This window comes from Thamnophis elegans, chromosome 2 (assembly GCF_009769535.1).
Source record: "Thamnophis elegans isolate rThaEle1 chromosome 2, rThaEle1.pri, whole genome shotgun sequence".
NCBI classification, from domain to species: Eukaryota; Metazoa; Chordata; class Lepidosauria; order Squamata; family Colubridae; genus Thamnophis; species Thamnophis elegans.
Genome location: NC_045542.1, coordinates 64,782,078 through 65,021,450, shown reverse-complemented (window position 1 = coordinate 65,021,450; position 239,373 = coordinate 64,782,078). Strand labels below are relative to the sequence as shown.

Genomic DNA, 239,373 nt, shown 5'->3' with positions numbered 1-239,373 from the left:
TGCAGATCTTTTTTTGGACACCCCCACACAATCTGCCCTGTGTAAAGCTTTAAGTCCTGATTCCTGCTTGGGAATTAATTGCAATTACTATCCATTTAGATAATTACTGTAAAGCAGCTGTCTTGAGCTGGATAGTGGGTCAAAAGAGTGGGATATGTGTGTGAGAGAGAGACAGAGGTACAAATTGGTGCTAAATGCTTCTTTGACAGTCCCCACCTAGATCCCTTTCTGCTTGGGAAAGCAGCAAAGAAGGAGCTGTTGTATAAGATGGTTTTGGAATGACTTCTGTAGCTACACTGCCAAAAGCTTCCAGTGCAAGAGCCAGGTATACTTTCCCCCTCTGGCTTGGTAAAAGAAAATGACTGTGAAAAGCAAAGAAAAAACTTGTTTATCAGTGATCTAATTTAAGTCCTTTAAGCAATTTTATAGATTTTTGTTTGTGCGTTTACAGCATCTTTTGTAGATGAAGGTAAATGTTTCCATGATTGCCTGTATAAGCCACAAATTATACACAATGCCGGAGAGGAATGCTGTCTATAGCTGGGATTTTCAAACTTTTCAATCCACAGAACCGGTTTAAAAGAAAATTCTAAGAACCCCTGAGCCAAGAGGAGAAGTTCTAGTTTTGAAAAAGGGTTGCATTTAAAAGTGAACTTTTTCCCTCTTTTAGTTCTTAGTCTCTCACCCAACCCCATTTAGGTTCCACATGATGCAATTTGATGAACTCTGCAGGACAGACAACCATTTTCATAACCTGATTATCAGGATAGTTTGGGCTGATGGCAGTGGTAGTCCAATTCCCCCCAGACTTTGTTCTGCGGGGAAAGGGAGTCATTTATTGAAAAAGAGTTTCAAAGATGAACCATGCACAATTTTGCAGTATATTTTTAGAAGAATGCCTTTCCATTTTAATTTGGTTCCATTTCCTTCCATTTCATCCTTCACTGGATGGAAAAACTTATTCAGTAGAGCTAGGGACACAGTTTCAAATGTACTGGGCAATTTCTCTTGACATTTTGCAAAGAAAAGACAATGTCAAACAACTTTTCAAGAGCTGAACTCCTTTTGCTAGTCATTTTAGTATTACTGTGGAAAAGTCCAGTAGGGGGAAGCCTATATGGTTAACCAAGGGAGACCAGACCAGAGAGGAGAGATTCTATCATTGACACAATATTCTTCCCCACTTTGTCTCTAAATAAGTACAAAATACTTTCCTCAAATCCTTTTCTGAAATACTCTTCTTTGAAAACATCTCTAAAATAAATTGTCTTGCAAATGACAAAACTGGCAGGAAAACACAGGTGAATTTCACTGTCGTAGTAGTCGTGAGGCTTTGCAGCCCTTTGCCATGCTTCTTGAAACCTCCCACAGATGCTAGCATAGTGTAGCTGGAAGACCTTTTTGAGTTATGCAATTAGCTCCTAGTGCGATGGTAAATTTAGCAAGCAACCCATATCCCAATCTGTTTAAGGGATGGATTGAGTTTTTAAACCTCATTTCCTAATTACTGGACAAGCTCCAGCAACCCCACTTGAACCAATCTATTCTAAGCCTGCTAACTGGTGCCGGAGAACAGTTGAGATCCAATGAGTAATATGCTTCTATCGTATATTTTTTTTAAGGTAGGAAGCAGCGTAATGGGGAGGGAAAACCTCTTCCTGTGTGCCACTTTTTTAAATACCTTTAAGTAGGGTCATAGCAGGTGATCCAAGCCTTGTTTGATCACCCCCTTTTAAATTAATATTGCAATGGCTGAAACGAGAAGGGGCCAGAAAATGTCAGTTGAACACAGCACTTACAGGCAGAGTGCTTTTTGACAATTAGGATCAAACTACTTTATAGTCTTCAGGTGTGAATTTTTCAGAGTTGTTTATTATTACAGAAAGGGAACTAAGCTATTTTAAAAGGACTGCATGCTGAGTCTGCATTAAATGGGAGGAAATTAGTTTTTAACTTCCTTCCTGGATTTTACTCAGTGTACTACGCTTGGCCTATGTGTCTGAATTAATGAGATATTCCTTCCTTTGCAGTTCCTGAACACCAAACACAAAATAATAAAATAATCTCAACATACCTAACTCTATTTTAGTAAGTATGTACCTACAGAAAAGATAAATGCAAGAGAGTTTATCAGCAGGACAGATCTATAGCGCAGGTAACCGAGTCAATTTCATCAGTGACATTGCTTCCTCAATATATTGGCCTCTGCTGGGTTTGGACTTCGGTTCCTATATGCCCCAAACTCATAGGAACCATGGAAGCTGGATTTCTCAGAGTTTGAGGGCAACATACTGAAATATTCTTATTACATTGCAGCAAACTAGATGAGAAGCTGCAGCCCAGAATAGTTGGATAGTACCATTTCCTGGCAAATAGGATTTCCATAGGTTGGTCCTGTTTCTAAGATGCACACCTGATTTCTGCATCTACATAGAATACAATGGAATGAAGTAGACAGGGAACAAAGAGCATGTCTGCTCCCACTCCTGATATCTTGAAAAAAATCTATAAACATTTCATATGTAATTAAAGACTGCACACACATTCATTTGGTTGGCCATTACACCTCTAGGCATTTACCGAAAATACTTTGGATAAAACTATCTTAGCATTGCTTGCTAATAATGGATATTTTAATCATAAGAGCAACTCTGTAACATCAGACCATAGAGCTGTGTAGTTCAGCCTCCTGCTCTCTGTTGTGACCAAACCTCCCAATCACAAACCCTGCGTACCTATTCCCTCAGATATCAGAGCAATAGGTGACAATTGTGACTGGTAACCAGCCATTGGATAGTTCTACCCTCTGTATTTTCCTACCTGGACACCATGTGGTTCAAGACAGATGTCTGAAGAACATTGAATGGGTCTCATTATTTGGGGCCACTTCAACTAAGAACAAACCTGCTGCTATTTATTTTATTAAATTGTTAAATGAATCAAAATGTTGGGGTTGCACTGCAGTAAAATAGCCACCTGCTGATGCCATTTTTTAAATGGAAGTAACCGGAGGCATTGCACATCACTTCAAAGTTGTACATACTTTGTGGCAGGTGTGAGTTGAATTGCTGGGAATTATCTGAATTAGAGCATTCAGCCCTAGAGCTTTTAGGCTACTCTGCTGTTCTTGGAATAGAGAGGGATGCCTCTGTGGAAGTACTAAAATCTCACATTCAATAGGAAAAGGTGAAATGCTGCACAGTTCATAAAGCACTGTTTGTTCAGAAGTTTAACACATACACGAACTGTTTGTGAAGCATTCCCTGGCCCTCAAAATTTCCACTTTAACTTAAAACTTACAAAAGGGGCTACCATAAAACTGATTCACCAAATGGAACGGAGTATTAATACCTACAAGTGTGGCTGTTTCCCTAAAGCCCCTGTAATTAAACCATGCGAAGACAAGAAGAAGAAGAAGCCTTCATTTTCCTCAGAATCACTTTTAAGAGCGACTGTCCATTTGCTTGGCTCTTCTGAAGCAGTCTTCCCTATGCCTGGGCATTGCTTCTAGGTGAAGGAACCTTCTGCATGGACCTTGCAGGTAAGCAGTTCTGGAGTCGTGCCTGTTTGTTTTAGTCAAGGTTTTCATTATTAGTAAGGAACCAGTGAAGAAGTCCAAGTGTTGCTTGGTGCCAAGAGAAGGAAGGACAACTTCCTGAGAACATCATATGCCAACATGAAGAATGTTGAAATGTTGCCACCGTTCCTCTCCCAAGGAAGCCAACAAGGATGGGATAAGCAATCAGGCATCTGTGCACCCACCTGATTCCCATGTTGAATTCTCTATGAAGATGCCTTCCTCTGTTCTGTCATTCTGTAAAGTGGTTATGGACACAAATCATTCAAACCTATACAAAATATAAGAAATATTACAAGCAAGCAGATCATGAGCACTAGGACATTGTTGAATGTACTTAGAGTAGCAGATACATTTTTTTAAAGCAAATTTCTGAGCATGTGTTAATCTGGTTCTGGTTTTCCATTCTCTCTTCTCACACTTTTTCACAACCTCTTTGGATTAACCTAATGCCAAACCAAGTATGCCCCCCAATGTTGCAATACACTCACACTTTGCTCCCTCAAAGCAAAGCCAGTCTTTCTACTGAGTTTTTCTTTGTTGCAGAGGATTTAAAATTGAGACATTTTAAATTCTTCCGATGGCTTACTGATGCCCACCCACCCAAAAAAGAAGAAAAGGAAGCAAAGGTGACGGAACACTTACTCTGCTGCTTTTTATAGAATAATCTAATTGCAATTGTCTCTCTTTCTTACCGCCTCTCCCAAGGAAGTCAGGAGTCATAGAAACTTGTGTTGGGAAAGAGAAAACTAGCTTGTGCTAACAAGGCTCCAAGGCCCACAAAACTCCAAGGGCCCTGGTTTTTTGCTAGTGTAAAAAGAAAGGAGTTAGAGTACATACAAGAGAGCATAAAGAAAGAGTTTCAGAAGGCTCCTCTGCAGGAAGTGGATGTCGGGAGCATCTCAGGTAAGGGAGCAGATCATGTTGACTGGGGGCCTGCAATGGGAGCTTCTGTGCTTGGCTTAAGGCAGGGGTCAGCAACCCACAGTTCGAGCTTCATATGGCTTTTTCATCTCTCTGCTGCGGCTCCCTGTTGCTCAAAATATGCGTCACAACTGCCAGTGTGCACCTGCTGGAACGTGATTTCTTGAGCTTTTCAACCCCCGGTAGGCCAACCATGGTTAAATCCAAGGGAAAAAACAGTTTTAGAAGAGAATAGAATGTTTAATTCAACTTCATATACTAGTTTTGTGGCCGCTCAGGAAATAGTCAGGCACAGGAAGGGTTTTGTGGCTCCCGGTTTTTTTCTTTCCTGTGGGAAATGGGTCCAAATGGCTCTTTCAGTGTTTAAGGTTGCCAACCTGGTTTAAGGAGAAGGGCTAAATTTGATGGGTCCTTCTGGTTGGCACAGTGACTTATCTGCCATCAGTAGAAGATACTGAAAGGGAGGAAAGGGTTGCACACAACATTGCACATGCTTCACAACAAATCTGTTAATCTTGGAGGGAAAATGTATATGTTGCAATTTCCTAGGGATGACCCAGACTTGTCAGATGCTTTGGGCTCATCCCTGAAACAATATTGGCTTTAGAAAGAAGTGTGGAAGGGCAGAGCAGTGTTCTTAATGCTGATCTGTCCTTACTCAACCATGGTTTTTTTTAAGCCATCACTTCAGGGCCAGATCACCTGACATCAAGTGAGGCCATGCCTTGTCTGGTAGAAAGCTTTTCACAGAGTCACTCCACTTGGATTATATTCTGAGATTTGGCTACCAACCCCAGCAAGTGCTTTACCAGGGAGCAGAAAGCAAGAGCAGTATTTCAAAGCCCATTCTTTGTCACTAGTGGTCACAATGGCAAAACCATAAAATGACATCTCAGTGACAATTTGGAAGAGGAAGGTGTCTTTCTAACTGGAGAAGGAGGTAGATAGGATGTCAAGGGGAGAGGTAAGGAAAGAAGGTATTCCCAAGTCTAATTGACACTTTGATTCCCCTTGCTTCCTTCTTTCCTCCCTCCATTTTTCTTTCTTTCTTTCTTTCTTTCTTTCTTTCTTCTCTCTCTCTCTCTCTCTCTCTCTCTCTCTCTCTCTCTCTCTTCTCTCTTCTCCTTTGCATTTCTCTGCCAGAACACTACCTCCAATTTTGTCTCCAACAGGCCTACAATGCAGATTTGGTTACATTAGGGAGCAGTTCAAAATTTTTCCATCAGAGTTCTAGCTGGGCAGGGACCTGAGCCTGAGTCTTCCTCACTCTGGCTGCGGTGCTCTAACCACCACCCCCTCCACATCGGCTTTCCTTTCTCTAGGTGATGAAGAAGAAAAGCAGCTTTGGAAATGCAAAGCGTCCACGGAAGTTGTGCCTATATTCATTCAGGGCCCTCTCCATGCCGGGCCGCCCCTACCAAACTCTTCCCAGTTCCTTTCTTGGAGACTATGACAGCAGCATCCGCTATGCCAGCACCAGGACCCCCAAGGGACCGTTCTCTGAAAGTGTAAGTGAATGGGGCACCTCCCCAGATGCTTCTGGGCATTCATCTAAATTTGCTTGTGGGACCTCACTGCAACCTAATCCTGCTCACTCTCCCTGAACAGGCTTGCCATTAGGGTTAACCCCCTGCTCCCCATCCCAGTTATGAAAACCTGTCCTGGGCTTTGCTGCCAGGATTGGCTGGACATGTTACCTGTGTGCAATATGCCTCCACTTTAATTTAGAGGCAGTAACAGGTCCCATTCCTGAGCTTGCAAAGCTGTATTAATCTTCTGGCATCTCCCTGCCCTCAAGGTTAACTGCCACTTGCTTGACCTCCAGAGCCAACCAACTAAGCAAGGTCCACTTTGGATACACACCAGTACTCCTTCACACACACAGCAGCAGAAAGATTTACTCATCCCTGTTCTATTCCTCTGTCCTATCCCCTTTTCTCCCCACCATAGACCACTCCAGCGTGGACTAGAATGCATCTAGAGGACACTTTAGGGGCGGGGGAGGGAGGTGCAATAGATCTTCCCTAATTCTCATAGTCACAAACACCTTATGGATCATGGAAGACAGATGCTGCTTCCCTTTTCACTATCATATTACTATTCTAATTGTCACACAATTAAGACAATTTTAAAATCAACATTTAGTTCCTTTACCCAATGGGCATGTAGTTCACTGCTTTGCTCCCCCCCCCACTTCCCTCCCCCCAATGCTGGTTTTTGGTCTGCAAATACATTACAAAAGTACAGGGCTGGTTCTACAAATCTCTAAATTTATTTATCCTCATATCCATCCCACCCACCACCCGTAAGGAAAGGCAGGAAGTATCAAATGATCTTGCTGCCAAAGACAAGGCTGGTTGTGTTTCAGAAGATGCTCTGGCTTTAAATCTGACAGGGCAACATCAGTGTTGCTGGCCTACTGAATTTCCAGCAAATATTTAATTTTATTTTATTAATGTACAATAGATCTGCGTAGGAGAAAGAGAAGGTGGGTGAGCTTGGGAATAAGGAATGACCTGCTCATGTTCAGATTACTGATAAGCAATTACCAAGTGAGAACAGGATTGCCACCCAACTAATCCAGGCCAATTGCTTTCTTCCTGCTATGATTGTGCCAAAGATTTGTTAACATACCAGGCCAAATATTATCAAAACAAAAGTTGGCAATAACTTTTTACACTTTAGGGAAGTTTATCTTTGCTTTACAAACGTAACTCTTTATTATGGAATCATAAGGCTGGGCACCAGGTGATACAGCTAAAGATTGTGAGTCAGCTTGAGGGCCAGGATCTCAAACAAGTCAAACAAGCAGCACCCAAAACCAGGGCAATGGAATTTTCTCACTTGGGAACCAAATGTATTGGATTGCCAACCAAGGAATGCCTTCAGATTCCTTAGGATCAGGATGGGTACGAGGCAAAATAATATTTGGAAGTGTTGCAAATCAAGAATACTTCTTTGTAGTATGACAGAACTGTGCACAAAGATATGCATCCTCCTGCACATAGATCCACAGTCCCTAATAAAGAGTATTACAATTATTCAGGATAATCTTTATGCAGATTATCGGGACCTGATGGACAGAGCAGATTGGATGCCTGTGTTTATTAAATATGAATTTTATCCCTGCGCAGAGGTGGGATTGTTAGGGGGTGTGGCCTTGAGCCAAGGAGGGGGTAGTGCTGCCACTGTAAAATCACTAAAGCAGGAGAGGGTGTGGCCTTGAGCAAGGAGGGGGCTTAGTGCTGCCACTCTGTATAAATCACTAAAGCAGGATCAGGGCAGCCAGAGGGTAGGCAAAGTCCATGTGCTGAGACATCCCACAATCAACGCCGGAACAAAAGAGCTTCATTGGTAGGAAAGGAGCCCATTTTGAACAGTGTTTGCAAGAAGGGTACCTCACAATGACAACGGTAGAAGCCAAAGCTGAAGAGGAGGACAAAAAGGAACCAGACTCGGTGTCAGATCCCGCTCCAGATCCCGCTCCAGAGGCAGCAACCACACCAGCATCCGATCCACCAAGCAGGGTAAGGTTGTTGCTTGCGCAAGGATTTGGGTCTGTCCTGTTCACACATTGCTCTGGGACCAGAGACTGGTTAGTGTTGGGATTGAGCTTTGAGGGAGAACAAGTGCCACGTATCAAGGCCATGAGCAGAACGCAAAAGAGCAGGATTCAGATAAGGACAGAAATGGTTTTTTGAAAAAAATATGATGCATCATGAGCATTTCAGTCAGGAAGTCCTGGGATAGCTCCAGTTGAGCTGATTCTCAACTGTTGCTTTTTCTGCCCTTCTTCTCCCCCTCCCGCTCTGCATTCCAGGTTGCGTCTACAATTCCCGCCCTGTTCAACAGCATTGCCTGCAAGTAGAGTTTTCAGGGTCCTCTTTCAATATGTATGACTACATCACTACTGACTATTACTCTTCCATAGGTGATGATCTGTTTATGTCATCCATGCAGATAGATTTCTTCTGGGAATACTGATTGCACCTACATACTCTAGACTTTCCTCAGAGACTTCAGTCTCAGCATTTTAAATTAAAAGGGTGTGAAAATAAATTCAGGGAGTAACTGTGAAGGAAGCATAAATGAAAATATCAGAATGTGATTTCTGCAGTTAATGAGGGTGATTGGTTATGTCTCTTCCTGAGTCTGCTATCCAATCACAACCTTGATTTAAATTTCAAGGAAGAAAAGGAGGTTACCATCAACAGGAAGCGTTTGGAGAGGAAAACAGACAATCCAAATTATCTATTTTCTATGCTCTTCACAGATGGAAAGGGCATAGGTTCGCCATTTTAACTTAATATTTCTAAATGTGTCATATTTCTTTTTAGGGAATTTGGAAAGTGCCTATTCTCTCTATTTTAATTTAGAATAATGATTTCTAAATGTGTCGTATTCCCCCCCCCCGGAAATTTTCACAGCTTCCACCCCAAAATAAGGCCACCAGTGCCTTTTCAGTGCAGAAATCCAAATGTTGCTTTCCCAGCAGAAAGCTGCTTATAGAATAATATACATGCCTCCCTCACAGATCCTGCCTATTCCAACTGGGTTGCCCAAAGTTTTTATTGGTCCGAAAAGTTTTAACTGCCCTTCAAGGAGAGCAATTTTTCAAGAAGCATCATAGAACACAAAGGGGAAGTATTACGGGGTTTGTTTTTCCCCCAGTTCCAAGCAATGCAAGTGTCTCTCCAACCCACCCATAAATCAGCTCTTTCCCATACTGTAGGTATTTGTGTTTTGCACTTTTCCTCCTCGCTTGCAGAATGTGACTTTTGTTCCTTGTTCAATTCCAATCTGTTCATTTCACTTCATTGTTCATGAATGTCTAGATCTTTTTGACTCTTCAATTCTTCTAAGGGCGTTGACTACCCCTCCCAACATTGTGGTATCTGCAGATTCCACAGAGTTCTCTCAATACCGTCATCCAAGTCATTGTGAAAATGTTGAAAGACCCAGGGCCTAGGACAGAGCCATGGGCACACCATTCATGCATGCACTTGGTCATAGAGAATCTAATTAATTGGGTGATCTGGGACTTTTCCAGTTTCCTATATTTTCATCATTTCATTGGGGTCAAATCCTGACAGGGAAGAAAAAAAGGAAACTTTAACTGCCCAAAGCTTAGTTGCTTCATTCCTTTTGCCCTCTTCCATTCCTAAGGAACAACACTTTTTCTGCAATAAAATATACAGGGTCGGGCTTCTAATGGTATTGAGTGGACCGCACATCCATATGCAGTTCAGGCTCTAAGTTCAAGGTGTCTTTCCCAAGTGTAATGCTTGGTAAATGTTGATTTAGGTGACGTAAACAATGCTAGGAAGGAAAATCTGGTGGGCATATATGCAAATCACTTTTACATTTGCTCACCAAATGATCAACCTTCTGTGACACAATTAACTCCACCTCTTGAGTACAGCATGCTGTTCCATAATATATGACTCTGAATCCTCTACACTGATTGTGATTGCCTATGATCCTTCAGAGCATTGAACAAATCAGTAATATATTTAATATCTTCTCAGTAATATCTGCCTGGAAGCAGGCTCAGGTTTCTCCTCAGCAAAGAGTACAGTAACCTTAATTGAGCTGTTTCTTAAGAGCAGATGGCAATTTTTTATTGTAAATGAAATATCAACACTGTGAAAAGAGAAGAGAGAACGAAGTGATCAGAACCTACCTATATTGATCTGCATTTAGCATACTTCCTATAATAATATTTTATTAAGTTTAAAAATACAAAGCTAACAAATTAATGCAAATTAAGAAAAAGTTTTTTAAAAATTAAAATGTAGCGAGATGAAAAAATATAAAGAAAAAAGCTATATAGAGAAATTGATGAAATTCTCGGTCATCCAGGTAGACCTATCTGGAAATTGAGACATGACAACTGGACTCATTTTCTTCTTGGTCTAAGACGTTTTGCTGTTCATCCAAGCAGCTTCCCTAGTCAAAGCAAGTTAGTAAGGCAGGGAGTCATTGCAATGTACCAACTCCTTCTGCACCAATCTCAGAAATGTGTGGCAATAAGTTGATGAAGATTCTCAATCATCTGGAAACTGAATCATGGCAACTGGATTTATTTTCTTGTTTCTTTTTAATTTTTTTAATATAAAGAAATGACTTTTCCCTTCATTATGGCAAGTATAAACAAATCCAGTAATTTGTCACCTTTTCTAACATTTCAATAATGGATCTCTTCTTCCCATGTTTTATATCTATAAACAAATCTTTAAAGTTTCATATTCAATCCTAGTCAAGAAAAACCCATTAATGCTGCTAAAAATGCAGATCTATTTTAACCTGGATCAAATGAATCAACTTTATATTCCTTCTTTTTGCTTTTAAAAATATTGGAGCTTCTAAATAGCGTTCCAAAAGCCGGCTACTTTTCATTCCTCTTCCTTCAGATCTCCTTCAAACAGTGTAATACAACTCTTTTGTAAATCCAGTATAAGAAACTTACCCAAGTCACTCTTCTGATTTATTATTTGTATGTTCTCTTAGTTATTAAGATATCAGCCAATTCTATTTGTAAGTCCAGTTAATACCTTTTTCCATATCATTCTTGTAATTTGTCATATTTAAATTCAAATCTAACATGTGATGCTGAGTTGTATCTTTTTCCATCTCTACTTTTAAGCCCATATTTATGGTTGCAGACCATGTAAAGAGAAGTTTCTGAGTGCATTGTTCTGAAATAGCCTCAAATTATTCCAAAATTGAATTACTTTTTTCCTTTCTGTATTAGTGAGCTCTTCTCTAATTATAATCTTTTGTTCTTTCTGGTTGCTGCTAGTATCCAGCCTTCAACATCTCCTTTGATCATGTTTTTTTTCTAATCTACAAAATTTTCCCACAGGAAGATGAAGTTCAAAATCGTCATACATTTTTAATAGGATTTTAAACAACTCACGGAAAGGATTCTTATAATTAGTTTGAAATTTTTATTACCAATCCATCTGACCCCATTTAGAACTTTCCAAATCAAGGTTCTAATCTCCCTTTTGCTGTTTATTTTAGATTTTTATTTTAAGTTTACATGAAACTTCTTTTGCTTAGGGTTGAAGGAAATTACCTGGTGTGATGAAATTTGTTATACTGAAGGTTCTTAATATGCAAAAAGCAGTTAGCAAGCCATTTCTTAAAGCAATAAGAGAGGAAATGGGTGAACCCAGTATCCAAATCATACTTGAGTAAAGGCTGTCTTTACCTCAGCTCTCGGAGCTCTAAAGCTTACTGGAGACCACTGTTTCTTGCGGGGAGCATCTATATGGAACAAAGGATCCCGAATTTTGGTGGCTCAGGGCTAAGACACTGAGCTTGTCAATCAGAAAGGTTGGCAGTTTGGTGGCTCAAATCCCTAGTAGAGGTCTCCTGCATGAGCAGGGGGTTGGATTAGATGTTACTGTTACTGATAGGTGCCAGGCTGTTCACAGGCTCCTTGTTCCTCCACAATCAACACTACAAAAAGCAAAACTGTCTTCAGTCTGCTATTTCTTCCTTGGAAGCACCTAACACACTTCCACAGAAATGCGTTAGATGGCGAGTAGATCTAGAGCTCTGAATTTCCTATGGGAATAGTGATGGTAAATTGGTTTACTACCTGTTTCCTGTATTTATACTATCAGAAAAAATTCCTATAGGATTTTCTTTCCAAGGACCAAAATAATGCAGTCCACCTTTTATGTCAGTTCACTTGATTTAGGAAAGGAAAGGAAATATTATTTGCCATTCTATTTCAAGCAAACTATTTCTCCAAGATGTAATCTGGAACTGCTGAATTCACTCTCAGTGTGAAAGCAATTCTACCAATGTCTTCCTTTATTGTCTTGCCTCCCTTCTGAAGCCTTTCAGGCGGTGCTGAGTAAAGGGGATCAGCCTATGCTGTTCAGGTCCATTATGCCTACAGGTGATTGCAAGCAGTGACGTGCAGACAGAGGAGGCAGGGAAGGCAGGGCCTCACCACTGTCATCATGAAAAGAAAAGAAAAATGTAAAAGGAAAAAGGCTAAGGTAGTTGCTGCCGGAGTCACAGTGGATGACTCTGCTTAGTGCTTAACTGTTTAAAAAAGCCTCTAAAAAAAGTGCCCTCTACAGGAGGAGGCGAGAGAACCACGTGCCTCATTTGGTCTGACTTTATGATCACTCGAGCAGAGTTAAACAAGGGTTAAAAGCCGAAAAATTCCTTATGTAGATGAGGCATGTGGTTCTCTCGCCTCCTCCTGTAGAGGGCACTTTTTAGAGGCTTTTTAAACAGTTAAGCAGAGTCATCCATTGGGACTCTGGGAGCAGCTAGCCCAGCCTGACCTCTGCAGCTCTTGCCTTTTCCTTTTACATTTTTACATTTTCATCATGGCAGACAAGAGCAGAGTTGAAATCCTCTGTGAAACAGCTGGAAAAGGTATGTGGGTCGAAGGGAGGGGGAGGAATTCAAAATTAATTTGTAAGTAATTGTATTATTGTAAGTAGTGTGTGTGTGGTTTTTTTGTTTTTTTTACCCGCCTCTGCTGGCCTGCGGTATGGCACTTTTTTTATGTCGGACATAGCGGCAGGGGTTTTGGACATAGCAGCAGGGCTTTGGGACATAGCAGCAGGCCAGGGCTTTTGGACATAGCGGCAGGGCAGCTTTTGCCTCTAGCGCCGGGGCGGCAGGGTGGCTTTGGTTCCATTCTTTGAAGCTTTCCATAGGTCCTCTCTGCTTTTAAAGTCTTCCGTTAGTCTAAGGAAGTTTTTCCTCTATGGCGGACACAGCTCCGGGGCTTTTGGACATCCAAAATGCTGCTGTGTCCGCCATAGAGATGGGATGCGTCCCACCTCTATGGCAGACATAGCATTAGGGCGTCCAAAAGCCTCTATGTCAGACAGAAGCGGCGGGGCGCTTTCTTTCAGCTTTTGCCTGCCCCGCAGGGCAAAAGCTGAAAGAAAGCGCCCCGCCGCTTCTGTCTGACATAGAGGTGTCCTGCACCCCCGCAGCTGGGTCAGACATAGCTGCGGGGCGAGGGGCGCCTCTATGTCAGACAGAAGTGGCGGGGGGGCTTCCTTTTGGCTTTTGCCCTGCGGGGTGGGCAAAAGCCGCTTTCTTTCTTTTTGCCTCACTAGCCATAAACCTCACCGCACGTCACTGACTGCAAGATACCCCAATGGCAGGAAATATATCATCTTCTTTATGACATCAGAATAGAATGAATAGAATAGAATAACTTCATTGTCACTTTAATGTACACTAATCGGCATATATTACAATGAAATTTCATTGCATACAAGTCTCAAAGGGTAACCACATCCAATGTACATTACATAGGCATGACAAATAAATAATAAATAATAAATAGTTAAAAAAGATAAAAGAGGAAGAACATACTTTAGCTATCTGCCCCACAAATCCCCAAAATGTTCTCTTTTGCTTTTGCTTGTTTCTCTTCATTCATTTTGTAATGTTTTCACCTGGGGCAATCATTTTCTTCTGCTTGTAAGAACACAGCTACTTAGTACTTTAGAATTTCTCCTTAGCTGGAAATCTGAAATAGAAGGGCTTGTATATAGCCTCCATCCATCCATCCATCCATCCATCCATCCATCCATCCATCCATCCATCCATCCATCCATCCATTCACTTTCTTTCAGAAATTTTTAGACTTCTACCTTCTACTTCAATATTCTGGACTAGTTTTTATAGTTCCTGGATAGGATTAACTATGTGTGAAATAGAGCAGTATATACTTTTTCCCCCCAAAACACACTTGTCGTTCAGAGACCTCTGCCAAGCCTTCACATTGGGGTTTTTTATGCCAATGTAAGGCATATAATCTCTTAATTTTAGGAAAATGTATGGTATGTGGGAATGGACTTGGGAAGACATGAGAAGAGTCACAAACTAGACGAAGCTCAGATAAGAAATAGCTGAATCCACGGAAGGATGGTAGTGTGGCAAAGACCTCAGCAGGGGCCCTTCCCAGTTTCTTGGATGGTAAAAGTAAAAGGGAGAGTGATGTATTTCCACACGTGCAACATACAATAAAGCTAGAGCTAATAGATCTGTGTGTGTGTAATGATATATGGAATGAACTTGAGAGAAGAGGGAACAATCAGATAAAATGTGCAGAGGAGTCCATAGCTGAATATGGGCAGAGAAAGAAACTTAGAAAAGATCAACTCCAAACTTACCAGGTGGAAAAAAGAGACAGCAGGAGATTTCTATTTTAAGATTGACCAGATCCTGTTAATGTAGCCTTTAGAATTTTAGAATTGGCTCATCTTGTCATGCATCCTGTCTGGTCTGCTTGTGAGGCTGACAGATTGACTTTTTTTTCCTGAGCACAAAAATAGCAAGTGCTGAAAAGGTGAAGTATTTAGAACTAGCAGCTCTTGAGTTGTAGACTCCTGTTATTTAGTGTTTCTTGTTTCTCTAAAAATAGCATTAAGTCTATTTAAGTCTGTAAATGTGCCCAGTTTCAAAGCATTGTTGTTTGAAACAGCAGAGTATTTTAAAAGGGGTTTTTTTAAAGGGGGGGGATTTTCTCCCTCCTATTGTCTATTTGGAAGTTCTGTTTCAATTCACACAAACACACACACACACACACCTTTCATTTAGTCCTATTCCATTTTTTGCAGACTGCCTAGACAAGTCCCTTCAGCTTTCCTGGCAAGGTTTTTCAGAAGTGGTTTGCCATTGCCTCTTTCCTTGGGTCGAAAGAAAATGACTGGCTCAAAGTCACTTAGCTGGGTTTGTGCCTAAGGCTGGATTAGAACTCATTAATCAGTTTCAACATGTCTATAGACACATCATCTGGAAATCACTCTGATGTAACTGATAATATGCATTTATCTGAACTATGAAACAAATTGTACTTGGTAACACATTTTTTAATTCATAGTTACTATGCATTATTTTAATCCATACTTTCAGCAGCTGCTTTAGTTACAGGAAGCTTATGGTTTTATCATTCAGATAAGGCAGTAGTTCCATGAATCCCTAAATTATCCCTTATAATTAAAAAAAGAGGGGTTATTATTTGGAGAGGTAAGTGACCTCAGCCTCAGTAATTTTTCATGCTTAAATGGAAAATTAAAAAATGCAAAAACCAAACTCCATCGATCTATAAACACGCAATCTAACTTCCTATAAAAGCTTAAGTTCTCAGAGAAAGCCTTTGGCAGATGAAACATGGATGGGCTATTAAGATAAATGGTAAGTGCCTATGAACTATGCAGCTCACTTAGGTTTGGCTAATATACTCCATAATCCCTAGACAAAAAAAAGGTTAGGAATTATTTTAAATATCTTTTCTGTAGGGGCTAGTCGAAAGGTAAAAATAAATGCTGGTGTTATTATGGTAAATTACTTGAAACCAGTAGAATCCATTTTAATTTCTTCTACCTATAATTAGATAGAATCAATCATCCCGACAGGTTACTTAAAAAATCACATCAACCTTTGTTTCTAAGCACAGCTCTGGCACCAGTTATTTAGGGCAACAAATTCAGGAAAGGACAGACATTGTTTATTATGACAGGGAATGGTCTTGAAATTCTATAAACCTGCAAATAGATGCAGGAACAGGAAGGAATCTTATTGGCGACCCTTCCTACGTCTTCCTCATTTAAATGAAGGGCTTATCCACAGACATCCCAAAGTTCATACTCTAAATGAGAATGGTGCTCCCAAAACAAAGAGAAAGACCAGACCATTTGACTGACATGAAGATATGCCTTGATGTGCCTGATCAGGGAAGGCAAAAATGATTTTTATTCATTTATTCACTTTCATCATTTGAATTCAGTTGTATGCTGTGACCTCATTTACAACCATTTTTTAAGTGACTGGTTGAAGTTACAACAGACCAGAAAAAAAAACGACTTACAACCTGTCCTCACACTTTTAAACCATTGCAACATCCCTAGGATCGCATGGCGCTTTGGGCGCTTAGCATGTATGTATGTACAACAGTGGCAGAATTCCAGGGTTACGTGATTGCCATTGTGATCTTCCTAGCCAGCTTCCAACAAGAAGTCTATCAGAGAAGTTAGATTCACTTAACAATCATGTGATTCACTTAAGTGCAGTGATTCATTTAACAACCATACGAAAAACGGTCATAAAAGTGGGTGGAACTCACTTAACAACCCCTTGCTTTGCAACAGGAATTCAGTTCCCAATCATGGTTGTAAGTCAAGGACTACCTGTACAGTCTTATTAGTTGCAGGGAAAAATCTAAACATTAAGTGCAGCAGCTACCTTGTTTCTAACGCTTAGAGGAACGTAATTTGTGGAAGTCATTAAGGGGTTACTATCTCACCATGCTTGAATTCACTTGATCAAAAATCATATTCTGATATGTCCAAACATGTAGATTTTCCCCTTCCCCATCCCCTGCAAGTCAGATTCAGGTCCTAACATACGGTATTTAGGGATTAAGGTTCATACTTTTATGGGGAGAGGTCTTGTGTTATTTGAATGGCTTAAATTCATGAGAATTCATAGGTAGGTTTGCTTTGATTCTAACATCACATGGATCTTTTCCAATAGGCAGATTTGATTGTGCATTTGGGATTCTGCCAGTGCTGATGCGCAGCCTTTCTCATATGTTTGGATAAGATATGAGGAAGAATAAGAAACAACTTCTGGTCAAGGAAAATTGATCATCGTTTTTCAAAAATCAGCATCGTTTGCAAAGACAAGTAGGAACCTTCAGTTGGACACTATATGATGGGACAGTAAGCTAAAAACAAAACATCAAACAATGAACGGTATTAGCAATAGCACTTATATACAGTGGTGAAATTCAATTTTAACTACCGGTTCTGTGGGAGTGGTGTGGCTTGGTGGGTGTGGCAGGGGAAGGATACTGCAAAATCCCCATTCCCTCCCCACTCTTATGGGAAGGATATTGCAAAATCTCCACTCCCACCCACTGTGGTGCCAGCCCGAGGTGGCATTTGCTGGTTCTCTGATCTACTCAAAATGTTCGCTAACAGTTCTCCAGAACCTGTCAGAACCTGCTGGATTTCACCTCTGCTCATGTACCGCTTCATAGTGCTTTTACAGCCCTCTCTAAGCAGTTTATAGAGTCAGCATCTTGCCCCCAATATTCTGGAGTATTTGATTGGTATTTAATAGTATTTGGCACTAATTCATGGTTGCAGTTTTGCAAGGAGGAGGTAAGCAGTTACACCATCCTTCAAACTTTCCAAATTAAGAATTACTATTTCTTCTTACCTAGATACAGTTGTTAAATTCACATAATCTGGATTCCAAATTAATCTTTCTTCTGGGTTTACAGTACAGAGCTAACAAACCACTTCAAGCCTATTATTTATTAGAAAAGCAATCTCAATTATATACTATTTTGAAAAACAAATATTATAGAAACATTATTGATACTAAAAGAACTGCTCTATATTTCTCTTCTGAGCCACAGTGGTGCAGTGGTGAGAATGCGATACTGCAGCTACGTCTACTGACTGCTGGCTGCCTCCAATTTGGCAATTCAAATCTCACCAGGCTCAAGGTAGACTTGGCCTTCCATCCTTCCAAGATGGGTAAAATGAGAATCCAGATTGTTGGGGACAATATGCTGACTCTGTAAACCACTGTGAAGCAGTATATAAGTCTAAGTGCTATTGCTATTCTAAAGGCAGTGTATTTGCTTCCCTCGCTCCAGTATTTTCAGGCATGTTTGTTACTCTGGTTCTGACAGAGTCTCCTATCATGTGTCTCTCTCATTTGCTCTCCAGCTGTTCTAAGTCAAAAGGGAAGTCAAGTAGGATCTTTTGCCATTTTTCAGAAGATCATTCATTCTAAGCTCTTCCTCCTCCCGCTGGCAGCTCAATGAATGATGGCTGTGCCTTATATAAAGACCCCTTCCTCCCTGGGAGATCACACTCCATCTGCTTTAGTTATTGTCCAGGGGATGATAATAGCATTAAGCTGATCCCAGTTATTTTGCTTCAGCATTTGCCTCCAGACATTGAGCAACCAACATAAAGCTTAAAGCTCACTTAATGAGCAAATGAAAAACATCCTTTGCTCCCCCCCCCCCTTTTTTTTGAACCTAAGGTTTTAAAAGCGAACTCTTGGTTTTCCTATACAGTCCTGATGCTGTGTAAAGAGCTGGGAGTCCTTTTTCTGATGCTACATTTTGCAAAGGGATATGATTAAGAGATGAGTCATCATCTATAATCTACTTTTGGGTAAAACCTCCATATAAGGACCGTGGGGGGGAAGGGCTTGTTTTACTTCCAAAGGTCAATGGAAAGTATGTCATCTGTGCAATCTGCATAATTTCAGTAATGAAGTTATTAAGGAAATGATGCAAAATATGTTGCTTGCAATAACCTATACCATCTGCATAATTTACACAAATGATGTTAACAAAAACTAATATAAATTTCAACTACTTTGGCTGCATCTGACCTGACTGTTACTCAGGAAAAGTATTCTGATGGAAAGTTTATCCATTACAACCAGAGTCTGTTGAAAGGAGGCTTATTTAGTCAAAGGTTTACGGTACTTAATACATTATTACCATAAGGAACAGAATCAATAAAATAGAAGACCGAGCCACTTTCTCACCTTTTTCATACAAGCAACCTCAATTTATATCATAGGAATCAGTGATGGGATTCAAAAACTTTTACTACTGGTTCTGTGGGCGTGGCTTAGTGGCCATGGCAGGGGAAGGATACTGTAAAATCTCCATTCCCTTCCACTCCAGGGGAAGGTTACTGAAAACCCCCACTTCTTCCCAATCAGCTGGGACTCATGAGGCAGAGAATAGATGGGGGCGGGGTCAGTCAGAGGTGGTATTTTCCGGTTCTCTGAACTACTCAAAATTTCTGCTATCGGTTCTCCAGAACTGGTCAGAACCTACTGAGTACCACCTCTGATAGGAATAATGAAAGTTGCTACACTTGCAAAGGTATTGCAAGGATTTCTGCCAGCAGTAGAGAGCTTGCAGCCATCTAGATGTTGCTGTACTAAAAGTTCTCCTCGCCTTTAGCCCTGATGATCAGGTTATTGAGAGCTGTAATCTAGTCCCATTTAGGGGAGACCAATGGTCTAATAGAATGTGCTTTGGATGCCCAAATGCACTACTGTGCATACAGTATATGCAAAGTCCAAAGCTCACAAAACTCATACCTTTAAGTAAAAGTTGTTAAATAGAAAAGGTGCTGCCAGATTCCTTCTGAATAAATGCTAGCAATCTTTCATTCGCGCATCTATCCTAGATGGCACAAATAGCGCTTTAGCATAGCATATTACTTAGACTGATATACCATTTCACATTACTTTACAGCCCTCTCTAAGCAGTTTACAGAGTCAGCATATTGCTCCCAACAATCTGGATCCTCATCTTACCCACCTCGGAAGGATGGAAGGCTGAGTCAACCTTGAACCTGATGAGATTCGAACTGCCAAACTGCAGGCAGCCAGCAGCTGGCTGTCATAGCCTGCAACACTGCATTCTAATCACTGCGCCACCACGGCTCTTTAGAATTCATATTCACTCTTTTTTCATTAAGTTTGATAAGGCAAAGCAAGAAATATACAGAGGAGAGGGCCACATAGGTCTATTATTGGCCTTTATAGTTCAATATCATATCAAAAGCTCGACAAGTCAGTAAATGTCTGATTGTCATATATTCCTAGCTGAATCCTTCAAGTGAGCAATGTTAGAAAGCTACATAGCTTTGCCTCTGAGGTTGATGACAAAGACCGGCCAGTGGAAAAATTAAGACAGCTAAAGTTGGAACCAATTGATTATTGCTCTTATTCTTCTTCTATTACAGTCAGGCTCTCCGGAACAAGAAGGCTTCTTCAATCTGCTGACTCATGTGCAGGGAGGACGTATGGATGAGCAACGCTGTAACGTTCAAATTGTACATAGCAAGAGTGGCTCAGAGCCCGAAAAGAGTGAGTTCTCTAAGCTAAATAAGGTTTAGTAAATCCAGGAATTACTAGCGTGAATTATCTTCTCAAGACCAAGCTAAACTTTTGATCCTGACTACTGCTGGAGAGATCCACATCTTCTTTTGAGTCTGCTTTCAGTATTTACAAAACAGATGTCTTGGGACATGGGAAAGTTTTCTTGCAGACTAAATTCTCACAAAACTCATGTAAAGTAGTCTTAGAAAGTTCTCTTCCACTCCAGATTAACATTCTGATAACCCATTTACTCTGAACCTTTTTCTAAAGCGCAATTGAGATCCCCTAACTATTGGCCCTGTTTGTTAAGCCATTTCCAATATTGCTTGGGCATTTCATTTGCTAAATAAAGGTTCATTGGCTTTCAATGATTGTATGGATATGTCCATCTGGGGTGTTTTATTTGTTTGCTTGCTTTTTTTATATATATTTGTCATTTTTCACATTTTTGAATCGCCCATCTCCCTCAGATCCAGAGGTAGTTTATTGTTGTCTTCTTCTGAGATATGAAGATTATTTTCCTGGTAGTCTTCATTCAACCTTGTTTTAAAATCAGCCAAAATTAGCTAGGAGCTCTCACATCCATAAAATGCTAAGAAGCAAAAGATACCAAATGGACAAAATGGAAATGTTTGACATACTGCAGACTAGTGACATCTAAAACAATGAAAAAGAATGCTACTGTTGCTGTCCTTCATTATGTCCTCCATTGATAACTGCTTCTATTTTTTGGGCCTGCAGAGGACAGCCCCAGCCCACCCCCTGAAATGGATAACTTTATGGAAATGCTGGCTCATACACAGAGCCGACGAATGGACGATCAAAGGGTCAGCTTCAACTACCTTCCTGGTTTTCAGAGCAGTAACACCAGCAGCCTATCAGGCTCCAGGGCCACCAAGGTGAGTCTCTTCAGAAATGGATGTGAACAGGGGCAGGGTGGCCATTAAAACCTGCCCAGACAGTAAAGAAGCAGGGTTGGTAAATCAATCAAACTGATTAGGCCATACACCCTATTCTCAGACGCCTTTTCTTACTAAGTCTGGAAACAGCCAGAAGTGGTATTCAGCAGGTTCTGACCAGTTCTGGAGAACTGGTAGCGGAAATTTTGATTATTTCGGAGAACCGGTAAATACCACCTCAGACTGGCCCTGCCCCCATCTATTCTCTGCCTCCTGAGTCCCAGCTGATTGGGAGGGAATGGAGATTTTGCAGTCTCCTTTCCCTGCCATGCCTACCAAGCCATGCCCACAGAACTGGTAGTAAAAATGTTTGAATTCCGCCACTGAAACAGGCAAAGGAAATATAAATAGTGCGGCATCTCTTTTGCTTTTTTTAATGAGTTCCCTAACTCACTAAAATTCTCCGGATGGATCATGTAATGGAAAATATATACTGTAAAATCTGAAACCTTGATAACAACTAGCACACACCTTTGCAGCACAAAAGAAACAGAGACACTCTTTCCCCTTATTCCACCATCATTTAGCAAACACGAGATAAACTTGATATATTTTTCAAGATAATAATAGCATAAGAAATTTCATCTATGGAGTTATCATGTTTGCACATGTGCGTTTTGTACACGTGTAAAAAGGAACAGGCTTTGATCACAACAACATATCCCATCTTGCAATTTGGGGACAGTCTGTGGATGGGTTTCCTGCCATTTCAAGTTGTTCTCTAGCTTTGTGATGGTATGCATCCAGAACCGGGTTGCATTTTAGTTCAAATGCAGTCTTTTTTGTACCTAAAAAGTCCTCCAGTGCCCAACCAATCTGAATCTTTCCTCTTGGCACCATCCTCACATCCATGCATTAAGACTCATGAGTGCTTCCTGCCTGTCCCATAGAATAGAAGACCTATTTCGAAAGCCTTCCTTGGCAACCCTAGCTTCAAGGACTGGCCAAACATAGTTACCACCTCCTTAGCACCTATGTGGATCAAACTACTATTTCTTTTTCTTCACATTATCAAGCAACTTGTTTTCCCCGTGGGCATCAACACTCTGATCTCAGTAAGTCAAGCAAACAGAAGGGAATAGGACAGACAGTTGTGCCTTGAGCAAAGACAAATTATGTTGGCAAATTTCTTTAGGGGCAAAAAAACCCCAGGGTATTTGTCATAAGGTGACAATGTGCTTGGTGCAAATGTCTCTAGTAAGAACTGTGCATTATCTATCAATATGGAAGGATTCAGGGAACCCAGTCATAGCCTCTCAAAATTCGGGCCCCAGTTGATTCTATCTGTGTATGCCTATGTATGCTTATGTGTCTGCTTCTACCTAGTCAAGCCACTCTATGGAGAAGAAAATTATTCTGTCTTTTGCTGAATTATCATCCTCTGCCTATTTTCTTTTTGCAGAAATGAGATCCTCCCCAGCCCTGCTTGGGAAAGCAGCAGAGAGACACCAATGTGATGCCACCAAGCATGCACTGTGCCTCTCACTCAAGATCATCTCCTCACTGCTGTATCAGCCCTGCACATTTACTGTACATGCTCTGTGATTCTAATAAACATGCCCAACCGTTCCTCCTTGTTGATTTCCTTAGCAGATCTCCTAGTAGCAGGATGGGCATGCCACTACAAGACAATACTGCTGGTGGCTTGAAGATGATGATAGCTGTTTCTTGCTACCCATATGTATAAGCAAAGCAAAAATGTGGATAACATTGCTACTAATTCTGTCTGCGGCTCAGGAAATAGTGAAGAATACATAAGACAAATAATTCCAAATCACGCTTTCTCCCTCAAGAGACAAAGCTCTTGCCGCTGGACTAGATAACTGGACCCAAATTCCATAAAAAAGAAAATGACACCTCTAACATTATTCATGGTTCAGTTTCATGTCATAACCTAGAAAACAAATAAATTGATCCCAGTAAGCCCTCTTGAATTCCTGATTTAAATTACCTGTACTAGATGGGTAGTGACACCTGTTCTCATTCAATGGAAAAGAACCAGAACGGCTATTGAAAGAATAGCACATTAAGGACACACTTACCCATATCCTTCTCTAGGTATCTATAGAACAGCACTGATGGTGCTGTGGTTAAAATGCGAGATTGCAGGCTAACTCTGCCAACTTGCCAGGAGTTCAATCCGGACTGGCTCAAGGTTGACTCAGCCTTCCGTCCTTCCAAGGTCATTAAAATGTGGACGCAGATTGTTGGGGAAAATATACTGACTCTGTAAACCACTTAGAAAGAGCTGTAAAGCACTGTGAAGTGGTATATAAGTCTAAATGCTATTGCTATTTGCAATGGCATTAGTGGGCACAAATGACTAAATGCACATTGCAAAGTAAACTCAGCCCACAATACCCTTACATGTGACACCAGGAGGCAGGTATGAAAGGGAAGAATTACTAGGTCTCAATGCAGGTCTCATCAATTTGACATCCTTGTGACTTGGAACAGATGTTTATAACTCCTTTTCACATGAAATCTGCATACATTTTCAACCACATATATTCAAGGAGCATTAAAATAAGAATAAAAGTGCAGGGGAACTAAAACCCAAGCAATAGGAGTGCTCAGAGAAGCTACTGGTTGTCCCAAATGTGCTTTTCCAAAAGGCACTTGGCAACTGCTGCAAACATTTAGCATCTCATCCAAGAAGCTTCTTTAGTTCAAGAACCAGGTTAGTCTTGGTTTGAAAACTGAAGAAGCTTCTTGAACGAGAAGCAAAATGTTTTCAAGGAAAAACCAAGAAAGTCTAGATATCTTTTGGAAAACCACCTTTAGGTTCTCCACCTATTGTTTTCTTTCTTTCCAGCTTTTCAAATCAAGACTAACCTTGTTCAGCAGTTATTGGAAAAAGACGATACACTACTAATCCCATACACCACTGTTCCCTAACCCAGTTCCCCTTTAGTTGTTTTGCTCCTATTAGTTGACTAATTCTGATTCAAAGATACCTAAGAAAACATCACAAACTGAACTTCAGTCTGGGAGAAGCAAATAAAGTACTATACACACTAATATAATCTTCCTGTATGTTGCTTTAGTCAAGGTGATTCACATGAGACAGTTGCCAAGTCAGTGATTAATTTTAATGATTATACATTGCAAGAGACTGATCACAACTGAAGAAACAAAATCAAAATTTTCTCATTTATATCCCAAAAATGCCTGAGATATTTACAGAATACAATTGAGAATTACATATATACAAAATACAGAATTTATTGTGGAATACCACTCCATTATTTTTTAGCCTCCTGCAGCTGTTTCTTCTCATTCATCTCCCGCAGTCTTTTTCTAAAGGCTTCTAGATCTTTTCTCTGGAGAAGACAAAAATGCAATTTTCACCATAGGTTTTTCTCCCTTCCAAAGTTTACAATAATGACATTTATTGTAGCAACAGATTTACCTGCTCTTCATTTAGAGGTGGAAAGATGCTGCTCTGTAGAAAATGTAGCAAGAAAACAATTAGTGTCAGAAGTGATACAACAAGTAATGACAGAATGTAAAATGCCATCAAGAAAAAATGGAAAGGAGATCAGTAAGTAAAATGCTGTGCTTAAAAGTAATCATTGAATGGAAACTGGAATCAAAGTGCATCATTTAAGAGGAAAGATGCACTATGTTCCATTTGTGAATTTCTTTTATTTCAGCACGATAGACTATTGAGTTCAGCCAATGCTTGAGCAAGTCCTTGTTCAGTTTAAATCAAAATAGAAAAAATGCAGAATAGCAGAATAATGGAGTTGGAAGGGACCTTGGCAGTCTTCTATCTCAACCCATTGCTCAAGCAGGAAACCCTCTACCCTCTCAGACAAATAGTGGTCCAATCTCTTCTTAAAAACCTACAGTGTTGGAGCATACACAACTTCTGGAGGCAAGTTGTTCCTCTGATTAATTGTTCTAATAGTCAGGAAATTTCTCCTAGGTTCTAGGCTGGTTCTCTCCTTAATTCGTTTTCCTCCATTGCTTCTTGTCCTACCTTCAGATGCTTTGGAGAATCGGTTGACCCCCTCTTCTTTGTGGCAGCATTTAGATACTGGAACGCTACTATAATGTCACCCCTAGTCCTTTTTATTAAATTAGGCATGTCCAATTCTTGCAACCTGCAATACCCGTTCTTCATGTTTTAGCTTTCAGTGCCATCATCATCTTTGTTGTTCTTCTCTGCCCTCTTTCAGGAGTCTCAACATCTTTTTTTATATTGTGGTGACCAAAACTGGATGCAATATCCCAAGTGTGGTCTTAACAAGGCATTGAAAAGTGGTATTAACACTTCACATGATCTTGATTCTATCCATCTATTAATGCAGCCTAGGACTGTGTTGGCTTTTTTGGCAGCTGCAGCATACTGCTGTCTCATAGTTAAGATCCCTCTTACAGTTATTACTGTTGAGCCAAATACCTCCTATTCTATACTTGAGCATTTGTTTTTTTTCTTGCTTAAATATAAAGCCTTGATTTTCTCTACATTGAATTTCATTTTGTTAGATAAGTCTCATTGTTCAAATCTGTCAAGATCTTCTGTATCTTGATCCCATCTTCTGGAGTATTGGCTATTCCTGTGAGCTTGGTGTCATCTGCAAATTTGATGAGTTCCCCTTCTATTCCCTCATGTAAGTCATTGATGAAGATATTGAAGAGTACTGGGTCTAAGACAGCCTTGAGGTACCCCACTACATACTTCCCTCCATGTAGATGCACTTCCATTAAGGACTACACATTGAGTGTGGTTTGTCTCTTTGAGTTACAAATCCATCTGGTTGTGATGTGGTCTAACCCACATTTTTCTATTTTATCAAGTAGTAGGTTGTAGTCAACTTTATCAAATGCCTTAATGAAATCCAAGTAAATTATATCCACAGCATTTTGCTGGTCCACTAATTTTGTCACTATGTCAAAGAATGCAATAAGATTTCTCTGGCATGATTTGTTTTTAACAAATCTAAGTTGGCTTTTGGTTATGATGTTTGCCTCTAGGTCAGCAGTCTCCAACCGTTCCAGCTCTGGAGGCCAGCAGTGGTTGCAGGGGGAAGAGAGGGGATGATTTCGCATCCACACTGCTTGCACAAATGCAACTTTGCAAGCTCGCCTGCCACTTGCATGGCCCAGTTCCCATTGGGCATGGCTCAGTATCAGGCCGCAGACTAGGTATTGGGGACCCCTGCCCTAGGTGTTCACAGATTTGTTACTTATCTTTTCAGATACCAGGAATCAGATACCAGGCTGATTCCCTTTTGTTTTGAAGATGAACATCAGGAAAACTTTGGAAATAAATTATTAGCCCAAATTTTTGTCATTTAATTACTTACTGCGATTCCATATTTTTCAAAAAATTCTGTCTGATTTGCTATCCAGAATATAGAGACCGGGAAAGTTAGATACAGTATCATCTGAAAGAGAAAGAAAAAATACCAAATGCCATTAGTTGAATCATAGAAAAGAAATTATTTTACAGGACTTATATTCACTTGACAACTGTCTTGTTCAGCAAGAAAATTTTGGGCTCAATTGAGATCATAAGTTGAGGGCTCTGCCCCTTTCCTCAATAGCTCCAAGTTTCTGATCTCCAGGAAACAGAGAGTGCCTCAAAGTTTAAGCCCCAAGGAATAACTGTGGGAGGCAGAATTGTTTCTCTACAAAGCCTATTAGCAAGTGCAGATTAGAGTTCACACACTGAAACACGTATTTTCCTCCAAAAAGAAGAATTCCCGAATTCTTATATGGTGTTTTTTTTTTAAATCATGTATTTATGTACTAGCTAATACCCGTCCTTCGCTATGAAACTATGTGGTCGGGCTTGATAAATCGACACTTACAGCTTGAAAATTAATGAACGGCTCCTTTCCTCTTCTCTCCTCAAACTTGCCCCACAGAAGCCTCTCTTCTCTTATCCCTCTCCTCTCCCTCAGGCTAGCCCACTGATCCTCTCCTACCCTCTTTTCTCCCTCAGGCTTGCCCCACAGAGTCCTCTCCTATCTTATCCCCTTCTCTCCCTCAAGATAGCCCATTGATCCTCTCCAAACTCCCAGCCCCCAAGCCGGATGAGTCACGTGCTGGCCACGCCCAAGTGGCAGTTGGAACAGAGTTCTTTTCAAATTGGGAGGGGGAGTAGAATGTCTAACTCCTTAGCATCAGAGCGTGCTAATAATAATATAAGAAATACTAATGGTCTGATGGTCATTTAGAAAAATCCTTTCTTAGCAGGGATCTAGAAGCCAAGAGGAACATACGTGCCAAATTTCAAGTTTGTAGGCTTTACGGTTCTGGTGGTTTTGTGATGCTACGCGAGTGGCATTATGTAAGTATATTGCTACGAAATTTCATTTTTATGTATGCCAACCAGTGAACATTCAAAGTGACAATAAACGTTAGTCTAAATCTAAGTCTCCACCATGTCGCAGGTTCTCCGACCTTGACCCTTCCCCCAAAGTGGAACGTAGGAAGCCGCCCGGGGATCTACCTGGCCGCCAAAAGACGGGAGACCTTGTCGAGAGGCTTCCACCCGATCGATCCCTTTAATAAACCCGATGGCCCCCGCCCTCTTCCCGCCGCCATCGCATTACAGACCCGAAAAATCTCAAGCTGGTTCCTGGATATCATGATGCCAGGCGACGGAAAGGAGACCCGCCTCCTCTCTCCCATGGCCAATGGGAGGCCAGTCCGATGCAAGACTGAGAGGAGGGACTGATTCGACGTTGAATTTCGAACGCAACGGAGAAGGCGGGGTGGAAAGTCGTCATCTTTGCGCGCCGTATTTGGCCTCGACAGGAAAAGTCCGCGATGCCGGAGTCGGAGACGGTGTCAGGAAAGCGGGAGCTTTTCTTCGTGAGTACGGCTGGGGAAGAGGTTGGGTCCCTGGGTCGGGAGGATGGGTTTCCATCGATGTTTACGTGGCGAGGTTTTTTCTCAGTAGAACCGCTCGGAAGGGGAGGCTCGCTTCGAGATTTTTTCCTCCAATGGAGTCGTAGAATAGAATACTGTATTTTATTGGCCAAGTGTGATCGGAGGAATTTGTCTCCAGTGCAAAAGCTGCAAAGCAGCAGAGTAGTCATAATCATCATAATGATACCAATAAGAAGCGGGTAATGAAGAAGATGGGAAGGATGATGATGATGATGATGATATAGCCATACAACATGGATAAATAGAACTAGGTATAAGTCTTTTAAAGTGTACGGATATTGGTCTAAGTATATTCTTAGACAAACACACCCGATCATGAACAGAAAAAAACAGTGTAGTCACAGTGGATCGCTTCTGCAACCTTGTCAATATACCATAGGGATTTTTGTTTGTGGGGAAAAACTAATGCCTTTTCATTATGAACTGAATGGCAATCCATAAAGATCAGACAGGAATGCCTGGCTGTCTGAAACTACTGCCTGCATTTTATCTTAAAGAAATGATTTGGGAAATATATAGGCACCCTAAAATGCTTGTATAGCCAACTTCCTTCTAACAGTATATGGTTAAAGAATGAAAATCACATAATGCTATATTGCTTTTGAAAGCACATTTTAAGATAAGTATAGCTGCAATTTCTCTGCACCTTTGTGAGGTGGGCAGGAAAGACCATAACATCATTACAGTATCTAATATTGCAATTAAAATAATAGTATTTCCAAGTCTGCTACAACTTTTATATCAATATTTAGTAAGATAGTCATAAAATTATTATATTACCATATAACTTGTAGTGTGGAGCATTACAGAGATGTGCCAGTAGCTATTTAATGACACTGATATTAGGATTAGTGTTTAGATTTTCTGGGTCCCCGACATATGTGTTATTACTACTTAATGCTATGATCTATCCTATGGAAATAATCTGAAAATAATATTGTTGAGATATTGAAATTGTAGGGCTGTTCAGTGAAAGAAAACAGTGCTTTTTGTCCAAATCCGTACCACCTCCCTTGCACAGGAGGAAGAAGACCTACAGTATGAAGAAGAGATCTTGCGCAACCCATTCTCTGTCAAGTGCTGGATCCGCTATATTGATTTCAAGCAGAATGCTCCCAAAAATATCCTGAACCTGATCTATGAGAGAGCTCTTAAAGAATTGCCAGGAAGGTATAGTTATCTTTCATTCATTATGATTGTTTTGAAAATTACATTTTTGCAACTACTAAAATTATTTTTAACACCCGGGTTTTTTTATAGAAGCCACTGATTTTTCAATGTCAATAACTCAGATGCCCCTTCTGCCAACCCACCCCCGTTTTTTTATCTGTTTGTTTTTGTTGAAAGAGATCAGTAATACTTTATGTAGCTACTTTGTGCGCTAAATCTTCCCAACAAAGTGTGAAGATTGCGGTTCAAAATTTGCTGCCAGTCAGAGTCGGAAAAGATCAAAATTCTTTATTTTTATGTCAATGGTCTCTTGTTGTGTTTTGCAGCTACAAGCTCTGGTACAACTACCTTAAGCAGAGGCGGAAACAAGTGAAGAGCAAATGTGTAACAGATTCCTGCTATGAAGAAGTGAACAACTGCCATGAACGTGCCCTGGTCTTCATGCATAAGGTACAGTGTTAGCTGCAAATGGTAGAGCCCGAAAGCAGCAGGAAGACATGAATGGGAAAAACATATGTCTTAAACTCAAGTGGGCTTGGTTTGAAACACTTGCTAATTAGTTTTCTGATTGGAAAGGAAGGTGACTACAGATAGTCGACTTATGACCCATTCCTTAACAACTGTTTGAAGTTAGGACAGGCTCGAAAAAAAGTTACCTCCTTACAACCTATCCTCAGAGATATGACTGCTACACTGCTCTTGTGGTTATATAATCACATTTTGGTTGCTTGGGAGATGGCTTTCATTTATGGCTGGTTGCAGTATCCCATGGTCATATGATTGCATTTTGCTTCCCCCCCCCCAAAAAAAGACCCTGATTAGATAAGCTGGATTCAGACTTACACTACATGATATGTTTAACAACCATGGTGTTCACTTAGTGGCCATTATCAAAATGATCATAAAGTTGAGTCCAGTCATGTAATGACTCAACTTACTATAGAAAAAGCCCATAATCAAGGCTTACTGCAGTGCTTGTTAGACAACAAATGCTAGAGGGACTCTGAAGAATATTGAGTCAGAGTAAGGAAGGGGTATGCTCAAATTTATTCTTCTCAGAAAGATGAGATTTCAGTGCATAAGTAACATGATATAAGCAATACATATTCACAGGTAAGGGATCTGAAGTTACTATTCATAAGGGAGCTCTGGTTATTTCTTTGACTTGCGAAACCAAAAAGGGAGGACTAAAACAGTAAAATGGGGAGGAAAACATCCAAAATTGGCTAGACTCAGTGGTGGCTGTAAGTCAAGGACTTTCTGTAAGATTTTTTTAAGGGGCTGGAGCAGTTTTCCTATGAAGAAAGGTTACAATATTGAGATTTTGGGGGTCTAGAAAAGGCGAATGAGAGGAAGCATGGTTGAGCTGTAAAAATTATGCATGATGTAAACAAAGTGAACAAGGAGAAGCTAATTTCTCCTTCCCAAATTACTAGAACCAGAGGTCATCTAATGAAATTGAATCTTGGAACAATCAAGGTAGGAAAAAAGGAGGGACATTTTAAACAACGTGTAATTCACTACCTCAATATGTGTTACTGGCTACTGTATTTTCCTAAAAATAAGACAGGGTCTTATTTTCTTTTGACCCCCAAAATAAGCACTTGGCATTATTTTTGGGGAGGTCATTATTTTTGAGGTACAGGAGGTGGCGAGCGTGGTCATCTCATGGCTGCTGCTGTGTTACAATATTTTCGGGGAGGGCTTATTTTAGCGCATGCGCTCAAAAGCCCGATTGGGCTTATTATCCGGGAGGTCTTATTTTCAGGGAAACAGGGTACTATCTGACTTCAAAAAAATGAAAGTCATGGTGATCATTGCCTATTATCCTTCCTAGTGATGTGACTGCTTCTGAAGACTAGTGAGCTTCTTTGTGCAATTGGTTGGCCACTGTGAGAACAGACAGCTGGACTAGATGAGCCAAAGGTCCAATCCATCAGGAGAGTGAATATGTTCTTATTTGAAACATTTACATTTATTTCAGTTATGGCTTCTTTTTAGGGGGTTGTTTTCACAAATATAAAGGCCATTCCAACATGAAGTTATAGGTGGAGCCTTTTTATTTTTATTCAAGGATGTGTTTGTGTGTGGACAATATGGACTTTTGTCTGATTCAATGAAGGATTATTTCATTTCTTATATTTCCTACAGATGCCTCGGATATGGCTAGATTACTGCCAGTTTCTCATGGACCAATGTCGCATCACCCGTACCCGCAGGACATTCGATCGGGCCCTCAGAGCTCTGCCCATCACACAGCACCATCGTATCTGGCCACTTTACCTGAAGTTTGTGCGACTCTATCCATTACCTGAAACAGCTGTACGGGTCTACCGTAGGTACCTAAAGGTGAGGGTGTCTTACCGTTCCCACTATTGGTACTCCTTGTCAGGATTGCCCAATTATGAGATGTCCTTTTGTTATGGGAATAGTCCATCTCTTTCTCAAGCACCTTGATGGTTGCCAGGTTCTCATGGTCCACGCACACATTCTCAGCATTCTATTTTCCTCTCCCCCAGTTCATTGGCAAGTTAAAAAGAGTTGAATTTGAAAGAAGCAAAGTGATTCAGTCTTGACACTCCTTGACTTAAAACCCATTCACTTAGCATCCAGTTCAAAATTATAACGGCACTGCAAAAGGTCACCATTGGTCCTCTCACAACTGTTGCAGCATCCCCACAGTCACATCATCAAAATTTGGGCACTTGGAGAGTAGGAGCCAACGTCTCTACGGTACGGATGTGCGGTCTCGATGTTCTGAGACTGCAGCTGATACTTTTGCCATTGGGGGGTCCAAAATGACCTAAACCGTCCCGAAGAGACAGTGAACAGGAAGACCACGTCTTGCTGATATCAGGGACAACACAAGTCTCTGATTGATACAAGAGAAGGACTTCAAGCTGGCGACAAAAGGCAGCCTAGGCTGATGAAGGAACAGAAGGAAATGGAAAGAGAAAGTGTGATCATCTGGTGAATCTTTTCTGTTTGAAAATAAATGCCCAAAAGAATCTCTTTTTTATGCTAAATTAAATCCTTAAGCAGAAGAAGTTAGTGGCGGAACTGATCTTCATTGGATTGTTTTAGTTAGTATGCTTTTCTTTTTGTAACCACACTTTGTGGATTGAAATGCTCCTCACAATTTTTTCTCTCTCTTTCCCATCTTAAAGTGAACGGACGGTTTTTCTTCTTTGGCTCCTTCCTGCTTTATTTTTCAACTTAAGGACTAAAATCTCCCTCTCTACTCTAACAAAAATTGTATATTATTTGCTATTAAACTCCATTTAAGAACTTTGTTCCTCCTAAATCTGAGACAACACAAGAAAGTGAAAAAATACTTGAATTCTGCTGCTCAAAGGCTACAGGCTAGAGTTTTTTTTGAAACCGCGCATTTGTTCCTGTTTCTCCTTTGATCTCACTGTCTTTGTGCTTCAAAGCTCTATAACTAAAAGTGATAAGAGCCAAGGGCACAAGGTGTTTACCACAGCTGTCCCTTGAGAGCCTTATCAACACTGGGAGAGGGGGAAAAATGGAACCTCTTTCTTGTGAAGATTGCAAATGATTTTGAAAGCTAGAGTGGCAGTAATTTACAATTTGGAAACATGGATCAATTTTCAGAAGAGGAAACTTTAATTTTGCAAAAGATTTGAGATGCAATTCAAAAGTTATTGGAGGTAATTTGGAGAATTGCCAAGAAGATAAGAGTTCATATCAGAAAAAAATGAGGGAGATGGCGCTCCAAAAACTGAAGAGAAAAATGAACACAAAGATAAGAAAACTAATGATTTGATTTCTGAAATGAAAGTGGTTGAAAGCGAAAAAATGGGAGTTTGGAGGGGGGAATTCAATGGTCCGGAGCTCTACCCCAAATTTCAAGGCACAAAAGAAGAAAAAAGAGAAAAAATGATGGTTTTAAAGAGAAAAATTTTATCTGAAGCAGGATTGACAATCAAAGATAAATCAATTAAAGTAAAGGGCGCCAAGGTTAACTGAGAGATCCAACAGACAACAAGGTGCGGATAGATGTCAATAAAAACATTACCAAGGATATAAACAGAAGATTAACTCCACAAATGGCAAAAGAAATAAGATTACATGCCTTCTGGAAGGACACAGGTTGATATATGAAAATTGATAATAAATAATAATAATAGCTAAGTTTGATGATTAGTAAGTAGGAATTTAGTAATTTTTAGATTGCTTGCTTAAATAAATAGTTGATAATGGTAACAAGATATATTTCTATGTTGGATGGAGGTGAGGAAGCTGGATATAAGTAATAAATGATGTTAACAAATATTAATGATAACATGAAATGATAAGAGATAGTTAACGACATATATATGTACTGGTTTAATATAAGGAATTTGGATATAAATTGCAAACAATGATTTGGGAAAAAAGGTTTAGAAATTTAATTAATTAATTCTTACTTTGAATATGTTATAAAGGGGTAATGTTATTGGATATATGAAAGTAGATAACAAAAAATTTAACTTATAATTAGTAAGTAGTAATTTAGTAACTTACAGATTGTTTTGTTAAATAATTGATAAGGGCAATAAGGTATAGATAGATAGATAGATAGATAGATAGATAGATAGATAGATAGATAGATAGATAGATAGATAGTGTTATATTTGTGCTGATAAATAAATAAATCCCTTTATTTATTTATCAGCACAAATATAACACAAAGTGTGTAACAAAGGCAACAGTAAAAATATTGGGTTTCTGTCGTGATGGACTCTTGTGACGAGCCGATTGACAGATATTGGAAGCTGTTAGCTTCCTCCCATAATTGGGGCTTACCAGGGGTTGTGACACTAAATGTGTGTGTGTGTGTGTGTGTGTGTGTGTGTGTGTTGGTTTGATGAGAAGAAAATAGACATAACAGTAAAGGATTTTTTGTTAACCAATATTAATTATAACAACTAACAATGGAATGATAAGGATAAGGGATACAGTGAATGATGTATATATGTTCATGTGGCTGCCATTTGCATCATTCCCAACTGACTTCTGACAAAGTCAATGGGGCAGCGGAGCCAGGTTCACTTAACAACTGCATGATTCACTTAATTACTGCAATGGCAAAAAGTCATAAAATTGGGCACAACATTTAACAACTGTTTAACAGCAGAAATTCTGGTCCCAATTGTAGTAGTAAGTCCTGAGCTACCTGTAATATATATTTTATTAGAATTTCCCTCTTTGAAGTGGTTGTTTACTCTAAAAAAATGGCAGTCAATCAGAGAATACCTTGGTTCTTCCCTGTTTTGGCTACTTTTTGTTACTGGCATAGATAAGGAACTGAGATTTCTTTTTTTTGTTTGCAGTTTTCTTGAGTCCTTTATTGCAAACCTTTAGCCTGAAGAAGACTATTTCTGTCAAAGTCTAAGAACAGACATAGTTTGTTTGATTAGTGTGTTTTATGCAAGTGATGTGAATTATGACAAGAAATGCATAAAAATTGGCGTTTTTGTTGAGGTAATTGTGACCTTCAGCTGATTGATTGTGGTCTGTTATAGGTGCTTCTATTTGTTCTCTGCGTGTTTATGATAAAAATCAGGTGTAAATATGTTCAGATGTCATCAGCTTTAATATGGCAAACCAGCACAGTGTGTGTGTGTGTTTGTCTGTGTGTCCCCCCACACATGGCAAGTTAATGTTCTATCGTTCCTCTTTGTACACAACTGCTAAAATACAGAATCTTTGTCCTTTTTCTTTGGAATCTGTAAATGTACATAAAAGAAGTGATTACATAATATGAGACTCAAAAACAACTTCTAGGTATACATATAGACTATCATAATTTCACAACCATCATGACCATTGCTAAGAATTTCAAGAGGTAAAGTCCACATATCTGTAAGTTGCCAGAGTTGGGGAATAATGGAATGCACCTGATCCCATGTGCAAGTTAAAGATAAAACTTGGTTAAAGACCTCAAAAGATTAGTTAAAGTTTCTGAGCTAAGGCATTTAAGGAAATACTACAGTCTTGGCCTAGTCTCATTTTCCTATTCTTTCTTAATTGGCATAGGATTTGTGGACAAATAGAACCTGCCTCAACTCCTCTGCCAAGAAATAAAACTCTTGAAATCACACACAATTCAAAAGGAACTTTTTACTGAGGGATGGTGATTGCAGAAAAATCAGGTGGAGTCTGAAAAATCAGGTGCAAAGCATAAAGCTAATTTTACGGGGGGGGGGGGGGGGGAGAAGATATAGTTGGCACATGGCCCTGAAAATCAGGGGATTGGGTTTTTTCATTTCTGAAATAGTGTGTTTGTTAGATATATTAATAATCAGAAGTAGTTTAAGTTTAGGGTTGCTGAGTTTTGCTCCCCTTTGTGTTTTCAAACTCTTATATAACATTGACCAAGTACAGCTTAATTATTCCTCAGTGTTCTCTCCCAAGCAAAATAGTCATAAACTGAACACCTAATATATTCATCTAACGTAGGCTGATGAATGCAGATTGGTTCTTGCACTCGACTAGTCTTCAGAATAGCATTTCCATCAGCACTCTAAGTAATCCTAAACTCTCTTAACGGCTAAGTGCTCTGAGCCCGTGATATGAGGTTTATAGGTATGGTTTCTTTTACGTTGCAGCTGAGCCCTGAGAACGCAGAGGAATATATTGAGTATCTGCACTCCATTGACCGTCTGGATGAAGCCGCTGTCCGTCTTGCAGCTGTAGTGAATGATGAGCGTTTTGTTTCCAAGGAGGGGAAATCCAATTATCAGGTAGGTTTCTGTAATAGACAATCATTTCTACCATCCATTTAATTGCATATTAAATCTCCTTTGCCTAAGCCTGCGTGCTTTTCCTATGCCTCTCAGAAGCTTTTCCGAGTTCTCTATTGCCTCTTACTGTTTGGCCCTTTGGGTTTCTTTTGCAGTTATGGCACGAGCTCTGTGATCTCATCTCTCAAAATCCAGACAAGGTGAAGTCACTCAACGTGGGGGCCATCATCCGAGGTGGCCTAACTCGTTTCACAGACCAGTTGGGCAAGCTGTGGTGTTCTTTGGCAGATTACTACATCCGCAGTGGCCATTTTGAGAAGGTAGGCACTGAATCCAGCGGTCTGCATGATATGATGATACAGGCTAAAATCCCATCCCTGGAAGAAATTTCCCAAAGCATAGATTGGACGGAGAGCAGCCACCAAATTGTTTTGTACCCCTGATTTAACCCTATTAAAGTGAGAAAATCTTAGGCTAGGTTAGAAATGGATCTGGCATTCTGCAGGTCAATTTGTACAGCCCTGGGAACTTCGGTTAAGTCTAATATTTTTTAAACTCTTACCAAAGATTTGGGGACAAAAAATCAATTGTGCATCACTATCAACCTTTCAGTTGTGCATCATTCAGCCTTCCATCCTTCCGAGGTCAGTAAATGAGGACCCAGATTGTTGGAGGCAATATGCTGACTGCTTAAAGAGTGCTGTAAAACAGCGGTCACCAATTGGTGGTCCATGGACCGCTCGTGGTCCACAAGGAAATTTTGGTGATCCCCAGAAAAATTATTTGCATTTTTTATATTGCACTAAATCAGGGCTCCTCAAACTACAGCCCCTGGACCAGATACATGCAATGAACGCTTGTGTTGCTGCAGAGAGTCTCCCCCTTCGGGGTCTTTTTTGCGGGTCTCAGGGGGGGCAGAAATTTGGACTTGGGGTCTGCTTCAGCCTCCTGGTGCGGGGCTGTGAGCGAAGGCTGGAGGGAAGAGCCGGAGGACCTTATTCCAGTGGGACTGCATCATGGCCTGGAACTGGCTGACCATCTCAGCCTGCTGAGCTTCCCAAGTGCCAGAACCTGGCCTTATTGCAGGTCTTCCCTCTGCTTGGAAAGCCTATACTCATAGCCCCAGTGAGGTGCTTCTGTTGAGCCTCCTTCTCGGTCAGATCCAATTTGAACTGAGCTATTTTCCCAACTCTTTCTTGTGGTGGTTGCTTAGCTCCAACAACTGCTTCCTGTTGGGGCCCTAAGAAGCCCAGGCGGGCAGGCGAGGAGTGGCAAGTAGAGGTTGGCAAGGTGCCCCTTGACATAAGTGACATCGAGTTGGCCATGGCCACCTAGTCACATGACCACCTAGCGACACCTACCCAGCTGGTCATTAGACAGATCATATTAGTGGTCCGCGGGATTTAAAATTTGAATTTAGTGATCCCTGAGGTCAGAAAGGTTGGTGACCCCTACTGTAAAACACTATAAAGTGGTATACAAGTCTAAGTGCTATTGCTCTTTTGCAGCCCTCAAAATGTAGCTGGGAAACAAATACTGTTTCCTGCTTATTAGTTAGGAAGCATAAAATGGTTACCTACCCCTTCAGAGGAGAGCAGTAACTGTTACAAAAAGTTAAGGTTAGGGAGTTCAGAACAGGGCACATGAGAACCAGTTTGTCTAAAGGTTAGGGCATCAGGCTAGAAGCCAGGAGACTGTGAATTTGAGTCCCACCTTAGGAATGAAAGCCAGCTTAGGTGACTTTTTCAGCTCAATTTACCTCGCTGGATTGTTGTGGAGAAAATAGAAGGAGCATTGTGTGTGTTCCCTGCTTTGGGATAGTTATACAAATAATAAAGATAAGATATAAATAACTATTCATTGTTCATGGGTACACATGGCTTATATTCCATTTTTAGAATCTTGTCAGCCTTTGCTAGCTTTAGGAGGTTGAAAAGAAGAAGAAGAGGCCAATTGTGGGCCCTGAACAACTTCTGGACTTCATTTCAAAATAACTTTTCTTTGCCCACACAAAGAGAGAGAAAAAGGGCAGTATCCCTGGAATAGGAAATCTGTAGAACCAAACACATGCCATCAGATCCCTAGCCTGTTTCAGGCCCAAAGGGGAGATTCAGCCAATATTATTAGGTTTGTCCTTCTCATGGGACTTTAGGATCATGAGCTTCTCAGAGGCCGTGGCAGGAAAATGCTCTCAGGGGCTCTTTGAATTCTGTGTTAGCTTCCGTAGTACACTTTTCATCGATAAAAAATATTAGTGCACTTTATAACTGCAGGGTAGCCTTTAGGGAATGCCAGATAGATTTTAAGAAACCTTTGTTTGCTAGCCCATGGGCAAAGAAAACAGCTAGAGGAAGCTGGACATTTCTTATCTTTGGCTCTGTCGGATGAGCTTGAAACTTCATTCTTTTTCAGATACGAACCAAAAATATTCTTAGTTAATGGACTTTGGATTTGACGGGAAAATCAAATTATGGGTGCAATTTTCTGTTGCCTGAAGTTTGCTTTTCAAGTAGGATCAAGCCTCTCAGCCATCACTTTGATGTATGAGGTGTAATTTCTTAGCAGCAACTGGAACAGTTTAGGAGGAAGATTTTTCTCCCTGTTAGACCATGTTCATTCCAGTGCTCTGCCTTTTAACTGACTGGGCTGTCCCACATAAATGAGAACCTGGTTTTCCTAAAGATGGATTGTGTCCTGAGAGATGGACCGTGCTTTTATAAAACCAATCTCTTTTAAGAGAGGTGCAAACTGCCAGGTGGCTGAAGAAGAGAGGCCAAACAAGCTGTGTTCTGGAGCAGCTTTGGTGACTATTGTCTCTGTCTTAGGCTCGCGATGTGTATGAAGAAGCTATTCAGACAGTGATGACGGTACGGGATTTCACTCAAGTGTTTGACAGCTACGCCCAGTTTGAGGAGAGCATGATTGCAGCCAAGATGGAGACCAACTCTGAAATGGGACGTGAGGAGGATGGTAAGAGCAGCTTAGCCAGAAGAAAGCAAACGTTACTCCTTTTCTTTAAGCTGGATCTAAGCGAGAAAGTAACACAGTTTTTGAGTCTTCTAAAGCTTTCCAACTTTCACCAATCAGGACTTCCCAGATTGCTTGGTCTTACAATCCTCCTTCATTTCATCATCCTTCACCATTGGCTATGTTAGCTAGAGCTGATGGTTGATGTTAGAGTTCTCCAATTCTGTCCATCTTTATCCTGGATTTTTACATGATGCTGGGTTGTTTCCCTATGTTTTATTACAGATAATACCTTAATGTTAACAGAAAACGGCTTCTCTCTTTTTATCCATCCCGTACATTAGTTATAGGCTGCACAACTCTTACTTTTCTTATTCTTCCCATGCCTTTGGAAAAGTATAATTTCATTTCTGCTGTTTCTCTGTTTGGAAAACAGATGACGTAGATCTGGAACTGCGTTTGGCACGCTTTGAGCAGCTGATCACACGTCGACCTCTGCTTCTCAACAGTGTCCTCCTGCGCCAGAATCCTCACAATGTCCATGAGTGGCATAAGAGGGTGAAGCTGTATGAAGGCAAGCCTTGGGAGGTAGGAGAACATTCCTCTCTGAATGGGTAAAGCTGTCACGTTCCCAAGCCAGTAGCCTACAACACTGTTCCCATTTATTAAATACTGGATTTTATGTTAGATAACAGTAACATTCTGGATCTGGAGCTCATGGAAATACCTTTCAAGCAGTTAACTTGAATCAGTCAGCCACCCAGTTTGAGAGCCCTTGGAGGTTAGTCTGAGAAAATAGGAGATATCGGTGCTTCTTTTCATGTACTTGCATCTCGAAGTAGCTAAAAAAAAATTCTGCTTTTAATGAGGCTGAGTTAACGCAAATATTTTTTTTCTTCTCACCTGCTCAGTTTTATGTTTCGCGGTATTTCACCCAAGCATGAAGCAAGCAAGAAAGGAACCTTCCAATCATGACTTACTCCTTTCTGACTTACTTTTTACTCCTTCCAGATCATCAACACGTACACAGAAGCCGTGCAGACGGTTGATCCATTTAAAGCCACCGGAAAGACACAGACATTGTGGGTTTCTTTTGCCAAGTTCTACGAGACAAATGGACAGATCGAAGACGTGAGTGATGCACTGGGCAGAGGCAAGCACTGCCCTAGCCTATTTTTTGCTTCTCTTTCCTAGCTGCTGTCTGAAGAGTTAAATTATGGGTTTTTCACAATCAACGTATAAAAACATTCCAAATGGATACTTGGAGATTGTAGGGTTTCTGAGAAGGTCCCCAGTCCTTGGTGATGCACAAAGCAATTTGGGGAGGGTTTTTTTCAGGTGCATTACAGACTAGAGCCCAAAGAGAAAACATGGTGAGGTGTTTTTCTTCTAGCTTTTCCTCTGATTTTTTTTTTCTCTGTCTTATACTAGGCTAGAACAATTTTTGAAAAGGCCACTAAGGTGAACTTTAAGCAGGTAGATGAACTGGCCAGCGTCTGGTGCGAGTATGGGGAGATGGAGCTGCGGCATGAGAACTACGATCAAGCCCTGCGAATCCTGAGGGTGAGAAGAAGCCAAACAAACAGGGAGAGGCCATTTTGGAGTCTTAGAGTCAAACTTGCTGGACTAATAGTTTTCCAAATGATTAGGTTTGAGCAGATGGTCTCTGTAGTCTCGCTCTATCTTCCCGGATATTGTGGACCAAGAATCTGCTTGCTGGGAAACTGACAGAGATTCTTTTTACTCCACAATAAGAGGGGCTTGGGGTCAGTTAAACAAGGCTGAAGAAAGTCAGGATTCCTTTTGCATACAACAAAGCTATGTGTATGTGTATATACTCTATGTAAACCCAATTCTTAACCTGCTTGCTCCAGGGGTTCTACTTCCTCTGTTCTCATCGTCATTTTTTTTTTCTCCTTCCAGAAAGCTACAGCTATCCCAGCTAAGAAAGCCGAATATTTTGATTCCACAGAGCCTGTGCAGAACCGTGTATATAAGTCCCTCAAGGTTTGGTCCATGCTGGCTGACTTGGAAGAAAGTCTCGGCACTTTCAAAGTAAGTGGTCTTGGTTCGCTGCCATTCTTACCTAGCCCGGCTGGCATTTCTCCTGGCAATTTTTGCAATGGGCCATCTTGCCAGGCAGAGGTTTATTAGCCTCAGCTTGGCATCTAGAAGAAGCTTCCCCTTTTGTCTCTTTAGACCTGATGAGATTGGACAAAGTCCTGTAACCAAGCACAGAGGAAATGTTTTAAAAATAATAATCCCCCCTTAGAATCAAATCAAGGTATTTCTTACCCTTCTTAATTTGCAAGTGAATAGGAAAGCATCCAAACTAAATGATAGTCTTTTTTTTTTTGCTCTTCCTCTTTAAGGAATCCGAGCATCCTTTCCCTCCTATTTCATGAGTTTGGCTTGGAAATAATCTATTGAAGCCGCAGGGCCAGGACAGAATTAGTGACACAACCATCTGTTCCTTCCCCTGAGTAGCTAAAGAAGAATGGTAATAACAGTCTCCTATAAGTGCATTGCTGTATTTCTATTCATTTAATGTCTGTCATGTTACTGATAGAGAGTGTGACAGCACCTGATTTGACCAGCTTAGGGGTTGGGGTGGGAGCCAGGAAGGTACACTACAAAAGCCATTCAATCTCAAATTTAAGTGTTTCCTCTCGATCTGGACATGGTTGGGAAGTGAGTAATAAGATTCTGTGCCTGTGATTGGGGTTCTGGTCCAGCCTAATATTGAAGTGTTGTTTTTTGTTTGTTTGTTTGTTTGTTTTGCTTTCCCATTCGTAGTCTACTAAGGCTGTATATGATCGCATTTTGGACCTTCGCATTGCCACCCCACAAATCATCATTAACTATGGTCTGTTCCTGGAGGAACACAAATATTTTGAAGAGAGCTTCAAGGTGAGTTGGTTTCATCAATGCTGCCTTCTGCCATCTGGGTCTCTGTCAGTGTAGAAATCATTGAACCTGGAACACTGCATGTTACCGATGGTAGTACAGAAGCGAACTCCGAACCAGCTGCAGTACACTAAGATCTTGTTATGTACAGTATGTTGCAAAGGCTAATTACTGAATTGAATCTTTCTCTTTCTCAAATCTCTGAACAAATTAGCCAATATACTCTACGTTGAGATGTTCTATGTTTCAGAGCAACCTGTAAGCTTAGGTTTAGGGACAGCTTACGGGGTGGAGTAAATATTTTGCACTATAATTGCCATGCATCTTTGTTGTCCTTAGCTATTGTTTATAATTATCGAAAAAGTTTGTTGGCTTTCTTCTGAAATGGCAATCAGATTTTTCTTGTTTAATTGGAAAACGTTAAACAGAAACATAACTAAGGTATTATTAGCAGTCGAATACAGGAGAAGAGTCCTAGGATCTCCGATTAAAGTGGTTTTGGATTGGTTAGCAATTTTCAGGAAAAAAAATATTCCTTAAAATGTGAATCAGTATAGTCAAGGGATGACAGTCCCATATGGTATTTAAGTGAGTGGGGAAGAGGGCAGAGCTTTCTGCAAAGCCATCTGAACGTTTGGTTTATACTTTCTGTTCATTTTGGCAGGCATATGAGAGAGGCATCTCCTTGTTTAAGTGGCCAAATGTTTATGATATCTGGAACACCTATCTAACCAAATTCATTGACCGCTATGGTGGCAAGAAGTTGGAGCGTGCTCGGGATCTTTTTGAGCAGGCCCTGGATGGCTGTCCCCAGAAATTTGCAAAAAGTATGTATTAAATGTCTCTAACAAAAAGTTGAGTCACAAACTCTTCCTATTCAGTCAGATTATAATTATAAGAAAGGTTGGATAGAACAAGTCTATCTGGGCAACAGTTTATTGTACCAAAGCTCCTAGCCTACCCAATAATCCGTATGGGTGGACTTGCTTTATTGGTCTGAGGTCTCAAGGATCTTGAGGAGTCAAAAATGCCTTTTTCATTGGAAATTGGGTAAAGAGAACTTCTCTTCCCAACGTTGCTTTTTCAAAAGGCAACTGGACTTTGTTTTTGCTTGAAGACATTTCTGTTTCATCCAGGAAGCTTCTTTAGTTCAGTTCTTCAGAACTGAAGAAGCTTCTTGGATATCATGTCAAAGACCAAAAAAAAGTAACGTTTGAAAAAGCAATGTTTGGACAACCGTGATTTGGATGAGTGAGAATCTCCATAGACCTAGATGCTAGAACTTCTCTTCATTTCTTCATCATTTAGGGGAGGAGAGCAAGATGAATCAGAGCGGGCAAATTCTCAGCACAGACTTATTTGAGTGCTTTTTGATAACAAGTATGCTAATAAGTCTGGATATGAAAAACGTTGACCTGAAATTGAAGGGAGATGAAATCTGGCTCTGATTTTCTTTCCTTTTGCAGCCATCTATCTCTTATATGCCAGGCTGGAGGAGGAATATGGGCTGGCCCGCCATGCCATGGCAGTATATGAGCGAGCTACCCAGGCTGTGCTGCCTGCAGAGCAGCATGATATGTACAACATCTACATCAAGAGAGCAGCTGAAATTTATGGCGTCACCCACACACGTAGCATCTATGAGAAGGCGATTGAGGTTAGTTTATGCTCTCTCAATTGCATCTATTGGTTTTCCCTTCCAAACCAATATGATTGGCATTCAAAGAATGGCATGGCTTAATCTATTCTAGCTGGCCAACCACAATTAAAAACATGGGTCACTTATTAGAGCATGTGCATCTTGGGTTGCTTCCTCCTATATAAATCTGCAGGTATCCTGAGGTCATAGTTATCAAATTAAACCTAGAGGAAAGGAATGGTTTTTGTTGAGTTGATCAGAAAGACCAGGAAGAACTGCCTGCTCCCTTGGAGAAGATTACTTTTATTCTTGACTAGGTCAAGCAGGAAACAGTCCTCCAGTCCTTCTGGAGCTGACTGGCAAGAAAAGGAAAATTAAAAAAGCAAAAGAAAGAAACCAGCCATCAGGATAAAAGATAGAAGTCCAACAATGGCAAAAGCTTCTATCCCACTTCATGGTCAGGTGCTCAAGGACGAGTGTGAATTTCTAGAACAACTGATATGCCTCTAAGACTACAACCAGCCAGTGTTAATCCCTAGTGTCTGCAACAGCATCCATACAGCACTGGCAGCTTTGTTGTACTTTGTGATAACAGAAGAGTGACAGGGAAGCCAGAGAACAGCATAGCATCCTGCCCTCTCCCGATCAGTCCAAAAGAGGAATTTCACAAGCAGTTCCAGAAGAGGGAAAGTGGGGTGTTGCAAATAGATTGATAGACTCTGCCCATAGCTTTTCATTCTGTTCACATGAGATGAAACAGCAGGGGTACAAAGGGAATCCACTATCTGTAGTAGTCTGTCAGGAGGACATAGAGACCCAAATATGGGAATCCTCAGCCCCTTTTGCACCTGCCACTTTGGTTATAAAAGAAAGAGAGATACCCTATCTTAGGTGCTCAAGGTAGTTTTAATTCTCCCACTAAAGGGACCTGAAGGAGAACACTATAGCTCCTGATAGAAGCCAGGCACCAAGCAAGATGCCAGACTTGCTAGCTCCAGCCAAGAAAGTGGGCAACATGTAATATCTATGAGCCTAGTCGTTTAACAATTAAAGGAGAAGAGTTTCTGGGCAAAACAGAGAGGAATCTTTTGTCTCTCTGGAGTCTTGCTCTGGCATCTACTTCATCACAAATTTCTTCTTCCATCTGGCCCTCAACATCCTTGTCTCTTTTCTCCCACTTCACACTGCAGGAGGAAAGTAAAAGAAAGCCACTATCATAATGAGTCAAAAAAGCATAGGAAAAAAAATAGCTTCAAGAAGCACCAGAGCCCAGACAGCAGCCTCCATAAAAGTCAGGTGCATCATTTCACCTATTTTGTGACCTTGCTCATCCTACAGATTTTGCAGGGAGAATGGCACTGGCCCCATCGGACATGCAGTTCTTTGTGGAATAGGAGGAGGAGGAAGAGGAACTTTAGAGGGGATGCACAGCTAGATAGCTTAGATTTCACATTAAAAGAATGCACAGTATTACTAGACAAAAGTGGTAAAGATCCTTAAACTGGAATAGGTAACCATGAATAGATCACCATATGCAAGCCCTTAATGAGGGGAAGATAGTCAGTGAATCTCTTGAGCTACAATTGATTTAGAGTAAGTATTCTTCGTTCAGACCTATTATTTAGATTCCAGCTGAAATATTCGCTTAGAATATTCACTGTTCTTGGTAGCTGTGTCAGCCAGGAAAGTGGAGGAGCTCTAGACATTGTTGCGAGGTTTGTGCGTTTTCCCACATCGGCATTGTAACTTTATTCCTAAGTGATTGTGTTGCCCAATTGTATCCCAAATACATCCAACACTAGCAAAATATTCAGCACGTTAAATATTTGCAGGATACTTGGGATTCGCTGAAACCAAACACCAAGCAGTCTGTTTATGTATACAAACCAGGAGCACAAATTAAGCGGGTCTGAGGCTCATCCATTCAGGTGCTGACTAAGATTGTATTGTATTAGCAGATAAAACTTGCCTCAAGCAGATTTCCAAAAGCTTTCTCAGATGAGACTTTTGATTGATTGGAGAAAGTATTATAGCATTTATAGGCCCACCTTAGGAAATACTACTCCTGCCGCCATAACTTTGGAGACTATGATTATATTTTGAACTTGCTGTTCAGATGCTCTTCTGGCCAGTGGACAACAGACTCACCAGCACAAAGAGCGAAGAATTTGCAGTTGAGGAAGAAAGTTAACCTCATAGTTGAGGATTATGTTTTTGCCGATTGAATGGAGTTTGGTTTCAAAGACTTTATAGATGTAAGATCTCCTATGAATGAAGTCAGTTCCTTTGTCTGCAGAGTGGTTCCTCCATAAAGAGCAGAAAAGCTTTGCTGGGTTTGTTTTTTTCACCTAAAGAAAAGTTAATCCTTTTCTGTAAAGTCTGTTGTCCGATGCCCAGAAGAATTCTTCCCACTAAATCCAGCTATCTCTCGTCCTTTTCAGGTTGCATCAGCATTTATCTCTTTGGCTGTGGCATCCATATAGCCACAGACTTTTTCACATTGTTCAAATTGGTTTTGTTTTCCTGGTACAAAACTCCTAGATCAGTTCAGCTATTCCAATTGCTGAAATATTCTGAAAGCCCTCTGGGTAATCGTAATCCTTACATGCTATACTTAGCTCTAGATTATTAGTTCACACCATCCTAATGTCAGGGTTCCAGGTAACACCCCCAACGAAAGAAGACTCCCAGGCTTCCAGGTCTGACACCTAGAAGCTGAAGTATTGAAGGGCATGGTACATTTAAATATCCCTACTTCTTTCAGGTGCTGACAGATGAACATGCTCAGGACATGTGCCTGCGCTTTGCTGATATGGAATGCAAATTGGGTGAAATAGACCGAGCTCGGGCAATCTATTCCTATTGTTCACAGATGTGTGACCCTCGAGTAAGTGGCTTTTTCTGTGTACTAGAAAACTAGCATACTGTCTGCTTGTGGCAATACTTAAGTTGGGAGGAGGAAGGAAGCAGCTTCTCATTTTGCCAAAAGAACAGAGATGATCACTTCCTGCTCAGTTCAAAATTAAGTGGCACTCATTGCTAATTGGTGCCAAGAGGCACGATGAGTACCAAACACATTTTTCCCATAAGGAAAAATGTAGTGAGTCACAAGGCAGCCGATACCAATAAGTTCTAGCCTGTGCATTGAATGCCATGCAAATGATAAGTACCAAGACAAAATTTTCACGTCAAAATGCATTGAGTACCAAAATTGATGAGTTTCAAAGTAGTTGAGTACCGGGGTACCACTGTATATGTATTATGATACGACAATCTTATATGCAGTTCTGGAAAAACAAGGATGGATTCTTCCATCTGCAACCATTGATGGATAAATAAAGGTGTGTGTGTTTGTTTGTTTTGCTTATGCAATAAATATATCTCTGTTGTTTATGGCTGCCCATTCCTGATGTAGAAGATAAGAGAGTGCAATAATAGTTGACCTCTGTCCTCTTAACCTCATTAAATCTTTCCCTTTTTTATATCAGAAAGCTCAGAGGAAACTGTTGAATTTTGCCACCATCTCTTTCTCAGCGGTCCTCAAAAAACACACATCTTTTTGGTTTCCCTTCCCAGACTACAGCCAACTTCTGGCAGACATGGAAAGAATTCGAGATTCGGCATGGGAACGAAGACACTATCCGAGAAATGCTGCGCATTAAGCGAAGTGTACAGGCTACTTACAATACTCAGGTTAACTTCATGGCTTCTCAGATGCTAAAGGTTTACAGCAATGCCACAGGCACAGGTACTTCTTGCCTTCTCTTAAGACAGAGATGAGCTACATCTCCTGTTCTCTTCTAACCCCCCTCCCTGTCCTTCCTACTCTTCCTTCCTCTTTAACATTGTCTTGTTTCAGTGTCTGACTTGGCACCAGGACAAAGCGGCATGGATGACATGAAGCTCTTAGAGCAGCGAGCAGAACACCTGGCAGCCGAAGCAGAAAGAGATCAGCCTCGAGCTAAGGAGAAGATCTTGTTTGTCAGGTGAGGGTACTATAAGTAGACAACTTGTTTATATTTTCCCCCCTATGAAGACTATTTGAATTCATAACATCCAAAAAACATGATGGGAAAAATGTGACCGATTCCTTGATTTGTATTCAGAAACTCAAGACAACCCATCAAGAATCAGGAAGAAACAGTTGAATAGATAGTGCCTTAGCTGCTAACATGTCTAGAATGAGAACAGGACTGTGGTGTTGCCTTGAGAAACTAACACAATTTTCTACCAAACAGCTATTTCAGCTTTCAAGCTTTCAAATGCATTTTTCCAGGGAAAGATGACACTGAAGTATTGTCAAGGACAGCCTGCTTTGCATTTACAGTTTTTGTACTTTTTGTAGTGTGGTCTGAATGATTTATGATGCATTTGGAAGCCAATAGAGAGTACTATTTGGCTTTCTGATTTCACTGACTACTAACGTGACTGTGTGTCATCGAGATGATGTCAATTTTTAGTGGCCATACAAATAAGATTTTCTCCATGATGCTGTCCCTAATGGGATGCTTCGGGTCTTCCACCAGTCCACCCAAATGCCATTGTTACTGACTGTATCCAGTTGTCTGCTGGTCTCTTTACTTCCACCTTTCCCAGTATTACAGCTTTTTCCAGAGAGGTCCACCTTCAAATAATGTAACAGTATGTGAGAAAGATCTTGGGTGACAGAATATAGAGATGCTGCCTCGGGAATGATCAGATAAGAGATAGCATAGCTTGCAGCTGGATGATGATGGGCTGGGCAAGAGTCTCAGAACGGACCCTCTCTATTTTTCGGGCTGTAAAAGAGAAGGCAGAAGAATTAGACTTAAGTGAGGCATTACATGGCAACAACTTGTGATTTCACTTCTGCATCTCCCATTAACTGCTTGTCGCAAGCCGGTTGGAAACAGGCAAATGGTAATCATGTTGCTGTGAGATGCTGTGACGGTTGTGAATGTGTGCCGATCAGAGTGTATCAGAGTGGCAATCACATGGCTGTGGGACATTGATGATCATAAATATAAAAGGTCACAGTCATCATAACTTCTAACAGTCACTAAACGAGGCAGTTGGTAAGCAAGGACTACCGGTACTGATTTCTTTGGTTTTTCCAATTATCCAACTTGCATCAGCTGTAATGTCTCCTATTATTCAACCTTTTCTAAAGTTAACTCCAAATCCGGCATTATTTTTTCCATGTAGAACTCTGATCCTAAGCATTATTTTGTTAACATGTATAATGAAGGGTGTTTTATGATACTTTGCATATTCCATCAAATCCCCCTTTTCAGGAACTGGAATGTAAATCATCCTCTTCAAATCTCTTGGTACTCATATTATTCTCCAGATTTGCTGGCATAGCTTGATTAGAACCTTTACTGATTCGTCTTCTTATGCGTGTTGTATTTCTGTAGGTGTTCCATCAGTTTCTGTAGTCTTCCAATTTGACAATAATTAACTTCTAGTCATAGAGGTTCTTGTAAGTAGGGAATATCTTTTATGGTATATGGATGCTGACCACCATTTTGAACATTTCCTTGGTTTTCCATCTTCAATGTGTTTCCATCCTCAATGTCCTTATAAATGTTACTATATTATTACTTGTCTTTTCTAACAGTTGTCTGAAGCTTTTGTTAAGCTCCTGAGGTTTTTTTATCTTTCCTTGTTCTTCATAGCAATTTCCAGTTTGGTTTCTTCTCTTCTTGGTCTCTGGCAAACTCTTGCCACGTTCATACTTAGAAACTTCTTTGGAAGATAAAGTTATCTTCCTCCTTACCTCAGTAACTCTACCAAAGTAGCCTAGACCAGGGGTGCCAAACTCAAGGCCGGTGGGCCACATTTGGCCCACAATGTGGTCGGATCTGGCCCCAGGGCTCTCCTGGTCTACTCAGTGCGAGGAGGAAAAATCAGGCCAATGTACCCAATATGAAGAGGAAACAAGCCAGCAATTTGGGGAGTGGCATCAAGCTGGTCACGCCCACCCAGTTGACCACACCCAGCTGGTCCGCCCTGAGGCCAACTACAGCTCTGATGCAGCCCTCAAATTGAGTTTGACACCCCTGGCCTAGACAGAGAGAATCGCTTTCCAAAAGGCAAGTTGTAATCACCATAGCTAAACAGAGATGTGAAGCTGGTTCTTCCAGGCAGTGAAGATAACTGGGTTCTTTGAAAATGTTTAGATATGAATTCACTCTCTCCATATTAGAAAATTTATACGACAGGATGGCTATCTCTGCTTTAGATGTACAAATGTCAAAATTTTAAATACATTTTTTGAAAACATGAAGCCAGGGCAAAAGGATAGGCAGCTCCTTTTCTTAGAGAAGGGTAAGTACAGGACAGTTCTGATCGGAAATCATGCTGTCAAGTTCACTCTTCTTCCCTTGCTTCTTTTCAGGAGTGATGCTTCCCGCAGTGAATTGGCTGAACTTTCCAAGCAGGCCAATCCTGACGAGATAGACATCGATTTGGATGAAAGCGATGAGAGTGAAGACAATGAGCCTGATGGTAAGAGGGAGGATGGTAACGCAGCAGCATTCTTCTGGTGCTATGGCTGTTGACTTTGATGAATAGGAGCTCTGTTTTTGAAAAGCCAATATATGCTTGGTTTTCATACTAACCATTCTAATTCTTCTTTTACAGAGGTGCAGCTGGAACAGAAGATCGTCCCCTCTGCTGTGTTTGGTGGCCTTAAAGATGACTGAACTATTTGTTATTAATGAACTGCTTTAAGCTGGAGTAGAGACAACACCTTCCTGGTTAACCAGTGTGTAAAGCCTTTTCTTTGTGATCTTCTAAGCTGCTGTTCTTCTTGGCAACTCAACATAATAGAGAAAGAAGCGATTTATAAAATGCTGTTGATAGTTGTATTGTGTTTAACCAACAGGAAGAGAAACGTTTCTCCCAAGTAATTTACATTTAAAATGGAAGGTTTGCAGAAAGGATGGTAATGAATGCAGACACTTATTTCTTCATGGGGAATTTTCTTAAACTCAGGCTTATCTTTCTGGAAATATGGTAATATCTATTCTTAACCAACTTCATTATCACTAAAAGCTTTATTATTGCCTGGGCTGAAATCTTAAATTACAAACAAGGCAATTGTGGAGACAAGGGGAGAGGGGAGCTTAATGTATATAGTGCTCCAAGGTGAAATAATTGTTTACTGTGTAAAATTAGCCTTCATTCATAGAAATGAACTTTTAAAATGAATGTTCCGATATTTTTATAAACATTAAGAACTGCAGATTTAAACATTTTTTTTGCAATACAAAACCAAGATTACAGATTTTCTTAAATTATAGCTTTCCTTAAAGTGGAATTCTTTAATTTGGAATCTTCAAGGTGCTGAAACTAAATCCCCCAGAATTCCCAGCCAGTATGGTTAGGCAGAGGAGAAATAGAAGTTAAGCCGCCTCTCCATCTCATTTTTATATTTATTTGCCAGGAACAAATTGTAACTAATTATATATTAGCTTTGACGTTAGAAAATTGAAGAGTATGTTCCCCTTATGGCTTTAAATGCATTTGAACAAGTAGGAAAAAGTGGATAAATCCATAGAGCACAGAATAACTTTCAATTCCACTAACAAATACTGGCAGGAGTTTCTTAAGATACAAGACAATAGGAGCTAATCCTATCTTGAGCTCCTCGTTGAACACAGACACCTGCATTTTTCCTCCACAGGTAGATTTCAGCAACCTCCCTGGTATGCCTGCATTTTTTACTTAAAATAATCAAGGGATAGTATTCATTCTAAACTATTCTACCACATATTATGGAAAGTAGGAATGAACGAGCCCCTTTCACAACTGTGTGGCATTCAGTTTCTAATTTCAGTATCCACTAGTCTTGCACAGGAGCAAGGACGCTTCGCCTGCTTATCAGTGGTACAGGCTTCAAGATTCAAACATTCACCGAGTCATGACCAGTAAAGAGCTCGTTTAAGTTACTTTATTAAGTGGGAAGGACAAAAATCCCAACCCACTTTTTACATCAACTCAACCCTGCCCTATACCCCCCAGACACCTACATGACGCTCAGCCAACCACAAGAGACCAGAATAAGGTTGAACAAGACAGGATTAGAGTGAAGCATCCAAGCTGAATGGGACTGGCTCCCTCCCAACTTCCCCTTACTCTGCTTTGCAAGCAACTTCTATCCGAGGCATAAAGGTTGGATGGCAAATGAGGCTCCAATAATCAAGGGCTACTTAACATTCTGCGCCCAGGCTCCTCTATCTCTTGGGAAGGCTGCATACCCAGCCTCACAGCCTTGGAAGCAGGTAAACAGGGTTTGGAGAAAGGAAGGAGGAAAGAGAAAAAGGAAGATGGACCACACTCCTCCCTAAAGTGGTTGGAGTTTTCTTTTGGCAGTTCAACTCGGGGTACACAGAGACCTGCTCTATGACTGTAGTAGCCACCAGCTTCTCAACATGTAAATGATAGCAGCTGCTGAAAAGAGATCCCATTAACAGCTCTTTCTCAGCTGTACACCCAATAGCCCTTGTAAATAAGGGAGTAGACAAAAGGGAAAAAGGAATGAGCACACATACATACATACACTCCTTGCTCTGTACTACCTCCACCATGCCAACTTCATATACAAATTCACCCTACCCGCTGTTCCAAATTTGTTCTTTTTTATATACAAATAATTGAAAAATCATTAAATAGCTCATATATATATATAATATGTATAGTATGTATAAGTATAAACAGGGAGACCCAAGAAATGAAAAAACCAACAGAATCTTCCAGGCAAACAAGGAGTCTGAAAAATAGACTCTTCCTTCTGGCCGCACATTAACATTCAGGTAGTGGTTAGAGGCAAGAAGCAAACCCTTATTTAGGGCAATGTTACTATGGCAACTCTTTGAGACTTTAGCTTACGGGATTTGCAGGTTACACAGAACCTAGCCTTCCAACACCATACCGCCCCACAACCCAAAGCAGCCAATAGTAGTCTCATCTTCATAGCAGGCACCAGAAGAATTTCACAGATAACTCTGATCCAGCCAGAGATAGTGCTGGCCCAGGACTAGAGTCTCAGACCCATGCCCAACAGCCTCGTCAACTCAAGTCATCCATCACGGATGGCCAGCCGTTAGGTGTCGTAGATCTAAATCTAGGCAGAGAGTAGGAGTAACACCAGGTTCTTCAGGTCACAGCTCTTTTGGTGTGCTTGGCTTCTTGGGGGTGCCTGGCTTCTTGGTCTGCCAGAGATGGCCCTGGATAGTGAAGGCGTCCACACTCATGGACATGGTCTTGCTGGGAATCTGAGTGAAACGCTTGCGATCAGAGCTATACTTGTAAATGCCTTCAATCATGGGCAAGGTAATGGTGCGGGGCCCGTAGCCTGCTAAACGTATCAATTCATCTGTTTCCCCAGACAGGGTGTAGAGCGCCCGGAACTGGCAACTTGAATCACGGAAGAGAATGAGGAAGTGGTTCGCTTTGCTCTTTTCAACTTCCTAAGATTGAGAGGAAAGAAACATAATCAAAAGATTAGATAAGGCCAAAGTATAAAACACAAAACAATAACCATAGTGACACAATGGTTAGAATGCAGTATTGCAGGCTAACTCTGCTGACTCGATCAGTTCGATTCTGACCGGCTCAAGATTGACTCAGCCTTCCAGCTTTCTGAGGTGGATAAAATGAGGACCCAGATTGTTGGGGGAAATTTGCTGATTCTGTAAACTGCTTAACAAGGGCTATAAAGCACTGGCATATATTTAAGGACACCAGAAGGAAAATCTTATGAAGAAGCACCCAGCCTACTAAATTAAGCCAATACAAATATACATAGAAATATATTTGTATTTCCCCAGTTAATCATGATTGGAAGCAGAATTTCAATTGCTAAGTGATGCAATCATAAAGCATGACATGTATAGTTATTTGCATCACGTAGCAATGGCAATCCTAGCAGCCTCTATTGCCATTGTTAAGCGAGGTTCACAGGTTGTTAGGCAAGGACCTCTTTACAACACCCTCATAGCTTCCAACAACTAAGTCAATGGGTAAACCAGCAGGAAATAGGAAGTCCAGGAAGTTTGGAAGTAGGCTCACAGGCATGTAAGTGGTTGTTGTCAAGTGAGGGAGAGGTCACGAGGGACTAGTGTGTTACATGAGGGGCAAGGCCTAAATTGGCTGCTCTTGAGCAGGGTAGGGTGTGTGAGTGGCCGGTGAGGCTCAAGTACAAGGCCTGTGATGGCTGCTTCCAGGCAGGAGGGTACACAAGGAACTGGTGTGCCTCATTGAGGTTTGTGATGTTGCAAGGTGAGACGACTTAAGAGCAACTTATGACCTTCCTAGCCAGCTTTCTCATTTCTTTTATTTGAGGGAAGTTGGCAGAGAAAGTTGCAAATAGCAATCATGTGATTATGGGACTCTGCAACTGTCATAAGTGCAAGCCAGTTGCCCAGATTGTGATCATGACACCATGGAGATGCTGAAATGGCCAGAACTTTGAGGACGAGATGTTCAGTGCTGTGGTAACCAAACAGTTGCTGAGTGAGTGGACTACCAAGGACTACCTGTAGCTCCAAAGCTATTGATGTACAGCTGCAGCCACACTTGTCCCAATTTATAAGGCAATTACTCTTAGATTTGATACCAACGTCTGCATGCTGTGCCCATTTCAAGAAAGGAGGACTATCTTTCCCATGGTTCATTTTCACTATGTCTTGACTTACCTCCAAGATACGGATTTTCTGGGGTTCATTGACCTTGCCAGCGAGGCAGCAGTGAGACAATGCATTATGGATGATGTATTTATTGGACTTGGCACTGGGCTCCTTGTACAGCTTGGGCCCTGCAGAAATACAATGAAGTTAGCCTAGAAGATAGGTTACATTTCTCCCCTTCTGAAGGAAAGCAGACAAAAAAAAGCATTCATAAATGCTTTGCAGTGAAAGAAGATGGAACCAGAAGGGCCTTACGCATAGCCAAGGCCACTTCAAGATGGGACACCTGGAAGTGTGTGTGGGGTGTGTTTGTGTGTTCTAGACAACCACCCTCTGCCATGACTGGAGAGGAATGTTATGATCTGTGGAACAGCAGAATATGATTTACCAGTATATTCTGGAATGGAAGCTGGTGAGGAGGCAGTCGATGCATTTTCCCAATCACGTTCCCGGTTCTGATTTGGCAGCAATCGATTAGGAGACATTGGCCCAGAAGGTGATGCAGCTCTGGGGAACAGATCAATATATTTAACCCTGGATTTAAGAAAACTTCAATCATTTGTACACAGATGCATTTCCTTGGATATGGCTCCCAGGTCTAAATCTTCCTCACCCAATTGCCAGCCATATAGAGAAGCAATGCCTACTCACCGCGAAGCTCTCTTGACGAAGAGGGAGTTTCCCGGATCATTGGCCACAGTCGAAAGAGAGAGAGTAGACTGAGAGTAGACTTTGCTGAGCTTGGAGCCTAAGAAAAACGGATGCCAATAAGAGCTGGCATAGTAGCCTCATTTATAAGACTAAGAAAGAAGCTCATTCATTTTGAGAGTTTGTCAGACCTTGATTTTTGTTTCTTGGGGTGGGGTGGGGGGAATCAACAAAGCAACTTCCAAAGGTACTAAGTCAAAACTAACAATTGCATGCAATTAAGCAGCTAAAGAATCAAATGCTTGCTTCCTCCATTGTCAGCAGAGCCCAACTGACTGTTTCATAGCATCTATTAAAATAAATCATTTGTGTGTTGCAATAATGGCAGACCTGTGTTAAAATCTCATCTGAAAGGATGGCATAATGTCATCCTATCAGACAATCCCATAAGCCTTCTGATCTAAGTCACCAAGAATTTTAAAATAATAACCAGTGCTGCATTAAAAAAAAAACAAGACACCACTGTAGCAGATACCATGAAGGCAAGACATGATTCTAAAACAGAGAATAGAGCCAAGTATTATCAAACTGATAAAAAAGAAACCTACTTCCCTTTCCCAAACTACTTCTCCAAAGGATTGATGCATGTGTTGAAAATTGTCTGACAATCTATGTTTAAAAATTATATTAATCCCACCTCTAAGACCACCAGCTATCTATGCCGCAGTTAAAGAAAGTCCAAAATGTACCAAATTGGGTTAGTAACAGGGGTGAAATTCAGCAGATTCTGGAGAACCAGTAGCGGAAATTTTGAGTAGTTCAGAGAATTGGCAAATACCACCTCTAGGTGGCCCCCGAGTGGAGTGGGAATGGAGATTTTGCAGTATCCTTCCCCTGCCACGCCCACCAAGCCACATCCACAGAATCGGTGATAAAAAAAAATTGAATTTCACCACTGGTTAGTAAGATCAGGTATCAATAAAAACAGTTTGGTGAAAGTAATGAAATCCAGAACTGTAATCATTATAAGGGTTTTGGAAATCCCTAAAGCCTCACAAGAGATTAACCTAGCCAGGTCAGGCAGAGGGAGAACCAACTAAGACCTTTGATAATTCATTATCATCCCGGGGGCTAAGGGATAGGCATACAGGCAGATGATGACATCATGATAGATCAATATACCACATTTTTCGGAGTATAAGATGCACCTTTTTCCCTCAGAAAAGAGGGTGAAAATCTGGGTGCGTCTTATGCACTGAATACAGCATTTTTGGCCTCCTGAAACCCCGCCCCCTTTGCAAAAATGGCCGTGCATAGCCTTTAGGATGCTTCCAGAGTGCTTCTGGGGGCTGGGGAGGGCAGAAATGAGCAAAAAAGGGGCGTTTTTTGCTCATTTCCCCCCCCCAGCCCCCAGGAGAATTTTGAATTTTTAGAATTTTATTAGAATTTGTAGGCCGCCCTTTTCCCTGAGGGGACTCAGGGCGGCTCACACAAAAACTGGAAAGGGGGGGAATACAGACAGTAGGACAACATGTAATAAAATAGCAAACAACATACATTCATCATTCGGGAGGGGCAACTATCCTATCCCCAGGCCTGACGGGCGAGCCAGTTCTTCAAGGCTATGCGGAAGGCCTACAAGCCTCCTAAAGGCTATACACCCCTCTCTTTTTTTGACAAAAAATGGGCCCTTTTCGCAAAAAAATGGGCAATTTTTTGCTCATTTTTACCCCAGCCCCCAGGAGCATTTTACAAGCCTCCTAAAGGCTATTCATGCCCTTTTTTTGACAAAACCGGGCCTGTTTTCATAAAAAATGGGCCGTTTTTGGGAGGTCTGCAGAGTGCAAAACCTTTTTTTAAAATTTGCCTCTTCAAAATCTTGGTGCGTCTTATACACCAGTGAGTGTTGTACTCTGAAAACTACAGTAATCACAGCCTTTGAAACCCCCTCCTCACACTCCAGAGGACCCTTCAGTCTCAATTCTCAGACTTTTCCCTGTCTTGATGAAACTGGACTTCTTTTCCTGGCCTTCCTCCCTCTTGTCATAACTCTTACCAAGGAGTCCTTTGATAGGGCTGCGGGCAAGGGCAGAATCATCGCAAAAGACTGTTTTAGGCCGTCCTTTCTTTAGGGCACGAACGGTTGTGGGCTTATGACGCAGCACTTTATCTAGATCGTCCATCAGTTTGAGTTGATGACGCCTCTGGTACTCTTGGCGAGTGAAGTCGCCACGCCTTGGCCCAACTTCTTCCTCTACTCGGGCCCGCTCATCTGTTTGAACTCTGGAAAAAATAGTCAGAAATCCACAGGGGATATTAATCAATTGGCTCTATCCATCCAACTATCAAAATTGTATGACTCTGTCGCACCCTGCTGTTAATTGGCCGGGTTGAAAAGATATGTGTAAATTGGCACCAATTGCTTGGTTCTAATAGTCGCATGCATATGACAGGTGATACCTCACTACATCAAAGCAGCTACCATGCCACTGGGCAGAGTGGCAAGTATAGAGACAACAATATGATGGCTCATCCCATCTTACTTGGCTTCCTCTTTCTTCTGTTCCTTCTCTGCCTCCTGCCACTGTTTTCTGCGCCGTGCCTCCTCACTTCGCCGCTGCTGTCTCTCTAAGAAAGTGGCTCGCTTCTGTGCCATTTCCTCTTCGGCCTTATCCTCATCCTGTGTGGAAAAAAACATGTCAGCTGAGTAACCCTAATGGATCAGCATCAATTTTGAATTCCAAAAGAGTTAGTTCACTCTTGTCCTCTCCTCCCTCAGATTGGAGACTCTGACAATAATTTCCCGCACATCTTGGAGGACTTGAGCACTTCCCTTTTGCCTACTCATGCCAGTTTTGTGTTCTGCTTGTAGCAGACTTCAACCAAATTGTATTTGAAATCTATGAGACTTGGTGCTACCTCTAGGATTATGTCAGTGGGCCGCAGGCTTACTATCATATTTTGAAAGTGGTCGTGCAAATAGAAGTCAGTAAACAGGATTCAGTTGCAACAAATATTATCACACACATGACTTCAGGATCTTTAATCTGATGACTAGAGAACAACTACTGAAGTTGTTGCAACTGCTGGGATTTAGGCTGGCCAGTGGCAGAACAGAAAAAAATCATCAGAAAACATTTTTCTCATGTTCTATTATTACTCAAACAGGAGTTACTTGCACATCTTCACACACAGAGTTTAAATCCTGTCTGACAATTCCCACCTAATAAGCTTGTGCCTACCAGGTGGCATTTTGGGACACACTTCCCTTGTCAGAATCTGACATGCCCAGATCATCCAAGTTCATCTCAGAACTGCTAGTATCTAAGCAGAAGCCCCAGCCAGCCTCCTTCCCTTCTTCCAGAAGCTCTTTTACAGAAGGCAGAAAGCTCTGTCAGGTAAGTAAGAATTGTTACTTCAATTCTCACCTTAAAAAAGAAGCCCAGACCTGTACGGGGCTCAGAATCCAAAGTCTCAGCAATTGATTCCTCCAGGGAGTCATCCCCATCCACATCTTCATCCTCCTCTCCTTTTAAGCTAGACAGAGGGATTTCAATCAGGCTACTGTGTCGATCACTGGGTGAGGAGACATCACTGGTGCCATCACCTGAAACACGAGCATTGCCTCCTTGTGGAGGAACAGAGGCCACTGGCCGTAGATTATTCTGGGCTTCCACCTCAGGCACAGGCAGCACCTCCTCAGCAAAATGGATGGAGGAACGAGTCTGTACAGGAACCTGGCTGGGGGAGAATTTGCGGAGGTGTGGAAGATTGTCCACGTTATGAGGAGGCGTCAGGACTCGTGTGAGTGGTGGCAGCTTTAGCTCAACTGGCCGGGTGTGTTTGGGACTCTTGGGAGGCATGGGGGCTGGAGACTTCTTGGGTGTGGGCTGGGGTGAGCGAGATTTGCGGGAAGGCGAAGGCGAAGGGGAGGACAGTTCCAGTGAAGAGCGGGGAGGAGCCCCCTCGCGGCCAGTCCTTGGGGCTGGGATCACCCAGGCTTGTGCGCTAGGCTTCTTCTCCTGCATGAGGCGTTGCTGTTGCTCACTCAGGCGCTGCATGTCCAACTGCAGTGAGCTCAAAGCTGTGTTCAGTTTGGCCACTGCTCGGTTGTAATCACCCAGATTCTCATCAAGCGGTCCCCCTTTGGTGATATCAGGAGAGAAAGTAACCTGTTTATTATCCAGGCGGGTACGTGGGCTTCCAGCTTCTTCCTCGGTCTCTAGCTGAGCAAGCCGCTCCTCCAGGGCAAGTCGACCATCCTCAGACTGAGAGTCAGGAGCCTTCTGTAGTTGTAAGAAGGCACTCTTGCCCAAGCGCTGACGATGCCGGGTAAATATAGCCTCTATGCGTTTCTTCTGAGCCTCGATGGCCCGACGTTTCTCCTCCAACCGGGAACTCAACTGGCTCATTTCTGAGCTAAGGGCAGGGCTTTGGGCGGGGCTTTCTTCTGATGGCCCCTGACCAGCCTCTGAACCTTCAGAGCTGATCCCGCTAGACTTGCTGTCGGTAGCTGCCAGTTTCTTCTTGCGTTCTGCAAAGCTGGTCATGCGCACCCCAGAGACAGAGGAGGCAGTGCTCTCTGGCTGTGAACTCAGGGAGCTCACGCCTGAGGTGGAATCGTCGGGGCCTCCTGCAAGCCTCAAGGGCTCCTCAGCATCGGAGTCCAGGCTACCTTCTTGCACAGGTTCTGCACCATTGGGGCCCCCGTTATGGCAGCGGTAAACAGTGGGCAGGGGAGTCTTTTCCAGCACAGACGTTCTAGGAGGCTCTGGTGAGTGCAAATAAAAGCCATCGGGGGCTCCCTCGGGGACCAGGCGTTCACTGCTGTGAATGATCTGCAGTGCTTCCTCAATGGTGGGCAAGTCAGGGTAGCCATCATTTAAGCCGTTCTCTAGAGCTGGTCCCTCTTGATTTTTGTGTCCAGCCCCATGGAGTGACGGCATTACTAATCCATTGGGGGCCTCAGCAGCCTCAGTAGGCCATGGGTGGGAAGAGCGAGGCAAGGAGGAATAGAGGGTCGGCGCCAGGCTGTCAGAACTGACAGAACGAAGGATGCCCACCGGGTTCCCCATCACAATATCCACATCACTGTCCAGGCCAAAGGGGATGCTGAACGAGACCGCCTGTGACAAGGGATGGCTAGAAAAAAAGGAGGAAAAAAGGAGAATATTAAGAGTCAGAAAGGATTGGCTGAGAAAGTCCAATTTGAACTTCTACCCCAGCATTGTATAGCTTCTTTTTCACAATTTTATATCCAAACCTATAGCTATGACATCCTACGCGACTCTTACCCTAAATATCTAGTCTTCCTCATACCTCCCGAGAATTCCAGGTTATAGTTTTAAAGTTCCTGGACTTAAGGAAAAGGACTTGGAATTGGAAAAATTGGAATTGGAAAAATTTATTTATAGGCCGCCCTTTTCCCTGGGGGGACTCAGGGCGGCTTACAACTCATAGGGAAAGGGGATACAAACAATGTCACATAGGCACAATACATAATTAAAAAGAACACAACATTCATACCATTCGGGTGGGGATGGATTACAATCTTTAGCCCCAGGCCTGACGGGATAGCCAGATTTTAAGGGCTGCGCAGAAGGTCTGGAGGGTGGTGAGGGTACGAATCTCCACAGGGAGATCGTTCCAAAGGGTTGGAGCTACTACCGAGAAGGCTCTCCTCCGCGTGGTTGCCAGTCGACACTGACTGGCAGATGGAATCCGGAGGAGGCCTAATCTATGTGATCTAATTGGTCGCGAGGAGGTAATTGGCAGGAGGCGGTCTCTCAAGTATCCAGATCCACTACCATGAAGGGCTTTATGGGTGGCAAGTAGCACCTTGAAGCGCACCCGGAGATCGACAGGTAGCCAGCGCAGCTCGCGGAGGATAGGTATTATGTGGGTGAACCGATGTGCACCCACAATCGCTCGCGCGGCCACATTCTGGACTAGCTGAAGTCGCCGGATGCTCTTCAAGGGCAGCCCCATGTAGAGCACGTTGCAGTATTCCAGCCTAGAGGTCACAAGGGCACGAGTGACTGTTGTGAGGGCCTCCCGGTTCAGGTAGGGTCGCAACTGGCGCACCAGGCGAACCTGGGCAAATGCCCCCCTGGTCACAGCTGACAAATGGTGGTCAAAGGTCAGCTGTGGGTCCAGGAGGACTCCCAAGTTGCAAACCCTGTCTGAGGGGTGTAATATTTGACCCCCCAGCCTGAGAGATGGAACACTTGCCAGATTAGTGGGAGGGAAACACAACAGCCTGGAAGCCTGAAGGTGGCTATTAATGAGTTGAAAAAGCCACAGAGATGAGGTCATGGAGGGAAGATGCTCTGGTATCAGACACAGGTAGAACTTTCAGTGACCTACACAATGTTTTGTTTACTCTCTTAACTAGAAAGCAGAACAACATATGCAGAATATTTTATTTAGCTTTCATTGAGCAGTGGAAGGCAGATGTTTTTCACATCTAATTATTTGCCATCCTGCTTCCTGTTATTTTTAATTAATTGAACTGTTTAACTGTTGATGATTGGTGCAAACCAACCCTAAGTACAACTTTGAAAATGGGAAAATAAGAACTCCATCATTTAAATAAATTTGCATTTTAAAAAAAATCATTTAAATTATTTCCACCTTAATAAAAGTCAAAATCATTTTTGTTTCTTAAAAACAACAAAAGCAATTATCATTACAACTGGAACAACTAGAACCACATTAATTAGATTTGGCTTTGTTCAAACTCATGTCTAACTACTTGGGCGTTCAATGTTCATAATTCTTTACCGGCATGGCCTTTGCCACCACTTTTCTTTCAATGGCCTAACTAAGAATTATTTTCTGAAGATGTTCAGTATTTACCACAATGTTTCTCAACTTTAGGGGATTGCTGGCTGGGAAATTCTGGGAGTTGGGAGTCCATGTATCTTAATGTTATTGGGGTTGATCAACACATGCGAACAACACCTCTGGTTTCTGCTCCATCTTAGATCCCTGAACTAGCACTTCCAGATGTGTCGAGATAATCACAGAGATGCTAGCTGGGAATTCTGGATGTTGTCAGGATGCCAATATATTCAAAATTACAAGTTTGCAGAAAACTTTATTGGTGACTGAGCCAAATTAATCTTAACCTATTACCAGCTGTTAAAACACCATTTCAAAAATGTAAACAGATACCCCACTAACTGTCAATTATTCACTTACGTTTTGCCTTTTGGCTCAAACTTTGCTTAAGGGAAATTAATGTCCTTGGTATTACTCCTACTTAATACACGGAAGGGAGACCATCAGGGAATGCCAAGACTTTAGGCTAGACTGGGAAATGGAAACCACTTACTAAGAAAACTGCATTAGTGGGTGCCTTTTAGTAATTTAGTCTTTTAGTTCCTTCCTATTATTCCAGCTCACTTCATCTTAATTTCTGTGTTAATTTCCTTATTGTTATTATTCTTTCCCTCATTGCCTCCCTGCCTAACTTTTGCCACCACACTGTACAAACTGCTCGTGGTTAATCAACGGCTGCCTAATCAACGGTTCTGCATTCTTCCTGGTAGCTCTTCCTAGTTTTTCAGGAGTATCAGGAAATGATCCACAGTTCCTCCTCCCACATCTCACCTGAGCTGCTTCTTGCTCCATGATTTACCAAAGCCTTCTACTTGGGACATGGATGTAGAATGATGCAGGGAACCTACGTGCACAAAGGCAGAAAAGTCACAACAAAGCACAATTCGAAGGAGATCACACAGTGGTTTTCTCTAGTAGCTGGATTCAAAGCCTGCTTTGAAAAAGAATGGCAAGCACCTCAGGAGGATTATTACTGGGAAGACATTTATTTCTCCCATTAGATCAGCGTAAGGAGAAACAAGCAATATGGAGAAACTGGAACAATATTCTACTTTAGCAGAAGTATCTTTCGCAATTACGCTAGAATGGGCCAATCTTTGGTCATTTTACTCTCCTTGATTATTATTTTTTGAGGTTGGAATTTCATTAAAATCCAAGGCTGTTGATTTGCATACAGTACAATCTTAAACATGTAAGTTTAGAAGTGTCGCTGAACTCAGTGGGAAAATGTTCAAAGGAGTAAGCCACAATTGCTTTACATAATTGAAAGCACATGGCGGAGTACGTCCTTATCACACAACTAGACCAACAAGCTTGCTGTGCCTCTTATTTTCCCTGACCTGTGTGTAGCCACAGCCCAGAACCACTGGAAGGCTACCCAGCGCTGAGCATTCAAAACCAACCTAATCATTGGGAAATGCTGGAAGCCAAGATGAAGATAACCTTTTAAGATTTTCAAAAGCCGCTATGCCTGGCGTAACACCATGTACTTCCAACAAAACTTTGCTTTTTCTATATCTACATGAAAGTTACGTGGAACCGCAAGGCGAAGAAGAGAAGGAGCCAGATCTTACCTAAGGAGCCACAGAGCGGTGACTGTGCCTGTCCTCCAGGCAGCAGTGGGTGGCGCAAGCTGAACACAGGGGAGCTACTGCAAAACAAGAGCAAGAAGCAAAGATTGGATCAAAAGAGGGATAACTTTTCTGCATGTTGCACACAGGAAGACAGAACGCTAGCCTGATTATTATAGGACTAACATACAGGATTTGCACCAATAAGCAACAAATCTCCCTAAAATAGTTCTATCCCCCCTGCTCACAGATATATATACTAACTAAAGAGAAACAGCAAATTGTGGGTGGCAACTGGATACTTAGAGGTACTTAAACACCTGGGACGGGAGAAGGTGAGAAAGCAGGAGGGACAAAAAAAACTCAAGAAGGAATTAAACAATCCTAAAGTTACTATATACACACACAAATGTATATAAATATGACATGTGTCTATATAAGGTGAAGAGTCAATCAATTCATTCATTTGATAAAGTGAATGTGTATTCACTGACTTGCAGAAACAGGTTATTCTAATTTGCTGCCTAGAGGCATTCCCATAACTTGCAAATGAGAGGAGAGCTGTGCCAGAGATCTAAATAAGATCAAAGGTTTTCTCTGTCTTTCAAAAAAAAAAAAAATTATCAGCCTGAAGTGATTTGGGAATTGCAGCGCTGGCCAAGAATCTTTCCTCCAACCATGCAACTCAATCCAGGCATATCAAGGAGGCTCTCCTGATCAAGAGTTAGATCTTGTGAGAACAAGTAGCACTCTACTCTTACTTCAGAACATCCCAGACTCAGTTCTTTCCCCTGGAGCAAAGGCAGGTTCCACAGCTTGAAACATGAGGAGGCATCAACACACAATAACACACACAGTGAGTTCTCCCCACCCTCAGAGCAGGAATAACTCCTTCCAGATCCAATTTTACTTGAAGAGACTTCTAGCATGTAAAAAAGGCCCGGGGGAGAAAAGCATAGAATTATCAACAGGAAAGTCAAGTTTTGGAACCCTGGATGAGTGCCACTTCTCAAGTGACAAACCAGGCTCTGAAATAGCCACAACTCAAAAGGTACTTGGACGGATTACAAAAGGAAGATTGTCTTTATTAAAGGTTGCAACAGGTGATCCAGGGACCAATAGTGCACGGAGTCTTTGGCACAGTACTAAAATAAAGAAAAACAAAAGGGCCAAAATCTGGCAAGATTTGGAAATCCAGTCAGATTTTAGTCATTTTAATTTAAAACCTGTTATATATTTAATCTTGGGAACTCATAAGCACCATTTGTAATATGCAATGCATGTTCCCAGAGTCTAACACAGCATTTGGATTAGACTAGTGATAGAGCAACAACCACTGACTGGGCGGGGGTGGTGGTCTGAGGGCAAACTAATTATAGACACACTGCCTGCTCTCTACCTTTCCAGGTAATGCCACTCAAAATGCCTGAATCAACCCTTACCAAGGTACATATATAATCAGAACCCTTAGCAGGGGACGACAAGGAAGAACTGTTGTTTTGTTAAGTTTCTTTGTTTAATCATTAGACATACAACTACTTTGCAGGAAAGGATTTACTCCTGGGATACAATCCATTCTCTGTGTCTTTAAGGTAAAGGTAAAGGTTCTCCTTGCACATATGTGCTACTCATTTCCGACTCTAGGGGGCAGTACTCATCTCTGTTTCAAAGCCAAAGAGCCAGGCTGTCTGAAGGCATTCTCCATGGTCATGTGGCCGTCCGACTACATGGCAAAGGCGCACAGAACGCTGTTACCTTCCCATCAAAGGTGGCTCCTATTTTTTCTACTTGCATTTTTACATGCTTTCGAACTGCTAGGTTGGCAGAAGCTGGGACAAGTAATGTGAGCTCCCTCCATTACGTGGCACTAGGGATTCGAATTGCCGACCTTTCTGATCGACAAGCTCAGTGTCTTAGCCATTGAGCCACTGCGTTCCATTCTCTGTGTCTTTAGAAATCCTCAATGTTGCTTCCCAATACACAGAATCCTAGCCACCCACTCCCAGCACAGGGGAGACAGGATACACGTAACACAGGGATAACCGCAGGTGGAAAGATCAAGGACTCACTCACCTCTTCTTTCCACTATTTGGTGTTGAGGCTTCATTCAGGCCAGGGGAATCTGAAAGAAATCAGTAGTTTTACTACAAGAGCAGAGAGAGGAGGGAAAAAGCAAGGATTCAAACTGACAATTGCACTGATAGGTCAGAAGAGGGAGGAAGTATCAGCCACCTGTACCGACGCAGGAAAGAAGTCTGCTCTGATCTCAGCTCAGAAAGGAGGCCATTGTTCCAGAATGGAGCAGTGCCAGATCACAGTGGACTTTGCTGTTACTCTAGCTGGAATGTGGATTTGGCAAAAGGAGCAACAGTGATAGTCCCCTATCAAGTGCCAAATTATAGCTGTGGGGATGTGCATGTACCCCAGACACTGGCTGGCTATATACTGCAGATTGCTCCAGTTAGACAGGGATTCACCATGTGGTATAACAAATAAATGAGAAAAATCCCATGTTCATGAAAAAAAGGAGGCAGAAGTGTTTGCGATATACGAACTCCAAATCTCTCGCCCCTAAATTCTAAAAAATATATATGGAAGAACCTGGATGTTAACAAAGATGAATTAATTAATGCAAACTTCTGAGGAAAAGATACCCAGAATAATCTATATTCCCACAGATACAAAGGATATAAACTATATGAAGGAAAATGCTAATTCTTTTAGCTTAGTAAATTAGATGAAACTGCTCTGAGATGTTTGGGATACTTATGCTTTGCTTTGGCCTCCCTATTAGAAAACAGGAAACCTGTTGTTTTCTGGTTTAGAACCCTAAGAAAAAATATACAATCTGTGATTGACTCCCTGCCCTCACCTCCCCCTAAAACTTGGGAGCCTGAATATTTTGGTTTTTTTTTAAGGAGCAGCATTGGTTGAAGAGCTGCAAGAAATGTGAAAATACGCAATTCAGCTGATTACAGTGACGATATCGGCACATCCTCCTTCATCTTCCAATGGCCTTTACCTTTCCCCCCCCCCCTTCAATATCCACTTCCTCATATTCAGAGACACATTAACTTAATGTGACCGCCTACTATCTCATTTTGCATAACCTGCCCTGCATGATAGCAGCTTCTACATTACAAGGCAGGAAAGGCCTGGTATTTGGGAAGAGACAAATGGTTCTCTTGTGAAGATATATATTTTTATAAGTCCCAAGAATTGTGGTGAATGGACATGCTATCTTCTTACCTTGAACTCTGGGCAGTTCCTTTGGACACACAAAATCTGGCTTTACTACCTCAAAGCACAGAAACAATTCAGCCAGGAATACTCCCACGTTGACCTGAGGAAGCAAAGCAGGAAGTGAGTCAAGGCTCGGTTTTTTCTCCCTTGGCTTGAATTGGAGCAGGAAGGAAGCCCTGGGATCTCTGCTCTACAGCAGCACAGGAGACAAGCAAAACGGGTAGCAATCCCATCTTCGCACCCAAACCTCTTTTTTTCCCCTCCCAGCACCACTCCAACCTCTACCTTAAAAGGCCTCATTGTTTCTGCACAATCAGCTTTTGGTTAATGTGGCTTGAGACATCGGCCAAGATTTATTAGGGCAAGACAGGCGGAGTGCCGGTACAAAGCAATAATCCCCACTTGCTCCACAGGAAGAGGAACTTTTCTGGGCTTCCCCATTGTGCCAGGGCAGCCATTTGCTCCTCTTCCTTCAATTAGACAAGAAGACTCCTTCCTGCACCCTTTTGCCTCTCAAGTAGCAGAGCTTTTGGTTCTCCAGCCAGTCCCAGGACTCACCCTTAGCAGTGGTGGCATGTAGAGCAGGTCCTCCAGTGAGAGGAAACAGGAACCACCCAAATAATCTGAAGAAAAGCCCTGGATCATCTGCAGGTTATACAAGCTGTCTGCCACTGACATGGTCTCCTTCAGGCACACATCTACCAGGAAGCAGACAAGGAGGTTATAGTAGCAAAAGGAACGAGGAGCCATTCATCTTGTGACTCTGAAGGGCTGCCCCCTCCTTCTACTCAGTCGCTCACCTTCAAGGCGTATGAGCTGCGGGCAATAGTAGTGGATTGTGGCCGCAATGGCCCCTCCGCTGGCCAAGTCCTTTATTCCTGTGATGGCAGGGAAACACGGTGTCTGTTTGGGCAATGCTTTATCCTTCCGGTAGCGGATCTGAGCAGGACCAAAAAAAAAAAATGGAAGGAGAATTCAAAGCCATGATAGCGGGGTTTTACCTCCATGTGCCAGAGAAGCTGGAACAATGCCCTCCCGTCTCCATGCCCAATGTTCGAAGCTTCTCTGGTCTCATGCAGCAGTCTTCACAGACGCTACCAGGGAGAGTTCCCAGTGGGGTAAAGGACCCACTGAAATCAAACCCCCTCCCTCCCCCCAAATACAGTATTCCCCTCCTCTGGATGCCAAGAGCAAACTGCATGCAGGGAAGGAGGCGTGATATAAAAGCAGGGAGGGATGGGCAAGCAAGAAATTTGCAGGAGCCCCTTGAAAGGCAACAGCGACGGCAAGCAGAAGGACTCAGCCATTTGGGGGGGGGGGGGAGGAAGGTCATTTCAGGAACACTTCTGAATGATCCTAAAGCAAGGTTCTCCAACCTTGGCAAGTTTAAGACCTGTGGACTTCAACTCCCAGAATTCTGGGAGTTGAAGTCCACAAGTCTTAAACTTGCCAAGGTTGGAGACCCTGTCCTAAAGTACAAGAATCCTTTCCCACTATGTAGTCCAAGGGAGGCCAGATCCCAGGCTTTGTCTCACAGGCTAGACTAGCCTTTTGTAAGATGCCCTATATCTGCGTAACACTAAAAGCCCCCAAATTCCCAGGTAGCATGGCTAACCATCAGACTTCTAGGGTTGACTGTAACACCACAAAGACCAACTGGAAAGATTGGCTTTGGAGATAAGGGAAAGGCGGAAGACCCAGTTTTCAGTTCCTCCATCATCCCCACCCGCTTAGAAAATGATATGCTATCCTTTACCACTCTGTATATGCTTGTCCTCAACCCCAGGACACAGCACACAAGACAACAAAGGCAACACTACCAGCAGAGACACACACAGAGCAGGGCAGGCCACACATCAAGAGTGCACATGGTAAGGAGGGGAAGGAAGGAAGGAAGGAGGGAGGGACACAGACAGGCAGACACAGATACTCAGCAGGCCAGCAAAGAGGAGGAGAAATAAAAGGAAGCAAATGGGACACCTCCATTCCTGCTGAAATGAGCTGGAGGGAGGATCAACAGAACTCCTGGGTGGCATCTAAGAATTGTAAGCTTTGGAGAACAACCTCCTGCTCTCCATAACCCGCAGAATCAGCGAATTCAGAAAGGAAATCCTTCTTCTAGTCTGTTTTTCCAGCTATCTCCTCCAGAAAAGAAGATGGGGAGAAACTAGGGACATCTCATCTGGCTACCAAGGACAAAAGGGGGTCATGGTGCAGGTGTGGGGTGGGAGCTAGAGTATGCAGAGATTAAACTGATGAAAATATGCACCTGGAGGTGGTCTTCCTAAAATTTGATTGTCTCTTATAACTCTGGAGAGAATACAGAAATAGTTTTGAGTAATAAGGCATCTCACGGACAATGAAAAGGCACCCCCAAAATTCCAAAGTTTCTAAATTCCTAGAGAGATGCAAGATCATTACAGTCCTCAGTTCCAAGGAGGACATAAGACCAACAGCCATGAACATCTGTAGCCAACCAAGGAAGCTGTGGATTGGTCTGGCCGTAGATTAAAAACAGCTGGAAAAAATAGGAGGGCGCAAGGGAAAGCTCGCCTCTTGAGGAACCCAAGCAGGTTGCGGGGAGCATGGGGGGGAAAAGGGCAGACCCATTGCAGCAGGAACAGCCAGAAGTTCAAGAACAGCAACCCAAGTGGATGGCAAAGTGGTGCAGGTGGGCGGGCAGGTGAGCACGCCGATGGATACATTACCACAGGAGGCTTATTCCCCGACTCCTTCAAACAAAAAGCGATGGCATGCTGGATGCAACAGCAAAGAAAAGAGAGAGCCTGATCAATGCACCCACCAGGAGGGAGAGAGAAGGGAAGGGTTGCTGCCTTGCAAGGCTGGGGAAGGGAGTCCCTGATGTGGGGAGGGGGCCACCAGTATTTAACTTGGGCCTGAGCTAGAGGAACACTTCCCGGCATGCACTTGAAATCTTGGGAAACCCCTATGCCTTCTGGATGACCCCCACCTCCTAAATACCAACACAGTGGATCTCAACAGACCTGGGGAGACTCTCCTCTGTTGTTCTTCAAACTTAGCAACTTTAAAATGTGCGGACTTCACAACCCCCAAGAATTGCTGGCTGGGGAATTCTGGGAATTGAAGTCCACACATCTTTTAAAATCTTCAAATGAGAAAAAGTCTGCTCTAAGCCTTTATTCAGCTGCACCACGTACAGCAGGGCAGCAAGCAAAGGGGAGGAGGGGGCAGAGGCAACACAAAGGGGAAAAAGGGAAAAGACATGCCAGGTAACTAGCATGCGGTTCCTACTGGCAGCTCCAAGCATGAACTGCCCTGCTCTGGCTGTCTCTTAACCCCTCCCCATAAATGACAGGTGGGCTTTCTGTTGATCTCTGAAACCAGGACATTAGACTCCCCACCCAAATGCCTGTAACCCCGAGAAGGCTGTGTAATCAAAGCAGAAAATGAAGGCACATATGAATCCACCTATATGATATGCAACGGATAACCTCTTCCTCCAGGGCCCCCAGAGAGGAGGACACAGGGAGCTAAGAGAGACCAAAGCAGGTACAGATTGTGAATGGGAGGAGGAGGGTTAGAGAACAAAGGATGCTGGGATATACCAGCATCCCAGCAGCTGGAGTCTCCTATGGGAACTCTCTGACTCCCTATCCGCAGGCATCCCCTCTACCCCCATCATGTCTCAGTTTAGGGGATTGGTGCCTGTCGAAACAGACCAACCAAGTCACCCAAAATCTTCTCCAAGGGAAGCTCTAGTTAAGGAACTACAAAGGGACCTCTGTCCCAGAGTCTTAGACCCCCAGCATCCTTTGCTCTGGGTCCCCCTGGCATGCAGCACAGGAGCCAAGGCAGCAGGGAGATAATAAATAAAGCCACCCACTTACAGGAACCAGTTTCCAGTACCACCTGGTGGGACACTGAAGCAGAGGAAGGAGAGAGGCCAGAGGGAGAAGAGGAGAGAGATGCAGAAAAAGACAGCTCGGTCACATACCACAACTCGACTGTATTCAGCACAGGCAACCAAAGAGGCCGTTGAGCTGGGACGGGGGGGAGGGGGCACTAAGCCCACCAGGAATGGAAACAGGATTGCCCCTCATATACTCCCCAATGCTCAATAGTTCAGCCCAGGAGAACCAGCCAGCCCCACTGAACAGCTTAGAGGGGGGAGGAATAAATGGTCAGCATTTGCTGGCAGTCAAGCGGGCAACCCACGGGGCAAGACAGGAAGTTAACCCCAATCAGAGTGGCTTTGGCTTTACAAGTGGGCGAGTGAGAGAAAGAGAGACACCACCCTCCCAAGAGGAGGGAGGGTGGATGGAAGCAAACTCTATCCTCTAAGGCAGGAGTCTGCAAACTTGGCAGCTTTAAGACTTATGGACTTCAACTCCCAGAATTCCCCAGCCAGCTTGGCTGGCTGGGGAATTCTGGGAGTTGAAGTCCACAAGTCTTAAAGCTGGTAAGTTTGCAGACTCCTGCTCTAAGGCAATGGTGAAGGGACAGCTTGTAAACATAACAAAGCCAGTGTGGGGAAAAGCTCTTTCGATGATGAACGCAGCAGTGCCTCTTATTGCTGCCACCCCAAGTTAAACCAGTCTCTGAGCGCCACTCCCACCACCCCTCCCCTGCTTCTCTCAGGAGGGCAGCCACAACAGCAAAGCACCCACACCTTGGGACCACTACAGGATGCTGGAGTCTGGCCATCGGTTCCAGGAGCTGAACGCTGAGAGGATTCCTGTTCCGCCGTCTGTTGTATCTTGTGAATTATCTGCAGGGCGGCAACAGGGAGTCATTTGCAAACATGCAACACAAACAACGGGCCAGATATGGCTTCCTTCCCTCCTCGCCCCCTTTTCTCCTTGTCCTGGTCCTAAACCATGGGCCCTTGTGGGTTTCCCCCGATTTTAGTTCATCCACATTTTTTTCCCATCATCTTTCCCAATTACTCTATTCTAAGAGTAATTTTGTATAGGCAGTCCTTGACTTATGAGTTACGATGGCACTGAAAATTGTGACTTATGACCGTTTGCAGCTAGTTACGACCTTTGCCCGCCTCCCCACGATGATCATGTGGTCAATATTCAGATGCTCGGCAACTGATTCATATTTATGACCATTGCTGTGTCCCAGGGTCATGTGATGCAACCTTCTGACAAGCAAAGTCAATGGGGAAGCCAGGTTCACTTAGCAACCGGATTACTAACATCAATTGTTAAGTGATTCACTTAACAACTGTGGTCAGAAAAGTCATAAAATGGGGCAAAACTCACTTAACAAATGTTTCACTTAACAACAGAAATTTTGAGCTTAATTGTGAGTCGAGGATTAGCTTTATCGTATTTTTTTTCCTTTCCCATACTCTTGAGATGAAGTGCAGTCTTCTGCCACTGTTCCTTGCCCTGCCCTTAACCTTCACAACCTGAGCCTTCTTCAACTTCCAGGCTGGGCTGAAGAAAGTGGGAAAGGGGGGGGGGTAATAATTTTAAACTCACAAATCAAGAACAGAATTAGATGGGGAAGTTGATCTAAGTAATCCAACCACAGTTAACCTAGCGTTGAATTTTACATGTCATCAATAGCATGTACTTGGATTGACTATACACAAAATAAATATGGGACTAAGAAATTCCAGATAGCTTATGCTTAAGATTAGGAATAAGTTAAATTGTTTAAAGTTTGGGTAACAGCAAGAAGCTGAGTTCAACGTAGAGATCTTATTGACTCTCTTTTTTTTTCTTTAATTTCCTTTGTTTTAACAAATTTTAGACTGTGTTTGTTAAAAAGCTATACCGTGTACGGGCTCTGGGAAGTCGGGGGGAGGGAAGGGAGGTGGGGTCTTAGGGAGGAGGGGGGAAATATAGTACATGTTAGATTTTAAAATAACACGATTGCACTTGTATACTGTTGCTCTTTAATTCTAGTGTTAAAATAAGACAAGCTGAATATATTGGTAGATAGCAGAGATACACCGAAGGGAGGAGTAGAGGGAAAGAAGAAAGAGGTAGAGAGGGTGGGAGAAAGGATTGGAGGGAGGGTGAGAGGGAAGGGAGGGAGTGTATTGGGAGAGAGGAGTGATAGAGGGGGAAGGGAAGTAGGATAGAGGGGAACGTTGGAGGGAAGAACGAAAGTTGGAGGGGGGCGAAAGAAAGGGTGTATGGTGGGCCGAAGTGGTGTATTGGGTTTGTATTTTGGGGGGTATTGTTGACAAGAGGGCGGGCTGTGTTTATTGTTCAATGTTATATGCCCCGGTTATGCACAGTATATATGTGACTCTACGAAATGAAATGAAAATAAAACATATTTACAATAAAAAAAATAGCATGTACTGGGGCTGAGGAGGCAGATCTTAAATTTGTTCTACCTAGCCTCTGTCACATGGATTAGTGTGTGCAGAAAATGGGATGTCCCCATGCATAAGCTCCTTGGATGCAGATAAAAGAGAAAGAATGCAAATGAATGAACATTTAATACCATATCTATCCAGCGTAGCAGTTTCTGGTCCCAGGAGACGGTTGCTGGCTCAATGCCCAATGCAACACTTAATGAGCTGGTGGCTTCCAATGCAAATGCTGTCATCAGAGAGTCAATTAATGCCAGGTGTGCCCCCTACAAGTCAAGCAGGGAAAAAATAGAGAAAAATGTAATCAGAAAAACTATAGTACTCATAAGGGCATCCGTACCCCACAAATGGGAGTCACATATACACACATCTGGCACTATCTGACCAAGTATGAAATAACACAAGAAGAGAGAATGATCTGACCTGTAATAGAAGCAAGTTTAATCTCTCTTTACCACGCTGGTCTTCCGTATCTCAAATGAACGTAAATCTGGAGCAGGAATAGCCTTAAAATGCTTATCACTCAATAGGTTCTAAATTTTCAGGCTATAATTCAAAACACATTCACATTTCTAACTCTTATAACTTTTTCAAAATACCCTACTTAATACAACCATAAAAATATTACACCAACATACAGCAGATCAAAAACCAGATTCTTTCACTCTTCCATACTGTACTTTCAACAATAAAGGTTGAAAACCCAATCTTTGTCATACACTGCCTGGTACATCCAATATACTTGAAAAATAATATTTTGTCAAATTATTCATCTCAATAGCAATAGTATTTAGACTTATATACCACTTTATAGTGCTTTTACAGGCCCTCTCTAAGCAGTTTACAGAGTCATCATATTGCCTCCAACAATCTGGGTCCTCATTTTACCCACCATGGAAGGATGAGTCAACCTTCAGCCTGGTGAGATTTGATCTGCCAAACTGCAGCTAGCCTGCAGTACTGCACTCTAACCACTGCACCACCTCAGCTCAAAGTCATATGGTTTAAGCAAGTCACCTAAAACTATCTGAATACAATTTTCTATAATAAAAATTAAGTCTGACACAAGGAACTTCAAAAATGTTTGGAAGGTTAATCAAATATGACTAACACACCAGACACAAATTGCAAAGGACCAAATCTTGGCAAAAGTATGGCAACAACACAATCCTTTCTGTTTGATTTGAAAAAGTTAATTTCCACCTTAATCCCACTGCTACTTATAGCTTAGGTTGGCCATTTTAAGATTTTAATACAGTTAAGAAAGAAAAAAACCTGGGTAAAACCATTAGATATGCCATCTGCTAATTCTCCAGAATCTTGAATACAAAGTTTCTCAACAAAACTGCTCAACAAAACATCAGAGCCAAGAACTGCTGATCCAGAAGTAACAACTTTTCAAAACCTCACTGAGAACATAATAACCAAATAACCCAACTTCCAAAGGCATTCTACTAAAGAAAAAAAAATGAAAGGCTGGTAATCATTGGTGGGATAAATCCCAGATTTTTATTTTGTTGCTCACTGCCATTCCAGAGTAAACGAGTTCAATATTTCTCCAATATTACAGCTACTGTCATTTAAACATCTGCTACAATATCTACACAATGTAAAGGAAAAAAACAAGTTTGCTGCCTATAGCATAGCAACAACAAATGGAAACTTGTCCAAATAAAGCATTTACTCAAGAAATTTAATTGGTTACAGTGATTCCTACTTGTTCAATTTCTCTTAGCTTTAGTTTTCCCAAGTTTATTTGTTCCCCATTACTTCATCGTTGGCAATTTCTTTAAAAATGGGCATGGATTTTAAATTTGAATTCTACTGTGAAATATAAAATAAGACAATTATCAACCACAATTACATTTTCAATTCACAGAGGTTGAAAGTGCAAATTAGGTAGGCTTAAATTAAAAATTGAACTGAGCTACTTTCTAAGCCACCCTTCAATGTTGATTTAAAAAGGAAAGATGCATTTACTTTTAGGAGAGGCAGAAAGTGAATCTATACTTACAGCAACGCCTACATCTAGCACTTACTGGAGAGGTTTCTACAGTTGCAATATGATAAGAAGAAGAAAATAACAGGATCCTGGTTCACCCCATGTTCATATGATAGATTGGCTTAATGTAGCAAAAGAATAAGATAACAAAGCTTCTTTTGCTCATATCAAATCTTTCAATTCTCACCAAAAAAGCTTTCTGCATATAGGGAAAGACTAGGCTTTATTCTTCCCTCTGCAAATTTAATTTTCCAAGAAAATCTTTCTAAAAAATAGAAAATAGAATGGTCTTAAAAGTGGGAAGCAGTTTATTATTTTATTCTCCTGATTGTGTGCATCTTTGAATAGTTTTGCTCAAGACAGCTTTGTTCAAAGAGCATGGGTGAAGTCAAATCTATATTAGTAGCTTGTGTGACTTTATCCCATAACCCAAGTCCTAGGCTGCAAACCAAGGATCAAATGAGTAAGCTCTCTTAACAAAGGGGACTCTAAACAAGTGCTTGCACACACACACACACACACACACATCTTCCAGAGTTCTAGGGTTAGTTAGGGAAGTTTTTGGAAGGAGAATAAAGGTGTTTCTGCAGGGAATGTGGAAGATTCCTCATTCCTCAATTGTTAACAATTATAGTTACCATAAAATCTGCACAGATTCTGATTATGCAAACTGAATCTTGATGTATATTGTGTAGTGAAAAAGGAAATGGAAAATAAGATGTGTTAACCTTTGAATAATTTCTTTGGGGAGTGAGAAATGCCAAGAAAAGAGTCAGAGATGTTGGGAAAGGTGAGGAAGAAAAGGCTGATGGGAAAAAGGGAACTGGGGTAAGAAGAGGAGGAAGGACACCATAGGGCAGATGATGTGTTTCTTATCCATGGTATATAAAAAGGGTTTAAATTTTACATATGTGAAACCAGCCAGATGAGTATTGTGTAAATATTTTCTCAAAACAACTTTTATACAACTCCTCTCTCTGAGGATCGTAGATCTGCACAATGAAATCAAGTACATATTTCTTCACTATTATCTTGGTTTCAGACCACAGCCCCCGCCAGTGAATTTGGGAATTTAAGCAATATAAATCCTATCAAGACAGGTTCACTGGGAGTAAGAGGGTGGTACCAAGGAAGATCTCTGTTGATTAAAGGCCCACAAAACATCCAATTCGATGCGAAGCCTTGGAACTGAACTGTTTGAGAGCAGAACATTCCTTGCCTACTGATTAAACCCAGTTCTTATAGAACTGGACTTGTTTCTTTTTCCCAGGGCTTTTTAACAGAAGCAAGATCCAATTTATACAGTGGGAACTTTCATTTATAAGAATGTGCAAGAGAAGATTGGAGTCAAAGACTGGATGAGTTTAACTGGTTCCTACATACGATGACACCATTCACTAACATCATTAACCTGGAAGGTTTGAGATTTGATAAATTAATGAAAAACAGGGCAATTCATGATTATTATTCATGAAAGCTATAAATTACTTCTAGTATTTGGAAGCCATGTGCAAATGGGTTACTGGTTCCTCAGAAAATAAGCAGAGAATATTATCCATTCCTGCCTAGCTTATAGATTTCAGGGGCCTCTGGTTGGCTTAGAAAGGCATTTGGGTTTTATGTTTTAATCCACTAGAGCATGTGGATTCAGTGGGATGCCTGGCAGCAACTAGATCTTAGAAGCCAGAACTTTGTAATCTTTTCTGAGCCAAAAAAAAGGCACTTGAACTTTGAGTTGTATGCTAATGACAACACTCTAAAATGGGAGTAGAGCCAGAACAATAGGTAAGACAAGGAGGGGAAAAAATCAATTTCATAGCATCTCTCTTATATCACAATAAAAATTACAGTTCAGAAACAACTTCTGATATTGCTTTGAGGGCTGTTGCAAAATTATTTGGCCCTGAAGTTGCAGCTGGTTCCTCTTCAGTAAGCAAAAATAAGGAAAGGATTACATTTGAATCTCTAAGTACAGACTTTCCTAAGATGTTAAACACTGCAGCGAAAAGAACTTCAGCAGCAAAAAATAAATTCACCAGGTAATTAATACACCCTGGGAGAGAGTTAATTGGAAGGAGGAAAAAAGCAGAAAAGGAGCACCTTAAGCCTGAAGGAAAACCTGAAAACAAGTTCTCTTTTTCTTCATGGCAAAGCTGTTTTTAACAAACCTTAAGAGATTGGATGTAAGATAACACACACTGTAAAAGGCTGCTCCCCAATTACTTCTTTGCCCTAAATGTTTGGTCTCTCTTTTCCCAGCAAGGAAAAGGCACAAAACCTAGCCCAAGCTAAACTCTACAGGTCTGACTACATGGGAAGACAGGATAAGTGCATGAAAATGGTGTCACACTGGCCAGGGGAGTAGAATAATGGCCATTTTCAACTCTCTAGGTGCTAGTTGTTACTTTTAAACCCCTACATGGTATCGGACCTGGGTACTTGAGAGACTGCCTTCTGCCAATTACCTCCCCACGACCAATTAGATCCCACAGATTAGGCCTCCTCCGGATTCCATCAACTAGCCAATGTCGTCTGTCGACTCCCCGGGGGAGGGCCTTCTCTGTGGCTGCTCTGGCCGTCTGGAACGATCTCCCCGTGGAGATTCGGACCCTCACCACCCTTCAGGCTTTCCGCAAAGCCGTTAAGACCTGGCTGTTCTGGCATCCCTGGGGCTGATGAGTTCCCAGCTCCACTCGAATTGTTGCGGCTGTTGATGAGTTTTTTTAATCTGTTTTTTGTATTTTGTTTTGTCTTGTTTGTTTCTTTGTATTGCCCCCCTTCCCTATTTGGTTTGTTAGCCGCCCTGAGTCCCCTCGGGAATAGGACAGCATACAAGTTTAATAAACTAAACTAAAATAACTAAACTAACTCAAGCAACATCTTTTACACATTTTACTGGTAATGAGCCAATGTGATTCACTTCAAAGACCTGCTGATCCACAGCTTTGTCATCCCATCTTTGAAGATGATTCCAGAATTGCAGGGCACACAAGCCTCATAATCCTGAAAAAAGACACAGCTGCATTAATGAGTAACAATTTGTATTGACTTGCTTTTGTTTTCCACAGCATTTATTCAGAATCAAATCCAAAGCAAAGTATTGTGGGGTGGGGAGAGAACTTTCTCAAAATCTCATCAGAATTAAGATTCACCCCGTAATTTCTTCAAACTTCTATCTAGCCTATCTCTCAACAGATAGCAAGCCTATTGCAGCTCCCAGTCTTGATAAAAATTCCAAAGCAAAATCAATTATCAATCTGTGAGAACAACCAATCCAACTAGACACCTGCTGATAGGATCTCAACAGATTCTATGCTCCTCATCTCTTCCACATACTGAACACATCAGAAAAATTTTAGTTGTTGGCACGTGGAGGTGGTGAAAAGAAATCACCATTCCCAAAGATGTTAGTAAGTTATCAGGGTGCAATCCTAGCATTGACCAGAAAACCTGAGAGAAGACATGGTTATGGTTAAGTTTATTTATAGGCCGCCCTTTTCCCTGAGGGGACTCAGGGCGGCTTACAACTTATATAGGAAGGGGAAACATACAATGACATATAGGACAATACATAATTAAAAGAGTAAAGCAACATTCATTCAACATTCGGGCGGGGATGGATTATAATCTTTAACCCCAGGCCTGACGGGATAGCCAGGTCTTGAGGGCTGTGCGGAAGGTCTGGAGGGTGGTGAGGGTACGAATCTCCACGGGGAGATCGTTCCAAAGGGTCGGAGCTGCTACTGAAAAGGCTCTCCTCCGCATAGTTGCCAGTTGACACTGACTGGCAGATGGAACTCGGAGGAGGCCCAATCTATGCAATCTAATGGGTCGTGAGGAGGTAATTGGCAGGAGGCGGTCTCTCAAGTACCTAGATCCACTACCATGAAGGGCTTTGTAGGTGGTAAGTAGCACCTTGAAGCGCACCCGGAGATCAACAGGTAGCCAGCGCAGCTCGCGGAGGATAGGTGTTATGTGGGCGAACTGAGGTGCACCCACAATCACTCGCGCGGCCGCATTCTGGACTAGCTGAAGTCGCCAGATGCTCTTCAAGGGCAGCCCCATGTAGAGCACATTGCAGTATTCCAGCCTAGAGGTCACAAGGGCACGAGTGACTGTTGTGAGAGCCTCCCGGTTCAGGTAGGGTCGCAACTGGCGCACCAGGCGAACCTGGGCAAATGCCCCCCTGGTCACAGCCGACAGGTGGTAATCAAAAGTCAGCTGTGGATCCAGGAGGACTCCCAAGTTGCGAACCCTGTCTGAGGGGTGTAATATTTGACCCCCCAGCCTGAGTGATGGAACACTGGCCAAATTATTGGGAGGAAAACACAACAGCCACTCGGTCTTTTCCAGGTTGAGTACAAGCTTGTTAGCCCTCATCCAGTCCCTAACGGCTTCCAGACCCCGATTCATCACGTCCACCGCTTCATTGAGTTGGCATGGGGCGGACAGATACAACTCTTTTAATGATACTTTGCCACCAACGATCAGGTCAAAGAAGAGAATTTTAGCAATCTACAAGGCTTCCAGCTTTTTCAGAATCAAGTACTGAACATTTTGTAACTTTTATAGATGCCTTCCACTGCTGTTGTCTTTGACATATCCATTTCCTTTTATTCTGTAAAAAAAAACCTTGTGTACACACATCTATGGAGGGCATAGGTCACGGTTATCCCAAAGGTGCTTTTCTAAGTGACAAAGAACTGAAGAAGCTTCTTGGCTGAGAAGTAAAATGTTTTCAAAGAAAAAAAAATCCCAGGAAAATCCAGCTGCCTTTTGGAAAAGCACCTTTGGGACTTGTGTCCACACATATCACTAGAATGGGAATGGAAGAGAGGATTTCCCACCAGTCTTATCAAGATAGAAAGGAGATAGAGTCATTTTGTCTTCACTCCTGTGAATAAATGCTGTGGGCAGCATTAGAGGGGGGAAAAAGACATTTATTGCCTCTTGTTTTTTTCTCTACACATTCTAGCTATAATGGGAATTGCCAGAATGCTGCCCACATTAAACAAAACCTGAATTCTCACACATGTTCTTATTAAACAGAGGTGTTTGGTTTATCTTTCCTACATGAGGATGTACACATCTGTCAACTCCAACCATCAAAACTGTGAGTTTTCACCATCCAATCTTAGCTCTCGGATATATCAGCCTTTGAAATATGGTGGCTGCAGGAAACTGGAGCAAGATCCTCAACCCCAACAAGTACCTTAAGCCCTGGAGGAAAACAGAATTACTTCTGTGGTGGCTCTAGCCACACCTTCATGTTCCCCACCCAGAAAAAGAGGGAGGGAGGGAGTTCCCACAGGATGGCTGAGATCTAAACATGCAAAAGCCCCACCTTGAAGCTGAGGCACCACATGGGACACTCCTGATATTCAGCAGAGATTGGGGGGAACAGTAAGGTGATTTGGGGTCCAGCCTGGCATCTTTAGGGATTTTAGGATGCCACTGGGAGGTTTCATACCTATAGAGGAACACTTCATTTAAAACTTCCCCCCCCCCTCCTTTTCTTGAGTTTGTGCCTTCCAGTTACTGGCTGCAACTGATGGGAGTTGTAGTTCTACACATCTGCAAGGCATCTGCCAGAATGCCTTTGGGAGGGGTCTTTACCAGTCGTGGGTTGCTCCCAGTTTTGCTGAACCAGTAGTAGTGGCGGCGGGAGACCCCACCCACCCACCCAGATGCTTCTGCATATGCGCAGTAGCATGCACGAACCGGTAGTAAAAATATTTGCAAACCACCACTGGTCCTTACACAAAACCATCTGCTCTAAGATCCACTGCATACATGCCTAGGATTCCTTTGGCAGAAGCTCCATTTGGGAGGCACTCTCATCAATATCATAGATGAGGCTTAAATGCCCAGATGTTATGTCTCATCTGCATAGGCCAACCCTATTCCAAATTTGAAGTACTTGCTTGGTAAAAAGGGCAGCTTCTATTCTTTATGATAATGTAGAGGTGGATAGAGGAGAGACAGAACTAAGCAAACTAAAAGCAAGCTAATCCAGATTTCTGAGCTCCTGTCCCTAGACAACCCAAGAGATCCGAGTAAATTAGCAGAATTAACCTTTCAAGGAATTCTGAGTTGGTACTACTGCACTTTGGATCTCTACTATCTGCTCCAGCTAAAGATGTGGAGAACCACTCGTTCATTCACCCCACTGCACCATTTGAAGCCTCCTATCCTGCAGTACCAGATCAAAGTTGCCTCTGGGAGCATAGCTGCCTCCTTCCCTCCAGACTTACCAGCTTGATTGGTTTGTGATGCAGATCAGCTTCCTTGACAGGCTTGTCTTGAAAGGTGGGCACCAAGCCACGATGGGCCAAAAGTTGCAGCAAGGCAGCATTATCCTTCGGAGGAAGGGTGCCGTCAGGGCCTGAAGGCAAGACCTGGCACCAGGCACGGCAGTAGACATCGGAAGATAGCAGCAGGCGGATGAGAGGAGGCTTCATATGCTCCTGTTCATATTGGTCTGTATAAAAGGGCTCACGCAGTTCAGCAGGGATGTGTTCTGTAAGAGAGAAGCAAGTAGTCATGCTGAAGGTATCGCCCTATAAATGTGGCGCACATGTTTAGTTGCCTTGAATGGTCCATTGGCTTTGGCCCCTGCTTTAGCCCCAGTTCAATGAGTTGCAATCAGAGATGAGAACATTGGATCCGGGCACAGCATAGCCAGGTTCAAATCCCTCCGAAACACAACAGGTTGCCAGGGAAGATTATCAGCCCTCCATCTAACCTCCGTCCACATAACTTTTTTTTTTCCTTTCTGAGGGCCTCCAGATATCTTGGGCTGCGATTTCCATCTTTCCTCTGGCTAGGATGATAAGAATGATAGCTTGGTACATCTGAAAGTGATCAAAGGGAAACTTGCTATGTGAATAAGGGAGGGAAATAATATAGATTGCACCCTTCATTGGAGTTTAGGCTTCATATACAGTGACAAGTAACGGGCATCAGAGATGAAAAAGAGCTGTGAGGTGTGTTGCTTTAGGCCTTTCAGTGTCTACTTTATCTTCCACTGTCTCCACTGATTTGTCTCCTGGGTTACAGATAGTTAGAGCAAGGTAGTTCTGCAGAAGGCTCCTTCTGGCCTAACTGCGGATCAAGAAGAAGAATCTGTGTAGCCTTCCAGTGAGGTTTTTTTTAATGGAAGTTGGTTTCTTTGCTCTTCTAAGCCTGGATTGAATGAGAATTGGACAGAAAGCTGCAATTTTGCTCAATGCTGCACCTTAGCATTCTCAGCCCAATAAATGAGACCAAAGCATCTGCTCAGTGAATAGCAATACTCTTCAAATATAATGTGTTCATGTACTGTACAATGCACATTTTTTTTAAAAAAAATATGCTTCTAGGCTCATTTTCAGTATTCTTAAATATACTATGAGGTTCTTTTTTTAAAAAAAATAGTTTATTGTGGTCTTAGATCAGAACCAGTACAGTAATATGTAGCTAGATTCCATCCCTGGCATACTTTTATCTCTTTACTATGTCTGGGAATACATCAGATCTTGATAAAGACAAGGGTTCTGATCCACTAATAAGTAGAACTTGCCTCACATCACAAAACTTCTTTCTCCATTACAAAACCATAAAGAGATCAAGAGATCATGGAAAGAAGGAAAAGTACTGCTTTTCCCAACTCTCTTATTAAGAGGGATAAAATTTGCAGTTCTATGAGTGACAAGGAAAAGAATAAATCATTCTGTTCCTAGACGGATAACCAAGAAATCGCTAATCAATATATTTTACAGGATGGATACAGCAAGGAAAAGATTAAAGTCCATTTGTTCAGGCACAATAAGATTTCCAGCACACACAAAGATACAAGTGTGAATGCTGCCCCAGCATTTCAGTACAGATGACTTGGCAACATCTGAGATTTGGAGCTGGAAGTTTCCCCGGCTTCATCTTCCTTGCAGAAGCTCTACCTGCAACAGTTTATCACTCTTATTTAGAATGATTTCCATATAGCAAGAAGAAAATAGAGGAGAAAAAAAGAGAATGGCCAGATAATTACTTAGGCAATCTAATCTTAGGACTATATGATCAATATTAAATGGGATGGGGGAGGAAAAAACAGCTTCAGAAAACCAGTCTCACACAAATGAAGTTAACACACAAACACACCCCATCAAATAATAAATATAGTTAGAAACAACCAATGTTGTTAATATCACCGGCAACGTCTGATTATATACCTGGTAATTTTTTTTTAGTAACTATCCCATGTAGCCACCCTAGATGAAGAAAGGTTATAGAGCTATATAGCTACAATGAAATAAAAGTGTTTAGGAATACTGTATCCAGTTTCTAAGTTCAAGTGAAGAAATAGTCAGAACTTCAAATTTCACCTTTACTTTCACCTGTTTAGTTTGCAAAAGGTGTGGGTTTGCAAATAAGCGAGAAAGTAGATCAGAAATCAGGCTTATGGATTCTTTTTCTTCTTTGGGGAATCGTGAAATTTCATTTCCCAGAGTCTCTGATACTCTTGACTGAGCATCAAAAAGCAAATCATAATGTATTAATCTGTGGGGGGAAAAACTGCTAGAGCTGACATTCACATGCTCTATTGGCTACTTCCTCAAGAGGCCACGAGACTCAGGATCAGGATCTACGTGTCAGCTCCTGCCAGTAAAGCTGGCTCGGAGGGACATTCCTGAGTTAAGAGCAAGGAAGGAGAACAGGTGGAACAGCTTCACCAGCTGATTCAGCATCACCTGATCACAGCCACCACTGCAAACTTGGCTAAAAGCCCAGCTCCTTCTAGCTGATGGGGCAGACCTACTCTAGCTAGGAGATAACTGGACCCTCTCAAAGGCTGCAGGGCATCCAGTGTTAGTAAGAGCTTGCTTGGGGCAGAAGGCATAAATCCCCCATCAAATATACTTCAGTAAATCAACAGTTCCTATATTGTTGCTATATTTCCTTGAGTCCAACCTCAGTTTAGAAGGGAACCTCACCTTGAAATATACAAGTAAAGGAAGTAATGCTTTGATACAGCATAAGAAAGGGCACAGGACAAAATGGAGTCACACTTTCCATACTAAGAACTTTATCAGGCAAAGTCCCCCACAGGGCAAAAGTTAAGCTTACAGATAATTTATTACACATCTACAGTTTCACCTCATGGGTCAATCATTTCTCAGGACAAGTTTTATGGAGCTTAAATCTGGCCAAGTAGATTCCTAGCTTAAGAAAACTATTATCCTCTCTGCATCTGAAATTCACAAACCTTTCAGCAGTAAAGGCTATTTATTTAGACATGTCCAACAAGAAAGCTTTTAGGATACTGCTGCCAAGGCCTTAAACTCATAAACCAAGCCCCACTTGAGGTTGCACTAACACAAAGACACCTATTTCCTTCAAGCCAGGAAATCCTAACGTGATTCACATCCTGGGACTTGAAGGACAGCTGCCATTGATAGAGCAGGTTACCCAATTTATTGAGTAGGTTTCAGTTTCTGTGCAACCCATTATCATTCAAGATGGCTCCCAGATTGGCATAAGGTGACAATTTTACAATTGGCCACTTAGGTGATTCAGAAGGTGTGGCACAAAAAGCAAAGTCTGGGAATTAAGATCATTTTTAAATTCCAAAGGAATTTCATTCTAAAGTTCCAAAGGAAATGTTTCTTAGAATTACCTTTGCCCTGACAGTGAACCAGTGGAAGATTAGTCATACTGCCAAGTATATCACAGCAAGGTAGGCATGCCCAATGGCCTGCTTCACTGACAAACATCAGTCAGTTTTCTTTTTGTTCAGCTGATTATAAATCTAAGCATTATGGCTTGCTTAACAACTCATGGCTGCAAGTCCTGACTTTGCAGACGTCCAACCAGAAGGCAGAAAATAACCTTTCCCCTGTACACTGATCTCTTCATTACAAGTAGTCCTCAGCTTATGTCCATTTATTTAACAAAACTCAAACGTTATGGCAAAACTGAGAAAAATGGACATGTGATCAACTCTCTTAAGTTCTAGCCAAGTTCTATGGCTGTGTGGTCATGATTCAAAAACTCAGGTGCCACTAGGTATGACTTTCATCATGTGATATAGACCTGCATAGCTGATGGGGCCATGGCAAGGGGAAAAAGGACTTTGTTCTAATATGAACACCGTAAAGGCGAAGTGTTAAATCCTCCTCCCCTCCAAACACATACAATCTCACTGCAACAGCAGGAGATGGGAAACCTTTTCAGTCTTGAGGTTGCCAATGGCAACAGAAAACCATCAATCTTGGGTAGGATCACTCAGAGAAATTAGAAAATTCCTCCTGGAAAAGGCTAGTTTCTCATCATCACAGCCATTAACAGCAGAAAACCAGTGATCTGGGCTGCTAGTAAGCAGGAAAGTGCACGAGGGGCTTCTACAACTTCAACAGCTGCTCATTTTGCATACACAGAACTACAGGTAGACTTTGGTCTGTCCTTTCCTTTGCTATAACTTGGATAAGGCTACTAGATTGGGTTGCAAAAAATGCAGCAAAGAGTGTTCTACCTTTTCTAAGTCTTACTTAACACCTTCTATTCAAATATTATCTTCAGGAGGAAACAACTCCAGCTATTACATACATATGATATATACACATACTTTTGTAAGTATATACAAGCACAGACCCAGACATGCCTGCAAGTAGAAAACTAAGTTATAGCTGAGTGAGTGAGGATGTAGCCTAGAACTTGTTATCAGAATATTTGGAGGGGGTGGGAGATATTGCTGGTTTTTAATATGAGAAAATACTCAAAAATATAACTATCAGCACAGCCTGCTGGTAATTTATTTATGCATTCATTTTTACAGTCAGAGCTTGAACTTGTACTGTCCTTGTAAATATAACCAGAACAATTTAATTACAAGGAAAAAAAGATTCTTGGTTATTAAAACCAAAGTTCCTAACAGAAGTTAAAAAGAACCAGCTATCCTTAGTCAGATGCTTTCCAGATGTGTTAGAACAGGGGTGTCAAACTTGCGGCCCATGGGCCAAATGCATCAGGCACTGGCCACTCCACTTAGTGAAGGGGGGGGAGTTGTGATACGCCACGTGAACAACATGTTGTTACGAGTTTGACATCCCTGGGTTAGAATGTAACTTCCCCATTTAGGTGTTTTTCAGATTTTTTGGACTACATCTCCCATACTCCACAACCAGCACATTGTCCAGTAATTCTGGCAGACTGCAGGGCTGTGAGTGAAGAACTATAAGGCATATAAGAACTGATGGTCAATGGAACAGAACAGGAAGAAGTTACAGTACTTAAAATAGCAATCAGCCTTTGCCCCCAAGGCATCTGAGAATCAGAGTTACTCCTATTGAGTCCAGAAGGTCAGTTTCATAGACAGTTTTTATATTAGGATCCCAGGCCTGCCGAGAGACAGGTAGATGAGACCCAATGACCTAAACTCTGCCACAAATATATTGAAGTATATTCCCAAGGCACAGGAGTTTAATTCAAGCCAGGAAGCTGTTTTATAAAATGACATGTAGGAATTTTAGCAAAGTGGCCAGATTACAGAGAAAAGCAAGCAACCTAGCCACGGTTACCTACTCCTCCCACTTGGAATACTAAGGTCATCATTTAGGGCTGCAGTCAAGGATGGGAGGCAAGCAGAAGTCTATAAAGACAAATTTAATGGACCCCAGAGATGTGCCAAGTGTAAGACAATATCCACGTCACAGAGATCTGGTTGGTCATACATACTCGGTTTCATAAGGCAGAGTTTTGCCGAATGAGATTAAAGATCTATGCAGAGCAGCACCAGATTTCTGCACAATAAATAACCATATGCCTAGAAGCAGGAGATGGAGGCAACAGCATCTTCCTATTTAGGTATCCAGTAGTCATCATTATAAGCACAGAGCTATCATGCAGCCATGATGCCAAATGGCCATTAAAATCTTCATCCCTCCTAGATCCATCTTATTTCATTTTTAAAAACGCTGAAGTTGGAAGGTATACAACACATTTTCAAGCACTAATTTGAGCATAAAATAGTTTTGAGATCAGAACACTTTTCCAAAGCTAGAGCCGCCCTAAAGTCAGAACAACTTGAATTTGAAATTTTTATACAAGCTTAGAAGCTCTCATTTCATTTTCCAGCAATAATTTTCTACTTTAATTGATTATCAAGGAGTATTTTCTATTCTGTTCCAAGGTTTCCTTTATTCACAGTGCTATTACTATGAAGGTTATCATACTTCAAAAGCATTATTGTGCCCACTGCCAGTTCCACATTGAACAATTTTACACAAAAGTGGTGTGGACCACTTTTTTGAAAGAAAACTCTGAAATCTTTTAGTCACTATGAAAAAAACACACTAATCTTATTTTGCAGAGGTAAGAGTAACCAAAGTGTGGATTGTCAGTTTCTGGGGTGGAAACACAATCAAGGAGAGGCGTTTCAAAATTATCTTCCTTTCCTTCTGTGGTGAGGCAGAGCAAGACTCAGGTATTTTTCTATCTGCAATACATTTATTGCTAGCTAAGAACAGAATTTTTCTACCAACAATCTCTGGACTTTCCAGTCTGCAGATAAAGGAGAAAGTGCTTACACAGAAAATTTAGCCACAAGTCCAATATACAGTTAAATCAGCAAGAGATAAGTGAGGCAATAAGAAAGGAAAGCCTATGAGGCAGAATGAATCTATAGGCAAGTTCTACAACCAAAAAGCTGTAACCTCTTACTTTGTCCGTGTCTGTCTGGTCTGTCTGTCTGTCTGTCTGTCTGTGTGTGTGTGTCTCCACAATCTCAATTTTAAGCCAAGTACTTTTTAAGCTAATAAAATATTGTTCAGCTTCTGAAGCCACAATGACAAATGCAACCCTCTAAAGACCTCCAAATCACAGTGCAAGTCAGCAGCCTTCTCAAAACTGCTGCAGGAATCATTACTACATCAGTCATGCAGTCATAATTAAGGAGTCATACGCATCCCTATAGTCTAAAAGAGACCTTTCTGATAGAAAACCAATCACCAACTTTGGTAGGAGAAGTTCAGTGCCTCTAACAGTGTATCATGGGATCCTACATGAGAATATAATTAAGACAATAATAATAACAAAGGATGTAAGCTCCAAGCATCCATGGCCTAGTTAAAAAGACCAGGAAGAGTTTGGAAAAATACCAAGAAGAGACAAGGCTAGCGTTCAATCAAGCTATAATGGCAAGCACTTTCCTGAGAATTCAATGTATAATGTCCTTGGCATAACAAGGCAAATTCGCCAAAAGATCAATCAAGGACTTGATTTGATGTGAGAATATTCAACATGGGGAACCATATAGTGTTGAAAGGGAATAACAGCAATAGCTTTTCAGTATGGATCTTCTCAGTGCAGTTTCCTCATAATAAATCTCAGATGCACAATAAATTGATCAAACAGCTATGCAGGAAAGGTGGGTATTATGGTTATAATCTGGCTCCTAATCAACTATACTCCCAAATCTTAGAAAATCAAGGAACAAACAAAGCCACTAACAGTCTTTTTGGAGAAATCTTTTAAATATACAGCAGACACCATTGAAAATTTCTATAGAATTCAAATGCACATTTTAAGAGTTCCACAAAGTAGAATATAATATGTAAATTGTGAGCAATAAGAGTATCATAAAAGTTTGCATGGCAAGTGATTCTGATGTAATAAGCACTGAGGTGGAGATAATTCAATATCATGATAGCTGAGAAATTTGGGGATTGTGGTCCTTACATATTTAAAGGACAACATATTCGTTTAGACCATCTCCATGTGCCTTTTGATGCTGATGAGAATCTATACTGCAGCCCAAGGCATACTGTTACAGCATACAATAAAGTTGGATCTGTATTCATGTTTCTTTACATTTTTTGTAAAAAAAAAAAACTGAGTACACTAATAAATGCCTTAACAATTTTTTACATTAGTGTAATGAGTCAGCAGTGTGATGTTACTTTAAACAGGATTCCATTACAGAGAAGCAAGGAGTAAAAAGAGGTGTAGTTAATTTACATAAAAGTGACATTGGCTGAAATAGATAATCATATAGACGTTTATATACAGACCAACTGTCTTTCTGTTCTTTTCTCACCAGCTTCGTATTAGGCTTCCTGCACATCTCATTTGCAAGCATACATCTTAAATAGGGCAATTTTGCTCAACTGCAAAATTACTTGATAGTTTGGAGATGGACTGGATAAAAGCTAGGTGGAGTTAATTTTTCTCTTTGCATTCCATTTCTCAAGTCAGCAAATTAAACCATAATAGCATTTTATATTCCTATATTATCAAGAAATAGCTGTTTGTCATATTGGATTGGATTAAAGGTTCAGTCTATCTATTTTATCCAGAGCATAACAATACTAAAATTGTGGTAACAGAGCTGCAAAACTCAATACCATCCAGTTAGTCAGCCAGACAAACAATTGAAATTTTGGGTCAATTTCTGCTGGTCATTTTTGATCCAGTCACTTCCACCTATTTCCTCTCCCATTCCTGTCCATCCCTTTGCCAAAATCCTTCAAAGGTATGGAAAGTTCCAAGCTGTGATCTAACATACGAGGGCCGAAATTTGTCCAAGAAATTAATCTCAGCATGCTACCTTAATTTACATAATTATAGCCAACTTTCGCATTTATATAACAGCAGTCTCAGCCAGGAAACCTATCAGGGGATAGCTAGCTTACAAGGAAAGCATCAGTCCCAGGATGGGTAAATTAAGTAGGTCTAACCCACAGGAATGATTAGATTTGTATCCAGAGATTGTGCCAGAGATGGAGACATTCCTGGGAAGAATCTGGGCCCATTTCTTAAATCATCAATATAAATAATCACTCCAGATTACTTTTACATAAATGAGAAAAAAGTGCAGGCAAAAATATTTCTGATATAACATGCATTAGGTTAGATTACAAGGTCTCTGATGAAATTACTTGCTAATACTTATGTTAAAAAAGGACGTTAAATTTTGTTTTATTTCACTGCACCTTCAATTGTGTACATCCCCCAAATACCCTGCTTTGAACTATTGATGACTCTCACCAGGAACCAATTTCTGGAATAGCTGGTAACTGTGCCACGTTTATTTTGGGGTCATGGGAGGAGGAGCTGATGCACTCAGAAGGACTTGACTGCCAGGCTGGACAGTGCTTTAAGTTTCTGCCAATCCCAGGAAACACATTTTCCACTTTTCACTGAACTCTGAACCCAGCACTGGCTTTGCAAGCCTGATTATTCTGGCCTCAGTCCAAGGCAAATGACAAGTCTCTCTTACTTCCATCACAGTGTGCTGTTGGTGTGTCATCAAGATGACAAGGAAGGGTAGGGACAAGGGGAACCTGTTTCACTTGGGTTTGACCAGATATGTAGACTTAATTCCAAAGATGAAAACTGGTCTCCCAATTCCACTCTTGTGAGGATATTCACAGACACACAGACATGGAATTTCAAAGAGTGTTACAATTACTCTTTTCTTCTTGTTGCTCCATGGAATAGTTGTTGCATCTCACTCAGAGGAGGTCATGATTCCAGGAGTTGAGGAGAGAACAGCTTCTGGGCACAAAAGCCCTGAACCAAGAGGAGAAAAATTATTAATTGACTCACATGCCATTTTCCTGCTCCCAGGCTGGCTTGAATCCCAGCAGGACTCAAACCCTATTATGCTATTTCTAGGTCAACAGTCTCAGAGGAATGCCCCTCATTCACATATACACAAACACAAATACATACACAGAGACATCGGGAGGAAGGTCTGTCCATTACCAGTTAAGTACCCTGATTGGAGATTCACTGGCGACAGGAAGCGCCTCATATTTTTTATGGTTCCACCACAAAACCGCGGTAGACTAAAGCGCGTGTGACTAAAGCGCGGTGACAAAACCGCACCGTCAAAACCGCGCGACAACAGCGCGCTGACAACAGCGCGCCAACAGAAGCGCGCTGTAACATAACCCTAAAAATAACCCTAAACCTAACCCTAAATCTAACCCTAAACCTACCCTAAACCTAACCCTAAACCTTACCTTAAGTTAAATCGCGCTTCTGTCGGCGCGCTGTTGTCGGCGCACTTTTGACATCGCGGTTTTAGCACCGCGGTGTTGTCGGTGCGCTTTTGACGTTCGCGGTTATGTCGTGCCACGATTTTTTATACGTAAGTTTGACAATCCTCAAAATTAAAGTTGATCTCACATGCCATTTTTGGTTCAAATGAGCCCACTATCACTTTCTGCAATCGCACTGTGAGAGCTGTGAAATGGCTCTTCAGGAGAGATTGATGAGTAGGGATCCGATGTCCATAGGCTCACCTCTTTGGGGCACTGGGTTTTTGTTTTGGGCAATCAAGAGAATGAAAGGATGACATCACGAGAGCAAAGCAAAATCTAGGTTATCAAGAACTGGAGAGAAGTGCCACTGACGCCCACTTTCCTGGAGGAACAGCAAGGATGTTAATCCCACTAGGGATTTTCCGCTACCCCTCCTTTCCCCTTCATTGTGCATGGCCAATTTGCAAATCCTCACAGAACATTAATTCCAGGCCCAGCAGAGACAAAGGGAACCGCAACTAGAGCCCAGGGGGTTGCCTGGGTGCAAAGTCTGCCGCCTGGCACTGCCAGACGACAGAAGAGGACCATGCTAAGAGGCAGTGGCCTTTCCACTGCACTTGTTTAGACACCCCACCAAGACACACTAGCAAAGGATCAAGCATTCATTACGTCCTTTTTGCTCATAAAAGCTAATGAACCGGGGGGGGGGGGAGGTGAAGCAATATAGCTTAAGCTGGTAGCATCCTTTTCCCCAAAGAATTTTCCATTGCCGAACAAAGGTAAACACCAACATTGCCTTCCTGTTCAAGGATCTGTCGGTGCCACCAAATAGGGTGGGGCAGCCATGATACCATCAGGCTTGGAGAACATGGTCCTTGGGGTGCTCAGCCAAGCGAGTGTTGCTAAGCCTTTGATCTCACCTAGCAGCCTGCTAGTCCTGCAGAAGATTAGGCTGTAACAAAAGCCAACACAAAGCTACAGTATAAGGCACTGGAGCGACTGAGAAGAGAAGAGGGAGGAGATAATATTTACATATGGCAGAGTAGGACAGGAGCTGCAGTAGACATGGCCAAATGCCCCCCACCCAGTGCTCCCAACGGCCCCCTCACATGCCTCTTACAACCCATCTCCCAGACCTCTCCTCCGTCCATCTGGGAAAAGCAAACACCTGTTTGGTGAGAAGAAAAGATAGGAAGTAATCCTCCTAGGCGCAAGACGACCCCCCCCCAACTGCGGGCTCTGCCAGCCCCACCCGGACCACTATCTGGTTGAGAAAGTGCAAGTGAGCTGAGCTCATTGTTAGCGCCTGAAAAGGGGGTGGCATTGGGGGGGGGGGGTGGAAGCAAGATTGCCAAAACCAATTGCCACCGCACCCCAGGACAGATGCGACCAGGTGGAGCATCCCTGAAGCCGGGCGAGAGGAGGGCGAGGCTGACATATTCATTCTCCCAGCCGTCGCCAAGTAGAGGGAGAAAGAAACTGCGGCTCAAATGAAAAAAACAAAAACAAAAACCACTCAGTCAATAAGCTGCTAGAGAGAAAAAGAACGAGAAAGAAAGAAAGAAAGATCGGGTCACAATAGCGTCCCGAGGGAGGTAATCCCCTCTCCCTCACCGCCTTCTCTATGAAAAAGAAAAACAGAGGGCATCGTCCAACACCATACCAGCCTTCCCCGCCTCCCCCCCGCATGCCACCGGTCGTACCTGCACCGCCGTAGGCTTTGGCGAGCACCCAGGCCAAGCTGGCAGCGCTCCGCGCCCGAGGGAAATCATACTGATCCAAAGGCTTGATCTCGGGCACCAGGAAGCTCTTCCTCATGGCCGCGGCAGCTGCAGGGGCAGCAGCAACCATGGCCCCACCACCGGGAAAGAGAAGTGGACACGGCCTGGTGTGGCGGCGGCGGCGGCGGCTAAGGCGACAGCAACGGAGACTAAGCTGGCGGCGGTGGCCCCAGCCGAGCGCATCCCCGTCCGGTTTTTTTTTCTCTTTCCCTCCCCTCCAGCTCCAGGTGCGAGCGCCCGCCCAGTCGTCCCAGTTTTTCCCGCCCCCCTCCCTCCGCTGCCACGTGATCGAGGCCGTCAATCAAGGCGTGGGGAGGAGTTTCCAGACAGGTAATTGCCCGAGGCAAAAGGAGGCGCTGGGTCTAACGTGGGTTGGGTGGATTTGAAGCCGCAGCCCGGGGTGGGTGGGGCGCGTGCGCGCCTTGCACCAAGCAGGCTGGAGGGGTGGGGTGTGTGTGCTTGGAGTCCATTGAGCGTTTGTGCCAGCGCTCTCCCGGCGGTGGGGAGGGAGAGGACGAGAAATGAGATCGGGATTTCCCTCTCTTCTTCCCTCCCCCTCCTTCCTGGCTATATAGGCTGGAGACGGCTACGGCAGTCCTCCTGCTGGAGAGGGAGAGACACACACAAAGGAACCGCAGCCCGGGTTGGAGCAAGCGCGTGCGTGCTCGCTCTCTTCGTATGCACACCTCCACCATGTTAGCAAGCAAGCAAGGGGGCGGACGGGTGGACATGAATGACCCTCCCCCGAAGAAAGACGAGTCATCCCTCGGAGCTTACCCCCAACCTAACCCGGACATTTGCTCGCTTCTGTGGCCGACGCGCAGCGCGAGTCTGGCTTTGCGCCCGGCATTTGTGGGGAAGCAGTGCTTTGGAAAACGGAATAGAATTACGCTTCTTCCTCTTGCTCCAACACGCTCCCATTTTTGCCAACAATGATGCTGCGCGGCTGGGGAAGGCCGCCGAGATGGTCATTGGGGCATTTTCTGAGAGAAATGTTAAGGGGGAATTTAAAAGCAATCCTAGCAAAGACCGAAATCCAGCGCCCGTGAGGAGAAAGGTTTAGTTCTCCTGTGGCTTTAACTGAGGGCAACCCATCGAAGATTAAGGGGCGATAAAGGTATAAGCGGAATTTGCGGCTGAAAGATGCGGTAAAGACCATTCGGTTTGGCTGCAGCAAGTAATTACCATTTTGTTTGGCTGGAGCCAATCTAAATTCTATTGATCCGGGGAACGGGGGTGGTACCTAAAGATTGAATGGCGTGGGGACCAACGCCTTGAATCCTTCAGTTTTTCACCCTAAAATTGGTTTTTTTTTTTTTTGGTCTAATATATTCATGCTTCTGGTTGACCGAAAACAAATTGTCGGAATAAAATAAAATAAAAAACACCTCGTACCGTGGTTCTTCCTACTCACCCCTGTTACATGAAATAGTTCAGTCCACTGCCGAGTTTATTATACCCAATACAGTATCACAGAAGGTCAGCATTTAATTTGGAAGCTTTAAAAGGGAATTAGAAAAAGGCATGAATGAAGGTAAGCCTAGCAAGACATCTTGGCACTGAGATCATCTGAAGCCTCCATATTCAGAGGCAAAATAATTCCAAATGACAGTTTTAATTATTTAAGCAGGGAGGTAATGAAATTGTCAGGGTCCCATTTGCTTGCTTGTGCCTACATGCAAATGAAATCTAGTTTTAACTGATTCATATTGCCCCATGTTGCATGTATAAGCAAAGACAGATTCACATATGTCTGTGCCACTCCTTCCTCTCCCCGCCTTCCTAGCTAGGTTCCCACCCTGTTCGCAAGACAAGCATCCTCAACAGCTAAACTTTTAAAATGAGTGGTTTGAAATTAGGAATTTATTTCAGGGCATTTCACATTTTCAATGAGAATCTGAGGTTTGTATGTAGCCAAGGGTTTTTCCAGATGCGTTTTTCCAGATGCTTTAATTTTATTCCAGATGTCATAGTCATCTTGAAACTCCAAAGAGCAATCCAGGAAGCAGGCAGTTCTGTACATTAACATAAAAAATGATAGTCTGTTTTTCCAGTGGTGTGGAGACAGAAAAATTGTATAAAACCAGCCCTTCCAGTTTCTTGTTTTTCCACATTTGAGTCTATATAAGCTTCTTTCCTTGATGTCAAGCTTGAATTTTGCCCATTAGAAGTAATTAGTTGTTTTGTATGAAGCAACTACTGTATCAGCTTTTATTTAAAACTTAGGAATACTTTCAATCTCTTCGCCATAATAAACAAGAGCCAGTTTAGTTTAGTGATTAAGGCATCAGACTAGAAATTGGAAGACTGAATTTTAATACCACTTTGGGCACAAAGCCAGATGGGGATGGATGGATCTTTTGAAAGGGCAAACTACCTGAGAAAAAGCTAGCCAAGAAAACTGCAGAGGCATGTCCAGGCAGCCTCTGAGAATCAGACACATTTGAATGGGAGAAAAAAAAACATAAGGGCATTTGGATCTTATCAACTAATTTAGAGTGTTTATATACTTGGCAATCTCCAATTGCGGCTAGAATATTTAAATAGAGACAGGATTGCAGACAGTGATAGAATCCATATCAATGTAAGCTGAACAGAGAAATCTTTTGAATTTCATGCCCTCCAGATACTGTACATTATGACTACAATTCCCAGAGTTACTATTCACTAGCCATGCTAATTAGAAATTTTAAGAGTTACCCTAAGTTCCAAGATAACTGGTGGGCTCCCATTTAAGGAAGTATCTATTTGTATTTTTTGTTTTGCTTTTTTGTTCCAGGGTAGAAACCAGTGGTGGGATTGTATTGTATTGTATTGTATTTGGTTTATTTGTATGCCGCCCTTCTCCAGGAGGGACTCAGGGCGGCGAACAAGTCAGGGGGGAAAGGGAACATAAACAACAGTACACATAATTAAAATACACGAAAATCACACAGCCATACCAGTCGAGAGGGGAGGGGAACTCATCAACCCCAGGCCTGCCAGCACAGCCAGGTTTTGACGGCTTTCCGGAAGGCCTGGAGAGAGGTGAGGGTCCGGATCTCCGCGGGGAGTTCATTCCAAAGGGCCGGAGCTGCTACAGTGAAGGCCCTCCCCCGGGTAGTAGCCAGATGGCATTGGCTGGTGGACGGAACCCGGAGGAGGCCGACCCTGTGAGATCTAACGGGTCTTTGGGAGGTAATTGGCAGCAGGCGGTCTCTCAAGTACCCAGGTCAGTTTGTGAACTGGTTGTTAGAAGAAATCTCATTTTGTTTTTTTCCACTTTACAGGGATAATCCTGTAAGGAAGGCAGGAAGGAAACATTCTGGTGTTGTTTCTAGCCTAATCTTTATTGCCCTGCTTACAGAAACTGCCTCTCCGGTTAACCCTTATTACATTGTAACAGCTAAGGCGAAGCGCTCTTCAACTTGAGTGATGTTGAGTTGGCCATGCCCACCCAGTCACATGACCACCGAGTCACGCCTACCCAGCTGGTCATTAGAGCTGAGAACCGGTTGTTAAATTATTTTAATCCCTCCACTGGTAGAAACCCAAATTCTTAAAACAAAAGGGACAGCAATAAAAGAACCTGAAGTAGCCTGTAATTGTGACAAGTACATGAGGCAACACATGTGTTTTATTTAGCAAGGAATAATGTGTCCTTTAATGTCTTTGGTAAAGTATGTTAGTGGATGGCACATCTAACAAAAAATTGAACTGCCTCCTGACAATATATAGAGATACAACCAACTAATTTGATAAGGTAAATAATTTGCTACTTTGGTTGCAAGAAATGCTATACAGTTAATATCCTATGTGCCATTTTCAGTTAAATAAGCTATATTATAAGTCATGTAAAACTTCATACATGGAGGCCCAATATAATGTAATATCTGTATCTCTCTCTGCTCTGAGAGTTTAAGGAAAGACGGACCATAAAAGGCCATTTTTGATAGATACAAGAAGTTCCAGATCTTTATGCCTATCCACACATCTTAAATCGAGGTAAATTCAGGTGCAGGAGCCCTTTCCCAAGACATACCTGGGAAAGGATGATGTCTGTACAGTCTTTCAAATATTCACCTCCCAATAACTGAAAATTTAAAGGTAGCTTTGAACTGAATCTAGACATTTTGAGAGCTAATTAAAGAGGTAAGATACTGGTAATCACAAAATGGAAATCCACGATCATAGAAGACTCAACATTCACATTTATGTTAAGTATTTACTAAAGCTTAATTGCCATTCTAATCAATACTGTCTCTAAATTGCTCACTGCATTCTGGACCAACTAAAGTAGTCAGGCATTTTTCAGAAGCAAAGCGTAATATAATAGTCATACCTTGATATAACTAAGATGTATAACTTTGGCAAGGCCATTGTCTCAAAACCTCTGTTAAACTTAAGTAAAAATTGCTACCTATTTCAGTTCAGGAACAACGCCAATCTTAGGAGTATTTCTAAATTGCAGATCTCCTTAAACAGAATGGAAACTCCCTCCAGAATAGGCTGAATCTCTCATTTTGGATAGCCATTTATCTAACCAACGGAATCCTGGATTAGGTCATATCAAAACTCTTACTGATTCCAGAAAGTGGCTGAGATTATCCCAGTAGTACAGCCTAGCAAGATCCAAATAATGGTTCTTTTAAAAAAAATGATAAATCCAAATAAAAAAATACAAGTTAATTTTTTTATTACATTTGAATTTAAAAAAGAACTTTGCCAATAACTAATATTCCTCTTAATCCATGTATTCTTGTGAAAGAATATGGATAAGTGATGTAACTTGTCCTTCTATCCTCCTTCTTCCCCCAAACACAAAACTTTTATCATATCCTAGAAAAACAGAAGACTTTTAGTGAGTTCATTTTATTTGAAAGCCACTCTTTGGAATGTGTGTTCATGTAGGGTGGCTTTTTAATTTCACACCGTAACATACAAGAATTTTAAGGATTATTTTTTCTGTCCTTTTTTCTACATTGCCAGTTTGTCTCAAATTAGTGTGGTAGGAGAAAGGAAAAACTATAATTTTGAAAAACTTCAAAAGCATTACTGAGGATCAGTCAAATGAAGGACTTCTTTACGTGTCTTAAATTATTAGATTCTAGTCTAGACACAAGAAATCAGTTAGAATGGTAGTGTCTGCTTTTATCTAATTCCAATAAGAATCTTCTCCACTCTAACCCCTTAAAGTAAAGGTTCCCCTCTCACATATGTGCTAGTCATTCCCGACTCTAGAGGGTGGTGCTCATCTCCGTTTCAAAGCCGAAGAGCCAGCCTGTCCAAAGATTTCTCCATGGTCATGTGGCTAGCATGACTAAATGCCAAAGGCTCACAGAACACTGTTACTTTCTCACCAAAGTGGTCCCTATTTTTCTACTGCATTTTTACATGCTTCCGAACTGCTAGGTTGGCAGAAGCTGGGACAAGTAACAGGAGCTCATTCCGTTATGCAGCGCTAGGGATTCGAACCGCCGAACTGCTGACCTTTCTGATCAACAAGCTCAGCATCTTAGCCACTGAGCCACTGCATCCCTTTATAATGCCTTAGAGATATCAAAACAACTCCTGAAATACTCAAAGTATGATCCCTTCTCCAAAGAGAAACATGTTTGAGGCAACTATTGTAGATATTCTACAGGTAGTCCTCACTTTACAACCATGACAGATCAGAACTTTCATCACTAAGTGATATGGTCGTTCAGTGAGTTGCAACCAATTTTTGTTGTTTAAAAAAAATCACATGACTCTTGAGCAAATATGGCTTCCTGCTTTGACTTTGGTTGTTGAAAGCCACTTGGGAAAGTCATAACGGGTGATCACGTGACCCCAGGATGCCTCAATTGTTGTGAATCACCAAGCACCTGAATTCTGATCACAGGGGCACTGCAATAGTCATAAGTATGAGGAGCAGTCTTAAGGCACTTTTTTCAGCATCACCATAGTTTCAAATAGTTGTTAAACAAATAATTGTAGGTTGAGGACTACTGTACCATGAGCATGATGTCACTTTTTAAAGGCTACCCATCAGGGTCAGCCTAGTCAATGGTCTGAGATAATGAAACTTTTCTTGTTTGGTGGTCTTGATCTTTCAGTGGATACACACACATATACGTACACACACATACACACACACCAGGATAGTCTTTCTCTTGGCATTATTCTCCACTTCTCTTATTGATTAAATCAGGAAAACAGCAGCAGAGCGAAGTCTGACATTGACTCCTCTTGGGGAATGCAGTGCAAGTTTCTGTCTGTAAATGATTAACAGATTTACTGAGAGGTCAGCCAAAACATTCTGTAGGACAGTGTTTCCCAAACCTTTTCTTTCATTACTCCACACCGCTTATCAGAAAATCTGTTTTCCCGCTTATCAGAAAGTCCTTATTTAAATGTCCCTGTTGTGATTGGGTAACAGGTTTGTGGGTCCAAAGGGGGAAAAAAACACATTTAGCCAATTTTGCATAATTTACCCAGGTTTAGGAAACAATGTTCTAGAGTCTTTAATTTTTGCCACAGTAAGTGACCCAGAGCTTCAGTGTCACCTATGCAGATGCAAATTTAAATATTGATGACAGAACTCTCGGCAGCTAAGAACCTGGGGGAAGATGGCACATGAAGAGCTAAAAAACAAAAATGATCAAGGGAAGGCTTGTACTCCTCTAAAAAGAAAAGATTTGAACTATTTATTGTAGAAAACAATGCCAATAATATATGACGTGAATGTGATATATGAAATCATGCACCATGCAAAAAGGGAAATATTCCCCCCCACACACTCTCTCACATCTAAAATATTAGAGACTAGGATCATATGCAATAAAGCTGGATAGTGACATTTTCAAAACAAAAATAAACACTTCTCTACTGTCTAGTGCAGTGATGGGAAATCTTTTGGGCTCAGTGTATCAAAAATTCAGAAAATGCCTAACTTGCGTCTGCTGGCATGTGTCTCCCCCCCCCCCCTTCAACACACAAGGGAAACAATTCTTTACACATTTATTTATTTTTTAAAAAAATATGAATTGAGGCATCTCCAGGTCATACAAGACCTTCATTCTTGTAGCAACTTTGGAGAATGATCTTCTGTGGCATATCCTGTTTTCACATTACTTTTAGAGGCTCCAGACACATCCTATTGCATGGGCCTCTAAGTCTTTTAAAATCTCACAAAAGGACATCCCACTTTAGCACAATGCTTGGAAGCTCCAGAGGCTACACAAGAGCATAGCTCTCTTGTGTGACTTCCAGAGGGCATGCAAGAATATACCACATTCTTACACAGCCTACATAACCTCCAAAAACTGTGTGAGAATAGGGTGTGCTTTAAATAGTAGTTGACCAGTTTTGGTGTGTCACCCAAAACATGAATGTCATTTTTGATATGTGGTCAGAGGTTTGCCATCATTGGTCTAGTTGTAGTTAATTTAGTTGTAGTTTATTCAATTTGTATGCCGCCCTATTCCCGAGAGACTCAGGGCAGCTAACAACCAAGAGGGAAGGGGATACAAATAAGAAAATAAAAGACAAACAAATTAAAATACAACAACAGTCACAGCTTCAAATGGGGCTGGAAATTCATCAGCCCCACGCCTGCCGGAACAACCAGGTCTTCATGGCTTTGCGGAAAGCCTGGAGGGTGGTGAGGGTCTGGATCTCCACGGGGAGATCGTTCCAGATGGCCGGAGCAGCCACAGAGAAGGCCCTCCCCCGAGGGGTTGCCAGTCGCCACTGGCTGGCAGATGGAATTCGGAGGAGGCCTAATCTGTGGGATCTGATAGGTCTTAGGGAGGTAATTGGCAGGAAGCGGTCTCTCAAGTACCCAGGTCCAATACCATGCAGGGCTTTAAAAGTAACGACTAGCACCTTGAAGCGTGTCCAGAGCCCAATGGGCAACCAGTGCAGCTCGCGGAGGATAGGTGTCACGTGGGTGTACCAAGGTGCACCCACAATCGCTCGCGCGGCTGCATTCTGGACAAGCTGAAGTCTCCGAATACTCTTCAAGGGCAGCCCCATGTAGAGCGCGTTACAGTAGTCCAGTCTTGAGGTCACAAGGGCGTGACTGATGATTCGGAAGGCCTCCCAGTCCAGGTAGGGTCGCAATTGGTGCACCAGGCGAACCTTGGCAAATGCCCCCCTGGTCACAGCCGACAGATGATGTTCTAAAGTCAGCTGCGGGTCCAGGAGGACTCCCAAATTGCGAACCCTTTCTGAGGGGCATATAATTTCACCCCCCAGCCTGAGAGATGGAGTACATAGCCAATCTTTGGGAGGGAGCATCAATAGCCACTCGGTCTTGTTGGGATTGAGTGCAAGCTTGTTCATTCCCATCCAGACCCTGACAGCCTCCAGGCACTGACACATCACTTCAACCGCTTCACTGAGTTGGCACGGGGCGGACAGATACAGCTGTGTATCATCCGCATATTGATGGTATTTTATCCCATGCCGATGTATGATCTCACCCAGTGGCTTCATGTAGATGTTAAATAGGAGGGGGGACAGGACCGAACCCTGCGGCACACCATAGTTGAGGGGCCTAGGGGTCGATCTCTGCCCTCCGACCTACACTGACTGCGACCTGTCCGAGAGGTAGGAGGAGAACCACCGAAGAACGGTGCCTCCCACTCCCACCTCCCACAACTGCCGCAGAAGGATACCATGGTCGATGGTATCGAAGGCCGCTGAGAGGTCAAGGAGCACTAGGATAGAGGTATGGCCCCTATCCCTGGCTCTCCAGAGATCATCGATCAGTGCGACCAAAGCAGTTTCCGTGCTGTAGCCAGGCCTGAATCCAGACTGAAAGGAATCCAGATAATCGGTTTCATCCAAGGACCGCCGGAGTTGAAAGGCCACCACTTTCTCAACAACCTTCCCTACAAAGGGGAGGTTGGAAACTGGACGGTAGTTACTCAAAATGGCTGGATCCAAAGATGGCTTCTTCAGGAGGGGTCTCACCACCGCAGCCTTTAGAAGGAGTGGGAAGGATCCCTCCCAGAAAGAGGTGTTAACTATCGTCCGGATCCAGCCACGTGTCACCTCCCTGCTGTTCGCGACCAGCCAGGAGGGGCACGGGTCCAGTATACAAGTGGAGGCACTCACCGCTCCCATGGCCTTGTCCACTTCCTCAGGCGTGACAAGTTCCTCCTCCCTACAGTGGGGGATTGGTTTCCGAAAGTCAAGCCTCAGTAGGAAGTGATCAGACCATGACAAGGGCGAGATCTCAATACCCCTCAAATCTAGATCACATCTCCACTGTTCCGAGAGGAATACGAGGTCAAGTGTGTGACCCGCTGAGAGAGTTGGGCCCCAAATTACTTGGGTCAAGTCCATGGCTGTCATGGAAGCCATGAACTCCTGCACCCCGTCAGAGTGATCACCGAGGGAGGGCAGGTTGAAATCCCCCAGTATCATAAGTCTGGGGAACTCAACCGCCAGCTCGGCTATGGACTCGAGGAGCGAGGGGAGGGCTGTTGCAACGCTGTTGGGAGGAAGGTACGTTAGCAACAAACCCACTTGACCCCCGAGGTCCAACTTCACCAGCAAGGACTCACACCTGACAAACTCCGGAGCAGGGATCCTACAAGGAACTAAAGACCTTCGGATGATGATAGCCACTCCCCCACCCCTTTTCTGGGGTCGCGGCTGATGAAGCACCTGAAAACCCTCTGAGCACATTTCAGTGAGGGGGACTCCTCCCTCAGGGCCCAGCCAGGTTTCAGTAATACATGCCAGGTCTGCCCCCTCGTCTAATATTAGGTCCCGGACGAGGGGAGCCTGGGGAACCACAGACCTGGCATTTAGCAACAGCAGCCTGAGACCAGGGCCCTGACAACTCTCGCCATCTGGCCTTGGAGTGGAACTAGTAGGGCCGGAAGGAGAGATCGCTGTGACGTAGCGAACCCTCCTTTCCTGGTAATGGCTAGCCCTAAAGTTCCCACCGTACCTGCCCCTCCCCGTCAAGACCGTAATGTTCCGGCCCACTCCCGTGTCTGTAGTCCCCATTCCCCCCATAGCTGCCGCATTCTTTGGCAGGCCATTTAACTCAAGCATCCTAAGACTGGGATTGGGCCTGGGCCCCCTGACACTTCTGCAGTAGCACTCAGTGCAGGAGGCACCAGGTTGTAGTCCCAGCCCTCTCAAACATACGCATCCATTCACCCAAGCAGTCCCCACGTAACAGTTAAAAACACAAAATACAGCAATAATAGGTTAATAAAAGTGGGCACATTCATTCAATCACACCCATACCACATGCACTCCCCATACCATTTAAAAAATTGCGCAAAAGTGCAAAATTCAAGTTCGTGCAAAATCGTCCTAATGTGGAAGAGGAAAGCTAATGTTCCAGTCTTCTCCAACAGGGAGAGCAGGTCCAAAAGTCTGGAACAGTTGGAGGGTTAATGTCAGTTGGAGGGAGGTAAAAAGCAAACTCCCTGCCCACGTCCTCTTTGTCCCTTGCCCTCTCTTTCTGCCAAGATAGAAACGCAGGATAGCAAGCAGGAGCACAAACGGGGATCTCAGGGAGGCCGGAGATAGATTCAAAAGTCTCGGCTTAATCCACAATGATGGTCCGGAGGACGAAGGTAGGGGCAGGGATGGTCGGGAGGCACAAAAGCCGTAGATGGCAACAGTTATAGCAGCGAGGCCGATCATGGTCATTAGACGGCCGGGATGACAGTGGTCGGAGCACAGCTCCCCTGGCAGCCAGAGTGAAACCAAAAAGGACTGCGTCCACAATGGGGGGGGGAGAACATCTGAGCCACAGCGTTCTCAGGCAGCGTCAGCGAGCCAGCGGACCATCGGGCTAGCAGCCCCAACCCTAAACCCTAACACTAACACTAACCCTAACCTGCCCTAGCCCTGACCCTAACCCTAACCCTGGCACTAGCCCTAATCCTAATCCTTATCCAATCCTAACCCTAACCCTAACCCTAAAATAGCCCTGACCCTAGCCCTAACCCTAATCCTAGCCCAGCAACAGCAACGGTTCTAACGCACCGGTGAATCATATAATTTGTAAGATGCAGTGGTGATCACCAGTTTGGAGTGTTTTAAAGAGGGGCTCATGAAGGATAAAAGATTAACCACCAGTAATCATGATAAAAAATACAATAGTTATGTCTAAGGTGGTGTGCCTGTCAGTACCAAATCCTGAAGATCAAATAGAGAATATTGCAAAGATGTTCTGCTTTTAAATTTACCAGAAGCCAGTATGGGAATACAATAATTGACAAAATGAATCAAAAATTGATCCCCCAGAGCTCTTGCTATGTTTTTCTATTCCCTCTCTTCCTAAGATCTGATTATCTTCTAAGATCAATCAGGACAGCCAGGGTTAATAAGGAGCTTATTTCAATGTGGAATTTTTCAAATGTGCATAAAGATTATTCCAGTTTCCCCCTCGAATCCTCTATTGTAAGCTTCACAAATTCCTCCTCAATACGGAAATGAGAGCAGACTGAGTTTTTGATGCACTTTTCTTTTTTTCCCTTCCAGTGGAGGGAAAGAGGGTACATGACATCACATTTCTACTGGTACAGATACAGATTTTAAAAGATATAGAGAATATAGCAAGGAGGAGGAAACAGTAAAGATGGTAGAATAGGGGTGGATAGACAACAAATGTTAGCACTGTTCTTAAAACAGTGGAATGCAGGTTCCTTCTCTGCCTTATTTTTCCCAAATGTAGCCAGCTTTGCCCTGCAATTGTCCTTCCTGTCATCCTGTGCCAATCTCATTCCCATTGTCTTAGATATGGCACTGTTCCAGATTCATTTATTGCATTTGTATCCTGCTTTGTCTCGGAGAGCTCAAACAGGCAGGGGAAGGTTTTCCCTAATCTTACTCCTACAACAGCAGCTGTGAGATAGGTTGAGCTGAGAGAGAGTGATCAACCTGGATCTCCCCATCCAAGCTCTCATTTACTTCTCCTCCCAAATCTCCAGAAGTTTGCTTCATAGCTACAATCCCATCTACTCCATGCTATGCTGTGTTCTATAGATGTGCCCCCAGGACATTTGGAGGGCATTGGTTTAGGAAAGATTATTCTAAGTAAACATGCTTAGGGGGATACTAGAAAGGCAATATTTTTTTAGTTCTGTATAAGGTTACAAATAAACCATTAAGTTCCCAAGCAGCCACCCTGTTGTATTAGTTAAAACCCTTGAACCTCACAGAAACAAACTTAATCCAAGACACACAGTTTTTCATGATCTCCACCAATCTGATACAGGTTGTAATTTTATTTCCCAACAGTCCACTTTTCCATGATTTTAATTCTAAATTATTCTGAAATAGTACCCAAATGCATGTTGCCTACAGATTGTTATTAACTGCTTAGGAATTTAATAGTTTATTTGTAACCTTTTACAGAAATAAGAAAAATTGTCATTGAATCAGACTGACGGTTGATTGCAAAACCTTACCACCTGTATATTAATTATTTTAAAACTTTATTAAACAAACATTCCTAAGGCAATTCAACTCAAATAAAATTTTATGTACTTTCTCTCTCTGCTCCAATCAATTTCATCTGCCCACAAAAAATTCTCTGGAAGATTAGAGGGCTTTGAGAACAATGTGGGACAGATTATCGGTCAGCTGCACAGAGAACGGAATCACCCCACTCTTCATTAAGATCACAGTTTATTTGTGCAGGCAAAACAAAGAGTGGCTTCTTCATGCACTCAAGATCATTATGAACAATTTAAGCATATTGAAAACAATACCACCTGTAGTGGAGCCCCCTTGTAGATTTTACCTTATACGAGTTCAAACGTGACTTTGTTTATCTTGAGATGAGCTATGAAACCTGCCAGCTATTTGCAGAGGCAAGTAGCACATGCCAATGTATTTCTCTTGAATTATGATGTTGTTGATTTGTCCTAATTAAACATTCAGATTCAAGATTAGGAATGATAAGGAAGTGGGGCAAATGTTTTCTCTCTCTAATTACTAGTACAATCCCAGCCCTTCTGTCTTCCAGGGTCAGGGTATGTTTGCTCTATCAGGTTATCTCCATGTAAATAGTTTTATTATCACTGAAATGATCCTGCCATTGTCTAATCCACACGACCCCAGCGGTTATTATTTCTGTGATGAGTTGAGCGGATGATCCAGCTGTAATAATTTCTGCCTTGGATTCATCCTGACTGGAAAACAATAGCAGGAAAAAGAATCTCAGTGCAATGTCATGCAATGCATAGCACACATTTTACTTAATCAGAAGCAAGTTTTGTCCATTGAAGGCTATATGTGAAAGATTCTCATGTTAGTTCTTGTTTCCTGAACTAAGAGAATTGGTTAGCAATTTCAACTGTTTGAAATTTAAGAGTCACACTAATCCCCCAAGCTATATAATCAAGTCTTCCACTAAAGACAATTGTGTACAAACTCTGGCCTGTTTCTCCTACACAGAATCCAGAGAAACATTGCTGACAGTTATCGGAGAAAGAGTATGTGAAGGAGGCTCTAGCTTTTTATGTGAAATTGTTGATATTAACGTGGGGCAAAGTAGACATCTGGGTTTATTGCAGTATCTTTATCATGACTCATGAAATCCCACTGCAAGATAGGAGGAGTCACACTTACTTTGTCTTAATAAGCATTGACTTTTCCTCAGCAGCAGATCAGAAAATTACTTAAATGGGCAGCATAGAAATCCTGCATATTGATAAATAATTATGGGGACATACAGGTGAAACTGTATGAAAAATTAGAATATCGAGCAAAAGTTCATTTATTTCAGTAATGCAACTTAAAAGATGAAACTAATATAAGAGATAAGACTCATTACATGCAAAGCAAGATAGTTCAAGCCGTGATTTGTCATAATTGTGATGATTATGGCGTACAGCTCATGAAAACCCCAAATCCACTATCTCAGAAAATTAGAATATTATATGAGATCAATAAAACAAGGATTGTACATAGAACAATATCGGACCTCTGAAAAGTATAAGCATGCATATGTACTCAGTACTTGGTTTGGGCCTCTTTTGCAGCAATTACTGCCTCAATGTGGCATGGCATGGAAGCTATCAGCCTGTAGCACTGCTGAGATGTTATGGAAGGCCAGGATGGTTCAATAGCAGCCTTCAGCTCTCCTGCATTGTTCGGTCTCATGTCTCTCATCTTTCTCTTGGCAATGCCCCATAGATTCTCTATGGGGTTCAGGTTAGGTGAGTTTGCTGGCCAATCAAGCACAGTAATCCCACAGTCATTGAACCAGGTTTTGGTGCTTTTGGCAATGTGGGCAGCTGGAAAATGAAGTCAGCATCCCCATAAAGCTCGTCTGCGGAAGGAAGCATGAAATGCTCCAAAATCTCCTGGTAGACGGCTGCGTTGACCCTGGTCTTAATGAAGCACAGTGGTCCAAAGTCTTGTTGCTCAGTGGTCCACAGTCCTCTTTTCTGATGAGAGCAACTTTTGCCAAAGGCACCAAAACCTGGTTCAATGACCGTGGGATTACTGTGCTTGATTGGCCTCTCCATTCTTCCTCCATACTCTGGGTCCTTGGTTTCCAAATGAGATGTAAAAGTTGCTCTCATCAGAAAAGAGGATTTTGGACCACTGAGCAACAGGACTTTGGACCACTGTGCTTCATTAAGACTGGGGTCAATGCAGCCATCTACCAGGTGGTCCTCAAAGGCTGTTAGGTGGAATCATACGATATAGAGCATAGTCAAGAATAATAGGAGGTATATCAGTTTCTCTAGGGCTGTTGGAAAGAATATAGCAGAACACACATGTGTGCTTAATATGAGTGGATACAAAGTGTAATAAATCAATAGTCATCCACCAAACCCTCTTTCCACCCAACCCAACTCTCAGTCAGGTTTCAGGAGACAAAGGCCTGGAGGTCTACCCACCACCAGCACCAAGAGGCAGATTATCTGATCTCTTCTCAGTCAGGTTTCAGATGGGAATACAGTAGTGAAGCAACATTAGAACTGTGAATGGTTTGGGATGGGAATGTGTGTTGTGCATCCATCCACCCACTCTTTGATCTATCAGTGGCTTTCAATAGCATTTACCATGTTGGAGTTGCAAGTGAGGGAATGAAAAGGACTCCTTTCCTTCATGGCTGATTCCAATCTGTATTATGGGACAGAGGTCTTTGTTTGAAGAGGTTTTTCCCCACTCTGTCTTAACACCTGCATGAAAATGCTGGACAATTCAGCAACATGGAGTACGCATGCACAGAAGCAAAAAACAAGATGGCGGTTCCTATGGCACTGCCAATAGAACCGGTTCAGGGGCGTGACAGGCTAAACTACTACCTACTCGGCCGAACCAGTCTAAACCAGTAGGAACCCACCTCTGATTAGTATGCTGAAGATATTCACCCATACATCTCCACCCAGGAGATGCTGGAGGCTATGAAGGAGGGATGCGGATGAACCAGCTCTCATTCGATCTTGGCAAGATGGTGTGGCTTTAGATTTTTGGCTTTCCTGGATGCGGTCTTTGACTTTTGATGGGATAGCACTCCCCTGTACACAATTTAGGGGTACAACTTCTGCTCCTGAGATAGGTGTAGCCATGGCTAGGGGAATATTTAGACAAATTCATCTGGTGTGCCTATTGTGCCTAATGTTGAATGGAAGGCCTTACAGTCATATCTCCTCCTACATCTTCCTCCTGGTTTACTACAATGCATTCCACACATGGACCATCCAGAAGTTACAGCTAGTCTAGAGTGCAAAAGCCTGCACAAGTCTGGCTGTCCTGTGGTTTGCCCACATTATACTGGCCCTCTGCTGCTTAGGCTTTAAAGGTGATAACTAGCACCTTGAATTGGACCTGGAAAGAACCTGGGACCCAGTGCTGCTGTACGAGCTGCACTGGGTCCCAGGTTCTTTCCAGGTCCAATTCAAGGTGCTAGTTATCACCTTTAAAGCCTAAACAGCAGAGGGCCAGGTTATTTGAGGATCTGCCTCCCTCTGAGGTTATCTGCCCACCCGATAGTAAAAGTGTGATAGTGTGAGAATGTTCCAGGACTCTTCTCTTAAATGTTGTAATCTGGTAGAACCTTGGAGGTATGTTTTCTCAATTAATGTTGTGTAGTATGGCTGGTTTTTTTCTTTTCTTTTTTTTTTAACTGATCTTGCAGTGAGCCATACAGGAGTATTCTGTACAACATGAATCACCATGTAAGCATTTTAAAGAATAGGTTTCCCCATTGTACCTCTGGTATTGATGTACAAGTCGCATAGTCCACAAAAGCATGGTTATGGCACTGAAAGATTACATGTGAATTGTTCCTTACCGTCTTCTCCCAACTCTGATCAATTTTAGCTGTTTCTGCAGGGTATTAGAGACATTTGACAGGAATAGCCCAAACAGCTGTCATAGCCAGCTGTTTGATCTCCCGCTCCACCCTTCCCAAGCTGGCACATCCCCAGTTATAAGATTTCTTCCCTAATTAAAATATACTACATCTGTACCTATAAATTAGAATACTAGAAAATATGCTTGTTGAAAAGTAAATTTAAAGGGGGGTGGTGATATGTTTGTTTTGTTTTGTTTTTGGCTGGGAAGCAGGAATTTTTAAATTAGTAGTTGTATCTGCACATTTCCCATGCAGCCTTTCTCCTGTTCCTTTGTGCTCATTGAAACCCCTACTTAACTATTTAGACATTGGGGCTCTATCTAGTTAATTTCACTCTTGTTTCAGAAAGGAAGAAGGGACCTTAGCAAGGAGAAGGAAAGTAAGTCAGTCACAGTAACAAAGACTTGTACAAATCCATACTGTCTATAACTAAGAGAGCTTAAAATGCCTGGAATAAATTATGACACCAAAAAAGGTTTGTAGGGAGAACAGTAAGGCTTTTTAGGATGGCATCCTTGGTTTGCTATTAGTGCCCAATCCGTGTAAATGTCAGCTCCCATGCAAACAGGACTATCTCCAAAGTCACTGGAGTGTGATAATAACCACTCTTTCAAATCCTGCAACTAACTGGTATCTTCTTCCTTATCACAGTTGTTTACTTAGACATTTCCGTCCTATTTGGAAATCATCTCTATCTGGAATAATTGTAGTTCTCTCAGGGTCAACATGAGGTGGGAAGTAGAAAGCAGTTTTCAGCCATTGGAAGATTTTACACCTCATGCTAAGTCATAAAAATTTAATATCTAACTTTTGAGATAGAAGGAAACTTCTAGTTCTGATGACTTCTTCCCTGTTTATTGCAATGTCAAATAAAGTTAGAAATAATTAATTAGTTCCTAATTAACAGTTTTTCTCCCATTCCCATATTATACAGAAGTTGTGAACAAAGCCTGCCCTTTGCATACATGGCTTGCCTCCAAACTGCACATAGGCCCATGAGCGTTCTCTGCAGGAGAACCCAACAGGAATTTCCCCTTTGGAAAGTAAAGCAGACTTATTGGACTCTAAATATTCAGAGTGTTACAGACTGTGCACAGGTTAAAAGAAAGAAAGGAACCTACAAGCCACAAAGTATCACTTCTGAGACCATCTCCCATGTCTTTTATTACTTTCTTCTTTGCTATTACTCAGGGATGGGCTTCAAAAATTTTAGCAAGGCCTGAATGCTGGGTGAACGTGGCCATGGTGGGTGTGGCCTAATCAGCCTCCTGCACCATGGTGGTGGTGGTGTTTTCGCCCCTCCTAGGCTCTGGAGGTTTTTTTTGAGCCTCCGGGAGGGTGAAAACGGCCTCCCCAGGCTCTGGAGGCCCTCTAGAGTCTGGAAATGGGCCCGTTTCTGGCCTTCCCGACCTTCCTGCATCCAAAACGGACCGTATGGGGACTCCTGGGAGGGGAGGGGTGGGCGGGGCCAACCCGAAGTGGGATCTGGAGGTTCTCCAAACTGCACAGAAACTTAGCAAGAGGTTCTCCCGAACCCCTGCAAACCCCCAGGAACCAAGCCCTGGTAATATTGCAGCTAGATAGGCCCACATTGTAACCTAACCAGAACAGTTAAGTTTGGCTTGGATGCCATGCCAATGCACTGCATTGTGCCTGAACACATTAATCCTTCCAAACCCAGTAAAATAGATCATCACTTCTCTGGCAAAAGAGCTAAACAGAAAATTGGCTTACCATGATTACTTAGAGATTTGTTTCTAAAGTAAATTTGGAAATGGACAGTTTCACTTCCCTCACAAGTATTTTTTCCAGACTGATGTTTGATCATAATGTGGTGTAGAATGGAAGGATAATGTGTGTGCTAGGAAAATATTATATACTGTACCCTAAGTTCCTAATTTAGACAAAAATGCAGCCGGTGTAACAAACAGCTATATATTTCTGAACTTATAAACTGATAACCTGAAAGGGCATTTTGAATTGTAGCATTGCCTATAAGAAGATGGAAACCACACATTTAGCATTTTCATTGTGGCAACATTTTTCTCAGCCAGACTGAAAGTCTGCGCTGCCTGCCTGCTTGTGCAATTCACAAGAGCACTTTACATTGTGCAGGTGATTACTCTGTGATTTAACTGTTATAGGACTTTTGATTAATGGCTTGTTCTGCTAGTTGAAGCAGCTTGAGTGTCTAACTCATAATGCAAACAAACTAATGCTCAGGACTCTTCAATATAGAACTTGCTTGTCTCTCATGCAGAAATCGACTGGAAATGAAATCAGCTTTTAAAAAATGGTGTTCAGATTTCAGTCCCTACTTCGGGTTTGGCAATGATGCTGGCCAAATGTTAAAATGGCCTTTGGTTGGTGAATTTCCCTTTATCCCACTCGCTCATGTCTTTGAAGTCATGTGGTTTCCATTTGATGGACCATTTGTATGAGTCTCTGTCCATTCACTCCTCCTCATACTTGTTAGACCTATTAGGCAGACCAGACCAAAAAAACCAACTCCTTAAGTAGACTAAAACTACATTGTTATAATGACTGGCTGTAATAATACAATATCTCCAATAGGATTGTCCTATACTTCTCATCTTTCTAATAGTTCAGTCAATTAGAGAGATGTTTTCCTTAGCCATTTCTGAACGTTATCTCATCAAGAGTTGAGGTGGTGAAGTGGTTAGAGTGTAGTACTGCAGGCTACTTCAGCTGACTGCTAGCTGCAGTTTGGCAAGTTCAAATCTCACTAGCTCAAGGTTGACTCAGCCTTCCATCCTTCCAAGGTGGGTAAAATGAGGACCCAGATTGTTGGGGGCAATAGGCAGACTCTGTAAACTGCTTAGAGAGGGCCTGTAAAAGCTCTATGAAGCATTCGCTGGTTGGGGAATTCTGGGAGTTGAAGTCCGGACATCTTCAAGTTGCCAAGGTTGAGAAACACTGGTCTAAGTGCTATTGCTATTGCAGATTTTAAAAATGCTTCCTCCCATTTTGTCTGTGTAACAATTCCTGCACATCTTCATTAAAGTCATCTTACTCTCTACAATACTTGACAGCTTCCTCCTCGATATGTCTATCAGTTGGGAAATACAAAGAAGACAAAGAGTTAAATTATTCTTCTTGTCACTAGGGTTAGAAGAAGAAGAAAAAAACTACCACAGTTTCAGTGGTTATTCAAGCATCCCTGAGTTAAACCTCTGTGGGGGATTGCAACCAGTGATCAGACAGAATGCACAGTAAGTAACTGGAGGGATTTTCCTGAAAAAGAAAATGAAGAGCAGCAGGCAGTCTGCATAACGTCTCTCTTGCAGGCACAAGGGAAAAAGACTAATTTTCATATGGTTGAAGAAAATATGTGTAGAGGCTGCTGTCACAGTAGGTTGGGGCAGGTTAAGCATGACATCTTTATCCTGACCTTGAGACTAGTGAGCTGTTTTCACACGGGAGGAACTTAGGGCATGTGGCTAAGCCCTTCAACTAATCTCACCCAGCACACTGAACTCTAAACTAGCCACTTAAATGATATTCATAGTTTGGTATTAAATCAACCCAGGGATTTGGGCTAACTCCAAAAAATATAGTTAACCATGAATGTATTATATCCTGAAAAAATAGAGTTGAACACAATAGAAGATAATAGGAACAGAACCCAATAAAATTTGTAGCATGAGTGAGGTAATGGGGATTTGTCTATAGCAGGGGTGTCAAACTCACGGCATCTGTGGGCCAGATGCATTATACACTGGCCACAACCACCCCCATTTTAAGGAAGGGGAAAAGTCACGATACGTCACGTAGTGACGGTGACGTCACGGTGTCAAATACAGGTTTGACACCCCAGATCTATAGTAAATCACTTGATGGCACACAGTATTATTGAAAGATGTTATGAATTACACAAATAATGTTCTCATTTTTTGTGCGTGAGATAGAAGTGCTTTGTACGCCAGGTTCTTCCACAGAACTCTTCCTTCCTACCCCCTTTTTTTCCAGATTAGGATTTATGAACAGTTTTTTTTCTCTTCATCTTGCCTTTCGTTTTAATAGATTGAACAAACTGATCTGGAACCTAAGTGTTGGCCATTTACAGAACTGATACTATCATGTAAGGAACCACAAATATTTCTGACAAATCCACCAAGCTTTGCAGTTTAGAGTTTATTTTCTTTTCCATGGACAAATTGGATCATGTTCCTCAAGGGATGAGAAACACTTCTGATGCGTAGCAAAAAAGTAAATAGTGTTTACCCGTCTCTTTTTTGAAAGTGGTGGCAACATATGGCTTGTGTAATCACATAACCAATTTCAGCTGCCTTTTCTTGGGAGGGGGGAAATATGGTTTGCTGGCTGAAGTTATTGACATTAGCAAGCACATAAATAAAATTTAACAGAATAAATATGCCTACGGTATATATATGCTTGAAAAAAAATCATCGATGATTTGCAAGATAGGGTGGAGATTTCCACAAAACCTGGAAGACAGTTTTAGTTTCTACAATTTTCAAGTTAATCACTTTCTATTTCAGATTTCTTTGCATTTCCAGAACTTTGCCTTCAATAAAGCCATCTCACAACTTCTATGTTAAACTGCTTACCAAAAAACCCCTTTATTCCAACTTTTACCAGCATTTCTATAGTCTGTATATCAATGTAAAAAATACAAGGAAATGGCTGTCTGCTGAAACGACAGAATTATGGGATAACAAACAGATGTGCTTATTGCAATTGATTAAAGTGGGGGAGATGAGTGTGTGTGAAAAATCTTTGTCTGAAGTATTTATAGACAATGAGAAACCATCATTGCGATGCTGCTTTCCTTGTGGTCTAGCTGTGGAGACAGAGAATTATACAAACATGTTCATTCACATTTTAGCAGCTTAGCATATGAGGAGAAACTCCAGGAAAGGATGGAGAGCTCTTAGCCTAATACTCCATAATAGGCTAAAAATTATCCATTGAACAGGTTCACATGATAATCACAAGGTGGAGTGTGTGTGTTTGGCTTAGCATGTGAAATAAACCTAGCCATGTGGTATATCATTTGTGATGTATTGCTTAGTGCAATGAAACCAGCCAAGTGTAGTTATAAAAACAAACCACAGCTTAGCATGTCCAACCATTAGTAAGGGGACTGCTACTCAATATGTAGGGATAGTGCAATTAAGATGCATGTTCCCATTTTCTGATATCACTCGTTCACTACCTCCTCCTGCACTTGGCATTTTGAATGAGGTACTTCTCAGCACCATTAGTCTCTCTTGGGTGCAACAATAGATTTTGAAATACTTTGAATATTTTTCTGAATTCAGTTTCAGTTTGTGGAGAGTGAATCATAGCTTTATATCCTGACCTTCTGATTTCCTTAACTCAGCTAAGAAAGTGTTCCCTGTGCTGTGTCAGGTTATTATTCACCTCAATATCTTGTGCCTTTCACAACCAGATAAGCTAACCACACAATTTTGTTACATAGTCAGTCCAACTCCTGCAAACATTCCAATAGACTTCTTAGATTAATTATTTCCAAGTCCCCATTTCAAAGGAAAAAAGAAAAGGCAGCCATTCAAACAAACAAGGTACGGCTACCTTTGCAAGATGCACTCAGGCAAAATGTTAATCGGTCACCTTTTAACCAGCTGAGTAGTTGTCAAATATTTTTTTAAAAAAACCTTTCTTAAAAACATCAAAAAGGTTGTGGACTCTCACCTTGTACTTTGCTGACTGAATTAAAACATAGTGACAAAAAGGTGATGATTTCAGAAATCATGATTAACTACAGGTAGTCCTTGGCTTATAACAATTCATTTAGTGATTGTTCGAAGTTGCAATGCAAGGATTAAATCCAGCAGGTTCTGGAGAGCTGGTAGCGGAAATTTTGAGTAGTTCGGGGAACCAGCAAATACCTCCTCTGGCTGGCTCCAGATTGGGATGGGAATGGGGATTTTGGAGTATCCTTCCCCCGCCAGCCAACCAAGCCACACCCACAGAACCGGTAGTAAAAAAAAATTGAATTTCACCACTGTTGCAATGGCTCTGAAAAAAGTGACATTACTGTTTTTAACACTTATGACTTTTGCAGTATCCCCTTGGTCATGTCATCAAAATCTAGATGCTTGGCAACTGGCTCATATTTATGACAGTTGCACTATCCCAACGTCATGTGATCACTTTTTGCAATCTTCTGACATGGAAAGTTAATCAGAAAGCCACTTAACAACCGTGTTATTAACCTAACAACTGCAGTGATTCGCTTAACAACTGTGGCAAGAAAGATGATAAAATGGGGCAAAATTCACTCAACTACAGAAATTTTGGGCTCAATTGTGGTCATAAGTTGAGGACTACCGGTATTTTAAATATTCACAACAACAGCATCCATGAATTTGAAGTTTGAAGTTTGAAGTTTATTGGTATTTGTATGCCGCCCACTCCCAGGGGACTCTGGGCGGCTTACAGACAACAAGGGAATTAAAAATTAAAGAATTAAAAATAGAGACATAATCATTTTAAAATTACACAACATACATACACTTAAAATGGGGCTGGATGCTGATCAACAGCCCCAGGCCTGCTGGAACGGAAGGCCGGAAGAGTAGTGAGAGTCCGGATCTCTACGGGAAGATCATTCCATAGGGCCAGGGCGGCAACAGAGAAGGCCCTCCCCCAAGGGGTCGCTAGCCGACATTGACCCGCCGATGGTACCCGGAGGAGGCCCAATCTGTGCGATCTAATCGGTCTTTGGGAGGTAAATGGCAGGAGGCGGTCTCTCAGGTAGCCAGGTCCTAAACCATGTAGGGCTTTAAAAGTAAGAATTGTAGAAATATATTAAATTTAGGCACAAATATGTACTCAGGCCATAGAAGTTTAGTCTTTTTCACACAAAGAAATCCCATTGGCAATCTGCTAAAAAATCTGAAAGTGCAGGGACAACAACTTTCCCTTTCCCATTCTTTTCCCTATCCCCCCTCACACCACACTTGTTCAGAAGAAACAACCAAATATATTCTTGTTATGATTCCTCCCTCAAGACCTTCCTTTTTTCATATATATTTTTTTTGGGTGGGGGGAGAAGCCCTTTGTGCGTGATTGGAGATGAAGCTGCATCCATTTTGCAGGAATCACATTCAAGTACAATGCACGAAGCATGGGCCTCCTGGGTAAAATAATGTATACATTGAGAAAGAGAGAAATCCCAGCTGGTGCAGGAGGAAAGAAAGAGGAATCAGTCAAAAAAACTCACCCTGTTCCTTCTAAGCTTCCTCTTAGGACAGCCCAGCATTTTCTCTCTCTCCCACTGCAACTGAGGCCCTAAAGTATCCCTCTGTGCCCGGAAAAGCTGTGTAAGCGGTGGGGGTGGGGGTGTTTTTTCTTTTTCTGCTTATTCGGTGCATAGAACTCTTGCAAAGACTCTGGCCCTCCAAAAGTTCACTGCACACTGTTTGGGAACCATTCCTTTGTGATGAATGTAGCTTGTGTGGTTACTTTATGTTTCATTCTTTCATGTGAACTCCAGATAGTGTGTGGTGGTGCAATTTCAAAGTGCCTATATTATAATCCAGTAAAATATATGATGCATTGCATAACTGCATTCATTCACTAGTCAGCAACCTAAAATTATTTGTGCTCTAGCCACATGGATAACACATATGGATAGCTGGAGAACAAGAAGGGTAAGGTCAGGATGTTTTACCACAATGCCCAAATACTATAACCAATTTTGTCACAGCACAGGCCAGTTTGCTCTAAAGTACTCTAGACAGGAAAAAGCTCTAAATTAACTTTAGACAGAGAGAGCAATCAACCAATGTAAGAGCTTCCCTTCCTAAGTTGTGGGAACTTCATCACTGGAAGCTTTCAAGAAGAGAGTGTACTGCCATCTGTCAGAAAAGGGGTAGGGTCTCCTGCTTGGGCGGGGGGGTTAGGCTAGATGACCTACAAAGTCCCTTCCAACTCTGTTAATCTGTTAATTTATTAAACTTGGGCCCATCTTTTCAATATGTTCTGTCCTTGGAGGCAAACCCATTAAAAATGAACCTATTTTTATTGTAAAAAAGTTTTTTTTATTTTTCCTTTCAAATTCATTCTTAAATATACATTCTTATCATTGCTATTTAACATTTGTCAATTCATATCATTTTTCCTCCTGTATATTTACATCTTCATACTTCCTTATTTCCCCTCCCCCTGATTTAATAATGTGTCATTTGAGTTATTTGTTTTATGCTTTGTTCCTTTCTCTTTCTATTTGTATCTTTTTTCAAGCCAATCATAAAATCGCCCCCATGTCCTGTAGTACACTGATTCCTCCTTGTCCTTTATTCTCAATGTCAACCTGTTCATTTCTGCACAATCTAATATCTTCTTTATTACCTCCCCTCCCGATGGGATTTTGTCTGCTTTCCAATTTTGTGCAAATACAATTCTAAAAAAATGAACCTATTTTAAGATGGTTACATTCATTCATGAAAATATACTTCCCCTTCCATCCTCTAATCTGTGAATGTTGACATATGAAGATCAGAACTATTTTGTCACAGACCTATGTAGCATTTTGGTATGTAGCCTCCATATAGTGCTTCCAAATTTCTTTTAAGTATTCCCAATTGATGTTACATCCTCACTCCAAAGCATCTTTTGCAGTTTAGATCCAAAGTCCTCTACAGCTCTTTTCAGTTCTCAAAAAATAAACATAAAATATATATGGGATAAATTCTTGAGTAGAGTGAGGAGAAGGAAACCTTCTCCAGGAGGAGAAGGTATTGTCTAAGTGGGTAGGGTGCTCACTCACTCATAATTTTTCCTTCCTTGTGGACATAAATGGGAAGGGCAATGAAAGAAGTTTCAGTTTCCCCCAAAACAGAAAATTATGCTGTGACTGGACTCCTATTACTTTTTTTTAAAATGAGAAAGCTATGGAGAGAAAATGTCCTCTGTTGTACTTGGTATTTCAACAATAGACCAGTATCATTATTTCAGCAGTTGTGATTTCCTGCAAATTTCTTGTGGCCTCCCAGGAGATCCTCTCCATTCATAACAGAGGAGAGTCATGAAGTTTCTATAGGAGGTGATGATCTTTGGAAGAATTGTAAGAGCTGATGGAAGCCAAAAATGATTTGAAATAAGATGTAACTGCCATGCAAGGGATTATGTATTAGCTTCAGGCCCATCGTTCTTGGCAAGACTTTTTAAGGCTAATGATGGTTGCAAGTTGCAACCAAGAAGGAGATGACTTACTGTGTTCCGTGACTTGATGACTTTTAGCTGATGATCAAAATCATATAAAACTTTTAGCTGAATTCTCTTCAGCTTATGAATGTACTTCTACCTCTGTGTTCCTACTAGTGCAGGGAAGGTATGGGAATTTAAAGAGGTGTTTATTTCCATTGTTTCCCAAAGAAACTACAATAATCTAGATAAGAAGACACACTGGCTGGGATAATCTGCTAACTGGGACGGAGTAGTACAACAGGTTCAGTACCAAGAGTCTCTTGTTGGTTTCTGCAGAAGCTCCGATGGCTTCAGTAGTCAGATGAAGCAGCCTTCACCTGCTTAGATTGATTTCCCATTTTGGCCTCAGTCCTCTCTTAGTCATTTGCTATCTCAAAACAACTTGGAAACTTTCTGATTGCCTGATGTTGACCTCATGTTATTGTTCCCAGCCCATGATTTAAGCAGTCTGGAGAAGTCCTGAAAAAGAACAAGTTTTCCTGCTTAAGTTGATGTGTTTGTCCATAACACCTAAGTGTGAAAAATCCATAGTGCTTTAGCATCCTTTTTCAGAAAGGACAGGTAACTTTCTGCAGGATGTGAGGTGTGGGAAGGTATTATCATGCTCCCTTCTTTAGATTACTGGCTGATGGTATATGCCAATCTCGCCATTGAAGAAACTTTTGCCTGAAAATATTGCTCCCAACACATAAGGACACATAAGTATTTGATTAGAAAGGTGGTATGGACTCAATCAAGATTCTAGATCAGGGGTGTCAAACTGGTGGCCTATGGGCCGGATGCGTCATGTGAAGATCACACCCATCTCAGCTCCATGAAGGGGAAAAACGTTGTGAAATGTCACATGACAGCTACATGACACCTCATGTTTGACACCCGTGCTCTAGACCATGGAAGGAATAGCAGTCACTCTTATCACCACAAGCAAGAGCTGGTGAGTCATTAAATCATTAGTGAGGAAAGGCTGAATATGTGCAGAAAGTTGTTATCTAGGAATAGTGCCCAAACCACCTATCCTCTAGTTATATAGAAACTAGACTATTGTATTCCATTTTACAAGCCTACTTTGAATACTGTGCAATTAGCATGCTTGTTTAGACAGAATAAAATATCCACATAGTTACTCCAGGCTGTCAGAATATATTATACCTCTTTTGCAAAAGCTGTACTGACTTGTCAATTTTTTTCTGGTTTGAAAAATCTTTAAAGCTCAGAATGACGTATGGCCAAATTGTCTGAAGAATTACCTATTGCATTTAGTCGCCTGGATTCCTTCCAGGGCATTGACAGACGATCATTCAGAAGGCTAAGAAGTAGAATGGTGTGTGCCAGCAAGGCTTTTTGAAGGAACGTCTCAGAAATCCTGGTAGAAGCACACCAGCTGTAAAGAGGTTTGTAAGCTCTAGGGTAAAGTTTGCAATTTGGCACTGACCCAGGATTTGAGGCAACATATTCCATGACCAGCTGCCTGGATTCTAACCTTACATAGCTGGACTTAGTTAGCATTCTAGTCTAATTTTTGCCTTGGGTCTTTCAGTGATAGCTTTCATAATTGTTTTGGTTTTTAGCCATTGCAACACATTCCTGCTCAGTCTTCTGGCAACTAGTGATTAGAGAAAATGACTTCTTAGCCTAAACCTTAACAATTTGCCTAATTCTTCTCCAGCGGAAAGAGATGTTTTCTTAACAGATCTATCCTTTAGGACAGTGGTGGGTTTTAAAATTTTTTACTACAGGTTCTCTGGGTGTGGCTTGGTGGGTGTGGCAAGGGAAGGATGCTGTAAAATCTGCATTCCCTCCCCTTCAAGGGGAGTTACTGCAAAATCCCCATTTCCTCCCGATCAGCTGGAACTCGGGAGGCAGAGAATAGAAGAGGTGGGGCCAGTCAGAGGTGGTATTTCCCAGTTCTCTGAACTACTCAAAATTTCCGTTACCGGTTCTCCAGAACTGGTCAGAACCTGCTGAATACCACCTCTATTTAAGGAGGATTAAACTGGGAGATTTAAGTGATGAACTTTCATTTATGTGATCTCTAGGCTGGAATACTGCAATGTGCTCTACATGGGGTTGCCCTTGAAGTGCATCCGGCGACTGCAGTTAGTTCAGAATGCAGCCGCGCGAGTGATAGCGGGCGCACCGCGGTTCGCCCACATAACACCCATCCTCCACGAGCTGCACTGGCTACCTGTTGATCTCCGGGTGCGCTTCAGGGTATTGATGACCACCTTCAAAGCACTCCATGGTAGTGGATCTGGGTACTTGAGAGACCGCCTCCTGCCGATTACCTCCCTCTGTCCGATTAGATCGCACAGACTGGGCCTCCTCCGAATCCCATCTGCCAGTCAATGCCGACTGGCGACTACACGGAGGAGAGCCTTTTCTGTTGCAGCTCCGACCCTGTGGAACGATCTCCCCGTCGAGATTCGCACCCTCACCACCGTCCAGACCTTCCGCATAGCCCTTAAGACCTGGCTATCCCATCAGGCCTGGGGATAGGTTCCCAATTTACCCGCCCGAGTGTTGACTGTTGAATGCAAGTTGTGTCTTATCATTTTATTTTGTTCACATATTGTTTGTTTTTGTATTGCACCCCCTTCCCTACGATTGTAAGGCACCCTGAGTCCCCTCAGGGAAAAGGGCGGCCTATAAATCCCAATAAAATGTCTAAAATGTCTAAAAAAACTCCTTGGAAAGCAGGACCGTATATTAATGTCTTTAAGAGATTTTGAACATTTTTATTTGGGGTTACTAATTATTAATATTTAAACACTTAATGTTGAACTATTTCCCCCTTTTTCTATTGTGCTGCTTGTGTGTGTATTCATAGGTGTTTGTGTATATTTAATTGGTCGTTACTGTTTTTAATACCTGATGCAATTTCTTTGTATATTTGTGCTTTGCAATATAGCTGTGTTTTAGTTTAATCTTTTGCATGAAGCATGATAATGTTGTGGTTTTATAAGTTATTATGAGCCATAAGCCATAGCTCTAAGAGTAGCTTGCCAAGCTGGGGAAAAAACCAAAACAATAGCAGCTGCTGAAGCCATTGAAAAGATTAAGCTAAGGACTTTGTAAGAAAAGTAAGCCCCTGGAGAGCCTTTCATGCTAATAGTATCCGGTTATTAAAGGTGAATGGTTTTATTTTTTTCTCATTCTCTGTAATGCTCTTTCCATAGAAGTATGTTGGATGCTCTTGAACAAAGTCTCCACCCACTGATAGGTATCAAGATCAAGTTTCTTACACTTAGTAGACACAGATTGGAGAACAATCAAGAATGTGGAATAACTCTAGATCCCTCTTCATATTGTGATTCCTACCCTCTTAAATTTTGTTTTCAAATTCCAGAGTTGTATTATTGTGCTCCTTTTCAATATTAATATACTGTATATTCTTCTGCACCTATAAATTGTTTTTCTAAGTCCAAATCTTCTTTTGCATTATTTCCTGGTACCTTATTTCTTAAGTTTCTAAAGACAAGGTGTGTAGCACAGATCTTATAACTACTTCATTTGGCCTTATTGGAAAACAATTCACTCTTTTCAAATAGCTTTTGAATGATAATATTTTATTAAAGAATTCAGACAAGGATTCATATTTTTTCATATAAACAAGGACTTAGTTTCATAACTGTCGGAATGAAATATTGTGTAGATGTTCTATAATAAACTTCTCACATAAGAAAACACTAGTTAAAGTAAAATTGTTATAAGAGAACATCAAAGATACATTTTTAGTGTATGTTAATCTAACAACTTATTGATCCTAAGGGAAAGGATTACAGTAAGTTACTGGTTTTTAGACAAAGTATTATATGTAATTGTTTCTTTATGATATACATTGGAAAGTTTTTAAAGATGTTAAATCAACTATCACTTTTTCACATTTTGCACTAAATTGTACAGATTTAACTTTTCAGCTAGGAAGGCATTATTAAGTATTAACATTCACAAGAATGGTGAGACGTATAGATAATTTAAAGATAAATGCATCTTTAAGTTTTATTTATTATTTATACATGAATATGATACCCATCCAATAACATGTGGATGTACTGACATTCAGTTTAAAAAGATATTTAAAATCCCCCTCTTTTTTGGTTAAAAAAAATTCAACATATTCTGTTTTTATGGTTAATCCCTTATTAACTGATCATAACTGAGCACTAACTCTGCAATTTCTTTGTTCACTTAACTGATATTGTATCTTTGTGGGGTTTTTTCTTTTGACTTGACTGTTTCCTTTAAAAAAAATTTAAAAAAAGAATGATGACTATAGTCTGTAAATCTGTATTGAGTTGCTAATATATATATAATAAATAGATGTCTGCTACTTGGGTGATAGTTCTAGATAGAGACGTCACATTGACAAAGATATGCATTGTCAAAGCTACGTGTCTCCCAGTTGTAACATCTGGCTGTGAAAGCTTAACCATTAAAAAACATTGAACCAAAACAATCCGTGTGTTTGAACTATGCTACTGGGGGAAACTGTTAAGAATTGGGACTTCCAGAGAAGACATGGTGGAGTGAAGATGTGCCTGCAAAAGGTGGAGCTGATGAGCATGGTGGAATGAGGAGTCAGTAAATACACCAGCTCTTCATATCTCCTCTTTGAACAAGGAGCACCAACAGGTTCTTCAAAAGGATGCTTCTTGTCAAGAGACCACAAGACACTGATCTCTGGCATGTTTACAGCTCTGGGAGATGAAGGAGTATCATCTTGTTCAGTTGGTGCCTCTGAAAGGACACTAATTTTCCAACTTCCTTTTGAAATCATTTGTCCAAGGAATTTGGGGATCCTGATCGAAGCCGTGGTTTGCAAAGATAGCAACACGCTGTGTGGAAAAGAGTTGGTTTATTTCAAGAGTATAGGAGATTACCAGAATGAGCCCGAGGGAGGGGTCAAGAGTGTCATCTGTCATGAGTCCTTTTGCACCTACAAGAGGTCTAAGTCCAACCCACTGAATTTCTTCTCTTCTTAACTCTCACTAATTTCCCTTGACCATTAGTAGTTCAGATTCTTGTAAAGAGCTGAAGCTTACAATAAATCTTTTGGAGACACAGTTGAATTGCCAGACTCCATGCTCTGAAAGGTAGCTACAAATGAGGTACAGAAATCAGACATATTTATAGAAAAAGTTGTAGGGGTGCAGTGTTTGAGTCTGTGTGAGTTGTATAATGTGCATTCTGGTGGACTTATAGTATGCTGAGAGACAAATTTTAATTAACTTTATGTATTTTATAGTCATTGTTTTTAAAATATGGATTAAGTCTGGTTTACCTATTTAGACATTTAAGGAAGTTTATGTAAAAGATTCTTCCCTGTTTGCTGTTCCATTTGATTTAATCCATTTCAGCTCAGTTGTCAATTATGTAATGGAGATGTGATTTAGTAATCTTCTGCAACAATATATTACCTTTGTTTGCAACAGATATTTTTAGTCTCTTTCAATTATAAATTCTGTTAATGGTTAAGGGGAAGTTGGAAACAGTAGAAGGAATAAAATTTATTTTGATTTAAAACTTTCCACACATTGTCAATTGCTTTTCAGCTATTACAAATCTTTGGATCAACAAATTTCCCAAAACCAAGCAAATTTCCTTGGTGAAAGAAGTTTTAATGACAACTTTAAGAACTTTAAAAATATTTGGAGAATAAACAACAAAAGTGTGATTAAAACTTCGGTTTTGAAATGTTCCAAATGGACTAAGGGTCCAAATAAATTTGGAATAAGGTTTTGGAATTAATTATAAAGAATCCTTTCCATGGGAAAATGCTTTTGTTTTGAAGACCTTAAAGACCTTAAAAATTGGACACAAGGGGGAACTAGAAAGATTACAATTAAAAAGAATCCATAATATTGAGTTACAATAATAGAATGAAACAAAGTATTCTAAAATTAGACATTTTGCAGGCTACATTTTAACAGTGGACACCAAAGTTAATTTTAATAGTATTTATTTTATTTAATAGACTGTGCTTAAAAATGTTAAAAATATGTTATGGAAGAGGAGTAAGTGGAAAAGTGATTTAGAAAAAACAAACCAAGATAACTGAATAATTGGACTTACAAAAAGGACTTGTGGAGAAAAAATGAAGATAAATCAGGCAGTAAAGATGTAGATCAGGAACTTGCAACCTGCAGGCCGAATGTGTCGCACACTGGCCACACCTACCCCTGTTTTAGTGAAGGAGGGAAACTCACAATATGTCACGTGATGACAATATGACAATGCAAGTTTGAGAGCCCTGATCTAGCTTATTGGAAATAAAAAAGAAGTTATATAAAGTTAATTTATTTTATCAAGGTTAGATAAAAGATGGATATTTTATATCCAATAACCCTTAATAGATTTTTGCTTACATCAGGAGTAAAATGATGAGGCTTTATGGATTTGTTTATAGAAAAGAGATAGGATATATGGGAAGAAATCATTTGTTGTATTTTAAGAGAAGGGGATAGCCTACTTAAATTATTTATATTTGTGCTAAAGGGGGGGGAAGTCATTTTTTATATATTTTCTTTTTCTTTACAAATATGTTTTTCTTTTCTGCACCTTTTTATTTTTATCCCTTTGTTGTTTAGTCTGTGTCATTTTGTTGTTGTATTTGTAATCTTTAATAAAATTACAACTATTTAAAAAACGGATTAGGAGAATTAAAATAATATTGTGGATATAAAGGAACACATGATTCAAAATTAGATGAAATAAAATCAGACAGCATTGGTAATTAACTAATGTTTAAATACATTGGACAGAAAAAGCATAGCAAGAGTTACTGGAGAAGATCATCATTCTTGGAAAAAGTTTGAAAAATTGAAGGTAATAAAAAGAGGCTGACAGAAGACAATTTGATATCACTGATGACATAAACACAAGATTACACAAGCTCAGAGAAGCAGTTTGTGACACATAACCTGCAAAACCAATGTTGAGTCACAGAGTTGGAATCAATTGAACTATTGAACAACAATATCTCATCAACGGGCAAGGATTTCTTAAAAACAGAATGTGAAGCTACCCCAAAACTAGATTGCACATCACATTTTCTCTTTCTTATCAGGAAGTTATGATTACAAGAAATCCTTGACTTATAACCATTGGTTTAGCGACTGTTAGAAGTCACAAAAGCACTGAAAAAAATGATTCACAACCAGTCTTTACACTTATGACCATCACAACATTCCCACAATCATTGGATCAAAAGTCACAAGCCTGGAAACCAGCATGATTTACAACATTTGCTGATTTAACAACTGAATGATTAATTTAACATTGCAATAATTTGATTAACAACTATGGCCAAAAAAAAAAAAGGTTGTAAAATTGAGTGCAACTCACTTTTCAATGGCCTTGCTTTGCAACAGAAATTCTGATCCCATCTGTGGTTGTAACTTGAGGATTACCTGCATTAAATCTATGGAAGTGGGTAGATTCCTGATGAGTTTCCTGTTGATCATTTTCTTGGAATATTGAGAAAATTTTTGATATAGTGTCTTGAACGATTTTGAAAATTTATTATGGATAGTTCAATAAATTTTATTCGGTCATTAAATGTGACTATCAATAGCATGTCATCCCTGTGATTTAAAATATCACTATGGCACTAATAAAAAGCATCATAGTAGTGGAGGCGTTATCTAATTTTCCTTTATATGCCAATGTTTTCATTTTTAATTAAAATTAAATCAACTCATTGAAGAACAGTCAGATAAGAGGGAGAATAGCCCAGAGCTGCTTAGTGGGCAGAGGAAGAGGCTCAGAATGTAAAAGTGACAGTGGGAGACTTGTACTTTTAGAGTTGCAAGATTCAGTTAATGCAGCTTTACAATAATATAGAGTTAGCTTATCTGGCTATTTTTCCTCTCTGGTCTACCTGATAAGCTTGACAGAAAGTGCAGTGTAGCTTTATGATGGACAAAAGGTATACGGACCAAATTTTGGCTCCTTAGGTGGTTATGCAGAAATGAATCTGAAAAAGTAAATATATCACACATTAGTTTAACTGATGAAGCATCTGCTTAAGTTTAAAAAAACCTGAATTGTGTAATTGGCATTGCATTGCTGAGGGTGATTAAGAATTATATCTGATTGACATAAAGCATGTGTGAGAGTATATTAAATGTTTAGCAACTGGTTCATCATTGTGCAAGGAGTCAGGCAAGGATAGGTGATGTTCCTTTGATTATTTTATGTGCATAAGAAATGCCTAGGGTAATGTTAGATGTGCTATTGTTCGGGGACATTAGTGTTATGTACCTTTGTATTCAGATGATGCCATGTGGTTGGCTGAGAATCCAAATAGTTGCAGTGAATATTAGAGTGTAAGTTGCAAGAAGAAGCATGGATTTGAAAATTAATACATCAAAGATGAATGTCATGATGATTGACAGGAAGAATGGAAGCAATTATTCTATGTAATTAACAAAAAAAAAACCTTAAGGAAAAAATATCTGCAAGTAAGAACATGTTTCTGTATATAGGTTGTTCTCAATTTACAACCATTTGTTTAATGAACATTTGGAAGTTACAAGAACCCTGAAAAAAGTGACATGATCATTTTCTACTTATAACCATTGCAGCATCTCCATGGTCATGGGATCAAAAATTCAGATGCTTGGCAACAGGCATGTACTTATGACATTTGGGGTGTCCCAGGGTCACATGACCTTTTTCCCACCTGACTTCCCCAAGTCAATGTGGAAGCCAGATTTACTTTACAACCATGTTACTAATTTAACAATTGCAGTGATTCACTTAACAACCATGGCAAAAAAGTCATAAAATGGGGCAAACCCACTTAACAAATATCTCACTTAGCAATGGAAATGTTGGGCTCAACTGTGGTCATTAAATCAACCACCTATACTTCTTGTTATGGAAGTTGGAGCTGAAATTATCAAAAGAAACATAAAAATAAGCTCAGTACAATGAGAATGAGGCCTTGAGGCGTGGCTATTAACAGGAGATAGGGTTAGGAATGAGGAAGCCCTGGATGAATGGGAACTGAGCATGAAAATAAAAGCACTGTAGAGAAGGACATTGTAGAGGCAAGCCTTTACAATTTTATATTGAATTGCAAAACTAATACATGGTGAAAGACATGGTGGAAACAAAGATGGTATCGAAGGACAGAAAAGCATGGGGAAAGATAATGAAGTTGGTGCAAAATAGATTGACTGTGTTTTAATGTGCCCTTAATTTACTTATTTATTTTTGCTTATTCTCATTTCCTTTCTATAATTTGCGTAATATTGTTCATTCCAAAATGGAATGATAGATCTGCCTATTTATTAAAAGGCTCCTGGGCCTCTTGACTAAGATGAAGTGCCTTTCAAATGTAGCCATTAAACTGAGATCCTACAGTGGATGGGAAAAGATAATTTTACACCATTTATAGCAGTTTCTCTGAAAGGCATATGTCGTTTATTTGTCTTTGAGCCATTGTTTATCTTAAAAAAAAATCTCAAGGCTATCCTTGTCACTCCTCTTTGTCTGCATTCCCAGAAGATGTTCAAGGAGATCCTGAGCTGGATGCAGAGTTTCTCAGTCACCCCATGGCTGGCTTTCTCTTGCAGCAACCTCAAAACCTGCTATTCTCCCATAATCTCCAAAACAGCCATGGAAAAAGGAAGAAACTGAGTTTGGAGCAGGTTTTCAATGAACTTCTTTCCTATATTAGAGCCACAGGCAAGAGAAGGATTCAAGAAAAATATTTTTTTCTCTTCCTCCTCCTGTTACTGTGAGCACAATTTATTTATTTTTTTAAAAAAGAAAGATCATACTGGAATATTATAAATTCCCCACTCTGCCATTTTTATTTACTATAATAATTTGGGATTTGGTTACAACCCTATGGTTACAATGAAATATTTTTTCCTCTGCTTCTTGGAACAATTTTGGGCCAAGATAAAGTTTTTCTCAAGACAAGTTTACTTTCTGGTAACTTTATTGGCACATGTGTCTTGTTTCTTAGCAAGACAATGGAAGTGATTTGACTTTTTTTCCCAACTGTTTATCCTAGTTTGCAGGAATCCTGGGATTCCCTGGTTGTCCCTCATCCTAGAGTAAATCAGGTACTATACTAGATGGCTTTTCAAGGTGAGCCAAGCTATCTATAACATTTTCACACTGCTAATTTGGAGAACCGGCCAGTCATTTTTGGGATGATATACCACTAACGAATTGCAAACCAGAAGGATGGCATATACTGTATTATAAATGTCTTAATCTTGAGCCCTATTTATTTTAAGCTTCCCTAACCCTTGGAAGAAAGGTATAGGTGGAGCTATGAAGAACTCATGCCCAGCTGCAGAAAGATTTCCTGAGCAGGATGAGGTGTGGTGGACAACTGTTGCATTTTTGTTTTGTGAGCTCATGAGAGATTCTAAAGAAGTATGCTTAAAATGAAGCTACTTGGCAACTCTCCTGAATTTTTATCTAGGACATACTTGCCAACACGTGCAACTTGACTCCACCCTGGCACATAGACTCACATACCTTTTTCAGACTTCAGGCAATACAGGTCTTGGCAGGCCTTTAAAATGGTACCTCTCCCATCCCTGAAGTGCACCCTGGCACACCCTTGGCTTATTTCCCAAGGTCTGTCAGCCCCCAAAGTGTTAGGGGCTCCCATCTGCTTCTCTCCCCAACAGATGGTTGCTTACGACTGGCTACTGTTATGCACTAGAATGCTACTGCAGGGCTATGATCCTCTAGATTCCTGGTCCCATCCTCAGCTAACCTAAAATGTAAATACCCATGTGGCAGCACAGATCTCAATTGCAACAGCAGTGCTGTTCAACTCATTCTAGAAGAAATGAGCATTGCTGGAGTTCTGCAGTGTGTCTCATTCAAACTGGTCATCCTGCGTCATTCTGTGTGACTCACACTTTTCTCAAAGGCACTGAAGCAGCCAGGGGAGATGATAGAGACTGAGATTCTTCCTCTCAATTATGTCCAGTTTTCAGAAGACACAACTTCTTCACAAAGTCCTGCTTTAGGCATGAGCCCACCTGGGTGATCTTGTATCAGTCAATCTCTCTTACTACTAGAAATAAAGCAATGACAAACCATTTTCAAAATTCTTGTCCAGGAGACTGCAGGTTCTAGTCCAGAGTTGCCAGGAATCAACCCTGACTTGAAGGCACACAAACGCACATTTAGCATAGCGAGTCTGCAAGTGTGTTTATATATTTAATTTTGCTTACAGCTTCCCACATCCTACACTTAGATAGCCTAAACTCCCTTTGTTTTCTTCAGTAAGTCATTTCTCAGACCTGAACTGGACTTCGGTTGCCTCATAAATTGCCTCAGTTAATAGAAGAAACAAGGAAGTTTGATTCTCTGGGAAATTAAGACCAAAGGACAGTTATCTTCCAGGTGAAGTTGGTGGAATCATAAAAAATGGCAACTCTGGCCATTGCCACCATTTTGTATGTTGTAGCAGTGGTTCCCAAACTTGGCAACTTTAAGACTTGTGGACTTCAACTCCCAGAATTCTCCAGCCAGCTCTGCTAGCTGGAGAATTCTGGGAGTTGAAGTCCACAAGTCTTAAAGTTGCCAAGTTTGGGAACCACTGTTGTAGCGCATTCCTACAATATCACAGCTTACATATTTAAGCCAGTTCTAGATTTTAAGGGAATCTCATTAAATGTTGATTAGCAGTCTTCTCTGAGCCAGCCACCAGTTCCCTGGCCCCATGTTCATCTGTCCTTGCAGCTTTCATCTCAGATGGCTTGCAAACAGGCAGAGAGAACAAAGATGAAGGGAAGGAGTGATAGATAATTGGTGTATTTGTCCCTCATAAAGATTTCATTTCCAAACTGCAGAAGTCAGGAGGGGAAGCCATGTTGGAATACTGTAGCAAAAAATTAAAAACATTATTCCAACATGAATCCATTTATTTGAGCATAAGAGTTTGAGGGGCAAATGCATAAAGCAGCTGCCATAAGTGATCTTTAGTAAAAGGTGAATGATGTATACAATTTGAAGAGAAACTACAGTATATAATCTACAGATTCGATCAATAAATTAAATTATTGCTACTTTTATAACTGCATGAACGCACATATTATTTTAATATACGTATTTATGAGCCTCACTTAACAGAAACTAATACTCCTTTTTCTTTAATCACTCTGCATTTAAAATACAGTAGCTATTAATTTATCGACTTTAGGTATTTGATGAAGCCACTTCATCAATTCCCAGATTACGCCAGAATGCTTTTCTTATTTTTTCTGGTAGAAAGATATTCAACATTATTAGACAACTACCATTTCTGTGTGTAATAGTTGAGTGTAATAAAATCCTATGAAACCCAATCAGTTCAAATAGACTGAACTGGAAGCATGTCTATCTCTGCTCCCACCTGGTGGCAAGTAAGGGAAAACAGGAAATTAAAAAAAATAAAGTAAATACGCCAGGGATGACACCTACTAAGGAATTATTAGAAGGTTTAAAGGGATAATAGAACAGATTGAAGACTCCTGTAGTCAAAAAGAAAAGCAGAGAAACGGGCAATGCCAACTTAGGTAAATCGATAGACAGTTTGAGGAAGCTTTTTCATCGCCTGTTTCTGGATGCAAGTAACAGCTTTTAAAATACAGGGGCCCAGGAAAAAACACTTTCAGATTCTTTCATTAGAATGGGAGTGACTGGTTACTCAGCCATTCAAGTATTTCAGTGTTTTTCAGTATTTCAGAAAATCTGCCTTTTATTCACAAAGAAGCCTAGCTTCCTTCATGGTTAAGGAAACCTGCATTTTGGTGTATTTGTGGGTGAAGATGTCTATGCTTCTTTAGAAGTGTTCCAAAGATGTGGATGTGTAAATGTATGGAAAAATAGGTGGAGTGTTATATTAGACCAGAGAAAACATCAAGACCACTGGTTCAACAAATTAAGTCCTGAAAACTATGGCTCCCTGACAAAAATACCTTCTGTATTGAAAAGCTGTATTAAAAACAAGAGACCCAGATCAAAACAGAGCCTTCGTTCTGTTATTCAATAGTTGGATAAAAGTGTCAAATCCAGTCTAAACATCTGGCTGATTGTGCAACCAACCATCGTTTAAAAATTCCCTTCAGACAAGTTTGAAAGAAAAGTGAGGCAACATGAAAGCAGTGATGAGTTCCGGATCCTGTTCCAACCGGTATGGTTGGAATGGGCCTGGCATTGTCCACATGGACGTGTGCAGTGCGCGCATGCGTTATACCTCCCTGCAACGGCTCCGCAAGCCTCTGCGATGCTCCAGCTGCTCAGCGAAGTGTCGCGCAGGCGCAGTACATGCCATGCACGTGCGTGGAAACGCCAAAGGCTTAAAGGTAAACAGGTAAGGAGCGTGGGCGGGCGGGCCCTCCGAAGCACCGTACCAGAACAGTACCCAGTGCTCTGGTACGCCTGTACCGGGGCGTACTGCCTGCAACCCACCACTGCATCAAGGGAAAAATACCCCTAGAAAAATAGTGGATGTAGTTATAGATATCACCCCAAGGCTGCGATCTTTATCGAGGGTATGGCTTCTGGTTGCAGAGTCTTCTGTATCCAGCGAAGTCTCTCAGAATATCCCTCAACATAGCACCAATGGCACATGAGAATGCTCTGAGCTCAAAAGTCTTATTGCCTCAGCACTCACCACCTGACCTGCATTCTTGCCATGGCATACCAAAGAATGGACACGTGTTGTTTCTTAAAAAAAAAAAAAGACAAATAGATGTATTTCTTCTCCAATCAATGATGCAGCAGCTATTTTGGCAGGCTTTTTGTCAGCAATGAGAGGAAAGCTTTCATCTTATGCTTTCAGCCAGAGCGAGGGCAATTAGGCAACTTACGCCTTACTTTCCTTTGAAAAGTGCAAAAGCCCATTCACTATTTCGTCTGAGGCAGAGGTGGAATTAAAATGATTCATGTAAAAATGTAATTCACTGGGAAACACAAAGTAGCAGGCATATGTGATTGGTTTCCTGCATGATTATATTCCCTTACTTCATGGGAGGGTGCTGATTGCACCAATTTCTGAGATTCAGCCATTATTGAGCGTATTTTCTTGGCTATCATCTTTCTCACACAGGGTTACACCTCCTAAATTAACTGCAGAACTCTGAAAACTGCCTTGTATTAATCCCAGAGCACACTTTTATTCTTTATAACCCTCCCCAAATAGAACCAATGGTTTTTTTAACCCCTTAGGGCCACAAATTCTAAATATAGAGCTGTGGTAAAAATGAAATTCTGCACATGAGGTTGGGCTACCTTTTTACCAGGGAAAACTTCAATATCCCCATGGAGGTGAATGAACTGTGATAATAGGATGCAAATCTCTTACACTCTGCTGATTTATAACTCAAAGCAATGTAGAATATTAGTTTGTAAAATCCTACTGATTTTTCAGTTTCTATTTTGAAATAAAATCTTGAGAATGTCAGTTGGTCTTATCTGAACTGCATGTCTCGAAGGTGGTGTGGGAGTAGTCACAGCTGGGTGACTGAGATAAATCCCATACCTCTGCTCCTCCTCCTGACTCCCCCAGATTAACCCATGGTCTGGTCAAAGAGACGCCTGGGAAGGAAAGGAACAGTAACACACACACACAGACACACACACCTCCCTTCCTGGTCCCTGACTGACCACAACTAACTACTCAGGCCCCTAGGCACAGAGCACACCTAATGGGTGGGAAGTGACTACTCCCATGCCGCCTTTGAGACATGCAGTTCAGGTAAAACCAATTGACAGTCTCCAAAGTGGGGTGTGGGAGGAGTCACAGCTGGGACATACCAAAGCTAGATGTCCATGGGAGGGGTCATTGGGCCTGAGTCCCCCGAGAGTCCAGGACTCCCTGCAGAACCCTCCTCCTGAAGGCAGCCTCCACGGAGGCGTAGGAATCCAGCCAGTAGTGTTTGATGAATGGCGAGGGCGACGACCAGGCAGTTGCTCTGCAGATCTCCTGGATGGGTGCCTGGGTCGCCCAGGCCGCGGAGGTGGCCGCACTCCTAGTGGAGTGCACAGTGATGGCCTCTGGTACCTGGAGGCCTCGTGCCTCATAGGCATTGGAGATGGCCAGTCTGATCCATCTGCTGATGGTGGCCGGGGAGACCTTAGCTCCTCGGGTTGAAGGTTGGAAGGAGACGAAGAGTGTAAGACCGCCATGTGCAGGGCCCTTCTTATGTCCAGATGGTGCCAGGACATTTCCCTTCCCCTGGAGGGGTTCGGACAGATGTCCGGGAGAACTATTTCCTGAGCTCTATGGAAGGGAGAGTTGATCTTGGGCATGAAGGCAGGGTTGAGTCTGAGGACGACCCGGTTGTCGTGGAAGGAACAGAGATCCACCCTGCTGGAAAGAGTGTTAAGCTCGGACACCCTCCTGGCCGAGGTGATTGCTACCAGGAATATCACCTTGAGGGTCAGGAACTTTAGGCTCATCTCCCTCAGGGGCTTGAAAGGTGCCTCCAGCAGCACTTGGAGCACCGTGGGGAGGTCCCAGGTGGGAAAGCAGTGGACTGACGTGGACCAAAGGTTTGCTGCCCCTCTGAGGAATTGCCTTATGACTGGGTGCTGGGACAAGGATTGGGAGCCCCCCCCCCAAATGTAGCTAAGGCTGAGACCTGCCTCCTGCGGGTACTGTGGGCCAACCCCTTCTCTAGGCCGTCCTGGAGGAAGTCCAGTACCTGGGAAATGGAGGCCGAGGTCGGGTTTATCACCACAGCCCGGCACCAGGTCACAAAGGTGGCCCAGGACGCGTTGTACATTTGAGTGGTGGAACCCTTTCTGGAAGCCTCAATAATAATAGAGAGCTGAGGTGGCGCAGTGGTTAGAGTGCAGTACTGCAGCAACTTCAGCTGACTGTTAACTGCAGTTCGGCGGTTCAAATCTCACCAGCTCAAGGTTGACTCAGTCTTCCATCCTTCCGAGGTGGATAAAATGAGGATCCAGATTTGTTGGTGGCAATATGCTGACTCTGTAAACCGCTTAGAGAGGGCTGAAAGCCCTATGAAGCAGTATATAAGTCTAACTGCTACTGCTATTGCTATAGTCCTGATGATTCCGGCAGAGAAGTGGGCTTCCTTAGCTGCTCCCACTCAAGTGCCAGGGGGTCAGATGGAGCCACTCTGGATCTGGGTGTTCCAGAGTCCCCTGGCGCAGAGCCACCCCCCCTGTGGGATTCTCCAGTGGGAGAATCTGGGGAAAATGTCCCTAGGTCTGTGAACCAGGGGCAACGGGGCCAATAGGGGCCCTAGGATGACCTCTGCCCTCTCTCCTCAGGACCCCAGGGAGGGGAAGGAGAGGGAAGACATAGAGGAGGCCCATCAGCCATCTGCAGCCTAGGACATCGGTGTCCACTGCTCCTCAAGATGGGAACCTTGAGATGAATCTTGGCAGCTGGGTGTTTGACAGGGAGGCAAAGAGATCTACTGTCGGCCAACTGAATCTCTGACAGATCTGTTTGAAGATTCTGGGATGAAGCTGTCACTCTCCGTTGTCCATTGTCTCTCTGCTGAGCCAGTCCACCTGTTGGTTCTCTACCCCAGAGATGTGCTGTGCCCAGATCGATTGGAGGTTCCGTTCTGCCCAGCTCTCCAGCCGAAGAGCTTTGTTGAATAGCGCCTTGGAGTCCATGCCTCCTTGTTTGTTCACGTGTACCTTAGCTGCCACGTTGTCCGTCAGGACCAGGATATGCTGACCAGAGACTGTCACCTTGAAGTGTCAAAGGGTTAGGTGGATCGCTCTGAGCTCCAGCCAGTTGATGTTCTTCGCAGGTCCGTTGGGGTCCAGCGGTCCTGCGCTAGCTGGGACTCCAGGTGTGCCCCCCAGTCGAACAGACTTGCATCTGTCACTAGGACCATTCTTTCTGGTTCCCTGAACAGGGATCCCTTGCCCAGAGCTGGCGACAGCCACCAGCAGAGGGAAAGGAGCACCTGGGATGTCACGGGGACTTTGAAGCTCGCATCGCTTGTCCCGTCCCTCTGGTAGGGAAGCAGGAACCACCGCAGCTCTCTGGCACAATCCCAATGAAGGAGATGAGTTTCCCGAGCAGCCTGGAGAGAAGAGCTATGGGAACAGAGCAAGTGTTGTGAATCTCCTGAACCAGCTGAACAATACTGTCCCTACGCTCCTCACAGGTCACTGAGTCAATGGTGGTCCCTAAATGTTGGAGCCTGGTGGAAGGGGGCGGATGGTTCTTCTCAAGGTTAATCGAGAACCCTAGGGACCTCAGGGTGCTGATTGTGATACCCAGATTCTCCTCGGCCCTGGCAGCCGACTTGGCCAGGACGAGAATATCATCTAGGTAGCAATGTAGTCGGACTGGGATGGAATGGAGGTGCCCCGCTGCTGCGGCCAATACCTTGGTGAAGGTTTTGGGGGCCGATGTTAACCCAAAGGGAAGGGCCCTGTATTGGTAATGGGTACCCTCGTAGGAGAATCTGAGGAACCTACGGTGCTCGGTGATCATGATGTGTAGGTAGGCCTCTGTGAGGTCTATGGAGGCTAGGAAGTACCCTTGTTGGATACCTTCCAGGATGGACTTGAGGGAGGCCATCTTGAACCTCTGGTAGACCAGTCTGGAGTTCAGTAACTTGAGGTCCAAGATGGCCCTCCGAACCTTTGGGAACTAAAAACAGGTTTGAATAGAATCCTGACCCCTTCTCCCCCTCCGGAACCAACTCTACTGCCTTGATATCCAGCAGGTGTTGGATAGCTTTTTGCATGAAGGAGCACTTGGCTGGAGAAGATCCAGAACCTATTCGGGGGATGTGAGCGGAACTTCAGTCTTAGCCCAAGCCTAACGGTCTGGAGAACTCACTTGCCCGTGGTGATGTGCTCCCACGTATCCACGAACAAGGAGAGACAGCCGCCAATGGGGTGATCCAGAGCCGGATCACTTGGACCTGCAGAAGGGATGCCCCCCCCCCCCACGAAAGGGCCGCTTTCCGCTTGCCCTGCAGTTGGAACCTGTATCTGTCCCTGGCATACTGCCCATCTCCGTTTGGGGAATCTGGGTGCAGAGTACCTCAATTGTTGGAAGTCCGACTCAGGGGGATGATAGGAGGGCCTCCGGGGATAAGGAGGCAGTTGATGATCGGAGCGCCTGTTCATGGACGGAAAGACCTTACGTTTGTTCTTGGTTTCACAAGGATGGGGTCCAGCGATGAGCCAAAGAGCTTGTCTCCAGTGTAATCTGCCCATACCAGATGCCATTTTGCCCGGGACTCGTGCAATGGCGCAGTCACAGCAAATGTTTGGATGTCACTGAGAAAGATAAAGCTCTGGACAAATACTATACCATGTCTAGCGTGGCATTGGCTGAAAATTGGGTGGCTACCATTAACTTTGTAATGTCCTGCAGCAGTCTCACATCTGACGCCAGTGTTCTGTCCCGGAGTTGCTCCAGCCATAACAGGGTGGACCTGTTGAAGAACGATGCCGCCACCCTAATCGCTCATGTCATGGCCTGGAATGTCTTGCGCATGACCAGTTCCGCCCTCCTGTCCTCCACCTAGAGGCAGTTGGAGATGTCTCCCATCACTACCGTGGAGGAGGCTAGGTTAGCCACTGGAGTGTCCACTGCAGGAACCTGTAAAGCCTGGGTGAAGGTAGCTTAAGGTTGTAAAACCTGCGACCATTGCTCCCCGGGGTTGGGAAAGTACCTGGTTTAACCCACTGGGACTTAAGTATTTCTAGGAAGAGGTCTGGGGTAGGAATCTCTTCCTTCTCTACCTGGGGCCTGTGGAAGGGCCCTTCTTGTTCTCCCTGCTCGTGCAAGGGGTGGCAGCAGCTTGGGTGGGCTCTGGGATACTGTCCAGGTCTGCAGTGGCCTTGGCCTTGTGTAACAAGCAACTAAACAAGACAGGAGGGAAGAGCCCCGTGATAGGTGCCTCAGGGACCTGGGAGTCCTCGTCTTCTGAAAACCCAAGTTCCTTCTGCTCTTCCTCTTCTAAACCTGGCAGTGGAGGGTTAAGGCGACCTGGACTCTCTGGAGACAGGGGACTTTGGTTGGTTTAGATGTCCTCTTGGGGTACCATGAGAAGACCTTCTCCTAGAGCCCTGGGACTGGTGCTTCATCCCCATGGCGATCCCTTGCGCGATGGCTCTGGCTAAAACATCCTGAAAGCTTTCAGGAAGCTCTGGATAAACGAAGGAAAGGTCAGGGGGTTGCAATGTCGTCCCTGGGGCTGGCGATTGTGGCACTAAATGATGCCTAGTGGGACTAGAGGCTCTGCGGCTGAAGGGACCCCTGTGCCCCCAAGGGGCGTGCAGGCAATAGAGGAGGTGATAAGGAGCTTTGCCCTCTGCTAGACCCTCCGGGAGATCCCGGGGATTCATGCTGGACCTCCTCCAGCGTGGAAAGCCTGTGAGGGGAGCGAGATCTGGAAGGAGAAGGGCTGATGGTGTCCCCAGCCCTCCTCCTGGTCACCCTGGTGGTCCACACCTCCCTGATAGGGATCTCCTTCCTTGCAGCCTTAGAGATGCTCTTCTTGGAGCTAGACCTCCCCTGGTGACTGGGGGACCCCCTGGAGGTCCCCTCACCCAGATCAGAGTCCTCTGGAGATCTAGGGACAGCCACTCCCCCGTTCCTCGTGGCCTCTACCATAATCCTTACTCACGGTCACGCTCACCACCTCGCTTCTGTTTTGCCAGCTTCAGCTTTACTGCGCATCCTGCGCCTTTAAGGGTTCCCAAGTGAGTCACCGATTGTGGCACGATTGCCAGCCCACCACCAAACAGCTGGGCTCTCCCTGGATTACTGGTGGAGCACAGGCCCAAGGAACTTCCTCCCGGATTCCAGTGGTGGCTTCTGAGCGCCCGCGTTGTTCGTAACCAGGCATACCAACCACGCGCTCCACTCACGTGCTCCTCTCAAGATGGCGACCATTGAACATGTGGTCTGAATCTGCCGGTTCCGATCGGTTGTCTTCTGCCATCCCTCGGGGCTTCCTGCGATCCTCTGCCAGCTGTGACTCCTCGGGGATTGTGCCGAACAGCACCTGCAGCGTGCAGCCTGGAGCCTCCCCCCCTCCACGACCGCCCAGCCGCTCGGAGGCTCTCCACTAGCGCAAGCACCGCCTGAGCAAAGCTAGCAATTGGAGAGCCACGAGTGAGGAGAGTTGGTCAGAAGTTGAAAAAACAGCTGAAAGGTAAGAAGTCTTCAAATCGAAGACAGTCAGGAAAGTACTCCTTCTGAGCCGAAGACTGAGGTTAATCTGGGGGAGTCAGGAGGAGGAGCAGAGGTGTGGCCTCAAGATTTACCTCAGTCTCCGGGCAAATGGGCCATATTAATACCCAGCTGTGACTCCTCCCACGCTCCACTTCAGAGACTTTCTTCATCTCCAAAATTTCCAGCTTGGCTGACTGGCAGAGGTAGGGGGAGGGGAGGGGATAGTTTTGCACATGTGCCACTTTCACAAATGCAGCTTTACACAAGTACGCAAGCACACACACACACTCACCTCTCTTCTGTGGCCCATTTATGAATGGGCTGTGGACCCAGCACAGGGTTGCAGCCTGGGGGTTGATGGCCGCTGCTTTAGAAGATTTCAATGGCTGTGTTGTTTACAAATTAATGTGTGCAGAAGGGAAATTGGGGCAGAAAGTATGAAAGTTGTTGAACAGTAATTTCAGCAAGTACATGGATCATGTTTAAAAGTCTGTAGAGATTCTCAGTCACTCAGGCCATGGTTGTCCCAGTGCTTTTTCAGGAGGCAACTAGACTTTCTTGTTTTTTCTTTTGAAGATATTTCGCTTCTCATCTAAGAAGCTTCTTCAGCTCTGGCAGGATGGTGGGAAATCATGTTTAAATTATAAAAGTAGGCATTGCAATAAACTGAACCTGCAATGAACCATACTGCTACATTATTTAGGTTGTAAAAGAAAGTGTCTTATTTTGTCTTTTTAACAATGCAAAAGAACGTGCACTGTGCTGCCACTGATTTTTCTGCTTTAGATGAATATACCATAAAAGTTTAATCTTTGTAAATTTCAAACAAAAAGCTTGCTTTGGAAGTATGAACCGTTTTCTTAAAAATAGATATGTATTGTTCACTTGTGGTGTACTGAGTCGAAGGAGTCAGGCAGTTAAAAATTCAAGTGAATGCTTTCAGTAAAAAACATTAAGAATAATATTTTATTAGAAATAGTTTGTCTTGTGGCATCAAATTTGTTTTTCAAATATTCTGTACATCTTTTGTTTTTATGTATGTTGTGCACTCGATTTCTTGAAGATATTTTTCTGGTAGAAACTTGATCAATACTATTTGTTTTACCTCTGCACAATATACTGAGGAAGCTCAACAGCTGCAAATACAGGGGGGGACCCAAACATGTGTAACCACACCTCTCCCCCCACCCCCAATGGAAGCCTAATGCAAGACATAATAGCTACTATATTTCAGTAGTAGAAAATGAATGTCGAAAAAATCTCTGTTGGAAAGGAAAAGTTCAAAACATTCTAATTTAAATTATGCAGGCTGTCTAAGTGCTTCACTCTTTGCAATCTCTCACAATGGAATATTGACTCAAGAGTTGGCCTATTCTTTTAAAGTTTTTGTCCAAATGTTTATGTTCATACCGAACCAGCCAGAGAATAGCCATAGTCTTGTAGTGGAATGACAGTTGTTGTTGGTACTCTGAATTGACTCGGATGGAAAGAAAACAAGGCAATATTTTTGTTAGTGGAACATTTGTACATTCTTTAATGTATTGTTACACAATCTAAATAAACAATGAAAAATAAAAGACACAGAGGAAGGGAAGGCAGTTTCCTTATTAGCTATGTTTATTATGCCACGGCTTAAGCCGTTCTGTACAGAAAGCACCCAGCTGCTTTAAAGCTACTTGTTTTACACTGGATTTTTTTTAAAAAAAAGTTTCAAAATGAGCTAGAAATGGTCCTATGGTGGCAAGGTGGGGAGGGGGGGAGCAACTGGCAGAGTCGTTACCCCACTATGCTACATAGCATGGAAAGGGAGAAGGAAGCAGAAAGCAGTGGTTGCCCAGGGGAACAAGATCCTGCCTGCCACTACTCCCACCAGCAATATTTACAGCCATGAATAACTGGAATGTACAGGGTACAAGGAGGTAGGGTATACAAAGCAAAATAGATAGCAGACTGCTGGGCCAAAAGTCTTCATGAGAAACAAAAGTATTTTATACTAACTTAGTACCTTTTATGCCAAAGTGAAGCCCTTGTATCTGTGATTGCCTCAAGATCCTATAGTACCACAGGGGCAAAACATGTGACATTGATTGGTCAAAGGCAGCCTTAGATAAGATCCAGGGGTGACAAAAGAGGGTCAGGTATAAAAATACAGAGTGGCTCAAAATACTCTGGAGACTAGAAAGTCGCCAGGACTATTGCTAGCATTAGGAGAAAGAACTCAGGAGGTGGAGCGGGGACTGGAAGATGGGGAGTGCAGCAGGATTTAAGATGAATAAATTAACCTGGAATGTGACGAAGTGCCAAGTTTGAGGATGGAGCTGTGGGGCTTAGATCCCTATGTGACAGAGGCAAGATTGTGACTCGATCCTCTGGACGGCAGTGCCAGTGAGCTAATGCTGCGTACCCAGTACACAAATACCTTGAGCAGAGTCCCGTCCCAACATGGTGGGAGGGGAGGTGGCTGCTCAGCCCAAAAGACAAAACCATTCCAAGGAAGAACAAGGGATACAATTCTCTCCCTTCCTTACAGCCCTAGACCCGGAGGAAGAAGAGTGGCACGCAACAGGATCTGATACTGAATACATTGTAAAAAAAAAATAAAAAAGCTTAAGAGTTAAATGAAAGGTTTATACAAAAAGATCTCTTGTAAAAAAAAAGGTTCCCCAAAAACTAGTTGATGAGACAACATGGGAGGGGAAGAAAGGGCTGTCCTGAGCTCCATGGCAGTGTGGGAATGATGAGGCCATCCTTTCCTCTCCTCCATCAGGCATTTTTTTTAAAAAAACTTTTTACACTTTAGTTTTTTCTTATAAAAACACAATTATGGGGGAATGAGAACCCCAAGGCTGGCACAGGCCCCAATGGGGGCCACAGAGGGACCTAGGCCTCTGGGATGTGTTTCACAACAAGTGCCTCATGCAAACACCTGCATTTTAGCGGAGGGCTCTGCCGAAGGAAGCTGGGTGTGGCTTGGCCCTAATACAGTTGGGCTGGGTGTGGATTCAGACCAGTCAGATAAGGAATGTGGTGAGGGACTACTCCATTGCTCTGGGGATTCTGGCGAAGGAGTCAGATAGGGGTGCTCACTGGGAGGGTGAAGGAAGTGCTTGGGTGTTGCGTCCTGCCCCTGCGTATAACTGTGCTGCGATGGTGGGGTTGGATAATCCTCTACCCCTGCTGCCTTCAGGTATGGTGGGGGCCCTCCGCGTGGTGGTGCCACCTGACCCTGGCCCTCTTGGGGTGAGACAGGTTGGTTACTGCGCACAGCAGCTGGTGGCGGAGGCATTGGCTGGGGAGCTTCCTTGGCCTGGGCTGGAGCTGGGTTGGGCAAGCCCTGAGAGCTGTGCCCCATAGCCATGTGGCTGGGCAGAAGCAATCCTGGTGGGAAAGCTTGGCCAGACTGGTGCAGATTGGGATGGGAAGCAGCAGGGTGGACTACCCCTATGATGGGTTGGCACTGAGAAGTGGGAACACGGGCACGCCACTCAAAAGGCATGGCCACAGGGCTCACCATGCCCAGACTCAGCCCCATGCGGCCAGGTGGCACAGAGAGGCGGTTCATGGAAAGCAGAGTGCCATCTCCTAGGTCACTAAGGCGTGCCAGGCTGACAGCAAAGGGTGGGTCCATCATGCCATGGACCATAGGGGTAGAGGGCACTGACATCGAGGCATTGGCAGTGTGAAAGACCCCAGGTGAGGCAGGGTTAGGCACATAGGGAGAGTCCAATGAGTCGACTGGAGACAGGGTGACAGAGCTCTCCAGGAGAGAGCCTTGACACTCCAAATTGAGCTTTTTGGCACGCGCCTTGGCCTCTTTGCTCTCCCGTGCCAGGCTGGCACTGCTTCCTGCTGTCACATTCTTTGTGCTGGGCCGACGGCTCTTCTTGCCCTGTGGAGTGGGCTTCAGGCTAGGTAAGAAGCTATTGGGAGGGCACATGAGAGGGGAGAGAGAGTGACCAGCAGGCAGGACTCCCTGTGGGCTGCGCACAGTGTTGTAGTCATCCAAAAGTCGAACAATATCGTGGTGCAAGCGCTCCTGAGCCACATCACGTGGCAGTCGATCCATATGGTCAGTGATCTCACGGTTGGCAAAGTGATCCAGTAGAATCTTGGCTGCCTCATAACTGCCCTCCCGAGCTGCTAGAAACAGTGGGGTTTCCTCCTGTTGCAGAGAAGGCAAATTCATGACCACATTCGACAAACAGTTTGACATTCTCAGAGGACCAGAATTCCCTGCTAAATATGGCCAACAGTCCCTGAAGGCATTGTCGAAATGGCCAATTTAAATCAATAGCAGTGAGTGACTGTACAAATCACTCTCTCCTCAATACTCCCATATACATTCAAGACCAACTCATTCTAAAGGAAATCTCCAGGTCAAATGGGAATATATTTTCAAGTGTATCATTTAGGCTGCAACAAGTATGAACTAAAATTATTATTTTTCAGCCCAAAATGGAAGAGGGAGAAAAGATGGGTGGATATACATCTACCTGGTACAAAAGCCTAAACAGCCCTGCTTTCTCACTGGAAAAGATGGGAGCTCTTAGCTCCATCTTTGGGGACAGTTATGATAAAGTCTTAATGTGGTTTTTAAAAAGGCAACTGGAGAACTTACCTTACTGTCCTGCATATCCTTGTTGGCCCCGTTCTTCAGTAGAGCAATTGTAGCCTCTACATTATTGACAGCTGCTGCCCAATGCAGGGCTGATTTTCCTGGTAGAAGTAATACCAAGAGAATAAATGTATTTGCCACATGCTAGTAATTCTTAGATTTTTCTAAAAGCCTTCTACTATACCTCTTTTCCTAATTTTAAGGAATTATCTTTCTTCAATCAGATTGTCATCCTCCATATTGCCCATTAACACTGAGCTTTGTATACATTAAAAGACGCTGTGCTTTTGTGCTCTTAATATGAGCTAATATGAGGATAACAGGAAAAAAAATCTTCCAATAAATCAGCTGATCTGTGGCCAAGAAAATTCTTAAATAAAAACTTGAAGAACTATGATTTATTTGCTGCAGGGGAAAATTAATAAATTTATTTATAAAAGACTGGAAGGATACATCTACTGGCAGAATCTATTGTTCATAATATTTTGGTCATGAAGCCCTCTCCCTAATTAATAACTACAAGTCATCTTCATAACCAAAATCTTTTAATATTTATCACATATTCTAGTCTCTCCCTCTCCCAGCTGTCTGTATAGCTTCTGCAGCAGTACATTTCATCAACATGTGTTAAAAAAAGAAGCTAAGGAATAGAGCGGTAGCCAGGTTAGAAAGGTTAAAAAATATATATGTTGAATTATGAGCATCTTTACTAAATCAATCTGGGGTAATTTTGTAAATGAGTTATGAAGCGGTTACCTAAGAATCTAAAGTGGAATGTAGTGGAAATCAATAGAACATAGTTAAATTAAGTAACTTGTCCCAAACCTAGACAAACTAAGACTAAACCAATTCATTTTGCAAATTACATACCCAATTCATCCACAGCATTGACATCAGCATGACAGGCAATCAATTCTTCCACCATGCCTTCAACAGCTAACCTTGCTGCCAGGATCAGTGCAGTTGAACCATCTCCCATTCGAGCATCTAAATCTGTAGATCGATTCCGGATCAGGATCTAACAAGAGTGTTAGGCGGAAGAAGAGCAAACTATGTCATTCAACGTAGTAAAGTAGTACTGTCTACATTACAATATTTAAGTCAACTGCTATTTGGTTATTGAGAAAGCTAGGGATGACTTTTGCGAGTTTCTCGGAGGTTAACAGATCGATGGCACACAAACTAGATTGCAACATTCGCAGTTGAAATCACATTAAAACAAAAGAGACACTGTGCCTTTGTGCTCTTAACAGAAAAATTGTATTTCTAGAAGTAGAAAGGCTCCACTGGTTCATTCATAGAGTGAGTAAATATCTCCAGGACAAGGCTCACCTGAAAGACTCCTTGGGCATCAGCAGTCACAGCAGCATGAAGTGGGGTACGTCCTGTGTTATCTTGAGCATTGGTGTCGGCACCAGCATCGAGCAAGCGTTTGGCAGCATCCGCCCGGGCATACCTAGCAGCCAAATGTAGTGCAGTCTCCCCTGTGCGGTCTGTTTGGGCACTCAAGTTAGCCCCCTGGCAGATAAGGTCTGAGATAATGTTGGCAGAAGAGTCATCTGCTTCCTCTTCCTCAGCCAGATCAGTCTCCATGCCACCGCCGCAAAAGGAGGCCAACATAAGTGGGGTAAAACCATCTGTATGGACAACACAATAAAAGATGACTTTAATGCAGTTTGTTCTTTATTGAATGAATGCAATAATCATTTATGAAACCTGTATGCCAATCATCTCTCAATGACTCACAATGCTCATACAAAGAAATTACAATAAAATCAATCAAATTGTTTTTATAGAACAATATATACGAAAATTAAGAAAAGGACACGAATAGAGAAATCCTGAAACGAAGACTCCACCAGAGGCAGTGGTGGGATTCAGTCAGTTCGCATCTATTCGGGTGAACCGGTTGCTAACTTTCTAAGCAGTTCAGAGAACCGGTTGTTAAAAGAAATCTCATTTTGTTTTTTCCCACTTTACAGGGCTAATCCTGCAAGGAAGGCAGGAAGGAAACCTTCTGGTGTTGTTTCTAGCCTAAACTTTATTGCCCTGCTTACAGAAACTGCCTCTCCGGTTAACCCTTATTACATAGTAACAGCAAAGGCAAAGCACCCATTGATGTGAGGGATGTTGGGTTGGCCACACCCACATGACCACCGAGCCACGCCTACACAGCTGGTCATTAGGGCAAAGAACCGGTTGTTAAACTATTTGAATCCCACCAGTGACCAGAGGGCATGTGTACAGTGTCCATCTAACAAGCTGTTTTGTGTTACCTGGCCCACGGACATTGACATCCATGCAGTCAGTGTCAAATTCACCCTGGGGTGGTGTCAGGGCCATAGATGGAGGCATACGAATATCTGCTGCCACCAAGTGATGCTGTGTCCATTGCCGGCAATCCACTGGGTCTTCGCAATCTAGGGCTGGCTCTTCCACCTGGCGATGAAGAACACAAAGCCCAACATTTATCACACAGAGTCGTATTTCCTCTACAGAGTCTGCATTATATAGCATGTAGCATGTACTGACTACAATGTCCTTTTTGGGAAACACCAAACCAGTTAGGCCACCAGGAGCTTGACAGAGAACCGCGCGTATAACATTGCCCAGACTTGAAAACCAGAAAGGGGAAGAAAAGGAGAAGAGGCAATGGAATAGTTCGGAATATGAGCTGGAATACCTTTGCAGCTCCGGTTCTCAAGTCAGCCAAAGTCTCACAATGAGCAGGCAATACCTTAAGACGCTTGGCCTCTGGGCATTCGGCTTCCAGCCAGTCTTCCGAGCTGTCTGGTATCAGGCTCTCCCCTTTGCCAATATTCCTGAAAGAGGAAAACGTATGCAGTGAGATGAGAGGCTCAAGCATAAAAGGCAATGGAATTGTACCTCTGGCTATATCCCAAGCATCCACCTGCAGGCACATACAGAAGGGCAAAAAATTATTTAGCCAGCCACCAATTGTACAAGTTCTCCACTTAAAAAGATGAGAGAGGCCTGTAATTGACATCATAGACCTCAACTATGAGAGACAAAATGAGAAAACAACTCCAGACAATCACATTGTCTGATTTGGAAAGAATTTTTTGGCAAATTATGGTGGAAAATAGTATTTGGTCACCTACAAGCAAGCAAGATTTCTGGCTCTCACAGACCTGTAACTTCTTAAGAGGCTCCTCTGTCCTCCACTCATTACCTGTATTAATGGCACCTGTTTGAACTTGTTAGCAGTATAAAAGACACCTGTCCACAACCTCAAACAGTCACACTCCAAACTCCACCATGGTGAAGACCAAAGAGCTATCGAAGGACACCAGAAACAAAATTGTAGATCTGCACCAGGCTGGGAAGACTGAATCTGCAATAGGCAAGCAGCTTGGTGTGGAGAAAGCAACTGTGGGAGCAATAATTAGAAAATGGAAGACATACAAGACCACTGATAATCTCCCTCGATCTGTGGCTCCACGCAAGATCTCACCCCGTGGGGTCAAAATGATCACAAGAACGGTGAGCAAAAATCCCAGAACCACACAGGGGGACCTAGTGAATGACCTGCAGAGAGCTGGGACCAACGTAACAAAGGCTACCATCAGTAACACACTACGCCGCCAGGAACTCAGATCCTGCAGTGCCAGACATGTCCCCCTGCTTAAGCCAGTACATGTCCGGGCCCGTCTGAAGTTTGCTAGAGAGCATTTGGATGATCCAGAAGAGGATTGGGAGAATGTCATATGGTCAGATGAAACCAAAGTAGAACTGTTTGGTAGAAACACAATTCGTCATGTTTGGAGGAGAGAGAATGCTGAGTTGCATCCAAAGAATACCATACCTACTGTGAAGCACGGGGGTGGCAACATCATGCTTTGGAGCTGTTTCTCTGCAAAGGGACCAGGATGACTGATCCGTGTACAGGAAAGAATGAATGGGGCCTTGTATCGTGAGATTTTGAGTGCAAACCTCCTTCCATCAGCAAGGGCATTGAAGATGAAACATGGCTGGGTCTTTCAGCATGACAATGATCCCAAACACACCACCCAGGCAACGAAGGAGTGGCTTCGTAAGAAGCATTTCAAGGTCCTGGAGTGGCCTAGTCAGTCTCCAGATCTCAACCCCATAGAATACCTTTGGAGGGAGTTGAAAGTTCGTGTTGCCCAGCGACAGCCACAAAACATCTCTGCTCTAGAGGAGATCTGCATGGAGGAATGGGCCAACATACCAGCAACAATGTATGCCAACCTTGTGAAGACTTACAGAAAACGTTTGACCTCTGTCATTGCTAACAAAGGATATATAACAAAGTATTGAGATGAACTTTTGATATTGACCAAATACTTATTTTCCACCATAATTTCCAAAAAAATTCTTTCCAAATCAGACAATGTGATTGTCTGGATTTGTTTTCTCATTTTGTCTCTCATAGTTGAGGTCTACCTATGATGTCAATTACAGGCCTCTCTCATCTTTTTAAGTGGGAGAACTTGCACAATTGGTGGCTGACTAAATACTTTTTTGCCCCACTGTACGTGTGCCCGGTTCACTTTTTTGCCATCTTGTATCCATGTTTTTATCCATTAAAAGTTTTTCATCCGCTGTTATTTTTTTTATGATGGATGATTTTAATGTTTTTCAATGTTGTAAGCCGCCCAGAGTCATTGGATATGAGAAATGGCAGCCAATATTTAATTAATTAATTAATGAGAAACGGCTAGCATTGAAGTAAAACAGAAGAAAGCTGACTATCCTTTACAGCAGAGGCAACATACTATAGCTACGGCTACAAACAATTCATACAAAGGCCACAAGTGGTAAGAATATTCCATGCAGGCACGTAATCTGGTAGAAGAGGGATGGAATCCTTCTCCATTAGCCCACTGGGCTTCTAGGCTTATTGTAGGAAAATAAAAATATCTTCCTTAATAGTTTACATAGCAGGAAGAAGACATCAGGTTTTGCCACATTAAATCTGTCACATAGCAAGACATTAACATGATTTGACAGTGAATGCCCCTGAGCCTTTTCTCTCTCTATTCTTTAACAAGCCTCTGAAACAAAGATGTGAGATTGTTCCTCCATAGCTCTTGAATGAATAAGGGCCTCTTACTTCATGCCCAGGGCATCCTGACCCACAGGCTCACGCCGGTTCTTGTTGCTACTCTCTTTCTTCAGACTGAAACCTTCAGGAAACCAGAGAGTGCTGTGTTCTCTCTTACGCCGGGCCACCAGCACGCCTAGTACCAAGATCACGAGGAGAATGAGGGCTGCTACAACCACCAAGGGCAATAACTTGAAGGGGTCGACTGGGCCGATTGTATCTTTTGCACCTGAAGAAGCAATAGATCTGTCAGCGTTCCAAATATCATGCAGAATTAAATGAGAGTCCAAGGCAGAGATATCCTTAAAGTTCCAATTTAATAAGACAGACATGTTGGTACATCTTTGGAAATCCCAATTCTGAAAACTTCCTGAGATTTCACCCAGTTGAAAGTTCATGATCTTATCCCCACACCCATAAATCCATCACATGGTCCAATCTTCTTCGGCCATGCTGGCATCTCTACCCAACTGGTTCCGGTCAGGTGCAGAGGTGTGGAGACAAAAGATGACCTTGGCTTCCAGAAAGGAATGACAACAACACATTCCACAATTCTATTCCTTTCTATTCCCCCCTCCCAATTACTACACTAATGAAACAGCATAGTGAAATAATAGAAAGTGTGGCAGGCCAAAGATCCTAAAAGGAACATAACTATAGGCCTGACAGGCGGCCTCTCCTCAGAAGAAAAATGATTCCTGAAAAGAGAACAACATCAAAGTTAGCAATAAAAGAAAATTAACCACCTCGTTTCCCCCCCCTTCAGGGGGACCCTTTTTCTTATCGGGAAACTTCTGATGGAATTGTTTTATTAACCTATCAGCCTTTAGTTCCCAACTTTTCACCCAAGTGGCTTCGGATAAAGGGTCTTATGCTGGACTCAATTACTGGTTTCAACAAGCTACAATGAAATACTGGGTAAATTTTCCCTAGAATTCTGGGTAGACTGAGTCGAACTGTAACTGGGTTTATTATCTTTTCTATTGGAAATGGACCTAGAAATTTTGGGCCCAATTTCTTACAAGGCATTCTTAATCTTGTGTATTTGATAGATACAAAACTTTGTCCCCCACACGAAAGGGGGGTTGGAGCGAGCAGTGTTTATCAGCTTGCTTCTTGTAGGCTTCTGCCGCATCTGCTAGACCCTTCTTCATATTTTCCCGTCCTTTCTTTAGTGTGTCCATCCATTCATTCAGAGACATGGAAGAGGAAGGTTCTCTAGGAAGCACAGGCATGGGAACAAATTCCATGCCACTGGTAATCTGGAAAGGAGTTAATCCAGTGCTCCTGTGGACCGCATTGTTGTACACCACTTCGGCAAAAGGTAGCAAGTCTGACCAGTTGTCTTGCTGATAGCCCACATAACACTGGATGTATTGTTCCACCATTGCATTGACCCTCTCTGCTGCGCTGTTCGTGCTGGGATGAAAAGCTGAGCTGAGTCCTTGTGTGGACCCAATGGATCTCAGGAATTCTCTCCAGAATTTGGCAATGAACTGAACTCCACGGTCTGAAATGATCCTCTTGGGCACCCTGTGCAGACGATAAATGTGTTTCACAAACATTTTCGCTAATTTCTTTGCGGACAGCAGCCCTCAGCAAGCAGTGAGATGTGCCTGCTTGAAAAACAAATCAATAACTGTCCAAATTACTCTATTTCCACTGCTGTCTGGAAGTTCGACAATGAAGTCCATTGCGATCTCTTCCCATGATCGGCTAGGGCTGGCCACTCATTGTAGTAGTCCAGGGGTTTTCCCCGGTCGTGTTTTCATTGTTGCGCAAGTAGTACAGCTTTTTACACAATCTTCCACCTCTGATTTCATCCTTGGCCACCAAAATTGACGCCTGGCAAGGTGGAGCGTTTTTAGGAATCCAAAATAGCCACCTAATTTTGCATCATGGCTTCTCTGTAGGACTTCCAGCCTCAACCCCGCAGGGACGTACAGTTTGGATCCCTTCCAGGCTAAACCTCTGCTCATTGTTAGAATGTCCTTGTTATTGTTGAACCATGGGTCTGCTGGGAGTGCTGCTTTGAACTCTGTCATCAGCTTATCTTAGCAACGGGTGGTGACCTGAGCCACCTGTTGTTGGGAGGAAGAAATGATGGATTGAACAACTTCTTCCTTCTTACTGTTGTACTGTGGTTTTCTCGACAAAGCATCTGCCAACAAGTTCTTCCCTGCAAGGATGTGTTTAATGTTGAATTTGAACCTTTGGAAGTATTGTGCCCAGTGAACTTGTTTGGGAGATAATCTTCGATGGGCGTGGATAGCTTTGAGGTTTTTATGATCAGTCCAGACCTCGAACAGCATATCCCCCCTCCAAGAGATGTCTCCACGTGAGCAGGCTCCACCTGATTGCAAATGCCTTTCTCCCAAATGGTCCACCTCCTTTCAGTAGTGGTGAGTTTCTTAGAGATGTAAGCACATGGCAAGAGGTGGCCCTCTCTATTCTTTTGTAGTAGCAGCTATTGCTACATCACTGGCATCCATCTGGATGATGAATGGTCGCTTGGGGTTGGGGTGTTGCAGTATGGGCTCTTGGGCCAAGAGACCAGTTTTAATTTCTCAAAGGCTTTTTGACAGTCCATTGTCCATTTCAGGGGTTGGTTTGCTTTTGGTTTCGTGGGGGGAAGGCCCCGTTTTTAATAACTCAATCCATGGAAGGGCAATTTCGGCAAAAGTTGGAATGAACTGCCTGTAGAAATTTGCAAATCCAAGGAAGCTTTGTAGTTGTCTGCGAGTACTTTGAGGTTTCCAGTCTAATACAGCTTTCACTTTTCCTGGATCCATTTCTATCTCCTCATTGGAAATGTGATAACCCAAGTAATCTAGTGAGGTCTTGTGAAACTCACACTTTGACAACTTTGTGTATAGCTTGGCGGCCAAAAGTTTTTTCAGGACTTGCCGTACCAACTTCACATGTTCTTCTAGGGTTTCAGAGAAGATCAAGATGTCATCTAGATAAACAAGCACTCCACAGTACAGATGGTTATGTAGCACCTCATTTATGTACTGCATGAAGACTGCAGGTGCTCCTTGTAGCCCAAATGGCATGACTTTGTACTGAAAACTGCCAAGGGGAGTGTTAAAAGCGGTCTTCCATTCATCTCCTTCTCTGATCCGTAGGTGGTAATACACCTCTCTCAAGTCCAGCTTGGAAAAGATCTTGCCTTTTGCCAAGTGGTTTACCATATCTTTCATGAGGGGAAGAGGATAAGTGTTCTTTTCGCATACCGCATTCAAGGCTCACAGATCAACACAGAGACGAACCCCACCATCTTTCTTTTCTCTGAAGCACTGGGGCTGCTACTTTCGACTTCACTGGTTCGATAAGCCCCCGTTTCAAATTGATGTCTATGTAATTCCTCAATTCAACCATCTCTTTGGGGGTCATGGAGTACATTTTCAGCTTCGGTAAGTTAGCCCCCAGTTTGAAGTCTATTGCACAATCTGTGGGCCGGTGGGGAGGGAAATATAGTTGCAATCTTCCTCACTGAATACCCCCGCTAAGTCCCAGTAGTCTTTTGGTACTTGTTGGATCCCTGGAATCCCCCTTGGTGTCTGCTGCAGGTGCCACAGGTTCTGGACAGTCTGAGCTGTTGGGTCCCATCGTTCCTGCGTGGCCTTTTGGCTCCACCGGTGGTAGTGGCCCAAAGCCGATAATTTTCTAACGCCGTCCTCCCACTTTATTGTAGGCACCCATTTGTCCAATATAATTGGTTCCTGCATTCTTGGAGCTACAATGAATCTGAGGAATTCATAGTGGCAGTTACCAACTCGGTAATTTTAGTGGCTGGGGCCCCTCCAATCAGTGTTCCATCCACTTGCTTGAACCGAATGGGATGGTTTAGGGGTCTTGTACGTATACCTAGTTGCTCCACAATCGGCATGCTAATTAAGCATTGGGTGCAGCTGTGTCCACAATTGCCCCAACTTCCCCTTCCACTCCAGTTTCTGGCACTTGGAGGTTGCATTTTATTGTAAAGGGGTGGATGGGTGCACTAATCATTGGGTTGTCTTCGGCATTCCCCTCCTCCAAGGCCTCCCCCTTGGTAGGACTCTTTGTCACCTTAGGTTGGGGATCCTCTTCCGGAGGCTGTTGGCCCAGATGACTTTTCTGTGGTAGCTTCTGGGGCCTTCTCTTTACCGCTCTGGCGGTTGGTGCACATGTTTGTGCCAGCACTCTGACGCTCTGTGGCCAAATTGACAGCAACGCTGGCATTTTATTGGCTTCCCTGAGGGATGGAACCTAGTTGCATCTCTAACCTTAGGAACCGCCTCATCACATTGTTCTGCTACCCATCCTGCAGTAATCCCCTCATTCATCTCTTCTTCCACTGTTGAGAACTCTTCTCTGTAGGAAGGTGGGGTAAGAACCTGTTGGGGCATTGCAGGTGCATATTGTCCCGCCATCCATCTTGCAGCCTTCCCCTCATTCATCCCTTCTTCCATTGACGAGAACTCTTCTCTGTAGGAAGGTGGGGTAGAACCTGTTGGGGCATTGCAGGGGAGACTGGAACCAGTGGGGAGGTCAATCCCTCGGTTGGCCACTGCCCAGTTGTCTGCCATGGTGCCATCTGCTGCGGGAGGGCAGGTGCCCACTGGCATCTCTTCCATCCATGACCTGGGGTTAAGACCCATCCCCGGGGGTTCCGGATTCAGAGGTTGCAGTTCAACCAACAATGGCTGGCCGGGGGGGGGGGTGTATGCCAAGGGGCCCTCTGCTGGCTTGGAGGAGCTTCCCATGCTGATGGCCAAGTAGGTGCCCACTGGCATCTTTTCCATCCATACTCTGAGAAGAAAGCCCAATTTGGTGGTGCTTCATTCACAAGCTGCAGCCCAATTTCTGGTGGCTGGCAAGTGAAAGATGCTGGCTAAATCCCTTCTTGCTGGCTGGGTTGAACTTCCCATTTTGATAGGGAATCTGTCTTCAACTCAGTTGCAGGGTAATGGGTCATTTCATTTATCGCTGTTTGGAAGGAGTAATTATCTCCACTCCAGTCAATTGCAGCTTTCACTAGTGAAAGGGGGGGGGGGAGATTGACTCACATTTGGCTGAAGAAGTTGGTCCGGGAGCCCCCTCCAGCCATCCCCCTCCAGCTGTGTGTGCATCTTCCCAGATGCTATAAAGATGAAAAATTCCTCCCACGCAAATCCTTTTGCACTTTGGAAGAACTTCAGAGAAGCAATTCATCATTAGCTTCTTTTCTCTGAATTGTTCACTGATATTTTACGCTCACCAGCCCCTTTCTGGGGTGCTGGTGATTTATTTTAAAAAGAGATTTGGTATAATGTCAGCGTTCCAAATATCATGCCGAATTAAATCAGAGTCCAAGGCAGAGCTATCCTTAAAGTTCCAATTTAATAAGACAGACATGTTGGCACATCTTTGGAAATCCCAATTCTGAAAACTTCCTGGGATTCCACCCAGTTGAAAGTTCATGATCTTATCCCCACACCCATAGATCCATCACATGGTCCAATCTTCTTCGGCCAGGCTGGCATCTCCACCCAGCTGGTTCCGGTCAGGTGCAGAGGTGCGGAGACAAAAGATGACCTTGGCTTTCAGAAAGGAATGACAACAACACATTCCACAATTCTACTCCTTTCTATTCCTCCCTCCCAATTACTACACTAATGAAACAGCATAGTGAAATAATAGAAAGTGTGGCAGGCCAAAGATCCTAAAAGGAACATAACTACAGGCCTGACAAGATCTGTGTTACAGATCTGGCTGCAAAGAGAACAACCAAGCGATGTTGCTTTCCTGAAGTGCCTTTTCCTTGCCCCTTGTTGAAAAGAAAAGAAAAAAAAACAACCTAACCTTTCACAGCTTTCAGTGGATATGGAAACTCTAGACGCTCCACCGCCGACAGGGCAGCGAGGTAATCAGCAGCACTTTCTGCATCAGGGAAGCATTTGTTTGAAGCTTGGTAGCAAAGACGGTTGTCAATCTCAAGGGTGACCTCAGACCTAGAGAAAGCGGCAAGGGTTATCAGGGTCTCCTTTAGCATCCTGGAGAATTCCAGGGAAAGACAAAAGTCCAGTTACCTCCTTTGCATTTTGTTTTACTCTCTGTTCAGCCTTAAGTCCACGGAATAGGCCTGACCGGACACATTTGGTTTTCATGCAGTCATTCCCCAATGTGAATTATGGATGAACTTGCTTCTAAGTTATATTAATCCTTTTAAAAACCCAAATATATTTTAAGTTTTATAAAAGGCATGCTGTACCATTGTGTGACCACCGATTTATCTCATTTGTTCATCTCTTTATGCTACTGTTTAATTATCATGAACTGGCTTCTGGGGATCTATCACTCTCTTAAGAAGCTTGTTTAATGTCGTTCTTTTTTTAAAAATGAAGCAGAGTTATTAACTGTCAGATTTTATAGGACAGGCAGGGACAACTGGATAAAAGTGGCCCAAGAGATAAGTGGGCCCCAAGGCATGTAAGGCTTTATAGATGAAACCCAGCATTTCGAAATGCAGTCTACAAGCCAGGAGTAACTGGGGTAATATGAAGAGCAGAGATGTTGCAGGGGCAACCTGAACTATACTTGTCATTGCTTTTCTGTGACCATATTCTGGACCAGTTATAGCTTCCAAGTGATCTTCAAGGACAGTCCTGTCTAGAGCCTCCTAACAAATAGGGATTATAGTAGACAGGTAGCACTCATTTAGCAACCACAAATGGGAATCTGGCACTCTCCAAGAAGCCAGAAGTTTTAATGTAGTTTTAAAAACAAAGCACCGTTATTAAGCAGCAGATTTTATAGGGGACCGATTGCTCTGTCATGGAGCAAAGCAGTACTAAGTGGGAAACCATGTGACCACAACTGTGCTTTCCTTTTCCCTGCTTCCCTACCCTTTGGAATTATCCCAGAGCTAGGATAATTAGCAAGGAGGGAATTAAAACCTGTATTTAGGTTCACTGGAAAAGCAGCAATTATAGGAGAGCAAGTAGGGGAAATACACACTGAAAGGAGTGCCTCAGTTAACAGCCCACTACACAAAGAACCCAGTGTATTCATTATTATGTGCCTGCTTATTATAATGTGATCCTTTCCTCTTCACTCTCTCTGCTCTGGCGGGAAAGATAACATTTTTAACAGCACTCTCCCCTCTGTCTGACTCTTTTTTTTTTCTTCCCCTCATCCTAGAGGGAATAAATTAGAGAGGAAGGGATTACAAGAGAGCAAGCAGGCACACCATAGGAAATACACTGGGCAGCAGGCTTAGCATGCACGCTCCCAGCCCCAACTACACTCTTTTTGATGTGTATTCCTCATATGCTTACTTGTTCTCTTGTAATCCCTTCCTCTCCAATCTCTCCCCTCTGCAAGGTGGTAGGGATAACAAGTCAGGCATAGGACAAGGCATATTGACTAACTATAATGGCAATCACATGACTGAGAAACACTGTGATAAGTTATTTTTTCAGCACTGTGGTAATTTTGAACTTGACCAAGGCAGCTGATAAGCTTAGGGGACCTGCAGTTCATAATAAAATGAGCTTACTTATCTTACTCTCAAAACTCTTCTTTTTTTACTGCATAAAACTCACCCAATTATTTCTTGGCCCAGTTCCCTGCGTAGTCGTCGCCCAGTTCCATAATAAGGTTTGATCATGTAGTCGCCATTCTCATCTAGACGGAATCTCAGGGAGGTCCTTAAAATGGCACTCAGCTTCTGCAGGAAGATGGTGCTGGTGCGGAGCAGTTCATCAGGATGCAACAGCACGGTGATGATTAGAACCCCATCTGCCAAGTGCTCAGGCACTTCCCGTGCACAATCCAGCCCATCCCAGCCGCACTCTTCATTATTACACCCTTGGTCACAATTCCCATCAGCAAAGTGATCTGAGCAGTATTTCTCATAAATAGGGCTGTAAAAGAGAAAGGAGATGGAAATGTAAAACAAATCCTATCGTAACACAAAATGTATCCTTCGTTGACAAAGAACCATGAAGGAGTTGCAGGGAATACCTTTCCATATGCACCACAAATCAACCAACTGAGTCATCAGGATTACATATATTGAGACAGCTCACCCTCCCCCAAAAGAAAGATATCTAGAACGAGGAGGGAGGAAAATACATGTTCGGAACAAAATCTCACTGTGTCATTCAGTTAATCTAGCAGAAGAATGCATACTCTTAGTTCTAACAAGCACTAGGGAAATATGACCTACAGGCTCTCCTTCAAAGACATAGGCAGAACTCACTTGCAGGTGCGCTCGCGATTCTTGCAGTCAAAGTTGTCATAAAGACACTCAACGGTATTGCAGAGTTCATCACACTGACTATTGTTGAAGAACTGCCAGCACTGAGGGCTCTCACACTGCTTCCAAGGATTATCCACCAAAAGAGAACAGTCACCTCCATCCCAGCGACAAGCTGGGCTATTGCACATCTTGTCACAATAGGAGTCCGCTGCCTTTGCAGCACACTCTTCCAATGGACAATGGAGCTCAGGGTGCAGAGATGGCCGTGCAGTGCGTGCAGTTTGACAGCGAACACCTGTGTAGTCACCAGGACAAAGGCACTGAAAATAGGGGGGAGTGGCAATCTCATGGCAGACACCCCCATTGTGGCAAGGTTGATTGACACAACTGCTATTGGCACGGATGCGACAATCAGGTCCAATCCATCCAGGAAGGCAGTAACAGTGGGCACCTAGAGGTGAAGGCCGGCAGTTGCCACCATTGAAACAGAAGAATTCTCGGCAAGAGAACACACTGCGCTCACAATTGGTGCCCAAGTAGCTCTGAAAAAGAACCATAAGAAGAAGAGATCGTAAAGAAAGTCAGACAAACAAAATACCCATCAATAAAGTATCTCTGGTAGAGTGTGTCCCTTCTTGCAACTGTCACTCTGGTAAGAAAAACCTTTCCCACTCAAAGTTTAAGAATCATATTCATATACCTATAATACTACATATTTCTCTTGTAGAAACTATAGCCAGATCTGGAATCGCTTGTTTTCTAATACTCCCCAAACAGGAATAGCATTCTGACCATCATTAAATGTCAGCTTCTTCACTCGTAGCACAGCTTCAGTGTATCCCCCTTACGTTCCTCCCTATTTCACTCTTCCTTGCTCTGCTTAATTCCTTATAATATTTATACTCAGGGAATGTACTTTGGTGTCGAACATATAGCCTTGCTCTAAGTACTCACCCGAGGGCACTGGCAGGTATATCCGAGAGGCAAGTTTACTGCCAGTTTACATTGCCCACCGTTCTGGCAAGGCTGAGATTCACATGCATTCACAATGTTTTTGCAGTGGCGGCCTAAAAGGGAGAAAAAAATGTTATTCTGCCAATGATACTGCAAACTTTTCAGAACACATCACCCTATTAAATGTGACACATATTTTAGTACCAGCTTCTGTACCTGATTCACATAAATGCCTACTGAGCTCTATCAACATTTAACTAGCAACTGAGTATATTTTTTCCCAATTAGGGATAAATTATAAAAGTATTCAACCAGTCAGGCACAGCTACTTTTCTCTTATTGATCATCAAACTCTCCCTCCTTCCCTCCCTCCCTCTGTGTATATGTGTGTTGTTGTTGAACCACAGCTCCCAAAATTTCTAAGAAACCTAACCAATTCTAGGAATTATAGTTCAATTCCCGGAGGTTGTCTCTCTGTGATCACCATCTTATCAGATATAATTTGGATTCCCTATCATGAAAATGTAATGGCAGCAAAATACAGCTATACATATGTGACCTTAGACTCATTTAATGTGAGTTACAGAATACAAATCAAACTCAAAACTCAAGCAAATGGAAAGCAAGCTGAAATAGAATACACAAGTGACTATATATTAATCGTATAAGTTAAAGTTAACCTGGAAATGCCCCACAGATCATAGAATGCAAAGCTTTCAATTTGAAAAATGCAAAAGAAATATACTTGAGATAGACCAAATAGAAAAACAAATCAACCGTACTTGGGGGGTTCCAGCAGAATAAATATGTGATTATTTAAAAGCATTGTTCCATAAGATTATCATGAAAAACATGAATAGAAGTGCAATAGACTAGAATAGAACAGAATTGTTTATTGGCCAAGTGTTATTGGACACACAAGAAATTTGTCTTTGATGCATATGCCCTCAGTGTACATAAAGACATGAAAAGATACATAATTCATGATTCATGAGAATCCAGAGAAATTTAGGTAAAATATACACATATTTATTCATCTGCTACTTTGCTAAAATAGATGATCAATTACTCAGAGAAACAAAATATTTTCTTGTGACACCTTTGCCAGAATGCCTGAATGCTCATTTTGTGGTTTTTTGAAGCCCAAGTCATCAAATAGTGGCTTTCCAAGGGCAACTCATAAAAAATTTCATACAATTTTAATGCTTTTTCCTGCTGACATTCATTTTAGCCTGTCTTTTCTGCTCTCCACTACAGCCCAGCTTCACACATTATTCCTTGCCCATTGAATCCATCACATTCACTTTATTGGCACCCTTACTCACCGGTGTAGCCTGGCTTGCAAATGCACTGGTAGTCACGGGCTTCTTGAATGCAGTCCAGGGTGTTGCGTGGATGGCAGGGATTGGACTGACATTCATTTATATCTCCCTCACAACGCTCGCCTGTAAAGCCTGGTGGGCAGCTGCATCGGTAGCCACCCACTCTGTCCACACATGTTCCATTGTTCAGGCATTTGGGGACGCGGCTAATAGGATTCGTGGCACAGTCATCCTCATTTATTTCACACAAGACACCTAAAGAGATAAATAACAAACAATCATACCAAACATTCTAATACTATGTACCCCAAACATTTCCCCACCTCTTGAACTGCCTGTCATAAGAAAAAAAAATTCTGAAGGTGAGAAAACACCATCTGGTCTATTCAAAGTGTATTCAGTTCCGGCTCCCATCAATACTACTAATATAACAAAAGCCATTAACAACAAAAGCTGTAACAATTGTTATTGTAATGCAGTGTTTCTCTTTCTTATTACCTGAATAGAAACACTGGGTAGGAAATCAACTATTTTCCAAATAGAAAAGAATTACAATAATCTCTGATGGTCAGCCATGATGGCTAGAGGCTAATGAGAGTCTATATTCAGGAAAGTCATCAACTATTCACAGTTGGAAAAAGTCCAGTTCTTTCAAATGAGCTCATATTCTCTATTAAGTGATTTAAGAAAAAAAATCCAGGTCTCCTCTTCACATAAGTAAATGAAAGTCAGAGCTGCCTTGGTTAAATCTAATATATGTCCCTCTGTGTCTTATGCTTTCAACCTAAAAATATTAACAATGTTACAAGCAACAAAAAGAGCCTTTATCCCACTCCCCTCAAAAAGTCACCTGCTTACCTAGTGTCCCTGGTGGGCAGGAACAAATGTAGCGGCCTGTAAGGTCAATGCAAGTTCCACCATTCTGGCATGGATGTGACTGACATTCATCAATATCAAATTCACAGTTTTTCCCCTCAAAGCCTAGAGGACACTAAAATGAGAGAAAAAAGGTAAAGATAATAAGACAAAGTATTATTAAAAACATACTTTCAAAGTACCTCTTCTCCATTCTTCATTAAATCAAGAATACTGAATAAGACTTAGAATTTTTTAAACGGTTTCAATATATGCTCATCATACAGATAATAGTTTGGTGATAGGAACGATGAGAAGACTAATAGTAATAGTAATGCAGCCTTAGTGAATAGTTTGACATTGGTGAGGGAATTATTTGTTTAGCAGAGTAATAGCATTTGGGGGGAAAATGTGAGGGGTCTGTAAATATTTTCATGGCCCTCTTGACTCATGCAGTGTACAGGTCCTCAATGGAAGGCAGGCTAGCAGTAATTGTTTTTTGTGCAGTTCTGATTATCCTCTGAAATATGTGTCTGTCTTGTTGGGTTGCAGCACCAAACCAGACAGTTATAGAGATGCAATGATTTAAGAAAAGATGACAAAGACAAAGTGGGTGTAGAATGGTAGCAAAAGGGCTGTGTTAATACCCAGTTGTGATTCCTCCCACGCCCCACTTCGAAGACTGGTAGAAACTGTCATCCAAGTACTGAATAGTTAAGTATAGATGGAAAACTTTTAACTTTCCAGATTTTCTTAAATTATAAGCCTTCCCTATCCAACCAGGGTAACAATTGCATTTGTTTCTATTTTGCAAAATTAGTTGTATACAGTTTCTACTTGCTTAGTGAAATCTGAAAGATCACTGAAGGTACCAGTTTGATCTAGCCCATGGTTACAACAAAAATCCAAGAAACAATGTAAAGTATTTTACTGTTCACATACCCTGAATTAAGGGATTACAGGGTTGTAAAAAGGGAGTTATTCAGTGCTGATGAGGAATATCAAATATGCATAAATGTTACACTGTGTGTTGAAACAGCAACAACAGAAAACAACTGCAGTATTTTATGAAGTAATGTACTCAACACAGGGGCAACACAGACCATTGGGAGATAGTTGTTTTTTTTATCTTATTTTACATTGATTGGAAAAATAAGGTTTGTGCCAGTTCCTTGGCTCCCAATCTTCACAAAATCCTCTTGCAATGTTAGGGCCTTCAACCCTTTCTTTATGGAGCAGCACTTTCCCTAGAACATAAGCTAGGTTGTCTGCCTGATCTGGCTGGCTAGGCCTTCCTCACCTCACAGACATAACCTCCCACAAAACTGCGGCAGGTACCCCCATTCCGACATAAGCTGTGCTGGCAGTGATTGACCTCACTCTCACAGTAGCTGCCAGTGTAGCTCTTCTTGCAAATACAGTAGTGTGTATTGCCAGCATCCACACAACGGCCTCCATAATGGCACACTTGTTCCTTGGTCACACCTATGCCGAGAAAAAGAGAATTACTCACTGTGTGCTCTCAACCTATCCTCTGTACCACTTCCTAAAAGAACTAAACAGAATGAGCGAGAACAAAGAAAGTGAAGAAAAATGAAACAACTATACATAATTAAAATTATTTATGCTCTGAGCCTTTGAAAATAGCTGGAATTCCTTCTAAGTTCAAATTTCTTGAGGAAAAACACACTTTTCCAGAATTTCTGAAATTTGATTCCAATTTCTCTTTAAAGGCTACATTTACTGTTCTCATTGGCATCATTTGGGGGAAATTGAATATGTTTATAAAATAAATAAAATAAGTGTGGCAGATTTAAAAAGTGAAAGATTATATAATATACTTGATATAGCCAGAGCAAGGGCTTTCAATTGTTTTCAGGTTACACAATGATTTAGAAATTAAAAAATGATTTAGAAACATTCTTGAAACCCTTGGCCATGATACAACACTTTAGTGATAGAAAATTGCCTGTGTTTGAGTAAACATCTTCCCCTAAATCCTTCACAGAACCCTCAAATTCTCAAGTGACCCCAGGATTCCATGGAACGTAATTTGAAACACTGTGAACTAGAGGGCCAAACAAACTGTAATCTCTATTGTACAGTTCATTGATTACCAAGACATTCAGTGTTGTTTAGCGATATCCCATTTTGAAATAAACATAATAAACATACTCTCTGACTAAACATTGAAACATCTGCTAATGCTGGATTTTTTATTGGGTCAAATAACATTAGCAATATTTGCACTATGGTTGGGAGAACATAGAAAATAAAATTTCATGGAAGTGAAATATTTTATGGACACTCCGAGGAACTGCAGTTGGAAGATTAATTGGTGGCTCAGTGGATTTAAAGACTTTGTCCCAGTAGCTCTGAAATATTTGAACAGTGAGTACAAGATGATGATGTTCAGAAGCCTGGATAATTAACAACCCACATTTGAGTTGGTGGCTGAGACATTTTCACTATGAGCACAAGTAGCAGGGTTGAAGAGGAACAGACAACTTGGAAATGAACTGGAGCAGAAAGACCCTTACCTCGATTCCTCGCTACCACTTCACAAGAAACATTTGGGATGTCACAGTAACGGCCAGTCCAGCCTCCAGGGCAATCACAGGATAAAGTAGCACCTGACTGTATGCAGTGCCCACCATTTTGACAGGGGGAGCGGCTACACAAATCCAGAAGGTTCTGGAAGGGCAAAACAATGCAAGAATATGTGACAAAATATTGTGGTCTTACCAACATCAAACACTCATCTTCCCTTTGTATTGAGCTACTATGGTAAATATCCTTTAGTCTCAGATTTTCTGGTAGACAACTTGCTTACTTTAGATAAACTCTAAAGATGTAACTTGTTTTCATCTCAAATTACCTGGCACTGAGGACCTGTGTAGCCCTGAGGACAGGTGCAACGATAGGACTGCACACCATCATGGCACACCCCACCATTGAGGCAGGGCTGTGATTGGCACTCATCAATCTCATGCTGGCAATGGGTGCCTGTGAAGCCAGCACGACAGTGGCATGTGTATGAATTTACTCCATCCAAGCATGTTCCACCATTGAAGCAAGAGCTGCCAGAGGATAAACAGAGAAATACAAAATGACAGAGAGACCAGTGAGACTTTCTAGCCTGAGTTTCCTCAAGAGAGATGTAACTTCTCCTAGGCTAAATATTTTGTCAAATAAATATCTAAAAGAATGATTTCTACTCTTATCTGAAAAATGAAACAATAAGAAAAGCCATTCTGTTCTCCAGACAGGCCCAGTAATTAATCTTTCCCCTTGCTCAATATTTAGGATTCAGTTTACCTACGACAGGCAATAACAATAGCACTCAGACTTGTATACTGCTTTACAGTCCTTTACATCCCTCTCTAAGAGTCAGCATATTGCCCCCAACAATTTGGATCCTTATTTTACCGACTTCGGAAGGATGGAAGGCAGAGTCAACCTTGAACCTGGTGAGATTCGAATGGCCTAATAGCAGTTGCCGGCAGTAGCCTGCAGTACTGCATTCTAACCACTGCGCCACCGTGGCTCATGGAACATTATAGGAAATCTTCCTACATCCAATGCTTTCTCCAATTGGACTATATGGTCTAGGAGCAGATAATTCAAAGGAACCGAGTTACAGAATTCAGAATTCAAGAGGACCATGTATATAAAATGATCTACTTCTCCATTTGAAAACTACTGAAAAAGATCATTTTCTACCCTTTGCACTATATATTCGTCCATGGATTGAGAAACATGATAGCAGAGGCTTCATAAACCCCTTCAACTGAATGAAGCATGATGTTTCACAGAAAGAAAAGCGGGCATGTAACTTGGTACGTGATGCAAATCTCCAGAATAACTTTCACTACTGTACTGTTTAGCTTTAGCGCTATGAAGAGAATCTAGGAGCCACACTGCACGCTGAACTGTTCAGCAACCTGCATTCACCACCACTGAGATTGTGAGCAAGACATGAGATGCTGAACCCTTAGAACAATAATCCTAACAATCTCACCTGTCAGTGCACTCCTGCACATTGTGCTCACAGTGTAAGCCAGCCCAGCCTGGGGAACAAGTACAAGTGTAGCTGTTGACATAGTCTGTACAGGTGGCCCCATTGCGGCAGGGGTTGCTCAGGCACTCATTAGTTTCAGTTGCACAGCGTGGTCCTGTGAAACCTGGCAGGCAAGTGCATGTGAAGGAACTGATGCCATCCTGACAGCCGCCACCATTCAGGCAAGGATCTATTGGCAGGGAGAACATTCAAAATGTTTTTAATAAGCATAAGCATTCTTTTCTTTTACCAGGAAGTCTTCAGACAAATGACTAAATTCTGTATTTTGCATATTCTCATGCATTTAGCATAGTGGTGGTGAACTTACGGCATGGAGGCATGCCATGATGTTTTGGGTGTCACGCCAGTATTCCCCAACACCAAACAACTATTCTTAAAAACATGCCCTATTCTCATGACTTCTGGACACTAAGAGAATTGGTTGTGCTCTTGTGTCCCCTCTGGAAGCTGGGCGAGAGGACTGTGCTTTTTGGACCCTCAGAAAATCATGTGAGAAACAGAGGAAGCTTTCAGGTGATATTTGGAGGCTATGCAAGAATGGGTGGGCTCTTGTGCTGGGTCCTGGAAGAACATTTTTCCAAAGTTGTTTCAAGACTGAAGGCCTTGTGCAACCTGGAACAACCTTGTGAGAGTTGCAGGAGCCTCTCAAACAGAAAGAGAACACCATCTGAACGTAAGTAGTGCATGGCAAATTTGGGGGAGGGCTGCAAGTCAATTATGTTGTTCCCTAAGACTTGTACACCTTGGGGTATGGCATAAGGTGACCTTTATGAGTGGGAGCAATGGAGCGAGAGCTGAAGTCAAGGCATCTGCTTCAAGCGTAACCTCAGCACTATCATTGATTGTTGCTGTTGAAAGTAATCTAGATCAGAGTTCACCAATATTTCGGACCTCAGGGACCACTAAATTTATAATTTTAAATCCTGCGGACCTCTAATAGGATTTTTAAAGAAAGATAAAATACCGTATTTTTTAGAGTATAAGATGCACCTTTTTCCCCGAAAAAAGAGGGAGAAAATCTGGATGCATCTTATACACTGCATAAAGCATTTTTGGCCTCCCAAAACCCTGCCCCCTTCACAAAAATGGATGTGCAGAGGCTTTGGGAGGCCTGCAAAGTGCTCCTGGGTGCTGGGGAGGGCAAAAACAAGCGAAAAATTTGCCATTTTTCCCTCTAGACTACAGCATTCTACAAGCGTCCCAAAGCCTACGTATGCCCTGTTTTTCGTAAAAAACAGACTGGCTCATTTTGAGGGGGGGCAGCCCCCAAGAGCACTTTGCAGGCCTCTCAAACTCTCTGCACGCCCCGTTTTTCACAAAAAAATGAGGCATACAGAGGGTTTGGGGGGGTCTGCAGAGCGCAAAACCTTTTTTTAAAAAATTTACCTCTTCAAAATCTTGGTGCATCCTATACTCTGAAAAAAACGGTAGTATTTAGTGCAATATAAAAATGCAAATAATTTTTCTGCAGACCACCAAAAAATTTTCATGGATCACCAGTGGTCCATGGACCACTGATTGATCACCACTGATCTAGATTAACAGATTAACAGAGTTGGAAGGGACCTTGTAGTCCAACCCCCCACCCAAGCAGGAGACCCTACACCATTTCTGACAGGTGGCAGTCCAGTCTCTTCTTGAAAGCTTCCAGTGATAAAGCTCTCACAATTTCCGAAGGCAACTTCTGTTTCATTGGTTGATTGTTCTCACTGTCAGAAAATTTCTCCTTATTTCCAGGTTGAACCTCTCCTTGATCAGTTTCCATCCATTATTCCTTGTCTGGCCTTCAGGTGCTTTGGAAAAATAACTTGAATACATGGGGGGGGGGGCGCTGTGATAGAGAATTCTTTGTTTTTTGTTTGGTCTTTGTGTGGGAAAAAGAAAGACATGCCTGAAAAGTGAATTTAGGCATATTGCAAATTATAATACTGATGCCAAAAGTTCACCATCACTGATCTATCATCATAACTGCCTCTGGACTTCAGACTTCAGATCATTGCCAAAGCATTTAAATATGTCTAAATCTCACTGGAAATGAATGAAGGCGTTCCAAGTCTGGTTTCATGTGTCAGGATAAGTCAGAATCAGTTTTAAGAAAACAGTTGAACAAAGGCCTTGAGACTGTAGTTTGACAAGACAACAAGAAGGCAGGAATCTTAGGTCAGAAATAATGCCATACATCCTGTCTCAAAAAAACAATCTAGCAGGAGACCAAACTCTTTAGTTCCAATCAGATTCTTTCTTGTTTTTCCATGAATTCCATAAACTTACTAGGTGTGCAATCATCAATATCCATCTCACAATTGATGCCGGTGTAGCCAGGGCGGCAGGTGCATCTATAGCTGCCAAGGGTGTTGGTGCAAGTTCCCCTGTTTCGACATGGGTTCTGGTCACATTCATTAATGTCAATGTGGCATTGCTGCCCTATGGGAAGACAACAAAACGTATACAGTTGTTTTAAAGTGTTTGCCACTTTCTTTATCTTGTTTCCATTCAAAGCTATTCAAAATACAATACTCTGAAAGCGATGGGAGGAAAAGGACACATAGTCATAATACCTTGCCAGCCTGGTGCACAACTGCAAGTAAATCCTTCATAATCAGGTGTATGGTCACAAACACCATTGTTCTCACATGGGTTAGGGTAGCAAGGAGCCAAGACATTCTCACAGTTCCGTCCTGGGGAAGGGGGGGAAATGAGAAGCCTGTCAAAGAGTATGTAGGTATTCCACTGGCCCAACATGAGAATATCTGGAGTTGCAAATATAAGACTCCCAAGTGAACACAAAGGAAATTCCATGAACAGATGTTTAGCCACAAAGTGCCATGAGTGGGAATTTTGTTTCATATATAAAACATAAATAATTAAAGGTTTATTTACTATTTGTTGAAAAGAACGAATCTCTTTCTATGGGAAAGCATATCTTGATATATGTCCAGTATCCAAGCCATAATATACTGCTGCTTTCAAAATAGTGGTTTCTCTCCATAAACAATGGATACTGCTTCAATTTAAAGTGAAACCCAAAATAGAATTGCAGAACTGCCATAGACACATACTGGGCAATGCTGACGACCTTACCCGTTGTGAGAATTCACTCAACTTCCTCCCCTCCAGATGTTCTTATAGTATTATCTGACATCAATACTTAAACAAGGAAGTCAAGAAACCAAAGGCAAGATTACCAGCCTCTTTCTTCTTGCCCTGTTTTGTATGTACACATATACATTTATATCTTTTAGACTTTGTTTTGACACATATCTATTTCAACTTGGACTTCAAGAACAACATGGATTATGTATACAGCTGAGATTTTTACACAATTAATACCAGAGCTATTATGATTGTATCATGGAAAGAAAAAGTACAGATTGTGAATATGGGCCATGATCTTTCCAGCTTCCAATCTAGTACTCAGTATCAATTATTTTTTGTGCATTTGCAATATTGATATAAGCAATTTCCAGAGGACAGGCTGGAGCAAGAATTATGTTAACCCCCAAAGAAGCATCCAATCCACCAACCAACTCTATTGCAAAGAACTCTCCACTCACCAGTGTAGGGCAAGTCACACAGACAAGTGTAACTGGCAATGCCATCAATACAGGTGCCCTGGTTGAGGCAGGGGCTAGAAGCACAGTCGTTTATATTAATCTGGCAGTAAGTCCCTGAAGAGAAAATGATAATCTTATTAATCCTATAAACTAAAACTTGAGAAGAAACCAGGTCCCTCATCCAACTCTGTCATGCAGAATTGAAAGAAAGGGGAAATTGGTGTCCTGGTGGAATTATTTAGGGAAAAGCATGGGCAAGGTAAGCGCAGCAAGGTAAGCAGAGCAAGGAAGCATACCCTGGAAGCCTTCTTTGCATTTACAACGATAGCCATTGACATAATCTGTGCAGGTGCCATAATGCTGACACGGATTGGATTCACACTCATTATGGTTCACGTCACAATTGGTTCCAGTCCAGCCTGGCTCACATTTACACTGGTACCTAAACAAAATAAAATCACCAAGTCAAGATTCCTCACATCTTCCAAAACAGTTCATCAAGGCCACTCAAATGGCTTATAGATGCAGATTTAATGCACTGCTTCTTCTCAGTCACAAATCTCTCACAGGAATAAACCCTGCCCACTCCTGACCGACCAGCAGTTTTCCACAAAGGCAACCATCATCTGGACTTGGGCCTAGTGAAATCTCTCACCCATTGATGTCATCATGGCATGTGCCATGCACGCAGGGGCTGCTGCTGCACTCATCCACTTCTGAATAGCAATGTGGATCATGGAAACCCTCAGGACAAAGGCAAGAGAACCCATCTTCACCATCCACACAGGTACCTCCATTCTTGCAGGGGTTGGATGCACATTCATTAATCTCTATGTTACACAGAGGACCTGAAATGGGGGGGAAAAAGACTGCTCAGCAATGAGATGATCAAGCTTATAGCTTTGAGGAACAGTAGGTCAGTCCGACTTTGCCTCCTGTACAAATTAAAATCAAACCCATAGAAAGCTACATTTATTTGGGGCACAAGTGCACTAGACCTATAAATGGCATATCAGGGGTGAGGTTATATATATATTCCAAAACAAGTGGGTACATCGCAAGCAATAATTTGATTTTGAATACTTTTAAATTAAGAAATTTGTGCTCTTTATTTAATCCTTTTTCAATTTGTTACAAATTTGTGCTCTTTATTTAATCCTTTTTCAATTTGTTACAGTCCAGCAACCATTTTTAGAAAGGCTAAATTATCATAGAGGCAACTGTAACTACATAACATCCTGGATCCACAGTTTGTGCATTTCTCTCCTACAGCCATTCTGAACCCCCCCAATTTCTAGCTGCAAAGCCAATTTCTAATCTATAAGCAGAATTATCTGTGCTATAATCCAATTTTACTGATTTTATAATGAATGCCTCCTTTCCTTTCTTGCCCCAGCCCACCAGCCAAGCATAACCCATCACCCAGCCATCACCTGTGAAGCCAGGTTTGCAGATGCAATCATAGCGATTGATGCCATCACGACAGTTCCCATAGTCACAAGGATTGCTGGCACAGTCATCAAAGTTTATCTCACAGTTAGCACCTTAAAGGAAAGGACATATTATGGGTCTCAGAAAAGCAGTAGTCCTCCCCTCCCTTCACCAGGCTCCATGATAGCTGGATTTGTGTTTTGTGTTGACTAAATGACATGTGTATATGATAAGGTACGCTAGGACCTGTTAGCAAGGTTCTTGAAACATCATTTAAGGGTGCTGCCTGCAAGTGATACAGATGGTAAAGCAACTGCTCAAGAGTTCTGTCCTTTAAGAGAGGGATTGAACCCAAGCAAGGAAGAGAGAACAGTTTTTGTAGAGTAAGAAAAATGTTCCTACCTGAGGTCCCTGGCTGACAGTGGCAGAGGTACTGATTTACTAGGTCAAGACATTTGCCTCCGTGCTGACAGGGATTACTGTGGCACTCATTGATCTGGTTCTCACAGCGATACCCAGTGTAACCAGCCACACACATACAGGTGAAGCTGGCAATGCCATCTACACAAGTGCCATGGTGGCAAGGATCTGGGGAACAGTCATCTATGTTTTTTTCACACAAAACCCCTTCAAAACCTATAAGAAAAACAGAAGACAGCATTATAGGGATTACAGTAACTTCCTGGGGGATGTCTATGGTGATTCTAAAGCCATACTGATCATGGTTGTCCCGAAGATGCCTTTTTTCCCTTTTTCAAGAGACAACTGGACTTTCTGGTTTTTCTTTGAAAATGTTTTGCTTCTCATCCAAGAAGCTTCTTCAGTTCCTGGGGAAGTTCTCCTAACTTTAATTTTAGGAAGTGAAAAGTCAAACCAAGCTATTGATCAAAAAGAGACCAATGTCTCATCTTCCAGTTATCTTAGTGGAACTAAGGTATGTGTAAACTGAAATTTAGACACTGAACAAAAGATGGCCAATTCCAATCACAGCAAAGCGTAATAAAAGTCTGTCCCCAATTACAACAGTTAAGTAGGAGGAATTAGATGCCATCTGCCATTATAGGGAAACACTACTATATCCCTGGAAAAAAATACTATGTACACTTTTAGTTTGAAAAAACATTTTATCATTCTTTTTCCACTGATTCAAGAACTAATACCAAAGATAGAAATAAACTGTCCCTGAATCAAGTGTTAGTGACTATTACTTCAAATTCTTCTTTTACAAAAAAACCCTTTTAGATGAAGAGATATATTATAAGGAAAAGAACTCATATCATACATACAATATATAGAAAACAGCATGGCAGCATTTATTTCTCCCTGTGTTAGTATCCCATAAACCCTTGCATTTATTATGAAATCTCATCAACTTCTGTAGTAAGCAATCACCTTCTGTACAACGGCATTCATAAGCATTGGGCCTATCCACGCACTTGGCACCATTCTGGCATGGTGTGCTGGCGCACTCATCAATGTCTATTTGGCACATAGAACCCGAGAAGCCTGAATGTGGAAGGAAAATATGTCAAGCGAATCAGAAAAATCAATGAAAAGGTAATTAAACCATAGGTCCTACTTCATCAGATAGTACATCCCAACGATAACTCACAAAAATAGTGCTTCCTGTTTGCTATTCACGCTGATAGAAATTTTATATATCTGTATCATATTTTACAAGTTTGTTGAGTGCAAAGATGAGAGAGTTTGATTTTGTTCCTTATGCTATTGACTTTTGATTTTGGTTTTAATCTTATTATTGTAAACCATCTATAGAGTTTTGGGAGCCAGGAAATTTAGAAATATAATAAAGGACTGGATTTAATAGGCTTCAGTGTGAAAGACCTCATATTCAATGAACTAATGTTCCCCATCAGTTAATATTATTTGTTGTCTCCATGCAAATTTCCTAAATTGTCACAGATAACAACATTTACTTCATAAAGCATTGCAACACCATGCATATGTGCAATACTTCTGGGCTTAAATTCAATATGACCTTGGGAAGAATGGAAGTACTACCTGAATGGCTACTTCTGATACTTTTTTTCAGCTACCTTTTTCTGTAAGGAAAATCCTATATAAGCAGCCCATTGGCATTAGGAGAAATAAATAGCATTACAAGCATGGTTCAGGATCAGTATGCCAATTCTAAGAGAGTTTCCAAATGGCTGAAACTAGATCAACCCAGTATAAGCTGACAATTTGAACAACAACAACAACCCCCCCCCCCCCAAAAAAAGACAGGCAATAATAGAAAAGGTTTGGCACTGTAAAATACAGCTTAGTCACACAACTCAGCCTTACCACCAGAGGCCTATAACAAGAGCTCTTAATGTCTCTCTCCCTTCTCTCCACAGGGGGCTTTGCAGTGTCTACCCCACATGTAAATTGGGTTCAGGGGCCTGAGCGACAGGCTAGGGAAACAAAGATGCCATTGTCCAAGCTCCCACAGAGCATGCTAGAGGCCTGTCTGCCAATCTACCCTAAAAACAACTAAATGGGGCATAGTACCTCCACCGGGTTACACAGCAGAAAGGCTGGGCAAGTCCTGGGGAAGAAGATAATGATACTGCCAAAAAATTACAGTGGTAGCCCAGACACTGACCAAAAATCTTCAGATAGGCTGTTTCGCTTAGCACTGGATACCTAGGCAGTCTAAACAATGAGGCAGTAGGCAAGAAATGTCACAGGGGGCAGTACGGATTCAAGAGAAATTGCAGCACAAGTCTAAAAACAAAGCAGCGCATACTGTTAAGTTGACTCAAGGAACAGGCATTCTCAAAATATTACAAGGAGAAAAACTAAGCTTCTTACAAAAAGGGATTGCAGTTTCTCAATCTTCGAAACGTCAGGGCTTGGCAAACTTCAAATACACTCAAAGCACATACATGTGGTGTCAAGTAAGAAGAAGCCAAGTGGGAGGAAAAAAATGGTTTCTAGATACAGAATCTGTAATGTTATGCAGAAAAAAACAATCCACTTTCATTTCTTTCCCAGTTGAGAAATTGAGGTAAGGCTCCTGATTGGCAAACTTCTCTACTTACCTGAGGGGCAGGTGCAACTGAATCCATTGACCATATCCTTGCAGACACCCCCATTGACACAGGGATTGCTTTCACACTCGTTGATATTTATCTCACAGTAAGTACCACTGAAACCTGCAATCACAAAGAATAATTTCTATTGTAAACTCTAACCTCATCCTCTTTTCACCCTGTCTCCCTATATATCTGTAACATGTACTCAGCATATACTGGGACAAAGCTCATGTCATCAGGAACACAAATTGACAAAGATACACCAAAGGAAATGGCATTTTATTTGTAAAATTGGGCAATCATAAAATCTAGGGTTTTTTTTGAAATGTTTGAATCCTCACTTAACAACCGGTTGCTTAATGACTGTTTTCAACTTATGATGGACCCCTCCAAAAGGTACAGGTAGTCCTCAACTTACTACCACAATTGAGCCCAACATTTATGTTGGTAAGTGAGAAATTTTTTAAGTGAATGTTGCCCCATTTTATGACTTTTCTTGCCACAGTTGTTAAGTTATTCACTACAGTTGTTAAGTGAACTTGGTTTCCCCGTTGACTTTGCTTGTCAGAAGGTCACAAAAGGTGATCACATGATCTTGGAACATGGCAAACTATCCTCAACGTGAATCAGTTGTCAAGCATCCAAATGTAAGTCACATCACCATGGGGATGCTGCAATAGTCGTAAGTGTGAAAAATGGGCATAACTCACTTTTTTCAGTGATGTAACTTCAAACGGTCACTAAGTGAACTGTTGTAAGTTGAGGACTACCTATACTTATGAGAGTTCTGATGGAAACACTCCCCTGCAGTTACACTTTGAACGCTTGGCAGTCTGCTCGCCTTTATGGCTGGTTGTAGCAAAGCACCGCCACATGACAAAATTTAAAACTTTTTTACTGGAAACTGGCCTTTTCAGCCCCCCCCCCCCCCAAAAAAAAAACCACACACATAGGAATGCATTGACCTATATTTGGTTAATAACCACCACAAAAGGGTTGTAAAATCAGGCCTTGATTTATTATTCTTTTGACTTATGAAAATTCAGAGGTCCATATTGTTAATAAGTTAACGACTATCTGTACAAAGACAGCTTTAATAGTTATCAGAATTATTGTTTCACTGGTCAGAAACAATTTTCTTCTGAAAATTCCAACCTTGATTATTTCTCTCTAATCCCAATATTTCATCACATCAGCACATTCCAACCTTATAGTCATAGTAGCCAACTGCATTAAGCACACCCATACTATTTCAAATGATGAATTGAGCACATCTCTTATGTAACTACTACTACTACTACTACTACTTATTATTATTATTATTATTATTATTATTATTATTATTATTATTATGTGGTTAATCTTTGGTGAGATTCACAGCCTTTGGGGCTGGTTGGTAGCTCAACAGCTCAAGTCCTAACCAAGGACCTAGGAACTGTTAAGGTAACGTTGGAGGATATAAGCTGTTCCAAGTAGGGTGGTTTTTTGTAGAATCAGAATGTTCAAGTCCAATAAATTTAGAATTTCCAAATAGCGAGGTAGCCCTTTAGGTATTGCTCCAAGGGCTCCAATTACAATCGGGACAACACACCATTTCTTTTTCCAGTCGCTCAACTTCAATTTGCAAGTCCTGGTACTTTGTGATTTTTTTCTTGCTGCTTATCTTCAATTATTATTATTATTATTATTATTATTATTATTATTATTATTAACATTATTAACATTATTAACATTATTATTAACATTATTATTAACATTATTATTAACATTATTATTATTAAAATTATTATTGTTATTATTGTATCCCACTTTTTAAATATATAATTCAAGGCAGTTAACATATCCATTACTCTTGCCTCCTTTTTTCTCACAGCAATCCTGTGAGGTTGAATATTCAAACTTAAATGAGATAATCTGCTAATCCAATATGACAGGCAATATAATACTGTAGTGGTTCTCAGTCAATTAAATCAAATCCATAAACTGTATTTTAAAATGTCTTCAGTTTTCACTTTTAATACAGTAAATAGCAATAGATATAATCCATATAAACCAAAGTTCTTTGGGGTCCTCAATTATTTTTAATGATGTAAAGCAGAACTGAGACCAAAATGTTTGAGAACTACTGTAATATGGTATCCATTTTCAATTAAGTTTGGTTTCCTGGAATGGTGGATTCTACCCTGCTTATATCCTTTCATGTAGGACAGCATTATACATAAGTTACAGCATATGCATTTATAATGAGCATGATTACAGGTTGAACTTCTGATATATATATATATATGTATCTACTGAAAAAGATAAATTAGGTGATATAGAAAATATTTGTTGCTCAAGAAATAGCTTGATCTAGTTTAAGATGGCATCCTTTTTAAGGGTTCCTATTTCTTGCTATAAAAAGAAGATTGTACAGGGAAATAATACGATTCATATTGGGCAATTTCTGAAGCCACTTATGTAGTCTTAATATTACAGTCCTTTCACTGTATCCTAATCCCAAAAGGAATGGCTCCAGGACAGAGTAATACTGGGCCAGCAACCTGCAACATTAAAATGAAGTTTACTATCCCCTTCTGCCCAAAGGCATTTGCAGCTAGGAAGACTTACCCCTCCCCCAGGCCTGTACAAAAAGCTAGCATTAACCAATGAGTGAGCAAGGAAGGAGAATGTTGCTCCCTATATGGGGTAATGGAAGCACAAAGAACAGCCAATTCTCATCACTCACTAGGCCAGCCTGACATTAATATTCCAAGCACAATGCTGCACTCCCAACTGTCTGTATGAACATTGTACAAATTTATGCAATACCTCAATCTTAAAACTTCTGCCACAATGGGAAATGGACAACTGTATAGTCATCTCTCACTTTCTATGAAATGTGGTGTGTGTGTGTATGCATGCTTTGATTCTAGAGAAACTTCTGAAAGGCTCAACTGGCTTTTTGCCCCAGTATACAGCATAACAAGGGTATGCTGCAGAGAAATTTCTATGAAAGATGCAACATTCAAAACTCTAGCTTTTTTGATGAATGATTCTGCCTCAGCTCTTCATCTAAGTTTATATTGGCTATCTAAATATTAAGGAATTGTGGTTTCATGATAGTAAAGTGACATCCACAATTAGCAAGAGAGAGAGAGAAAAAGAAAAACTTCAGGGTAAGGTACTTGAAATCACGAGGATTGTAGCTCCAATAGTTCTGCATCTCTTATTTTAAGAAAAAAAAACATATAGTATAAACTGCAGATATACAATGGGCAAATGACACATAATCCTAAGTAAATCCCACCTGACACCTCTCCACCAAAGTAATAAGGAATTATTATTCAATAAATCCAACAATCCAATAAAGAACAATACATCAAAGGAAACATGGATAAAACAGACTCTAAGATCCACTTTGTCTTCCAGAATTAGACACATGTGAAGTGCAAAACACAAGAAGCTAGGCTCTTGCCAAGCAAACAACTAGATATGAAGCAGTCAAGGTTATTCAATTATTTTCAGAAAGTACTTGTAATACCTTTTATCTATTATACAGAGCTTCACAATAACAGTGAATGACTTCTCTCAATTTACTTTTTAAAAAACAATTTGAACCAAGGAAGTAAACTACTTAAGCTCATTCAAGGAATCCAGTTTTCTCAGAGATTTGACTCTCTTCCTTTCCCGTCACCTGCATATTTTTTTCCCCTGCTTTTGAGATTATTCTCACTACCACGGGCAGCAACCTAAGTATATATTTCAGTAATTTTGGAGTCAGATTCAGGGATCCTACCTGACATGCAGATGCATGTAAACTCTCCAATACGGTCAAGGCAGGTGGCATCATTCTGGCAAGGCATGGAGAGGCATTCATTGATGTCTGTCTCACAGCGTGGACCTGTATAACCACGTCCACACTGGCATTGGAAGGAGCCTTGTGTGTTCACACATTTGCCAAAATGCTCACATGGATTAGCTCCTGCAGATAGCAAAACAGTAAGTGAAAGTGGTTGGCTGACTGACCCAAAATTATACTTGTAGAGACAACTTGAGACAAAACAATTCAAAGGCATGCCAGCAGAGGTCAGTCTATCTCAGAAAACCTTTGGACCCTCCCATTGTTTCGAAGATGCATAATTCCATGCATCCAATCCTTCTTGAATACCTCCATACAAAAAAAAGAAATTCTCACCAATGGAGCATTCATCCACATCTTGATCACAGGCTCCACCAGTAAAACCTGGTGGGCAGGTGCAGATGGCACGGCCATTCATTGGGTTGGTGTCACAAATGGCATCTTCATGGCAAGGATTACTGACACAGGCATCATCCAAGTGACAAAGGAGGCCTGAAAGAAAAAGGTCACCACGCAAGAAGAAATATATATGGTAAGAAATAAGAAAAAAACATGAAGCAACAGTGTTCATTATTTCTTTTGAAATAATCATATTCTTTTTATTCAATGTCCATATACCCATTGCCTTTTCAGTTTATTTATTTAAAACTGATTAAAGTCTGCTGATGTAAAAGCATGGTAGAAGCTAGCTACCTGTCTTGCCCATAGGACATGCGCAATAGAAGGAAGCCACACGATCATGGCAAGTAGCACCATGAAAACAGACAGCTGTCTGGCAGTCATCAATGTTCTCACTACAGCTCTCCCCCGTCCAGCCATTGACACAGACACATGAATGGCCTCCATTGGTATTGAAGCAAGTGCCTCCATTGTGGCAAGCATTGGGCTGCAGCTGGCATTCATCCACGTCCTCAGTACAGAATTGGCCTATGGTGCAGAAAAAAGGGATACTTTTAGTGAAATGTTTTCCAAAGCAGAGTTGAATCCAAAAGTTGTAGTTCCTCTTCTGTTCCCAGTTGTGAGTTGTTATTGCTCTTCTTTGTTCCTAGTTCACTAAGCCAGCATAAAACAGTTTCACCAAAATTGGAAGGATTAAAAAATAGTCTTATCCATCAAACAGGTAGATTTCCGAATTAGATAGTTAATATTTTTATAATACCATGGAGAAAAGGAATTATTTCTAACCAGATCTTAAAAGCTGCCCAGAATTTTATTAAGCCCCCTGAAATTAATCACATTCTGTTTCTTGCCCTGCTTTCCCATACCTGTCCACTCTGGAGGACACTGGCAGTTGTAGGTGTTAACACCATCCACACATGTGCCTCCGTTCAAGCACATGTGGTCTGGGCAGTCATCTATGTTAATTTCACAGTTGTGTCCTTCAAAACCTGAAAGGAGGGAAGAAGATAATTTAGCCTAATTGGGGACAGTGGGAAAATTAGCTTCAGGAAAGGAAAACAAAAAACTCCAGTATTAAAGTGGAATGCGCAATTATGCATCCTTTGGGGGAGTGAATTCTATCAAGCACATACAAGGCTACCTTCTAGGATAGATGACATACAATTTAAAGTTTGGTTAGGAATTGTTAGCCAAAGAGTCTCTTGAGTTATGCAGTGAAAGGCCTTCCTGCATTCCTGATCATAAACTAGATCAAGGAGGAAGCATTAGCCAAGCCTCCTACTGCATTCTGGCTCAAACAGCCACAGCGGTGTCTGCTAACTTGCCTACCCCGCCTCCCTTTAGATTGCTTCCTTCCTGCTCTGCCAAAGCTCTCAATAGCTTCCCATGAGTTTCCTGACAGGAAAGCAGTGAAATACAATTTAGCAAAAGCAAATAGTTAAGCTTGTGTTCCATGTGATTCTCCTATTTCACATAACCCAATTGCATCAGTTATTTTTATGCTGACCATCTCTCTCCACCACGGCCTCATAGAGGAGAGGTGAGCAACAATTTTTGGAAGTTCACTCACCAGGTAAGCAAGCACACTCATAGCTGAGATCTCCCGTCTGACGGCAAGTGCCTCCATTGAGACACTGAGAAGGAGCACAAGGGGTAGAGATACTCTCACAGTGCTGTCCTGTATAACCAGCTTGACACTGACAGCGAAAGGAGCCAGGTGTATTAAGACAGGTACCGCCATGCTGACACAGACCAGACACCCGACATTCATCTACATCACTCCGACAATTGCGGCCTTGGTAACCTGATGGGCAGGTGCAATTATATCGGCCATTCCAGTTAGTACAGCGGCCACCATTGACACATGGTTTGCTGGCACATGCATCAAACAGAGAGCAGTCCTGACCTAAACAGAAAAGGGAATACATTATGAATATGGAAGTTGCCCCCCCCCCCCAAAGATCTACTTCCTCGTATATATTCAGGGCTCATTCTTCCTGGAAATCACCCAGTTATACTGCCATTCCAATAGACTACTTTTCTACCAGAAGCTTTTATCTCCCTATTCCATCACACCAGATATCCTCACCTCGGAAGCCCTTGGGACAGGTACATTGGTAGTGCACAGTGCCATCACGCAAGGTGCTTTCACATGAACCCCCATTGGCACAGGGTGATTGATGACATGGATCTTGAAACTGGCAGTGCTCTCCAAACAGACCAGGCTGGCATCTAGCAGAATGGGGAGGAAAAGCTTATTAGTTTTGTCCATCATACATTGGACGTATATTCTAAAGACCTACAACTAATACAGATTCGATCTAAAGTAAAGAATTTTGAAATGGTAGCGTGTGAGAAATTTGTCAGAAATAGCTGCAAGGGTGATACAGAAAGCAATTCTAGAGAGGTTGCCTTTGGAGGAAAGGGGAGAGAAAAGTTGTACTTGAAGCAAAGAGCCTCCAAAAAAGAACACAATCAGATAGCAGCCTCAAACTTCACAAACCCTTCCCCCCATTTTCCACTTTCACAAGTTGATGTGGCTATTACGACTTATTCATATCATACTTCCATAAAGAATTATTTCAATGAGCAATTAGAATCTCTTTTCACCAATTCACATATTTATTCTTTGTGCATAAACCACTTAAGAATTGTAAATAGGTTAAGAGCCTGCACGCTTTGCTGCAAGCCTTATTCCTCCATTAAATAACACTTCAGTGAAGTCAATTTCTTCTAATTTGCACTATCCTAGTTTACCAGTATCTGTCATCTGCGTATTTTGCTAACTGCCCACATTCACCTTTGCCAAGCTGAAAATAGATATTTTAAATATTGGCCTTGCCTCAGGTTCCAGCCAACCATTTCCTCTTACTAACAAATCCCAGGCAAATCTAAGAAAAGAACTATTCCCGTTCAGGACACGATATTGTCAGCAGAACTCACCACCCCTCCCCCCAAAAAACCAAAACAAAACAAAACAGAGAGAAATTGAAAACAGGGTACAGTTAAAAACAGGTTTGTATATTTGGCATACAACTTAATTTAATGGCATTGAACATTGCCAATATATTGATATATGTTTGAGACTGGGCTAAATGTAGTTTCTAAAATATTGTTGTAATGCCTGGTATCAGGAGTTCTGACATTTTTTTAATCAAGTTTTAAAAGCTAGTCAAGTGACTAGTTAGTCAAGGTAGTCAAAGAATGAAGGATTTTACAGGATTCAAGAATCCATAGCATGGATTCCAGGCACTCTTTGACAAAAGGCTGAATTCAAATCAAATAGAAAAAAACTGGAAACATCCTGCTTGCACCTGAGAAAAATATTGCCAACACCTGACAGACAAAAAAAGAGCGCGCTGCACTGACATATAAACATGGGTGAAATAGCTACTGTGCCCAGAAAGAAAGTGCTTAAACTTGGCATGGCTAGCTAGAGAGAGAGAACCACATATTGAAGCATTCTTCCTTCAACTCTTGCAGTTTTTAAAACCTGGCATTTGCAGAAGCCAATTCTTTCCCGCAAATTGGCTCCTTCTGCCTCTCAAAACTTTCCACCAGTCTGGGCCCAGTAAAGTAATAGCTAACCAAATCTGGTCATTTGACATCCCCCCCCTCCCCCAGGGCCACATCCAGTGCATGGCTGTCCAGCCCATGTGAAGTCAATCAGAAATTAGAAGTCAAATATAAGTAAGCATATACCATGCATGCAATACAACTGCATTGCTTTGATTTTAAAGGGAACTGTTATTTTTTTTCCAATTTGCATTGAAAAAAATCTTCACAGTAGTGAGTTGGTCCTGTTGGTTTGGCCCTCCAAAACAGTCCCTGTTCCTCATGTGGCTCCTTGGGAAAATTAATAGCTCATCCCTGGGCTAACCCAAGGAGTGCTGGTGGGAGCGTTAGGCAGCCCCCTTTCTAATCCATAGTCATTCTGGAATCATTCAAACAGGCCACTCAAATCCAGGGGCCTCAGAGCCCTCTCCCAGCCTCTGCCCACAGCCTGCCATTGCCATAGCAACGCAGAAAGCCTGTTTGTTTTTCTGCCCAAGCCTGAACAGCACGTCCTATGCACTGGCCAGGCCTTGCCAATCCACAGAGGGATCAGGCAAGGAATGGGAACACCAGACCAACTACAAGGCAGATCCAGCTTGTCACATGAGGCACAGGCACCACCCACCCACCCTCTTGCCAAAAATGTTAGCCACCCTGCAGAAGTTGTCGGCTGACCACTGCTTCCCAGCAGCTCAAATCTAAAGCAGATGCCATGAATCTTGTGCAAGCGAGGGCCAACAAAAAGTTTACCCAAAGCCAAAGATAGGCCTCTGACGAGGTCCAGTTGTCATGGAAACTCAGAGGGAGAAAGATAATTGAAGCCGGTCAGCGGTGGATGAGATCCATCTGAAGCATAGAGAAGGCTCAGAACAGCCTGTCTGAAAATCAAGAAGGCAGCTCTACTGGAATGGAGGGGGACCTTGAGCCAGGAGGGGGTGGGAAAGCCAGAGAAAGGTAGACACAACTTGCAGACAGCAACTGGTCAAAGGAAAACACATTCAATGTCCCTGCAACTGCATCTGGAGGAAAGCTGCCAGTAGCACTTTGGCAGCTCTATATATGTGTGTGTGTGGTCATTATGCACTCAGGTGCCTGTACACACAGAACACTCAGGAAGTTAAAAATAAATAAACACTGGAATCTATTATGTGATTTGTAGATTTGTGAAGTGCTATAAAATTAACCCATAGCAGCAATTTAAGATTTAAAGGAGCCATAACCCACACTCATTGTTCTTTAAGAAACCAAATATTTTACTAACATTTGCTTATTGATCTTGGGATATTTCAACCTAGAAGAAAATCTATTCTGCAATCTAACCAAGAAGTGTATCCTGTTCTGGTTAAACCCACATAGATTGACCATTCATTCAAAGAGGTATTGTAAACAAAAGATTATATGTACTGTATGTATTTTTTCAGCAAACCTTGTCCCCAACCTTACAATAAGTTTACTTTTCAAAAAACCAGTTTAGCTTCTCTTCAGTTTCGCTAAATCACAATAGCAGCGCCTTCAAGTCAACTCCCTTAGAACTCATGTCAAGATAAACTACAGTCTTCAAGTCCTACCGTGTTTCCCTGAAAATACGACATTTCCTGATAATAAGGCCATGCCACATTTTTCTGGTGTGCAAAAATATAAGTCCTCCCCCATAAATAAGCTCTCTGGACAACCCCCCGCCTCCGGCCAGGCAGAGCGCCGCTCACCAACCTAGCGGTATCCTGAAGGTGCCAAGCCACGGGAACTTGGGGGGGGGGGGAGGAAAAGATGACACCCTTTCCAGTTGGGCACAATGCCATTCACTGACCTAGGGGTATTGCCAAGCCAAGCCGTGTGATCACCTGTTTGCCGCCGCCCAGCTCCTGCGGCTTGGCACCTTCGAAATGCCAGTGAAAGGTGCTCTGCACGGCTGAAGAGGGGGGGTTGCACAAGCGGCTGTTCCGCTCCCACTCGTGCGCCTCCCAGCCTCACGATGCCCTGGCCCAGCTCTCCCCAGAGCCAGAGCACCTCCGCTGCTGCCACAACCATCCCAGCATGGCTTTTTTGGCAGCTTCCAAACCGAGTCTTCCGGCAGTGGCTGCTCTGGGTGTACGCTCTATGGTTGTGGGCCAGGGCATCGTGAGACTGGGAGGCACACAAGCGGGTTCTTCACTAATGATTAAGGAAGTAAATAAAGGAGGCCTTTTAAAGACAACTAAGTCAAAAGCTGAATATAAAAAAAAGAAGTAATTGAGAAGCGAGCTGAAAAATTGGAAAAACAAAGCTATGCATAACCAATACTTGAAAAGTATTGAAGGCAAAGCTGACCAAAAGCTAATTTGGAACTGGTTAAGATCAGGAGCACTGAAAAAAGAAACAGAAGGCTTTATTTTGGCAGCTCAAGAACAGAACAAGCCTTAGCCCCAAACTGCATGAAGGCAAAAATTCAACCTCCTCCTCCTCCTCCTCCTCATCATTATTGCCAGAAGTTTGGATTTGAGTACAGCAAAAACAACTGGGAACATCAGGTTGAGAAGGTTCTAGAGAATGAAAAAATAAAGATCTTGTGGAATTTCAGAATTCAGACTGACAGGCACTTGGCCCACAACACATCTGATATAACAATAGTTGAAAAGAAAAAAGTTTGGTTCATTGATATTGCAATACCTGGTGATGTGCAAATTGAAGATAAGCAGCAAAAAAAAATGAAGTTGAGCAACTGTGGAAAAGGAAATCATGTGTTGTCCTGTTAGTAACTGGAGCCCTTGGAGCAATACCTAAAGGGCTACCTCGCTATTTGGAAATTCTAAATTTATCAGACTTGAACATTCTACAAAATGATTCTACAAAAAACCACCCTACTTGGAACAGCTTATATCCTCAGACGTTACCTTAACAGTTCCTAGGTCCTTGGTTAGGACTCGAGCTGTTGAGCTACCAACCAGCTCCAAAGGCTGTGAATCTCACCAAAGATTACAACAACAACAACAACAACAACAACAACAATAATAGTAATAATAATAGTTAAAAATTGACAAAATCACCATTAGTCAAATGCAAAAAGCCCCACTGCTTGGATCTGTACGCATATTACGAAAATACGTTATGACGTCCTAGGCCCCTGGGTGGGGCCTGACTAGTAACCAATGCCAAATCCGGCGAAACAACTGGCCGCTGTGATACAATTGTATAATAATAATAACAACAACAACAACAAGGCAATACCAGTTATAAGATACACAGCTGGTATAGTTAACTGGACACAAGCTGATTTGGACATTTTGGACCGAAAAACCAGGAAACTAATGACAATGCACTACAGTTTACATCCACGTGGTGATACTGATAGACTATACCTGCCCCGAAAATCAGGTGGCAGAGAATTATTACAAGTGAAGCAAATAGTTGAAGAAGAAAAACATGCACTGGCTGATTATTTAAAAGAAAGTCAAGAACATCTATTAATTGAAGTAAAGAACAAAAATCTATTGAAGGTCCAACAGACGAAACAAGAATACAGAAAAGATGTGATAAAATCAAGAATGGAGAGTTGACAGAACAAAGCACTGTATGGCCAATTTCTGGAAGAAAAAAAAAAGATAAAGTGGACAGTGGAACAAACTTGGTTATGGTTAACAACAAGTACATTAAAGAAAGAAACAGAGTCACTAATCCTGGCTGCGCAAGAACAAATTATCCGCACAAATGCCATTAAGGCCAAAATCGAAAAATCCTCTAATGATGCCAAATGCAGACTTTGCAAAGAAGCTGATGAAACTGTTGATCACATACTCAGCTGCTGTAAAAAAATCGCGCAGACTGATTATAAATTGCGGCACAATTCAGTAGCACAAATGATCCATTGGAATTTGTGCAAAAATTATAATATTAAAACAGCAACAAACTGGTGGGAACATCAGCCTGAAAAAGTCACCGAAAATCAGATGGTCAAGATCTTGTGGGATTTCCGTATACACACCGACAAAATACTGGCGCATAATACATCAGACATCACACTGGTTGAGAAAAATAAGGTCACAATCATAGACATCGCAATACCAGGTGATAGCAGGGTCGCCGAGAAGGAACATGAAAAAATCGCAAAATACCAGGACTTAAAAATCGAAATTCAACGACTATGGCACAAACCAGCAGTGGTAATTCTAGTGGTAATTGGCACACTGGGTGCTATTCCAAAAGCACTGGAATTACATTTAAAACAGTTAAAAATTGACAAAATCACCATCAGTCAAATGCAAAAAGCTGCACTGCTTGGATCTGCACGCATATTACGAAAATACGTTACGACGTCCTAGGCCCCTGGGTGGGGCCTGACTAGTAACCAATGCCAAATCCGGCGAAACAACTGGCCGCTGTGATACAATTGTATTATAATAATAATAATAATAATAATAATAATAATAATAATAATAATAATAAACCAGACATCACACTGGTTGAGAAAAATAAGGTCACAATCATAGACATCGCAATACCAGGTGATAGCAGGGTCGCCGAGAAAGAACATGAAAAAATCGCAAGATACCAGGACTTAAAAATCGAAATTCAACGACTATGGCACAAACCAGCAGTGATAATTCCAGTGGTAATTGGCACACTTGGTGCTATACCAAAAGCACTGGAATTACATTTAAAACAGTTAAAAATTGACAAAATCACCATCAGTCAAATGCAAAAAGCCGCACTGCTTGGATCTGCACGCATATTACGAAAATACGTTACGACGTCCTAGGCCCCTGGGTGGGGCCCGACTAGTAACCAATGCCAAATCCGGCGAAACAACTGGCTATAATAATAATATACAATTGTATAATAATAATAATAATAATAATAATAATAATAATAATAATAATAATAATAATGTGATACCCATTGTCATCGGGGCACTTGGTACCATGTCCAAGAATTTTATAAGATACATCAACAAATTGCAGCTTCATGCAATAACACCAGTGGAACTGCAAAAAAACCTGTGCTACTTGGAACCTCTTATATTTTAAGAAAGTACTTGGTTGATACCTAGGATGCTGGCAGAAACCCGTATCAACCATTACCACCAGTCAATGGTATTTGTGATGCATTTTTAATGTTCAGTTGGCTGAGTTTCATGTTTAATGAATAAAGTGTAAAAATAAAAACATGCATCCTTCACTTTATACACAACTGAATTGAAAACCCCTGGTACTGCATTAGTATTGTACTATACAGTAGAATTCAACATAGTTACTGCTCTGGGATAGAAGCTGTTTTTCAGCCTATTTGACCTTGTTTTTATTGTCCTGTTCCGTCTGCCAGATGGCAATAGTTTTAAAAAAAGGGTGCAATGATTGGGGCTAGGGGTGAGATGGGCAGGGGAAAGTTGAAGAGGAGGAAGTAACTAGGTTTGGGGCTCAGAGGAACCAAGCCAGAAATAGTTTGGATCAAGATAGCTTGCCTAATTGCAGGTGGGATTCAATTAATGGCAGCAACTGTGAGGCTGCTCAAGTTTTTTGAGAAGTCTGAATAGGTTCTGTTCCTGCTAAGGGCTCCTTTCACATATCTAATCTTATTCAGACCATCTTTTCTATGCTTGTCTTCTAGAAGAGGTAAGAAATGACTACATTTAGGAATAATATAAAACAAAGGGCTTCTAAAAGCAGAAGACTCTTTTCTTTAATGGATGGATGGTGATGGTGGTGTTTTCATTGCTTCATTTGCGGGGGGGAGTGCACCAGTGGTGGGTTCCTACCAGTTTGGACTGGTTTGGCCAAACCGGTAGTGGTTTGGCAGCCTGGGTTGCTGGAACCGGCAGCAACCCAGGCCTGCCACGCCCCCGAACTGGTTCTCCGGATGGCGTCATAGGTGCCACCATCTTGGTTTTTTGCTTCTTGCATGCTCAGAGCAATTTTTATTGCAGTGCGCATGTGCATACAGTGCACAAGAAGCACGCGGCTGCGGCCACGAGCAAACCAGCAGTAGTGATTGCCGGAACCCACTTCTGGTAGGTACCCCAGATCTTCCCTTGCTGCCTAGCCTTTTGCCACAAAACTAGTCTATAAGGCAAAAAAGGTCCCTTTGCATGTGATTTCTATTTCTGGAAGAAACAATGTTGTACTCAGGCCCACTTCACCTTTCAGCAGGGAGAGGCTGTTCAGGCATTCCTGTATTTCGTCTCCTTAGAGCGTGAAATGACAGGCAGAGCCAGAGTCAATCAGTTCTTCTGCAATCTAGAACTCTCCTTTCCCCCTTTATAGTTGTTCCTCTTTCCCAGCCATATACCAAGTTGTGGGATGAACAGTTCTTACTCCCCAAATCACTGAGGAAGTCTTATGTCCTCATGTTGCCTGAGAAGTTACTGGCATTTAATTAGCAGTTGCCATAGGGGGGGAAATGTTGGAAGTGCTGTTTAATCACCAATTCTGAGACTTTTCTTATGTCGAGCATCACCTTTTCCCGATCTTGCTTGGTGGCCATGATGGAATTTTCAGTTGGTGTTATTCTATTACAGAGAGGATCTGTAGTTATTGTCACTTTAAATGACTTTAGTGCTCTTCAGCTGTCAGCAAAACTCACTTTAATGAGTATGGAGATTCTCAGTCATCCAGGTCATGGTTGTCCCAAAGATGCTTTTTCAAGAGGCAACTGGACTTTCTGGTTTTTCTTTGAAGACACTTAGCTTCTCATCAATGGTGAAATCCATTTTTCCCCCTACTGGTTCTGTGGGTGTGGCTTGGTAGGCATGGCTTGGTAGGGGGGTGTCATGGCCAACTTTATGTCACTGACAGCAACCCACTGAGTCACGCCCACCAAGCTATGCCCACAGAACCGAGCCACACAGCCGTCCGCCGCAAACCAAGTGGTGGGGAGGCTTCAGGATGACTCAGGACTGCTGAAAAGGCTTCCCCCAAGCCTTCAGCGTATCCCAGGATTGCAACGCTAAAGGCTCAGCAGGAAAGGACTGAAGACTTAGCAGGAAAATAGGGAGTGGATTTTTTTCGTCTGTCCTTTTCTCAGTCTGTGCTGAGCTTAAGAAAAGGCTGAAGGCTTGGGAGAGGGATTTTTCTGCCTGTCCTCCTTTTCCTGCCTGTCCTCCTGAAGCCTCCATGAGTCTTCTAGCAGCCGGGACAGAAAATCTTGTGGCAGTCGGGGCAGAGAGGTGGTGAGGGCAAAGCTGCCCCACATGGAGCTGAAACCATAGAGCAGGAAGGGACGCACACTCCCAGAGTGGCCGCTGCTGGAAGACTCTCTGCCCTGGCTCCTGGAAGACTCGGCAGCAGGTGGCTAGCCTGACCGACCTGTTCTCCACTTCCAGCAGCTTTCAGCCGGGGGTTTGGAAACCGCAGAGGAAACCTGTAATGCCCGCTGAGGATGGGAGAAGAGACAGCAAGAAGAGCCATGTCTCACTCCACACGTCTTGCTTCTCCCCAACCCCACCTGCCACCCCTCTCAATAAAGAGATGGCAGGGAAGGGAAGCAGCCAGGCTGCTGTTACCATTGGGGTGGGGCATGTTGGGCTGCAAGGCGCATGTCTTCCTAACACTTGTAGCTCTGTTGCGTTCCTTGCTATTTATTGTGTCCAGGGAAACACGTTGTAAAAAAAAACTTCTCACGGGTTAAATCAAACTTCTCAAAGTCGCAAGTAGATTTTTTTACACCGTGTTTCCCTGGACACAATGGCGAGGAACGCGACAGAACTGCAAGTCTCAAGTAAGACGTACGTCTTGCACCCCAACACACCCCACTCTCACACAAATTGCATCCCTAAAAGGGGCGGGTGGCTAAGCGAGGGACAGGAAGCCCTGCCATGCCCGGTCCCCTTCGTGTTGGCTCAGGAAGGAGAGGAATGGGGAGTAGCAGCAACTGCCGTTACCAGATGCAGGGAGGAGAGCTGGAGCTGTTGCTGCTCCCCATTCCCCTCCTTCCTGAGCCAACATGAAGGGGACCGCGGCATTGAGTGTCCTGTGAAGGACGTAGAATCACAAAAACCAGCCAGTCCCAGGCAGTGCGCAGAAAATGATAGGGGCACTTCAGCTGCACGGCTCTGCCGAGAGGCTCATGCCTTCTTGAGGCGGAGAGCAGATTGCGCAAATGGGTCAGCAGGGAGCCGCAGAAGAGGGGTCAAAGAGCTGCAGGACCCAGCACTTTGGTAAGGCTGATGGCGGGCAGCTCTTGGTGCAGACGCAGACGCTGCTCTGGAGCTGAGAATGGTGGTGGCGCCAGGGGTGCTCGCGGTGCAGCAGACTGGGACATCCACCTGGCGCCTTCCCTCCCGAAGCACCACTGCCACTGCTGCTGCCCCTCTCAGCCCCAGAGCAGTGGCTGCATCTCCACCAAGGGCTGCCCACCCACCCACTGGCCTGGCTGAATGCTGACCTCAGAAGGCAAGCAGGCATGGGGGACCTCCGGGAAGGCAATGTGGAAGGCAGACAAACATGGCAGGGCTTTTTCTTCTTTGTAAAAGTTAAAGCCAATAAATGACCATTATTCTTATCAAGAAAACAAAGCTGAAGACTGAAAGGGTTTCCAATGGCCTTGTCTTCTCACTAGTTATGTCTATCGCTCTGTCATAATCAGATGCTTTTACAAATCACAAACATGCACCAACCATAAAGAGATCCTCAATCATTTTATTTGGAACTGAACTAGAAGAACATACACTAGGAATTACTAGAAATATTTTCTTGGCTTGCTAACAAGCTGCCACAATGTTGTAAAGGTAAAAGATGCCAACTTGAAGAGAGTTTGTATAATTCCTCATAGCCCTATACAAAAAGGAAAATAATCATTTCAAAGGCTGGGATTAACCTCAGAGCAACCCTACTAATCAGTATATTTAGAGTTGAGAAATACTTCCACAAGAGCTGTACGACAGAAGTCAGGAAAAAAAGATAATTCCTCTTTATGCACTTGATTCATTTGCTCAGATCATTAATTATTATCTGAATTCTCTTTATTCTGTAATCTTCCCTGGGAATGCCAAATCAGTTTCTGAAGGACACAGAGAACTTAGTTTTCAGAAACAAACCCTTGCTCTAAAGGTTCATTACTACATATTGGGTGATGAGAATATTCAATATTCATAATACACGCAACTAGGCACCGTATAAATACCACACGCAGAATAGCTCAAATAGCTCTGCTGGAGGGAAGTTTCCCGAGAATGGGCTCCAGCACAAGTCCAAAAACTCAAGAGACTAAATCTCTGATCTCGGTGACATTATCTTGGGATACATATATTGATCTTCATTCATAAGAATATTCAATCTCTTACCAAGAGCACTGGGCTATAATTTTCATAATCTCTAGCAAGAACAAGTAGTATATATTCTGATCTGCCACATTCATGTGCTGTGGCACATCCATGTAAGCATGGGTAGCTGTGTGGATAAAAAGGGTACCATTTTTTAAACAAAAATAGAAGTCAGGAATGTGAGCATCGGGGGTCCCAATATGATATGGAGAACATAATGAATCTGTGGCCTTGTGGCTCATGGTCTCCTGCTATGACACATGAAGTTCTGGAGAAACTCTCCCAGCAAATTCACCTAAAATCCTAGCTCTTTCATTGCAGCTGTTGAAAGAGAAACAGAACTTGGACTTGCCTTGCTCCCGAAAATGCAGTCTGGTATCTAGATTTTTATTTGTTGGCCTGAATGACTGGCAATTTAGTCTTGTTTATTTTGGAATCAAAAACAGAAACTTTAAATGCATGGATGGAAATTTTTTCACTTTAAAAAACTAACAATCAAAAAGGATTTAACCTTTTCCCCTTGCGCTGCAGTTCCAGAGAAAACTACTTTTTGAACCTGGCATTTCCCCCAGGGGGGGAAGCTGCCACTGGCACTAATGACAAATTCCTTTCCAGAGCAAAGAGCAGCTTTAATTATTTTCACTGGTATGGGAAAGAAAGAAAGTCTCATGTCTTCACTTCAGAGTCACAAAAACTTGATTCTTCCTGCCTCAATTATTACTTTAAAAGGAAAAAAATAATAAAATTTGTTCAGTTTGAAGTATCAACTAGTTTCTGTGTCCTCTGTTGGGTTTGTTCATACAGAAAGGTAATACTTTAACTATGGTTTGTTAAAAAGACAGCATAGAAGTCTGGTTTACACACATAGTATCACTAAATCAAAATCAGAGGCACAAAGGAAGAACATTGGCCTGCAGCATATGGCAGACCTGCCATAAACTACTGTCCTGCACCAACAAGTAGGGCCTTGTTAATCTAAGGAACACTCCTCCTTGCCCCAGGGCAATATACATGCAATCTTATAACCCGTGGTACCTTGATTCCCTCAACAAGAAGGCCTCTTCTTTCAGTAATAACAGCCAAGGCTGGCACTGTGCCCCTGCCTGCTCACCTTCAGAAAAAAGTCAGTTTCTGTCTCTCCTTCCAGAGGCTGTGAATCACCAAATCTGTCTCTGCACATCGCTCAGCGCTCCGTGACTCAGCCTTACGCCAGGGTTGAGCCGGCATTAGTAGCAGGCCTGGAGCCCTTTGCCAAAAACTGAAAGACTGTGGCTTGCTTGAGGGCACTGCAGGCAAATCCCATTCACACCCATCCAAATAAGGAAAACAACAGCTTTTCTCAGCTCAGCTCACCGAAAAGAAATTGCGCACCAGCAAAGAGGACTTTTCTTGGTCAGCAGCACCAAAAGAATACAGCTTGAAGTAAGAAGATCAGCCACACAGCCTCCTTCTAGGACTGCCTTTCTTGCTGCAGAATCCTGGCAAATAATATTTTAAAGCCTTGGTAGTTTTTCAGGTTTCTGGCCCAATTTCTGATGCTGTTGTTTGCAAAGATCCAAACTGAAAAATCCAAACCTCCCTCTTGCCAAGCCATGAGTTAGACATATGTTTCTCAAACTTAGCAATTAAGATATGGGGACTTTTAACTCCCCAAAATTCCCAGCCAGCCACGTTCCACAGTTAAAGGAACAAGGAAAGAGCTAACTTCATTTTATTTAATTCTTAAATGTACAAGTGGATAAATGCTTAAAATTAAGCTAATACAAGATTCCACCTATAATAGAGATCATCTCTTGCACTTTGGGGAGGGGGAGAGTAACTTTGTATATTTATGACTGGAGGAAAAAGGTACCTAACTTATGTGCAAACGCCACATAAATGTAGAATTAATGCTGTGGGGGAAAAGAAGCAACGGGGCCATTGCATATTACACAGGAAGCAAAACCAGAGGATGTGCAAGTGACTCACATTTTGTTTTTTGTAGCTAATATCCCAAACTCACCATATTTTATAACCTCTCATTAAGCTGGAACAAATTATTATCTTGCTTTATTGTTTCCACTGTCTCCCCCAGTGGTCCTGAAATTTGTATTTTGTGGCAGCACAAAATCTATCCTGTAAAATCTAGAGCCGTGATGGTGAACCTATGGCACACGTGCTGGAAGTGGCACACAGAGCCATCGCCCATTGCTCTTTCGGGTTCTAGCGCACCAGCCAACTGGTCTTCACGCCTGTGGGAGCACCGGAAACTAGAAGAGCAGCCGCCGGGCACACATGCCGCGCCAGGCAGCTTCTCTTCTGCTTTCCGGCATGCGCACTGGCCACCTGGTCTTCCAGTTTCTGGTGTGCATGTACATGCAAAGACCAGCTGGTCGGTGCACATACGCGTGCCGGAAACTGGAAAATCATTTTCCCGGTGTGCGCATGCACACTGGGCGGCTATTCTTCTGGTTTCTGGCATGCGTGTGCACATACTTGCTCCCATTTTGCCACTCATTGCAGATTAGGTTCACCAACACTGATCTAGAGCATGAAAAAGCAAGGAAATGCCAAGTTCTGACACAATTAGAATTTATTGCGGGGATGTTAATTCAAATAAATACTGCTCTCCAAGCTAGATATGACAATACCAAATGAATGTTTATTTCCACAGCTATGTCCTGTTCAAGTAAAAAGTAAGGGAAAAGGAATTCTTAACAGTAAAATGGTCATTGAGTCATTTTTGTCCCCTTCTGACTCACAGTATTATAATCAAGAATGGGTGGCAGGCAGAGTTAATGGAGTACATATATGAATGAGAGGCCTGTCATTTCATTTCATTTCATTTCATTTATTATATTTATATGCCGCCCTTTTCCCCTGAAGGGGACTCAGGGCGGCTAACAAATCAAATCAAGGAGGGGGGGGGTACAGACAAAAAAATAAAAAATAAACGATACATAACAATACATAATTTAAAAACACACAACAGTCATACCATTCCAGACGGGGGCAACAGCTCTTTAGCCCCAGGCCTGTGGGAACAGCCAGGTTTTAACGGCTTTGCGGAAGGCCTGGAGGGTGGTGAGGGTTCGAATCTCCACGGGGAGTTCGTTCCAAAGGGTCGGAGCAGCCACAGAGAAGGCTCTCCTCCGGGTAGTCGCCAGTCGACACTGGCTGGCGGATGGAATTCGGAGGAGGCCTAATCTGTGGGATCTAATCGGTCTAGCGGAGGTGATTGGAGCAGAGCAAGTTTGGTCCCAAAATGGCTGTAACCAAAAGGAATTCTTGTGCAGAATGACCATTGGCTTACCTGAAGGGTCCTTTTCTGTGCACCGTGGGATAGTCCAAGCAACGGATTAAATCAGTCTGGTTCCCTGGGACTGAGGAATCCTTTTCCTTTGCCACGCTTCCTGGTGTTACTTGGCACCAGAATTTTGAGAGGGTCTGGAACCATGAAGGCTGGAAGCATGATGAATCAGGTAAAGAAAGTCCAAGTTGACATGACAGTCATGAATCCCTGGACTGAGAAACCAGGGTGGGTTGGACTCTCTCGTGGTGCACAGAAAAGGACCCTTCAGGTAAGACCAATGGTCATTTTCCTGTGCACCGCTTGGAGAGTCCAAGCGACGGGACATACCCAAGTTACATGTCACTAGGGCGGGCAGAAGAACAGTCTTGGGATTCAGTCGTGGAAACAACTGCCTGTAGCACCCACCTGCCGAAGACATGCCCAGGGAACGACCAAGATCCAGGAGATCATCTTCCCCAACAGTTGAGATAGGAGTAGCACAGAGACCTGCCTCAACCCCAGAACCTTGCGGGTCAGGGATACTAAACTGTCTATCCTGTCCTGGAAAAGGAACACCCTGCAAGCTGAGGTGTCTATCACCGCCCCCAGATGGATGAGTTTGGTAGCTGGGATGAGATGACTCTTTTCCAGGTTCAGGGAGAACCCGTGATTCCTGAGGGACCTCATTGTAATGTGGAGGTTCCGTAAGGCCTGTTTCCTGGATGATGATTGGATGAGAATCACTGCCTGCATGTGGGCAGATAACTCAGGTTTCTGAGCTATGGCAGAGTCCGAACCAACGGGGTCCCTGGAAGGAGGAGGAACATGCCGGGCAAGGATGGGATCAGCGAGCCCCCCCCCCCAGGGTTAGGGTCCTCAGGGGCGGGACCTGACTCAGAAACACATGAAAAAGCAGGAGAGCCCAGTTCAGCCAGAGACCTATCCGGGGAGATGTCCTGGGAGTCCACTTCCTCATCAATTACAGACAGGCGATCCCTCCTTGGGAGTGGTGGAATGACTTCTCCCAACATCCTGGCTTTGGGCCTTCTCAAATTGTTTGTCGAGAGCCTGCTGCCACCTCTCTGTATCCCTACCCGCCACAGTGGAAGGTGCGTTATAAGGATGGCTATCCTGACTGGCCACCCTACCCTTCCTTCCCCCCTTGCCCCTGCCTGCAGAAGTTCCCTTGCTAGGGGCTTGAGAGGGACCTGGTCTACCGTCAGGGGAGTCAGATGGGCCAGAATGCTCCATGGTCTGATGGCACAGACTTCAGACAATAGGCCAATACAGGTGGAGGTCAGGAGATAAAGGAGACTCTGGTGGCTGGTGCTGGATTAGATGACACGCGGATATTGTGGAAGCAGGAACAGTTTGTGGGAAAAAAATCCAGGGGAGTAAAACTGGGGCTCTGCAATGACTCCAATGAATCCAGACACTCGATGGGAGGTGAGAAAGTAGAAAAGCAGCCAAGGATACAAGACCAGGTAGATAGATCAGAGAGAATCAATGGATAAAAGGCAAAAAATGTATATAAAAATCCTCCCTGTGCCGGTGTATGACCACCAGGTGGCCAAGACGCCAGCGCCTCTTGGGAAAATGATGGTTGTGGAAATGACCCAGCCGGAGACCTGATCGAGGCCAGCTAACCACCCTGCGGCTATCTGCAGAAGTGTGACTGAGCGGAAACACCAATGGGAGAAAAGACGCAAATTCAGGTCCTCCCAATTGGCCGCCACTCCGGTGCGAGGGAGAAGGAGGTAAAGATGGTGGCCACATGATTTAAAATGACTGTGCACCCCTCCGTGGCAGGCTACGCCCTCTAAAAGGCGAGAAAAACACAAAAAACACAACAAGGGGAACGCCAGCAGCCGCCGGAAACCTCGCCGCTCCTGCCGTGCTTTAAAGCAAAGGCGGCAGCTCTCCGCTGCCGTCCAAAGGCAGCGCAGCAAGCGGAGCACCCACCACCACCACACCTACCTCCGGAGAAATTGTTTCTCTAGGAGAAATCAAAATGACGTAAAGCAAAAAGAGGGAGACAAATGAACTGCTAATTATAGGAAAAACAAATTAAGGAAAAGGAAATACTAGAAGGAGTCCAAGCCTAGAGAGCCTGGAGTTCACAAATATAAGTCCTGAACGGGCAGACTGAGGAAAAATTCTGGGGCCAAGCAACACCAGGAGGCATGGCCAAGGAAAAAGATTCCTCAGTCCCAGGGCAACCAGACTGATTTAACCCGTTGCTTGGACTCTCCAAGTGATGCACAGGAAAAGCACCATTTCCCTGACTTTAAATGACATATAAATCAGTCTTTTAAACCAATCATAGGGGCTAGGATCTTTGGACTTTAATGTAAATGGTATTTGTAATAAGTTCTTTGTATCTTTAGCTGAAAAATGGTCAGGAGATTTTAAAATATATAATTTGGATACTAACTGCCCCACTGGCAAGAGAAAGAAATTATCTTTGGGATCCCTATTTTTTTTAAAGAAAAGATATTTTTCCAATAGATTAGTGATCAGACATCAACAAGTGAGAAACACAAATTTCCTCTGCTCCTGGAGCTTGCAGAGATGCCATCTCTTCAAGAACGCCTTCCTGGTGTTATAAATAAGTCCTATAGAAGGAGGACATCAAACACGAAATCCCCACCCTGGAATATAATGCTGGTAATGTTCAGAATTAAGTCCTATTGGGCTTAATTGGATTTACTACCATCAAAGCATGCACAAGACTACAGCCTAAGGTTTCCCGTGCTAGTCTGCCCAATTCTTTTGCACAAATAAAAAGCTAGTGAGGCCGATTAGCCCTGAATCCTAGCATATCAAAATCCAGACTATGAAACCAAGGAAACTAAAATTCTAGGATTAGAATTCATGTGTATATTTGCATATTCTGAATGGAAAGGTTTATACTGGCTGCCCACAGTAAGATGATTCATTCATTTTCTTTCTTTCTTTCTTTCTTTCTTTCTTTCTTTCTTTCTTTCTTTCTTTCTTTCTTTCTCACTCTCTCTCCCCTGAATATTAAATTTTGTTTGTCTCAAACAGATTAAGCAATAGATATGAAGGACCAAGCACGAAGACAGAAAACCCGTGTGGAGTATAATGACCCCTCTGCAAACAAACTTCTTGAGTAGAAGTGGTGCACATATTTGAGGAGAGGCTTTCATTTTACACTCGGTATTTTTACATCTACAAATAGTGTGCAAGATTCTGCAGCCTCAGGGTTAGTGTTAAAATCTAAAACCTGTATTTCATCAGCATCTAACATTCTCAACCAATACCTCCTTTGTAGCAGGTTTAATTCACTTCCAATATCCATCCTAGCTCATTCTGTGCCCACCCACCCCCATTAATTTCTCCTCTCCCAGCTCCAACCATACTCTCTTTTCCTTCTTCTACACCTTTCTTAGAAGCTTTCCCTCTCATTTCCCAACCAACTACTTGCACCAATTTTGAAGCAACTGCCAAAGGCCTTCAACAAATTCCACTTCCTCATTCAAGCCACAAAGGAGGGAGGGTGGAGGAAAGGAGAAATAGGCTGACCTGAAATGAAAAGTACCTATTGTCTTCCTCCCCCAATTGGGTATAGCCAAACCAAAAGAAGTCAAAAGGTGACCATATCCCTTTCAGAGGCCTCTGTGCAGGTGTTGAGGAGGAGGTAGAAAGGAAAGAAGGGGGAGAAGGAGGAGATGAGGAAAGCTTTTCCCTTCAATACTGGGCACTCCCAGGCCTCCCCACTCAACCTGTCCGACAGGTTTTAGACCATCCTGCATATTTTTTTCCTTTTTCTTGAACCCCCAGCAAAATACGTCAGTCGTTTCCCAAAAGCCCACCCGCCCCCATCCTTCGTACCACTATTCTTCACAAAGCCTAAAAGAAATTGGCGAAATGCCATTGCAGTGCTGGTGGCAGTATTCTGTCTTTGGACTCCAGATCAAGTTTACGGGCTAGCTATTCTTTTTCATGTTGTATCAAATCCCATCCAGGGATCCAGGCCAGACTTTGTGCCTGCCAGTGATTCACCTGTTCTGGGCGTGGCAGCTTCAGGCAGATCCACCTGTCCTGAATTCCAACATAAGGCAGCTGTGTGCCAAGTTAGTAACTCACCACACAAGTTCATTCACCTGCCACTAGGAGAAACAACTGAAGGAACAGGGTGAGTGAGAATTTAAGAGCCCTGGGCCATCCAGGCAATGGAAGCCAGAAAAGTACCTTACACCATATCACCTCAACAGGAAGCGATGTTTATAAATTAACAATGCTGAAATGTACTGTGTCTTCTGTACTCTAAATCGCTCTTCCTTTTTCCTTCCCCCTCCTCCAACTTTCACAATTTAGCAGTATAGCTTGGAAATCCTGTTATAAGAAAGTAGAGCCAACATTGTAAGGCAACATAAAACGTATTCTAAAGAGTATTCTCCTACAATGCAATGCAGTGCCTGCCAAAATATGCACAAGATCCTATACAAGGTAGCTTAGTGGCTGTCAAACCAATCAAAACAATAAGCATCCAATATTGACAAATCCCCGTAACAACCACCCAGCTTGAGGAATGTACTATCTTATAAACCAGAATGGATAAAAATCAATGATTTTTTTTTAAAAAAATTAAAAATCGGATGTTTTTTTATTTAAATCAGATTTTTTTTATTTTTATCAAATTTATTTTAATAAAATGCTTTTGGAGTAAAAATCTATCTAAAGATAGTTTTCTATTTAAGATACGTTAATAATTTAGTTTATTCAGCATGAAATGGAGCTTAGTTATGTAGCATGAGGCTGTATATTTTTTAATATTGGGACTCTGTTAGTCAACAGCATGTCAGAAGAGGAGCCGCTGTGGGACAGATGACAGTTGCTCTTTTAAAATTATGATTTAAATTGAGCTGATTTAAATCAAGCCTTTTTACTAGTTATTTAAATCACAATTTAAATATACCCTGTTATAAACAGACAGGTCAAAAGAAAAGATTCCCTATGATTTATGAATTAAAGTCTCCCAAGTTTAATTTTTATTTAAAGCTTAAGGATGCTCCAAACAGGATTGGAAGTAGGATATTTTTTCCCAAATCAAATCTGTTCTACCCCAATACTGATATTGTATTTATTTCTCATATTTTTATGGCTGCCCATCTCGTAAAAACAACAATGTATAACAATTGATAAAAACAACTAATATATAAAAACCGATCAATTTAAATATTAAAAAGTCACCATTACAAATGAAAAAAACCCCTACTTTTTTAAAATATATATATACAAACCACAGAGATACAGTAAAAGATGAACCACAAAGGAGCCCTCTAAGAATGTTCCTAGTTCCCCTGGGACCTGAGGGCTGCTCTCATGCCTTCAGAGACAATACCTTGAGGGACTCCAGAAATGGTAACCGGGGGGGGGGGGGGAGGTTGTGAAGAAATATTCTATCAGGTGGGTAACACTGCAGAGAAGGCCTGCCTCCTGGGACCCACCAAATGATATGTAGTGGGGGGTTTTGGTTTTTTTTGGCCAAGGCTCTAACAGCACTTTGTCGAATTCAGAAAGCATTACGCTCTCTAGTCTCCTGAAGTGCCTCATCGTGATGGCAGAGAGGCCATGACTCCTAGGAGTGATGAGCAAAGAACTCTGCGTATATCTAGAGCAAAGAATCTCAGTCTTGGCAACTTTAAGATTCACATACTTCCAACTCTTAAACTTCCCAAGCCAGCATGGGGAACTAGCTGGCTGAGGAAATTTTGGAAGTTCAGAAGTTCCAGAACTTTAAGTCCACATATCTTAAAGTGGCCAAGATTGGGAACCCTGGTCTGGAATATATACTTACCACAGAACCTCCCAATAGATGTACAGGTTGTCATAGCTGTCTAGCTAAAGCAAGCAGGCACCTCTATCAGCATAAACCAGTCTGGTATAGCAATTATGGAATTGGATTAGAAACCAGGAGACTGTAAATTCTAGTCTTTCCTTAGGAAGGAAAGCCAGCTGGATTATTTATACCGTATTTTTCGGAGTATAAAATGCTTCGAAATATAAGATGCACATAGTTTTTGGGGAGGAAAACAATGGGGAAAAAATCTGCCCCTGCCTCCCAGCAATTTGCCTCCTTGCAGCAAATAGCAAACAGTACAGATAATATACACTGTTTGTAGTGTTACATTTCAGACTATACTTGTACAGATTCTGTTAAAATTGATGTGGCTTTCTGGAAGTATACATTAGTCTTTGTTATTTAAAACAATAATAAAGCAATTTTTAAAAAATAAGTTTAATAATTTGAACATTCTATAGGCATTTATAGTTATTGACTTACCTCCTTACAGCAAACAATCTGTTTCAGTTTAGCCTGATTAGAAAAAAAATCTGCCTCTGCCTCTCAGCAAAAAGCAAATTTCACTTTCAATTTCAGTTTAAGCAGGGGCCTCCTGATCAGCTATTTCAGGCTGCAGGGATTGCCATAGCCCAGTGGTTCCCAAACTTGGCAACTTTAAGACTTGTGGACTTCAAGTCCCAGAATTCTCCAACCAGCAGAGCTGTCCACAAGTCTTAAAGTTGCCAAGTTTGGGAACCACTGCCATAGCCTATTGTCACCCCCGCAAGCCCCATTTTCTCCCTTTGCTGCAAGGAAGTAAATTGCTGGGAGGCAGAGACCAAAAGGTGGGGGCCAGTCGGTGGGCAGGGCTACATTCAGTGTATAAAGCGCATCCACATTTTCACCCTCTTTTAGGGAGGAAAAGGTGTATCTTATACTCCCAAAAATACGGTGATTGTTGTGAAAAATATTAGAAGTCACTTCTTTATATCCTTCTTTATATCTTTCTCTTTTTTTCCTATTTCCCCTCCTTTTTTCTCATTGCACTTTTAGCTTTTTCTGTAATTTGTTTCTTTTGATTTTCTCTGTCCTATTTCAGTTTGTCCTAGTTCTTATAATAGCTATAAAATTTGTAGATAAAGATTTTTTTTTAAAGAAGGAAGAAGCAGGTGATAATTTTACTAACAATATTTAATAGTTTAATATTGTGTGGGAGAAGGCAATGGGAAACAACTACTGTGTTTTACTAAGAAAACTACATGGATAGGCAATATGGGGTGATTGACAATATAATGCTGGATGATGGGCCCTTCAGCTCAGCTAACACTCAATATGCTACGGAAGAATTGCTGAGTATCTTTTGGAGTACTAATGGTATTTATGATATAGTAAGATTAAAGCCTTTGGGGGGTCTATTTGCTGATGTTGCCATGAAGGAAAAGAAAATCCAAAGCCACAAAGACAGAAATATAGTAAGAATACAAAACATAAGAAGTATGAGCATGGGGAAATTCAATACGGTGAAATATTAAATAAACTGAGCTAGAATGACATTTTAGGCACCAATAAATTGTAATGGACTGGAATTGACTACTTTCATTCCAGTGGTGGGATTCAGCCAGTTTGCACCACTTTGGGAGAACCGGTTGTTAATTTTCTGAGCAGTTTGGTGAACTGGTTGTTGGAAGAAGTCATTAGGGCAGAGAACTGGTTGTTAAATTATTTGAATCCCACCACTGTTTCATTCAGGAGATCATACTGTTGTCTCTGCAGTATATGATAAACAAAGAGGGCAGTGCTAATTTCACAGGCAAGAACGATATGACAAACACAGTGCTTGGGTACAATAAACTCAGTAACTGATCAGTTGGACTTCACAGATAATCTTTAATTATAACAATTATCCAAGTTTGGGCATCAATCACTGATGCAAAAGAGGAAGCTGTCAAGTTTTATGGTCAAGTTTTTTAAAATGAAATCAACAGAACATGCCAGTTGTGCTGTTTATGATTGGAGACTGCCAAACTATGCCAAAAACACCATAGTTGATTATATAGGCTAAGTTATCAGTTTCTGCCAATCCAATTATTTCTTCCTGCCAATCCAATTATTTCTTCGTTGCTAACAGTCTTCAAACAGCCAGAACATTGCCTCTTTACATGGACATCACCAGATGGAGTAAGACGAAACCAAATTGGTACAAGAAGGCAGAAGAGTTTAGGTACAAAACAGACACGACCAGAGACTGCAGAATAGACTGAAAATTGGTTAAATGCAAGTTCCACGTCAAACTTAAGCAGAAGAAAGCCAACCACTATCTGCAAAATGATGGACTCAGCATTTTCAAGGAAACATCGGGATCACTTTGAAGTTTTGAACCTCATTGACAATTAGAAGAGTTAGAGGAATTGGAGCAAGAAATCAGAAAAATCTTAATGATGAAGAAACAGAAGAAAGCAAACTGGGTGTCAGAACAAATGGTGCAAATTGTCAAAAAATCAAAAAAGACAACGATCTGAGAAAGGAACTTAACAAAGAATATCAGAGAGCTGTTAGAAAAGACAAGAAGCAATACCACAATAACATTTGTCAAGACACTGAAGATGGAAAAAGATGTTCAAAGAAAGTTCTTTGAAAAAAGGTACCAAGTGCAAATAGTAGCTTATAATAAAAGGTTTCAGAAAGAAGAGCAAACAAAGATGGAAAGAGCACACTAAAATCATTAAAGAACTCAACAGCCAAGATACTTTGTGATATTCCATGTCTACAAGAACCTCTGTACTAGAAGATGAAGTTAAAACAGCACTAAATTACCAAATCAGAGGGCTACAGGAATTGATTAAATATCTACAGAAATATAGCAAGCAATAGAAAAAGAAATTGTAAAAATTCTAATGAACTAGGCCAGCAAATCAGGAGAACATCAGTGATCAACAGATTAGAAAAGGTCAGCCTAATATATCAATTCTAAAGAAACAGAATATACAATATCCTTCATTTCACATACTAGCAAAATAAGGTTTAGGATTATTCATTGCAGGTTAGACGCTACAATAGAAATGAAGCTACCTAATGTCAAGTTTATTTTAGAAAAGGCAAAGGAAGAAGATCTATTGTTGATGTACGCAGGACAATTGAGAAAGCTGAAGAATACCCAAAATAAGACAATATATGCTTCACCAATTGTAGAAAGCTCTTCTACTGTGTTGATCATATCAAGTTGTGGAATGTCCTTAAGAAAACAAGAATCCCAGACCATCCCATTTTCCTCATTCAAAAACTATACACAGGACAGGAAGCCACAGTCTGGACAGATAATGCTCCAAAAAGACCAAGAAGTGAAGCAATGGTGTATTAAAGTCTCTGATTATTTATTCAAACTAAATGCTGAATACATCTTGCGGGAGGCTGGATTGCAAGACAACAGTGTCCTTTAAACTGGAAGAAGAACTGGGCTAGGCTGGTGACATTACTCAGCTGAAAATGCAAATGATCTGCAAACTCTAGTAATGAAAATCTAGGGGCACAGTGAAAAAAAGGACTAAATATAAAGGAGATGGGACAATATATACAGCAACCAGTCTTAGAACAGAAAGTGAAGATACTAAAACACTGAATAGCTTCTGTCTTTTAAGATCAACAATAAAGGAACTAGCAGTCAAGAATAGCTTCTCTTGATAAGTTTATAATGTCAGGAAAGGAGGAAGAAAAGAAAAAAGGACAACGAAAAGATGGATGGACCCGATTACAGCAGCAATCAGTGCAATGCACCAAGTTTGGAGACCAGATCATCATGGAGAAAGTGTATCCTGTGTGGTCATGAAGAATCACATCCACTTGATAGCTTGTTTATCAGATGCTTATCCCATCTTCCCTTCCACTAATTCAAGCGTGGCTTAGGAAAGGATTAGTTTTTTTATCCTCACAACAAAGATATTGGGTGGCATGGGCAGAAAAATAACAAACCGGTCTAGTGGAGCTCCACCCTAAATGCTTCATGGTAGAGCAGTAACCTGAACTCAAGTTTCCTTAAACTAACTTCATCTGCTCTGTTATACTTATTCTCTTTTGACGCGGGGGATCAAATTAACAAAATGCCTTGTAGCAGTGTTCCAACTGAAAAACACTCCAAGTATAAATCTGAACTTAATGGATATTATGCAGGATGACTACCTCACAACTCCTCCGGACCAAGCAAGAATCTGTAATGGGGCAAAGCCACTGAGAATCCCTTCCAAATAAATCCATCTTCAAGTGAATCCACCTTCACTATGAAGATTGTAAGAATTTCCAGACCTTTTATTTTCTATGTGACATTCCACAACAATCTTACCATACTTCCACTTGACGATTGTAGGGCTTCCGAAGTAAACTACACACTTGTTTTTCACAAAATATCTAGTGAGAGCCAGAAATCAAGATCTTAGACCTTTCCAAGATCCCTTGGAAAAGGGAAATCCTGGTTAAAGTTCCCACTTGATCATAGAGTTGTGTCATTCACTCAACCTAAATTACTTTACAGGATTATAATGAGAAATAAAATTAGAGAAGAGTCTGTGAAAGCTGCTTTTGGTTTTCACAGAAAGCAAGACATAAATGCAACAAACAAGTAAATGTAAACTAGAAGAAGAAAAAATAACTTAAGCTAGTTCGGCTGTTATTAAAGCCATGCATAGAGTTCACTTACATGCAAGCAGCAATTCCATTGGAGTAAACAACACAGGTCCCACCATTCTCACAGGGTTTATTGCCATCTAGACACTGGACAGCTGTGGAGGAGGGGAAAAAAGAGCTTAGTTAAAACAAGCTATGTATAATGGCAGGAATTATAAATTTACATTTTAGCTCAAAAGAACAAACCAAAAGGCTATAGTCCAATATAAGCTGGAACCACATGACTGGAAATCTACGATTTGATCTTAAAAACCAATTCTAAAATCTGCTATTTTATGACTACATCCTGTTTAATCTGGTACATCTTTTACTTTTCTATTCTCCAGTAATACTCCAAAATGAGTCAGTCAGTCTTCCTCTTATTTACTTTCTTTCCATCAAGTGAGAACTCAGATCCATCCACAGTGCAGATCAGTGGGTGTCTATCCTTCAGGCAGTAATTCTGCAGAGGTTCAAGCAAACTTTTCTCGGCCCCAACTCAAAACAAGAGTTCCTCTCTTACAACATACACTACACAAATAAATAGGAAGGGAGGTTCCTTCTATCTCCTCCCTGACACTATGTATATTGTTAAACAAGATGATATCATGAAGTTTTGCTATAACAATTCTTGTCCATAATCCCACAAATGAAAATGTTTCTTCCTAAAATACTCACTAAAGGAATGGCTATTGGTTGCTATCAGGACATTTCAGAACAAAGACAGAGGGTCATGAGAATTTGCAAAAATGTGAAAGTCGGGGGGGGGGGGAGACTCTTAAATCCGTTAATGCATAATTAAAATAGTACTCCTCCATAAATGGCTTCAAAGATCCAAGAATTGTTAACCACCCTGTGTGGGGGGAAGGGGAAGAGGCAGAAGAAAAAACCCTACTGATAACTACTATGGAATCCTCGGTAAAGTATGATATTACATGTTAAAATCAAATAATTAAAATAATTATGAATAGCAAAACTAGTGAGATTCTTTCATAGAATAGGCCTGATTGGTTCCACTGGCACAGCCTTAACCTCTGCACTTCTTAGTAATTATAGGCCACTTTCTTTGCTGAAGGTCAAAAGGTAAGCAGAAGCCCAGGAAAAGTCCAGAGGAAAAGGATGAATTGGCACATTCTTGGTAGAAAAAAATGGCCTCTTCTCATGACCCCCCTCTCCTCTTCCTGTCTTGTGGGAAGGCAAAGCACAGATCTCATAGAGAGAAGAACAATTATGGGATGTACATGAAAGTCCAAGTCAGATGCATTTCAATATTCAAACATTTTAACCAGGAGAGACACTGACTACACTGGCTAAGAGGGATTGGAATTCATCTGAGAATTCTGTCAAAAACAGGCATGGGAAAGTTTATAACTTAATTATGGTTAAAGTTTATATTTTAATTATGGGATATATGTGTGTCTACTACTACTATCCACAACATATTAGGGGATATGTAAGTGTTCAATATACCATTTCTTTTCTTCAGAGCAAATGCTTAAGAGCAGTGGTTAGAATGCAGTAATGCAGGCTAATTCTGCTGACTACCTACTGTCAGCAGTTCGGCAGTTCGATCCTGATCGGCTCAAGATTGACTTAGCCTTCCATCCTTCCGAACTCGGTAAAATGAGGACCCATATTGTTGGGGGCAATTTGCTGACTCTGTAAACCGCTTAGAGAGGGCTGTAAAGCACTGTGAAGCGGTATACAAGTCTAAGTGCTATTGCTATGTGCTATTATGTTCACACTCTTCAAAAAAATAACAATATGACTACCTTACTTCACACTATGTAGGCTCCTCTATTCAGCCCTGGATTGTTCTAGTGTCCGGGAAACCTTGTAATGACAATATCAAGGCAAGGACCAATGCCACCAAAAAACTTAGCAGAGGAGCGGCTATGTCTTCAGTTGAAGAACTAGGTCGCTATGTCAGGCCTTACTACAATGACAGATTCCACTGCCATCTCAACAACCTGAAGGGGGATTTCTTATCAGATCCAACCAGAAGTCAGCCATTTATTCAGCAGTGGCTACTCCAGGAGCAACCAAAGGTCTACAGACATACAACTACATTCTCATCACTCTGCACTAGACATGAGGTTTTGCAGAGACTGGGCAATTCTAGGCAATGCCCTAGAACAGAAGGATCTGCAGGGATGGTTAATTGCAAGTAGCACTGAGCTCAGAAATGTCAGAAATATCTGCAGACAAACCTATGCTAACAAAAGTGGCTGCAAATATGAGGGACTCTGAATCCCACAGTCAGCCTCCTCTGAAAATGCTGGAAGCAGTGTTGAGTGGGGCATAAGGAGGCAATTAGTAAGTTGCCCAACATATTTCCTGGTAGGGGGCTCAGCCTAAGGGAAAGTATTGCAAATGGAAGCACCCCAACCCCCGTCAGCCATATGAGCGGAGTGCTTAAGTGCCCTATGAAAAGATCACCAAGAAAACAGACCTCTATTCCTCAAGGAAGCCCTTATGCAAGAGAGGTACTGTTAGTGCTCCAGGCCCAGTCAAGGAGGGAAATTCAGCTGAAGAACAGGGCCCCGGCTGAAACCCTCCCTCTCAAAGCAGAGAGAAGATGGAAGGAGTTGGGGCCCAGGCAGTTCCCGCATTCTCAGCCACTTTCCAGAGACCCACTTGTAAGAGAGTGCGTGCCCAGCACACAGATCAGTTCCAGACAATGCCTCTCCCCCCTTCACTGCCGCCCCTTACTCCGTCAGCATGCAGAGCCAGCAAAAATGCTGCAGCAAAATGTCTCTCGGCAACTCTGTGCTCAGTCTGGAGTAAAATAAGCCAAACTGAAGCCAAGGTGCTGTACTTTTCACCAACCCCATGGCTTTCACAAGACAACAAACATTACAAGTCACGGGGTTCTGACATTAAATACCTTGCTGGCATCTGCAGAGACTTACTCACATCTTTGTATGCAGAACAAAGCAGTCTATTTTAGCTCTCCGCCTTTGTAACAAGAACTATTCTCTGTATGCACATCATACTCTATATACACATATGTACATACGTCCTAATAAAAGGGCAGGGATTCTTTGGAAGGAAGTCCTTCAAAGTTCCTGAAGGACATCTTTCAAATTTAGCATCCTGCTTTTAAACACGGACGCATTCTCGGAACAGACAACCAAAAGAGACAGTTAAGAATTTCATCAGAGATTATTCCTGGCACTGTGCAAGCCCTCATTTTCCTCCACAATTTCCTTCTTTCCAGAGCATGCAGCCAAATCTGAGTCAATGGAATGCAATCCCAGATCCCCCGCTGCTCTCAAAAGTTGCAGTTTCTACCATCGCACACCATCTTGGCAGCCAAGAGTTCAGCATATGTTACATTTTCAGCATCCATGCATTGGGGCCTGGCTAAGAGAATCTCAATTCTATAACCCAGTGCTGAGCTCTAGCTGCCAATAGCTAGAGCAAAAGCCAAACAAACAACAGGTTAGTCTACAGCTGTGCTACAGCGAGGCACAAGTTTGAGATGCAATCATATATGCCCAGGAGGAAAGTACAACGTGGAATGCTGTGTCAAAAGAAGATACCTATCACTGGACTTCATATTTTAGCATTTTGGAAACCTCCATCCTGCATACCTTCTTTTCTATTAAGTTAAACCTAGCAAGAGAGTTTTGGACATGAGAGAATCCAGATTTCCCTCAGTTCAAAGGGAAGGCTAAACCTTCACATTCAAGCAGCCCAGGAATTCATTTTGATCCACCACCATTAGCTTCCCTAAGGAACCCAGAAAGATAGCTCCTGAAAGCTCTGCCTCAGTCTATCCAGAAATAAACAGGACAGCAATTAGGTTTCCTGCCCTTGAAAGAACCATTGGGAATAAGAAAGGGCAGAGGTTACCCATCCAGGCAGAGATTTTACAGTCAAGTGCTGACTCCCACTGCTTTGACCACTTAATCCTCACGTCATGTTCTTAGCATGACTAAGCTAAGTGCCAGGAGTCCTGGCTTCTCACCCTCATCCCATACATCCATCCTTTCCCCACGAGTAAGCAGCACTGCTTGTGTAAACTATATACAACAATGAAACAAGCCCCAATCCACCTTTCTTCTCTCCATCTGCCAAATGAAGTGGCTGTTTGCTCTCCTATGGCAGAACTAATCCTGAAAAGGCTATCTCTAATTTCCAAAGAAACATAAGAACAAGATTCTATTTTGCATTCCTTGCATTGGGAATTAATAAAGAAAACGATAGTTACGATAGTTAAGAATTTGGTCTTATTGATGAAAATCAGAATCTCGGGTTGATTTGGGGTGGACGGTGGAAGTTCTTGCAGCTATGAAACAGATTTTAACTAAAGCCTCAGAAGTTAGGACACATGAAACCAGTGTTTCTCAACTTGGCAAGCTTAATATGGGTGGACGTCAATTCCCAAAATTCTAAGAGTTGAGATCCACTCATCTTAAACTTTCCAAGGTTGTGTAACACAGCATTAGACATTCAGGCAACCTTCAGTTTGAATTAACTCTCTTGCTCTTCCCTACAGCTACTGTAAAAAGATGAGCAATAATAGTAATAATAATAATAATAATTCATTTGGAACACAATACGCCAGATATCACGGTTGTCGAGGACCGAAGCGTACAGTTCATTGATATTGCTGTACTAGGAGATGCCAGAGTCTTGAGAGACCGCCTTCTGCCGATTACCTCCCACAGACCCATTCGATCCCACAGATTAGGCCTCCTCCGTATTCCATCTGCCGGCCAATGTCGGCTGGCGACTACTCGGAGGAGGGCCTTCTCTGTGGCTGCTCCGGCCCTTTGGAACGAGCTCCCCATGGAGATTCGGACCCTCTCCACCCTTCGGGCCTTCCGGACGGCCGTGAAGACCTGGCTGTCCCAGCAAGCCTGGGGTTGAGTTCCCCCCCACTACTCGAATTTGCTGTGTCTGTTGTGCTTTTAAATTGTTCGTATTGTCTGATTGTTTTTGTCTTACTTTTTGTAATTTCCCCTCCCTTGGCTTTTGTTCAGCCGCCCTGAGTCCCTTCAGGGAATAGGGCGGCCTACAAATTGAATAAACTCTAACTCCAACTCCAACTCCAAATAAAAAGAACTGGAAAAAAAATCACGAAATATCGCGACCTGGCCATTGAACTACACAGCTTTGGATGAAACATGTAACAGTTATACCCACTGTCATTGGGGCACTTGGTACCATGTCCAAGAATTTTACAAAAAGCATCAAGAAATTGCAACTTCCTGCAACACCAGCGGAACTTCAAAAAACAGCACTACTCGGAACATCATATATTTTAAGAAGGTACTTGGTACCTAGGACACTGGCAACAACCCATATCAACCATCAGTACCAGTTAATGGTATTTGTGATGCATTTTTAAATGTTCAGTTGACTGAGTTTCATTATTTAATGAATAAAAGAGATAATAATAATAATGCTATGTAAATTTACTTGATTTATGTGCAAGTTTAGGCTGCTTTATTTTGTTTATGCTTAAAAAAAAGCACAAGGCATATTCATTCAAAATGTGACTTGTGAAGGACAATTATTATCAAATTTGTAATTAATGCCTGATCTCTTGGTTTCACTTCATCATTTGCACCATATTAATTCATAGCATAATATTATTATTATAGGCAGATTCTATCAGATGTGTCACGTAAAAACAAATAAAGCAAAGTTATCATTTAAACTTTCTCAAGATGTATGAGAAACAAATGCTTCCATATCCTCATAGCAGCTATTATGTTGGTCCCTCATGTAATCAGGCCCTAGTTTAGTTCACGAATAGAACTGACTGTGCTAGCTCCCTTAGTCTAAAACAGGAGTTTCAAACTCGCAGCATCACATAAACCGGGAGTGGGCATGGCCAGTGCGTGATGCATCCAACCTGTGGGCCGCGAGTTTGACAGCCCTGGTCTAAAATTTCAGTCAGTTCTAACGTGTAATCAGAAAACACCTGGTTGAATCAAGAAAAAAGGAATGCTTTGAATCCAAGTCTTGCTATGCCTAAAAGGAAGAGCAGGGAACATTGGCCCAGAAGACTGATTTATATTAATTAATATGCTCTAATCTGCTATGAAGGCCATTCTACAGAGGACAGGAGAACAAGCCTATAGTTCTCAATTTAAAATCTTGCCTCATAAAGCACCTGTCTCATGCACTGCCTCAATTAAAAATGAAGCAACAAAGGCACAGTCATACAAAACTTCTTAGCTGTTAATGACTGGAGGTCAAATTGAGTTTTTTATTGGAAACAAAGACACTCTAGAATATATTTATAATTTTAAAAAGCAAATGAATGTAAGAATTTTTTTTTTAAAGGACTATTTTAATGGAAGCAAACTGACTCCTTTTATCAATATTGGTATCTTGTCAACGTTTAAACCTTTACATAACTTATCTGTTCACTAGTGTGGCCAACTAAATGCATAGCTATTCCATAATCACAGCTACTCAATAAAGGGCCCTTATTTACACTTTACATGTTTGATGACGTTTTTACTATATTAGTGCAATAAAAGCTGCTACAGCTAAAACCATTTTTTTTTATCTTCTCAAAGTAATATGCAGCTATCCTTGTTCACTGCCTAATCCTTATTCAAAATGGGGGTTTAGTTCTCCCATTTGGACTGTATATTTCTGGTGGAATACAACCTACCGGTAACTATCTCCAATTCATGCAATTAATTCAGGAAAAGATTAGAATGAAGATTTAATTCTTACCTATAAACCACCAGATATGGGAACTGGTGCATGTGCCACTGTCATAAAACATGTAAATTCCTTTTGCATAAGCATCACGTAGCCTTTGCTTAGGTGGGACTATATCATAATAGAGTACAGAGGTCACCCACTAAGAACTTTATAATGCTTGAAGAAAACTTAAGATGTAGCTTTGAAAATACAAGGGGCTAAGGGCACTGAGCTACAATTTCCCCAGGGTACCTCCACTGTGTCTCTCAGTGGACACATTACAATGTATCTCCCATTACAGAATTTACCACAAAGCAAGCAATGCATATTCAAGAGATCTGTGCTATGTTAAGCACGAAGCCCTCCATCCAAATGTGTGGCAGACAGCATCAGAGAGAGATGTGTCTTTATGCCTTCTGACTTAAGCAAGATAATCATAAACACATTGTTCAAAGCGGAGGAGCAAATGAAGTAACAAATAAGATGAGATTCCCCACTATCAAGGTCATATTAAATTAAAACCAACAGTGTAATTTCAATAAGTAGGTAGACAGGCTGATTAAGGTTTTTAGGTCACTACAGCACTTAAGATATAAACACTGAGTAAATTCATCAGTGAGCTTTGAAAGATGGCCTGCCCTTGATACATTATAGATTATGCAACTTTAGCCTTGTCGTCAGGCTTACCTTACTATTCCCACTGTGTACTTCAGAATTAACCCTTCCTGGATGATAATCGAGTTGCTCTTTGCAACAAAAACATTTCATTTGCAACACAAAAGGAAGGCATGAAGATTGTAAAGATTGCTACATAAGAAAGAGGTTGAGTTTCACTTCCAAGAGGCAGTAATCTGCTGCCAGTACCCCAAAAGATTTCTATACACACCAAAATTCTGGTCATGCAACAGCTGTTCCCTTTAAGAAAGAGGAGTCATCATCTGGATGGAGTAACCGGCACATCATGCTCAACAAACCCCTATTATCTTGTCTTGTTTTCTTTTCAAAGAATGCTGTAGGAACTCATGGAATTTCTCAATGAGAAGATCAAAATTGCCAGCCAGATAAGCTCCTTTAAAAGATAACTTGCTTATTGCTATTGATACTCTGGGCAACTTTGCAGTATAAGTGAATACTGAATTCACTGTTCAATGCGGTTATTTTTGTTCTATTTGCTGGGCTAAGAGAAAATGACTGACCCAGAGTCACCCAGTGAGTTTCCATCATACTGAAGGTGGACCTGGGTCAGATCTCCCAGATTTGGGTCAACACTTTAGCCACTGCATCACACTAGTTCTGTTCAATTGTTTACAAATAAAGTAACATAACGAGGGCTGCTAATAAACTTAAGGAAAGGCTGGATAAATATGTTTTCCAGCTTCTAGTGGAAATCCTCAACAGAAGAGGCTATTTAATTTATATTGGTCATTTATTCCAATTGCTATGATTGACCATGAACCCTCAACGGCTGACACAATGCCATTGCTGAAATAAGGTTCTACAACACCGAAAAGTTTTCAAGGCAGAGGTAGACACTGTGATTTGAAAACAATACATTAATACAATAAGCATACTGTATGCTATTTAGCACAGCTTCTCTTTCTCAAATATACCTAGACTACGGGACATCTCTCAAAAACAATTTTCCAACCCTGAATGAGCCTTCCAAAATTCCCCATTTTCTTTTTAATGCTCAAATGACACGGGATGTGCACACCACCCACATTGCTTAGTTACCATGTAGGGTGTGGTTAAGTGATTTCAGCTCCTTTTTGGCTGCCACTTTTAAACAGGGCTGTGCAATTATTTGTTACAAAAAAAAAATCAAGGTTCTGTGCCAGAGTACACACTATTTATTCTGAGCCAAAAAAAAATGTCCCAAAATATTATTGTAAAGAGAGCAAATCTGCATATGTTAATTATATTGTGTAACTTATTCTTAGTTGTGGTGTAGAATAATTGGCACCGCAGAGTACAGCACACCACAATTCCTCACCATTTAAAGTTTTTTCATTGATTTTTTTCAAATGTCACCAGTCTTTGCCCTTCCTTACCTATTTTTATAGCTCTAAAAGCTAAAAGACTGCTTTAGAAAACAAGGTCGAAACTGATTAAATGCATTTAAAATATGGTTATTTAGATAAATTTTGCATCAAATACTAATTGTGGTGCTTGCATAAAACACATCAACAATACAGAGCCTCAACTATAAGAAAGCTGGGAAAAAATTGCATAGGATCAAAAAAAGAAAAAACAACAATTATTCTAAAGTATTCTTAGCCCCACTTTTCAATCAAAAGGCTCCAAAGTTGTATAGTGATAGAGATAGATAGATAGATAGATAGATAGATAGATAGATAGATAGATAGATATGTATGTATATGTGTGTGTGTGCACACACACACACACACACACACACACACACACAAAGAGAAATTCCTCTCCCACATTTATAATCTAAAGTACTTATAACACAAAATAGAAAATGGGATAGGGATGGAAAAGCAAGCAAAACAAAACAAACCAACGATTGTTGGGGCATAAAATTCTTAAAGTAATAACTATAGTGGAGCTGGACATTCCTGGTCTTATCATAAATAGCTGGAATGGAATTATACCCAACATGGCAAGAGAGAGATAACTTATAAGAGACAAGTAAAATTCTGACCAAAAAAGGGATATTTTGAGTGAAACATAGCAAAAGAGATTGGGTCCAAATGTCAAAGACACAATGTGCCCTCCTTCATAGCTCCCTTCTCAAAAAGGCTCAGGCTGCCAATGTTTCCCACTGTTTTAAGACTGATCAACATTTGCACTTATTTTCATTAAGGCTACTATAACTTTAAAAAATGTGGGAAACTACTAGATGGCAGCAGAGATACAGTAAATTTAAACTCTTTGCTGCCTTCTAGTTGTTATCCAGATGTTACAGTCCCTATATAGTGGCCCCATTTTCATCATGCTGCTTTTAAACATAATGTTTACAAACTATAAATTGGTACCAGAATCACAATAAGGTAGGACCAGGCTATAACACAACTAAGAGACTGTTTGAACACATACATGCACTTTAAATCCCAAGTTGATGAAAGAAAAAGAGGATATGGATTGAAAGTCATTTCCAGAAATGACTGAGTGCAGCAAAGCTGTCTAAGGGCATCCCAAATTCTCTCCAGCTGCCTTTGCAATGCCTTTGTTAACCAGCATGCCATGTGGGCAGAATAAAGAGGCTGAGAGTTGAATGGCCAGCTGGTTGGCTCACTGTTGCCTCTGGAGAGGCTGTAGCAGGAAAGCAGCTGCTGTATCTCAACAACTCTCTGCTCTAAGTACAGACAACTTCAGTTCATAGGATCCAGAAATGGGGAGGGAATGCTTCTTCCCTGCACCCAGCAGAAAAAGTCCAACCACGGCATATGGAAGGAAACCACAATTTCCCCTTCCAGAAGTATACTGAAGTCAAAGCATCCTGAATGGAGGATAAAGTAAAGGTTCCCCTCATACATGTGCTAGTCGTTCCTGACTCTAGGGGGCGGTGCTGATCTCCGTTTCAAAGCCAAAAAGCCAGCGCTGTCCGAAGATGTTTCCGTGGTCATGTGGCCGGCATGACCAAACAACAAAGGAGCACGGAATGCTGTTTCCTTCCCACCAAAGTGGTCCCTATTTTTCTACTTGCATTTTTACATGCTTTCAAACTGCTAGGTTGGCAGAAGCTGGGACAAGTAATGGGAGCTCACTCCCTTACGCGGTGCTAGGGATTCGAACTGCCGACCTTTCTGATTTGACATGCTCAGCATCTTAGCCACTGATCCACCGTGAAGGATAATGGAAGCCAATTAAATGTAATCAGTTGGTAACTGGACCAAACTGAATCCAGCCATCAGGGAAAATCCATGAAAGTACTCCAACAAAACTAGATTAAAATGCCTATTTGGCATGTCCACCTCACTACTGGAAAAAAAAGGGAAGTTTCAAATCCCCAGAGAGAATTCTGCAATAGCGAAGCTCTGATGACTCCTACAGCAAACCTACAGAAACATGGAAAATGTCCTTTCAAATTTCATTCGGGATATATAAAAAGAAGTAGGAATATTAATGAGTGTAGGGGAAGCAATTGCAAGAAGCATACTGAATTTAAAAACTCAATTTTACAGGTTGACATCAAAGAAATTACTGTGCAGCTTGGCTCTTAAACAAGTAAGGCCTGGCTTCAATCTTTGTAAATGAATCCTCGCTCCTTTTAATGACACAACTGACTGAAAGGGCTTAAATGTCCAGTCCTAGACCAAATACATTATAGCAACAGATTCCACCTGTTCTGTAAGACATTTTATCTTACAAAATCTCTTTTGCAGAGAATACAGATTTTTTTTTCATCTGAAGGAATGCGGTGTATGTCAAAGTTGAAAAAAAATTCTGCATATGGTCATCACATGAAACGGCTTTTAAATAAGGATTTTTTCAAGTAAAGCGCTAGATCACCACGTTGCTATTAGCCTAACAAAGCAGAAAATAAGAAACAGCCTCGGAAAAGACAAAATGTCTGCTTTGCAAGGAAATGGATTCTACATCTGTTGATGGCAACCCTAACCAAAACTACATCTGTTGATGGCAAAGGAAAATATATTTTTTTCCTTCTCAATCCAAGGAAACTGTTCATGTTCTCAATCAGTGATTGAATGTCAGCAAGAGACTGGATGAAACAGAGGTAGTGTTAAAAAGCACATCTGGGTACAAGGCAACCTTCAAAATTAATGAGCCTGTTTGTTTGCTACTTACTCAGTACTTGACTCAGAGTAACTCAAATCTTCAATAACAATAATCAATTGAAAGAAAAACATACTTAAAAAAACACAAACCAAAAGAACAACATAGAAACATATAAAGCACTATGGGAAAATAATGCACTGGGCTATACCAGTGCCTGGTGGGGAGGTGGGGGAAGCAAAACTTTAATGCCTTCCAAAAAAGCAGGCAGGGTTGGGTCAAACCGAATCTCAGGGGAAATGCTGTTCCAGAGGGAAGGAACAGCAGCAGAGAAAGAGCTTACAAGATCCTTGAACTCTCAAATTCCTGGTTTGGAGCATATCCAGATTTAGCTCTAAGCCTAGATATCTAAATTTAAATAGTCTAGGTAAAGTCAAAGAACTATAAGTGCCAGATTCATGTAATACATTTTCCTTTTTTAAAAAACTTGGAAACTTTGGCTAGTCTGGATAATTGCAGCCAAGAACAAAACTGACTTTCCTATGACATTTCTCATCACGCAAAGCCCCACATGTTCTAGGGACTACATTATTTGAAAGAACATGGGAGGTGGTTTTAGTGTTCAAGTTCTTTTAAAAAAGCATTCTTTCCATCCCTTCAATCAGACAGTTTGCCTAGAACTTGCCAGAGAGCCTTTTCAGTGGTGGCCCCCAACAGCAGGATTCTATTAGGGAGAAAAGCCTACCTAATAAATGCCAATCTTCTTCTGGCAACAAGCAAACACACATTTCCCCCCAAAATTTTAAACATTTAAACTGGCTTCCCGAGGAAGTAGGTTTAATTTGGTGGGCTAATTTATATCTTAAATATTGGTTTTTGAGTTTCTAACCAAAGTTTTCATCGTTTCCCTATTGTTGCTAACCGCCTGGAGTACTGTTTATAGAAGGCAGAAAATAGAATTCATAAATAAATGCCGAGCTCTAGATGTCCTACGTATAACATGGCAGAAAATCAGTCCCCTCCAGATTACATCCTCCCACAAGACAGACTTCCAACCTTTCCATGACCTTTATCTGGTTCAGCCCAGCCCACCATCCTAACAATGAAAACTTTTATTTCTGCCAATCCAAACTCAGAAACTTGGCCTTCCTATCACCTAGTTCTCAAGGGCCTCTCTATATATGCTGCTTTGGAAGCTGCGGGATGAGAATCTCCCATCACTTTAGTGCAATTTCTCCAGCGTTATTAAAAAAACATTCAAGGGTGGCTCTGAGCAGCAGCTCCGAGCCCTCCTCTGCTAGAGACCGCCAGGATTTCAACAGCACTGCTTTGGAATTGCTCAACCAAGAACAAAGCCCTGTCTATGTCCACCCAAGCAGCAAGCTGGCGGGGAGAGGAGGAGGGATTCATATTCCTGGGCATCCACAATCTCCTGGCCTCATGCATAGGACGAGCCACACATTCCCACGCACTGCAGAACCAGCTGGCTGGGAACATTGTAATAAGCAAGGTCGGCTTCCCCAAACCAGTCAGGCAGCTTCATGGGAGAGTGAAACCCATGCTGAATAATAGCCCTACGTTCTATTTACCTTTTGCAGCAATTATCTCATCCCTGGCATCTCGCTGCTGCATGATTCATGGGCCAAAGCAAGTTGATGCACGACACCCAATTAAATAATCTTATCTCCTGCTTGCATCTCAGTTTATTCCCAGAGCACAAATTGGGGGGGAAAATGGGTGAATGAACATGTATGGGGTGGGAGGGGGAGAAAGGGGGGAAGAGAAGGAGTAGATTTCAGGGCACAGACTGAGCCATTGGACTCCCAAGAAGCCTGAGAACTGGCTGGCTCAACTGCTAAGCACTCCCTAGTTTTGACTCCAAGATGCTACTTTACAGCCAAGAGATAGCAACTTCTAGGCCAGGCAGAAAGAAACCTGGTACCTTTGGGCCTGTAGCTCTGGCTGAAGTGAGTCCTTGGACAATTTTTGCAGAATTCCTTGCAGCAACAATAAAATTGTGTAGTCCCACAGAATGTGAAGGAGGGAGACCAGGGGTGACAGCTGCTACTACATCTGCTCAAACCATCACCAAGCCCCCTTTTTACTATCCTGTAAACACAACACAGCACATAACAAAAGCACCACCACCAAGATCATTTCATTTTAATCTCAAATATAAAAAAGGAGGGAGGGAATTCTTAAAATCCAAAGTATTCCTTTCATTCATAATGGCTCCCATCACAAGAAAATGCAAATACTCACAGTATCTAGGGTGCTAAGATCAGCACATTTGTCTATGTACACACCTTTTCTAAATTGTTCACTCATAAAGCAAAGTAATTAAGTTACACCACTTTTTCACCTTACAGAATATATTGAAACACATGTTAATCAAATGGGTTAGGTTACGCAATATGCCAAGTAATGAAAAATTAAACTTAATGCTAATCAAGTTCAATATGTCGTGTTATTTCACTTGCTAATTCTTTAGCTGATCCAGTCAAATGTATCGTGTGAACACTGCCATTCAGGCTAATACACTTTTCCCCCTTCCAGACAAATGTGTGGGTATCATATATCTACACGGGCCTACTAATATGCATCAATTGCGCAACACTATGTATCACTCTGAATACAGTCTTCATTTAATGCCTCTAGTTACTTATCTGTACAGCAAGCATGTTCTCTAAATCCCATTCCCCCTTTAACCGTTTTCTGAACGCAAATATAGAGAACTATCCTCTGACATGCGTACAAGACCGCTAAACTCCAGGGGGAGATTAGAGAAAACTGCAAATCTCGCCCCCCGCCCGGCGTGGTTGAGGAATAAGATTTCATTTGAAAAGAAAGCTAGCCTAGCTACAGCGCGGACTGACTGAAGCCAAATCCTACGTCCACGCTCCAGTTTTTCCAGCTGCTCCAAGTTGAGAAGCTGGCGCTGGCAGCAAAGTTTGCTTTAAGTAAATAAAAAGTGTAAGATTGTTTCCCTTTTAGCTCAAATCAGTGCCGATGAAATAACGCCCCCCCCCTCTCAAACCGGTCCAGCTAAATCGCTGCCCCCGCTCCCTCTTTCCCCCAATCTGGAATTAAACAATGATCGTTTATTTTCTTTGTGGTCGGACTCCAGCAAACTTTTTCCCTCCCCTTCTTCTCACGGGGGGCGGAGGAGGAAGGAGGGAGAGAGGGCAGAGAATTAGCTGAGAACAAGGAAAATAACTTCAGGGACCCGCATCTCTCGATCCTGGGAAAGAACGCTGGAAACTTTCAGAACGGAGTCTGAAACGACCCAGCCAAGTTCTTTTGAGAAGTTTGAAAAGAGGAAACGGAGAGGCCATGATCTCGTGCCCAGGGAAAAAAAAACCCGGAACGGGTTCGTCCCAAGTATCCTAAAAGTCTGGATGGAAGGGGATTCCCGCACTCGATCCTAAACCGGCACCCCCGAGGCTCCTTACCTGCCCCTAGTGCCAGGCGGGCCAACCACGCGACCACCAGAAAGCCGCCAAGCAGCCATGCCCGCCCAAGGCCTGGGAACCGGGTCGCCGAGCCCATTCCCCCCAGTCGGGTCTTCAACTCCTGCTGGCCGCACTATAGATCCATGGAAGGGGCTAAGCTCAGGCTAGAGCCAGGCACCAAGGCAGCGAAAGCTCGGCACCGCCTCCTCGCTCTCCGGACCCTGGGAAACTTCTCCAAGTTAGAATGGGGAGGAGCGACCCTGCTGCCCGGGGGCGGGGTCCGCACCCAAGCCCGCCTGGCCTGCCTCGGCTCAGGCTCCCACGCTCCCTTCTTTCCCTAAACCCCACGCCTCTGTTGGGCGGGCAGGGGGGGGGAGGCGCGGGGAAAGGAGTGTGCGTAAAGTCAAAGACAAGCGTGGTGCTTTGCAAGGCACCGCTGCTCTTCCTCTCTCCTTCCCGCTCTTTGGAATGCGGGGGAAGGGGGCTACTGGCTCCCTCCCCTTTACACAGCCACAGGGGCATCTGGATTCCAGGGGGGGGGGGTATCCGAGCAGGAAGGCTCATCGCTCAGTTCTTTCCACTTGATGCCGTGGTGGGTCGTTAGGTTGCGATCAGTAAGATTTGAGGGGTTTCTAGAAGAGGGAGTCCAAAGGATCGCCTAGAAGGGGGCTGAGGCACACACAAAAAGTGGCGGGGGGGAAGAGAGAACAAACAAGGCCGGGAAATCGCTGTGTGGCTTGCGTCGGTTGCACGCTCCAACCATCAAATTGCCTCGCATTTTCCCACACACGACCCGACCAAGTCTTCCAAACGTGACCAAAAACAGTTGCTGTTTTCCTCCGCGTCAAAATCCCCAAGGAGAGGGAAACTTTCCATCCTTCCCCCAGTTGAAAGGTGGAGGGAACAGCCCACACAGCAACGTCTGACTCCTTCCAATAACCCAAACTCGGCGCGCTTGCTGCTCAAACGGGGAGGGGGGGAAGGAAGAGGGGGGTGCGGTGCACAAAGAAAGTCTAAAAAAAAACCTTCCAGAAATTTCTCATTTCTAATCTTTGAAATGTGTCAAAGGGATCCATCATTTGGAGTGCAAAGCAGGCCCCCATCCTCCAGTTTAGTGCCTCTCAGATGTTCTACCATCTCAGTCAACATCCACAACCATCCATACAATGGATGGGGATGATGGGCTTATTATAAGATACTGAAAAATAGCACCAGACTTTAGTCTCCAAGCATTACTAGCAGCTCCCTGAAAATTGCACCATCTTGAAGCTGCTTTCTTTTAAAATGTGCATGGACTGCACACAGACAATTAAGAAAGAACTGGGAACGCAATCCTGTAAAGAATATGTTAACTAGATGTCCCAAAGGTGACTCCTAGTAAGTACAGCACTGAGAAATGGGGAAACAGCAGAATGAGAATAGGGGAAAGTCATAGTACAGCATATTTTTTAGATTTGTGGGTGAAGTGACTTTGTGGAAGTGACCCAAGAGAACAACCCTCTCAACCAAATATGGAAGCAGAGGAAGCATAATGATTCCAATCTCCAGAGGAATACAGTAAATATATATTCCACCCCATTCAATAATCTTTTGTGCTTAATTTAATTAAGTTAGATGACTCTTAGCTTTTGAAATGAAGGTTTGGCTCCATGCTCCACCCTTAAGTTCCTGAATTGTTTCACTTAACTTATTTAACTTCTTTGTCCCTGGTTTTCCAAATGTTGACAGTGGAAATAAATACTTGCTTGGCTTTGCAATAATATTGGTGGGGGAGAGGAAGTACTAAGAGATCAGGATGCAGTGATGACAAAGAGGTTATGTACCACATTAGTGGACCTTGACATCATTCCTTTTCTATGAAGTGATGGATAAATTCAATTTCCGAAAATGAGATTTCTACCATAAATGCAAGTTATAGGAACATGGTGCCTGTAGTTACTGGTGTGAACTCAGATATGTTTCTAGTCCCCCTAACTCTCAATTCTAAACTCTAAAATCTAAATTCTCAAAAAACTTTCAAATGAAGAAGTAGTGGCATGTCTCTGATGACATATTTCTTGAGCTTCACAAAGATCCCACTTAAGAATCCAGGGAAGGACGGAGGGTGGGGGCTAGATCACTACAGCATGAGTATTTTGTGGCTGTCCATGCCCACCATGGCTGCCTTTGGGGGAAGAGGCAATTGTCTCATGCCAGGTGTTCTGCAGATGCTCACAAAATTGCAAACAAGTCTCCAATCTGAAAAAAATGTAAAATATTGGCTGTTCGGTTTACAGTCTCCAAAATCGAATATTTACTAATACTAAAATCTCTCAAGACCTGGTTGTGCCATCAGGCCTGGGTGGGGGGAGGTTTCCAGAGAACCAGAGACTTGTTTAGATGAGGCCCGTATACTCCACTAATGAGGTGCGCTCTGCTTGGGGTTTGTATATATTTTTTGGTTTTATCTTCATTTTTTAATGCTAATTTTTCTATTTTTAAAATCTCTGTTTTTAGGTATACCACCACTCAGGGTGACTTCTCACAAGATGGGCAGCTATATAAATTTGATTAATAAATAATGCAATTAACAACATATCCAAGTTGGTACACTGGCATGGGAGCACAAGGAAGATGTCAACTGACACATCTGGAGAACATCTGGTTGGAGAATCCTTCAGGTATTGAAAATGTTGTTTATATGTTAACGGGCAATGTTGGTATTCTATAGAATGCCTAGGAAATCTATAGAGTGTGTGACCTTTTCAGGCAAAATATGAAATGTCTGTGTTATTTTAACATGCTATATACCTGTGATGGCAAACCTATGGCACGTGGGCCACAGGTGGCACGCAGAACCCCAGCTCAGCTTCACTGTGCAGATGTGTGCACCTCCAGCTGATTTTCAGGTCTCTGCCTAGCATGTGTGGGGGGCAGGACACATGCAGGAGACATGGGCACATGGGTGGGGGTGGGTGAGGGGAGCTTGGGGGGGCACGGTGACCTATTTTTGTTCCCAGGAGGCTGCAGGGAGGCCTACTAGGCCCAAAACAGGGGGTCACACAATCATGTGTGGGGAGTGGGGGAGCACGGGGGGGTCGCTCGCACATATGCAGGGGAGCAGAGCATGGGGTTGTCATGTGTGCATTGCATTATGGGGGCTAGGGGGCGTGGGTGCTGTCATGCATGTTCACACTTTTGGCACGCAACAACAAAAAGTTATGCCATATACTTTCCCTGGGCATTGTATATAATATCTTACAGAATGAGAAGAATTATTTGGGCAAAGTATGAAAAGAGAGTCATGAAAAGGATTAGGGTTAGAGTTATTATCTTTATTGAAAAGACCTACATGAAAATGAAAGAAGAAATGCAAAATAAAGTACAAGACTGTCTTACTGGAAAAAAATACAAGCAACCAAGACCAGTATTGACTTATTTGTTGAAACAAGGAAGGCTAGAATGGCATTTTAGTGGGAGTATATTATACTTTGCCAGTTTGTCTTTTGGCATTGCATAGAATATCTTGGAAATTGTGAAATATTAAGCATTTCATACTTTGACCGCCCATTTTTAGCATTCTATAGATTTCCCAGGCGTTGTGTGAAATGCCTGATTTCACATATTCATGGTAACATATACATTCTTTCAGTTATACCTGGGAGCAAACAATGACTTTGGGCCATGGATACATTGCCTATCTCTCCTATCTTATTTTTGCCCTGAATATATGAAAAACCATAACTTTATAAGATGTTTTGGTAGGTTTTAAAGTGTGAGTATGTTGAACCATGGAATGGAGGGAAGAGAACTGAACGGGAGCAAACCAGCTACTATTAACAGAGCCAGTCAAGATTCATAAAGCATGCTAAGAGTGTTTCACTCTAATAATACTCTTTTCAGGAAGTTGTTAACACAACACTACAAAAGTTTTGTTCAGAATGAGCGCTCACACAACCCACTGTGAATCCTAGATGGCTCCTGAACGTTTTACATCTCAGATTTACTCATAGTTTTTTCCATGTTGGCCTTATTTATTCCGACGTGTCTGCCTGTAGAAATTGCCTGTGGCAGAGGGCTAATGTAGGGAGTAAGTGCTCTCATCAGTGCTCAAGTCGTAGAAGTGGTGGAACCTGTCTGAGCCAGGCCCGCTGCTTGCTACAGGCAAATAACTCACATCTGGCAGCCTGGCTGCCTTCCATCCTCATGAACAGAGAGCCGAAGCCAGGGACTTTCAGGAATGTTCAGGCTGCCACTCTGCATGCTGCGTTCCCACTCATCCTTTGCCAAGGCTCTCAGAGGAGGGAGAGAGGCAAATCACACAACTTCTTTACCCCAAACCAAAGGCCTGCTCCAACTGGACCTCTCCTTAGAACTAACTCTCCCCCCGCCCCCTTTTACAAAACTGTAGTGTTATGTTTTGGTTACATCAGACTAATTTTCAAGACCAGGACTGAAGGAGGATGCGTGGGTATTGCTTCTGAGCCCCAGCAGATGCTTAAAACGTACATTTGCAACACAAAAAAGTCAGTGGGGGTAATTAGTTTAGGTGCGGCCTCATGAAGCCTCAGATAAAATCCTTGAGCGCCTTTAAAGTTGCTAGTGAATTGTAACTTAGTGGCTTGGCTTTGTTAACAGGAAGGTGGGGGGAGAGGGCTGTCCTGCAAACAGGAAAACTGAGTCAATGACCCAGCCAATTAACCTTAAAGGCCAATTAACCCTAAATGCCTGATTGCCAGGATTAACTAACTCCCCATTCATGATGAGAGGTAGCATCCTTAAGAGAGAGACTTAAAAAGAACCTCTCTAGCCAATGCATCTCTCTGGTAGTTTTGAAGGTCACTTCCCCATGGACAAATCAGGATGAGGGTTTGGGGGAAAAGTTGCAGAACTCCCACCCATAGTGGTATCAATCCAATTTTACCACTGATTTAAAAAACAGAGCTTCAGAAAAAAACAGCATTTATTTAACTGATTCAGTGTTAATTCTGTTTGAATTTAATTCATTTTAATTTTTATTTCATCTGAATTTGGATTAAATGACATTTCACTGTCCCCCCTGTCCTTAGTTTGTTAATGCTGCTTTGTTACCCTATGCCCAGCAAAATCTGCTCATTTCTAATCTAAACCTCATGTTCTGGACATTCAGTCTGGCCCCACTTAAAATTACCCTATTAAATAGAAATGATCAATCTTTTGCATCCTGGCTGAGGCCACACATAATATTGGCTAAGTTGGAATTTGAGGGTTTCAGGGCTTAGGCTGAGATTTGTGGGAATTTTTAAAAAGGGTTTGGGGGGATATTTTTTTGATCCCATTAAATCTGTTTCAGAGCGTGTATCATTTCAGGCCTTAAAACAAGCTTCACACAACAGGCACTATATAAATACACACACCGAATAGGGCAAAGCCCACACTCTGCTAAAGAGAAGTTCCTTGGAGATGGGCTCCAGCATGAGTCCAAAAGCTCAGGAGACTAAACCTCTAGTCCCACTGAGCCACCCAGATTGGATCCTTAAATAGGGTTCCTGTGCATTTTCTTTCTCAAAATGACAGAAGACTGCTGCATATTCTTAGCGTTTGATGTATTTCGGAATTCTGTGTTGCCCCCTGTTTTAACATGAAGCTCTAGAGCAGGGGTATCAAACTCAATTTCATTGAGGGCCACATCAGGGTTGTGTTTGACCTCGGGGAGTAGGGGGGCAGGCTGGGCATGGCCAGGCTGGGCATAGCCAACTCGACATCACTCATGTCGGGGGTGCCTGTGGTGGCCCAAGCGCTCTGCCAGCAAAAACTGGGTCCTGAGCTCCGTTTTCGGCTACAATGGCCTCCTGCAACCTATGCCAATGAAAACGGAGCTCGGGGGTTGCATGTGGCCCTCCCGAGCTTTGTTTTCACTGGTAGAAGCACCGTGGTCCAGTCCTTTGCTGTTCCCAGGGTGGCCCTGTGGTCCAGATCTAATCACCCCGTGGGCCAGATCTGGCCCTGGGCCTTGAGTTTGATGCCCCTGCCCTAGAGCTTTTGAGAGGGCTTTCTGCCTGGCCAGTAGTCTAGTGAACAAGCCAGTCAACTAGCCAGCAAGAAACATCAGCTGAAAATGAAACAGTTTGGGCCCTGTCAGCTATCTTGTCTGGTAAGGGGAAGGATCAAATTGTTTTCTCACTTCTAGTAAGGGTGAGAAACCAGTCATCCTGCAATCGGTTAGTGGGTGAAGAAGGGAAGAGGTTTGGCAAGATAGTTTATGTGCCTCCAAGAAGATTGAAAAAGGGAAAAAAAACTTTTGGAAATGAGAGTAGTAGTGGTGCCATTAATGTGACCTGCCGAGTTTTTCATTAGCTACAAGCAGTCCTCGACTTACAACAGTTCATTTAGTGACCGTTCAAAGTTGCAACGGCACTGAAAAGAATCAATTAAGACTATTTATGACCGTTGCAGTTGCCCCATGGCCACGTGGTCACAATTCAGGGACTTGGCAATTGGTTCATATTTATGATGGTTGCAGCATCTGTGGGTCATGTGATCCCCTTTTGCGACTTTCTGAGAAGCGAAGTCAATGGGGAAGACAGATTCATTTAACAACCGTATTACTAACATAACAACTGCAGTGATTCAGTTAACAACTATGGCTGTAAGGAAGATCGTAAAATGGGGCAAAGCTGTCTTAACAAATGTTTTACTTGGCAACATAAATCTGCAGCTCAGTTGTGGTCATAAGTCAAAGACTACCGGTACATTTTCTTTTCTGTGTCATGTCAGCATGGCCCAAGAGAGAGTAAGGTATGTTGTATGTAGGGATGTGTAAATGTGTTGGAAGAAATGTCCATCTGAGTTCAAAGAAATATCCACCTGGGTTCAGTTCCAAGTGGGGAAAAGACACTGGAAACATGGAAGCTGCCTGGAAAGATGGTTTAATGGTGGACAGGACCACATGGCTTGAGATCCTGGGCAAAAGAAAAAGTACGTGGGTGGGATAGAGAGAGATATTTATACCCTCTCTTGGACCCCACCTTGGAGCTTCCTGTTCCTGTGTAAGAAATGTATTCTGATTGGTTGTCAGAGTCCCATGGGGCCATGCAGGAGTTACTTTGTAGTGTCTTGAATCCCAAGCTTGGTTGAATCTTGCTGGGTGATATAATCTCTCCAGGTGCCATGTGATGAGTTCCCTTGCTAGATGGGTAGAGGCAGTGGTGGGTTTCAAAATTTTTACAACCTATTCTGTGGGTTGGCCTATTTTGTGGGCATGGCTTGGCAGTTATGTGACCGGGTGGATATGGACAACTTGACATCACTCATGCACACTCAGTCACATGACCCCCACCCCCCAAGCCATGTGGCAAATTTTTGGGGACTCTTATGAAGGGAGGGAAGAGAGGGGAAAATCATCCAAAAATGAACAACTGGAGGATTAAGGGCCGAAATTAGGGAGATCCGAGAAGGCAGGACAGAGGGGAATCCAGCAGAAAGCTATCACACGCTGGGGAAAGAACTTTGGGAGATCTGAAAAGGCAGGACAGGGGGGAATCCAGTAGAAAGCTATCTCACACTGGGGAAAGAACTATGGGAGATCTGAAAAGGCAGGACAAAGGGGAATCCAGTAGAAAGCTATCACACACTGGGGAAAAAACTTTGGGAGATCAGAGGAGGCAGGACAGGGGGGAATCCAGTAGAAAGCTATCACACGCTGGGGAAAGAACTTTGGGAGATCAGAGGAGGCAGGACAGGGGGGAATCCAGTAGAAAGCTATCACACGCTGGGGAAAGAACTTTGGGAGATCTAAAAAGGCAAGACAAAGGGGAATCCAGTAGAAAGCTATCACACACTGGGGAAAAAACTTTGGGAGATCAGAGGAGGCAGGACAGAGGGGAATCCAGGGGAAAACTCCTGAGCTTGCCGCTGCTGTCTGGTGGATTGTGCCGCTGGACCTCTCCATGCTTCTCCATTCACCACCTCCACTCCTAGGTATGGGACTTGACACTGAATTGGGCTAGGATAGTGCGGACGGGAGAGGGGAGCGAGCGATGGAGCTGCTTCCGGACGGGCAGGGGTGAACGAGCGAGCGACAGGGCCAGGGCAGGCATTCTGGAAGTTACTTCCGGGTCCACCGGTCGAACCTCCTCTCACCAGATTGGTAAATTTCACCATCCAGTTCTCCCGAGCTGGTGCGAACCGGCAGAAACCCACCACTGGGTAGAGGGCTAATCCTACCTTTGTTGGATCTTGGGTGAGGGCATTTGCTTATGAATAGACCTAGCTGTCTCTTTATCTCTTAAGTGCTGACATCTGCTCTGAGCTATTGAGGGTGTGGGCTATTAAGAGTGAGTCTGCTTCCTGCGTAAAAACATGTTTCTCATTTTCTCATCCAGAGAAATATAATATTCTGCCTTTTTAGTATTTCCTAGAATATTTCATTCTTTTAGGAGAGGGGTGAGTGCTAACTTCCTACAATCCCCCCTTTTTGCCAAAATATGTGGGTGGAACACACATATTATTGGCAAAACATTAAAAATTGATCAGATCAAGGAAACTTGATGGGTGCTTTGTTAAACTGTACTTCTGATGCCCATTCATTTAATCCATAGGAATTCAAATGGTGTCTTGTTTCTAGAATGAATGAGGCCACATAACCTTCTGATGCAGTAAAAATGGAGCTACTATGGGAAAAACTGAATGGAGAGGTGCAAGTACAATTGCCTTGAAATGCTAACAGCAATTTAGTATGTCCCTAGATTCCATGTTATTCAGGAAATGATGATGACAAGCAATTTAGACTAGTACATCAACTGCAATTTTCTCCAGAGGGAATGAACCTTGCTCCAGTTACTCCTACCCTGGTTACATCCAGCTTAAATTGATGGACAACATTCAACTCATCTGGAACCCAAGTTTGAAACTTGGATGCTTACAGGGACCAAGTATTGAGAATAAGTTATATTACCATGTTTCCCCGAAAATAAAGTCTTATTTTCTTTTAAAAATAAGCACTTGGCCTTATTTTCGGGGATGTCTTATTATTTTTGAGGTGCAGGAGGCGGCGAGCTTGGTCACCGCATGGCTGCTGCTATGTTACAATATTTCCAGGTGAGGGCTTATTTTAGCGCATGTGCTCAAAAGCCCTGATTAGGCTTATTATCTGGGGAGGTCTTATTTTCAGGGAAACTGTAATTTTATGTCAGTTGCTTTTCTAGTTCATAACCAAGCTCAGTTTAAAGCAAATAATTTAAAGAGGGGCCTTAATATGTTTTTAAAGCTGTGAAGCTCGGTATTTTTATGCCATTTTAAATTTCTAGCTTTTGAAAGTGGGGGGAAATGTATGTGTGTGGGGGGGGAGGTTTATAAAAAGTTAAAGATTATCAGTCTACTATCAAGTAAGAAATGAATAAATTATATGATAATAGTATATTTATTCCTTGTCCAGTCCTAATTCATTGAGTTAGTTTTATTTATGATGGAGTCACACCCTTTTAATTATCATTTTAATGACACATTATTTAAAAAATTGAGAATCCTTGGCATAAACAATTTAGAGCCAAGTTCTTCAAAGAACCACCTTCATTCAGACCAACCTACCTGGGCCTTAAAATGTTCTATGAAAAGTCTACTCACAGGCCCAAGATCCAGGCTATTTGACCTCAGAGATAGGCCTTTCTCAGTGGTAACCCACATTTATGGAAATCCACTCCTTGATTTTTCTGCTTGCCTTTAAATCGATTTTTTATAATTCCTTTTTGTTATTGCAACTGACCATATTTTAATGAAATATATTAGAATTTATGCTCGTACTATACTATGTTTCTTAGGATATGACTTAAATTGTTTTATATAGTACTTTTAATTACCAGTAAAACATTTTATATATTGATTTTAAGAGCTTTGTGATAAATACTATAAATTGCCTTGAGAAAATATTTTGGACAACGCAACATTCCTGATTAAGCAAGCAAATAAGCAATTCAAGGAATTATAGGAGAAAGTGTCCCCGCCACTGTGTGAAATCTCAATCAACAAGTTTGGGGTTTCTAAGCAAAGCAGCTAAGAAACAAAACTCCTTATTCTATACTGCTGTGAGTCTGTATAGCTTATTTGTGCAGATCTATTTTGTCTTCTCCTTTCTCTTCTAGCTATTCTCTCTGAATAAAATGCCTCTTTATGAATGTCTTTAGAATAAAGGGAAACAACCTCACTCTGCTTAATTGAAAATATGAAAGCGAAAATATACAGACTGGTAATACATTTAAAAATTGAATGCATTAGAAAAAAGTAATTTTACATATATGTTAGTAATAAGAGAGAACTTAACAAAACTCAACAGCACTTTTTCGTGCGGATGTTGGTAAAAATAGGATATGGCAGAAGGAGAAGAAGAAAGAAAGAAAGAAAGAAAGGAAGAAAGAAAGAAAGAAAGAAAGAAAGAAAGAACTGTGCTAATGAACAATAATGGAAAATGTTATATTTTAACTGCTTTGCTTTGGAAATATGTTTCAGTTTTTTGTGCTTGTGTAATAAGGACAGGTAGTCTTCGACTTACAACAGTTTGTTTAATGATAATTCAAAGTTACAACAGCTCTGAAAAAAGTGACTTATGGCCGTTTGTCACATGACCATTGCAGCAGCCCCCTGGTCATGTGATCAAAATTCAGATGGTTAGCAACCGGTTCATATTTATGACTATCGCAGTGTCCCCCAGGTCATGTGATCAACTTTTACGACCTTCTGACAAACAAAGTCAATAGGGAAGCCAGATTCACTTAATAACCCCCATGTTCCTCTAGGAAGGCCTCCTTTCTCTAGATTAAAATATTCTTTATTCTTAAAGAGGCAGAATATTATATTTCCTCAATGGAGAAAAATCTTAACAAAGGCAGAAAGCAGCCCCAGTCTTCCGGCCATAGGAAAACAGCTTTCAAACTAAGAAAATTGGAGAGGCTAACCTTTAGAAATGCAGATTTTGTATCCATCCAGGAAGACTGGGCCAATCTATTCATAAACAAACGCCTTCAACCCAATTCTCCCAGGCTGGATCTGATGGGATTAAGAATTTACATCCCCCCACCCAAATTCTAAGGCAGTGTTTCTCAACCTTGGCAACTAGAAGATGTCAGGACTTCAATTCCCAGAATTCCCCAGACAGCTGGCTGGGGAATTCTGGGAGTTGAAGTCCGGACATCTTCAAGTTGCCAAGGTTGAGAAACACTGTTCTAAGCACAGGACAGGACATGACCTTTAAGGCCTAATAGGATTAACCCAGCACCATTGGAATAGTAAAAGACACAGAGCTCACTAAATTGTACAACCCCCTGGAGCATCTCAATCACAAAATCCCAGAATCTATAACAATCCATCTACTCGCTCAGCCATTTTGTCAGCCACCCCAGAAACATGACACTGTCACTGAAGTTTCTAGAAACCAAATAAACAGAGACCACCTTTCCTTGAAAATCAGCCTCCGTTGTTTTTTTTTTTATTTCTTTCTGAAACCAGACAGGATTTTTCTTCCAACATTACTAACTTTACTACAACTGCAGCGACTCACTTAACAACTGTTGCAGGAAAGGTCATAAAATGGGGCAACATTCACTTAATAACTGTCTCACTTAGCAACATAATTTTTGGTCTCCGTTATACTCGTAAGTAGAGGATTACCTGTAATTTGTCCTCAAATTATCTGCAGAACCAACAGTATACTGAGACAGCAGTTTGTCCAGGAATATCTCTGGAGAACCTTAGGTTGGATAGGTTCCAAATTTCATTCAATGTCTGATTTCAACTTTGACAATGAGACCATACTGTATTGTTAACATTTGTTGATTTGAAAATTTGAAAGATCAACAAGATGTAGATTGGAAAATTATAAAGCATAGCCACAGAACTGTAAGTATCTTAATGCGATGCTTTTAAGATGACCTCAAGATGAACAGTAGAACAATTCCATGTCTGTTTTAATCTGTTATGTTCCTTGTACTTCTTTTTTTTATAATTGTACTGTTGGAAGAAAAGTCCTTCTGGGTTCAGTTCCAAGAGGGGAAAAGACACTGGGAACATGGACGCTGCTTGGAAAGATGATTTAATGGTGGACAGGATCACATGGCTTGAGTTCCTGAACAGAAAAGATGATCACATACTTCAAGATGTTGGGTGAAGAAGAAAAGACAGAGATGCTGAAAGTCCCTGGTTTTATGCCCTTCTCTGGACTTTGAACCTGAGCTTGTGTTCTGATTGTGGTCAGACTCCCATGGGGCCATGCAGGGCAGTGGTGGGTTTCAAAAAATTTTCGAACCTACTCTGTGGGTGTGGCCTCCTTTGTGGGAGTAGCTTGCCGGCCATGTGATCTGGTGGGAGTGGCTTGCCGGCCATCTGTTTTCTCTCTCTCCTACCTTTTGTCCCTCTGTCCCTTTTTCCTTTTTTTCTTTCATCTCTCTCTCACTTTTTCTTTCTTTTTTTATTTATTTATTTATTTCTTCCTTTCTCTTTCTCTCTCTGTGTGAGTCTGTCTGTCTGTCTGTCTCTCTGTGTGTGTGTGTGTGTGTGTGTGTGTGTGTGTGTCAGTGGTGGGTTTCAAAAATTTTTGGAACCTCTTCTGTAGGTGCGGCCTGCTTTCTGGTGGAACCTCTTCTAACCGGTTCGGTAGATTTGACGAACCGGTTCTACCGAACTGGTGCGAACTGGTAGGAACCCACCTCTGATGCAGGGGCAACTCTGTAGGCTGTGTTTTGAGTCCAAGTTTGGTTGAGCATTGCTTCTTTCCAGGTGCTCTGTGGCGAGATGGGTCAAGGGATAATACTATCATGCCTTAATCCCATCATCCTGGAGATGAAGGGGGAGATCTTTCTTATGTAGAATAGACTGGCTCAGGCCTTTTAATGGCCCTTTGACAAAGGTGGGGGCTATTAAGAGTGAGTCTGTTTCCTGCCTGAAAACATGTTTCTCCATTTCTTATCCAGGGAAATATAATATTCTGCCTTTTCAATATTTCCCAGGATATTTCATTCTTCTAGGAGAGGGGTGGGTGCTAACTTCCTACAGTACATTCTATCATTTTTTTAGGCTCAGGTTTGAAGTTCTTTTTTGGACTAAATATCTATGTCTATCTATTTGAAATAATGTGTGTGTGTGTGTGTGTGTGTGTGTGTGTGTGTGTGTGGCGGGGGGGGAATGTAACCATGAAACAGACACTGTGCTTGGGGTGTGCATGATACAGCCAGTAAGTATCAGGACACGTTTGGCCCTGAAATCAAAGCAGCCCCTGTTTGCCATTCATTCCCTGGGTATCTTCCATTGACACCTCATATGGAAAAGGAGTAGGAGGTGGTGCAGCAGACTTCCTAATTAGTGTGCAGATTGTGTTGCCTTCACATCTATAAGACACTCGGTCTATATCTTACCTGTTCTGCAAATTGAGCCTAAAGAAATTAATGGAAGCATAAACTTTTAAAGAGATGTCATAATTAAGAAACTACAGGTAAGTCCTCAACTTACAACACCTCACTTAATGACCATTTGAAGTTAAGACCCTGAAAAAAGTGACATGACTGCTTTTTTACACTTACAACCATTGCAGCATCCCTAGGATCACATGATTAAAATTCAGACGCTTGGCAACTGACTCATACTTATGACGGTTGCAGTATCCCGAGATCATGTGATCACCTTTTGTGACCTGACCAGCAAAATCAATTGGGAGGCTAAATTCACTTAGCAGCCATGTTACTAGTTTAACAACCACAGTGATTTGCTTAACAACTGTGCCAAGAAAGTTCATGAAAAGGGGCAAAACACTCTTAATGATTGTCTCACTTAGCAACAGAAAATTTGGGGTCAGTTGTGGTCATAAGTGGAGGACCACCTGTTACATGGAGAAAAAAAAACAGGCAAAAAAAAATCGCTGACCAGATCAATTGCTTGAAGAATTGTTCCTCTTTAACCGGAGCAACCTCTCACCCAAAGCAGGAAGGGCAGCACACAAATGCTGACAGTTCATGGAATATGCTGCAGATTAAACCCCTTCTGGGTGAAATATAACACAATGCAACTTTCCCATGCATGCGCACTCGCTCTCTCTCACACAAACACACGTATCAACATGCTATTGTGAATGAGCCTGATAGCAAAAAGTAAACAGCCATGTGTCCATTAGCTAATAATAAATCATTTGCCATCTAGTTAAGTTTGGAAAATTAAACAAAGAAAGAGACCTGCTGTTATCAGCAATCATATTATTGATGTAGTTACAAGCCAGATTACATATTTGAATGTTACATTTCAAGAGGAAACTGAACAGATTGCTATACTGTGCAGTGTCTTAGATAAGAGTTCTGTACACAAAAGTAACCAAAACTGGAAACAGGAAGACTATAAAGTTAGGCCTTTTAAGTTGCTTGCAGTTGTGGAGATTTCACAACATTAGAGGAGTATCTTCCTTGGAAAAACGATTGACACCTTCAGATCATCCAGGAGGAGGGAGGGAGGGAGGGGTGATGCATCTTCAAGTCATTTTCAACTTCTAGGGACCACATAGATAGATTTGTCTTCATGATGATGTTGTCTGACTCATTGTAGCTGGGTCTAACCATCTTGCTATGGATTACCCTCGTCTTCTCACTTCTTCCACTTTTCCCAGCATTAGACTCTGCCAATCTATGGTATGGTCCTGCTTGATTCTTCTTCTGCTTCTCTACTTAGCAATTAAAACTATAGATAATTTACTTTCCTGTTTACCTACTTCTGTCTTTCTGATGCTTTAGTGATGCCATCCATCACTAATAGTGCAGGAATGGGGAATCAGTTTGAAAAAGCTGCTAACTCCACTTTCCACTGGATACGCTATCATTTCTTCTGAGCCATCTCCAGGATTGCGGTGAAGGAAGCTGAACATCACCGTTGGCACTTGGAGATAATGAAGGCCAACCCACTCTATTTTGCAACCCAATTTTGTTTTGGTTTTGTTGCTTCACAGGTTTTCCTCCCTGTAAATGATGCAGGCCCTACTAACCTCCCTTTTGCTTTGATCTTCCTTCCCAAGGCTCTGGGCAAGAATGAACATTGTCAGCTAAACAGGCTTTTGTTTGCATTACGTAAGAAAGAAACAGGAACTTGCCTTGTGCCCTCCTGAGCATCGGTCAATTTAGCTCTGCCTTGTTTGCATAGAAAGGCACCAAACTTTCATCATTCAACCTGAAGGTTCCAGAAGTAGAATAGCTGTTCTATCACCAAGATACAGCTTCATCTTAAATGCTTGGTCCTCAAGGGATTACAAGGAAGGTGGATCAGAGAGCAGTCCTTCATTCCATTAATGACAATTGTCCATTGTCATCCCTGAATATTTTCTTTTTTAAGGGGACAATGCATCCTACACATATAGCCTACCCCCGAGTGGACACGTTTGCCAGAAGGCACCATAAATATATCTTTGAGAGCAGAGAAAGGAAACATGCTGCCCCCTCAAATGGTTTCCATCACCAGCATCATTAAACCTAGATGAAGTTAAAAAATAAGGCAAGCTCCATCTACAGGCTGACATCTGTTACACACCAGGGGGAAAAACAAGAAAAGGGGAGGGGAAAATAATTCTAGTTTTTAATACTTATTGGAGAAGAATTGAGTTAAATAGTTAGTAAAGACTCTCCTCCTTTTCTTGAAGCCAGCTATTATAATGAGCCGAGCAAGCAAATGTTTTACATGTTACAGTGGGAATAGGTCATTTGTTACAGATCCATAAATGCCCCAGGAATCACAAGTTCCATGGTTCATTTTATATAGCAAAAGCAAGCACCCACTTGTTCTCTGTTGGATGTGAATGTTCTGATCCCAGCCAAGTTAATTTAGTTCAGAGTTTATTTCCCATGTTCTGCAGGCACATCTGGCTTTGGTGTGCCACACTGTAATTTGCTTAATCAAAAGTTATACCCATAGCTTAATTTGTCAAAAGAAAGATGCTTAGATTCAAACAAGTTTCAGAATCTTACACTGTAAATCAGAAGCCCAGTTGTAGGACAAATGTTTGTAGCTGTTGGTTAGTTCAGGGAAGTCCAGTGTGCAATTTTGGGACACACTACATTCACTCTTAGGATATCATGAGTCTGAGTAAAAAGCAGCTCTTTCCTGAGCCGTAACATAGGAAATTAGAGCATGTTTTAGTGATAAGTAATCTTTGGTTCTTTCTTACATCATAGCCTGTCATATATAGCTCAGATAAGAAAGATGCTTCTGGTTGAGATGAGGGAGGTGGTGGTAAAATGTCTCAGCATATAGGAAATTGAGCTTGAACTAGGCTCCCAGCCAGAAACTTCATCTGGTATACACTAGAATGACCTAATGTATACATTGAGTTTGTTTCCAAAAGCCCAAGTTCAATTCTCAGTTATCTGAGAAGAGTTTGAACCAGTTACTCCCAAGGAAGAAGACAGGGCCCTCAAGGTTACAAGTTCTGCCCCCTATATTTTGGACCTATGCTCTTCCTGGTTGATTAAGATCTGCCAGGAAGTGCCATGCTGTTGGATCCAAGTGCCATGCTGTTGAGTCCAAGTAGTCATTAACAGCTCATTGTCTGGGGGTGAAGGCATGAGAATCCCCTTCTTGGACCTGGCCTAGGGGTGGCAGAATGGCAGTGGTGCTGGATGAAGTGGATTACACAGGCTTTGGGCCTGGTAGCAGCCCTGAAATAAATTGGTCATACTTGTGGATATAGGTATATGGAGAACTTGAGACAGGGGTGGCAGATTTCAGTACTGTTGTTCAGGATATCCTTCTGGACTTCCTCCAGAGGTTGGGGAGGGCACTGTTACGCACTGGCTCCCCCTTAGCCTGTGGTCAATTCCAGTCCAGAGTTGGTGAGGGAGGACAGGCTAATAAGCCTTAGGCCTCTGCAGTTTGGGATACTTCAGGCTTCCAATCTCTCAATCATTCTTTTCAACTTTTACATGAGACTGCTAGGGAAGGTTATCTGGTGGCACAGTTGCACATTTGTATCCTTGGCCAGCCCTGGCCTGACCAATTTCACATCTGTATCTCTGATCAGCCGAGCAATGCTGCCCTAGACATGCCTGGAGAATGTAAGGAGTCAAAATGGAGAGGAACTGACTACCATCCCTGTCCTATTGTCCCCATTTATTTGTTCCCATTTCCTGTCTCCATGTCCATGTTTATACTTATACCTGTTATCTCGTTCATGTTTGACAAACGAAATAAATGAAATGAAATAAATAAATAAACAATTCAAACTTAGTAAGATACAGTGGTTATTTGATCCTCCTGGTCCTGGTGATGTGTTACCTCTGATTCTGACCAGGGCAGCACTCCCACAGACAGAAACATGCGCATAATATATGGATAGGTTCTTCTGGACTCCCAATTCCTGTTTGAGGAGGTGGCGGCAGCAGAAATCTTTGTACAGATTTGCACTTATTTCTGGACAGGAAGGCACTGCTCACAGTTACTTTCACGCTGGTCACTTCACAGCTGGATTATTGCAATGTGCTTTACATGGGGCTGCCCTTGAAGACCACTTAGAAATTACAAGTGGTTCAGAATGCATGGGCACTGGGTGTTTTAAGATTCACCCTATTACCCTGCTGCTGCATGAACTTTGCTGTCTTCCACTTTCTTTTCAGGTAGAATTTGAAGTGCTTTGAAAACCCTGAATGGCACGGTTGTGGGGCCACTTCTCCTGAAAGGCATCTTACCTGTTTAACCAGGACTGAGATAGGATAATCCAGCTCCCCAAAATGTTGTCATTTTGGCATCTAGGAACACCTCCTGCCTTATGGAACACCCTTTCCCCTGAGATCCTTTAACCTGCTCAACCAGGCCTTCACCCTTCTAGCCTCCCAGAAGTCCTTAAAAAAGCTGGCCTCTCCCATAAACACTGGAGTAGAGTAAGGCTGAACTGCAGTGCGGTTGAATGTGATGGGTGCCAGGATTTTTGTACTGGTTTGTATGCTTTTTTTATATTGTTATTTGTGATTCTGTGAGCTGCCAGGCTTATAGCACATTCCAGACAAGGAATAATGGATGGTAACTTATCAAGGAGAAGTTAAACCTGGAAATAAGGAGAAATTTCCTGACAGAGCAATCAGCCAATGGAACAGCTTCCCTTCAGAAGTTGTGGGAGCTTCATCACTGGAAGCTTTCAAGAAGAGATCAGACTGCCATCTGTCAGAAATAATGTAAGGTCTCCTGCTTGGACAGGGGGCTGCACTAGATGACTTACAAGGTCCTTTCCAACTCTTGTTATTCTGTTATTCCATTATGTTACATTCGATGGGCAGCTGTATAAGTATTAATAAATAAACAAACAAACGGTTCATATTCTGCAATTGTGGCAAATGTAATCATCCTGAGGGAGGGGACAGGCTATGAGCAAAGAAGCAAAGTTAAGAGGACTTAGGAAATTTACCACCATTCTGCAAAGGTGAGGACGCTTCCTAAACTTGTAGCAAACATTCTTCCTCCTGCTCCACCACCATTGTCACATACGCACTCCGCCCCCCAAATTTTTTCTAGCTTTCAGCTTCAATCACAGAAGCTGGCAACTTTTGTTTTAATGGAAAGCTGATACTGAGGAATCCCAGCCTTGTGCCAAAAGCAGATTGTAAATTCAAAACTCTACAGACGACATTTAAAACACAAAACAGAGAGAGTAGAAGTGCACAGACTGGTGCTAGTGGTATGCGCTCAGCCAAGTGATCTTGAAGGCAACAATGCCAGCTTTCCTGTGTGCCCACAGGCATCTTCACCCCTGGCTTCTTTCAGTCTGTCAAGGTCCTAACCTCTGTTAGCCAACTTCTCCATGGGCTTTATTCAACCCTGAATAAACAATTCATAAGCCTTCTAGTGCCCGGAGGGATCAAGTGCAAAACAACTATAGGATAAATCCTAAAGCATGATTTTTTTCTGCTCTTTCATCTATGGGGCTCTTTGAACATAAAATAATGTTCTGTATATTTTTTTAAATTCATTTGAATCATAGCCTTCTAGTCTCCTGAAGCTTTCAAATGAGGAAGGGACTGTTCGGAAGAAAATGGTAACTAATTTCAACATTTAATGTAAGGTACATAATAGTCTATGGGGCCTGACTTTTGGTTGATCCTGTAGATATACTATGGTTCAAAGTTGCCCCAAAGGTTAACTTTCTCTGACATGAAATTCCTGCCCACTAATTACAAAGTTGGTTTATCCAGTGCAGGGAGGGGGGTGCATTCCATTTAAGCTTTTATCCTTTGGTATTTTTTGCATCAGTTATTATCCAAGGCTTGGTCATTGCAAATAGGTTTGAGAATGGGGATTTGGGTTTTTTTTTTTGTCAAAGTACTGGGATTAAAAAGGGAGAATTGACTGCCCAGCTGCCTGCTCTGGCAGGACATGCCAGCAAGAAAGTTTTGGAGGCCCTGGTCAAAGTTTCATGCCCGCTTTCCTGGTATTATCTTTAAAACCCTCTCCCCAGGGATGGTCCAGTTCTGCAATTTCTTTGGCTGGAACAGCTGCAGCTGTTTCCCATTTAGACACGGATGAAAAAGAGGCATCTTTCAACTTCCAATGCTCTCCCCTCCCAGCTAGGCTGGCTTATGGCCCAGCCAAAGTCCAAATCTCTTTTTTACCATTACTGCATTCTTCTGAGGACGTTCAACTCTACCTAAATGAGTGACAAAATCACTTACCTAAAACATGTCAAAAGGCCGAGGGGCAACAGGCTTTCTGATAGATGTGATAAGAAACTGGAGTTATAGCCACTTAAGGCTCTTGGAATTCATCCCTTGGTTCAGTTCACCACAGCCTTTCCATGATTTGGAGCCAGAATGTAATCTATAGACTGAGTATAAAATACTATGTTTATTGGCAACAAAAGAGTTTTCAAATCCAGATGTGCCAAAATTGTAGAGACACCGGGGGTGGGGGAGACATTTGCAGGCAGAATTGAAAGGGGGAAATCCAGGTTTCTTTTCTCCCAATTTGGATTGTCCTCTTTGGAAACAATTTAAGTCTGGTGGTTCCCCCCCCCCCCCAAATCTTTTATATCTTGGAAGAGGCCATTTGTAGGAGAATGTATCAACTACAAGGAAGAAGTAAGCCAAAGGGGAACCATTTTCCCAGGCTGCTTGAGGGGCAGGGGGAGAGATAAGATTCTTTCTTTCCTGATTATGCCCAACGACTTACGATGCTCCTCCAAACTGGTGGTATCCCAGCATTTTTTCACCTTCTTGATCACTCTTGAACTGCATCATTTTAAGCATTGGAAACCTTTTTTTTTTTTTTTTTTAGGGAAGCACATCATTGGCCAATGGAATCCACTGCAGTCGTCCATCTTTTCTAAAAGAGCCATTCTGTAGCTGTAACCATATTGTAGGTTTAAGCTACTTTTATAGCAGCCAATCAGAATTCACTGGGTTTGTGTAATATATGGTTCTATAAATTACGTGTTCATATATTATGATAAGCTTTAAGCCAAGTTGTCAATTATAAGATCTGTGGACTTCAACTCTCAAAAATCCTCAGCCAGCCATGCTAGGTGGGGAATTCTGGGAGTTGAAGTCCACAAGTCTTAAAGGTGCCAAGGTGGACAGCTCTGCTCTTTAAGCCAAAATGCAATAATCACCTGACAGATTACAATGTGTGAATTGATCCAGGATTATCTTTTTCATTGAAATATTATACCCCTTGTCAACCTTTGCTCTTTGTGTTTTAGCCTTGACTACCTACTGGTATCCAGATGGCAGAAGATGTAAAAAAGGGGGGTTTGCTCTCTAGGCTGAAAGGGGAGGTAAAAAGCCCCAAAACTGTAGTTTCCACCAATTGGTACTTCTTATTGCCCTCTGAGCAGGAAATAAGCAAACTCAGAGCATGCAGGGACGAACAAGCTGAGGATCTAGGATCCTACCATGGGCACAGCTACAAGATGTTGTGTCTTTAGCCATTCCACAGGATAAGTGTTATCAGCCTGGTAAAAGCCAGGAAACAACTATTTCAATACCTTCATATATTAGAATCTCTCTGAAGTAAGAGGGTTTATCTCTTATAAAGTTAGGCACACCACAGGCCTGGATACTCAATACAGTAAGCTGCCACCAATCTGACTGAACCATTTGATAGATCCTAGAATCTACCTGGTGGGTTCTTAGCTCTTCTACCAAGGATCTCTCCCTTCACTTGGTTCTAAGAAAAAACAGAAAGGAAGGCCAATGTAGAACTAAACATGTGGTGTAACAATATGGAAATATAAGGTGTAACTTACTGCACAACTATACCATCTTGCATGTGAAGATTTTAATGAAAACAAAATTTGAAATGATTCAATACAGTTAGCCTAAATCTATGATTACCTGTTTCAATCAAATATTGGGTTTTAGCACATATTCAGAGTTCACTTCCGAGAGGCTGCATGAAAGGAGATAATTGGGTCTTCTTGCTTTTCTTTCTCCCTGAACATTACTTTTGACACTTTTACAGAATGTGGAAACTACATAAAACAACCAAACAGATGAGATTCTTGCTTGCCCATTCAGGACACCAACTCTGGCATCATAGTTCTAACCAGCAAACTGGAAAATCACCTGGGAGTTGGACCCACCTTCCCGATTGAGTGTGAAAAGACTAGCTGGTTTTCACCAGTCATGGCATAAAACAGGTTATACGGGAGAAACACTTGGGAAAACAAAAAGGGAATTCTATCTATCTATTCAAGACTCACAGTATGTGGTCAGATTATCAGATATTGCAGTGGGCCATGCTGCACTAATAGGAAGAAATTAAAACATTGAAAGTAGGGTTGTGTCACAAAATGTGCACTTTAAACATGAATTTTCTAGAGCAGTGTTTCTCACCATGGCAATGTTAAGACGTGTGGACTTGAACTCTCAGCATTACTAGTGAATATTTTCCTCCAATTATGGGAAAACTTGGAAGAAGTCTGTCTGAGCAAGATGCACTCCTGGTGCCATAAGAGAAACATTTTCTCCATTGCTACAGGAGGTGGTGGCGTGCGTAAAAAGAACATAATAACCAAAACAAGAAACCAGCCTCAAGTACTAACCAAAAAATTCAGTCTGGAGGGGGAAGCACATTCAGCTTATATGTTATATTAAAGATGGAAAAAAATCTAAAGTGATTTATCTTGGTCTGGT

At 42.2% G+C, this 239,373-nt stretch overlaps 5 protein-coding genes and 1 long non-coding RNA gene across 9 annotated transcripts; 3 read left to right on the top strand and 3 right to left on the bottom strand.

The window, feature by feature from the left end:
* Positions 1 to 5,839: 5,839 nt before the first annotated feature.
* On the top strand, positions 5,840 to 22,949 carry PCP2 (Purkinje cell protein 2). The gene is made up of 4 exons (XM_032211672.1): positions 5,840 to 6,009; positions 20,296 to 20,419; positions 21,173 to 21,330; positions 22,793 to 22,949. The coding sequence occupies exons 1-4, from the start codon at positions 5,902 to 5,904 to the stop codon at positions 22,796 to 22,798; spliced, it is 396 nt and encodes a 131-aa protein (XP_032067563.1). The 5' UTR covers positions 5,840 to 5,901; the 3' UTR covers positions 22,799 to 22,949.
* Positions 22,950 to 24,463: 1,514 nt separating this feature from the next.
* LOC116502664 (protein PET100 homolog, mitochondrial) lies at positions 24,464 to 28,074 on the bottom strand. Its single transcript, XM_032208544.1, has 4 exons — positions 27,964 to 28,074; positions 26,706 to 26,786; positions 24,803 to 24,835; positions 24,464 to 24,713 (listed from the first exon to the last, which is right to left on the bottom strand). The coding sequence occupies exons 1-4, from the start codon at positions 28,036 to 28,038 to the stop codon at positions 24,636 to 24,638; spliced, it is 267 nt and encodes an 88-aa protein (XP_032064435.1). The 5' UTR covers positions 28,039 to 28,074; the 3' UTR covers positions 24,464 to 24,635.
* Positions 28,075 to 28,121: 47 nt separating this feature from the next.
* XAB2 (XPA binding protein 2) lies at positions 28,122 to 51,034 on the top strand. Its single transcript, XM_032208543.1, has 19 exons — positions 28,122 to 28,221; positions 29,321 to 29,469; positions 29,796 to 29,919; positions 31,621 to 31,818; positions 36,084 to 36,218; positions 36,374 to 36,538; positions 39,044 to 39,188; positions 39,622 to 39,773; positions 40,197 to 40,316; positions 40,617 to 40,748; positions 41,109 to 41,240; positions 41,982 to 42,095; positions 42,757 to 42,919; positions 43,559 to 43,749; positions 46,496 to 46,618; positions 47,308 to 47,479; positions 47,591 to 47,717; positions 50,111 to 50,220; positions 50,356 to 51,034. Exons 1-19 carry the CDS (start codon positions 28,177 to 28,179, stop codon positions 50,415 to 50,417), a joined length of 2,559 nt encoding a protein of 852 aa, XP_032064434.1. The 5' UTR covers positions 28,122 to 28,176; the 3' UTR covers positions 50,418 to 51,034.
* Positions 51,035 to 51,652: 618 nt separating this feature from the next.
* On the bottom strand, positions 51,653 to 93,029 carry CAMSAP3 (calmodulin regulated spectrin associated protein family member 3). 3 transcript variants are annotated; one of them, XM_032208539.1, is made up of 18 exons: positions 92,756 to 93,029; positions 81,288 to 81,553; positions 73,163 to 73,297; positions 71,361 to 71,459; positions 69,418 to 69,465; positions 67,510 to 67,648; positions 67,268 to 67,407; positions 66,716 to 66,809; positions 65,540 to 65,588; positions 63,470 to 63,546; positions 62,667 to 62,739; positions 58,481 to 60,194; positions 57,596 to 57,732; positions 57,109 to 57,335; positions 55,056 to 55,152; positions 54,793 to 54,911; positions 54,414 to 54,532; positions 51,653 to 53,186 (listed from the first exon to the last, which is right to left on the bottom strand). In XM_032208539.1, exons 1-18 carry the CDS (start codon positions 92,901 to 92,903, stop codon positions 52,878 to 52,880), a joined length of 3,990 nt encoding a protein of 1,329 aa, XP_032064430.1. In that variant the 5' UTR covers positions 92,904 to 93,029; the 3' UTR covers positions 51,653 to 52,877. The 3 variants fall into 3 exon arrangements, with proteins under 3 accessions (XP_032064430.1, XP_032064431.1, XP_032064432.1); XM_032208540.1 differs by having other exon boundaries at positions 63,470 to 63,543; XM_032208541.1 differs by lacking the exon at positions 69,418 to 69,465 and having other exon boundaries at positions 92,756 to 93,028.
* Positions 93,030 to 103,295: 10,266 nt separating this feature from the next.
* LOC116502848 lies at positions 103,296 to 113,928 on the top strand. The gene is made up of 2 exons (XR_004254610.1): positions 103,296 to 103,401; positions 112,279 to 113,928. It is a non-coding gene; the product is annotated as an uncharacterized LOC116502848 (long non-coding RNA).
* A 25,709-nt stretch (positions 113,929 to 139,637) lies between these two features.
* On the bottom strand, positions 139,638 to 217,582 carry NOTCH3 (notch receptor 3). Of its 2 annotated transcripts, none has more exons than XM_032238984.1 (34): positions 217,286 to 217,582; positions 202,492 to 202,573; positions 178,030 to 178,172; positions 177,511 to 177,846; positions 176,807 to 176,929; positions 176,235 to 176,468; positions 175,878 to 176,033; positions 175,479 to 175,664; positions 171,707 to 171,820; positions 170,052 to 170,165; positions 169,062 to 169,295; positions 168,662 to 168,772; positions 167,884 to 168,076; positions 167,525 to 167,670; positions 167,229 to 167,342; positions 166,233 to 166,352; positions 165,946 to 166,098; positions 163,615 to 163,843; positions 162,472 to 162,673; positions 162,134 to 162,287; positions 160,894 to 161,078; positions 159,597 to 159,729; positions 158,742 to 158,993; positions 157,417 to 157,529; positions 156,463 to 157,004; positions 155,804 to 156,124; positions 154,062 to 154,210; positions 148,245 to 148,464; positions 145,830 to 145,968; positions 145,423 to 145,585; positions 144,479 to 144,783; positions 144,017 to 144,164; positions 143,150 to 143,247; positions 139,638 to 142,693 (listed from the first exon to the last, which is right to left on the bottom strand). In XM_032238984.1, exons 1-34 carry the CDS (start codon positions 217,380 to 217,382, stop codon positions 141,446 to 141,448), a joined length of 7,257 nt encoding a protein of 2,418 aa, XP_032094875.1. In that variant the 5' UTR covers positions 217,383 to 217,582; the 3' UTR covers positions 139,638 to 141,445. The 2 variants fall into 2 exon arrangements, with proteins under 2 accessions (XP_032094875.1, XP_032094876.1); XM_032238985.1 differs by having other exon boundaries at positions 145,884 to 145,968; positions 217,286 to 217,581.
* Positions 217,583 to 239,373: the final 21,791 nt, after the last annotated feature.

Excerpts from the sequence above, each read along its gene's own strand:
- PCP2 (XM_032211672.1), top strand. The coding sequence starts at position 5,902 with ATGCCGGGCCGCCCCTACCAAACTCTTCCCAGTTCCTTTCTTGGAGAC. Across the intron at positions 6,010-20,295 it reads AGGGACCGTTCTCTGAAAGT|TCAGGCTCTCCGGAACAAGA; the intron begins GTAAGTGAATGG and ends CTTCTATTACAG. Across the intron at positions 20,420-21,172 it reads TGGCTCAGAGCCCGAAAAGA|AGGACAGCCCCAGCCCACCC; the intron begins GTGAGTTCTCTA and ends TTGGGCCTGCAG.
- LOC116502664 (XM_032208544.1), bottom strand. The coding sequence starts at position 28,038 with ATGGGAGAGAGGAGGCGGGTCTCCTTTCCGTCGCCTGGCATCATGATA. Across the intron at positions 26,787-27,963 it reads ACCAGCTTGAGATTTTTCGG|ATGATACTGTATCTAACTTT; the intron begins GTCTGTAATGCG and ends TTTCTCTTTCAG. Across the intron at positions 24,714-24,802 it reads CACCTCTAAATGAAGAGCAG|AGAAAAGATCTAGAAGCCTT; the intron begins GTAAATCTGTTG and ends TGTCTTCTCCAG.
- XAB2 (XM_032208543.1), top strand. The coding sequence starts at position 28,177 with ATGCCGGAGTCGGAGACGGTGTCAGGAAAGCGGGAGCTTTTCTTC. Across the intron at positions 28,222-29,320 it reads GAAAGCGGGAGCTTTTCTTC|GAGGAAGAAGACCTACAGTA; the intron begins GTGAGTACGGCT and ends TCCCTTGCACAG. Across the intron at positions 29,470-29,795 it reads CTTAAAGAATTGCCAGGAAG|CTACAAGCTCTGGTACAACT; the intron begins GTATAGTTATCT and ends TGTGTTTTGCAG.
- CAMSAP3 (XM_032208539.1), bottom strand. The coding sequence starts at position 92,903 with ATGGTTGCTGCTGCCCCTGCAGCTGCCGCGGCCATGAGGAAGAGCTTC. Across the intron at positions 57,336-57,595 it reads CAGAAGAAAGAGGAAGCCAA|AGTTCAAACAGATGAGCGGG; the intron begins GTAAGATGGGAT and ends TATTTTTTCCAG. Across the intron at positions 54,912-55,055 it reads TTCGTCAAGAGAGCTTCGCG|AGCTGCATCACCTTCTGGGC; the intron begins GTGAGTAGGCAT and ends TCTGTTCCCCAG.
- NOTCH3 (XM_032238984.1), bottom strand. The coding sequence starts at position 217,382 with ATGGGCTCGGCGACCCGGTTCCCAGGCCTTGGGCGGGCATGGCTGCTT. Across the intron at positions 169,296-170,051 it reads TGAATGCCGTTGTACAGAAG|GTTTTGAAGGGGTTTTGTGT; the intron begins GTGATTGCTTAC and ends TTTTTCTTATAG. Across the intron at positions 158,994-159,596 it reads CTGCCCACCAGGGACACTAG|GTGTCTTGTGTGAAATAAAT; the intron begins GTAAGCAGGTGA and ends TTATCTCTTTAG.